The sequence below is a fragment of the Ranitomeya imitator genome, chromosome 6 (genome assembly GCF_032444005.1).
Source record: "Ranitomeya imitator isolate aRanImi1 chromosome 6, aRanImi1.pri, whole genome shotgun sequence".
Lineage (NCBI taxonomy): Eukaryota > Metazoa > Chordata > Amphibia > Anura > Dendrobatidae > Ranitomeya > Ranitomeya imitator.
In genome coordinates this window covers 503850250-504094042 of record NC_091287.1, presented here as the reverse complement: position 1 = coordinate 504094042, position 243793 = coordinate 503850250, and the positions used below count along the sequence as shown (strand labels likewise).

At 44.1% G+C, this 243793-nt stretch overlaps 1 protein-coding gene across 2 annotated transcripts; it reads right to left on the bottom strand.

Moving 5' to 3' along the window:
- Positions 1-495: 495 nt before the first annotated feature.
- On the bottom strand, positions 496-106596 carry FZD6 (frizzled class receptor 6). Of its 2 annotated transcripts, none has more exons than XM_069731733.1 (7): positions 106439-106596; positions 83396-83770; positions 17831-18027; positions 15873-16875; positions 14787-14935; positions 2979-3410; positions 496-2100 (listed from the first exon to the last, which is right to left on the bottom strand). In XM_069731733.1, the coding sequence occupies exons 2-7, from the start codon at positions 83612-83614 to the stop codon at positions 1962-1964; spliced, it is 2139 nt and encodes a 712-aa protein (XP_069587834.1). In that variant the 5' UTR covers positions 83615-83770; positions 106439-106596; the 3' UTR covers positions 496-1961. The 2 variants fall into 2 exon arrangements, with proteins under 2 accessions (XP_069587834.1, XP_069587835.1); XM_069731734.1 differs by lacking the exon at positions 106439-106596 and adding an exon at positions 104906-104927.
- Between the last annotated feature and the right edge of the window lie 137197 nt (positions 106597-243793).

Genomic DNA, 243793 nt, shown 5'->3' with positions numbered 1-243793 from the left:
GATCCTCACAAGATCTCCTTCTCTACTCCCCTCTTATCTCCTCTTCCCACAATCGTATACAAGATTTCTCTCGCGTATCACCCCTACTCTGGAACCCTCTACCACAACATATCAGACTCTCGCCTACCATCGAAACCTTCAAAAAGAACCTGAAGACCCACCTCTTCAGACAAGCCTACAACCTGCAGCTACCACCGATCGACCAAACCGCTGCATGACCATCTCTACCCTCACCTACTGTATTCTCACCCATCCCTTGTAGATTGTGAGCCCTCGCGGGCAGGGTCCTCATTCCTCCTGTACCAGTTGTGACTTGTATTGTTTAAGATTATTGTACTTGTTTTCATTATGTATACCCCTCCTCACATGTAAAGCGCCATGGAATAAATGGCGCTATAACAATAAATAATAATAATAATAATAATAATGTTAGTGGTAAATTTAGGTCGATAATTTTTGCGTTTATTTGTGAAAAAAATGGAAATTTGGTGAAAATTTTTAAAATTTCGCAATTTTCAAATTTTGAATTTTTATTCTGTTAAACGAGAGAGTTACCGTATGTGACACAAAATAGTTAATAAATAACATTTCCCACATGTCTACTTTACAACAGCACAATTTTGGAAACAAAAATTTTTTTGCTAGGAAGTTATAAGGGTTAAAATTTGACCAGCGATTTCACATTTTTACAACTAAATTTGCAAAACCATTTTTTTAGGCACCACCTCACATTTGAAGTCAGTTTGAGGGGGGTGACCACAGACCATTTCTCTCCTTTTTGGCTGTTTTAATTACTTTTACATTTTGTCATTGCTCTCACCCATAGAAGTACTGTACAGTAGCATGAGGCGGTGTCTACAACCCACAGGCCAGTACACCAGGAGACATGGAAAGGTCGGTAGGAGGGCAACAACCCAGCAGCAGGACCGTTACCTCCTCCTTTGTGCAGGGAGGAACAGGAGGAGTAGTGCTGGTATTTGTAGTTTCCAAACAACCAGAAAGCCTTAACTTACAAACGACTGGTCTATAAGTACAGTATGATGATTTCTGAACAATAAAGAGATTTAGGCATAAAAAACCAGAAAGTATACAGTCTAGGACAGACAATCTTTTTGGAACAGATATTGTTTCATTTTGCATTTGTCGTTCTTTATATCTTTGTTTTTCCCCAATCTATAACTAGGTCATAATTAAAATAAATTTAAAAAAAACATTAAAAAAAAAAGTTTATGAAAAATTCAGAATTTATTTTTCTTTTAAATAATTTCCAGTGTAAAAACTACTAAATTGACCAGAGAGATGTAACATAACATAACATAACCAGTAGATAATCAGTAGACAGTGGCAGTAAGCCTATTCATTATCAGTGCCATCACTAACAGAAGCAAGCCTGCGACCTACCTACAGGATATGAATTTTCTGCCTTAGGCCACATTCACACGTTCATTATTTTACATCAGTATTTGCAAGCCAAAAACCAGGAGTGGGTGAAAATGCAGTGGTGACGAGTTTCTATTATACTTTTCCTCTAGACTTTTCCACTCCTGGTTTTGGCTTATAAATACAGCGGCAGAATACTGACCAAAAAGTGACCACGTGAATGTGGTCTTAGAGGTGAAAATCCATTTACCGTACGGTTTCCAGAATATCTGTCAGATGTATTAGGGAAGTCCATATATACAAATATATTCAGAAATCTACATTACAAATGTAACAGAATACAGAACAAAGGGAATGATGGGAGCGGAAATTCTTTAAGATGGATCAGTCTTTAGCTGGTCACTAGTGCCAAAGCGGTGTTCTCAAAGCCAGTAGTAATGAGTTGTGGCATACTGTACATTAAATGCTTTACATTGTGCAAGTGCAAAACTTTCTACAGTCCCGTGAAACATCAGTGTCAGGTGTCAACTCAACGCTTCCTGATACGAAAAACCTGACAATAGTCCTTTCCGTCCGATTCCTCATACAGTTGGTGTGATGTTTCCAAGTTCTCCTTCTTTGTGGGCGAGTAACGGTGCAGGCACATTGGCAGGACTTGGAGCAGAAGGTGGAGATTCAGAGTATGAGGCCGGACCACTCAAGTGGTTTTCAATAAGAAAACTGGAGAAAGACAGAAAAGACAAAATTAAAAATACATTTTAACTATTCCCCCCAAAAAATCAGATTGGTTTTTTTTTTCCTTTACAAGATATTATAGCAGTGGAGGAACAAGTAAACATTGGGCTCCAAACCAATATTTGAAAGTGGCTTACTATGCCACGACTTACTAAGGGTGGCTCCTTTAAAGAGAGTGTTAGACCTGTTGATTGCTCTAGAACCAAAATAAAAGGCAGTAGGGCAGCAGATTTCTTAGCCTTATTTTCAACAGGTGGAGAGAGGAAAAAGAAGCTGCCAAACACCTTGAGAAGCAGCTTTTCTACTCCGAAGACAAAATGGTTCAGCTGTTCAAACTCCATCTGTCGGAGAGAGTCGGGAGGCCCCATAAACATCAGATGGTCGCTGGTTCTGCCGAAGTCAGAAGGTTGAGTTGACTTTTGTTTAATATGCAATGGGGACCTTTACTCTTTTCGGTTTAGATCTTTTGGTTGGGTAGAAAAAAGGTGTGTATAAATAAATTCTAAGAATGAAACGTCGTGGCTGGATTTTGCAAAGAATCCAAGTACTCATGGCTGCATCTCATGAGAATGGCTGAGGATAACTACTTAATTGCGGGCAACGACAGCGCACTTCCCACCGATGCTCCATAGACATTAAGGAGAATCACAAAATGTAACGGATATTTGTAAGTTTATATAATAAAAATATTTCAGTTCTGGCCCCAAATGTCGATTCTACACAGCTATGTATTTGCCTATACTTCTAATAGGTTTCAAACTCAAGTAAAGTTGATTTATTATAGAAGTATATATTATAGACCAATATGAAAACAAACCAATAGTGCCACGAAAATAAAAGTTTAGGAACATAATATTTCTCACCTGCCCTCAATCTTTTTTGGCATATTGCCAGTTATGCCATTTCCTTTGCCCAAGCTAGGGTAATTATTCTGCTCAGTTTGTTGTGTGGTAACCTCAGAGTTCTCTAGCAGTGTCTGTGTAATAACTTCTTCTGGAGGGTCTGGTCTTGCTTTCGAGACGCTACTTCTTGACTCTTGGTCTTCCTTTGGCGATTGGGCCCTCGTAATTTGAAGGTCCACTTCTGTCTCTTTATCCAAGAAATCGTGGCTGGTAATGGTCATAGCGGACACTCCATGGTTTGCTTTTGCAGTGGTACTTGTTCCCATGGACTTTGAGAGAACCTTCAGTTTGTGGGAACTGGATCTATGATGCTTCTTGTGCTTTGGTTTAGAGTTATGCTTGATGAAGTATTCACAGGATTCCTGTAAGACCCTTCTGCTCTCAGCCACGGGGCTAAAATATAGAAAGACCTACATTAAGGACTCACAGAATAAACAAAAAGACATTGTATGGAAAGGTAATGGGTCATCAGAAAATAACCTATTGTTAACCCCTTTACCATCCAAGGTGGTTTGCACGTTAATGACCAGGCAAATTTTTACAATTCTGACCACGGTCACTTTATGAGGTAATAACTCTGAAATGCTTCAACAGATCCCACTGATTATGAGAATAGTTTTTCGTGATATATTGTACTTCACGACTTGCATTCGTGAAAGAAAAAAAAATGAAATTTGGCAAAAATTTGGAGAATTTTTCAATTTTCAAACTTTGAATTATTATGCCCTTAAATCAGAGAGATTTGTCACACAAAATAGTTAATACTGTAAATAATATTTCACACAGGTCTGAAAACAGAACCAGTAAAAAAGTAGACATGATATTTTTTGATCACTTTCTATTCCAATTTTTGAAATGCAGAATGAACAAAAACCAGCAATTCTGGATTTTTTTCTTCTCATACAGTGATCCTTCACTGTATGTTTTGCTGGTTCCTCCTCCTCTCACCTTCCCCTTACTGTTGGGGTTCCTCAAGGATCAGTCCTAGGCCCCCTACTCTTCTCGTTGTATACTGCCCCTATTGGACAAACAATCAGTAGATTTGGTTTCCAGTACCATCTCTATGCTGACGACACCCAATTATACACTTCTGCTCCCGATATCACACCGACCTTTTTAGAAAACACCAGTGATTGTCTTACCGCTGTCTCTAACATCATGTCCTCCCTCTATCTGAAACTAAACCTGTCAAAAACTGAACTCCTCGTGTTCTCTCCCTCTACTAACCTACCTTTGCCTGACATTGCCATCTCCGTGTGCGGTTCCACCATTACTCCAAAGCAACATGCCCGCTGCCTTGGGGTCATCCTTGATTCTGACCTTTCATTCACCCCCTACATCCGATCACTGGCTCGCTCTTCTTACCTGCATCTCAAAAACATTTCTAGAATTCGCCCTTTTCTTAATTTCGACTCTGCAAAAACTCTGACTGTTTCACTTATTCATTCTCGTCTGGACTATTGTAACTCTCTACTAATTGGCCTCCCTCTAACCAAACTCTCCCGGCTCCAATCTGTCCTGAATGCTGCAGCCAGGATCATATTCCTCACCAACCGTTACACCGATGCCTCTACTCTGTGCCAGTCATTACACTGGCTACCCATCCACTCCAGAATCCAGTACAAAACTACTACCCTCATCCACAAAGCACTCCATGGCTCAGCACCACCCTACATCTCCTCCCTGGTATCAGTCTACCACCCTACCCGTGCCCTCCGCTCCGCTAATGACCTCAGGTTAGCATCCTCAATAATCAGAACCTCCCACTCCCGTCTCCAAGACTTTACACGTGCTGCGCCGATTCTTTGGAATGCACTACCTAGGTTAATACGATTAATCCCCAATCCCCACAGTTTTAAGCGTGCCCTAAAAACTCATTTGTTCAGACTGGCCTACCGCCTCAATGCATTAACCTAACGATCCCTGTGTGGCCTATTTATAATAAAAAAAAAAAAAAAAAAGGTTCCTCGCATCATGTTCTCATACACTTTATGCAGTATTAGCCCTCTGTGTCTGTACTGCTACATACTTAGGCAGGTAACTGGTTCATGCAGCTTTACATGAACACCTGAGCCTTACACTATAGCTGGTCCGAATAACTAAAGCAATTGTTACCATCCACCTCTCGTGTCTCCCCTTTTCCCCATAGTTTGTAAGCTTGCGAGCAGGGCCCTCACTCCTCCTGGTATCTGTTTTGAACTGTATTTCTGTTATGCTGTAATGTCTATTGTCTGTACAAGTCCCCTCTATAATTTGTAAAGCGCTGCGGAATATGTTGGCGCTATATAAATAAAATTATTATTATTATTATTCTCTTTATGTCGTTCAACGTGTGGTAAAATTGATAAGAGTTTAATTCTTCGGGTCAGATTACAGTGATACCCCATTTATATAATTTGTTTGTTTTAGCACTTTTACACAAAACTTTTATAGAAAAAATGATTTTTGCATCGCTTTATTCTGAGAGCTATAACTGTATTTTTCTGCTGATGGAGATGTATGACTTTCTTTTTTTGTGGGACAAGATGACATTTTCAGCGGTACCATGTTTATTTATATTTGTCTTTTTGATCACGTTTTATTCCACTCTGTTCGGTGGTATGATAAAAACAAGGCAAAAAACAACGCTTTATGTATTTTTTATGGTGTTCACTAAAGGGGTTAACTAGTGGGACAGTTTTACAGGTTGGGTTGTTCCCAATACCAAATATGTGTACGTACATACATTATATATTTATTTCTTCATGAAAATATTTATTAACGGGTACAATATATTTAGTTTTTTTTTTTTTTTACTTTGTCCCACTATGGATGGGACTATCATTTTTTTGCAGGCTAATTGCTTGTATAGCAAACTGTCAGAACTGCGCTGACAAAGGCGCTTCATCTTGCTCTGAGCATGAACAGGCAACTTTGCTAGCTCTGGTGACCCAGATGTCGTCATGACGACATCGGGTCACCATGGCAATAATCGGGACCCCACTATGACCGAGTCTCCGAATTAAGGGCAGAAGGGCTTTCTTCCCTCTGCCTGCTCCCGAAATGATGTGATCGCAGAACTTGGCGGTTAAAGTGCTGGGAGCGATGCAGGACTGCTCCTGGCCCTAAGTGTCTGGTGTCAGAATCAGCTCACACCTGGCGGCAATCGCGCACGTGCATAGCCTCTGTGCACGCAAAATCACCAGGACGTATCCATGGATACGTCTCTGGTGGTAAAGGGATTAAAGGAGCTATCAAGGATTTTGCGTCACAACTCTTGTCAGAATGAGAGGCCAGTGGCTCCTCTCCTGTCCCTAACATTAAGGGTATGTGCACACGTCAGGATTTCTTGCAGAAATTTCCTGAAGAAAACCGGAAATTTTCTGCAAGAAATCCGTTTTTTTTTTTGCATTTTTTTTTTTTTTAGCATTTTGCAAGCGAAATTAGCTTGCAGAATGCTAAAGTTTTCCAAGCGATCTGTAGCGTCGCTTGGAAAACTGACTGACAGGTTAATCACACTTGTGTTTGACAAGTGTGACCAACTATTTACTATAGATGCAGCCTATGCAGCATCAATAGTAAAAGATAGAATGTTTAAAAAAAAAAAAAAAAAAAAAAAAATGGTTATACTTTCCTGCAGACAGCCGATCTCCTCAGCGGCGTCCGTTCCTATAGATGGTGTGTGTGTGCAGGACCTTCGATGACGTCGCGGTCACATGAGCGGTCACGCGACCAATCACAAGACAACGACGTCATCGCAGGTCCTTCACCCAGACCATCTATAGGAATGGAAGCGGCAGCGTGCACCGCTGAGAGGCGGGAGGACTCCGGGGCCATCAGAGGGTGAGTATATGACTATTTTTTATTTGAATTCTTTTTTTTTTTTTTTACCAATTATATGGTGCCCAGTCCGTGGAGAAGAGTCTCCTCTCCTCCACCCTGGGTACCAACCGCACATAATCTGCTTACTTCCCGCATGGTGTGCACAGCCCCATGCGAAAGTAGGCAGATCAATGCATTCCTAGGTGTGCGGAATCCCCGCAATTCCGCAAATTTAATGAACATGTTGCTTTTTTTTTCCGCAATGCGATTTTTTCGCGAAAAAAAAAGCAACATTTGCACTAGAAATGCGGAATACACTTTAAATAGGAGGCATATGTAAGCGTTTTTTTCGCGTTTTTATCACGTTTTTATAGTGAAAAAAACACGAAAAATACTGAACATGTGCACATGGCCTAAGAGCGCCCTAGCTATCCCTGCTCCTCAGATTACTTCTGATGGTGAAGAGGACGGAGCCATGTACCTTGCAGAACTCCTTTACTCATTGAGCTGTGGTTCAGGTAGGCACAGGAAAACGATTTCATTAAAATGTCCAGGCTAGTTTATTAAGACTTCATAAACCGCTCAGGAAACCCAACAACAACAAAAAAAAGAAACACCCAGCCTTTTCCAGCACAAAGTGAAAACACAAAGTAAATAGTCCTTACAGTATGGCTCAGGTTAATGTCCAGTTCTTATGCAAACTAGGGGGCAGGTCAGTGAGGGATCAGTGACCTGTCAGCAGTCTGCATTATGAATAGCTAATCCGAGCCCTACATATAGATGGTTCCCTACAAGACCTTTGCACAGACTAAAGGTACCGTCACATTTAGCGACGCTGCACCGATCTAGACAACGATGCCGATTGCTGCAGCGTCGCTGTGAGGTCGCTGGAGAGCTGTCACACAGACAGCTCTCCAGCGACCAACGATGCCGAGGTACCCGGGCAACCAGGGTAAACATCGGGTTACTAAGCGCAGGGCCACGCATAGTAACCCGATGTTTACCCTGGCTACCAGTGTAAATGTAAAAAAAAACAAAAAAAAAACACTACATACTTACATTCCGGTGTCTGTCGCATCCCCCGGCGTTCTTCTTCCCTGCACTGTGTAAGCGCCGGCCGTAAAGCATAGCAGTGACGTCACCGCTGTGCTCTGCTTTACGGCCGGCCGGCGCTGACACAGTGCAGGGAAGCAGAACGCCGGAGGACGCGACAGACACCGGAATGTAAGTATGTAGTGTTTGTTTTTTTTCACATTTACACTGGTAACCAGGGTAAATATCGGGTTACTATGCGCGGCCCTGCGCTTAGTAACCCGATGTTTACCCTGGTTACCAGTGAAGACATCGCTGAATCGGCGTCACACACGCCGATTCAGCGATGTCTGCGGGAGATCCAGCGACGAAATAAAGTTCTGGCCTTTCTGCTCCGACCAACGATGTCACAGCAGGATCCAGATCGCTGCTGCGTGTCAAACACAATGATATCGCTATCCAGGACGCTGCAACGTCACGGATCGCTAGTGATATCGTTGTTAAGTTGTTCAGTGTGAAGGTACCTTAAGTCTGGAGATGTGTGGATCTCCTGTGTGTTAGACACTGAATGAGGCACTTGGTTTCCATTTTATCTGTCAAACCACACCATTGGGGTGGGGATATGTGAGCAGCTACTCCCACCAATCTGTTTGCTCGTAAAACAGTGTATCGAGGGAGGACATACAGGGATAAAAGAAAATACCAAACATACAAATATGCACTCACAAGGTGAGTGTATATATAGGAGAGAGGAGTGGCCAATACTGAACAGCTGAGATCATCTAAGCAGGAAAGCTTCAGAGACTCTAAGCTGAACAGATTAACCCCTGCACTGCTAACAGAACCCTGCACCGTTTAATATGAAGGAGAAGTGCTTCTAATCAGTGCAGGAGTACTTGAAATTAGCTGCAGTGCTCTTCTGGCCAATCCCTCTCGCGGTAAACCTGTGACACTTTGGTTATTTTTTTCCCTATGAGGCTAAGATCTTCCTGTCAGGCAGTTGCTAAGTACCTGCCTGTTCTGCCCTGTGATGATCTGTTCCGGGTCAGTCAGTGACTTTCCTGCTTCCCTTGATCGCACAATAAGGCAGCTCTTTTTCTTCCAGTCTGTCTTGTCGACAGAGCACCATGCTGATTGAAAGCTAGCTTCCCGCAATTAGTCAGCAGGGAGCAAGCTGTCAATTAGTATTAATATTATTAATTATTATAGCGCCATTTATTCCATGGCGCTTTACATGTTAGTATGACATAGTCCATCCAGCGCTGGTGTCACTGTCCCCATCTTCGGACAAATCAAACATGAAGAAGTAGTCAGGGCTGAGGCGGATCACCGACTTCCTCTTCATGGTCTATTCGACAGGAGGCGGTGACAGCGACGCCAGCACTAACTGGGAGTCAGGGTTAAGGGTCACCACACCGCACGAGAGCCCTGGGGAGAGAGTGTGCTGACACCACACGAACGGAATCGGGAGGGGAGTATAAGCTTTTTTATGTTATCGAGGCCAATAGTGGGGTATGAGGTGGAGTTGTCCTAGCAGTGGACCACTTCTTCAAGTGTGAATAAGGAGCAGTATGATTCTAAACAATATAAAAAGCAGTAAATTATAAGGTTACAACATGCATTAGAAGTAGCAGCTAGTCAACAGACTTAATTCTGCTCAATATTAAAGAGGGGCTGACCCCTTCTAGTTAAATTTTGTCTCAGGGCAGCTTGCTATAAAGAAAAAAAACAAAACAAACACGCTGTACTTACCTGCCCCAGTTCACCACCGAGTCTCTGCTGCTGATCCTAGTGTCAGCTGACATCACATCGACAGTGCGGCGGCCAATCAGTGAGCTCAGCTCCCAATTCCGAGCCACTGAGATCACTGCAGCACTGCAGAAGTGACGCCAGTTAAGCATACATCTCCTGGAGCAGTAGCATAGACTCGCTGGTGGACCCTGGGAAGGCGAGTACTGCGTGGTTTTTTTTTTTTTTTATAAACTACACCCAGTTACCAAATGTAAACTGAATGAGGAAAAATCCCTTTAAGTGATGAAAATTGATCTAAAATAATAATGAGCAGAATTAAGTTATGCCTTTTTATTTGGCCCTCCATAACCGTCACGGTTTCATGTAGTCCCTTGGGAAAAATAATTGCCCATTCCTGGTCTAGAGGTACGTTCAGTGACAGAACATAGACCATTTGTAGCCTGTGTGCACAATAGATGCATTCACCAATCCGGCCCAAATTACAGACCATACTAGGGCATGTAAATTGAAGGCAGCTCCTGCACCCATCCACTATGCAGACGAGTGCATGGAGCTGTAATGAACGTCATTAGCATCCGCAAACAGCAGACGTGATTGGTCCGCAAGAGTTCAGCACTTGCCTTAACTATGACGCCTACCTTAGGTTGACAGTCATATTACAAATAAAAAAATGGATTGGTCACGTGAACAAATTGCGCACATGACTGGCTGTGTGTGCAGCTCATGTGATAGTCCGCATGGAGGATGGGTACAGGACCTGCTTGCATTAACATGCACTAGTATGGCCTGAAAATCAAACTAGTCCGTGGTGATCAGAGTGAAAAATTGTATCAGTGTGCCATCTGTTGAGCATGAACAAAGCACAATGACTGAGAATCCAGCCATCTAAACCAGCCTAAGAGATTAAAGCTGGCCATACACAAGACTTAAGGTACCTTCACACTGAGCAACTTTAGAACGATATCGCTAGCGATCCGTGACGTTGCAGCGTCCTGGATAGCGATATCGTTGTTTGACACGCAGCAGCGATCAGGATCCTGCTGTGACATCGCTGGTCGGAGCTAGAAGGCCAGAACTTTATTTTGTCGCTGGATCACCCGCTGACATCGCTGAATCGGCGTGTGTGACGCCGATCCAGCGATATCTTCACTTGTAACCAGGGTAAACATCGGGTTACTAAGCGCAGGGCCGCGCTTAGTAACCCGATGTTTACCCTGGTTACCATTGTAAATGTAAAAAAAAAAAAAAAAACACTACATACTTACATTCCGGTGTCTGTCGCGTCCCCCGGCGTCAGCTTCCCTGCACTGTGTCAGCGCCGGCCGGCCGTAAAGCAGAGCACAGCGGTGACATCACCGCTCTGCTTTACGGCCGACGCTTACACAGTGCAGGGAAGCCGACGCCGGGGGACGCGACAGACACCGGAATGTAAGTATGTAGTGTTTTTTTTTTTTACATTTACAATGGTAACCAGGGTAAACATCGGGTTACTAAGCGCGGCCCTGCGCTTAGTAACCCGATGTTTAGCCTGGTTACCCGGGGACTTCGGCATCGTTGGTCGCTGGAGAGCTGTCTGTGTGACAGCTCTCCAGCGACCACACAACGACTAAACAGCGACGCTGCAGCGATCGGCATCGTTGTCTATATCGCTGCAGCGTCGCTTAATCTGACGGTACCTTTATATCGGCCAAACCCACCAATATTGACAAGTTTGTCAGACGGTCTAATGAGTATGGTGGTGCAGGCCACATGATGATCAGAAGTGATCTCACGGTTCCCCTTGAGATAAGCCACCGACCAACGTGTCAGTCAGCAGCTTTCTCAGAGAACACAGGAGCGCTCGGCCGAACGAGTGCTCCTAAGTTTGGGAGAGCCGGCTATCGGCTGAATAATTGTTGGCAGTCATCTAATATGTATAGTAGTGATGAGCGAGTATACTCGTTGCTCGGGTTTTCCAGAGCACGCTCAGGTGGTCTGAGTATTTGTGACTGCTCGGAGATTTAGTTTTCCTTGCCGCAGCTGCATGATTTACGGCTACTGCTACTATTATTATTTATTTATATTAATTCTATGGTGCTGTACATGAGAAAAGAGGTTACGTACAGGGTTATAGATATCGTTTACAGTAAGCAAATTTACAATGACAGACCGGTACAGAGGGGAGAGGACCCTGTCCTTGCAAACTTACATTCTACGGGTACTAGACAGCTTGATTACATGTGGGGATTCCCTAGCAACCAGGCAACCCCCACATGTACTCAGGCTGGCTAGCAGCTGTAAATCATGCAGCTGCCTCAACAAAAGCTAAATCTCCGAGCAGTCACAAATACTCGGAGACTACCCGAGCGTGCTCTGGAAAACACCGAGCAACCAGTATACTCTCTCATCACTAGTGTATGGCCATCTTTAGTGCTAGGACTTCAATCCAGGTGGAATTAATGCCTTTGTTAAAGATGTTCATGCACAATACACACAACTTGGCCGAACCTGCCATTACAAAGGGACCAGACAATTATTTTAAAATTTAAGATACCCTGAGTGTCTCCTGATTGGGGGAACAAAAGATTTAGCATTTTGGATTTCAAGCCACTGCAAAGAGTCACTGTAAATGTCTGGCAGTGGCTTAGGGAGTTGGGTTCCAAAAAGTCTCTGCGCAATATATATATTTATTGTATGATAAATCTCTGGATCTACACTCGATTAGACCGCCAACACTGGATAAGTCCCATACTGACAGTGTAAAGTGAAAATCTCTCCCCCAAAACCCTCACAGGTACAATTACAGTCCTTGGGTAACGTATTTCAAGTGATCTTCAAATCACTCTTCAGTTTTGTTATTAACAGGACTTTAAAGAGGTCAGGACTTTCTAAAATGTAGAGTCGGAATAAAAAACCGAGCACATGTCATGTAAGAATCCTACCACAACCTCCAGGTAAACGGATTAGGTTTCAGCCGAACATGGAGAAATGTCAGAAAAAAACAAAATATGTGCTGATTAGACAGACTGGGTGCACAGTACTACATGAGATTGGTAATTCCTGCTCTAGGCAGACATGTCCCCTGCTGACATTAAATGGAATATAAAGCAGAGAACACATACCACAGAGGAAAGGAAATGCTGGCTGTCCTTTATACCAGACCTCATCCAAGACGGATGCTTTTTAAAAAAGAAGGAATTAACCACAGAGGTGCAAGTCAGCAGACCCAAGCCGGAGGTCCAGAGAAGAAGCGGCCAAGAAGGTGATGAGGGAACAAACAAGCCTTGTACCCAGTCTAGACCACACCATCTGGCATTAGATTCCTTTCTGACGCACCCTCAAAAATTAAAAAAGTCACTCTCACTCAGACACAGCATAGACATAACTAAACTTTGAAGATACCTTTGACAACGCATTTGAAGAACTTTAGATTTGATGGCCAAAGCTTCTCAGATATGCAAAATCAGTAGACTGTTGCCGGTATATAGCAGTCTACCTCATCAACTGATGTCACTTTGGCTTCTTAGCCTCGGAGACGCCATCAAAAGTCACATTTGTGCACAAGCAAAGGGCCCATGAAGTATCGGCACTAGGACACAACTGGGTACAGCAAATCATTTGGCTGATCTCTACTATCTACCCAATCTTGGTCTTCAGCTTCTCTACGAAGTTTGTGTAGGAGAATTACCAAAAGTTATAGGAACTTATAATAGTAACTGATATGACTTAATACAATAAGGAAATTATTTGAGACATTTATATTAGAATATGAAAATAGGATACAATATCCCATAGGATCAGCGGGAAACATCAGAACCACATTCTAAGCGGGTAAAAGTACATCTATTACATGTAGGTGGTGTTCCTCTAGTGTCACATGAACACAAATTGATGCCAATCGAATATCATTTTCAAAGTAAAACACAAGTTTTGCTTTGACTAATTAGGACATATGAACACTACAGAGGAAGGAAAGAACCATCCCGTTATATTCAGCCAGAGCTGAGAACTGCCCCTGTTTTGGAGGACTTTGTGCAACTGTATAAGAACACATTATCCACAATAGGTGATAGTCACAGCTTACCTCCTCCCTCTCAATGCAGTGGCCTTCACAGAACATGCCCAAAAAAAACTCCTAACTCTCAGTCAGTCAGCTTAAAAGGGGTTGTCTGGGACCTTTACATTGATCACATATCTGGTGGGGTTACAACACCAGACACTCAAGCCAATCAGCTGTTCCTGGTGCCAGCAGAGGGCATAAGTGCTCAGTTGCAAAACTGTACAGAACAGATCAGTCAACAATGTAGTTGCCGTGGCCGGGTACTGTCCATCCACTCCCTATTGATTCGAATAGGGGGCAGATGGACAATACCTGGCCGCAGTCCCTGTACACAAGACTGTTGTGCAGTGCCACAATTGGACACATCCGGCATCAGGGACAGCTGATCGTCAAGAACGCCATGTGTCGCACCCCCATCGATTACCTACGATACCATTCTAAGACTTGGCCATCAATGCCAAGGTCCTGAACACTTTAGGACTATTGGTAGTCATGAATGGTCCAAGTTGTGGCTGTAGAGCACATCTATAAATTCAGCTGACAGGCGCTCAGGCAAGATGGCTGTACCAATAATCACTAGAATCAAGCACAAAAAAACAGAATTAAAAATAAGGATACAAATTCTACCAATAGAAAATAAAAACAGATCAGAGAAAAAAAAAAAAAAAGGAAGACGAACACGCAGCACTATTTGGTTTTAAGTATAAAAATAATATGGGTGATACATTCCCTTTAAGGCAATAACACTGCCGGCCCTTGTGTTAAGATCACTGATCGTATCTTGCCATTCCGCTGAAGCTGTTCATTCACCAAAATATTCTTGGCAGGCATCTGAATAATGTTTCTATTATCTGCATGTAAATATGTCTTCTGCTTGAAGTGGTTGACATTAAACCAGCCCATAGCCACGCAAAGCACTGAAAGACCACAACTGCAAAACCTAAGTCAACCCGCTTGGCTTTTATTTAGGAAAAATGATCCTGTCCGATCCCTATTGCTATGCAAGGACGCCTCGTGGTTATATTCGAGTTTTTGCCACAATTTTCACAAAACTGCAGCCATTTGTCCCAATTTGTGAAAAAACAAAAAATGTGTTCAACAAATACAGATACAAAAAGAAAAATGTAAAACATAAATAATCTTACTCTTGTTTTTGGTTTCGGTGAAAGAAGTTGGCCCATTCAGAGCATGTTTTTTTGCTTCCAACCCAGAAAATTGCCGAGATCCCCACGATTAAAGTCATCACATATTTGGTTAGAAATAAGCCAAGGTCTGGTCTGGACATATTCTTTGGCTATAGTAAGAAGTAGACATTGAATTACATAGAGAACACAGGTTTGGAAATACAGATCTACAAAATATCTTATAGACGCCTCTCCATTACTAATGTCATCGGACAATAGAAAGGTGACATTAACCCCACAAATATTTCCTCACTTGACACCGCTACAGGGAAAGTGGGAAAAGCTGGGCAAAGCGCCAGAATAGATGTGCCTTTTCTAGGTGGCTTTGGGCCAGCCTGAGAATACCAGTCCTCCGCTGTCTGCTTTAGCAAGGCTGATTGTCAAAAATGGTTGGTACCCCCGAGCTGATTTTTTAAAATTATTTGTTTAAATAATTAAAAAAAAAAAAAAAAAACAGCGTGGGGACCCTTCTATTCTTGATAACCAACCTTGCTAATGCTGACAGCTAAGGTTTGCAGCACCCAGCTGTCAGTTTTGCCTGGCTGGTTATCAAAACAGGGGAACCCACGTTTTTTAAAAATTTTTTATATAGCGCGCAGGCGCCGGCTGATGAATACTCCCATTAGCCGCCGCCTGCTCTCTCTGTTATTAGCGGCAGCAGACGTCAGCTGATGCAAGCAGTCAGCTGATGGAAGCAGTAGTCCTATCACCTGACGTCAGTGACCAGAGTAAACTTTTTAACTCTGATCACAGCTGAGCGCTCACTCTGTCGTCATTTGACAGTGTGGGAACTACGGCTGTCTGACCGGTGGTAATGATTTTACCGCCAATCAGAAGCAGTGTTTGCCGCGCTGTCATGCACATGACAGTGTGGCAAACACTGGATGTTCAAGCCCCCATACAAATGAATGGGGTCCAGGTTCGGGTACCCAAATGTTTTCTTTAACTGTTCGGCCGAACCTGAACATTCAGGGGTTCGTCCATCTCTAATCTTGAACAAATCCATGATCAAAGAAAAAGAAGATTGATAAAACAACAAAACACTACCTGATACGGGCATGGAATATGGTACTCCAGGCAATGGTCTGCAACCCAAGTCATTTCCCAGGAAGATCTAGACAAGAGTTCATGGACATTACAGCACAGTAATATTCCTAAAGGAACAAGGTAAGTGCCACTGAAAACGCCAATACGGATCATAAATTTTTTCAATTTCTCTTGGTTCCTCTCATCATGTTGTATCACTTGTCGTACATTGTTTAACGATATAATCCCAGCAAGGAGCAGAGAAAGTCCAATGAAGACGCTAAAACAAAGAGGTAGTAGCACAAAGTATGTGGACACGTTTTGGTCATATAGTCCAACGAAACAGACCCCACTAATATTGTCTCCTTCCACCTTGTTCATGGCCAGAAGTATGATTGTGAGGATCCCAGGAATACCCCAAGCCACTGTGTGAAACCACATGGACTTCTGCTCTATGGCCTCACAGCTCCATTTCTGTCCGGCGGCCAAATACCACGTTATGGTGAGCATGACCCACCATATAGTCCCAGCCATAGTACAGAAATACAGAAGCATAAAGATGACTGTACAGGCTTTGTTCTGGGAACCAAGTACCACAGTGTCTTCATCTGCAAAGTCTTCATGTGCCTCATTGCAGGAGATAGAGTTCCCCATAGCGAACCCAATGAAGTATATCAGCGATACAATGCTGTAACAGACGGAGTAAAATATAATTGGCCTCTCTGGGTATCTGAACCTTTTCACATCGATCAGAAAAGTGAGGAATGTGAAGAGTGTGGCACAAAGACATATGATTGAAATAATGCCAATGAAGTTTTTGGCAAAGTCTAAGTCTTCTTTTGTAAAGTACATGTTGGGGCATGGCGGTGCACAGTGATTAACCCCCAAAAATTTGTAGCCTGTCACTTGGAAAGTTTTCAATTGTCGTGGGCACCAAAACCCATAGTCTTTTTGGATTTTTCCGGCTGGTGTATTTGTGCTTTGTTCCTTCTCTTGTGTCTTTGGTGCAGTACAGTCTTCCAGCCTGGAGAAAAGAAAAATAAAGGATGAACCTTTTTACATATTTACTCCTCTATAGAGTTGTTCTGCAGTGACCCGGACATAAAACATTACCCCCAATCCATAGAGCATAGAATTAATAACTGATAGCTGAGGGTACAGATATCCTGAGAACGGGGTTCGGCAGAGCTCCGTCTGAATGGAGCTGTGATCAACCATGCGCACCTCCACTATATTCATTGTCTGAGTGACCGCCGTAGAAAGCGGAATACATCACTCCGCTAATAGACAACATATATACCAGATGCACGTGCTTGATCAGTGCTCCAGACAGAGCTGGGAATCCCAGGGGTCAGGCCCTCCGAGAACAGTAGCTAATAGATTTGGGATAATTTGTAATCTTTGAAAAATTCCTTTAATATTAAAAGGATATCTGACGACACCTGAGTTTAAGTATTGATAAGATCATTTTAATAATCTTGGGAAGGCAGTAATCCCATAGAGAAACTAGTATATAAACCAATATTTGATTTTCCTAATATTATAATGCATTCCTAGTTGACCTTAACAATAAGCCTTACCGCTGCACCTCCTTAAAAGTGAAAATATTGCCCTTTATAATGAACGATGCCCATGCACCATGACCCAAAAGTGGCCAATACAGACACCATTTGGGTGACTAAATCGATAGTTGTTCAACTTCACCCAACTAATAAGTGTTTTGGATAGAATACTCTACTTTTGTCAGTTTTAGAATAATGTCCAAGCCAACTTGGTGCATTGTGGTGTCTCCTATGTAAGGCTATCTTTACATGCCCATTCTGGATTGTTGTGATTTTGCAGCTCAGCTCCATTCATATAAATGGTGGAGAGTTGTCATGGACATGTGTGGCGTGCTTTTGGGAAGAATGAAGACAAGTTTTTCTAGTTTCAGGTAAACGTCTTTCAAGCATACGTTGGCCTTGCAAACCACCACTCACCTGTCGCAGTCTAGCTCGGGAGGCCAGGCGATGTCAAAGGTGTCAATCAGGTTCTTGCAGTCGGAGTAAACAGTCTCACACGTGGCTCTGCAAGGCAGCACGATGTGCTTGGGTTCTGTACATTCAGGAACGAAAGCCATGCAAAGAAACCTGTCCACTTCTGGAGAACACTGAAGATTCATGAGCGGGAAAAAGGGCTGTTGAGACAGAAGTGCATGGGCATTATTAGAGATGAAGGTCTCAGTTGTTTCACCTAATAAAACATTTCTACAGAGATGTACCAGAATTACATAGCATGGAACAAGGTGACCTTCAAAGTATTTACGGCTACAAACCACACATGACAATGTTTACTAATGCCATAAAGGTTTAGTGCGCTAGTTGTTGGGATGCCATGTCCAATGACTATGTACCAGAGGTGTAGATTGGGTTCAGCACAGGGAGTGAAAGACCTCATGGTGGGCCTCCAAACTCAATTTTTTTTTTTATAGATTCGTTTATTAACAACAAAATAGTAATGTTACAAACATTTTGCATCCAGGATTGTCATACATAAACTGTAACATATGCAAATTGCATATTATTAAGTTCGGAATAAAGTACAGTTATCATCCATAACCAACATTGTACTGTGATTATTAAAACTGTTGGATCATTGGTAACACATGAAATTTTTACAAATATACTATATCTACGCTAACTAACTACTAACTTGTAACTTGCCGCCGCACTCTGTTAGTCTTCCCTCAATACCCCTATTATACAACAATTCTATAGAGTAAGATGGGAAGAATTCCACCTACCCCAAATTTTTTCGAATTTGCCTGGACATCCCCTGTTCTGATACAGCGTGCGCCCATATGGGATGATTGAGTTGACCAGTTCGATCCAAGCTCCCCTAGTCGGGTTTGTACCACCCATCCACCTCAAAGCCAATACCTTTCTTGCCATAAAGAGCGCCTCACGTAAAAAAATATCAATGTAGTGATCCCAAGTCTCCTCCTCCCATACTCCAAATATACATACTGTAGCATGGCTAAAGGGTTTGTAGTCGATGGGAGGTATGTGCCACATAAGTGCCTGGTTGCTGTAATGTAGCCCGGAGTATTCCTTTCTTGCACATAATCTTGTATATGTGTTTCAGGACCTGTGGTAATGTCAGACCACATGGCTAATCATGTGATGGGTTACTGGGTGGGGTTAGCTCTTTATAAGACTGGCTAATCCTTTACACAGCAGATATGTGTGGAGGTGAAACCCTCCTGAGTGTGTTACGGCTTCAGGACTGAGCCGGATGAACTGGACACTTGCTTTTCTTTGCCTGAACCAAAGGCCCATTTTGCTTTCTGTTATTTGCCACATGGTTTATGAAGCAATAAACCCAGTGAACTTTAAAGGAACACGTCTCCTGAGTGTCAGCCGTCGCAGCTGAGTGAGTGAAATCCTTACAATTGGTGGTAGACGTGCGAGCAGCGTTCCCAGCGGAGACGTGAGTTTATTTTTGAATGTCCTGGGTCAAGGCTGTTGCAAGCCAGCAAGCATTGCCGGAGAAAATGGAGGACCTGCTGAAACACTTGGTCCAGATGCAGTCACAGCAGGAGAAAAGGCAGCAAGAGACCAACAGGCTGTTGATGCAGCAGATACAACAGAGCCAGCAGGAGCAACGGCAGCAGATGCAACAAAGCCAGCAGGAGCAACGGCAGCAGTTACAACAGAGCCAGCAGCAGATGCAGCAGAGCCAGCAGGAGCATCAGCAGCAGATGCAGCTTCTGGCAACCGCCAACCAGGACAAGGTGAGCACCCCAACCCCAGGTTTGGCTGATGACACCCACGTCCGGAAGACGGTAAGACGCGCATTGCAGAAAATGACTCCCGGGGATGATGTTGAGGCCTTCCTGACGGTGTTTGAGAGGGTCGCTGAGAGGGAAAAACTTCCGCCAGAGCAGTGGGAAGAGGTACTTGCGCCATACCTGACGGGAGAACCCCAGAAGGCGTATTATGATTTGACCTTGCAGGATGCCAAAGAGTATCACAAATTGAAAGCCGAGATTCTCGCACGTTTGGGGGTGACACTGACTGTCAGGGCACAGCGAGTTCACTCCTGGGGCTATCACCGGGACAAACCACCTCGTTCCCAAATGTTTGATCTGTTGCACCTGGTCCAGAAATGGCTGCAGCCAGAATCCTCTGCGCCTGCACAGATGGTAGAACGGGTGATGATGGATCGGTTTGTCCATTCCCTCCCGAGGCCTATACAGTCTTGGGTTGCCCAGGGTGATCCCCAGAATGCCGACGAGCTGATCGGACTGGTTGAGAGATACCAAGGGTTGGAAGGCTCCTTCGGGAGGCAGCCCATGCCGTACTGGGGGTCCCAGAAGGCAGCTGAGTCCCAAAAAGGGGTGGTGCGTCCAAGGTCACAAAGGGCGGGGGAGGTGGTGCCCAAGGTCCCCACGGGTGATATTATTTGTTGGAGGTGCCACAAGCCAGGACATATAGCTGCCCGTTGATCCCAAACCACTGAGCAGATGGACTGCAGCATGGGACGCCGTTGTTCATACTATGCGTATCCAGCCTGTAGTGTGAACTCTCCATCCAACGAGGGACCTCAAGCGTGTCCCGTAAAGGTGAACGGTCGAGCAGTAACGGCACTGTTAGACTCGGGGAGCCTAGTGACCCTGGTGAGGGCCACTTTTCCTCTCCACCTGCTCCCAGGAAAGAAGGTCGGAGTGCGGTGCATACATGGTGATGCAAAGGACTACCCTATGGCCAGGGTGGACATTGAAACGGCATGTGGCACTGAGTCCCACATAGTCGGCGTGGTTCAGGACTTGTTGCACCCTATAATTATTGGCCGGGATTTCTGTTTGTTTTGGGATTTGTGGGGAAATGGTTCTGAGCTCCCTGGCAGGGAACCAGTGAACCCTGGAAGGGTATCGCCACACCCAGAGGCAGACAGTTTTCCTTTTTGTGTTCTGGTTGGGGATGAGGAGGAAGTATCCCCTACATCTGACATTCTGGAGTTAGAAGTTACCGGTGAAAATTTTGGGACTGCCCAACATAGGGACCCCACTCTGAGGGAAGCCTTTAATAATGTCACAGTTATTGACGGGGTGGTACAGGAGCCGGGGGCAGACACAAGATTTCCCCATTTTCTGTTGAGGGGGGAGTTGTTGTACCGTGTCACGAAAATACGGGAGGAGTTGGTAGAGCAGTTGATAGTGCCGGGTCCGTATAGACGGAAAGTGTTGGACATGGCCCATTCACACATCTTGGGTGGACACCTGGGGGTGGAAAAAACGCAGGAACGGGTTGTGCAGAGGTTCTATTGGCCTGGGTGTCACCGGGAAATAGTGAACTATTGCAGGTCCTGCCCTACATGTCAGCTAACTGCTCCTACTCCTCATTTCCGGAACCCCCTTGTGCCACTGCCCATTATTGAGGTACCGTTCGAGAGAATTGCCATGGACTTGGTCGGTCCCTTAGTTAAATCAGCTCGGGGCCATCAGTATATATTAGTAATCCTGGACTATGCCACACGCTATCCTGAGGCAATTCCCTTGAGAAATTCTTCCTCAAAAAGCATAGCCCGCGAGTTGGTCCATGTCCTTTCCCGGACAGGTCTGCCAAAGGAGATCCTGACTGACCAGGGTACACCTTTCATGAGCAAGGTGATGAGGGAGTTATGCAAAGCCCTGAAGATCTCCCAGTTGAGGACCTCGGTGTACCATCCCCAGTCAGATGGCCTTGTTGAGAGGTTTAACAAGACACTAAAGAGCATGCTGAGAAAAGCTATAGAGAAAGACGGTAGAGACTGGGATTGTCTCTTACCCTATCTGATGTTTTCCATTCGTGAAGTTCCACAGGCCTCCACAGGGTTCTCACCGTTTGAGCTTCTATATGGCCGACATCCACGAGGACTCCTGGATATAGCCAAGGAAACCTGGGAGGCCGAAGTCACACCCCACAGAAGCGTCATTGAGCATGTGACCCTGATGCAGCAGAGGATTGCAAAGGTGATGCCTATCGTGAAAGAACACCTTCTCCAAGCACAAGAAGCTCAAGCCAGGGTCTACAACCGGTCTGCAAGAGTGAGGCAGTTCAATCCGGGAGACCGAGTTCTTGTGTTCGTTCCAACGGTGGAAAGCAAGTTCTTGGCCAAATGGCAAGGGCCATATGAGGTTGTCGAGAAACTTGGTGAGGTAAATTATAAAATTCACCAACCAGGAAGACGGAAACCATTCCAAGTTTACCATGTCAACCTCATCAAGCCATGGCAAGATAGAGAGCCGACAGCAACTCCATCATTGTTAAGCAACCCAGAAGGTGAGGTTGGAGCGGTTACTATAGCAGAGACGCTATCAAAGACCCAGAAACAGCAGTGCCGGGAGTTACTCCAGAAAAACAGGGACCTGTTTTCAGAATTGCCAGGATACACGAAGGTCAGAGCACGAGGTCCTAACAGAGCCACATGTGCGGGTGAATGTGAAACCTTATCGTATTCCTGAGGCTCGTCGAGAAGTTATCTCCAAGGAAGTGGAGCGTATGTTGAGGCTTGGGGTCATTGAGGAATCCAAGAGCGGTTGGTCGAGCCCAATTGTCCTGGTCCCAAAACCTGATGGAGAGTGGAGGTTTTGCAACGACTATCGGAAGTTGAATGAAGTCTCCAAGTTCGACGCTTATCCCATGCCCCGTATTGATGAGCTCATCGAAAGGCTTGGGCACGCCAGATATATATCCACCTTGGATTTGACAAAGGGGTATTGGCAGATCCCCATGGCACAGGAAGCCAAGGAGAAGACGGCCTTTTCGACACCTGATGGATGCTTCCAATATGCCCGGATGCCGTTTGGCCTACAGGGAGCTCCGGCGACCTTCCAGAGGGCTATGGATAGAGTCCTTGCACCCCATAAGGCCTACGCTGCTGCGTACCTAGATGATATCGTCATCTTTAGCCCGGACTGGGAGAGTCATCTGGAGAAAGTCCAAGCGGTGTTGGATGCTATAAGAGAGGCCGGATTTACTATAAACCCGAAGAAGTGCGCCTTGGGTAAAGAAGAAGCTAAGTACCTTGGATACATAGTGGGTCATGGAGAAATAAAACCCCAAATCAATAAAGTGGAGGCAATCCAAACATGGCCAAAACCAGTTTCCAAGAAACAAGTTAAAGCCTTCCTGGGAATCGTGGGATATTACAGGAGGTTCATCCCAAACTTCGCCACGATGGCTGCGCCTCTGACTGACCTGCTAAAAGGGACAAAATCAGTAATGGTTAAGTGGTCCGAAGAAACAGAGTCAGCCTTCCAAGAAATGAAAAACGCTTTGTGTAAGCAACCCGTTCTGATGGCCCCAAACTTCAAGAAAGAGTTTATTCTTCAGACAGATGCCTCAGATGTTGGGGTGGGAGCAGTCCTTTCTCAAGAACTACATGGGGAGGAGCATCCTGTTCTCTATCTGAGTAGGAAGCTGTCCTCATCTGAAAAGAACTACTCAGTCGTTGAGAAGGAGTGCTTGGCCATAAAATGGGCAGTGGACACATTGCGGTACTATCTGCTGGGACGTAAATTTAGACTGGTATCTGACCATGCCCCGCTTAGGTGGATGAGAGAAACGAAAGGAAGAAATGCTAGAGTCACCCGTTGGTTCTTAGCCCTGCAGGACTTCAGTTTCCATGTGGAACATAGGGCCGGAAAGCTGCACGGTAATGCGGATGCCCTATCGAGAATCCCTTGTTTAGTGGGGGAAAGTGCCAAGCCCCACGGCTTTAGGCAGAGGGGGGAGGTATGTAGCATGGCTAAAGGGTTTGTAGTCGATGGGAGGTATGTGCCACATAAGTGCCTGGTTGCTGTAATGTAGCCCGGAGTATTCCTTTCTTGCACATAATCTTGTATATGTGTTTCAGGACCTGTGGTAATGTCAGACCACATGGCTAATCATGTGATGGGTTACTGGGTGGGGTTAGCTCTTTATAAGACTGGCTAATCCTTTACACAGCAGATATGTGTGGAGGTGAAACCCTCCTGAGTGTGTTACGGCTTCAGGACTGAGCCGGATGAACTGGACACTTGCTTTTCTTTGCCTGAACCAAAGGCCCATTTTGCTTTCTGTTATTTGCCACATGGTTTATGAAGCAATAAACCCAGTGAACTTTAAAGGAACACGTCTCCTGAGTGTCAGCCGTCGCAGCTGAGTGAGTGAAATCCTTACAATACTAACGGGTCGAGGGGAACCGGGATGGACAACAGTGATGTGAGTAGTGAAGTCACCTCCCTCCAGTATTGAGAAACAACAGGACAGCACCATATCATATGAATGAAGTCTGCATCTAAGGAGTGGCAACGCGTACATTCTGATGTTTGAAATCGACCCATTCTAAAAAGCCGTATCGGAGTTAAATATGATTGATGTATTATGTATAGTTGAGTCATTCTGTTGTTAACTGATGGAGATACTTTGGTTGGGGATTCAAGAATATCCTCCCATTCCTCCCCCTGCATATTAGAAAGAAGTCCCTCCCACTTCCCCTTAATAGAATTAACAGTAGATGCGTCTCCCGAAGATAACATGTAAGTATATAGGGAGGAGATAAGACCCTGGGGTCCCTGTGACTTGAGAATTCCTATCAAGGGCAAAGAGGATATAGTGCGACCTGCACCTGTCTGTCTCATATGTGATTGTACGGCTGATCTCAACTGTAAATATCGAAAGAACTGGGATCTTGGTATATCATGCTTGATCTGCAACTGTTCAAAAGACATAAAGGACCCCTCATCATACAAATCACCTATTGAGGAGACCCCATGCCCGAGCCAAAAGTCAGTAGATGGGTGATTCAGCAAAGTTGGGAAATAGCTATTTCTCCATAGAGGCATCTCCGCCACGACATCCATGATTCTTACAATTTTTTTAATTTGCCTCCAAACCGATCTCGCTAGGCGAAGTAGAGGAAGCATTCGAGGGATATTAACTTTTTCCAGTTCTAAAAAAGCCAGTGGGCAGTTTGTTTGAGCTACATGGAGAAGATGACTTTCTGAATTCGGAAGGTAATTATCGGGCATCCACCTATTCAGAGCCTTAAATTGACCAGCTAGGTAATATAAATAAAAATCTGGCAACGCCGCCCCACCCCCCGACTTTGGTCTTTGTAGCGTAGATAATTTAAGTTTGGGCCTAGATTTCCCCCATATGAAAGATGTAATTTGAGAGTTCAAATTTGTAAAAAAGGATTTAGGAATTAACACAGCACTGTGTTGAAAACAGTAATTGAACTTAGGGAGTACTATCATCTTAACTAGATTAATACGGCCGGCTACAGACAACGGTAGTTTGCTCCAGGTTGTGAATTTAAGTTTAATTAGTTCTAACAGCGGGAGTATATTAAGTTGTAAATCAAATCTGCTGTTCTGAGAGATGTATATGCCCAAGTATTTGAAGCTGGGTACAATAGGGAGAGGGGAGAGAGCCCCAAGACCAAGTGACGGGACATGAGAAAGGGGCATCAATGCTGATTTATCCTAGTTTATATACAAGCCTGAGTGTCTACTAAATATATCTATAGTGTATCACCCGTGGTAGCGTTACCTCCACCTCATCCATAAATATCACCATATCGTCAGCGTACAGACCAACCTTGTCTACCCGATCAGCTATATTTATACCTTTGATCTCGATAGAGGATCTTATGCGTATCGCCAAGGCCTCAATCGCAAGGGCGAAAAGGGCCGGGGAGAGAGGGCACCCCTGTCGGGTCCCTCTAGATAGTGCGAAAGACTTAGAGATGGAGCTATTAACAACTATACGAGCCCTAGGTTTCATATACAATAGGCCCACCCACTTTAAAAAATTATCTCCGAAGCCATATTTTTTCAAGCATGCCAGAAGGAAGGGCCACTCAAGAGAGTCAAAGGCCTTGGCTGCATCCAGTGACGCCAAAGCCCAGGTGTTATCTGGTACCAATGAGCTGTACTGTACCACTGACTGGACCCGTCTGATATTAATAGAGGTATTTTTACCTGGCATGAAACCCGTTTGGTCTGGATGTATAAGGTCGAGTATGACCGAATTTAATCTTGTGGCTAGAATTTTGGTAAAAACTTTGTAATCCACATTTACCAGTGAAATGGGTCTATATGATCCACATTCCAGCGGGTCCTTCCCCTCTTTTTTAAGTAAGATGATGTTTGCCTCGTAGAATGTGTCAGGCATAGAACCCCTCTCACATACTCCCTGGAACACCCTCAATAAAAGCGGTGCCAGTATATCTCTATACTTCCTATATAGCTCAATAGGAAACCCATCCGGGCCCGGGGCCTTCCCAGAGGCCATATCCGTCAAGGCCTTTTCAACTTCCTCCAAAGTGAACTCTGCATCCATAAAGGCCTGCTGAGCCGGGGTCAATAAAGGGAATGTTATATCTGCCAGATAGTCTAAATTATTAGAAATGTCGAAGTCACATTTAGAGGTATATAATGATTTATAATAAACATGAAAGCAGCAAATAATCTCCTCATTCGAGGACACTAATGACCCATCTGATGTTCGGATCTGCAATACAGTGTTTGAGACATTATGTTGGCGCACCAAAAAAGCTAAAAATTTGCTGGCCTGGTTTCCCATTTCAAAATAGGATTGGCGAGTAAAAAATAGTTTACGTTTAGATTTAGTATCTTTATATTGAACATATAGCCTCTGGGAAGTTAGCCACTCAAGTCTATTACCACTGGTTGGGTCAGATATATATGCGGACTCTGAATTCTTTAATCTTTGTTCCACCTCATCATCCTCCCGTGAGGTCACCCTCTTAATATAAGATATTGTGGATGATAGACACCCCCTCAGATATGCCTTAAGAGTATCCCAAAAAATATTAGTATCTTGGGGCTCCGGGTGGGATAAAATGAAACTCTGTAGTTGGTCTACAGTTCTATCATTGGAATCTATCAGCTTAAGCCAAAATGGATTCAATTTCCAGATTATGCCGCCATTTGATTGCCCAAATTTAAGTTTAAGAACAACCGGGCTGTGGTCAGATATTCCCCTATTGCCATGCTCAACACTATCTATCCATGTTGCCAACCCCGTTGATCCGAATATATAATCTAAACGGGAGAGGGATCGTCTGGTAGATGAATGACAGGTATAGCCTCTCACCCCTGGATGACGCACTCTCCATAGATCCACCCAACCACTGCCCTCCATAAACGAAGCTAATTGGGATAAAGTTTGAGAGGGGGGCTCCCTAACCACGTCGTCACCTAATCTAAGCCTATCTAAACAAGTATCCATGACTAGATTAAAGTCCCCCATACAGATGATGTTTGCGTCTGGGAAGCTCAAAGCGAAGCTCATTGCCATTCGGAGTACTGATAGATTAGCTGGAGGAGGATTATAAATACATAAAATAACATATTCACGAGAATTGATTAACGCATTCACAAATACAAATCGACCCTCAGGGTCCCTCCTCGCCTCCCTCATCTCCCATCTAACGTCTTTGTGAACTAACAGTGAGACCCCTCTTGAGTAACTGGTATGAAATGCGTGTATGGACCATTGCACCCACGGCTTTTGTACACATCGGGCTGTGTCTCTAGTTAAGTGTGTCTCGACCAATGCTACAATATGTGGGTGGCAACGCATGATCTGCGAGAATACCTTAATCTTTTTCCGGGGAGATTTGATACCTCGCACATTCCAGGTCATAAATGTTATTTCCGACCCCATACTAGCACAACACTATATTATAAGCAATAACCGTCCAGGCAAACTTAGGGGTAGTACATAATTGAGAGATCCATTGGCGGCGGGTCCGTCTACAAAACAGATAAAACAAACATAGAAAAGAGAACAAACCAAAAAACCAAACAGTGTAGGAGCATATTCCCATGCTCCTATTATCAAATGAAATCGGGGATACCCTTGCTAAAAATTAAGCGTTCGGTATTGTTAGTGGGTTAGGCACCCACACGGAGAGCTGTATTATAAAATCATCCACTCAAATGTTTTAGGGTGTCTTCATACTGGGCCCTTCATGGACCCGCAACCACTCAGCCGCGTCCTCCGGATTAGTGAAGAATATCGAGGAGCCCTCGTGAACAATTCGCAAGCGGACAGGGTAGAGCATGGAATATATGACATTCCGATCTCGGAGTCGCTTCTTAATTTCCAGGAACCGTGCTCGTTGTTTCTGAAGTTCCATGGAGAAATCAGGGAAAATTGAGATTGTGGCATTGTGGAACTTGATAGGGCTTTTTTGCCGTGCCAGGCGTAGAATGGCGTCTCTATCTCTACAATTGAGGATGCGTGCCAGGAACGGCCTCGGAGGGGCCCCAGGGGGGAGGGGTCTCGTGGGCCCTCTCCACAGAGAAAGTTGATGAAAATTCGCCTTCCAGAGCGGTCTTAAGCCAGTTCTCCAGAAATTCTTCAGGCCGCTGACCTTCCGAGTGCTCCGGTAGCCCAATAATACGAATGTTGTTCCGACGCATTCTGTTCTCCAGGTCATCCGCTTTTTCATTCCAGGCATTGATGGAACCCGCCACTTTTGTCAGTTTAGCCTCCATGGGTGTAATAGTATCTTCTATCTGTGACACTCTCGTCTCTACCTCCACAATGCGTCCTCCCATGGTCTGCATGTCTAGTCTCAGGCGGCCCACCTCAGTGTGTACATCCTCTATCTTTTCAGTAAGAGAGGATCTGGTTAAGGAAATGGCCTGCATTAGTTGTTCAGAAGCTTGTTTAAGGGTTAGTTCCTCCTGTATCCCTTCCTCATTACAAGGTACAAGGAGGCTGACCCTTACGCTGGACCTGCGCGGGGGTATTTCTGAGTGTCCGTCCACTATCCATAGGGTCCTCTCTAGCGAATTTTTTCAATTTATCAGACGCCCCCAGTCCTTTGGGGTGGTGCATTTGAATAAAGATGAAGGCGGCAGAGTAATTGAAGTTATAATCCGAAGCAGTGCCCAGTTACAGTCACAGTATATTAGCAGAGCCGGCAGAGGCTGTTAATATGGCGTTATGGGGGAATCACAGGAATATATAAAGTATTTATGACTGCAGGTGCAGCAGTACTCAGAGTTCAACGGATTCTCTGTACCAGAGGAGGGGGGGAGGACCGCAGCAGCGGCAGAAGCAGCAGGGGGGAGGGGTGCCAGACCCTCTAGACCAAGTGCACTTAACAGGAAAGGTGTCTTTAAAATAAGGGAACGTGGGGCCCAATTTCCCAGGGCACTCACCGCTCGCTCCCTGATGTAGCACAGGATACGTATCCACCTCCCATACAGCGCTGCAAATGTGGTGCTCAGCGTCGCGTCTCCTCTCACCAGTGCGCGCGCTTTGTACTGACCGCTGCCCCGCCGGTATCGTCGTCCACAGTCCCCGAGCTCCTGCGCACCTGGATTCAGACGCCGGCCCCGCAGTCTCTCAGAGCTGTCCGGAGCTCAGGAGGGAGTCCGGGGTTAATGAGGGCCGGTGCCGCGCTGTGCTTCCTCAAAGCGCGCTCTCAAGATGGCCGCCGTCAGCACACAGGTCTCTTGCTCCAGCGGGCTTACTGATTTTCCGCTCCTCTCCGGACCCCGCAGCGCTCCCCGCAGTGGCTCGGCACCCTCCAGTACCCAGTGAGGGGCACAAAATGTGGGCAGTCCACACTATGAGGGATTTGAGTGGCAGGATGTTGGCAGGATAGTGGGAGCTCATCCAGGGCACGTCTTCTCACTCCAACTACATAGCCACGCCCCTTCCTCCAAACTCAATTTTTCTTCCATAAAACCACAGTTAGGGGTTCCTCCGTGTGAGATATGCAGCGGCAGCCTCAGGTCTCAACCCCTGGCAAAATTAGTTAATGGCATGCAGCATGTGGGATATAGATGTAGTTTACAGTCTCAAACCACCGGCAAAGGCCATCCCATTGTGCTGCATCATAGAGAAACAGTGCTAATTCACGTCTCCCTTTCCCTCTTCGAGAACTATTGATGAAAGTAATGGCATCACCTAGAGAAGAGCGAATCTCGTGAAATATGTTCTGATCAGATTTGCTATCATTGATTAAGCCCAAATAAAATTGGGTCTCAATTGAATTTGCCTAAAAAAAAAAAAAAAAAAAAAAAAAAAAAAAAAAGGTGTTTATTATGCTGCTGCAGCTTCCAGCACGGTCCTCTGCTCTTCTCTTTATTACGAATCTTCCCACGCAGAATAGGCACCACGTTGGGAACGAGGCACATCAACTATGTGCGTCCTACCCCAAAAGACCATGCAGTCATGGCCGAAATTGTTGGCACCCTTGAAATTGTTTCGAAAGAAGAGTGATCCAAAATTTCAGTTGAGAGATGCAAGAAACCTGCTAATGGCTATAGGAAGCGATTGTAAAGCGCTGAGGAATATGTTGGCGCTATATAAGGATTATTGTATTATCTTTATTATTGATTGCCGTTATTTATTCCAAAGGGTGTACAACCAAATATTAAGTTGAGGATGCAAACAATTTTGTCCTGGCCATTTTTGGGGTTTTGTGTGAAATTATGACCAATTCACCTTTTTTTGCCCTGGTTTTTTTTAGTTTATTCCAATACACACAAAGGAAGTAATCACGTGTATAACAAATAACATGTATAAGTGCAATCATTTTCTGGGAAAAATAGTTCATTTGCTGGAGCAATTTCTAGGGTGCCAACACTTTCAGCCTTGACTGTATGAGACATAGTCAGTGCTAGAACATTTAGACCGAAATCTGTTTTGAAGACAAAAGACAAGGCTGATCTGAAGTGAGAGGAAGACTTGATGGGGAGCCGCGGAGGCAGGACAGGTCGGGAATGGACTTTGGACAGGTAAATATAATCCCTTCCTGGTCCAGAAAAAAAAAAAAAAAAAAAAAAAAAAAGGTGACTGACTTTTTTAATGAAATCACGCAAATCAAATCTGACAAAAAAACAAACAAAACAGATTCTAGCTAATCTGAATTTTGGGATAAATTCGTAACAAATTAAAAAGCTTGTCATGAGTCCATTTGGTCATCACTTATAGCGCCAAGATGTCCATCTTGGCCAGTCAGCAACAGCTCATTACAAGTCCAGTATGAAAACATTGTATAGAGAGCAGATTACCAGCGCCATCATAATAGGATGACTCCAAGAGCAACTAAACATCTAGCCAGAAAAGTTGTACATCTTATGAAGGAAATTAGCCTCAACAGTAGGGTTGCAGCTTCAAGAGCGCAACGCTCAAAGCCCCCGGTGCCCTGGTTCGTCTCTGACGATGCCGCTGTTCCGCACTAAGCTTGCTTCCATGCAGTTAGCAGAGGGGGCTTTGACTCTGTAGCATGGGATGCTGAAGCTCCCGGAAAGCACAGAGAATGCTTGGACCTTCAGCTCCTCCCTTCCCTTGGTAACTGCCCACGCAGGGACTTCAGGGTGACCAGAAACTTAGACAATGGTGACGAGCGAATGTGCTAGGATAAGGTGCTTTCCAAGCATATTCGGGTGCTAAACAAGTGTCTTCGGCGTGCTCGAAAAATATGTCAGAGTCTCCACGGCTGCATGTCTCATGGCTGTTAGGTTGTTGAACAGCCGCAAGACATGCAGCCGCGGGGACCCTGACCATATTTTTCGAGCACGCCGAAGACACTTGTTTAGCACCTGAATACACTCAGGTAACACCTTATCAGAGCACGTTCGCTCGTCACCATCAGACAACTAACTACACTATAATATTAAAAATCCCACGGTCCTTGAGAATGGAGAGGCTTTTCAATAAGGGGTAAATTGCAAAGTTGCTTGGTTTTACCAGGACTTTGTAATTTTACCCATTAATGAACTTCAGACATCTTCTTTTAAGATTTATTCTAATATGGTCATTATGCGAGTATTTTCCTTGGAACATTGCCCTCCATATAACCGGCCAAAGTAAATATCTGCTGCACACCTGGCGCCAAACACGTTCTCAAGGCATAGCACCATTTTATTTAGTCTGTGCCCTTTAATGGGATAAGCTGAAACATGACAGTAAAAATATTATATTAGTTTCCAGTAATGTTAAATAGTAACTACAAGGTCACATGCATGTAAGAAATAAATGGACCTTATTTATTAAAACCTGTGTTGCCCACAGCAACCAATCAGAGCACAGCTTTCATTTCATAAACTGCTCTCAGAAAATGAAAGCTGCGCTGTGATTAGTTACTATGGATAACAGACAGCTTAGATATAGATGCTTAACTGCATCTATAAAGATTAATGGGACCAATATTTAGGGAAAGAAATCCTTTTACAGCAAAGAAGTGTAGGCTGTTTAGTGTGTCAGAAGCAATTTCTAACCTTATACTTTAATAGGAGGAGGGAAACATGGCAAAAACTGGCCATGGATATTCCAGAACGGCAACACAACAGCAGTTACGATAAAATAGCTAGTCTACAAAATTAAAGGGGTTGTCCAAATTCCCCTCTACCCTGCCCCCGCCTTAAAGAAAAAAAAAAACATAATGTACCGAATGTAACGAAAGAGGAATATGAGGCATTGCAGGAGCTTGTCCATGATGACGACATCATAATTAAACCCGCGGATAAGGGGGTGCTGTCGTCATCATGGACAGGTCCAAGTATATTACAGAAATCAATAGACAACTTAACAACTCCTAAATTTAACATAATGGAGGAGTTGAAAAGTTGCCTGAAAGATGCTTGGGAAAATAAAATAATTGATCAGGAATTGATGGACTATCTATATCTGGAATTCCCCAGGACTCCAGTGTTATACATAACCCCAAAGATTCATAAATCCTTGGTCGACCCACCTGGGCAACCAATAGTGTCAGGGGTGGATTCAGTTTTTAGTCGGATAGGCACATTTCTGGATAGGATTCTCAACCCCATTGCCAAAAAAGCAAGCTCATACATCAAAGATACTACTGACTTTTTAAATAAATTGGAGTCGGTTGAGTTGAGGGGGGAGGTGATTATGGCATCATTTGATGTCACCTCACTCTACACCTCAATCGAGCATATCTCTGGGATAAAAGCGGTTGAGAAAAAGTTGGATAGTATTGAAATATCAAACGCAGGCAAAGTATTCATAAGAAAACTATTGGAAATAATTTTGAATCGGAGCTATTTCCTGTTTGGAGATACATACTATACACAAAAACGCGGTACAGCGATGGGGGCCAATATGGCCCCCGCGTACGCAAACCTGGTCATGAGTGTCTTGGAGGAGGACCTTGTCTATGTGTCCCACCACTTCCGGCATGTGCTGGTGTGGTGGAGATACATAGACGATGTCTTCCTCCTATGGAGTGGCACAGAAAAAGAACTTGAGGACTTCCATCAATATTTGAACATAATCAATGAGACCATTAAATTCACATTAATCTCCTCTAAGAAAGATTTACAGTTCTTGGATGTCTTGGTTAGACAGACTAATGGAGAACTGGTAACCACTTTGTTTGTAAAAGAAACAGATAGAAATAATCTATTGACATATGACAGCCAGCACCCTCGTAGTATGGTCAGATCAATCCCGTTAAGCCAACTACTAAGGGTACGTAGGATTGTCAAAAAAGATGAGGATGTAGATGGAGTTATGGATACCCTGGTAAAGAAATTTATGAAGAGGGGTTACCCACGAGAAATAATGAACAGAGCAAAAGATATGGTCCGGAAAAAGGATAGAAAAGTATTATTATTGGGGAGTGAACAAAAAACAAAAAAAAACTCTAAGTAGAATACCATGTGTAATGACGTACACGGAAGAAAGTGGTAGAATAGCAGAAATAATTAGAAAACATTGGGGAATGCTGGGAAATTGTCTACCTAGTATAAAAGAATTTAGGGAGCCCCCATTGTTTTCATATCGCAGAGGTAAAAGTATTAAAGACCATGTGGTTAAGTCTGACATTGGTCCTTTAAAAAATAGTTGTCAGACAACAATCACTGGGACAAGTAAGAAAGGTTGCTTCCCATGTTTGTCATGTGTGAATTGTGCCCACATGTTGAAAGGTTCTGTATTCAAACACCCAGATTCAAATAAAATATATACAATCAAGCAATTTTTAACATGTAACTCCGATCATGTAGTTTATTTGCTAGAATGTCCATGTAAATTGTGGTACGTAGGGGAGACGACGTGCGAGCTAAAAGTGCGTATCAATAATCACCGACATTCAATTAGAAAAAAACGACTTGACCTGCCGGTCTCTAAACACTTCACGGAATTAGGACATAAAGAAAAGGACTTAAAATTCCGAATAATAGACAAAATCCCCATTCAGAGAAGAGGAGGGGACAGAGTCTCCCTTCTAAAAAAAAAAGAACTAAAATGGATCTATGAATTAAATACGTTAAAACCAAAAGGACTCAATGTGGAATTTAAAATCCAACCAAATATGTATTAGCCCCGTTTTTAGTATGCCTAGGGGGTTAGATGTATATGGACTTCTAGTTGTATATTTGGATAGGGTTATGATAACTTTATTCCAATTTTAATTTTAAATGTGATTTTATTTTCTTCTAGATATATCCTCACATCTATCAAGAGTTACAACATAATCTGTCGATATATGGAGCATAACCACATGGAGGCTGAGATTGAATCTTTCTGCACAAAATTATTACTATTATATTTTCTATTTTTTTATATAATTTTGTCATTGCTGTCGGCCAGTACAAAGCCTTAATAAAAGAAATGCAATATAAAAAAGAGTTGAGTCTGATGACCTACAAAATATACATGGACATTTGGCAATTTAATAGCACCTAGATGTATCGTTTGGCGATGATTTCTGGCTGTAACAGGCCGGGAATCTAGCTGAAGGGACATTGGTGGGCGGGGGTAGCCTGAAGAAGGTTATGTCCGCGTTACCAGAGTGCAAACCCATTAAGCCACATAATGCCTATGAGCCCAGAACATAGTGAAGCATAGTAGGAGGCAAATGTAAATATATGTACCGCTGGATAAAAGCAGGCTTATTACAAATTATAAATAATTTATATAAGTAAACCACAACCAAGATGGCGCTGCGGCACGGATGGGAGCCGAGTGCGCATGCGCAAGTGGAAGGTCACTATAGGGGACTTTGTATTGGCTAACAGGCTATGACTGAGTGCTGTGACGCTAGGACATGCGCAGTAAGGAGAAAGGAACGCCGATAATGGCGTCTTGTGTCCTCCATGTGGTGTGCACTGTGGGCGGCAGGGGAAGGTAACCTTATAGATATGAAATATTAATAACATATGATGAGTACATGAAATAATGAATAGAAAGAGGTATGGAATAAGAGAGACAAAAATCTGTGTGAGGATATATAATAGTATTGTACACTAGCACTATGCACTTTAATGATGGCACAAAGAATATATTTATATACACATTTGAATATTTATGTATGAAGTAATAAGTTTTTCTGAATAATTATGTAAATGGTTGTAGATTATGTCTATAAAAACACTGCTATTGGTACCACTCACTGCTTGAAAAAGGCTCAGTGTGAGCCGAAACGTCGCACAGAGATGTGGGCTGAATAAACCTCACTGTATTCACCCTGACAAGGATTTGGAGTGCTGCCTTCTTTTGCTTCTTTTTGTATATTTTTGGGTAGAGGATTGGACTACTCTACTCAGGAGGCCTGGCACCCGCTGGTGAGCAATTGTGCTGTTCCAATTCTAATATATATATATATATATATATACATATATATATATATATATATATATATATATATATATATATATATATATATATATATACATATACACACACACACAGTATATATAATATTTCTATTGGAACAACACAAAAAAAGGGCAAAATTGGACATCTTTTCAAACAAAACCCCCAAATCGGCAGGATAAAAATTGTTCTACCTTCTCAAAATTGCGGGTAAACAACTTTGTTTCAAAAATGTGATGCGTGTTCAAAGTTGCCTGTGGCAAGTAACAGGCGTGGCCAATATGAAAATCACACCTGAAACCAAATAAAAAGGGGAGAAGTTGACTCAATCTTTGCATTGTGTGTCTGTGTGTGCCACACTAAGCATGGAGAACAGAATGAGAAAAAAAAAAAAGAGAGAACTGTCTGAGGACTTGAGAACCAAAGTGGTTTAAAAAAAAAAAAAAAAAAAAAAAAACAACAATCTTAAGTTTACAAGTCCATCTCCAGAGATCTTTATGTTCCCTTGTCCACGGAGCACAACATAATAAGTTTATGACACTGTAGCTAATCTCCCTGAAATTGAATGAAATGATATGGCAGGGGACCCCACTGTTCATACCGAGATATATGTGTATATATATATATATATATATATATATATATATATATATATATATATACATATATATACAGTGGGGCAAAAAAGTATTTAGTCAGTCAGCAATAGTGCAAGATCCACCACTTAAAAAGATGAGAGGCGTCTGTAATTTACATCATAGGTAGACCTCAACTATGGGAGACAAACTGAGAAAAAAAAATCCAGAAAATCACATTGTCTGTTTTTTTAACATTTTATTTGCATATTATGGTGGAAAATAAGTATTTGGTCAGAAACAAAATTTCATCTCAATACTTTGTAATATATCCTTTGTTGGCAATGACAGAGGTCAAACGTTTTCTGTAAGTCTTCACAAGGTTGCCACACACTGTTGTTGGTATGTTGGCCCATTCCTCCATGCAGATCTCCTCTAGAGCAGTGATGTTTTTGGCTTTTCGCTTGGCAACACGGACTTTCAACTCCCTCCAAAGGCTTTCTATAGGGTTGAGTTCTGGAGACTGGCTAGGCCACTCCAGGACCTTGAAATGCTTCTTACGAAGCCACTCCTTCGTTGCCTGGCGGTGTGCTTTGGATCATTGTCATGTTGAAAGACCCAGCCACGTTTCATCTTCAATGCCCTTGCTGATGGAAGGAGGTTTGCACTCAAAATCTCACGATACATGGCCCCATTCATTCTTTAATGTACCCGGATCAGTCGTCCTGGCCCCTTTGCAGAGAAACAGCCCCAAAGCATGATGTTTCCACCACCATGCTTTACAATAGGTATGGTGTTTGATGGATGCAACTCAGTATTCTTTTTCCTCCAAACACGACAAGTTGTGTTTCTACCAAACAGTTCCAGTTTGGTTTCATCAGACCATAGGACATTCTCCCCAAACTCCTCTGGACCATCCAAATGCTCTCTAGCAAACCTCAGACGGGCCCGGACATGTACTGGCTTAAGCAGTGGGACACGTCTGGCACTGCAGGATCTGAGTCCATGGTGGCGTAGTGTGTTACTTATGGTAGGCCTTGTTACATTGGTCCCAGCTCTCTGCAGTTCATTCACTAGGTCCCCCCGCGTGGTTCTGGGATTTTTGCTCACCGTTCTTGTGATCATTCTGACCCCACGGGGTGGGATTTTGCGTGGAGCCCCAGATCGAGGGAGATTATCAGTGGTCTTGTATGTCTTCCATTTTCTAATTATTGCTCCCACTGTTGATTTTTTCACTCCAAGCTGGTTGGCTATTGCAGATTCAGTCTTCCCAGCCTGGTGCAGGGCTACAATTTTGTTTCTGGTGTCCTTTGACAGCTCTTTGGTCTTCACCATAGTGGAGTTTGGAGTCAGACTGTTTGAGGGTGTGCACAGGTGTCTTTTTATACTGATAACAAGTTTAAACAGGTGCCATTACTACAGGTAATGAGTGGAGGAAAGAGGAGACTCTTAAAGAAGAAGTTACAGGTCTGTGAGAGCCTGAAATCTTGACTGTTTGTTTCTGACCAAATACTTATTTTCCACCATAATATGCAAATAAAATGTTAAAAAAAACAGACAATGTGATTTTCTGGATTTTTTTTCTCAGTTTGTCTCCCATAGTTGAGGTCTACCTATGATGTAAATTACAGACGCCTCTCATCTTTTTAAGTGGTGGAACTTGCACTATTGCTGACTGACTAAATACTTTTTTGCCCCACTGTATATATATAAAAAACTATACTGAAATTTGCCAAAATGTATGCAAGCTAAAATCCTTCTGGGAAATCGGCTTGTCCACAGATGAGAACAAGATAGAGCTTTTTGGTAATGAGTCTGGATCTAAATCCTATTGAACTCTTGTTGAGAAAGAGTGGTCCAAAATTCCAGTTGAGACATGTACGGCTATGTGCACACATTGCGGATTATGATGCGGATCCACAGCATTTTTGGACATGAGGAATTACATCAAATCCGCAGTGTAGTGCACAAGCAATGTTAGTCAATGTGAAATTGAGAATTGTTGTGCACATACTGCGGAAAAAAACCAAGGGGATTTGCAGCATGTCAATTCTTTTTGCGGATCTGCAGCGTTTCTGCACCCATTGACTACCATTGTGTCAGGCCAATCCTGTCAGTTTCTGTGCTTGCGAGAGAAACGCTGCAGATAGGGAGGGAGAAGAGTGCGTGGGCGGAGAAGCTGTGCGGGCTGGGTGGGTGTGTGTGTGTGCGTTTATCCCGCTATGCCTGCTACAGTGACAGCTAGCAGCATGATGAGACCGTAGTATTCCCATCATCTGGCTATTGTGTTCAAGTGTAAAAAAAAACAAAAAAAAACATACACACGTATAGACAAACAGTACATGCACCCCAATCACCTAATCGCCGAAGCCCTCGATCACCTGGAAAAAAATAAAATAAAAAACCAACAGTATACTCCCTGATCTGATTTAATCCATGTAATAACGAGTGTTCCACGACGATCTCCGGTGGAGAACTGTCACATTGGCAGATGCGACCACTCTCCAGGGTCTCCGGTGATACAGTGACAGGTGGTAATCCTCCTCACTGTGTCACTCTGCCGTCAGAGGTTGCTGTCACTTGCGGCACCGCTGCATGGGAAAATTCTCATGCACCATTGCCGAAAAGTGAGAGACGGAACTCAGGTAATCTCTTCAGTGATGCACTGCAGGAGCCATTGTCTCCTGTCAGTGCATCGCGGGAGGCCTGTAGAGCAGTCACATCTCCCGATGTGACAGTGCTATAGGGGAGATCGTCGTCGGACACTCGTTATTAAATGGAATTTGTGTTGGTTTATTATTTTTTATTTTTTCAGGAGATCGAGGGTGTCACATGGCAGAATAAAGATGGCAAAACTGTGTAGTGTTTTATTTCATTAAAATACTTTATTCTGGCTGTGTCTTTATTTAACCCTTTCACAACTATAGGATTAGTAATTGATAGGTATCTTATTGACACCTCTCCATTACTAAGCTGGCTTGATGGCACCTTACAATTCAAAAGGTGGCATCAACCCCAAACTACTACCTCATATGCCACCACTACTGGGCAGTGGGAAGAGAGAGGCTAAGTGTCGGAATTGGCGCATCTTACAGATGCATCATTTCTGGGGTGGCCGTGTGCTGGTTTGCAACGGGGGGCAATATCCATGGTCCCTTCCTAGGCTATGAATATCAACCTGCAGCTGTCTGTATAGCCATTTCTGGATATTAATTATGGGGGGGACCCCACGTCTTTTTCTTTTTTTTTTTTTTTTTTTTTTGGGGGGGGGGGGGGGGGGGTCCCCCTATTTTAATAGCCAGTAAAGGCTAAATATACAGCTTCGGACTAATATTCATAGCTTGGGAAGATCCATGGGTATTAACCCCTTCCCAGGCTACAAACATCAGCCCCCAGTCGGGAGCCCACACCATTTTGTTTTTTCAATTTTTTTTTAAAATTAAACAGATATTGCGTTTAAGGCCGGGGACACACTTGCGAGAAACTCGCATTACTACTTGGAACTGCCGCATGCACTCGGGATCGGAGTGTGCAGCTGCATATGTTTCTATGTAGCTTAACGCTCCTGTCCGAGTGCCGGCGGCATTGCCGGGTAATGAGGTGCGAGACTTGTGCGAGTTTCTCGCAAGTGTGACCCCGGCCTAACAGATTTTGTCTGTGTCTTTATTTAACTCTATGAACCATTTTATTATGTTTATTACAAGACATCGGGCTTGGTATTATCATATCTAGAGATAGATGGATAATTTAATTATCTATATATTTATTATCTAGCTTTCTGTGTGTAAACATTATTGTTCAATAGAGTATGTAAATGAAGAAGTTGGACAAGAAATGGCATCACAATTCTTTTTTTGTTAAACAATAGATCTTTATTTAGCTTACAAAAACTCATTAAAATCCGCATTAAAAAAAAAACAAAAAAAAAAACGCATGACTGCATCAAATCCGCACGGATTTTTACCTGCGTTTTCTGCCAAGAGATGCAGAATCTGCACAGAAAATTCCACGGGCAAATATGCAACGTGTGCATATACAGTAGCCTAAGAAGCTTGTTGATGGTTATAGGAAGGAATTGATTGCAGTTATTAATTCCAAAGGATGTGCAACCAAATACTAAGTAGAGGGTGCCAAGATTTTTTTTCTGGACCATTTCTGGGGTTTGTGTGAAATGATGTCCAATTTGCTTATTTTTCAGCTGTTTTTGTGTTGTTCCAATACAGACAAAGGATATATACATTTGTATGCCGCCCGTCACGACACATGCGCAGCTCCCCGATCGACACTGCGCAAGTGTGCAATTTTTTTAAAAGTGGGTTTGAGTGACGTTGACAACCCACGGAGGCGTTTTTAGCTGTGTCTTTAATTAGTGTGCGTCTGTGTATTACAGAATGCAAAAAGAACGGTACTCAGTGGGCATCATTTGTCTGTAATAACGGACCTAACTGTATACATTTTTTTATTATTCCATTTATTTTTTGTCAAATAGAGGTAAATATGGATTTAACCCGACAAAAACACACTTCTCATCCAGTACATTAATGTTTCTGAAAATGCTCGGGTAACAGACATGGTGGCTGAATTTTTTTTTAATGAAAAAAACAACAACTCTATTTTAGCTGAAAATTGATCCCAGTGCGCAGAACACACAAGTCATTCATTAGTTGTGGAACTGCACGATCCCGGAGACTCCACACCGATTCATTAGCGTATAACATGTATATAAAGAGAACGAAGCCAAAAAATAAACTACCTTTACCTTCAATTACATACGGTATGTTGTCTGGTTTTCTGAAAATAAGGGAAATGGAACTGGAGCTCCAAGGGCTCCGGTCTTAAAAAGGGTTTCCTAGGTTATAGAAACGAAGCTTAATCTTTGCAGAATGGAAAATTGTACAATGTTCTAATATTCTTTGAATTTCTGTTCTTTACCACTTTGACAATGTTTCCTGTCAGTGAATGGCTAGTTTGCTGTTTTAACACAAAAGCTGAAAAACCTGTAAAAGGACCTAAAAATGGCCATAAAAATGAGCGAAAAGTCATCAGATGTATTACAAGTGTCGGGCAGCAGCTTATTACGCTCTCCTCGAGTTATCTCTCCAAGTCTGGTTCAATTGTCCCAGATCCCTGAAGTGATAGGTGCCAGGTGTGTAGAGGTTTTTACACCATGTGTGCAAAGAAGAAAGTTCTTAATGTTGACTTGACAGTAAGCAGAGATCTGCAAAAATGGTCAGGTATTTCAGCATCACTGTAAGGACTTGTTCATACCCTGCGTTTTTGCCGTGCAGAAAAACAAACAAACAGTGTTTTACACTACAATTCGGCTCTGATCACCGACTCACATAATCAACTCTACCTGTGCGAGGGGGAAGGGGGAAAAAAATAAATAAATAAATAAAATAATCGGATCCAATTTTTAAGGATAGACTTTTATTACAATCCTACAAAGTTGTAGGTGATCATGTACATGCGCTAAAGTAGTTGTATGAAAAAGTATCATGTACAGGTGCAGCGCCCCAGAGATCTGGTCGTTGCAGTATGACACTCTGCCGCTAAGGGGAGTGATGGTACGTCTGATGGCACTGAAGGAATTCTACTGACCAGGTATCACCAGCACACATTACACTTCACACTCCGGCCACTAGGGGGAGAAAAAGGCTTTATTTATTGGGCCACTCCTCATACTGGTAAAACTAGGGGTTGGATAGGAAGTTAGTCAGAAGCTGACTGGGTTGGATTCAGGCAACATCCCGTGGCAGGGGGTGTTGCAGGGAGAAGACACAGGGGGGTCCCTGTCGGGCGTGGAAACCTGGCAGGTACCTAGCGAACAGAGCAGAACGTTACGGAACCGCGCCTGCACACCCCGCAGCGGTATCCTAAGGAAGAGACACGAAGGGAAGGACATTGTGCTTGATCTCGTTTCTCACTGTTCCACAAAGGAGAGCCAGTAGGAGTCGTGCCGTGAGACCGAGGCAACATCCTACTGAGGCGCGTAGCCGGTGGCCAAAACACCGCGGAAGTAACTGACTCTAGGCCTTACTTCGAACTCTGCAGGACAGTTAATTATAGGTTGGCTGTCTACCTTAAATTTCCTACGAAGACATAGGGGGCAACGCGTGGAGAGGGGCATCTCTAGGGTCCCGGTAGAGCTCCGAGCCTTCCCGTCATACGGGTGCATCCTAGCCATAACATACCTGGGGGACGTTGAACTAGAAACATCTGGAACACGAGAGAGAGAGAATTAGAAAGAACGAACAAACGAGAACAGAAGTTGTGAGGAGTATTCCGAATGCTCAGCAGGGTAGAACTACAACACACAGGCGCTGGTGGTGGGCAACGATTTCCATCTGCGAGGGAAACTCTGGAAGTGCCCATCAGACCGGCCTGTCTCTTATAGCCCTGTTAAGCGTGCTCTGGATTGAGGATCCTGAAGTCTTCAGTAAAGAGGTAAAGAGACTGCAACCTTGTGTCCTCGTTATTGCCTGCACCTCACATCATTACCATCCACCTTACTGGGAAGCCCTGGTGACACACTTCACCTGTGGGAAGGTATACCATACAGCTGCCATTCCATCACCCCAGCGGACCCCACAGCAGCGTCGGTCACCCTGAAGGAGTACCACAGGTGGCGTCACGAAACCTAGCAGGGTCACGAACTGAGTCTAGCCACCGTGACAGCCTCAGAACCGAAGCAGAGAGGCCCGGTACCGAGAACTCGTGGCCCTGTGTCTGGGGGCGATTCACAGGTAGCACACCTAAAAAACAGGCACACGGATTAAAATCTATCGTATATACTCGAGTATAAGCCGAGATTTTCAGCCCATTTTTGGGGGGCTGAAAGTCCCCCTCTCGGCTTATACTCGAGTCATATCCGGGGATCGGCAGGGGAGGAGGAGCAGGGTCTATCTAATTATACTTACCTACTCCTAGTGCGGTCCCTTCGCGTCCCTGCTTCTTCCAGCGCTGCATATTCTTCCTGTACTGAGCGGTCACATGGTACCGCTCATTACAGTAATGAATATGCGGCTCCACCTCCCATAGGGATGGAGCCGCATATTCATTACTGTAACGAACGGTAACGGTGACCGCTCAGTACAGATAGAATATGCAGCACCGCGGGGAGCAGGGACTGCACCGCGCCAGGAGCAGGTAAGTATACGGGGAGGGGGAGCGCAGCGCTACGCGATATTTACCTCCTTGTTCTGGTGCAGCTCCGTCATCAGCGTCCTCTGGCAGTGACGCTCAGGTCAGAGGGCGTGGTGACATGGTCAGTGCGCGCCCTCTGCTGAACGTCAGTGCTGAGGAAGGAGCTGCACCCGAACGAGGAGCAGGTGAAAGTGCCGGGGTCCTGAGCGACAGAGAGGTGAGTATGTGATTTTTTTTATCGCAGCCACAGCATATGGGGCAAGTGACTGTATGGATCATCTTATGGGGCCATAACGATTGTGCAGCACTATAAGGGGCAAGTGACTGTATGGAGCTTCTTATGGGGCCATAACGATTGTGCAGCATTATATTGGGCAAATGTGTCTATGGAGCATCTTATGGAGCCCTTATTACCCTTTATGCAGGATTATATGGGGCCTATTTTAATATGGAGCATTTAATGGGGGTCCTGATTCAATATGGATATTCAAAAACACTTAACCTACTGATGTCTCAATTAATTTTACTTTTATTGGTATCCATTTTTATTTTTGACATTTACCGGTAGCTGCTGCATTTTCCACCCTAGGCTTATACTCGAGTCATTAAGTTTTCCCAGTTTTTTGTGGCAAAATTAGGGGGGTTGGCTTATACTCGGGTTGGCTTATACTCGAGCATATACGGTACATGAAATTAAGAAAAAATTTGGATGAAACTCGGACGATTTGTCAAATGCTCGTCTGCAGGAACCCAAAATCTGTGGTCAAAGCTGAAAACAGTTGATTCGGGGGTTGCTGGGTCACTGTCCTCCACCAATCTGATATTCATGACCAATCCTAGAGATTTTTCTACAATATATCTTAAATCTCGAAACAAAACACACTTTCAGGAGTAGACAACCCCCTTTTTTTCCCTTCACATAACAGATCCTCATCTCGATGACAATTCCTGACACTTTCTGTACTTCCTATTTGGTCTGGACAGGCATGTCAGCTGCAGACAATCACTGACAGCAGTGGTGACAAATATCCCTCTGCTGATCAGATGCTACTGTTGGGGCAACAGAGGTTAAAGAGGACCACAGTGATCTTCTCTTGTGACACTTCAAAGATCTAATTGCATTCCATTAAAATTTCAGAAGTCATTGTAGTTCTAAAGATCTAGCTACTCGGGACACAAAAAGCAGAAGAGATAAGGGGAGTAGTTTTCGGAGTCCGTTCGCACAACTATCTTTTTTTTTTGTCCGTTCCCACAACTATCTTTTTTTGTGTGCATTGCTCACTGCTCCGTTTTACTACAGAGAACGAACCAGCAGCTTCATGTAAATGAAACATGCTCCTGTGAGGACTGCTGGGACAGTCACGGGGTTAACTTGTAAAATGCCTGAAGGTGGGAGCCTGGCATTTTGTGCTCATTCAGATGTTTGTCATACAGGGAGTGTAAGTGATTCGGATTAGCAGTATGGAGGGCAAACAGGAATCCCTATAACAAGCTGGCACATGTCAACATTTCCATTGTGATTATAATAATAGCTGATAAATAATGTAGTCTATTATTATAAAAAAAAGTTTAAAGTGAATATTAGCTGAATCTTAAAGGGACAATTCCTACAGGTCAGAAGAGGACAGAGAAGAAGGACACTTCCTACAGGTCAGAGTAGGACAAAGGAGACAAGGGAGACAAGGGACACTTCCTACAGGTCAGAGGAAGACAGAAGAGCAGGCGTGTACTATGGAGGACAGAGAATGAACTTGAATCCAATATTGCAGCCAGCAGGTAAGGAAAGGGTGAATCAAACACCCGAAAACCCCACCCCTATGGCTGAAGATTGTTCCCTCCAAATTCAGGTGACAGAGTCCCTTTAAGAGGAGACTTTGTGCAGCAGGCCTTCATGGTAAAATAGCTGCTAGGAAACCACTGCTAAGCACAGGCAACAAGCAGAAGAGACTTGTTTGGGCTAAAGAACACAAGGAATGGACATTAGACCAGTGGAAATCTGTGCTTTGGTCTGATGAGTCCAAATTTGAGATCTTTGGTTCCAACCACCGTGTCTTTGTGCGATGCAGAAAAGGTGAACGGATGGACTCTACATGTCTGGTTCCCACCATGAAGCATGGAGGAGGAGGTGTGATGGTGTGGGGGTGCTTTGCTGGTGACACTGTTGGGGATTTATTCAAAACTGAAGGCATACTGAACCAGCATGGCTACCACAGCATCTTGCAGCGGCTTGCTATTCCATCCGGATTGCGTTTAGTTGGACCATCATTTATTTTTCAACAGGACAATGACCCCAAACACACCTCCAGGCTGTGTAAGGGCTATTTGACCAAGAGCGAGAGTGATGGGGTGCTACGCCAGATGACCTGCCTCCACAGTCACCAGACCTGAACCCAATCGATGGTTTGGGGTGAGATGGACCACAGAGTGAAGGCAAAAGGGCCAACAAGTGCTAAGCATCTCTGGGAACTCCTTCAAGATTGTTGGAAGACCATTCCTGGTGACTACCTCTTGAAGCTCATCAAGAGAATGCCAAGAGTGTGCAAAGCAGTCATCAAAGCAAAAGGTGGCTACTTTGAAGAACCTAGAATATAAGACATATTTTCAGTTGTTTCACACTTTTTTGTTAAGTATATAATTCCACATGTGTTAATTCATAGTTTTGATGCCTTCAGTGTGAATGTACAATTTTCAGTCATGAAAATACAGAAAAATCTTTAAATGAGAAGGTGTGTCCAAACTTTTGGTCTGTAATATATATATATATATATATATATATATATATATATATATATATATAGTAAGGATTTCACTCACTCAGCTGCGACGGCTGACACTCAGGAGACGTGTTCCTTTAAAGTTCACTGGGTTTATTGCTTCATAAACCATGTGGCAAATAACAGAAAGCAAAATGGGCCTTTGGTTCAGGCAAAGAAAAGCAAGTGTCCAGTTCATCCGGCTCAGTCCTGAAGCCGTAACACACTCAGGAGGGTTTCACCTCCACACATATCTCCTGTGTAAAGGATTAGCCAGTCTTATAAAGAGCTAACCCCACCCAGTAACCCATCACATGATTAGCCATGTGGTCTGACATTACCACAGGTCCTGAAACACATATACAAGATTATGTGCAAGAAAGGAATACTCCGGGCTACATTACAGCAATCAGGCACTTATGTGGCACATACCTCCCATCGACCACAAACCCTTTAGCCATGCTACATACCTCCCCCCTCTGCCTAAAGCCGTGGGGCTTGGCACTTTCCCCCACTAAACAAGGGATTCTCGATAGGGCATCCGCATTACCGTGCAGCTTTCCGGCCCTATGTTCCACATGGAAACTGAAGTCCTGCAGGGCTAAGAACCAACGGGTGACTCTAGCATTTCTTCCTTTCGTTTCTCTCATCCACCTAAGCGGGGCATGGTCAGATACCAGTCTAAATTTACGTCCCAGCAGATAGTACCACAATGTGTCCACTGCCCATTTTATGGCCAAGCACTCCTTCTCAACGACTGAGTAGTTCTTTTCAGATGAGGACAGCTTCCTACTCAGATAGAGAACAGGATGCTCCTCCCCATGTAGTTGGGAAAGGACTGCTCCCACCCCAACATCTGAGGCATCTGTCTGAAGAATAAACTCTTTCTTGAAGTTTGGGGCCATCAGAACGGGTTGCTTACACAAAGCGTTTTTCATTTCTTGGAAGGCTGACTCTGTTTCTTCGGACCACTTAACCATTACTGATTTTGTCCCTTTTAGCAGGTCAGTCAGAGGCGCAGCCATCGTGGCGAAGTTTGGGATGAACCTCCTGTAATATCCCACGATTCCCAGGAAGGCTTTAACTTGTTTCTTGGAAACTGGTTTTGGCCATGTTTGGATTGCCTCCACTTTATTGATTTGGGGTTTTATTTCTCCATGACCCACTATGTATCCAAGGTACTTAGCTTCTTCTTTACCCAAGGCGCACTTCGTCTGGTTTATAGTAAATCCGGCCTCTCTTATAGCATCCAACACCGCTTGGACTTTCTCCAGATGACTCTCCCAGTCCGGGCTAAAGATGACGATATCATCTAGGTACGCAGCAGCGTAGGCCTTATGGGGTGCAAAGACTCTATCCATAGCCCTCTGGAAGGTCGCCGGAGCTCCCTGTAGGCCAAACGGCATCCGGGCATATTGGAAGCATCCATCAGGTGTCGAAAAGGCCGTCTTCTCCTTGGCTTCCTGTGCCATGGGGATCTGCCAATACCCCTTTGTCAAATCCAAGGTGGATATATATCTGGCGTGCCCAAGCCTTTCGATGAGCTCATCAATACGGGGCATGGGATAAGCGTTGAACTTGGAGACTTCATTCAACTTCCGATAGTCGTTGCAAAACCTCCACTCTCCATCAGGTTTTGGGACCAGGACAATTGGGCTCGACCAACCGCTCTTGGATTCCTCAATGACCCCAAGCCTCAACATACGCTCCACTTCCTTGGAGATAACTTCTCGACGAGCCTCAGGAATACGATAAGGTTTCACATTCACCCGCACATGTGGCTCTGTTAGGACCTCGTGCTCTATGACCTTCGTGTATCCTGGCAATTCTGAAAACAGGTCCCTGTTTTTCTGGAGTAACTCCCGGCACTGCTGTTTCTGGGTCTTTGATAGCGTCTCTGCTATAGTAACCGCTCCAACCTCACCTTCTGGGTTGCTTAACAATGATGGAGTTGCTGTCGGCTCTCTATCTTGCCATGGGTTGATGAGGTTGACATGGTAAACTTGGAATGGTTTCCGTCTTCCTGGTTGGTGAATTTTATAATTTACCTCACCAAGTTTCTCGACAACCTGATATGGCCCTTGCCATTTGGCCAAGAACTTGCTTTCCACCGTTGGAACGAACACAAGAACTCGGTCTCCCGGATTGAACTGCCTCACTCTTGCAGACCGGTTGTAGACCCTGGCTTGAGCTTCTTGTGCTTGGAGAAGGTGTTCTTTCACGATAGGCATCACCTTTGCAATGCTCTGCTGCATCAGGGCCACATGCTCAATGACGCTTCTGTGGGGTGTGACTTCGGCCTCCCAGGTTTCCTTGGCTATATCCAGGAGTCCTCGTGGATGTCGGCCATATAGAAGCTCAAACGGTGAGAACCCTGTGGAGGCCTGTGGAACTTCACGAATGGAAAACATCAGATAGGGTAAGAGACAATCCCAGTCTCTACCGTCTTTCTCTATAGCTTTTCTCAGCATGCTCTTTAGGGTCTTGTTAAACCTCTCAACAAGGCCATCTGACTGGGGATGGTACACCGAGGTCCTCAACTGGGAGATCTTCAGGGCTTTGCATAACTCCCTCATCACCTTGCTCATGAAAGGTGTACCCTGGTCAGTCAGGATCTCCTTTGGCAGACCTGTCCGGGAAAAGACATGGACCAACTCGCGGGCTATGCTTTTTGAGGAAGAATTTCTCAAGGGAATGGCCTCAGGATAGCGTGTGGCATAGTCCAGGATGACTAATATATACTGATGGCCCCGAGCTGATTTAACTAAGGGACCGACCAAGTCCATGGCAATTCTCTCGAACGGTACCTCAATAATGGGCAGTGGCACAAGGGGGTTCCGGAAATGAGGAGTAGGAGCAGTTAGCTGACATGTAGGGCAGGACCTGCAATAGTTCACTATTTCCCGGTGACACCCAGGCCAATAGAACCTCTGCACAACCCGTTCCTGCGTTTTTTCCACCCCCAGGTGTCCACCCAAGATGTGTGAATGGGCCATGTCCAACACTTTCCGTCTATACGGACCCGGCACTATCAACTGCTCTACCAACTCCTCCCGTATTTTCGTGACACGGTACAACAACTCCCCCCTCAACAGAAAATGGGGAAATCTTGTGTCTGCCCCCGGCTCCTATACCACCCCGTCAATAACTGTGACATTATTAAAGGCTTCCCTCAGAGTGGGGTCCCTATGTTGGGCAGTCCCAAAATTTTCACCGGTAACTTCTAACTCCAGAATGTCAGATGTAGGGGATACTTCCTCCTCATCCCCAACCAGAACACAAAAAGGAAAACTGTCTGCCTCTGGGTGTGGCGATACCCTTCCAGGGTTCACTGGTTCCCTGCCAGGGAGCTCAGAACCATTTCCCCACAAATCCCAAAACAAACAGAAATCCCGGCCAATAATTATAGGGTGCAACAAGTCCTGAACCACGCCGACTATGTGGGACTCAGTGCCACATGCCGTTTCAATGTCCACCCTGGCCATAGGGTAGTCCTTTGCATCACCATGTATGCACCGCACTCCGACCTTCTTTCCTGGGAGCAGGTGGAGAGGAAAAGTGGCCCTCACCAGGGTCACTAGGCTCCCCGAGTCTAACAGTGCCGTTACTGCTCGACCGTTCACCTTTACGGGACACGCTTGAGGTCCCTCGTTGGATGGAGAGTTCACACTACAGGCTGGATACGCATAGTATGAACAACGGCGTCCCATGCTGCAGTCCATCTGCTCAGTGGTTTGGGAACAACGGGCAGCTATATGTCCTGGCTTGTGGCACCTCCAACAAATAATATCACCGGTGGGGACCTTGGGCACCACCTCCCCCGCCCTTTGTGACCTTGGACGCACCACCCCTTTTTGGGACTCAGCTGCCTTCTGGGACCCACAGTACGGCATGGGCTGCCTCCCGAAGGAGCCTTCCAACCCTTGGTATCTCTCAACCAGTCCGATCAGCTCGTCGGCATTCTGGGGATCACCCTGGGCAACCCAAGACTGTATAGGCCTCGGGAGGGAATGGACAAACCGATCCATCATCACCCGTTCTACCATCTGTGCAGGCGCAGAGGATTCTGGCTGCAGCCATTTCTGGACCAGGTGCAACAGATCAAACATTTGGGAACGAGGTGGTTTGTCCCGGTGATAGCCCCAGGAGTGAACTCGCTGTGCCCTGACAGTCAGTGTCACCCCCAAACGTGCGAGAATCTCGGCTTTCAATTTGTGATACTCTTTGGCATCCTGCAAGGTCAAATCATAGTACGCCTTCTGGGGTTCTCCCGTCAGGTATGGCGCAAGTACCTCTGCCCACTGCTCTGGCGGAAGTTTTTCCCTCTCAGCGACCCTCTCAAACACCGTCAGGAAGGCCTCAACATCATCCCCGGGAGTCATTTTCTGCAATGCGCGTCTTACCGTCTTCCGGACGTGGGTGTCACCAGCCAAACCTGGGGTTGGGGCGCTCGCCTTGCCCTGCATGGCGGTTGCCAGAAGCTGCATCTGCTGCTGATGCTCCTGCTGGCTCTGCTGCATCTGCTGCCGTTGCTCCTGCTGACTCTGCCGTTGCTCCTGCTGGCTCTGTTGTATCTGCTGCATCAACAGCCTGTTGGTCTCTTGCTGCCTTTGCTCCTGCTGGACCAAGTGTTTCAGCAGGTCCTCCATTTTCTCTGGCAATGCTTGCTGGCTTGCAACAGCCTTGACCCAGGACATTCAAAAATAAACTCACGTCTCCGCTGGGAACGCTGCTCGCACGTCTCCACCAATTGTAAGGATTTCACTCACTCAGCTGCGACGGCTGACACTCAGGAGACGTGTTCCTTTAAAGTTCACTGGGTTTATTGCTTCATAAACCATGTGGCAAATAACAGAAAGCAAAATGGGCCTTTGGTTCAGGCAAAGAAAAGCAAGTGTCCAGTTCATCCGGCTCAGTCCTGAAGCCGTAACACACTCAGGAGGGTTTCACCTCCACACATATCTCCTGTGTAAAGGATTAGCCAGTCTTATAAAGAGCTAACCCCACCCAGTAACCCATCACATGATTAGCCATGTGGTCTGACATTACCACAGGTCCTGAAACACATATACAAGATTATGTGCAAGAAAGGAATACTCCGGGCTACATTACAGCAATCAGGCACTTATGTGGCACATACCTCCCATCGACCACAAACCCTTTAGCCATGCTACAATATATATATATATATATATATATATATATATATATATATATATATATATATATATATATATATATATATATACAGTGGGGCAAAAAAGTATTTAGTCAGTCAGCAATAGTGCAAGTTCCACCACTTAAAAAGATGAGAGGCGTCTGTAATTTACATCATAGGTAGACCTCAACTATGGGAGACAAACTGAGAAAAAAAAAATCCAGAAAATCACATTGTCTGTTTTTTTAACATTTTATTTGCATATTATGGTGGAAAATAAGTATTTGGTCAGAAACAAAATTTCATCTCAATACTTTGTAATATATCCTTTGTTGGCAATGACAGAGGTCAAACGTTTTCTGTAAGTCTTCACAAGGTTGCCACACACTGTTGTTGGTATGTTGGCCCATTCCTCCATGCAGATCTCCTCTAGAGCAGTGATGTTTGTGGCTTTTCGCTTGGCAACATGGACTTTCAACTCCCTCCAAAGGTTTTCTATAGGGTTGAGATCTGGAGACTGGCTAGGCCACTCCAGGACCTTGAAATGCTTCTTACGAAGCCACTCCTTCGTTGCCCTGGCGGTGTGCTTTGGATCATTGTCATGTTGAAAGACCCAGCCACGTTTCCTCTTCAATGCCCTTGCTGATGGAAGGAGGTTTGCACTCAAAATCTCACGATACATGGCCCCATTCATTCTATCATGTACCCGGATCAGTCGTCCTGGCCCCTTTGCAGAGAAACAGCCCCAAAGCATGATGTTTCCACCACCATGCTTTACAGTAGGTATGGTGTTTGATGGATGCAACTCAGTATTCTTTTTCCTCCAAACACGACAAGTTGTGTTTCTACCAAACAGTTCCAGTTTGGTTTCATCAGACCATAGGACATTCTCCCAAAACTCCTCTGGATCATCCAAATATTCTCTAGCAAACTTCAGACGGGCCCGGACATGTACTGGCTTAAGCAGTGGGACACGTCTGGCACTGCAGGATCTGAGTCCATGGTGGCGTAGTGTGTTACTTATGGTAGGCCTTGTTACATTGGTCCCAGCTCTCTGCAGTTCATTCACTAGGTCCCCCCGCGTGGTTCTGGGATTTTTGCTCACCGTTCTTGTGATCATTCTGACCCCACGGGGTGGGATTTTGCGTGGAGCCCCAGATCGAGGGAGATTATCAGTGGTCTTGTATGCCTTCCATTTTCTAATTATCGCTCCCACTGTTGATTTCTTCACTCCAAGCTGGTTGGCTATTGCAGATTCAGTCTTCCCAGCCTGGTGCAGGGCTACAATTTTGTTTCTGGTGTCCTTTGACAGCTCTTTGGTCTTCACCATAGTGGAGTTTGGAGTCAGACTGTTTGAGGGTGTGCACAGGTGTCTTTTTATACTGATAACAAGTTTAAACAGGTGCCATTACTACAGGTAATGAGTGGAGGAAAGAGGAGACTCTTAAAGAAGAAGTTACAGGTCTGTGAGAGCCAGAAATCTTGATTGTTTGTTTCTGACCAAATACTTATTTTCCACCATAATATGCAAAAAAAATGTTAAAAAAACAGACAATGTGATTATCTGCATTTTTTTTCTCAGTTTGTCTCCCATAGTTGAGGTCTACCTATGATGTAAATTACAGACGCCTCTCATCTTTTTAAGTGGTGGAACTTGCACTATTGCTGACTGACTAAATACTTTTTTGCCTCACTGTATATATATATATATATATATATATATATATATATATATATATATATATATATATATACACACACACTGGCTATTGTACCCGTTCTATGCCCGGGTGGCGAGCATTTATATTGGTATATGGTCTCCATCCTAGTATGTGCTGCTCCATCCTGCGTCCCCATCCTGTCATGTGCTGCTCCATCCTGCGTCCCCATCCTGTCATGCGCTGCTCCATCCTGCGTCCCCATCCTGTCATGTGCTGCAGCCATCCTGCGTCCCCATCCTGTCATGTGCTGCAGCCATCCTGCGTCCCCATCCGGTCATGTGCTGCTCCATCCTGCGTCCCCATCCTGCGTCCCCATCCTGTCATGTGCTGCTCCATCCTGCGTCCCCATCCTGTCATGCGCTGCTCCATCCTGCGTCCCCATCCTGTCATGCGCTGCTCCATCCTGCGTCCCCATCCTGTCATGTGCTGCACCCATCCTGCGTCCCCATCCGGTCACCGGCGCGCTGTGGGGGTCAGGTGCCGGTATCGCCGCCAGCTCAGGCCCCCCAGCACTTACTATACTCACCTGTCTGTCCCGTTCCACCGCTGTGCGCCGCCATCTTCCCAGTCCTCTGGCTGTGACTGGTCAGTCAGAGGGTGGCGCCGGCGCGCAATAAGCGCGCCATCGCGCCCTCTGAACTGAAGGTCACAGGCCGAGGACCGGGAAGATGGCGGCGCACAGCGGTGGAACGGAGGACAGGTGAATATAGCCGATAATCACCCTCCTGGCGGTCCCTGCTTCTCTGTTGGAGATCGCTGTGTGCGTTCAGTGTTAACACATACCGCGATCTCCCGGGAGCGTCACTCTGAGGCCCAGACTGCGCCGGCGCTTGCGCAGTCTATAAAGGCTTCGGACAGAGTGACGCTCCCAGTGTTATATTATATATATATATATATATATATATATATATATATATACAGTGGGGCAAAAAAGTATTTAGTCAGTCAGCAATAGTGCAAGTTCCACCACTTAAAAAGATGAGAGGCGTCTGTAATTTACATCATAGGTAGACCTCAACTGTGGGAGACAAACTGAGAAAAAAAAATCCAGAAAATCACATTGTCTGTTTTTTTTAACATTTTATTTGCATATTATGGTGGAAAATAAGTATTTGGTCAGAAATAAAATTTCCTCTCAATACTTTGTAATATATCCTTTGTTGGCAATGACAGAGGTCAAACGTTTTCTGTAAGTCTTAACAAGGTTGCCACACACTGTTGTTGGTATGTTGGCCCATTCCTCCATGCAGATCTCCTCTAGAGCAGTGATGTTTTTGGCTTTTCGCTTGGCAACACGGACTTTCAACTCCCTCCAAAGGTTTTCTATAGGGTTGAGATCTGGAGACTGGCTAGGCCACTCCAGGACCTTGAAATGCTTCTTAAGAAGCCACTCCTTCGTTGCCCTGGCGGTGTGCTTTGGATCATTGTCATGTTGAAAGACCCAGCCATGTTTCATCTTTAATGCCCTTGCTGATGGAAGGAGGTTTGCACTCAAAATCTCACGATACATGGCCCCATTCATTCTTTCATGTACCCGGATCAGTCGTCCTGGCCCCTTTGCAGAGAAACAGCCCCAAAGCATGATGTTTCCACCACCATGCTTTACAGTAGGTATGGTGTTTGATGGATGCAACTCAGTATTCTTTTTCCTCCAAACACGGCAAGTTGTGTTTCTACCAAACAGTTCCAGTTTGGTTTCATCAGACCATAGGACATTCTCCCAAAACTCCTCTGGATCATCCAAATGCTCTCTAGCAAACTTCAGACGGGCCCGGACATGTACTGGCTTAAGCAGTGGGACACGTCTGGCACTGCAGGATCTGAGTCCATGGTGGCATAGTGTGTTACTTATGGTAGGCCTTGTTACATTGGTCCCAGCTCTCTGCAGTTCATTCACTAGGTCCCCCCGCTTGGTTCTGGGATTTTTGCTCACCATTCTTGTGATCATTCTGACCCCACGGGGTGGGATTTTGCGTGGAGCCCCAGATCGAGGTAGATTATCAGTTGGTCTTGTATGTCTTCCATTTTCTAATTATTGCTCCCACTGTTGATTTCTTCACTCCAAGCTGGTTGGCTATTGCAGATTCAGTCTTCCCAGCCTGGTGCAGGGCTACAATTTTGTTTCTGGTGTCCTTTGACAGCTCTTTGGTCTTCACCATAGTGGAGTTTGGAGTCAGACTGTTTGAGGGTGTGCACAGGTGTCTTTTTATACTGATAACAAGTTTAAATAGGTGCCGTTACTACAGGTAATGAGTGGAGGAAAGAGGAGACTCTTAAAGAAGAAGTTACAGGTCTGTGAGAGCCAGACATCTTGATTGTTTGTTTCTGACCAAATACTTATTTTCCACCATAATATGCAAATAAAATGTTAAAAAAACAGACAATGTGATTTTCTGGATTTTTTTTCTCAGTTTGTCTCCCATAGTTGAGGTCTACCTATGATGTAAATTACAGACGCCTCTCATCTTTTTAAGTGGTGGAACTTGCACTATTGCTGACTGACTAAATACTTTTTTGCCCCACTGTATATATATATATATATATATATTTATTTTTTTATTTTTTTTCTGCGAAAAACCAAACAGCACTCGCAAGCATTCCCATTAGGTCTGATTTTTATTAAATTTTATTTTATTTTTTTAACGGACTTACAGATTTTTGACACTTGGATGAATATCGGACATGTTTTTATAATTTTGCAAGGACTGCAAAAAAGAAAAAAAAAAGTCCTGAGAACAGTTCCCTAGACTATACACTAAGCGTTCTGTGAGGAACTGCGATAGTACGCAAAAAACAGGTGTCCAAAATAGTGGAGAATTAATCAGTGGTATCAAAAGCTGTAATTACAAGGTTACAAGTTACATACCCATTTAGCCAGTATTATCTATCGTCCATCCACCCCCCCCCCCCATCCAACTCCAAATCAGCGAGACCCAATGTGTCTAAGGAAAAGCAAAAATAAATCTCAAAAGTGTCACATCCATCCAAGCAAGAAGTTTGTAGATTAGCAAGTTATAACAGCGCCCACGAAAGTGATATCAAATCATTCCTGAGTCATAAAACCTGCCCGTACATCTTAGCCCAGATCGGATGATATGGCCGGGAGCAAGGACTCATCACCCAGGAGTAACATTTTCTTGGGAACGTAACTTAATATAAAGAGATAGATTTCATGAAGGCTGATGAGCGCAGTGTAATTCATACCCCAACTCTACCTGCAGCAAGAGCGTTCATGATAAAACATAAACCACTGTGCTACTCATTACTGGCAGAACCTGTCAGACATGTACATGCGGCTGCCTACATGTCCCTATAAAACACGAGGACTTTGCACTGAGTTTTGCAAAAACAAGGGGAGACTTGTCATCTGCTAGCAAACGCAAAATAAAACCTGGGTCAATACAAAACTACATAGCTATAGATTAGCATTAGTGATGAGCGATCGTGCTGGGATTAGATGCTATATGAGCATACTCTGGTACTAACCGATCTGTAACCGTACTGTGTTCCGCGTGCTCGAAAAATATGTTTTTCGACAGCCGCAACACATGCAGCCGCAAGGACTGGAACATATTTTTTGAGCACACTGAAGACACTCGTTTAGCACCCGAGCATGCTCGTATAGCATCTAATCCCAGCACGTTCGCTCATCACTAATTAGCATCTAGTCACCTCTCTGTCCCGTGTTGCTTGCACAACAACCATATATTCAACAGCGCCGTACCGATACCTTATCCTCAATGGGCCCACAATCTAATCCCAAAAACTATTATCCCAGCTAAAATGGTGCGGCAGTGCGCATGCTCAACCGCTGCCCAATTTGTTCCTCTTTTCTGCCTTTTTCTGGAAGTCCCATAGGGAATAAATGGATGGAGTGGAGTGTGGAGTGGTCCTTCCAGCTACGCCATTTTAGAACAAGGATACAAGTTCCACGTCAGAAAAAACACCAAAAACAGGCAAAGATGCTTACCTGTCTAAACAGGCCTCAATACAAATGCACAAGCAGGGTGCAGCGGACCCAAACAAAATAGCAAATGCACAGGTGCAATACCTAATGAAACAGCCAGCCTTCAATAAGGGTTTGGCCATGTGGTACACCAATGCACTAAGGCTACGTTCACATTAGCGTTCCGCTAATGTGCGTCGCTGTTGCGTCGGCGACGCAGCGGCGACGCGCCCCTATGTTTAACATAGGGGACGCGTGCGTTTTTTGGGTGGCGTTTTTCGACACGTGCGTAGTTTCCGACGCTAGCGTCGGACGCAAGAAAATGCAACAAGTTGCATTTTTCGTGCGTCCGATTTTCGTCAAAAAACGACGCACGCGTCGCAAAACGCAGCGTTTTTGCGCGCGTTTTGCGCACTTTTTTTGTGCGTCGTGCGTTGCGTCGCCGACGCACCGGCGCGCAACGCTAATGTGAACGTAGCCTTAGATAAAATACTCTGTATGTGGCGTGTTCACACAGGATGCTTTTTAGCACTGGGCAGCCCGCCATAGGGCGTTATTAATAGGCTGTAGCCAGATGCTTCGTATTCCTTGTGTGAACACGCCACATACAGAGTATTTTATCTTAGTGCATTGGTGTACCACAAGGCCAAACCCTTATTGAAGGCTGGCTGTTTCATTAGGTATTGCACCTGTGCATTTGCTATTTTGTTTGGGTCCGCTGCACCCTGCTTGTGCATTTGTATTGAGGCCTGTTTAGACAGGTAAGCATCTTTGCCTGTTTTTGGTGTTTTTTCTTGAATGTGTCCTTTTTTGGTGTTTTCCACGTCAGGGATAATGATTCCATGATCTACCAATAGGTATGGGTCTCAGAGTTGGAGTATCCATCAATCAGCAAGTTACCATATCCCTTATCTCGTGGATAGGACAACCCTGTGGTTTATGGCTTTCTTCTAATGTCAAAGACAGTTTTAGGTTGAAGAAGTTTGCCCTACTATAAGCTAATCACATGATGTCCTGATCTCGAGATGCCCACCAATCATTTAAATTTTAAGGGGGAAACCAGCAAGAAAAAAAAAAAAAAAAAAAAAAGGTCCCATTTACCTACAGCAGCCCCGCAGGGGAGATGAAGTATTACACATTTCCTGCTGAAATCGATGGGCTTTCTATGCAACTCATTAACAGACAGTACTTGAGAGGAAAAAAAAGGCTCTTTCTAGATTTTCCAACTGATTTATTAGGGTCCTGAAGAAGGATTTTCCTCCTGAAAATTGGTAACCAGACAACCCATATAAAGTTACTGATGATCAGCAAGCCTTCTGCCATCTCTTGTTCATCGGCATAAGACCACAGCACTCTGCACCCATGTAAAAAGATTCCCTAAAAACAATGTGTATGGGTGAAGAAGTAGTAAAAAAAAAAAAAAAAAAAAAAAAAGGTTCATATGAATCTGAGATCAAACTTCTTTGTGCCTCTGTATACATTTTGATACATGTGGAGTAGATAAAGTATGACCCTATATACTTGTATTGGGGCTACATTACTGCTTCATGCAAATAGGAGCTTGTATAAAACCATAACATGGCCCTGTGCTAACCAGGGGACTAGCCACAGGGAGCACAAAGCTAATTGACTCAGGTTTTATTTTGCTTTGGGGCCTTCTGACTCTCCTCTCTACATGTGAAAAATACATTAACGCTCATGTGTATGGTCGGAGTCAGGAGAGATCGATGTTGGATAATGGATTGTTCATCATCATCATCATCATCTAGCTTTAGCAGACGAACCCGGGCCAAGGGGCATGATGTGGCCCAAAAGCTACTCTGCTATGAGTGAAGGCAGTATCAATGGGACATGGTGGATGGAGGATTGATTGTGCATTTAGGCCCAGGAGCTTTAAAGTTACAGGTCTGGGTCCAATGGATATCTACCAGTCCAAAATCATATGATTCTAGGTAAGTATGGGGGCGTATAGGTAGCTTGTATGCACAGCAATCTCCACAGTAAGTGCAATTTGTTACTGCGCCTCGGCAGTGTTCAGGTCACACATCTCATTCAGCCTTGGGGCAATACATGCTGTGCCAGTCAGCCGCACCCTTACATAGCTGCACTGCACCTAGTATATACAAGTGCTTCTCACTAAATTAGAATATCATCAAAAAGTTAATTTATTTCAGTTCTTTAATACAAGAAGTGAGACTCATGTATTATATAGAGTCATTACAAACAGTGATCTATTTCAAGTGTTTATTTCTGTTAATGATTATGGCTTATAGCCAATGAAAACCCAAAAGTCATTACCTCAGTAAATTATAATAATTAACAAAACACCTGCAAAGTATTACGTTCAAGGTGAAAAGAGAGTGGACCCTCTGGACCGTGGAAGAGACCTACCCCTGGGCGAGCAGACCTAATGGTAACCAACCCCTATACAGGGACTGTCAGGAGCAGGCCCAGAGGTCGCTAATCCACGGTAGCAGATACCAAGAGGGACGGCTCCGGAGGACAAAGAAAAAGACACAAACTGGAGTACCGGAACGGAGGCGGAGGGACAAATGGCAACGGAGAATGGAAGAGGACGACTAGCTAGAGCTGAAGAAAGACTGGAACAGGAGCGGAACAGAGGAAGAGAAAGCACCAAAAGAAACGGGAAAGAGGCGAGCAAAAGGGCGAGAGCAAAGGAGTAACACTCGGAGCTGACTGAAGCACAGTAGCACAAAGCAGAAGGGCCAGAGACAGAAGCAAATAGCAAATGATACTCAGGCACCTCCTAACAGAGGAGGTGGCCTAAAATACCCCGAACCTACCCAGGATTGGCCGAGACAGAAGGTATCCGGAAACAGAGGATCAGCGTCAGCTGTGAATCCCTGCACACCTGCACAGAAGCTAGACAAGGTGCCGGGAACGAGCGCGCTGCCCACCAGCAGTAGGACAGCGGGAGCGCGCACTGAAGGCGGGAGTTCGCGACGCCGAGGAGGAAGCGCGCCGGAACCCGGAAGCCGCAGCACCGGCGGAAGGAGCGGCGCGCCGAGAGCCAGGGACGGAGCCGCAAAGGTGAGTAGCGGCCGTAACACAAAGGCTTTCTGAGCGTTTAAAAAGGTCCCTTTGTTTCAGTAGGCTCCACAATCATGGGGAAGACTGCTGACTTGACAGATGTCCAGAAGTCAGTCATTTCAAAAACCTGACCTGCACATCCAAACATCGACTCAGTGTGAACAGGTGCTGAACCTAGAGTCGCCAACTCGTATATAGTTAAGTAAATAAGGCAGCACACTGTAGCGCTGAAACATGCAAATATGAAACACGAAAATTGAACTGCATTACTGCACTAGAAATATGAAAAATGAGAGTGTTTAGCACATAAAAATGGCCAATTTTATGTGTACCTGGTAGGGCTACCAGGTACACATAAAATTGGCCATTTTTATGCGCTAATTGCTCTTATTTTTCATATTTCTAGTGCAGTAATGCAGTTCAATTTTCGTGTTTCATATTTGCATGTTTCAGCGCTACAGTGTGCTGCCTTATTTACTTAACCAGAAGTCAGTCATTGACAGTCCACAAGGAGGGGAAGCCACAAAAGGTCATTGTTATAGAAGCTGGCTGTTCACAAAGTGCTGTATCCAAGCATATTAATGGAAAGTAGAGTGGAAGCAAAAAGTGTGGTAGAAAAAGGTGCACAACAACCGGGATAACCGCAGCCTTGCAAGGATTGTTAAGAAAACGCCATTCAAAAATTTGGGGGAGATTCACAAGGAGTGGACTGCTGCTGGAGTAATTGCTTCAAGAGCCACCACACAGTACATGGGCTACAAGTGTCGCATTCCTTGGGTCACGCCACTCATGACCAATACACAATGCCAGAAGCTTCTTACCTGGGCCAAGGAGAAAAATAACTGGACTGTTGCCAGTGGTCCAAGTGTTGTTTTCAGATGAAAGTAAATTCTGAATATCACTTGGAAATCAAGGTCCCAGAGTCTGGAGGAAGAGTGGAGAGGCCACAATCCAAGCTGCTTGAGGTTTAGTGTGAAGTTTCCACAATCAGTGATGGTTTGGGGAGCCATGTCATCTGCTGGTGTAGGTCCACTGTTTTTTTATTAAGACCAAAATCAGCGCAGCCGTCTACCAGGAAATTTTAGAGCACTTCATGCTTCCCTCTGCCAACAAACTTTTTGGAGATGGAAATTTCATTCTCCAGCAGGACTTGGCACCTGTCCACACTGTCAAAAGTAACGATACCTGGTTTACAAACAACAGTATTACTGTGCTTGATTGGCAGCAAACTCACCTGACTTTAACCCCAGAGAATCTATGGGGCATTGTCAATGAAGAAGATGAGAGACACCAGACCCAACAATGCAGACGAGCTGAAGGCTGCTATCAAAGCAACCTGGGCTTCCATAACACCTCAGCAGTTCCACAGGCTGATCGCCTCCATGCCACACCACACTGATGCAGTAATTGATACCAAAGGAGCCCAGACCAAGTATTGAGTGCATTTACTGAACATACATTTCAGTAGGCCAACATTCTGGGTTTTAAAATCATTTTTCAAACTGGTGTTATAAAGTATTCAAATTTACTGAGATAATGACTTTTTTGTTTTCATTGGCTGTAAGCCATAATCATCAACATTAACAGAAATAAACACATGGAATAAATCACTCTTTGTAACGACTCTATATAATATAGGAGTTTCAATTTTTGTATTGAAGAACAAGCGTTTTTTAAGCGTTTCCGCAGCGGAAAAACGAGGCAAAAACGCTTAAAAAACGCAATGTGGGCACATAGCCTGAGTGTTCGCTACAGCAAAAATATGCAGCGTCAAAAAACAAGCTCATGATGGGAACGTAGCCAAAGGCTGGTTTCACACTTACGTTTGGCTGGTCAGGGTATGGCTGTGTATATCCTCCCTTAAGCTCCGCCTACGTCCGCATGCGTCCTGCGTACCTATCTTTAACATTGAGTATGCAGGGACATGCGCTGTATGCGGATGTGTCCGCATGTGGCGTATTGACGTGCCTGCCGACCGCACGGGAACGGAAAAATTTGACACGGATGCCATTTGCGTGTCATCCCAAGGCCATGTTCAGTATTTTACACTTATTTGTAAGTCAAAACCAGGAGAGTCCAGAATCAGAGGAAAAGTATTAGGGTAGGTTCACACAGGGCATTTTTGCAGCTTTTTTTAATGCTAGTTTTCAGCTGCTTTTTACAGTACCAGCTAAGCCTATGAGATTTCAGAAATCTCATGCACACACACTGGTTTTTTGTGTCATCAGTATTATGTGCTTTGCTGCTTTTTTTGGGACAGAGCATGTCACTTTCAGCATTTTTGCAGAGTTTTTCACCCATTGGCTTGAATGGGTGTTGAAAAAAAATGGTATCATTATTTGCAGCGTTTTTTCTGCAGAAAAGTCATGGGGCACTATGCACAAAGAGACACACAAGTTAGCCCAAAAAAGGCACCAAAACGCAGCTTCTTTCCTGCAGAAAAAAAAGAAAAAGAAAAAGCAACAAAAACGCCAAGTGTGAACTTACCCTAATAGAAACACATCACTCACTACTTCTGTAGTTTTCACCCACTCCGGATTTTGACTTACAAACAAATACGGATGTAAAATACTGACCTAATACTGAACGTGACTGTTATGATCTGGTGGTTTAGGAACAACATGAGACAAGCTCTGAAGGAGGTGGTATCTGTACTGACCGCAGACCCTGAACCTAGCAGCACAACTAGAAATAGCCGTGGGGGGTACCTGACGCTCCCTAGACCCCTCGGCACAACCTAAGATCTAACTTCCCCTAAAGATGGAAACAGGAAACCTATCTTGCCTCAGAGAAAATCCCCAAAGGAAAGATAGCCCCCCACAAATATTGACGGTGAGAGGAGAGGGAAATAACATACGCAGAAATGAAATCAGATTTTAGCATAGGAGGCCAGTCTAGCTTGATAGATAGGACAGGAAAGGATACTGTGCGGTCAGTATAAAAACTACAAAACAATCCACACAGAGTTTACAAAATCTCCACACCTGACTAAAGGTGTGGAGGGTAAATCTGCTTCCCAGAGCTTCCAGCTAACAGAAAAAATCCATAATGACAAGTTGGACAAATATAGAATGCACAGAACAATAAGTCCACAACATGTGGACTGAAATGAGCAAAGCCAGAACTTATCTTTGCAGAACTGGTCAGGAAACCAGGAGAATCCAAGCAGAGATGTGAATCCAGCCAGAGAACATTGACAAGTGGCATAGGCTGAAGACTAGAGCCAGGTTAAATAGCAGAGCCAGGAGAGACGATTAGTGAAAGCAGCTGCTAAAGCTAAACCCAAGGAGCAGCAGTTCCACTCAAAACCACCAGAGGGAGCCCAAGGGCAGAATTCACAAAAGTGCCATTTACAACCACCGGAGGGAGACCAAGAACGGAATTCACAACACATGACCCAATTCGGTCCTTTTTTTTTTTTTTATTAACTCCTTAGTGACAGTCAATTTTGTACTTAATGAACGAGCCAATTTTTACAATTCTGACCACTGTCTCTTTATGAGGTTGTAGCTCTGGAACACTTTAACGGATCCCGCTGATTCTCAGATATTTTTTTCAACACATATTGTACTTCATGAGAGTGGTAAAATTTCTTCGATATGACTTACGTTTATTTATGGAAAAAAACTGAAATATGGCGAAAATTTTGAAACTTTGAATTTTTAGGTCCTTAAATCAGAGAGAGATGTCACAAATTCTTAATTAATAACATTTCCCACATATCTACTTTATAATCAGCACAATTTTGGAAACATTTTTTTTTTGGTTAGGAAGTTACAAGGATTAAAAGCTGACCAGCGATTTCTCATTTTTACACCATTTTTTTTTGAGACCATATCATGTTTGAAGTCACTTTGAGGAGTGTACATGAAAGAAAACACCCAAAAGTGACAACACTATAAACTGCACCCCTCAATGTGCTCAAAATCACATTCAAGAGATTAACCCCTTACGTTCTTCACAGAAACTGAAGCAAAAAAAAAAAAAAAAATATATATATATATATATATAACATTTTACTTTTTTTCACAAACATTTTATTTCAGTTTTTTTTTATTTTAACAAATGTAAAAAGAGAAAATAAACCACAAAATTTGTTGTGCAATTTCTTCTGAATACACAGATACCCCATATGTGGGGGTAAACCACTGTTTGGGCGCACGGCAGAGAAGGAGCATCGTTTGACTCTTTCAATGCAGAAGTGGCTGGAATTGAGATCGGACGCCATGTCGCGTTTGGAGAGCTCCTGGTGTGCCTAAAGAGTGTAAACCCCCCACAAGTGATCCCATTTTGGAAACTAGACCCCCCAGGGAACTTATCTAGATGTGTGGTGAGAACTTTGAACCCCCAAGTGTTTCACAGACGTTTATAACGCAGAGTCATGAAAATAAAAAATCTTTTTTCCCCACAAAAATGATTTTTTAGCCCCCAATTTTTTATTGTCACAAGGGTCACAGGAGAAACTGGACAGCAAAAGTTGTTGTCCAATTTGTCCTGAGTACACCAAAACCCCATATATGGGAGTAACCACTGTTTGGGCGCACAGCAGAGCTCGGAAGGGAAGGAGCACAGTTTGACTTTTTCAATGGCACTGGACGTCATGCGCGCTGATGTGCCTAAACAGTGGAAACCCCCCAATTCTAACTCGAACCCTAACTCCAATACTCCCCTAACCCTAATCTCAACCCTAACCACAACCCCAATACACCCCTAACCATAACCACAACCCTAACCGCAAACCTTTTGCTGACACACCCCTAACTTTAGCCCAACTCTAACCCTAATGGAAATAAATACAGTATATATTTTTTATTTCATTATTGTTCCCTAAGGGGGTGATAAAGGGGGGATTTATTTACTATTTTCTTTATTTTGATCACTGTGATAGACCCTATCACAGTGATCAAAATGAACCAATAGGAAAAATCTCCTATTGTTGCCAGCAGATCTCGGCGGGCGCACTGCGCATGCGCCCGCCATTTTCTCACCGGAAGAAGACGCTGGCAGCCGTGGGAGGAAACAGGAGGACCCAGGGACACCGAGCGGTACCAAGGGGGAGGAGGGGGAAATTGGGGACCCCATTTCTCTCTCCTCTGATGTGTGATCACATCAGAGGAGAGAGAAAATAAGTGGCAAATTGGACTTTTTTTGCGGCTGCCATTATACGGTTAATAACGGCGATCGCAACCCCAGGGTCGGTATAAACCGACCCGAATCATGTTCTCTGGGGTCTCGGCTACTCCCGGCAGCCGAAACCACACAGAAATTCCGACTCTGGGAGGCGCTGTACACTTTTTCCACAGCGCCATTAATCAACGATGCTGTGGTTTAAGTACCCTTAACTACCGCCGTTAAAAGGCGTATCGGTGGTTGTTAAGGGGTTAATAAATAGGTGAAGCTTTGAATTTATAAATTTTTATTAACTTTTTTTTTTTTTGTACAAAACCCCCCCACGCAACAATGTGTAAAGAATTGACTCACAGCCCCATCGTGACATCCTAGTGCGGTATGACGTTCATGGACTGACAGAATGTAGAAAATTGATATATTTTTTTTTTACACTTTGGTGTGAACCTAAGCTTAGACTAGGGTCACCGCATTTTGCACAACCAAGAAAATTGGTCTGATTATGCTAATCACATACTGATCAGAGTGGGGGAAATTAGTGTTCGCGGATGTGGAGAATACGGTTGTGTGACCTTAGTCTAAGTAGGTTCACACCAGTATAAAAAATAAAAACAATAAATCGTTCAGTGTCACCTAGAAAAAAGTTGGACAATTTTGTTTTGTTTTTTTACTCGTCATGTGTATTCAATCCATTTTTACTACAGCAGCTATTAACCATTTACATGACCATATACCGTTTCCCATGTTACACAATTGCAGTGTATGCATACAAAATGGATTCTATACTGTGGCTCCGTACGGAATCCATTTTTGTTTTGTTTTTTACTTGAATGGGAGAGTCTAATCCGATTTATGGAAGAAACTAGTGCATGCTGCAATTTTTTTTTCCCGCACACAGATTCGGTCAGAGAAAAAAAATACGGTAATTATAATTATTCCTCTGCACTGCCCCGTAGAATAGTATTGGTCCAAGGGCTGTCTTTTTTTTTCATGGACAGCACTTTGATCAAATATACGTTTGTGTGAACGAGCCCTAAACCCGTAAAAAAATAGCAGTGGATTTATAGCAAAAATTAGGCCAAAGTCACTCGCTGCATGAATGAAGCATACTACTACAATAATTTTGCAGGCAGCTCTACCTTTATAATCAAGCTAAAACCCCTAAAGGGGGAAAAAATGGCGGTTTAAGATCTGCAGATCGATCCTCGTATCTGAACAAACATTAGCACATTCCTTCACAGTTGGTTGGCAACGAACTGTATGGCGTGAAATCATTCCCGGCAGCAGCTCTCCTGAAGGCTGATGGATGGCACAAGCTGAATGTTAACTAAGCAGTGTAGAATTTACAAGACATATTTAGAGATCGGCACAGGACTGTGGGGTGGAAATAGTCCTGTATGCTGCTCCTGAAATACAAGTGTGGATAAGGTTACAAAAATGGCGATTTATAGGGAATTTAATGGTGAACGCTAATTATTTTCAGCACTTCAGACTGATTTTGATGATTTGTCACATTGTCAATTTTATAAATTCTTACAATTCCACCATGCTGTCGATCCATTAGTGGCAAATAGAGGCCAGAACAGGTTGATGGCAACTTCCCATCCATTGGTACAAAGGGCGCGATCTGTTGAAAATACTTACGGACATATATACCGTATATACTCGAGTATAAGCCAAGATTTTTCAGCCCAAATTTTTGGGCTGAAAGTGCCCCTCTCGGCTTATACGCGAGTCATGGTCGGCGGCAGGGTCGGCGGGTGAGGGGGAGAGAGGACTGTAGCATACTCACCTGCTTCCGGCGCTCCCCCTGCCTGTCCCATGGTCTTCGGGTGCCGCAGCTCTTCCTCTGTTGAGCGGTCACATGGTACCGCTCATTAAAGTTATGAATATGGACTCCACTCCCATAGGGGTGGAGCCGCATATTCATTCCTCTAATGAGTGGTAACGGTGACCGCTGACAGAGGAAGAGGCTGGGGCACCCAAAAACCATCTGTCCGGGATAAGGAGCCAGGGACGCCGGAGCAGGTGAGTATCTCATATTTACCTGTCCACGTTCCACCCGCCGGGCGCCACTCCGTCTTCCCGTCCTCTTGCAGTGACTGCAGGTCAGAGGGCGCGATGACGTACTAGTGTGTGCGTCGTCCTCTGCCTGAACAGTCAGTGCGGAGAGATGCCGAGACGGGACGCTGAGGAGCTGCGGGCAGCAAGAGAGGTGAGTATGTAATTTTTTTTTATTGCAGCAGCAGCATTATTTGGGGCATAGCTTTATTTGGGGCATCTATGGGGCAATAATCAATGGTGCAGAGCATTCTATATGGCACAGCTTTCTATGGAGCATCTATGGGGCAATAATCAATGGTGCAGAGCATTATATATGGCACAGCTTTATATGGAGCATCTATGGGGCCATAATGAACGGTATGGAGCATCTATTTTTATTTTTGAAATTCACCGTAGCTGCTGCATTTTCTACCCTAGGCTTATACTCGAGTCAATAAGTTTTCCCAGTTTTTTGTGGCAAAATTAGGGGGGGTCGGCTTATACTCGGGTCGGCTTATACTCGAGTATATACGGTACTTATATATTAGAAAAGGTCCAAACCTCAGGAGTTACTCGCCCCCCGGGTCCAGCACCGGCTCCCCGCCACTGCTCCAGTCCTGGTGCTTTGACTACAGCGATGGCATCATGTCACTGAGCATCACGCACAGGCACCCTCAGTGCACGAGCACGGAGCTCAGTGATTGGCTAGAGTGGCCATGCGTGTGGTTTCCATGATGTCACCTCTCTAGTCAAAACACCGGGACCAAAGCAGCAGAGGGTAACCGGAGCAGGACCCAGGGAGAGAGAGTACCCGCTGAGGTCTTTTTTATTTTATGTAATTTACATTTTGGGGTCCTCTTTCCGGAAAGTGGACAACCCCTTTAACTCATTTCGAAGCCAGCAATTGACAGCACAGAGTCTATATAGAAGACAAACAGTGCAAAATGTTTTAATTAAACACAATTGCAAATTTATAGCCTCAATCACATGCACATAAAGACCGTACCCTTAGTTACCCATAGCAACCAATCACATTGCTGCTTTCATTTTACCAGAGAAGTTTACCAAACTAAAGCAGAGCTCTGATTGGTTGCTATGAGCAACAAATAGTTTGTTTCACTTTTGCTAAATGAAGCTCAATATTGCCAATAGTGGGCTTTACATTAAAAGGTAACAATCACAATTGACAAAATGGCCACTTTTTTAGGGGGTATAAGCCATCACTTTGATTGGTGGAGGTCTGAAGAGGATGACCCCCATTATTCTAAGGCTATACAAGAACTAATAACTGAAAATGGAAGAACCGCTTCACATGGCCTATTTTTATGTACATAGTAAGCAGCTGCTCTCACGCCAGGGCTGACAAGCAATGGAAATGCTGCAGGCGACAAACAACAAGAACAATGAGTAAAATGTATTAGCAATTACAGCATAAAAAGGTGTCACAACCTGTGATGGAAAATAAGTGGGGGTGGAAACGGAGGGAGGGGGGATGGGTCGCAGTAATTTTGTAGAATACAAAACATGCAGTAATTACTAATAAATGACCTTAGTGATATGTCGTCTCTGCAACGGACTCCAGCAAAAAAAAAAAATTAAATAAATATGTTTTATTCAGGTCAAGTAAACCGCCAAGTGATACAGTATCTCTGCGAGTTCCTGCGCTTGATGAAACCAGTGAGCACTGCCGTGGAAATGCCATTGTTTTCTATGGCTCCTCGCCAGACTAAAGAACGCTGTTCCGTCTTGCAAGCCGCAGAACAAAGCTTCAGTCTACAAGGCCAAACATTCCAAACAAGACAAGCCTTATCGAAAGACCGAGACGAGAAAAAGCCTTCACTGAGAGACGGGAATAAAAGGACTTCCAACAACTCGGTGACAAGCAGGTCAAAATATTGACTCCGAGAAATGGGAAAGACAAAATCTCCTCCGATTTATCACTCAGTGGAGAAGACTACTTAGATGATAAAAAGGCCTTTCATACAAGTAGAGAGCGAGCTGTAATAAAAGTGGCTTCTGAAAGCAAAATAAACTTTAATGGGTTGCCGGAATTTGAAAAATAAGGAAATTCTAATAGTGGCCAGTTTCCCAAACTCCATACTGGTGAGGGGCTACAAAGAGCGCCTCAGCCTCGAGGACACAGCCCAAAATTGATTGGGAACTATGTAATTCTCTGGTTTTCCTGTGATGGCGCTACAGGAGAATTAAACCTTCTCTTCTGAGTTCTACAGACTTTCCAAGTGATTCCCTTGATCAGCCAAGAGATCATCTAACAAAAGGGAGTTTGTTTAAAAGGTGGACAACCCTTTGAAGTGGACCAGTTACCTGACATAGGGTATACGTGAGTTCCGTGACCTGGAAAAAATTACCCCAACCCCCTTAAACAGATCTCTTAACAATCTAAAGAATAAACTTCTAACGTACTCAAAACAGCAGACGGAGACATATGTTGGATTTAATTGGCCACAGCAGCCATTTTATTAAATAAAAGATAACAGAACTTTTATGACAACCCAGAATAGGAGGGGCGGTTCTCGAAGCCCCAAAGTTATAAAAAACTCAGTATCCCAAAAACTCCACAATGTTCAGCCCAGGATGAGTCTTACCCCCAGCCGTAAAGCACCAGCTCAGGGATAGATAACAACCAATCCTGGTCCACCGAACCCACCCCCATGCCAGGGGTCCATAAATCCACCTCACGCGGAATAACCGTACCGCGCCTTGTTAAATTCTCTCATGGGGTGTCCAGGACCTCTCAAGATCCCCACCCCATTGAACCACGATTTACCATTTCCACCGACTTCGAGGACCTCCACCCCCGCCACGAACACGAATGGCCTGACACCTTAGCCATTCATGTCCCTCCACACCTTCAAGCTTAATTCAATGCCACTACGGATAGCCAAACACCACATATCATTACCCACCGCGTTCAGGTGCACGCCATCAGCTCTCCAGTAAGCTCCTTGACCCGATTCCAAGTCCACATGTCTCACGGCCAACGCGCCATTCCTCACCATAAACCGAGATATGGCCCTGTTTATTTTAATCCGGGCCCTGTTCACCCCCTCGTGTGATCTAGCACCTCTCCATCTTTTACGGGGAATGATGTCGGACCACACCAACAACACTTTTGGAAACATGACCCAGAACCTCAGGATATCGAATTTGATATCCTTAATCAGCTCCCTACAAGACCGTTTAGCCAAATCATTCCCCCCTAAATGTATCACCACGATCTCCGGCACTCTATCCAGTCTAACAAAACGATGAAATTCAGGTAACCATTCCTTCCACACCATCCCCCTTTTACCGATCCATCGTAAAGTCACTGTCTCTCGAGAAAGACCCAACTGACAACCGTCCGGACGAACCGCAGCACGCAACGCAGCCCATACAACATACGAATGCCCCATGATCCAGACGAGCATCGGATCAGGCCCTGCAACACAGAAAGAAAGGCAACAAACAATTAACTTAACACAGCTTCTAACTCACAATAGGTTTGGGCGAACATATGACTGGAATCTTGAAGATTCCCACCTCCCAATTCTCCGAACCACATCCTCACCAAGGCCCCACCTAGCGGCCTCAGTCGCTGCCCCGATCCTGAAGGAGTGACCACTATATTGTGTTGCAGGTAAGCCCGCTGCCGCCAAACATTTCCTAAAAACAGAAATGAACTGAAAACGGGACAAGAAAGACCCATTTTCGTGCACCAAGAATGGCTCGTCTAACACCCCGCCTTTTGCCATGTACTTCTTCACGGATGCCACCGGGCACACCGGGGATCCTTCAACATTGAACAACACCACTTTGCACCCTTTCCCATACACGTCCGTTTTGGAAGCCTTAATAAACACTACCACCTTATTCCCTTCGACATCCACGTTTTCTCTTAACAAAATACCTTTTTTACTAACGGACGGGCTAACCAACTCACCTAACCGAAATGCCCCAAAGAAGGCCAAAGAAAAGGCTGCACAGAACAGAACCACTTCCCATTCGGAAAAACACACCTCTTGCAACTTCCGCTCAATGGCTGAGAGCACCTCATAAGATACGGGTCGGCGACCGTCCGAAGCCTTCCAGCCTTTCTTCCAACCCCGAACAACTTGCCGAACCAAGAAGGATTTCGTTATATCCTTACCCCCCCTCCATTTAAGGTTGAAGGCTAGCCCCGCCAGAAACTTATTCAAACGTGTCACAGACCAACCTGCCTCCCAATGATGACCTAAGAACAACAACAAACCATACTCCTCCTCCATATCCTGGTCCATACTTGACATCCAGGATTCCCACAAGCTCCAAGCCTGATTATAATGAGACCAAGATGAATCCGCGAGCGATTTGGTAAATAACTCTGTTACGGCCCTCGCGGCAGGTTCCACAACTCCACTGGACAATCCCGGCCCGCGCTCTCCGCCTGTGGTGCCAAATCCCGGAAAAGCTGCCACTGAAATTGAGAAAGAGCAACAACTATTGGATCAGGCGCTGACAAACTAACTTCAGATACAATCCATAAGTTAAACTTAAGACCCAGGAAAACCAAGTGCTGCAAGACCTTCACTACTGCAGGCGTAGCCGCTGACAACGAGTTTACCGCCGTCACCGTTCCAACATGCTCACAATGAAAAGAAATCTTCAAATTCCTCAATTTGTCACCCCACAGGGCCAACGCAACTACCCTGGGGAACAAATGCAACAGTAGCCGGTTGTTTGTTAACCCCTCCTCCTTCCATTCTTCTGGCCAACCCGCTGCTGACCAGCTACCATGAAAGAAAAGACCAAAGCCACTCATTTCAACGACATGCACCAAAATGCCCAAGGAGGTAGCATCTGCCACCGGCTGAATCCACAGAGATCTGCCATTGTACTCGTCCAGAAAATCCGCCCACATCTTCAAATCGTCCCGAAACTCTTTCTTTATCCTGATGAAATGCAAAGGGGACTTTACCCCTACTGTTGCCAAGGATAGGCGGCGGCAGAACGCTCGACCCATCGGCATGATCCTACATGCAAAGTTCAGTTTCCCTAACAAAGATTGCAAACTGCGCAAATTTATCTTCTTCAAACCAATCGTATTAACCACATCTTGGCGCAACGCGGTAACCTTGTCTGCAGGTAGCCTACATTCCATTGCTACCGTGTCGATTTCAATGCCTAGGAAGCTCAACACTGTCACCGGACCAACTGTTTTATCCTCCGCCAAAGGCACCCCGAAGTTTTTTGTCACACTCTCCATTGTATGCAACAAAATCAAACAATCTGCTGATTCCGCTGGCCCTATAAACAGAAAGTCATCCAGATAGTGCGAACATGAGCGTATCCCAGACACATCTTTCACCACCCATTCCAGGAACGTGCTGAAGGCCTCAAAGTAAGCACATGAAATCGAGCAACCCATGGGAAGACAACGATCAACAAAGAAGCCGCCATCCCAAAAACAACCCAATAAATGCAAACTGTCAGGATGAACTGGCAACAAACGAAAGGCCGCTTCTATGTCGGTCTTAGCCAGCTTAGCCCCCTTTCCACATGCTCTAACCCACTCCATCGCTGAATCGAATGATAAGTACGACACCGAACTCAACTCGGGATCAATACCATCATTAACCGAAGATCCCTTCGGAAACGACAGGTGATGGATTAACCTAAATTTATTAGGTTCTTTCTTAGGGACCACGCCAAGAGGTGACACCCTCAGATTTGCAATCGGAGGGGCGACAAACGGGCCTGCCATTCTTCCCAGAGCAACTTCCTTATTCAACTTCTCCGACACGACCTCCGGGAATTGTAACGCCGATTTCAAATTTTTTCTTTTTAAACTAACATCCTGCTCAACATAAGGGATTTTGAAACCCTCCTTAAAACCGTCGCGCAATAAAACTGCAGCTGACCTATCAGGGTATCTACTTAGAAAGGCCTCCATCACGACCCACTGCACCGGAGTCACCCCTTTTGTCAGCTGAATCTCCAACTTTTTGCCTGTTACCCCTGAAACATTTTGAAGCGCTATGCACCCCCCCGCAGGTTGAACACTCGTGCCTATATTTACACTTGCTCCCGAATCTGCATACGCCATCATTGAAGGCGAAACACAGTCCCTTCTGCAAAGCCGCCGAGTGTCCTGACTGCCCTGAACTCCCGGCGCCCCCGTGAAAAGGCTGGCTAGTCTGACCTAAACGGGACGGGACCATAACTCTCATCCACAACGCTATGTCCTTGTGATCCCACCTGATACTTGGCCTAAAAGCCTTACGCTGACGAAACTGTTCGTCATAGTGTAACCAACCCTGTCCCCCATAGGTCCTGTAAGCCTCCCCTATGGCATCTAAGTAACAAAATAATGCCGAGCAATTTTCCGGGGCCTTCTCCCCGATTACGCTAGCCATAATAGCGAAAGCTTGCAGCCAATTTGAAAATGATCTGGGAATCAGCCTATATCTCCGTTTCTCCTCATCTTCTTTTTTAGAGTCCTCCCTTCTAGGTCTATCCAAATTAAATCTCTCTAGGGGTAAAAGAGAAAATATTTCTATGTACTCCCCTTTCCAGATTTTTTCCCTAACCTCTTGTTTTAAATGTGCCCCTAACGGGCCCTCGAAGCAGACATAGACCTCCCCCCTAGCCGCATCGTCTAGTTGCGGTACATCCTCCTTTTCCTTATCCTGCAAAGCTCCCTCACCTGGTGCATCAATTCCTGACCCAGGCCCTGGTGCTGTTCCGTCCTTCTCCCTTGATGAGCTCCCCGTGTCTGCCGCAGGACCCGCACTGCTGGATGTACCCGTAACTTCAGACAACTGTCTAGACCCCTCAAACGACCCCGTATTTCCCAACCAAGCAGCTGACGGCAAAGACCCCCTGCTAAGACCGGACCCCCACAAGCCCGCTAGCTCCCCTAAACCTCTAAGGATTAAACCCATACCCCCGCTAGCAACTCCCGAAGTAATGTCACTATTCCTAGCTTCAGGGGAAACTATGCCTGGCAAATTAAAGATAGGGAAAATGTTCTCACCTAGCTGCATGGGTGCTGTGAGCCCAGCAGCCGAAGATCCAGCTCCCAGCCGAAGGTGTCCTGCATCCCGACCGGCTTGATCCGCGATGTTGCCCGCCGAACTCCTGGCGGCCGTATCCGTGTCCTGGCGACTCGGTGATGCCGTCGACTGCCCTGGTGCTGCGGAAAGGGAAAAGGCCGAGCCAGCATCCTGCCGCCCGATGGAAGATGTGCGGCTCCTTGCCACGGATACGTCCCCGGCACTGCGTACCGAAGCGACGGAATGTCGCCTGCCGGAATCCGGAAAATTTCCGCCACCACCAGCAGAGGACGCAGATCCGGGAAAGTTCCGGCCATCACCAGCAGAGGGCGCAGATCCAGGAAAATCCCGGCCATCACCAGCAGAGGGCGCAGCTGCAGGAAAATCCCGGCCAACACCAGCAGAGGGCGCAGAACTTGCAATATCCAGGCCACCACCAGCAGAGGGCGCTGCTGCGTTGAAGACTCCAGAGCTGTGCACTGCAGAAGGCCGCACGCTGATGCCAGGGCCAGCCGACTGCCGCCCGCATAATCCTCGGCGCTGAGGGGCCACCGCACCTGACCCCCGTCTCCTCGGCTGTCGCTGCCTCCCACGCTGACCGGCGCCAGCGGGCATGCTGGCGGCCGCCGTACCGGCTCCTGCTCCTGCCGCCCCACGTCGCCCGGACACTGAAGGAGGGGAGGAAGGATCCACCCCCCGTTGTAGGCCCCGCCGCACTGGAGGATTCCTCCCGGCGCCGCGCTGTGAGGTGGAGGGAACAGCGCTGCTTACCGGAGGGTCCGCAGAGGGGCTCCTATTTCGGCGCCGGGCCCTGGGGATGATGTCCGGGCTTAGGCGCGCCGGAGGCCTAGTCCTCCGCGGCCGGCGCCCGTCCTGCGGTGCCTGCGATGGTGCTCCCGATGTCCCCTGGAGAAGGCTGTTAACGGATGCATTCAGCCAATCTGTCCCCTGGGAGCTGGCTGCCGTCCGGAGACGCTGGAGGATCGCTTCAATATCCATGCTGGTAAGTGTGACAGATTCCTCACTTGTCACGCAGGCACCTAAAATGGATGCCTGCGTGAGGAGCGTGCCCCTTTTTATGTGCCCCCTCCCCACAGTCCTAGTTCCACCCCTTATTTTCAAAAAATGCCCCTAAAGCCACCCCTCAAGTTCCCAGTTAACCCCTTACCACCGTATCCCTTCTAACTGCTCCAGCTCCCCAGGTCCCACGTAACCCCGTCATGGCGGCCTCCCTTTACGTGCCGTGGGCCCCCAGTACGGCCTTTCTAGATCAAAAGTGGCTAGTTTTTGTTTCTATATTGTTTGCTCTCTTCCCTAAAGGTACCTTCACACTAAGCGACGCTGCGATACCGACAACGATGTCGATCGCTGCAGTGTCGCTGCTTGGTCGCTGGAGAGCTGTCACGCAGACAGCTCTCCAGCGACCAACGATCCCGAGGTCCCCGGTAACAAGGGTAAACATCGGGTTACTAAGCGCAGAACCGCGCTTAGTAACCCGATGTTTACCATGGTTACCAGCGTAAGCGTTAAAAAAAAACCAAACACTACATACTTACCTTCAGCTGTTTGTCCTCCGGCGCTCTGCTTTCCTCTGCACTGTCAGCGCCGGTCAGCCGGAAAGCAGAGCGGTGACGTCACCGCTGTGCTTTCCGGCTGGCCGGCGCTGACACAGGATGCAGGAGGAGTGCAGAGAAGCAGAGCGCCGGGGACAGACAGCTGAAGGCAAGTATGTAGTGTTTGTTTTTTTAACGTTTACGCTGGTAACCAGGGTAAACATCGGGTTACTAAGCACGGCCCTGCGCTTAGTAACCCGATGTTTACCCTGGTTACCAGTGAAGACATCGCTGCATCGGTGTCACACACGCCGATCCAGCGATGTCAGCGGGAGATCCAGCGACTAAATAAAGTTCTGGACTTTCCTCAGCGACCAACGATCTCCCAGCAGGGGCCTGATCGTTGGTCGCTGTCACACATAACGATTTCCTTAACGATATCATTGCTACATCACAAAAAGCACCGATATCGTTAACGATATCGTTATGTGTGAAGGTACCTTAAGTTTTCAGTTTTGGATTTTATTAAATCCATCATACAGTTCCAGATATATATGGGCCTTTTTTTAACTTAGTGGTACGTTTTATGGCCTTTACCAGGGGGACAGTACTTACAGAATAATAATGCAGAGCAGACTAAACGCATTCCCCCATAGAATCCTGTGAGCATTTGGGCAAGAACTACGTATATGGGCCCTTTGCAGTCCAATAAAGTGTCTGTAGAAGAAGCTGCTTTGAAGGGGGTAGTGGACCCATGACCTCTTGGGCCCGTATGTCGCAGTACAGGTTAAACTAATGATATGTCTGCTCCTAGTAAAGCCTAGTAAAGTAAACCACAACAATTTCCACTAAATGGGTCATCTCTTTGGAGTCACATGGCAGATTAAAAACAAAAGAAAAATACTAAAGGGGAGAGTCAGGAATAATAAATAATTATATATATATATATATATATATATATACATACATACATACAAAAAACTAGAGACACTTTTTCAAGTTAGACAACGGAGAGAAACAATTCATTTTAATTTTACACAAATATTAACATAAAAAAACCCCCACAAACTTTGTTAATGCCACTGGTTACCGAACTCAAGGGATTTTCCCAAATCTAGTTTTACTTTATTTAATCTAAAATACATATTTGATGGCAGAGCTCCGACTGTCATGGGTCTATTCCAAACCACAGAATGCAGCCAAGAACGAAAATAGTCAACTCCCTATCATTTTCTCATATATTTGCAACAACAAAAAGCGAAACCTTCCTGTCTGATACAAAGGAACAAGAATCTTTACATTGGATTTTAGCAGACAAAACAACCATAATAAATCAAGATAACCCTTCCCCCAAAACAGCTGTCCAAGGACTTTCTCCTGATAGATGTTTTTTGTCTGGCAGTACATTTCTTTAGGCCGGTTTCACACGTCAGTGGGCCCGGTACGTGAGGTGACAGTTTCCTCATGTATCGGAGACACTGACTCACGTAGACAAATTGAAATCAATGTGTTTCTGCACATGTCAGCGTGTTTTCATGGACCGTGTGTCCGTGTGCAAAACACGGAGACATGTCAGTGTTCGTGGGAGCGCACGGATTACACGGACCCATTAAAGTCAATGGGTCCGTGTAAAACACTTACTGCACACGGACGTTATCCGTGTGCATTCCGTGTGCTGTGCAGGAGACAGCGCTACAGTAAGCGCTGTCCCCCCCCACATGGTGCTGAAGCCGCGATTCATATCTTTCCAGCAGCGTTCCATAGGAGTGGAGCCGCATATTTATTACTGTAATGGGCGGCCCCACGTGACCTGCGGCGAGGACAGGACACTGCGAGGGAGCCGGGTGATTACTTTATTAACAGCGGGCGGGCGCACAGGGGGTTGGGACAGGGATCTTTATTTTAAACACGAGAAAAACAACAACAAAAAAAAGGATTATTCATATCTTCTCTCCAGCGAACGTTGCTGGAAAGAAGATATGAATCGCGGCTTCAGCACCAGATGCAAGGGACAGAGCTTATCTCTAGCGCTGTCTCCTGCACGCTCCGTGTGGTACCCAGTCGGCACACATGTGCCGCACGTGTGCCACAAACGCACGGGCACAAGGACACAGATAATTCCGGTACCGGAATTATCTGGACGTGCGAGACTGCCCTTAGAGATAGACCCCCATATACTTTTGAGATCTGTGGGCTGAACGATGGTTCGCCGGCAGCTGTCACCTGACTCTCGCATTCATATGAGGGCTCGCTCTGTCGTGAGCTTGTGTTCTTCATGACAGAGCTACTGGAAGACATCTGGCGGTGATCGGCAATCCAAAAGTCAAACATGTTGGATCCTTATCTCCCCGACATCATCCGTTGGGGAAGAGTTGTATGCCCCAATGCACATTAGATTATCGGCCCAACATGTTAATATTAGTGGGTTCGGGTAACGTTGGTCAAACGTGTACCGGGGTTCTGGGGGGTGACCTTTACAAAGTACCTCAAATTATGTAGGCCAGATCTGTACCAGCTTTTTCTTATCAGATCTCAAATCTGGAGATTATAGTAGGCTTCTGAGAGTGAGGACCCCCTCTATAATATCAATATGCACTGGATAGGACCTATGGAGCCATAGGTCATCTTACATAATGAATTACAATCCTTAGGTGAGAATAAAGATTAGATCTTTGTTGGGAGATGGGTTTGATGTCTATATTAGATAAAATTAATCATATCCTACGTGACAAAATTTTCCCCCAAAAAAACATTTCATAGGTATATTAGTACTTTCCCAGTCTACTGTATTCTATGGACCAAGGAAATTTGTTTATCAAGACACCCTGATATTTCATTACAAAATTTTAGATGCGGGGTGGTGAGGGAGGGCTACTTTTTTTGTAACAGTACTGCAAGCTTATCTTCTTTGGGGAACTGCTATGCACATGTACAGTGAGGAAAAAAGTATTTAGTCTGCCACCAATTGTGCAAGTTCTCCCACTTAAATAGAGGAGAGGCCTGTAAGACATCATAGGTAGACCACAACTATGAGAGTCAAAATGAGAAAACAAATAAAATAAGTATTTGGTCACCTAAAAACATGCAAGATTTCTGTCTCTCACAGACCTGTAACTTCTTTTACCCCTTCATGACCTTGCCCTTTTCCGTTTTCGCTCCCCTCCTTCCCAGAGCCATAACTTTTTTATTTTTCCGTCAATATGGCCATGTGAGGGATTGTTTTTTTGCGGGACAAGTTGCACTTTTCAACAACATCATTAGTTTTAGCATGTCGTGTACTAGAAAATGGGAAAAAAAATTACAAGTGCGGTGAAATTGCAAAAAAAGTGCAATTCCACACTTGTTTTTTGTTTTGCTTTTTTGCTAGGTTCAATAAATGCCAAAACTGACCTGCCATTTTGATTTCCAGGTCATTACAAGTTCATAGACACCAAACATGTCTAGGTTACATTTTATCTAAATGGTAAAAAAAAAAATTCCAAACTTTGCTAGAAAAAAAAAAGCAAAAAAAAAAAAGCGCAATTTTCCAATACCTGTAGCGTCTCCATTTTTCGTGATCTGGGGAAAGGTGAGGGCTTATTTTTTTTGTGCAGAGCTGGCGTTTTTAATGATATCATTTTGGTGCAGATATGTTCTGTGGATCGCCCGTTATTACATTTTAATGCAATGTCGCGGCGACCAAAAAACATAATTCTGACGTTTGTAATTTTTTTCTCGCTATGCCGTTTAGCGATCAGGTTAATGCTTTTTTTTTATTGATAGATCAGGCGATTCTGAACGCGGCGATACCAAATATGTGTAGGTTTGATTTTTTTATTGTTTTATTTTGAATGGGGTGATTTAAACTTATTTTTTTTTATTTTTTAAAACATTTTTTTTAACTTTTGCAATGCTTTAATAGCCTCCATGGGAGGCTAGAAGCTGGCACAACTGGATCGGCTCAGCTACATAGCAGCGATCATCAGTTCGCTGCTATGTAGCTGAATTGTAGTCTTGCTATGAGCGCCGACCACAGGGTGGCACTCACAGCAGGCCGGCATCAGTAACCTTAGAGGTCTCAAGGACCTCTATGGTTACCATCCTGACGCATCGCCGACCCCGCTCATGTGACGGGGTCGACGATGCGATCATTTCCGGCCGCGTGGCCGGAAGCACCAGTTAAATGCCGCTGTCAGCGTTTGACAGCGGCATTTAACTGGTTAATAGCGGCAGGTGAATCGTGATTTCACCCGCCGCTATTGCGGGCACAAGTCAGCTGTTCAAAACAGCTGACATGTCCCAGCTTTGAGGTGGGCTCAGCGCAGGAGCTCACATCAAAGGGGGAGACACGACATGCGCAGTAATAGTACGGCGGAGGTCGGGAAGGGGTTAAGAGGCTCCTCTGTCCTCCACTCATTACCTGTAGTAATGGCACCTGTTTGAACTTGTTATCAGTATAAAAGACACCTGTCCACAACCTAAAAACAGTCACACTCCAAACTACACTATGATAAAGACCAAAGAGCTGTCAAAAGACACCAGAAACAAAAATTGTTCCCTGCACCAGGCTGGGAAGACAAACGGCAATGGGCAAGCAGCTTGTTGTGATGAAATCAACTGTGGGAGCAATAATAAGAAAATGGAAGACATAAAAGACCATTAGTGATGTGAGAGTATGCTCGTTACTCGGGTTACTCCAAGCAGGCTCTGGTGGTCTCCGAGTATTTCAGCGTGTTCGGAGATTTAGTTTATGTCAACGCAGCTGAATGATTTGCGGCTACTAGACAGCTTGAATACATGTGGGGGTTGCTTAACAAACAGGCAATCCCCACATGTATTCAAGCTGTCTAGCAGCCGCAAATCATGCAGCTGCTTTAACAAACTAAATCTCCGAGCACGCTGAAATACTCTGAGACCACCCGAGCATGCTTGGAGAAACCCGAGTACCAAGCATACTCGCACCATCAAAGACCACTGATAATCTCCCTCGATCTGGGGCTCCATGCAAGATCTCACCCGTGGGGGCAAAATGATCACAAGAACGGTGAGCAAAAATTCTAGAACCACACGGGGGGACCTAGCGAATCACCTGCATAGAGCTGGGACTACCGTAACAAAGGCTACCATCAGTAACACTACACCGCCAGGGACTCAGATCCTGCAGTGCCAGACGTGTCCCCCTGCTTAAGCCAGTACATGTCCCGGCCCAACTGAAGTTTGCTAGAGAGCATTTGGATTATACAGAAGAGTATTGGGAGAATGTCATATGGTCTGATGAAACCAAAGTAGAACTGTTTGGTAGAAATAAAACTTGTTGTGTTTGGAGGAGACAGAATGCAGAGTTGCATCCAAAGAACACCATACCTACTGTGAAGCATGGGGGGGTGGCAAAATCATGCTTTGGGGCTGTTTCTCTCCAAAGGGATCAGGACGACTGATCAGTGTACATGAAAGAATGAATGGGGCCATGTATCGTGAGATTTTGAATGCAAACCTCCTTCCATCAGCAAGGGCATTGAAGAGGAAACGTGGATGGGTCTTTCAGAATGATAATGATCCCAAGCACACCGCCAGGGCAATGAAGGAGTGGCTTCGTAAGAAGCATAGGAAGGTCCTGGAGTGGCCTAGCCAGTCTCCAGATCTCAACCCCATAGAAAACCTTTGGAGGGACTTGAAAGTCCGTGTTGCCCAGTGACAGGCCCAAAACATCACTTGTCTAGAGGAGATCTGCATGGAGGAATGGGCCAACATACCATCAACAGTGTGTGCCAACCTTGTGAAGACTTAAGGCACCGTCACACATAACGATATCGTTAACGATATCGTTGCTTTTTGTGACGTAGCAACGATATCGTTAAGGAAATCGTTATGTGTGACAGCGACCAACGATCAGGCCCCTGCTGGGAGATCGTTGGTCGCTGAGGAAAGTCCAGCACTTTATTTCATCGCTGGATCTCCCGCTGACATCGCTGGATCGGCGTGTGTGACACCGATCCAGCGATGTCTTCACTGGTAACCAGGGTAAACATTGGGTTACTAAGCGCAGGGCCGCGCTTAGTAACCTGATGTTTACCCTGGTTACCAGCGTAAACGTTAAAAAAAAAAAAAAAACACTACATACTTACCTTCCGTGTCTGTCCCCGGCGCTGTGCTTCTCTGCACTCCTCCTGCATCCTGTGTCAGCGCCGGCCAGCCGGAAAGCACAGCGGTGACGTCACCGCTCTGCTTTCCGGCTGACCGGCGCTGACAGTGCAGAGGAAAGCACAGCGCCGGAGGACAGACAGCTGAAGCTAAGTATGTAGTGTTTGTTTTTTTAACGTTTACGCTGGTAACCATGGTAAACATCGGGTTACTAAGCGCGGCCCTGCGCTTAGTAAACCGATGTTTACCCTGGTTACCGGGGAACTCGGGATCGTTGGTTGCTGGAGAGCTGTCTGTGTGACAGATCTCCAGCGACCAAACAGCGACGCTGCAGCGATCGACATCGTTGTCGGTATCGCTGCAGCGTCGCTTAGTGTGACGGTATCCTTACAGAAAACATTAGACCTCTGTCATTGCCAACAAAGGATATAACAAAATATTGAGATGAACTTTTGTTATGACCAAAGACTTATTTTCCACCATAATTTGCAAAATAAATCTTGCCAAATCAGACAATCATTCATTCTTGGTACCCTAGATGGCATAAGAGGAAATTCCTGTCAAAAACATTATCTTGAAGGTGACATTTAACAAAATCTTTAAAAAGTCATTGTTTTTTTTTTTTGTTTTGTTTTTTACAAATCCCAATAGATTGGAAGGGGCTCAACAGATTGAAGAACCCCCAGAGTTCTGTGCATGAGGAGTCATTTGGGGCAGAGTGCAGACATGCGCACCTCTATTCTATGCAACTCAATGGGAGATCTGAAAATAGTTAGGTACGGTGACTCAAAAATGTTTCTTTAAAGGGTTATTCCCATCTTCATAAATGGATATGGTCAGATTGTGCTTTTTAAAACAAGCAATTTTGCAATTTACAGCTTAATAAAATTTGAAAACATTTTTCTTTTCTTTTCTCCACTGCTGCTTTCTAACTTGTAAGCATGGAGCGGAGGTTGGCCGGGATTAGAAGACAAGAGTGCACTTCAGCAATCCTGTCCAGCTTCAAAACAGTGCCTACAAGCTCAATTTTCTGCTGTCCAACAGCGGTGGCCGGTCTCCAAGACATCGAGATGTAAACAAAAGAAAACTTAATCTACCTTATATACTCGTGTATAAGCAGAGTTTTTCAACACATTTTTTGTGCTGAAAACGCCCCCTTGGCTTATACATGAAACAATTGTCCCAGAAAGCCGGCGGGGGAGCGGCGGGTCACAGAGGCAGGAGCCAGCGGCTGTGGCTAAAGCCTGTGCCGCTGCTAAAGAGAAATGAATAGTCATTTCTCTTAGAGCGCACACAGTGACATACGCAGCCGCCGGCTTCCAGAAGACATCCTACTCACCCTCCAGCGTGCCCTCGCAGCATCTCGTTGGTCCCGGCTTACAGCAGCTTTTCCTGTGCTGAGCGATCACGTGGCACTGCTCATTAAGGTAATGAATATGCACACGTCTCCACTCCCATAGGCGTGGAGGGAATATTCATTGCCTTAATGAGCGGTGCCACATGATCACTCAGCACAGGAAGAGCTGCTGGCGCTAGAACGAGGTGCTGCGAGGGCGAGTAGGATGGTTTTTTTTGGGAATCGGAAGCATGAACACCAGGATAGCTACCTGCCACGCATACCATGACCGCTATGGGGGGGGCACGCATACCAGGACATTATGGAATACCTATTTTGGAACCAATGACACTTACCTCCATTTTCGTAGCTGCGATTGCTTGGTCGTAGTGCTCCAAAAGGTTTGGAAAGAAGGTCATATTATAGGACATGCCCATACATCTAGGCACTGTAATGGGCTCACAAGTGAACAAACTGTGACCTTCCACAGCAGGCAGCAGTAATGTGGACAGGATGGTAACCCCAAAACACCACATCTTGGAAGACCGCTGAGAGTTAAAGGTATTGCAGTACATTAATTCCAGGCAGAATGGAGTCTCATCAAGTGTATGAATAACCCGATATTAGGAGATCATGGACGGTGATGTTTCCGGTCCTTGCTGTGAACATTCTCGGGAAGTAACACAATGCCAGGCTGTGGAATAACACAGCATTTACTTCTCCTGATCATCCTGCACAGAACAAAAAACAAAAGGATGACAATTAGCATAAAAAAAATAATAACATCCTGTACTAAATGTCACAGTACTCGTACATACAATATGGCAGATCGATGCACCAACATCCTTCATGAATATGTGGGGACCGGTGATGTCATTCCAATATGTTGTATCAATTAGTTACCAAATCCATATAGTTGTAAACTTACTGGGAACTCTAATCCCAAAAGCCATGAATGCACGTGTCACGGACCACTAAAACAGTCAAAGCGACTTTCATAGGTTTATGGCAGCAGAGTGTAATGCCTTATAAAAGCAGGTCACAGCAAAAAAAAAAATATGAAAAAGTAAACATAAAAGATTATGTTTGCACTTAGCCAATGCAACCGTTTTCTGGCTCTCGTTGATGGACCCTTTAAAAACTATGACTTTTGTGTCAGGCTGCAAGAATCAAACACCTTAGGGGAAACGAAGAAATCCAAGTTGAAATTACAGTTAAGTCCATATATGTTTGGACAGAGACAACATTTTTCTAATTTTGGTTACAGACATTACCACAATGAATTTTAAACAAAACAATTCAGATGCAGTTGAAGTTCAGACTTTCAGCTTTCATTTGAGGGTATCCACATTAAAATTGGATGAAGGGTTTAGGAGTTTCAGCTCCTTAACATGTGCCACCCTGTTTTTAAAGGGACCAAAAGTAATTGGACAGATTCAATAGTTTTAAATAAAATGTTCATTTCTAGTACTTGGTTGAAAACCCTTTGTTGGCAATGACTGCCTGAAGTCTTGAACTCATGGACATCACCAGACGCTGTGTTTCCTCCTTTTTGATGCTCTGTCAGGCCTTCGCTGCGGTGGTTTTCAGTTGCGGTTTACTTGTGGGCCTTTCTGTCTGAAGTTTAGTCTTTAACAAGTGAAATGCTGCTCAATTGGGTTGAGATCAGGTGACTGACTTGGCCATTCAAGAATATTCCACTTCTTTCCACAAAATCCATATCAAAGGCTAGATTCACATGGTTTTATGAAGACGATTTCGAAGTGGATCAGCTCCAAAATCCTCCTTTAAAAAAGTCTTCAAATACGCTTCTTAATTAATTTCAACATAAGTCAACTGCTGTCCATATGAGCTTACTTAGAGGATTTTTGAAAAGCTAACCAAGTGGATTTAAAATAAAAAAAATAATTCGGATTTGGAATCTGCTCCAAATTTAAACAATGTCACATGAAAAAAAGCACACAAATATATGTCCATCAACTGAAAAATTATAAACTTTTGGGTCTCAGAAAATGGGGAACCAAAGCATAACGTATTTATTTATTTTTTTTACAAATCATAGTATTTTTTAAATCCTCCTAGGGTATGTGCACATGTTATGTATTTGTTGCAGCCATTTCTGCATCAAAAATGTGTCTGTTGGAAGGAAAAACGCTGCATTAAAAATGTGTGTGTGGGTGGGGGGAGGGGGGAGGGGGGTTGCTTGTGTTCCTTGATGCATTTTTCCCATTCAGATGAAAACAAACTGCAAAAATTGCTGAGAAAACTGCCATTCTGAAGATATGAAACTGCTTCAAATCTGCAAGGAAAAATAGGCAATGTGTGATTGAGACTTCAGGAATCTCATTCACTTTGCTGGTACTAGGAAATCCTTCAGGTTTAATGACATAACTGTCATAAAAAAACATAAAATGTGTGCAGACCCGTCTATAGTATAAGAATAATAATAATAATAATAATATAATAATAATTTTTATTTATATAGCGCCAACATATTCCGCAGCGCTTTACAAATTATAGAGGGGACTTGTACAGACAATAGACATTACAGCATAACAGAAATACAGTTCAAAACAGATACCAGGAGGAGTGAGGGCCCTGCTCGCAAGCTTACAAACTATGGGGAAAAGGGGAGACACGAGAGGTGGATGGTAACAATTGCTTTAGTTATTCGGACCAGCTATAGTGTAAGGCTCAGGTGTTCATGTAAAGCTGCATGAACCAGTTACCTGCCTAAGTATGTAGCAGTACAGACACAGAGGGCTAATACTGCATAAAGTGTATGAGAACATGATGCGAGGAACCTTTTTTTTTTTTTTTTATTATAAATAGGCCACACAGGGATCGTTAGGTTAATGCATTGAGGCGGTAGGCCAGTCTGAACAAATGAGTTTTTAGGGCACGCTTAAAACTGTGGGGATTGGGGATTAATCGTATTAACCTAGGTAGTGCATTCCAAAGAATCGGCGCAGCACGTGTAAAGTCTTGGAGACGGGAGTGGGAGGTTCTGATTATTGAGGATGCTAACCTGAGGTCATTAGCGGAGCGGAGGGCACGGGTAGGGTGGTAGACTGATACCAGGGAGGAGATGTAGGGTGGTGCTGAGCCATGGAGTGCTTTGTGGATGAGGGTAGTAGTTTTGTACTGGATTCTGGAGTGGATGGGTAGCCAGTGTAATGACTGGCACAGGGTAGAGGCATCGGTGTAACGGTTGGTGAGGAATATGATCCTGGCTGCAGCATTCAGGACAGATTGGAGCGGGGAGAGTTTTGCAAGAGGGAGACCGATTAGTAGAGAGTTACAATAGTCCAGACGAGAATGAATAAGTGAAACAGTAAGAGTTTTTGCAGAGTCGAAAGTAAGAAAAGGGCGAATTCTAGAAATGTTTTTGAGATGCAGGTAAGAAGAGCGAGCCAGTGATCGGATGTAGGGGGTGAATGAAAGGTCAGAATCAAGGATGACCCCAAGGCAGCGGGCATGTTGCTTTGGAGTAATGGTGGAACCGCACACGGAGATGGCAATGTCAGGCAAAGGTAGGTTAGTAGAGGGAGAGAACACGAGGAGTTCAGTTTTTGACAGGTTTAGTTTCAGATAGAGGGAGGACATGATGTTAGAGACAGCGGTAAGACAATCACTGGTGTTTTCTAAAAAGGTCGGTGTGATATCGGGAGCAGAAGTGTATAATTGGGTGTCGTCAGCATAGAGATGGTACTGGAAACCAAATCTACTGATTGTTTGTCCAATAGGGGCAGTATACAACGAGAAGAGTAGGGGGCCTAGGACTGATCCTTGAGGAACCCCAACAGTAAGGGGAAGGTGAGAGGAGGAGGAACCAGCAAAACATACAGTGAAGGATCGGTCAGAGAGATAGGAGGAGAACCAGGAGAGAACGGTGTCCTTGAGGCCGATGGAGCGGAGCATAGTGAGGAGGAGCTGATGATCCACAGTGTCGAATGCTGCAGAGAGATCCAAGAGAATTAGCATGGAGTAGTGACCATTAGATTTAGCTGTTAGTAGGTCATTAGAGACTTTAATGAGGGCAGTTTCAGTAGAGTGTAAAGAGCGGAAGCCAGATTGAAGAGGGTCGAGAAGAGAGTTATCTGAGAGATAGCGGGTAAGACGGGAGTGGACCAGGCGTTCGAGGAGTTTAGAGATGAAGGGAAGATTAGAGACAGGTCTATAATTAGCGGCACAGTTTTGGTCGAGGGATGGTTTTTTAAGTAATGGATGTATGATGGCATGCTTAAATGAGGAGGGAAAAATACCGGAAGTGAGGGAAAGGTTGAATATTTTTGTTAGGTCAGAGGTGACAGCCGGGGAAAGGGACTGGAGGAGATGTGACGGAATGGGGTCACTGGTGCAAGTGGTCGGGCGAGAAGATGCAAGGAGCCTGCTTACTTCTTCTTCTGTAACTGCTTCAAAGTCAGAGAGTGAACTAGATGCAGTGGGGGAGGGAGGACAGTGCATGGTATGACGAGATTGGGAGATGATTTCCTGTCGAATGTGGTCAATTTTTTCTTTGAAGTAATTGGCCAGATCGTCAGCACGGAGATCCGTGGTTGGGGCCTGCTCTCTTGGGTTGAGTAGGGACTGGAACGTGTCAAAGAGACGTTTAGGGTTATTGGACAGGGAGGTGATGAGGGTGTTGAAGTAGGTTTGTTTGGAGAGGTGAAGGGCAGAATTGTATGTCTTTAGCATGAACTTATAATGGATGAAATCTTCTGGTAGATTAGATTTTCTCCACAGACGTTCTGCGCACCTGGAGCACCGCTGCAGGAAACGTGTTTGCAGCGTGTGCCACGGTTGTTGCCGTCTGTGCCGAGTTGTTTTCTGTATAGGAGGAGCAGCTTCATCCAGAGCACTTTGCAGGGTTTCATTGTAATGCTTCAATGCAGAATCAGGACATGAGATGGAGGAAATAGGGGCCAATGAGGACTGCAAGTTCTTCATAAGTTTCTGGGTGTTAATGGCCTGTATGTTTCTATAGGTGTGGAAAGTGGGGGTGACCTGAGCGGGATGGCAGTTCTTGATAGAGAATGAAAGAAGGTTGTGGTCAGAGAGCGGGAGAGGGGAGTTTGTGAAATCATCCACTGAGCAAAGTCGGGAGAAGACCAAGTCAAGGGAGTTTCCATCTTCATGTGTTGGAGAGTTAGTATGCTGCGAGAGGCCAAAAGAGGAGGATAGAGATAAAAGGTGAGAAGCAGATGGGGAGAGGGGAGAGGCAATGGGGATGTTGAAATCACCCATGATAAGGGTGGGGGTGTCACAGGAGAGAAAGTGTGGAAGCCAGGTGGCAAAGTGATCCAGGAACTGATGAGAGGGGCCGGGAGGACGATACACCACCGCCACTCGCATGGAGAAGGGGACGTAGAGTCTGACCACATGGACCTCAAAGGAAGGGAAGACAAGTGAGGGTACTTGGGGGATAACTTGGAAAGTACATTTGGGTGAAAGGAGCAGACCAACGCCTCCACCTGCTCTGTTGTCTGATCTTGGGGTATGAGAAAAGTGTAGTCCACCATATGAAAGAGCAGCAGCAGCGGTGGTGTCTGACTGCTGGATCCAGGTTTCAGTAAGAGCCAGGAGATTAAGAGAATTAGAAAGGAAGAAGTCATGAATGAAGGAGAGTTTATTACACACAGAGCGAGAATTCCAAAGGGCACAATTGAAAGAGACAGCAGGCATGCAGGGAATATTAATAAGGTTAGAGGGGTTTCTGGGTGTAAGGAGGATAACACACAAACAAAACCTACGCCTGCTTTGTACCGCCGTAATTGTTCAGACCTGGAGGTTATTTTTTACTGCACAACAAATGATGCAAAAAACTTAAAGGGAACCTGTCACCTGAATTTGGCGGGACAGGTTTTGGGTCATATGGGTGGAGTTCTCGGGTGTTTGATTCACCCTTTCCTTACCCGCTGGCTGCATGCTGGCTGCAATATTGGATTGAAGTTCATTCTCTGTCCTCCGTGGTACATGCCTGCGCAGGGTAATCTTGCCTTGTGCAGGCATGTACTACGGAGGACAGAGAATGAACTTCAATCCAATATTGCAGCCAGCATGCAGCCAGCGGGTAAGGAAAGGGTGAATCAAACACCCGAAAACTCCACCCATATGACCCAAAACCTGTCCCGCCAAATTCAGGTGACAGGTTCCCTTTAAACATTGGCGGAATTTTAATCTTTTTCTCCACCTCACCGCACATGGATTCCCCCCCCCCATTGTCATTCAAGGCTACATCTTGTCTAAAAAAGGCCATATCAGGCACCAGGGCCCCGGTATTACTGCCACGTCTGCAATCTCTACATTTTGTGTTACCTCCTTTTTGTTCTCCAGCCAGCACCATTTTCATATGTATAGAACCTACAATGCTAATTATATACACGGCCAAGAATCAGTCTCCATCACAAGCCCCAAGATCAACTGATAAGGATCTGCTAGTCCTTCTGAAAATCCCTAGATCAGATATTGCCACCTTCTCCTCAGCTTACCAGGTATCTGGCCATGAAGACGCTACAGATTAATATTGTTTAGGAAGGGACTTTAAGCAGATATCGACCTGAGTCTCAACTGAGAACATGAGGCTCCAGGTGGATCCTGCCATTTTCAGTGATGGCTCAAGCGGCTGATCTGCTACAATCTGTTTCCTCCAGTCACACAATAATATACTTGTGCTATATTATATAAATGTTACTGATGGGCAAACGTGCTGGGATAAGGTGTTATCCATACATGCTCGTGTGCTAACAGAGTGACTTCGGTGTGCTCGAAAAATATGCTTGAGCCTCCGCGGCTGTTCGACAGCCACAAGTCACACAGGGATTGCCTAACAGCCGAGACACATGCAGCCATGGGGACTCAAACATTTTTCGAGCACACCGAAGACACCAGGTTGTGCGCATGGATGAATCCATAGAGCCAGAAATCTAACGCATCTAAGGGTATGTGTACACGTTGCAGATTTGGCTGCTGCGGATTCGCAGCAGTTTTCCATCCTGTTTACAGTACCATGTAAACCTATGGAAAACAAAATCCGCAGTGCCCATGGTGCGGAAAACACCGTGCGGAAACGCTGCGTTGTATTTTCTGCAGCATGTCAATTCTTTGTGCGGATTCCTCAGCGGTTCACATCTGCTCCTCAATAGGAATCCGCAGGTGTAAAACCGCAGGTGGAATCCGCACAAAAGACGCAGTGCGTTTTACCTGCGGATTTTTCAAAATCTGTGAGGAAAAATCTGCACACTAATCTGCAACGTGTGCAAATAGCCTAAGGCTACTTTCACACATCAGGTTTTCACTGTCGGGCTGAATCCGGCTAGTTTTAGGGGAAAAAAAAAAAAAACCGGATCTGTTGCAAATTGCGAAAAACCTGATGCGACGGAGTCTCCATACTTCAACCCAGAAAGCTTTGAGACCCTAAAGACTGAAGCTGCCCGTTTCCAGACTCTTGGCAACGTTCTCATCTACGGAGACCTCAATGCAAGAACGGGAAGGGAAAGAGTACCTGACCACTGATAGAAACATCTATATATTTGGAGCAGATACCGACTGTGACAATCCAGTGCACAGACAGGAACAGCTACGATTGCACATTTAATAAAAGCGGCAGAACACTGTTGAACCTATGCCTTGGACTTTGTATCCTCAATAGCCACACCAAGGGAGACTCACTGGGAAGACATACCTTAAACTCCCATGTGGGCAGCAGTGAGAGACTATGCCATCACAGATATGGACCCTACAAATATTGGCACCCTTATAGTCACCCCACAAACACATCTGTCAGACCACAACCTACTGCTCCTATATACATCAAATCCACAAAGAAATCACCCTCACAAACCCCGCTAAAGACCGGCCTCTTTAGCTTGCCACCATCCTTCAAATGGTCCAAGATGTCGGCTCCAAAATACAAAGATGCCATCAACAGACCAGAGATCAAGGAGAAGCTCCAACGCTTCCATAATAACGTGTATGAACTTAACCAAGAAGGAGTACATCTAACGGTAAGAGACCTTAACGACATTCTACTGTATATGCCATGGCAGAAATGTCTAACATGAAAAGAAGCATCAACAAGAGGCTAGGTAACCAAAATCCCAACAACTGGTTTGACAAAGAATGAAAGACCATAAGGAAGGCCCTAAGAACGGCCTCAAATAAACACAGAGACCCCAACACCCCCCGCTCTGAGAGAAGCCTACTACACCGTACAACGAAATTACAAAGCCATCCTCAAAGAAAAAGCAAAACCACATCTCTACCAAACTCCTCCAACTCCAAGATGCCCTTGAAGACAACAATTTTTGGGTACTGTGGAATCACCTTGGATCTAACCAGAAAAGCAACAGCCTCCACATCCAGAGTGGCAACATCTGGCTCCAGTACTTCAAGGACCTTTACAATGACATCCCAAGTGAAAACATGAACCTGGCACAAAAAGCCTGTGAAAAAACTGAAAGATATGGAGGAAAAGTTCAAAGATTTGCAAAATCCTCTGGATACACCAATCACACTGTCAGAAATAACAGAAAGGATCACACAGATAAAAGGTAAAAAAAAAGGTAGCGGTCCAGATGGGATCCTCCCAGAAATGCTGAAATACAGCCCTCCAGACATCCAGGCTGTGATAACAAAACTATTTAATATTGTACTGCAGGCCGGCTGCTTCCCCAAATTGGAACCAAGGCCTCATAACCCCTATACACAAAAACGAAGACAAGTACAACCCAGTAAACTACCGGGGGATATGTGTCAGAAGCAACCTGGGTAAACTCTTCAACTGCATCCTGAACAAGAGGATCCTCACCTTCCTCACCGAGCACAACGTCCTCAGCAAGAGCCTAGCAGGGTTCATGCCGAACCACCGCACCACTGACCCCATCTACACTCTGCACAGCCTCATCAAGAGCCACGTCCACAATACAAAGAACGGGAAGATATACACTTGTTTTGTGGACTTCAAGAAGGCCTTTGACTCAGTGTGGAACCCAGGATATTCCTAAAACTGCTGGGGAGCGGAATAGGAGGCAAAACATATGACGTCATCCGAAGCTCCTACACTGAGAACAGTTGCAGTGTGATGGTCAACGGAAGGAGGACGGCCTATTTCCAACAGAGCCGAGGAGTGAGACAGGGCTGCAGCCTCAGTCCAATGCTCTTTAACATCTACATTAATGAGCTGGCAGTGGCCCTAGAGTCCTCCTCAGCACCAGGACTCACCCTCCATGACACCCAGGTGAAATTTCTGCTGTATGCGGATGACCTCGTGCTGTTATCACCAACAGAGAAAGGCCTCTGAGATCATCTGAAAATCCTAGAGACCTTCAGCAGCACATGGGCACTGCCAATCAACCAGAAGAAAACTAATATCATGGTGTTTCGGAAAGGAAAGCAGAAACCTACTGGCCATCCTGCCTTTATGATAGACAACTGTCCACTTACAGAAACCAACAGGTACACCTACCTGGGCCTAGAACTCAGCCAGTCAAGCAAGCAATAGAGTTGCTAAAAGACAAGGCATCCAAAGCCTTCTATGCCATCAGAAGACGTCTGTACCATCTCAAGGTACCAGTAACCGTCTGGCTAAAATCTTTGACTCCATCATTGCCCCAATCCTTCTGTACGGCAGTGAGGTCTGGGGCCCAGTCTCACACCCAAACTGGTCAAAGTGGGAAGCTGGGCTGACAAATATTCCACCTAGAGTTCTGCAAGCATCTTCTCCAAGTCCATCGGAGCACATCAAACAGCGCCTGCCAAGCAGATTCCCACTGTTATTCAAGGCTCATCTACAAAGTAGCAGTCCCAGCTCCTACCATCACAAAGCCTTCCTTATACCAGAAAGCCTCCCAACAAAAAGTACCCAAAGCCAGTCTGACCAAGCCATCAACCTACATGGCCTGACAAAAGGTGAAATCCAGAACATGGTACACAAAGAAGAAACTGACGATATACCAGAACCTACAGAGGGAGTACAAACTGGCCCTATATCTAGAGAAACTAGAAAACCCCAAAGAGCGACATATCCTGAGCTGATAGAGACTGAGCGCCCAAAGCCTACTCATCAAATCCGGGCAGCACCAACAGAACTACAAGCCCCGAGAGAGCAGACTCTGACAGCAGTGCCCCCAGGAGGCCCACTTCCTGCTGAGGTGCCCAAATACTCCGCAGTGAGGGACACTCACTTCAAGAGACTGTTTGATCTCCTCCCAGACTTCACCTCCATGGAGGAAGAGAAACTGCCGATAATACTGGGGGAAGAGGAAAGTGCAGCGGCCAAAGCAGCGGAATATGTCAGTGCCTGCCACAGACTAAGAGGAGCTTGATCAATCATGGACTCTTATACCCCACCCTGGAAACGTCCCTATCCCCTGACTAAAGAGCCTGATATATCCTGGACCTCTATATGTCTCCCTATCCCACCCCTATTTTTACCATATGATTTGGCAATGGTAACTAACATGTGCTCAGTCCTGGAGAGAGAGAGCGAGAGAAATGTTGCTACGGGGCATGCTCAATTGAAAAATACGGAATCCGTTGCTGGATTCATCAGTTCACAGATCCGGTGCCATAGGCTTTCATTATAGCAAACTTCGGACGCCGGAGTCATCGCTGTCCGTTTTTTCGACGGATAAAAAAAAAAAAAAAAGTTACTTTGCCCATTTTCTCCAGAAAACAATTTTTCAATGGATCCGGTGAAAAACAGATGAAACATGAGGCCATCCGTCACAATCCGGCGCTAATACACGTCTATAAGAAAAAAAAAAAAAAAACACAGATCTGGAGGCAACTTTTGCCAGATCCGTTTTTTTTTTTTTAATTCGCCGGATTAAGCCTGACGGCAAAAACCTGATGTGTGAAAGTAGCCTAAATAAAAACCTTTTCCTATGTCAGGAGTCAGCACAGCCTTGATATTATTACTATTATTATTATTTATTTATATAGCACCATTAATTCCATGGTGCTGGAAGGGGTTACGTACAGGGTTATAGATATCGTTTACAGTAAACAAATTTACAATGACAGACTGGTACAGAGGGGAGAGGACCCCGTGTGAGGCTGTCGTCACACTCAGTATTTGGTCAGTATTTTACATCAGTATTTGTAGCCAAAACCAGGAGTGGGTGATAAATACAGAAGTGGTGCATATGTTTCTATTATACTTTTCCTCTATTTGTTCCACTCCTGGTTTTGGCTACAAATACTGATGTAAAATACTGACCAAATACTAATAGTGTGATGGCAGCCTGATACTCCAGCTGTTCTGAAACTACAAGTCCCAGCATATCCTGACAGTCTGTCAAAGCATACTGGGATTTGTAGGTTTAGGACAGCAGGAGTGCCGCAGGATGCCGACTCTGCTCCGGGCTATGGTCACACAACTGAAAAGTGGATTTTCCCCTGAAATCAGCATTGCAATGGCTTGGGTATACTGGGCCGGTGACGGCACATGCTACAAGGGCATAATGTCATGTGACTGGGTAACATGAAGTCTTGCCGCAATGTCAATTATCCTAAAACAGAGTCAAAACGATAATTTTAAAAAAATTGCTTTTTCAAACAAAAATGTATTTCATTGTAGTTGCACGCCAAGCTCACACATTGATGAATCAATCATTGCTGGACCACCAAAGAAAATAAAAATATGACACCCCAATACTCAAGGCTAAGGTCTGCGCTTGTCTTCCGCGTGTTCCCGCGTACATTACTTTCACCAGTTTTGTTTTTGGGGCTTGGCCGGATTAGCTGTGACATTTGCGCAAGTTACTTCCCCCAAGGCAAAGAACGATTAGCTGATTGTCAGCATTGTCAATTTTGACAACTTGATACCCAGCGTCTAAAAAAGGGGTTTAATCTCATACTTTTATTAGGACTCAGAAGATAGAGGCGTCTCAGCATCGGGGAGGATCCTACAACCTGTGACACCACATGATATCGGGGCAAATCTAAACCCAAATATCTCATTCATCTACCTGCACTACATCTTGTCCCGTCTATCAGGAGTCCATCTCAGATCTACAGAGGATCATACTTGGTCCTAGTTCTCACCTGAATGGAACAGACCTGCAATACCAGTCTCAGACTTTAAGCATGAGTGGCAGTTTCTTAAAGAAAACATTCATATTCTTCTCAACCTTTATTTAAAAGGGGATGTCCATTGCTTGGTCCAAGGTGGTAAAAAAAAAAAAAATGAAATATCGAAATCTGTCAGACCAGCTTGGAGGAGCGCCTTTATACTCAGCGCTACTTCGGCAGCCGGGATCAACATCTCATAAATGTCACCCAATAGGTGTCTGCTGATTGGCTTCAGAACGGACATGAACCCCCTTCTATATGTTGATCTCAGCAGACCGGCTGGGATTAGAGAGGTGAAGCGCCGGTCCAAAAGGTATCAATTTTTTTTTCAACCACCTGCACCGATTAATAGGGGGCTGTCTAGAAGTGGACAACCCCTTTAATAAATTTGAACTTGCCTAAAATAAAGAAATTTGGACAAGTGCTGATGGAAGGGACCACGTTTTGAGATCTGTAACGTACCGTAAATTATAACAGCACTACGGTATATAAGGGCCATTTATTTTTAATTACCGTACTCTTCATAGAAGAACAACTGACCCCCCCACAATCAAAACTGACCCCCCCCCCACAATCACAACCGGCCCCTTTAGGCTACTTTCACACTAGCGTCGTACGACGCACGTCGCAATGCGTCGTTTTGGAGACAACTTTGACAGGATGCGTTTTTTTCCCCATAGACTAACATTAGCGACGCATTGCCACACGTCGCAACCGTCGTGCGACGGTTGCGGCGGACCGTTGGAACAAAAAAATGTTACATGTAACGTTTTTTTGTGCGTCGTGTCCGCCATTTCCGACCGCGCATGCGCAGCCGGAACTCCGCCCCCTCCTCCCCGCAACTCACAATGGGCCAGCGGATGCGTTGTACAACTGCATCCGCTGCCCCCGTTGTGCTGCGTTGTCCCAGGATGTGTCGGCCCGACGCACTGCGACGGGCCGACGCTAGTGTGAAAGTAGCCTTACCCACAGGCTTTTCATTGAACCAAGCTTAGGTCGCCACGAAACCCTGTGGAGATCCAAGTTTGGTTCAGTAGGGTTTGAGTGTTGCACTTCTGCTACAGATGCTGAAAGTCGTCCATATTATAGTGGCAGAATACAACAAGTAAGCAACGGAACAAAATAGGCCTCATTTCTCAAAACAGTCTTGGTTGCCAATAGCAACCAATCACAGCACAGCTTTCATTTATCCAGAGTACTTTTACAAATGAAAGCAGAGCTCTGATTGGTTGCTATGGCTGACAAAAGATAGTTTTGATAAATGAGGCACGGTGTTGCTTCTCGGTGATCTCTTGTTCCTTACAACATAAAAAAAAAAAAGGCTTAAAATTATAGATCATGGAAGTCTCGCTCCTGTCATTACAATGTGACACGTAGGAATCACCAGTGAAAATAAACACATCCACACCTGTGAAAACACTTCATAGACGCTGGCCGACCTCAGCGCAAATGTTTACATTATAGTTCTGTAAATGCGATTAAGAAAACGTGAAAATCCAATATCAACATCTTCTCCATTCTGTCAGTGCACTGATATCGGACTGCACTCAGATGTCACCTGAGTGCAGTGCGATGGTTTCCATGGACTTGCAAGGTAAAGTACGATCCGAATATCAGATCAAACTCGGGCATACAGCAATTTTTTTTCCTCGGGCAGACTGAGTAAAATATTGAATGCCTGCATGGCCTCATTGGTCCGATGTATGGTTGGATCGCACTCTGACCGAAAATACACTCGTCTGCACCTGTCCTAAAATGGACAGTCTCATCTGGATAGTATCTGAATTGACAGTATCCATTTTTCATTTGTGTGCCTGTTTTTACTATCAGCGTGACATCCATTTTTCACATTTTTCTTTAATGCAAGAACTTTAGTGTCCGTTTTTTAATCACTCAAGTTAGGAGATGCAACATTATTTTTCCCCTTGTTTAGAATAAAAGAAGAAGATGGCACACTCATGATGAGAACAGGCTCAAAACAAAGGGCAACAAAATTAATAAAGGGGATGCGAGATCTACAATACCCAGATAGATTAGCGAAATTAGGATTATTTAGTCTAGAAAAAAGACGACTGAGGGGCGATCTAATAACCATGTATAAGTATATAAGGGGACAATACAAATATCTCGCTGAGGATCTGTTTATACCAAGGAAGGTGACGGGCACAAGGGGGCATTCTTTGCGTCTGGAGGAGAGAAGGTTTTTCCACCAACATAGAAGAGGATTCTTTACTGTTAGGGCAGTGAGAATCTGGAATTGCTTGCCTGAGGAGGTGGTGATGGCGAACTCAGTCGAGGGGTTCAAGAGAGGCCTGGATGTCTTCCTGGAGCAGAACAATATTGTATCATACAATTATTAGGTTCTGTAGAAGGACGTAGATCTGGGGATTTATTATGATGGAATATAGGCTGAACTGGATGGACAAATGTCTTTTTTCGGCCTTACTAACTAGGTTACTAAAACAAAAAATGGATTGCAAAAAAAAATAAAAAATGTGAACGAGAACAATGAGAAAAAGAAAAAAAGGTTCCATTTATTCTTGTATACATATATATATATATATATATATATATATATATATATATATATATATATATACTGTATATTGTAGCGTGGCTAAAGGTCATGTGATTAATGGACACTATGTATCGCAGAGGTGGGTGGCCCTGTGATGGAAGCCTGGGTATGTTTTGCTCAAGCAGATCTACTGCTGAGGGATTTGTTTACATTGGGAAGGCTTCCAGGTGATTGGAGAGATGGGTGGGTTCAGTCACCTACAAACCCACCCTAAGAGGCGTGTTTGAATACCTAAGATAGTTTTGTGTTGAATGACCTGTGGTGATGTCACACTCACCTGACTGGCCATGTGACAGGCATCTGGGTGTGGTTACACTTATGTAAAGAGGTGTGTGTAGCCCATGTGGTGAGTGTGTTTGGGAGTCTGCAAGAGTGGACAGACTTCCATGTGTCCTGGCTGGACACTGCAGAGTGGCCTGTGTGTTGGACGGTTCCAAGTGGGGACAGACGTCTGAGAGAGAGCGGAGCTCTACTATGGACATTGAGGATTCATCTGTCTGACGTAAGACTGTTTACCTGTTGTTCATGCTGCTATGTGGTTTATGGAGCAATAAACCCACTTGAACACTGAAGAGAGTGTGCCTCCTGTTATCTCCTAAGCATCTGAGCGAGTACAATCCCATATATATATATATATATATATATATACATACACACACACACACACACACACACACACACACACACACACACACACACACACACACACACACACACACTATATATGTGTCTGTATTAGGTATTATTGAGTTCCTGGTTTTGCAAGTAAAAATTTTGCAAATTTAAAAAAAACAAAAAAAACAAAACACGCTTTTTGGAAGAACCACAGTTGCACAAATAGTTATGAGCGATTAACGCATAACTTTATAAAAATGGACATGGAATGGATACATATGAGCTAGAAGTGACAAATTTACATGAGATAGAGAGAGCAATGGATACAAGAAAGGTTTCACACATAATGAATCTTTTTCTAAGGCCAGGTTCACATTGCGGGTTATCCTTATGTCAGTTGCTCCTTAGGGGCTTACGTCCAATGCCCTGGAAGAATGGGATATAGGGGTATGAGCTTACCACGTCTTGGTGCCAGTCATAAATAAGCACATATGGCCGAAAATTATACCCTCAGTGACTGTCTGCACCATTGCAGTCAATGACCCAAGTCCCATTTTCCAGAGCTTCTGACGTGACGGTAAAACACAATATGAACAAAGCCCGACAGATAGGAATTTAGGTGATGATCATCTAGTGAAGAATCATTACCAGAGGTTTAGGCGGTTCCTGGTTCCCCTCCTTCCCAATCTCTCATCATCCAGAAATTCTGCACTGGGCTGTCATTTGGTAAAAGAAGAAGTCTACAATTAAACAATTGACTATACAAAGTGTCACGTAACTCCCGGCTTTGTGGAGACCGAATCACCAACATGTCATTAAAAAGTGATAATAGGTGAACTCTGGAGAAGCGGGATAATTACACCGGGCCCATGGAGCATCTCAGGGTAGGAAAAGCTCCAGACAAGGCTGCCAGGCTTTCGTGCAGACGGTCAGGACGGAGACATTGAGATGCGATCATTTAACAATAATTACCCAAATACTTTCATTTGTATAAACAATGTGGAAAAATACCAAACAATTAAAAAACATGAAATATCAAGAGGGAATCTACAAGATAAACCCCCATGCTATGCCGGATATATAGATTATAGAAGAAGGATTTTCTAGTATAATTTATATGTTCATATGTTGCATTTGAGGCTCCTTTTATGCAAAAAAAAACAACTGTTTTTTAATTTTACAGTACCAGAAAAAGCTACAAGATTTCAAAAATCTGTTGTACTTGCTTTTTTTTTTTTTTTTCCACCCGTGAATTTGAGAACTAGAGTGTTTTTGAAATGTGCAGCATGTCAATTGTTCCATTGTTTTTGGCACCCATAGAAGGCAAAAAGTGCAAAAATGCTGCAAACCTCCCCCCCCCCAACTTTATTAAACAATTACTGTAAATGAAAACACACATGTCATTCGCACCCCTAAACACTGCAATAACTAGCATATTTAGGGCAGCACGGTGGCTCAGTGGCTAGCACCGCAGCTTTGCAACCCTTGGTTCAAATCCCACCAAGGACAACATCTGCAAGGAGTCTGTATGTTCTCCCCGTGTTTGCGTGGGTTTCTTCCAGATTCTCCAGTTTCCTCCCACACTCCGAAGACATACAGATAGGGAATTTAGATTGTGAGCCCCAATGGGGACAGTGATGATAATGTGTGTAAAGTGCTGCGGAATATGTTAGCGATATGTAAGTAAAGCATAGTAAGTAAATAAATAAAACTCTGAATGCCAAAAGCAGCTGATGCATGTGAGCATAGCCTTAATCTACGGGTGAAGGATGTCATCATGTCGCTCAGACGGCCATACATACTGGATATAGGTGGTAGATCCAATTTTCATGTGATCTACTGACAATTTTATACATAGTAGGTTGGGACCAGATCGATTTTAACTGATCTCCACGTTTTCACTCCGCCAATGAAGTTGTCTGGCAGCAGCTTATCTCCAGCCCTACAATGAACTAAATCTGATCTTATCACATAATATCAGGTCAATCTCGGAGACTCCAAGTAACTAGTCTGTATACCCTCAACATCAGCAATCAGGAAAAACAAGAATCAGGCATCTTGGATTTTAACACCCAACCTCATATTCTAAAACCAGAGTCAGGGGAGCTCATGAGAAAACATACATACATACATACATACATACATATAATATATAAAGCTGAATGTGTGTGATTTTGCACAGTCACACGTCTGGACCCCGAGAGCGTCATAGGCTATGTTGTGAGGTGAAATTTTAACCCCGCGCTTTCCAATTCACCAAACAATTTTGCCCCTATCTACATAATGGGGAAAAGTGAAAGGAAAAGTGTTTGAGGCAAATTGACAGCTGCCAGATGTGAACAAGGGGGACTTAAAGAGTGAGAGCGATGGCGCAAGAGAGTATATACCGTACAGTTGCTAAGGTGGGGCCCCGGCATGGGATACTCACCACACACGGGGATATGAACACACACACAAAATGCGCCACACACTACCACGTGCTTGAACACATATACCACCCTCAGCACACATTTCACCACAAATACACCAACCTCGCCACATAAAAGTCGAAACACAAAAGTCGCCGCTCAAAACTCGCCACACGCAAAACTCGCCACATGCAAAAACTAGGCTCACGTAAAACTCGCCACAAGTGCAAAACTCACCTCATGGAAAACTCGCCACACGCAAAACTTGCACACGTGGAAAAATTGCCACATGCACAAAAGTTGCAATACATGCAAAAGTTGCCTCACACAAAACTTGCACATACTCAAAAGGCACCAAACAAAACTCGCTATGCGCAAAACTCGCCATGCGCAAAACTTGCTGCACACAACTTGCTACACTAACCTGTCACATGCAACTCGACACACACAACTTGACAAACGAAACTCGCCCTAAAACAAACACAAGTCTGGTATTATCCTTCAAAAATAAAAATCTGCTTAATAAGCAGACAAACTACAAGAGCAACAAATGTACCATAGAGGAAATACGCCAGCTGTCAGTCACATGACCTGTCTATTATGTGTATGTGTGAGCTAATATATACTGCCAGGGGGGAGGGCTTCCTGTTGGCTGGGGATTTATCAGGCTGCCAATTTAGCTTACAAATACTGAGGTAAAAATACTGAGCAAATAATGTGTGAACGAGGTCTAATACAGGAGGAGATGACATACAGATATATACTATATACAGTGGAGATGACACAGATATATACTATATACAGGGGAGATGACACACGTATATACTATATACAGGGGAGATGACACACAGGTATATACTATATAGAGGAGGAGATGACATACAGGTATATACTATATACAGGAGGAGATGACATACAGGTATATGCTATATATAGAAGATAACATACAGGTATATACTATATGCAGGAGGAGATGACACACAGATATATACTATATACAGGGGAGATGACACAGATATATACTATATATATATATATAGAAGGAGATGACAGAGGTATATACTATATATAGGAGATGACATACAGGTATATACTATATACAGGGGAGATGACACACAGCAGGTATACACTATATACAGGGGAGATGACACACAGCAGGTATATACTATATACAGGGGAGATGACACACAGCAGGTATATACTATACACAGGAGATGACATACAGGTGTATACTATATAAGGGAGATGACAAACATGTATATACGGAGGTGAAAATGAGAGGTGTGAGGTGAAAATGAAAAGGTGTGAGGGCAAAATGAGAGGAGTGAGGGAAAATAGTGGAGTGATCGGAAAATGACAGATGTGAGGTCGAAATGACAAGTGTTAGGGGGGAATGAGAGGAGTGAGGGGGAAAATGAAAGATGTGATTGGGAAAATGAGAGGCATGATGGGAAAATAAGAGAAGTGAGGTCCTATAACTAACCACAGATATTTACTATGCCCAGGCAACGCCGGGCTCTTCAGCTAGTATATTTTATATATATATATAACAATTTTCATCTCTACAGTCATCTGCATTCATCTTCTATTTTTTTGTCCATATTGAATCCTTGTTTTTATAAAGTAGTATTTTAAAAATACAAAATACAGTTTCCTATGTTAATAATTGCAATGGATCTGTAAAAAAAATAAAAACTGAGTGCTATACAGATCTATATGGGATCCAATTTTTTTTTTTTTTTTTTTTTTTTACTGAAACTTGAACGGGTGAGTCTCATCCGATACACGGAAGAGGATTGTGCAGGTTGCGATTTGTTTTTTTAAAATTAAATTGTAATTTGGACTGAACACAGCCAAACTGAATTACATTAGACAGTGCTGCGGTACGACTAGTGCGCTGTTGTGAATTCTGTGGCAGAGCTCCCTCCTGTGGTCACAAGTGGTACTTCGGCTGATTCTCTCTGTGAGCTTCTGTTGGTGGAGGGAAGTGGTACTGCGGCTTCTGAGTTTCCTCCCTCAGGTGATCTGGTGAGGTCGTTAGGTGCTTCTCTACTTAACTCCACCTAATGCTTTGATCCTGGCTTCCTGTCAATGTTCCAGTGTTGGACTTGTTTTTCCCTGGATCATTCCTGTGGCCTGCTGCTCTGCATAGCTAAGTGCTTCTTTGCTATTTGTTTGCTATTTTTTTCTGTCCAGCTTGTCTAATTTGTTGCTGGAAGCTCTGGGACGCAAAGGGTGTACCTCCGTGCCGTTGGTTCGGTACGGAGGGTCTTTTTGCCCCCTTTGCGTGGTTTTCTTTAGGGTTTTGTGTAGACCGCAAAGTTGCCTTTTCTATCCTCGCTCTGTTAAGAAAGTCGGGCCTCACTTTGCTGAATCTATTTCATCTCTACGTTTGTCTTTTCATCTTAACTCACAGTCATTATATGTGGGGGGCTGCCTTTTCCTTTGGGGTATTTCTCTGAGGCAAGGTAGGCTTATTTTCTATCTTCAGGCTAGTTAGTTTCTCAGGCTTTGCCGAGTTGCATAGGCAGAGTTAGGCGCAATCCACGGCTGCCTCTAGTGTTGTTTGGAGAGGATTGGGGATTGCGGTCTGCAGAGTTCCCACGTCTCAGAGCTCGTTCTATGATTTGGGGTTATTGTCAGATCACTGTATGTGCTCTGACCGCTATGTCCATTGTGGTACTGAATTGCCTTTCATAACAGTGCGCGTCTGTATAATCTGCTCGTCTGAAAAGCCCTAAGGGGGAGGCTTTATGCTGAGTTTTTGAAGTGGAAACTTCAAGCTTCAGAGGAGGATTTTAGAAAGTTTCCACTCTCAAAAACTCAGAAAAAAGACTTTGCTCGTCTCTATTTGGGTGTGTTCGCACAGCACTAGAAATATCAGTCACTAATCCCCCTCCGGCCATGTTCACACAGTTTTAAGGCAATCAAAAAACAATGAGTTTTCCTTTTCCTGAAACAGTTTTGAAAGCGTTTTTTTGCAGTCTTGTGATTGGACAGTGCTCATTTTGGAGCGGATTCCATCAAGATCTGAGCAAAAAGTGACATGAACTCTCTCTCCCCTAATCAGGTGTTTTTCAAAAACCTCTAAAGGTCTTAAAATGGGATCTGTCAGTAGGATCTACCCTCCTAAGCGTCTATATGGACATGTAGGTCATAGGAAGCTGAATACAGGGATACCTCAATATCTGCGATCCGATGTCTTATTCAAGAGAAATCCATGTTTTCCTTAATATGTAAATGAGCTGTTCAGGACTATGGGCCGGACATAGATCTCTCCGAGTATCTTATGTTAAATGAAAGGGGAAGTTATCAGTGTGAGACATGTAGATCAGGAGATTGGCCTGTCAGTCATTACATGTCTCACACTGGTAACGCCCCCTTTCATTTAAAATAAGCTCTGGAGGCAGATTCTCAGGGAGATCTATGTCCCGCCCATAGATCTGAACAGCTCATTCACATAGTAAGAGAGTGGATTTATCTGGAATAAAACATTGGCTCACAGAAACCAAGGTAACATTTTATTCATCTTTCTATGACCTGCATGCCTAAATAGACGGCTTAGAAGGGTGCATTCTTCTGACAGATGCCCTTTAAATGGAATCCATCAGCAGGTTTTTCCTATGTAATTTGAAGACAGCATGCTGTAGAAGTTAAAACATAAATTTCAGAGATGCGTCTCTTATCAAGCTCCATTCTTTTGTTTGCGTGCAATGATTATTTTAGTAGGGGAAGCTTATCATTGCTGGACAGCAGCATATGCCGCCTAGTCCGACAACGCCCCCGGCTGTGAAGAGCACATGTCTATGGATTTTCTACAAAGAGAGCATGGTGTGGGCGGGGTTAGCTTCCTCAGCTCTGCTGTATTGCTAACTCTAAAAGCTCTGATTCTGTGAGAACGGCTGCACCCAGTAATCTAAGGGTATGTGTTCACATTCAGGATTTGGTCAGGATTTTATGCAGGTAAAATCCTGACCAAATCTGCACCTGAGGTCACTGGCAGGTCACCTGTGTTGTCCTTGCGTTTTTTTCTGCAATGTAAGGACATGCTGCATTCTTAAAAGACGCACCGCATGTGCGTTTCCGCGGGTCTGCCGCATGCGTCTTTTACTGCATTAAATCCCCTCCACTATGCTGTAACATCTGGACGCTGCGGCTCAACACAGCGTTTCCTGAACGTGGAAACATACCTTACGTGATACATGGTGGATTCAGCTCCTCTTTGTCTACATCATGCTGCTCCCAGAGGAGGTAGCAAAAACCTGCTGACAGATTCCCTTTCAGAGAAAATAAAAAAAAACAAATTCTATAAACAGTAGTTGATATTCCTTGATAGTAAATAGGAAGAGTTTTCCCAAGTCATTCTGAGTGGGATTTTGGAGAGAATCCACTTAACAAAACTCCATGTGAATACAAGCTGTTAGCAGTCAGCCAAATGCCATCTATGTGTATGGCCAGATTAGCACAGATCCGGTACCGCATTAGTCGCACATTCATAAAGTCATGAAACAGCAGCAGATATTGCAACAGACCTCAATGGGAAGCAATATCCATGTGGGAGTCGAGTTTCAAAATAAAAAATGAAATAAATAAATAGTTGCATCATGCGACTGAAGAATTCTCCAACAGACTCCCATACAGCCCAGCCTGCCATATAGCATAGCCTCCCATACAGTCCAGCCTGCCATATAGCATAGCCTCCCATACAGTCCAGCCTGCCATATAGCATAGCCTCCCATACAGTCCAGCCTGCCATATAGCATAGCAGGGCCGGACTGGCCATTGGGCAATTCTGGCAAATGCCAGAAGGGCCGGTCTGGTTGTGGGCTGCTTTGTCTGCTACATTGTTAACAGAATCGATGTTCTCAGGACACCCATACTGTTAACAGTTGTGATGAAGCACAAAGTCACTGACTCAGTCACCTACCCCAGGAGGTCAAGGGTATCATTTGAAATATTAGTCATGTAGTAAATCTTTCTTTCCTCCATCCAGGGTAATATTAGTAATATATCCCATCTGGTTCTTGGGGACGAGGACAACATGGGCCTGAGTGATTTCAAATGCCAGGGCTGAATTTCAGCCCCAGTCCGTACCTGTAGCATAGCATCCCATACCGGCACAGCCTCCCCATACCGGCACAGCCTCCCCATACCGGCACAGCCTCCCTATATCGGCACAGCCTCCCCATACACCAGCCTCCCCATATCTGCACAGCCTCCCCATATCGGCACAGCCTCCCCATACCGGCACAGCCTCCCCATACTGGCACAGCCTCCCCATACACCACAGCCTCCCCATACTGGCACAGCCTCCCCATACTGGCACAGCCTCCCCATATCTGCACAGCCTCCCCATACACCACAGCCTCCCCATATCTGCACAGCCTCCCCATATCTGCACAGCCTCCCCATATCTGCACAGCCTCCCCATATCTGCACAGCCTCCCCATATCAGCACAGCTTCCATTGCCCCCATGACACCAGTGCACCTGTCTCTAGGACAGAATAGAACCCCTTTCTCCTTCTCCTCCTTTATCGCTCACTTCTTCCATTCTTCCTGCTGATCTTTTCACTGCTGTCTCTGTGTTGTCCCCCTGGCTGCTCTTTTGCCCTCCCGGCTGCCATTGTCCCCAGCCTCCTCCTTTCCCTGCCTGTCATCCCTCCTCCCCACCCTCAGAGCAGCACGGACAGACCCCAGAATGAGGACCAGTGCTGGATCTTACCTGCAGGGAGGACAGACTTTCCAGGATCACCGAGCTGATATAATCCACCTAGTGTCACCCTCGGGCGATCACCCGGATTCCACACACCCAGCACCCGCCCGCACCGTGAGCGATGACCCTCCGTGCCTGCTGCTCTCCCACGGTGAGAAGTTCCTGAAGTTCACTTTGAAGCCCGCGGTCTGATTGGCTGCAGCAGCCCCCCTTCTCCTGAGCACGCCCTCTCATTGGATGCGCCAGCCCCCATCTTACAGGCACGCCCTCTGATTGGTTGCTCCTGCCCCCTTTCTCTTCTTAACTTTCACTAGTGATTAGCTCCAGACTATACAATTGGCATTTATGGGACAGGGACAATCAGATCTATGGATTTATTGATCGTCTCCTGTCTGCTGTTCTCAGTGAAAGCTGCTCTTAGAAGACCAGACGTGACCTAGTTTATGCCTCGGTGACACCAGACAGTGTAAACTCCACAGGCAGTAAAGTATAAGGTCAGAGAGAAATAAAGAATATTAGCTGATCAGCCATAGAGTTATCCTCACTGCAGCAACAGAGGTTTTCCTAATTTTAATTGCTGGAATCTGTGTGATCTGTGTGAATGTGGTGCCAATATTCAAAAAGGGCTCTAAAAGTGAACCTGGAAATTATAGGCCAGTAAGTCTAACCTCTATTGTTGGTAAAATATTTGAAGGGTTTCTGAGGGATGTTATTCTGGATTATCTCAATGAGAATAACTGTTTAACTCCATATCAGCATGGGTTTATGAGAAATCGCTCCTGTCAAACCAATCTAATCAGTTTTTATGAAGAGGTAAACTATAGACTGGACCACGGTGAGTCATTGGACGTGGTATATCTCGATTTTTCCAAAGCGTTTGATACCGTGCCGCACAAGAGGTTGGTACACAAAATGAGAATGCTTGGTCTGGGGGAAAATGTGTGTAAATGGGTTAGTAACTGGCTAAGTGATAGAAAGCAGAGGGTGGTTATAAATGGTATAGTCTCTAACTGGGTCGCCGTGACCAGTGGGGTACCGCAGGGGTCAGTATTGGGACCTGTTCTCTTCAACATATTCATTAATGATCTGGTAGAAGGTTTACACAGTAAAATATCGATATTTGCAGATGATACAAAACTATGTAAAGCAGTTAATACAAGAGAAGATAGTATTCTGCTACAGATGGATCTGGATAAGTTGGAAACTTGGGCTGAAAGGTGGCAGATGAGGTTTAACAATGATAAATGTAAGGTTATACACATGGGAAGAAGGAATCAATGTCACCATTACACACTGAACGGGAAACCACTGGGTAAATCTGACAGGGAGAAGGACTTGGGGATCCTAGTTAATGATAAACTTACCTGGAGCAGCCAGTGCCAGGCAGCAGCTGCCAAGGCAAACAGGATCATGGGGTGCATTAAAAGAGGTCTGGATACACATGATGAGAGCATTATACTGCCTCTGTACAAATCCCTAGTTAGACCGCACATGGAGTACTGTGTCCAGTTTTGGGCACCGGTGCTCAGGAAGGATATAATGGAACTAGAGAGAGTACAAAGGAGGGCAACAAAATTAATAAAGGGGATGGGAGAACTACAATACCCAGATAGATTAGCGAAATTAGGATTATTTAGTCTAGAAAAAAGACGACTGAGGGGCGATCTAATAACCATGTATAAGTATATAAGGGGACAATACAAATATCTCGCTGAGGATCTGTTTATACCAAGGAAGGTGACGGGCACAAGGGGGCATTCTTTGCGTCTGGAGGAGAGAAGGTTTTTCCACCAACATAGAGGAGGATTCTTTACTGTTAGGGCAGTGAGAATCTGGAATTGCTTGCCTGAGGAGGTGGTGATGGCGAACTCAGTCGAGGGGTTCAAGAGAGGCCTGGATGTCTTCCTGGAGCAGAACAATATTGTATCATACAATTAGGTTCTGTAGAAGGACGTAGATCTGGGGATTTATTATGATGGAATATAGGCTGAACTGGATGGACAAATGTCTTTTTTCGGCCTTACTAACTATGTTACTATGTTACTATGATCATTGGTGTGCGTTGGTGCAGCTCTACTGGCTGCCTAAAGCCTAGGGGAGACCAAAAGCTCCTTTTTGGACCATAGGAGACCAAGTTCATTGAAGACCCATGCTAGTTGGGGGCCCTGTAGAAGATTTGTGATTGGGGCCTACAAGCTTCAAGTTACAGCACTGCTGTAGGGTCCCTCCATGGGTCATCCATAAATTCTGTGGATGAACTAGGTGACCACAATGCCACCATTTAGGTCTCAATCAGATGTTAGTGATTTTTAGCTAAAAAACGGTCCTAACGTCATCAGTATTTTTCATCCAATTTTTATCGGTGTTTGGTATTTCATCAGTGATTTTCTCATATAAAAAAAATGAATTACAAAGCTTCTCCAATACATTACAATGTTAATCACGAACAGCACACTGATGCCATCTGTTGGCTGATTTTCATGGATCCATAGACTTTTGATCCACGACTCAGAATGGACATTTCTATGATTAGTTTTTGAAAGTAGTTGAAAAATGGACGTCTGAATGAGGCCTTATAGTGCCATTTTAGCTAGTCTGGTGCCCACCCCACCCCAGTGCCTCATTATGTAACGCTATAGTCTGCAGTCATCAATAATTGTAAATGGGTTTATCCCAGGTGGACTACAGTGAAGTTGCTAATGTCACTGTCATTTAAATAGGGTTTCTCCAAATCTTTTTCTTTTCCTTTCCAAAGCCAAAGTTAAATAATACAATTCTACAACCACCAATAATGGTAGATCTACCTATCCGGACCTGACCTCACCTCCTTTCTGACCAAAATGCCACACTGTCTGTCTGCTATCTCGGCCTTCTTTTCTGCTCGCTTTCTAAAACTGGACATGGACAAAACAGAATTCATCATCTTTCCCCTTCTCACTCTACCCCTCCACCAAACCTATCTATCAATGTCAATGGCTGCTCACTTTCCCCAGTCCTGCACACTCGGTGCTTCGGGGTGATCCTCTCCTTCAAGCCACATATCCAAGCCCTTGCCTCCTCCTGCCGTCTCAAACTCAAAAATATTTCCTGGATCCGCGCATTCCTTGACAACGAAACCACAAAAACACTAGTGCGCGCCCTTATCATCTCCCGCCTCGACTACTGCAACCTCCTACTCTCTGGCCTCCCCTCTAGCACTCTGGCACCACTCCAATCCATCCTACATTCTGCTAACCGACTAATCGACCTGTCTCCCCGCTATTCCTCAGCCTCTCCCCTATGCAAAGCCCTTCACAGGCTTCCTATTGTCCAGAGGCTCCAGTTCAAAACCCTTACTATGACACCGCCATCTACAACCTGTCTCCTCCATACATCTGTGACCTCGTCTCCCGGTACTTACCTACACGCACCCTCCGATCCTCACAAGATCTCCTCCTCTACTCCCCTCTCATCTCCTTTTCCCACAACCGCATACAAGACTTCTCCCGTGCTTCCCCAATACTCTGGAACTCTCTACCCCAACACCTCAGACTCTCGCCTACCACGGAAACCTTCAAAAAGAACCTGAAGACTCACCTCCTCCGACAAGCCTACAACCTGCAGTGATCCTTAGTCTGCTGAACCACCACACAACCAGCTCTACCCTCTCCTAGTGTATCCTCACCCATCCGCTGTAGACTGTGAGCCCTCGCGGGCAGGGTCGTCTCTCCTTCTTTATTTGTGTGTGCCTTGTTTTTGCTCATGTTTATTGTACTTTATCTATATTATTGTACTTTATCTATATTATTTTTCTATATTTGCCTCTTTTCACATGTAAAGCGCCATGAAAAAATGGCGCTATAAAAATGTCTAATAATAATAATGCTATAATGGTAGCTTAGTGAATATGGTGAGAAAGATGTGTGACAACACAGCATTTAATCTTAAAATGAACCTGTCTCCAGTTTTGGCCGGTATAAGTTACGGCCATCACCATTCAGGGCTGATATACAGCATTCTATAAGGCTGTATATCTTCCCCCAACCCAACCTGTAAGAGAAGAAAAACACCTTTTATTATACTCACCTGCGGGGTGGTCCGGTGGGTGTCACTCTTCTTCTTACTATCCCCATCCTCCTGGTTGCTTTGTCATCCACACAGTCTCCTCGGCACAGCGTTCCTGCGTGGGCGTACTTCTCTGCCCTGTCGAGGGCAGAGCAAGGTACTGCAGAGCACATGCGCTGGGGCTCTTTGACCTTTCCCGCCACCTGCGCATTGCAGTACTTTGCTCTGCCCTCAACAGGACATAAATACGCCTGCACAGGAGCGCGGTGCTGAGGAGACACGTCATCCACACGAAGTAAGCAGGAGGGCGGCATCGCAAGGAGAAGGGAAGAGCCAGACCAAGACCTGCGACGCCCATTGGACCGTCCCACCCCGCAGGTGAGTATAGTAAAAGTTTTCTCCTTTTGCAGGTTGGGTTGGGGGCAGATGTACAGCATTATAGAATGCTGTATATCAGCCCTGAAAGGTGATGGCCGTATCTCTTATCGGCCAAACCTAGTGACAGAAGTTCACTTTAATATCCAGAAAACTATTTTCAGTAAGCCAGGAGGCATTGTCTGTTATCTATAGGTTGACTTTTGAATTTGTGTTTTTTTGGTTGGACAAGAAAACACAGACTATTGTTCGTAAGAGGCTGTAATATTGACTTTTTGACGTTTGTTGTAACATTGTGTGTAATATTATGTTGTTATCCTGGATGAAAGAGACGCAGGGTAATTGAAGAATAGATGTTTGATGATATGTTGATTGACCATTGTGTGGGACCCTGTGGCTTGTTGACTTGCAAAACAGAAGAGTAAAAACTATGCAAATTTTATAAATACTCAAACAATGCGAGTTAAGCTCATTACATCTTCCTCTTGATCTCTGGATGATGGCTTGAAGGACAACAGTTGTGAACTATATAAAAGGGATAAGCCTATGTAAAAAGAGATCCAAAGAACCAGAGACTCTTTTCAAAACCCCAGTCAGGAACACTTTACAAGACAAGCAGCCAGGATATCATGGCTCCATCACAAGGGACATAGATTTGACATTCTACAAGATGCCAGCTTAGAAGACCACAGCACCGGGTGATAGAATACAGATCTGCTCCATTGACCATAACTGAACCAATAGATATGTTTGGGGAAGCCAGGATTTGGGTCCACCGGTCTCCTGAGCCCTATGGATATGGAGCACCCCCAGACACAGGGCCACGAGTTCTCGGTACCGGGCCTCTCTGGTTCGGTTCTGAGGCTGTCACGGTGGCTAGACCCGGTCCGCGACCCTGCTAAGGGGCGTCCAATAAAGGTGGTACAATCTGTCAAGGGTTCGGGACGCCACCTGTGGTGTTCGGTCAGGGTGACCGACGCTGCTGTGGGGTCCGCTGGGGTGATGGAATGGCAGCTGGATGGTATACCTTCCCACAGGTGAAGTATGTCCCCAGGGCTTCCCAGTAAGGTGGATGGCAATGGTGTGAGGTGCAGTCAATAACGAGGACACAAGGTTGCAGTCTCTTTACCTCTTTACTGAAGACTTCAGGATCCTCAATCCAGAGCACGCTTAACAGGGCTATCTGAGACCGGCCGGTCCGATGGGCACATCCAGAGTTCCCTTTGCAGGTGGAAATCAGTGCCTACCACTAGCGCCTGTGTGTTGTAGTGCTACCCTGCTGAGCATTCGAAATAGTCCTCACAACTGCTGTTCTCGTTCGTTCGTTCTTTCTAACTCTCTCTCGCTTGTTCCAGATGTTACTAGTTTCTCGTCCCCCAGTATGTTATGGCTAGGACGCATCCGTATGACGGGAAGGCTCGGAGCTCTTCCGGGACCCTAGAGACGCCCCTCTCCACGCGTTGTCCCCTATGTCTTCGTAGGAAATTTAAGGTAGACAGCCAACCTATAATTAACTGTCCTGCGGAGTTCGAAGTAAGGCCTAGAGTCAGTTACTCCCGCGGTGTTCCGTCCACCGGCTACGCGCCTCAGTAGGATGATGCCTCGGTCTCACGGCACGACTCCTACTGGTTCTCCTTTGTGCTTGATCTCGTTTCTCACTGTTCCACAATATCCTTCCCTTCGTGTCTCTCTCTTGGATACCGCCGCGGGGTGTGCAGGCGCGGTTCCGTTACGTTCTGCTCTGTTCGCTAGGCACCTGCCAGGTTCCCACGCCTGACAGGGACCCCCCTGTGTCTTCTCCCTGCAACACCCCCTGCCACAGGATGTTGCCTGAATCCAACCCAGTCAGCTTCTGACTAACTTCCTATCCAACCCCTAGTTTTACCAGTGTGAGGAGTGGCCCAATAAATAAAGCCTTTTTCTCCCCCTAGTGGCCGGAGTGTGAAGTGTAATGTGTGCTGGTGATACCTGGTCAGTAGAATTCCTTCAGTGCCATCAGACGTACCATCACTCCCCTTAGCGGCAGAGTGTCATACTGCAACGACCAGATCTCTGGGGCGCTGCAGATACGTTTGGGAAAGCCAGGATTGGGACCCACTGATCACTTGGCTCCATGGAGATGTTCGGAGAAGCCAGGTTATGACCCTCCGGTTACCTGGCCTCGTACCTCAATGGATTCTCAGGTTGCTAAGCTTGTCGTTACCTCCTCTCTGTGGGTGCAACAGGTGTAGGAACTCGGCCCTGGAAGTCGCAGCTGCTTTAATCCCGGCGAGTCAGCGGAAGGGTGAGACTCTGTAATTTTGCACCATCTTGGGTATTTTGCTGGATTGTTCTATGTGTTATTGTCTGTTCGTGGTTCAATAAAGTATTTCCACACTCTTTTACCCTTACCCTGTGTTGTCGGAGTAGTATTATGGCCACCGTAAAAGGAGAGTGAGCGTTCGGTGGGATGAGCCCTTGCCTATATGGTCTTGAGCCAGCAGACTGGAGCACCCGCTGACCCCCGTGACTCCACAAGATGTAATATCACTCTGCACGTGCTAAGAAATATGCAAAGATTTAATGTGTATTTCTTTCACTTTGACTTCATACACTAATAACTTTGCTTTTCACCTGTCAGTGCATAACTTAAAGGGGTATTGCCATCTCCAAGATCCTATACCTAAGTTACTACAATGCTCTGCATATGGGGTAAGCAACATAGTGAATCGGAAGAACTACACTACATTTCTAATTGGTGATATTTGCTAATATTATTATTATTATTACATATACTACATATCGGGGTAGGATCTTGGAGATGGAAGTACCACTTTAATAATAGCATTACTGGGTTGACTAATGCCATAGTATACTTATTCTATCTATATAGAAAGGGCAGCTAGAGACTGGTGCTGGCTTACCTCCAGGTGCACCTGTTTTATGCTGGACTTCCAGGAAGTCACCCAGCCTTGAATCAGTATTGTTCCACAGGAAAAGGATATTTGTTTCATAATTTCCAGAACAGGTTCCCACACATTCTACAATTTGTCAGTAAATGTATGAACACTCCATGATGGCATACATTAGCCTGACTCCTGGCTCCTTTGTGAACATAACATAGATAGCAAAGTAAAGGTACTTAACCCCTTAGTGACAGAGCCAATTTGGTACTTAATGACCAAGCCAATTTGTACAATTCTGACCACTGTCACTTTATGAAGTTATAGCTCTGGAACGCTTTAACGGATCCCGCTGATTCTCAGACTGTTTTTTTTCGTGACATATTGTACTTCATGGTAGTGATAACATTTCTTCAATATAACTTGCGTTTATTTATGAAAAAAAAACGAAATATGGCAAAAATTGTGAAAATTTTGCAATTTTCAAACTTTGAATTTCTATGCCCTTAAACCAGAGAGTCGTGTCAGACAAAATAGTTAATAAATAACATTTCCCACATGTCAACTTTACATCAGCACAATTTTGGAAACAACATTTTTTTTTTGTCAGGAAGTTATAAGGGTTAAAATTTGACAAGCAATTTCTCATTTTTCCAACAAAATTTACAAAACCATTTTTTTAGGGACCACCTCACATTTGAAGCGAGTTCAGGGGGTCAATATAACAGAAAATACCCAAAAGTGACACCATTCTAAAAACTGCACCCCTCAAGGTGCTCAAAACTATATTCAAGAAGTTTATGAACCCTTCAGGTGCTTCACAAGAACTAAAGCAAAGTGGAAGGAACAAATGAACATTTTACTTTTTTCACAAAAAATTTACTTTGGAACCATTTTTTTATTTTCACAAGGGTATCAGGAGAAAATGGACCACAAAATTTGTTGTGCAATTTCTTCTGAGTAAGCCGATACCCCATATGTGAGGAAAAGCCACTGTTTGGTTGCAAGGCTCAGAAGAGAGGGAGCACCGTGACTTTTTGAACGCAAAATTGGCTGGAATCAATGGTGGCGCCATGTCGTATTTGGAGACCCCCTGATGTACTTAAACAGTGGAAATGCCCCAATTCTAACTCCAACCCTAACCCCAACACACCCCTAACCCTAATACCAACCCTATGCATAACCCTAACAACAAACCTAACCCTAATACACCCCTAACCCTAATCCCAACCCTAATCTTAATCCCAACCATAACCACAACTCTAACCATAACCCTAGCCCTAACCTTAACCCTAGCCCTAACCCTAACTTTAGCCCAACTTACTTTAGCCCAACCCTAACTCTACCTTTAGCCCTACTCACTTTAGCCCAACCCTAACCCTAACTTTACCCCCAACTCACTTTAGCCCAACTCTAACCCAATGAAAAAATTGAAATAAATATATATTTTTTTTCATTATTTTTACCTAACTAAGGGGGTGTTAAAAGGGGGTTTAATTTACTATTTTATTATTTTGATCATTGTGATAGGGTCTATCACAGTGATCAAAATGAACCAATAGGAAAAATTTTCTATTGTTGCAGGGTGCCAGCTGGCAGGTCTCGGCAGGCGCACTGCGCATGTGCCAACCATTTTCTTCTGGAAGAAGACGTTGGCGGCTGGGGGACATAATAGGGATTGCAGGGACAACGGAGGTACCAGGGGGGGATCGAGGCACCCTGTTTCTCTCTCCTTTGAAGTGCGATCACATCAGAGGAGAGAGAAATTAAATGGATAATCAGACTTTCTTTTTACCAAAGCTCTTCAGCTCCAAGGACGTCCACCCATTTCTTCTGATACATGTTGGCACCAATGACACGGCAAGGAAGGACCTACCGACAATCTGCAAGGACTTTGAAGAGTTGGGGAAGAAAGTAAAGGAACTGGATGCACAGGTAGTTTTTTCTTCTATCCTTCCAGTAGACGGGCATGGCACCAGGAGATGGAACAGGATCCTTGATGCAAACAACTGGCTAAGACGATGGTGCAGACAACAAGGATTTGGATTCCTGGACCACGGTGTGAATTACTGGTATGATGGACTCCTCGCCAGAGACGGACTACACCTCAACAAACCTGGGAAACACACATTCGCCAGAAGACTCGCTACACTCATCAGGAGGGCGTTAAACTAGAAGAAGAGGGGACAGGAAGAAAAACATTAGACTCGAACAAAGACGACCCAGGAAAACATACTCAGAAGGGAGGTAAGAACATTTCTAAAACAATCCACAGTGAAGAGATTGGAACAAAACAAAATCCTCTAAACTGCATGCTCGCAAACGCCAGAAGCCTGACAAACAAGATGGAAGAACTAGAAGCAGAAATATCTACAGGTAACTTTGACATAGTGGGAATAACCGAGACATGGTTAGATGAAAGCTATGACTGGGCAGTTAACTTACAGGGTTACAGTCTGTTTAGAAAGGATCGTAAAAATCGGAGAGGAGGAGGGGTTTGTCTCTATGTAAAGTCTTGTCTAAAGTCCACTTTAAGGGAGGATATTAGCGAAGGGAATGAGGATGTCGAGTCCATATGGGTTGAAATTCATGGAGGGAAAAATGGTAACAAAATTCTCATTGGGGTCTGTTACAAACCCCCAAATATAACAGAAAGCATGGAAAGTCTACTTCTAAAGCAGATAGATGAAGCTGCAACCCATAATGAGGTCCTGGTTATGGGGGACTTTAACTACCCGGATATTAACTGGGAAACAGAAACCTGTGAAACCCATAAAGGCAACAGGTTTCTGCTAATAACCAAGAAACATTATCTTTCACAATTGGTGCAGAATCCAACCAGAGGAGCAGCACTTTTAGACCTAATACTATCTAATAGACCTGACAGAATAACAAATCTGCAGGTGGTTGGGCATTTAGGAAATAGCGACCACAATATTGTGCAGTTTCACCTGTCTTTCACTAGGGGGACTTGTCAGGGAGTCACAAAAACATTGAACTTTAGGAAGGCAAAGTTTGAACAGCTTAGAGATGCCCTTAATCTGGTAGACTGGGACAATATCCTCAGAAATGAGAATACAGATAATAAATGGGAAATGTTTAAGAACATCCTAAATAGGCAGTGTAAGCGGTTTATACCTTGTGGGAATAAAAGGACTAGAAATAGGAAAAACCCAATGTGGCTAAACAAAGAAGTAAGACAGGCAATTAACAGTAAAAAGAAAGCATTTGCACTACTAAAGCAGGATGGCACCATTGAAGCTCTAAAAAACTATAGGGAGAAAAATACTTTATCTAAAAAACTAATTAAAGCTGCCAAAAAGGAAACAGAGAAGCACATTGCTAAGGAGAGTAAAACTAATCCCAAACTGTTCTTCAACTATATCAATAGTAAAAGAATAAAAACTGAAAATGTAGGCCCCTTAAAAAATAGTGAGGAAAGAATGGTTGTAGATGACGAGGAAAAAGCTAACATATTAAACACCTTCTTCTCCACGGTATTCACGGTGGAAAATGAAATGCTAGGTGAAATCCCAAGAAACAATGAAAACCCTATATTAAGGGTCACCAATCTAACCCAAGAAGAGGTGCGAAACCGGCTAAATAAGATTAAAATAGATAAATCTCCGGGTCCGGATGGCATACACCCACGAGTACTAAGAGAACTAAGTAATGTAATAGATAAACCATTATTTCTTATTTTTAGTGACTCTATAGCGACAGGGTTTGTTCCGCAGGACTGGCGCATAGCAAATGTGGTGCCAATATTCAAAAAGGGCTCTAAAAGTGAACCTGGAAATTATAGGCCAGTAAGTCTAACCTCTATTGTTGGTAAAATATTTGAAGGGTTTCTGAGGGATGTTATTCTGGATTATCTCAATGAGAATAACTGTTTAACTCCATATCAGCATGGGTTTATGAGAAATCGCTCCTGTCAAACCAATCTAATCAGTTTTTATGAAGAGGTAAGCTATAGACTGGACCACGGTGAGTCATTGGACGTGGTATATCTCGATTTTTCCAAAGCGTTTGATACCGTGCCGCACAAGAGGTTGGTACACAAAATGAGAATGCTTGGTCTGGGGGAAAATGTGTGTAAATGGGTTAGTAACTGGCTTAGTGATAGAAAGCAGAGGGTGGTTATAAATGGTATAGTCTCTAACTGGGTCGCTGTGACCAGTGGGGTACCGCAGGGGTCAGTATTGGGACCTGTTCTCTTCAACATATTCATTAATGATCTGGTAGAAGGTTTACACAGTAAAATATCGATATTTGCAGATGATACAAAACTATGTAAAGCAGTTAATACAAGAGAAGATAGTATTCTGCTACAGATGGATCTGGATAAGTTGGAAACTTGGGCTGAAAGGTGGCAGATGAGGTTTAACAATGATAAATGTAAGGTTATACACATGGGAAGAGGGAATCAATATCACCATTACACACTGAATGGGAAACCACTGGGTAAATCTGACAGGGAGAAGGACTTGGGGATCCTAGTTAATGATAAACTTACCTGGAGCAGCCAGTGCCAGGCAGCAGCTGCCAAGGCAAACAGGATCATGGGGTGCATTAAAAGAGGTCTGGATACACATGATGAGAGCATTATACTGCCTCTGTACAAATCCCTAGTTAGACCGCACATGGAGTACTGTGTCCAGTTTTGGGCACCGGTGCTCAGGAAGGATATAATGGAACTAGAGAGAGTACAAAGGAGGGCAACAAAATTAATAAAGGGGATGGGAGAACTACAATACCCAGATAGATTAGCGAAATTAGGATTATTTAGTCTAGAAAAAAGACGACTGAGGGGCGATCTAATAACCATGTATAAGTATATAAGGGGACAATACAAATATCTCGCTGAGGATCTGTTTATACCAAGGAAGGTGACGGGCACAAGGGGGCATTCTTTGCGTCTGGAGGAGAGAAGGTTTTTCCACCAACATAGAAGAGGATTCTTTACTGTTAGGGCAGTGAGAATCTGGAATTGCTTGCCTGAGGAGGTGGTGATGGCGAACTCAGTCGAGGGGTTCAAGAGAGGCCTGGATGTCTTCCTGGAGCAGAACAATATTGTATCATACAATTATTAGGTTCTGTAGAAGGACGTAGATCTGGGGATTTATTATGATGGAATATAGGCTGAACTGGATGGACAAATGTCTTTTTTCGGCCTTACTAACTATGTTACTATGTTACTATGTTACATCTAGCATTTTCTATGACTTCCATGACTTTTAAGGACAGCACCAAGTCTTCAGGGCATGGAATGAACAAGTTGGCAACTATATTTAGTATAGAGCACTATATCTGTGAATTCAGACACCAGCAACACTCATGCAGCCCCACATGACATTGCCACCACCATGTTTCACTGTAGGCATCATGCACTTAGAAAAATGAATTTAGAAAAGCGTTACTTTTCAAAGGGGGTGTACTCTGTTATACTTAGCACTATACATGGATAAGAATACAGACTTTAAAATGGTTATGTTCAGTATTTGGTCAGTATTTTCCATCAGTATTTGTGAGCCAAAACCAGGAGTGGGTGATAAATGTAGAAGTGTTGACATGTTTTTATTACACTTTTCCTCTGATTGTTCCACTCCTGGTTTTGGCTTACAAATACTGGTGTAAAATACAGACCAAATACTGAACGTTTTAATGTGGCTTTATGCAGAGACAACTCAAGAATTTTCCACGTGGAAAAAAATCACCATGTGCATTAGGCATTATTTAGGTGTCCGCATTGTTATCTGTGTCATATCTGTGTTTTTCCATGGATTGAATATGTACCTATTATAATCTATGGTTCTATTCACCTCTTTTTTTTTTTTTCTGGCAGCACGAATGAAGAGGGTTACAAGTCTATGGGTCTGTGATAAACACATTCGTGTGCGGTCAGTATTTCACATTGCTAAGCATAAGAGAAGCTTTGTCCTTTATTTCTTTCTTTATCCATCCATGAAAATCACTGATGACACACCGATGCTAAAAACGGACACACGGACCATACACTGATGACACCAGTACCATTTTTCCACATATGTGTTTAAACATGTGAATGAGGCCTTGTAGGCGTATTTTCCCAATTAATAAGAATCCTATTCAAAAAAGAGTATGTGAACTGGATCTAGATGTGGATTGTCAAAATCCATGTAAAAAAATTCTGTGTGAAAGGTCCCTCTGCCCCATAGGCTAAATTCACACAAGAATAAAAACAATTTGATCAGTGCCGTCATTGTGAGGTCAGATTTTCCATGAACTTAAAATACAGTAGTGGGAATGCACCCATATAAAGAGATCAGAGTTTGCACTGGGTTTAAGGAGCCTTGACTTTTAAATCTGGACTGTAGGAGGTGTAATAATGGCCATTATGACTGTCGTGCCAACTACCACTGTGGTTTGTCCTGATGGAGAAGTTTGGAACTCCGAAACGTGTTGACTGGTCAACCGCATTCCTGTATACGGTCCTCTTTATCCATCATTAGTCCCTATTCATTCCAGTTCTATGTTATCCCACCTACCACTTAGACTGTGGTTTGTCCTGATGGAGAAGTTTGGAACTCCGAAACGTGTCGACTGGTAAACCGCATTCCTGTATATGGTCCTCTTTATCCATCATTAGTCCTGGCAGTGCAGAATTACCCTATTCATTCCAGTTCTATGTTATCCCACCTACCACTTAGACTGTGGTCTGTCCTGATGAAGAGGTTTGGAACTCTGAAACGCGTTGACTAATGAACCGCATTCCTGAATATGGTCCACTTTGTCTATCATTAATACGGGCAGCGCAGAATTAACCTATTCATTCCAGTTCTCTGTTATCCCACTTACCAATTAGACTGTGGTTTGTGCTGAAGAAATTTGGAACTCCGAAACACGTTGGATAATAAACCGCATTCCTGTATGCGGTCCTCTTTATCCATCATTAATACCGGCAGTGCAGAATTACCCTATTCATTCCAGTTCTGATGTTATCCCACTTACCACTTATACTGTGGTTTGTCCTGAAGACGTTTGGAACTCTGAAACGCGTTGGTAAATAAATCGCAATCCAGTATACGTTCCTCTTTTTCCAGCATTAATACCGACAACAGAGAATGAACTCATTTATCCGAGTGCTGATGTTATCCTACTTAACCAGAAATAGACAGAAAACAGCTGAATAGAAAACTTGCCAGAATCAGATTAATTATCACCTAATTTTTATTTTCTTCCCTATCTTTTATTTTATTCATTTTCCTAGACACCGGCAGTCACAACTTTCAGCCAACAATTTTTCTGAGTTTACAATGGCTTGTAAAGAAAATTCTAAAAAAATAAATAAAATCAGAAGCCATTCATTTTTTTTGCATTGTAAAAGTAATTTCCTGAGTTTCTGAATCCTACACTGGCTTCATTTCAGTATAATGTAAAGATTTTAGCTGTAGAAAGCTTGAAATAACCCAGTATAATGACGGCTCTATTGTACAGACAGGAGAAAAGATCCTAAAACTGTTCTTTTGTTCATTTCCAATGGATTGCCTGCAATAAAACACTGACTGCCGGGAAGGGGCGATACCACACTATATTCTGCATCATCAAGGCTCTTTATGAGAAGAGAATACTTTTCAAGGGTATAAAATGCAAAATCGTGGCTCATAATTAGTGTTTTATTAATATTCTCTTTTTACTATTTTAAATAGTGTGTTTATTTTTAATGCCACATTTTTTATGCACTGTAGCACAGCTTCTCCTTTCTTGTTGAGAACTAAAAGGCGACGAGTATTTGATCAGCTTTTGATGATGCAAATTTTCTACACCTATTAGATAAGTCAGGCTACTTGCGTTTTTTTCATTGTGTTTTTAAGTGTATTTTTTAATATGCATTTTTCTCACGTTTTTGATGCTGCTATTTTTGTCTTTTTTTGGTATGTCCTGTTTTAAGTAAAACTGCTTTGTTTTTTATATTTCCTGATATTTTGCTGCGACATAACTTTATTATTTTAGTGTTTAGCGGTTTACATGTGTTTTTAGTGCGTTTTCGCACCATATGTGTCTTTTACCTGTGGATTTTCCGCATACAATGTAATTCTATGGGGAAAATCCACACACACCCTCGTAGAAATTAACACGTTGCAGATTTCAAATACGCAATGCAAAGAACTGCTTACATTTTTGTACCAGGAGTGGCATAATGTCACCCAAAAGCAGTGTGAAAGACTGGTGGAAAGCATGCCAAGAAGCATGAAAACTGTGATTAAAAATCATGGTTATTCGACAAAATATTAATTTCTGAACTCTTCCTGAGTTAAAACATTAGTATTGTTGTTTATAAATGATACTGAATTTTTTTTTTAATTATTTGAGTTCTGCAAGGAATGCATTTTTTTGTTATTTTGACCATTTCTCATTTTCATAAAATAAATACAAAATTTATTGCTTGGAACTTTGGAGACATGTTGTCAGTAGTTTATAGAATAAAAGAACAATTTACATTTTACTCAAAAATCCTTCTATATTATTTCAAAACACTCTCTTTCGATGATTCCTTTGTATCTCCGTTCATGCTCACCCACACACACAAATGATACACCATTTGAAAGGTAACCTTGCCCCCCTCAGCAAGAAAATAGCCGAACAAACCACAATGCTGAAATCTCATCTCCCGAGATCTCGGTGCCGAGATCTCCATCTGCGCATCGGCCATTTAACCGGAGTCCACCGCACAGGAAATCATGGGACTGCTGGGGTGGGCCCCGGCAGCATCGGAGACCGTCACAGTAGCATCGGGCAGTACCGGTCGCGCACTGGCAGCACCGGATACACCAGCAGAGCACTGGGCAGCAGCGTCGGACACCCGCAGTAGCACCGCCAGACACCCCTGCCTGCAGGATTGGCGGGCACCGGAGACACCCGCAAATCACTGGGTAGCAGCTCCGGACACCCACAGCACCGACGGACACCCCTTCATCCCAGCCTGCGGCCTGCAGCAATGATAGCGGTAAAGTACATTTGCATTATAAGACGCACCCCCATTTTCCCCTCAAATTTTTGCGAAAATAGTGCCTTGTATAATCCGAAAAATACAGTATATATATATATATATATATATATATATATATATATATATATATATATATATATATATTTAGTTTTATTTATTTATTTTTTTAAGGACCTTTAGCTCGATCTCGAGTCATGACGACTTGATGATGAACGCTCTGTTGGAAGATCAATCTTGTGCAAGTCTAGATAGGTCCACCAGGGTCTTCTCTGCCATTATCTTGATAGTATCAAGCTATCAGGTTGCTGGTCTTCTTTGCCTTGCTCCTTCTTTTCTTCCAACCATGATGTCCTTCTCCAGTGATTGCTCTCTTTGTATGATGCGTTCAAGGTAGACAAGTCGTAGCTTGGTGATCCTTGCTTCGAGTGACATGTCTGGCTTGATTTGTTCCAAAAGTGATTTGTTTGTTCTTCTTGCCATCCATGGTATTGATAAAATCCTTCTCCAGCACCGTATTTTGAAGGCATCAATTCTACTTATGTCTTGTTTCTTTATTGTACAGGATTAGCATCCATTTGTTATCACAGAAAAGACCAAACTATGTACGAGCTGTTTCTTTGTCTCCAGTAAGATGTTCCTCAATTTGAAGAGCTTGTCCAGTGACTTCATTGTTGATTATAATTGAATATAGATATTCTCATATTGACTCTTGGTGTCATCGCTGCATCTTGAGTGATCATTGATCCGAGTAGGTTGCAGCCCTTTAAAACTTCCAGTTCATCACCGTCAATCTCAAATGTGTCCCAGTCATACCTGGCAAATCTTTGTCTTCTTTGTGTTGAGTAGCAGTACCTTGTTCAAGCTTTCCAACTTGACACTCCATAGTAAGTCCTTCATTCCGTCTACGCTTGCTGCTGTCAATGTTGTGTCGTCTATATACTATACTGTATATGTTATATATATACATATGGCTGCCACTAGGAATTTCAGGGCTTCGTACTGGCAACATTTTTGAGACACCACCCAGGCCCCACCCCAGCTTCACCTCCACCACCCCTCAAGCCTTTCACAGTCCTACAGCCTACTCTTGGAAAAACTGTACTTCAGCACCACGTCCTTACCAATTACATATTAAAAATTCCCATTGAACACCATATCACATACATAGCAATCAACTTTGGTGTTGGCAAAAACATTTCTTAAGCCTTCCACCATGACAAGGTAGACTTTTTTGGCAGGGCCCTATTCTACTCTAGCCTATTAAATATTTGTTAAACTATCCTGTTCTCTTTTTAGGTATATTTTTCTTTATTTTTCTTTAAGTGAATGGGTCACAATCATTTTTTTTAAATGACCAATAATACCGCATACAAGGGACAAATACCACCACAGCATACAACCACATAGTGACTGAATAATACCACATATAAGAGAGAAAAACTGCCACTCTATGAGCAGAACACATATTACCATCACATTGTGATCGAATAATAATACCACAATGCTGTCACACCATGACCAGACCACATATTGCCACCACATAGTGACCGAATAATAACACATACGAGAAACAAATACTGTCACTAGGGTTGAGTGAAACGGGTCGAACATTTTCAAAAGTCGCCGACTTTTGGCTAAGTCGGGGTTTCATGAAACCCGATCCGACCCCTGTGCGGGGTCGGCCATGCGGTACGCGACTTTCGCGCCAAAGTCGCGTTTCAATGACGCGAAAAGCGCCATTTCTCAGCCAATGAAGGTAAACGCAGAGTGTGGGCAGCGTGATGACATAGGTCCTGGTCCCCACCATCTTAGAGAAGGGCATTGCAGTGATTGGCTTGCTGTCTGCGACGTCACAGGGGCTATAAAGAGGCGTTCCCGCTGACCGCCATCTTACTGCTGCTGATCTGAGCTTAGGGAGAGGTTGCTGCCACTTTGTCAGAAGCAGGGATAGCGTTAGGCAGGGTCCATTAACCACAAAACCGCTTGTGCTGCAGCGATTTGCACTGTCCAACACCACCCTCGGTGTGCAGGGACAGTGGAAGTTTTTTTTTTTTTTTTTTCCCCTCAGCGCTGTAGCTCATTGGGCTGCCCTAGAAGGCTCCCTGATAGCTGCATTGCTGTGTGTACGCCGCTGTGCAAACCAACTGCTTTTTTCAAAGCACAAATCCTCTTGTTCCTTCCTTTCTGCACAGCTATCTTTTTTGTTTGTCCACACTTTTTATTTCATTTGTGCATCAGTCCACTCCTTATTGCTGCCTGCCATACCTGGCTGAGATTACTGCAGGCAGGGAGATAGTAGCTGCCTGCCATACCTGGCTGAGATTACTGCAGGCAGGGAGATAGTAATTGTAGGACATTCCCTGTGTTTTTTTTTTTTTTTTTTTGGGTGGGAGATTAAGATTGGCAATTTGGCATTTCTGCTAGAGTGCCATCCCTGTGTGTGCCATCTCTCTCACATAGTGGGCCATAGAAAGCCTTTTCATTTTTCTGTATTTTTTTTTGTGGGGTGTATAAATTCTCCCTGATAAAAATACAGTGGGAGATTAATATTGGCCTTTGGGCTTGTGTGCCAGTCCTGAGTGTGCCATCTCTCTCACAAATAGTGGGCCATAGAAAGCCTATTTTATTTTTTTTGGGGTTTTATAAATTCTCCCTGAAAAAAAGGGAGATTAATATTGGCCTCTGGGCTTGTGTGCCAGTCCTGAGCGTGCCATCTGTGCCAGCCCTGAGCGTGCCATCTCTCTCACAAATAGTGGGCCATAGAAAGCCTATTTAATTTTTTTTTTGGTTTTATAAATTCTCCCTGAAAAAAAGGGAGATTAATATTGGCCTCTGGGCTTGTGTGCCAGTTGTGAGCGTGCCATCTGTGCCAGTCCTGAGCGTGCCATCTCTCTCACAAATAGTGGGCCATAGAAAGCCTATTTAATTTTTTTTTTTTGTTTTATAAATTTTCCCTGAAAAAAGGGAGATTAATATTGGCCTCTGGGCTTGTGTGCCAGTTGTGAGCGTGCCATCTGTGCCAGTCCTGAGCGTGCCATCTCTCTCACAAATAGTGGGCCATAGAAAGCCTATTTAATTTTTTTTTTGGTTTTATAAATTTTCCCTGAAAAAAGGGAGATTAATATTGGCCTCTGGGCTTGTGTGCCAGTTGTGAGCGTGCCATCTGTGCCAGTCCTGAGCGTGCCATCTCTCTCACAAATAGTGGGCCATAGAAAGCCTATTTAAATATTTTTTTGGTTTTATAAATTCTCCCAGAAAAAAAGGGAGATTAATATTGGCCTCTGGGCTTCTGTGCCAGTCCTGAGCGTGCCGTCTGTGCCAGTCCTGAGCGTCCCATCTCTCTCACAAATAGTGGGCCATAGAAAGCCTATTTTTTTTTTTTTGGGGGGTTTTAGAAATTCTCCCTGGAAAAAAAAAGGGAGATTAATATTGCCCTTTGGGCTTGTGTGCCAGTACTAAGCGTTCCATCTCTCTCTCTCTCTCTTAGTCAGTGGGCCATAGAACGCCTATTTTTGGTTTTATTTGTTTTCTAAATTCTCCCTGAAAAAATCATTTTATTTTATTTGGTTTCTAAATTCTTCCTGACAAAATCATATTTTTTTTATTATTTTTTTTTCTAAAGTCTCCCTGAAAAAAAAAAAAAAAACAGTGGGAGATTAATATTGGCCTTTCTGCTTGTGTGCCAGTCTTGACTCCTGGGTGCGTCATCTCTCAGTCAGTGGGCCATAGAACGCCTATTTTTGGTTTTATTTGTTTTATAAATTCTCCCTGAAAAAATCATTTTATTTTATTTGGTTTCTAAATTCTTCCTGATAAAATCATATTTTTTTTATTATTTTTTTTTCTAAAGTCTCCCTGAAAAAAAAAAAAAAAAACAGTGGGAGATTAATATTGGCCTTTCTGCTTGTGTGCCAGTCTTGACTCCTGGGTGTGCCATCTCTCTCTCTCTCTCTCTCTCTCCAATTGTGGTCCATAGAAAGCCTATATTTTTTTTCCTTGATTTGGGTTCCAAAATCTACCAGAGAAAATAACTCCATCAATCATTGGTAGAAAAATATTGGCCTCTGGGCTTGTGTGCCACTCCTGATTCCTGTGTGCGTCATCTCTCACTCAGTGGCCCATAGAAAGCATATAGTTTGTTACATTTGTTTTCTAAATTCTCCCTGCAAAAATCAATGTTTTTTTTTTGGGGGGGTTTCTAAAGTGTTCCTGAAAAAAATAAAAATAAAAAAAAAATAATAGTGTGACATTAATATTAACATTTGTGCTTCAGTGACAGTCCTGCGTGTGGGGCATCTCTCTAATTTGCAGCCACCAAAAAAAGAGTGTGTAACATTGGGCCTGATTTTCGCTGTGGTCTCACCAACCTGTAAAGGGGTAGCTAAATCATACTGAAGTTATAGCTCACCGTGTAAGTTGTGTGACTGCAACAAATAACGTTAGTTTGGTTACGTTTTTAAAACAATGAGGAAGTCTAGTGGAAGAGGTCGTGGCCGGGGGCGTTCATTGTCAGCTGGTAATGAGGGTAGTGGTAGTGGTGGAGCATCAGGTGGTCGTGGGGAAAAAAATAATGCACCAAGTCTGGAGCTGTGGAGCCAGGTTCGTCGTCCGGCTACACAAGGCCTCGAACGCTCCCTTTTCTGGGATTAGGAAAACCGCTTTTAAAGCCGGAGCAGCAAGAGCAAGTTTTGGCTTATCTTGCTGACTCAGCCTCTAGCTCTTTTGCCTCCTCTCGTGAAACTGGTAAAAGTAAAAGCAGCGCGTCGTTAGTGGATGTTCACGGTCAGGGACAAGTCACTTCCTTGTCCTCTTCAGCAAAAACAACAACAGAGAAGAATGCAGCAGGCGACACAACGGGTTACTCCATGGAGCTCTTTACACATACCGTCCCTGGCTTAGAAAGTGAAGCAGTTAACAGTCCATGCCCATTACAAGTTGAATCTGACATGGAGTGCACTGACGCACAGCCACAGCCAGACTACTATGCTGGTCCTTTGACTCAGACCACAACATTGCCCTCGCAGGGTGCTGATCAAGAATCAGACCCTGATGAGACTATGTTGCCCCATCACGAACGCTATACCACCGAACGACACGGTGACACAGACGAAGTTGCGCAGGAGGTACAAGAAGAGTTATTAGATGACCCAGTTCTTGACCCCGATTGGCAGCCATTGGGGGAACAGGGTGCAGGCGGCAGCAGTTCTGAAGCGGAGGAGGAGGGGCCGCAGCAGGCATCAACATCGCCACAGGTTCCATCTGCCGGGCCCGTATCTTGCCCAAAACGCGTGGCAAAGCCAAAACCTGGTGGAGGACAGCGTGGCCATCCGGTTAAAGCTCAGTCTGCAATGCCTGAAAAGGTATCCGATGCTAGAAAGAGTGCAGTCTGGCATTTTTTTAAACAACATCCAATTGATCAGCGCAAAGTCATCTGTCAAAAATGTTCTACTTCCTTAAGCAGAGGTCAGAATCTGAAAAGTCTCAATACTAGTTGCATGCATAGACATTTAACCACCATGCATTTGAAAGCTTGGACTAACTACCAAACGTCCCTTAAGGTTGTTGCACCCTCGGCCAATGAAGCTAGTCATCAACGCAACATCCCTTCCGGCAGTGTAGGACCACCATTTAGCGCACCACCTGCTGTATCTGTGCAGGTATCTTTGCCAGGCCAAAGCAGTCAGGGTCAGGGAATCACCAGTTTCGTAGTAGGAAACACTGCATCTAGGGCACCGGCGGCAACAATACCATCTCCCACCGTCTCTCAGTCTGCCATGTCCACCGGCACCCCCGCTAGTTCCACGATCTCCATCTCTCCAGTCCAGCTCACCCTACATGAGACTATGGTTAGAAAAAGGAAGTACTTAGCCTCGCATCCGCGTACACAGGGTTTGAACGCCCACATAGCTAGACTAATCTCGTTAGAGATGATGCCCTACCGGTTAGTTGAAAGCGAAGCTTTCAAAGACCTGATGGACTACGCTGTACCACGCTACGAGCTACCCAGTCGACACTTTTTTTCCAGAAAAGCCATCCCAGCCCTCCACCAGCATGTTAAAGAGCGCATCGTCCATGCACTCAGGCAATCTGTGAGCACAAAGGTGCACCTGACAACAGATGCATGGACCAGTAGGCATGGCCAGGGACGTTACGTGTCCATCACGGCACACTGGGTAAATGTGGTGGATTCAGGGTCCACAGGGGACAGCAAGTTTGGGACAGTTCTGCCTAGCCCACGGTCTAGTAAACAGTTGTCTGTAGCCGTTCGCACCCCCTCCTCCTCCTCCTCCTCCTCGTCCTCCTGCAGAAGCAAGAGCTCGTCCACAGACCGCAGTCGCACAAACACTCCATCCGCACCTGCCACTGTTGCACACCAGGTCTCCCATTATGGGGCAGCTACTGGCATACGTCAGCAGGCTGTATTGGCTATGAAGTGTTTGGGCGACAATAGACACACCGCGGAAGTTCTGTCCGAGTTCTTGCAGCAAGAAACGCAGTCGTGGCTGGGCACTGTAGATCTTGAGGCAGGCAAGGTAGTGAGTGATAACGGAAGGAATTTCATGGCTGCCATCTCCCTTTCCCAACTGAAACACATTCCTTGCCTGGCTCACACCTTAAACCTGGTGGTGCAGTGCTTCCTGAAAAGTTATCCGGGGTTATCCGACCTGCTCCTCAAAGTGCGTGGACTTTGCGCACATATCCGCCGTTCGCCTGTACACTCCAGCCGTATGCAGACCTATCAGCGTTCTTTGAACCTTCCCCAGCATCGCCTAATCATAGACGTTGCAACAAGGTGGAACTCAACACTGCACATGCTTCAGAGACTGTGCGAACAGAGGCGGGCTGTTATGTTTTTGTGGGAGGATACACATACACGGGCAGGCAGTAGGATGGCAGACATGGAGTTGTCAGGTGTGCAGTGGTCGAAGATTCAAGACATGTGTCAAGTCCTTCAGTGTTTTGAGGAATGCACACGGCTGGTTAGTGCAGACAACGCCATAATAAGCATGAGCATCCCCCTAATGCGTCTGCTGATGCAAAGTTTGACGCACATAAAGGATCAGGCGTCTGCACCAGAGGAAGAGGAAAGCCTTGATGACAGTCAGCGATTGTCTGGTCAGGGCAGTGTACATGACGAGGTACCGGGCGAAGAGGAGGTGGAGGATGAGGAGGATGATGGGGATGAGTATATTTTTAATGAGGAAGCTTTCCCGGGGGCACGGGAAATTGGTGGCGTGGCAAGGCCGGGTTCTGGTTTTTTGAGGGACACAAGTGACGTAGATTTGCCTGCAACTGCCCCTCAACCAAGCACAACCGCAGATTTGACAACGGGAACTTTGGCCCACATGGCGGATTATGCCTTGCGTATCCTCAAAAGGGACACACGCATTACAAAAATGATGAACGATGACGATTACTGGTTGGCCTGCCTCCTTGATCCTCGCTATAAAGGCAAATTGCAAAATATTATGCCACATGAGAACTTGGAACTAATATTAGCAACAAAACAATCAACTCTTGTTGACCGTTTGCTTCTGGCATTCCCTGCACACAGCGCCCGTGATCGTTCTCACACGAGCTCCAGGGGCCAGCAGACCAGAGGTGTTAGAGGGGCAGAAATCAGAAGTGGCGTTGGACAGAGGGGTTTTCTGACCAGGTTGTGGAGTGATTTTTCTATGACCGCAGACAGGACAGGTACTGCAGCATCAATTCAAAGTGACAGGAGACAACATTTGTCCAGTATGGTTACAAACTATTTTTCATCCCTTATCGACGTTCTCCCTCAACCGTCATTCCCATTTGATTACTGGGCATCCAAATTAGACACCTGGCCAGAATTGGCAGAATATGCATTGCAGGAGCTTGCTTGCCCGGCAGCTAGTGTCCTATCAGAAAGAGTATTCAGTGCTGCAGGTTCAATACTAACAGAAAAAAGGACTCGTCTGGCTACCCAAAATGTAGATGATCTAACCTTCATTAAAATGAACCACAACTGGATTTCAAAATCTTTTGCCCCACCCTGCCCGGCTGACACCTAGCTTTCCTATGAAAAGGTCTTGCCTGTGGACTATTCTGAATGACTTTTCCAATCTCGTAATTTTCTTCACCTGATTGTCCAGCATACGACATGTTTCCACCTCACGAAATGGCCAAACTCCCCACACGGGGCCGTGCTATCGCCACTTTGCGCTTGGACCCTTGAGAGTGCTGTTTGTCTGAAGAGGTGGGTGTGGCCGCTTTTGGTCGACGGCACTGCCACTGGGTCCCTCATAGTACAATAAAGTGTCTCTGGCGGTGGTGGTGCGCACCCAACGTCAGACACACCGTTGTAATATGAAGGGCCCTGTGCCTGTACCGCCGGCCACAAGCCAGTTCCCCCCCCAGCTCAAACAGTGCTCTACCACTAGCAAAATTATCTCTCACAGCTTCACCAATGTGTAGTCTAGGCGCTGACATCCTTCAATGCCTGGCACTGACAATACCATTGTTTTGACATTTTTGTTATGTTAGGCCTTCGAAGCCTGTCTGCGGTCCCTTCTTTCTACAACTACTACACTGACCAGGCCACTGCTGGCCGTGTTACCCTGGAACCAATTTAAAAGTGCCTATAGTCAGCCCAATTTTGTTATGTTAGGCCTTCGAAGACTGTCTGCCGTCACTCCTTCCACTAGACTTCCACTGACCATACACTGCTGCCCATGTACCCCTGGAACCAATTTAAAGTGCCTACAGCCAGCCCAATTTTGTTATGTTAGGCCTTGGAAGCCTGTCTGCGGTCACTCCTTCCACTAGACTTCCACTGACCAGACCACTGCTGCCCATGTACCCCTGGAACCAATTTAAAAGTGCCTACAGCCAGCCCAAGTTTGTTATGTTAGGCCTTCGAAGCCTGTCTGCGGTCACTCCTTCCACTAGACTTCCACTGACCAGACCACTGCTGCCCGTGTACCCCTGGAACCAATTTAAAAGTGCCTACAGCCAGCCCAAGTTTGTTATGTTAGGCCTTGGAAGCCTGTCTGCGGTCACTCCTTCCACTAGACTTCCACTGACCATACACTGCTGCCCATGTACCCCTGGAACCAATTTAAAGTGCCTACAGCCAGCCCAATTTTGTTATGTTAGGCCTTGGAAGCCTGTCTGCGGTCACTCCTTCCACTAGACTTCCACTGACCAGACCACTGCTGCCCATGTACCCCTGGAACCAATTTAAAAGTGCCTACAGCCAGCCCAAGTTTGTTATGTTAGGCCTTCGAAGCCTGTCTGCGGTCACTCCTTCCACTAGACTTCCACTGACCAGACCACTGCTGCCCGTGTACCCCTGGAACCAATTTAAAAGTGCCTACAGCCAGCCCAAGTTTGTTATGTTAGGCCTTGGAAGCCTGTCTGCGGTCACTCCTTCCACTAGACTTCCACTGACCAGACCACTGCTGCCCGTGTACCCCTGGAACCAATTTAAAAGTGCCTACAGCCAGCCCAAGTTTGTTATGTTAGGCCTTGGAAGCCTGTCTGCGGTCACTCCTTCCACTAGACTTCCACTGACCATACACTGCTGCCCATGTACCCCTGGAACCAATTTAAAAGTGCCTACAGCCAGCCCAAGTTTGTTATGTTAGGCCTTCGAAGCCTGTCTGCGGTCACTCCTTCCACTAGACTTCCACTGACCAGACCACTGCTGCCCGTGTACCCCTGGAACCAATTTAAAATTGCCTACAGCCATGTTTTATTATTTTAGGCCTTCGATGCCTGTCTGCGGTCACTCCTTCCACTAGGCCTCCACTGACCACACCACTGCTGCCCGTGTACCCCTGGAACCAATTTAAAATTGCCTACAGCCAGCCCAATTTTTTTATTTTAGGCCTTCGATGCCTGTCTGCGGTCCATTCTTTCAACTACTACTACACTGACCAGGGCACTGCTGCCCAAGTACCCCTGGAACCAATTTAAAATTGACTACAGCCATGTGTTAATATTTTAGGCCTTCGATGCCTGTCTGTGGTCACTCCTTCCACTAGGCCTCCACTGACCACACCACTGCTGCCCGTGTACCCCTGGAACCAATTTAAAATTGCCTACAGCCATGTGTGATTATTTTAGGCCTTCGATGCCTGTCTGCGGTCACTCCTTCCACTAGGCCTCCACTGACCACACCACTGCTGCCCGTGTAACCCTGGAACCAATTTAAAATTGCCTACAGCCATGTGTTATTATTTTAGGCCTTCGATGCCTGTCTGCGGTCACTCCTTCCACTAGGCCTCCACTGACCACACCACTGCTGCCCGTGTACCCCTGGAACCAATTTAAAATTGCCTACAGCCAGCCCAATTTTTTTATTTTAGGCCTTCGATGCCTGTCTGCGGTCCATTCTTTCAACTACTACTACACTGACCAGGGCACTGCTGCCCAAGTACCCCTGGAACCAATTTAAAATTGACTACAGCCATGTGTTAATATTTTAGGCCTTCGATGCCTGTCTGTGGTCACTCCTTCCACTAGGCCTCCACTGACCACACCACTGCTGCCCGTGTACCCCTGGAACCAATTTAAAATTGCCTACAGCCATGTGTGATTATTTTAGGCCTTCGATGCCTGTCTGCGGTCACTCCTTCCACTAGACTTCCACTGACCATACACTGCTGCCCATGTACCCCTGGAACCAATTTAAAAGTGCCTACAGCCATGTGTTATTATTTTAGGCCTTCGATGCCTGTCTGCGGTCACTCCTTCCACTAGGCCTCCACTGACCACACCACTGCTGCCCGTGTACCCCTGGAACCAATTTAAAATTGCCTACAGCCAGCCCAATTTTTGTATTTTAGGCCTTCGATGCCTGTCTGCGGTCCATTCTTTCAACTACTACTACACTGACCAGGGCACTGCTGCCCAAGTACCCCTGGAACCAATTTAAAATTGACTACAGCCATGTGTTAATATTTTAGGCCTTCGATGCCTGTCTGTGGTCACTCCTTCCACTAGGCCTCCACTGACCACACCACTGCTGCCCGTGTACCCCTGGAACCAATTTAAAATTGCCTACAGCCATGTGTGATTATTTTAGGCCTTCGATGCCTGTCTGCGGTCACTCCTTCCACTAGACTTCCACTGACCATACACTGCTGCCCATGTACCCCTGGAACCAATTTAAAAGTGCCTACAGCCAGCCCAAGTTTGTTATGTTAGGCCTTCGAAGCCTGTCTGCGGTCACTCCTTCCACTAGGCCTCCACTGACCACACCACTGCTGCCCGTGTACCCCTGGAACCAATTTAAAATTGCCTACAGCCATGTGTGATTATTTTAGGCCTTCGATGCCTGTCTGCGGTCACTCCTTCCACTAGACTTCCACTGACCATACACTGCTGCCCATGTACCCCTGGAACCAATTTAAAAGTGCCTACAGCCATGTGTTATTATTTTAGGCCTTCGATGCCTGTCTGCGGTCACTCCTTCCACTAGGCCTCCACTGACCACACCACTGCTGCCCGTGTACCCCTGGAACCAATTTAAAATTGCCTACAGCCATGTGTTATTATTTTAGGCCTTCGATGCCTGTCTGCGGTCACTCCTTCCACTAGACTTCCACTGACCATACACTGCTGCCCATGTACCCCTGGAACCAATTTAAAAGTGCCTACAGCCATGTGTTATTATTTTAGGCCTTCGATGCCTGTCTGCGGTCACTCCTTCCACTAGGCCTCCACTGACCACACCACTGCTGCCCGTGTAACCCTGGAACCAATTTAAAATTGCCTACAGCCATGTGTTATTATTTTAGGCCTTCGATGCCTGTCTGCGGTCACTCCTTCCACTAGGCCTCCACTGACCACACCACTGCTGCCCGTGTACCCCTGGAACCAATTTAAAATTGCCTACAGCCAGCCCAATTTTTTTATTTTAGGCCTTCGATGCCTGTCTGCGGTCCATTCTTTCAACTACTACTACACTGACCAGGGCACTGCTGCCCAAGTACCCCTGGAACCAATTTAAAATTGACTACAGCCATGTGTTAATATTTTAGGCCTTCGATGCCTGTCTGTGGTCACTCCTTCCACTAGGCCTCCACTGACCACACCACTGCTGCCCGTGTACCCCTGGAACCAATTTAAAATTGCCTACAGCCATGTGTTATTATTTTAGGCCTTCGATGCCTGTCTGTGGTCCCTCCTTCCACTAGGCCTCCACTGACCTGTCTACTGCGGCCCGTGTACCCCTTGAACCAACCTAATAAAATATTTAAAAAATTAATTTGATTATAAAAATAAGATCGTGTTGAGATCTCAAATGCAGACATTTTAACAATCAAAACAAACACACAACAAATATCTGGAACTGTACTACAAAGGTCCAACAGCTACAATTTCTTTCTCCTGCAAGAAGTTAACTGAAAGTTTTTTGGAGTTGTTAACACAGATATGGCATCCACCGAGTGTTGTCCTGTCGCGTCTCCTTTAAATTATTTCCAATAAGATGTTAAACTATTAATTTAATAAAATCAATAATTAAAAAAATAATTGAGTAAGTCAAAAGCACATTGCAAATAAACATTAATTACAAATCAAGAAGCATGGCGCGTCCGAGGGTGAGTAGATACCGAATAAGAATATAATCACCCTCGGACGCGCAATGCTTATTTACAACAGCCTTCCTTCCTAAGAATCAGCCCTTCCGTGGTGTAGAGAGAGGTTGTGTTACACTCCAAGGTGTTCCCCAGGTTGCCTTTCCTGAGCTTCGATCTTCCGGCTCTCGTTTAGTAGCTGTTGGAAACTACGCTGCATTAGGCCTACTAATTGTGTATGGGGTGTAGAGACAGGTTGTGTTACACTCCAAGGTTTTCACCAGGTTGCCTTTCCTGAGCTTCGATCTTCATGCTCTCGTTTAGTAGGTGTCGGAAAGTAGGCTGCATTAGGCCTACAAATTGGGTATGGGGTGGAGAGAGATGGTGTGTTACACTCCAAGGTGTTCCCCAGGTTTCCTTGCCATTGCTTCGGTCTTCCGACTCTCGTTTAGTAGTTGTAGAAAAGTACACAGCATTAGGCCTACAAAATGGGTATGGGGTGGAGAGAGATGGTGTGTTACACTCCAAGGTGTTCCCCAGGTTGCCTTTCCTGAGCTTCGATCTTCATGCTCTCGTTTAGTAGGTGTCGGAAAGTAGGCTGCATTAGGCCTAAAAAATGGGGAATGGGGTGGAGAGAGATGGTGTGTTACACTCCAAGGTGTTCCCCAGGTTTCCTTGCCATTGCTTCGGTCTTCCGACTCTCGTTTAGTAGTTGTAGAAAAGTACACTGCATTAGGCCTAAAAAATGGGTATGGGGTGGAGAGAGATGGTGTGTTACACTCCAAGGTGTTCCCCAGGTTGCCTTTCCTGAGCTTCGATCTTCATGCTCTCGTTTAGTAGGTGTCGGAAAGTAGGCTGCATTAGGCCTACAAATTGGGTATGGGGTGGAGAGAGATGGTGTGTTACACTCCAAGGTGTTCCCCAGGTTTCCTTGCCATTGCTTCGGTCTTCCGACTCTCGTTTAGTAGTTGTAGAAAAGTACACAGCATTAGGCCTACAAAATGGGTATGGGGTGGAGAGAGATGGTGTGTTACACTCCAAGGTGTTCCCCAGGTTGCCTTTCCTGAGCTTCGATCTTCATGCTCTCGTTTAGTAGGTGTCGGAAAGTAGGCTGCATTAGGCCTAAAAAATGGGGAATGGGGTGGAGAGAGATGGTGTGTTACACTCCAAGGTGTTCCCCAGGTTTCCTTGCCATTGCTTCGGTCTTCCGACTCTCGTTTAGTAGTTGTAGAAAAGTACACTGCATTAGGCCTAAAAAATGGGTATGGGGTGGAGAGAGATGGTGTGTTACACTCCAAGGTGTTCCCCAGGTTGCCTTTCCTGAGCTTCGATCTTCATGCTCTCGTTTAGTAGGTGTCGGAAAGTAGGCTGCATTAGGCCTACAAATTGGGTATGGGGTGGAGAGAGATGGTGTGTTACACTCCAAGGTGTTCCCCAGGTTTCCTTGCCATTGCTTCGGTCTTCCGACTCTCGTTTAGTAGTTGTAGAAAAGTACACAGCATTAGGCCTACAAAATGGGTATGGGGTGGAGAGAGATGGTGTGTTACACTCCAAGGTGTTCCCCAGGTTGCCTTTCCTGAGCTTCTATCTTCAGGCTATCATTAAATTGTGGTTAAATGGAACAACTGCATTTGGCGTACTAGTTGGTTTGGGGCCTACTATCGGTGTCTGCCACTCCTTGCTGTTCTCCTGGTTTCCTGTCCTGAAATTCCATTTTCAGCCTCTCGTTAAGTAGTTGTTAATGTTAGACTGCATTTGGCCTACTAGTTGGGTTGGGGCCTACTATCGGTGTCTGCCACTCCTTGCTGTTCTCCTCCACTGAACAAAGCTGTGCCGCCTGTTTACTACGGTTGCCAATTTTGAACTGCATTTCGACTACTTACTGATTTGGCCCTACTCTCTGTGTCAGCCTCTCATTCCAGTTGTCCTCCACTGCAATGCCCCCTGGTTATTCCTGTGTTACCAATTTTGAACTGCATTTAGCCCACTTTCTTCTTTGGGCCTATATCTGTGTTTCCACTTCATCGTGCCCATTGCCCAGCCAGTGATAGATGAGTCTGCTGGTACATTGACCCATAACGCAACATTCCCCGTGCACGCTACACAACAACATTGTGACCCTGCTGAAAGTCAGGTTGCTCTTCCCGCATACCATACCACCTTACACGGGGACAAAGAGGAAGGTGCAGATGAAAGTGCAGGTTCCTTCATCAGGTGGGGGGAGGAATACTAGTTGGCGACGTCACTGGCACAGGGCCTCTCATAGTACGCAAAAGTGTTGCTGCCGGTGGGAGGCGCCCCCGCCGTGCAAACACACCGCTGTACTTTGAGGGGCCCTGTGCCAGTGCCAATGCCAACGAGTGGGCCCCCCCCTGCTTGCTCAGGATCACAGCACTTGCAAAGTTGAAATACTTACCTCTCCCTGCTCCACTGCCGTGACGTGGTCCAGATTTACTGGGCCCACTAATTACTTGAACCAGCCCTACCCCCCACAACTTTAGCCAAATGACCCCCAATTTCAAATGCCTTCCAATTATTTTAAGGTAAATTACGCTTGACAAGCTTCATTAAGAAGAATGGATGGTTTTGACATTAAAATGGGCACTCTAGGTGTTTTCCTGGCCCCCACTCACTGCCGACTATGCTGCCCCATTGACTTGCATTGGGTTTCGTGTTTCGGTCGATCCCGACTTTACGTCATAATCGGCCGATTTCACTCGACCCGACTTTGGACATAGTCGGGTTTCGCAAAACCCGGCTCGACTCTAAAAAGGTCAAGGTCGCTCAACTCTAACTGTCACACCATGATCAGATCACATATTATCACCACATAGTGACCGAATACTACAATACTGATCATTAACAAAAAAACACAATACTAATATTACGATAATTGCCATTATACACAGGAGCTCTGTACATAGTATACAGTGTATAGTGTCAGTGTACAGGTAATACAGTGATCACCAGTGACATTATACACAGAAGCTCTGTATAGTGGGGAAAAAAGTACTTAGTCAGCCACCAATTGTGCAAGTTCTCCCACTTAAAAAGATGAGAGAGGCCTGTAATTGACATCATAGGTAGACCACAACTATGAGAGTCAAAATGAGAAAACAAATCCAGAAAATCACCTTGTCTGATTTGGCAAGATTTATTTTTCAAAATATGGTGGAAAATAAGTATTTGGTCATTAACAAAAGTTCATCTCAATATTTTGCTATATATTCTTTGTTGGCAATGACAGTGGTCAAACGTTTTCTGTAATTTTTCACAAGGTTGCCACACACTGTTGTTGGTATGTTGGCCCATTCCTCCATGCAGATCTCCTCTAGAGCAGTGATGTTTTGGGCCTGTCACTGGGCAACACATAGTTGTGGTCTACCTATGATGTCAATTACAGGCTTCTCTCATCTTTTTAAGTGGGAGAACTTGCACAATTGGTGGCAGACTAAATACTTTTTTTTCCCAACTCTAGTGTCAGTTTACAGGTAATACAGTGATCACCAGTGACAATTAGGCAAAAAAATATGCCATACTTAGAACATTCTGTGCACTTTAAAAAAATAAAAAAAAAATAGCCATTGCAAAAAAATCTTTATGAAATCCCTTTTATATTGAAGAATAGTGATGAGTAGGGTTGAGCGACTTTTCTTTTTATAGGATCAGGTCGGGTTTCACGAAACCCGACTTTTTCAAGTCCTGGTCGAGTGAAATCGGCCGATCCTATAGAAAAGTCGGGTCGGGGTCGGCCGAAACACGAAACCCAATGCAGTGCATTGGGTTTCTAATGGTTCCCAGGGTCTGAAGGAGAGGAAACTCTCCTTCAGGCCCTGGGATCCATATTTAGGTGTAAAATAAAGAATCAAAATAAAAAATATTGATATACTTACCCTCGGACGCGCCCTGGTTCTCACCGGCAGCCTTCCTTCCTAAGAACGAGCGCCTGAAGGACCTTCGATGACGTCGCGGCTTGTGATTGGTCGCGTGAGCGGTCACATGGGCGTCACGCGACCAATCACAAGCCGCGACGTCATCTAAGGTCCTTCAGGCGCTGATTCTTAGGAAGGAAGGCTGCGGGTTAGAACCAGGGCGCGTCCGAGGGTGAGTATATACCTATCAGGAATATACTCACCCTCGGACGCGCCCTCGGACGCTTCCTTCCTAAGAATTAGCGCCTGAAGGACCTTAGATGACGTTGCGGCTTGTGATTAGTCGCGTGACGCCCATGTGACCGCTCACGTGACCAATCACAAGCCGCGACGTCATTGAAGGCCCTTCAGGCGCTCATTCTTAGGAAGGAAGGCTGCCGGTGAGAACCAGGGCGCGTCCGAGGGTGAGTATATCAATATTTTTTTATTTTTATTCTTTATTTTACACTTAAATATGAATTCCGATACCGATTCCCGATATCTTAAACATATCGGAACTCGGTATCGGAATTCCGATTCCAGATCAGAAGATCGCCGACTTCATGGCCGACCCCACACAGGGGTCGGGTCGGGTTTCATGAAACCCGACTTTGCCAAAAGTCGTCGACTTCTTAATCTGGCCAACCCATTTCGCTCAACCCTAGTGATGAGCGAATATACTCATTACTTGAGTTTTCCCGAGCACGCTCGGGTGTCCTCCGAGTATTTGTAAGTGCTCGGAGATTTATTTTTAATCGCTGCAGCTGAATGATTTACACCTACTAGCCAGCATAAGTACATGTGGGGGTTGTCTGGTTGCTAGGGAATCCACACATGTAATCAAGCTGGCTAACAGATGTAAATCATTCAGCTGCTGCAAGGAAAACTAAGTCTCCGAGCACTAAAAAATACTCGGAGGACCCCCGAGCGTGCTCGGGAACTCTTGAGTAACGAGTATATTCGCTCATCACTTTTGAAGAACTAAGCAGAATTCTTCCTTTCTTATGCTGAAAGCCATTCAAGACACGTGCTTGTCCTGCGGCTAGAGGATCCAGGAGCAGTCACTCTGTGATCACTAAATGGCCTTGACCTCTTCAATTTAACAGCTATAAACAAGATAAATGACCTGGTGCATCACAACATTCTTTCTTCTCTACAAGTAAGATGAAGTATTATGTAGCACACTTTTCTTTGCCCAATTGTGACCCCGTCTGCTCAGTGCTCAGACAACCCTGATAGGAGCTGTACTGTTGTCCACCTGCATTGTATCTGCTAGTTAGCAAAAACTGCGGAAGTGACACGCAATTAAATATGCCATGCAAATACTTCATTTTCACAAACTATAGGGGTCACTACTGACAGACCCCCATCTCACCTTTCAATACTAATAACTTTTTTTTACTTTACTGACAAGTTCCTGGTACAGTTGTGGTTGTTTATCGGCTAACGTGATGTACCTTATAATGTATTGAGAAACTTAATAACTTTTTTTGGTTGGGGGTGTAGAGAAAGAGCGGATCAAACAAAATTTGAATTCACCTGTTCATGCGTTTTTTACTTAGAAAATTTGATTCACACATACAGTAAGTTATAGCCGCAAATGTATTGTCCCTTATATGGTGTGAGGTCTCTGCATACCGCAGAGCATAATAAACATAATATGTAAAAAAAACAATAAAAAATCTTTACACTAACCTTACTTCTCACGTCTCCGGTACTTCCACTCCTAACTGTCCTCGGTTTGATGCTCATCGCATCTTCTGATCCCCCACCATTCATGTGCCTCTTACTTTCAGCCGGCACTTCTGGCTTTCATGGAGTCCCGGGAGATCCCTCACGGACCTCATGAAAGCATGACATCTTAGCTTAGCATGAGAGGCCCAGGGATTCCAACTTTTGTAACGGGGAATCAAAAGATGTGGCAAGGATCAGATGGGTGGCAATTAGTACAGGACGGGCAGAAGAAGTGAGTATAAGGATTTTTTAAAACTTTTTCATGACCCATTTTGGATCAGAAAAATGGCGACCAGCAGTTCTCATTTTACTGAGTCTATGCGAAAGCGAATTGCAAAAAAAATCCACATTTTGGCAAACGTAGATTTTTGTACAATTCAAATATTATTCATTTCCACTCGAACTTATTCACTCATCTCTAGGGGAGGATGAGGAATGGACATAAAGAGTTGTGCAAATTTTTTGGAAATTGTTTTTTTCTGTTTCATTTTTATAGCATTCATTGTGCGGTGTAATAGATGCTGACTTTAGTTTTCTAATCACCAATCTTCTATGTTTATTCTTATGATTTACTACTTTTGCAAAAAAATGTTCTTAACTGCTACTATAAGGCCCCTGGAGGCAGGGAATTTGTTTTCAGCATCATCTTAATGAGTAGTGAGAGCTTAGTGTAAAAATGAATGAGGCAAAAAAAATAAATGATAAATGTACCTTTCACAAATATAAAATAGGTGCGTGAGAACGACAGTGGGCTGTTGCCAAGAAGCTCCTGAAAGTAGCCTAAGGGCTCATACTCACAAGCGAGAAGCTCGGACGAGTCTCGGACGTCAATACTCGGCACACTCGGGTCGGAGCGTTAAGCTGCATAGAAATACATGCTACTGAGCGCTCTGATCCAAGGGTCGGCGGCAATGCTGGGTATTGATGTGCGAGACTCATCCGAGTTTCTCACATGTGAGTATGAGCCCGAATGTTTTTGCTTGTGCCAGTTGCTCCATCATTTCTATTATATTTTAATCTGTCATGCTCGTTAAGCTAAGCCTAACAATTTTGCCCAACCTCTGCATCTTGTCTCTGGCCTAAAATCTAAAAAAGTTCAGCTTTAAAAAAAAAAAATAAATAAAAAAATTGAAGTCCAGACAGATGAAAGTAGAAGTGGTATTTTACAACGTGTTACCACACACCTTTTCATCAGCCTTTTAATTACATTGGTCGCAGGTCTTCTCGCCTGCACGTGCAGCGTGTAGCTGAAGGCTGTACATGAGGTGCCGAGATGAGAAGGCGATCACCTTTGAGCCCCTATGTGTTTAAAGCCACCTGTGTATCCCCGTAAGGAATTGTATTTTAGATTTATTTTGCTTCATAATACACATGGTTGCTTCTTATTGTATTTTATCTGTCATTGCGTTTCATGGCCGTTGATGTGCTGGACTCCAAAGCTTCCTCTAGTAGTCTGACGGCACAGCTCTCTTTTACGGACGCCGCAGGTTATTTTGTCTTCTCCCTGCTTCGCAGAAATCATTACTTTTTTATTTTCCTGATGACATAGCCATATGAGGGCTTGTTTCTTCATGCTAAGTTGTAGTTTTTTTTTAACATGATGTCTGTTATTTTTATTTTGGGAGTGGGTGAAAAAAAAAAAGCAACAATCTTGACATTGTTTTCGATTTCTGTTTTATAGAGGTTGTCATGTGAACTTTATTCTGGACAAGCTGAATAATAAATGAAATTTGATATATTTTATATATATATATTATATAGTTTTTGTTTAGTAAAAACAATATTTTTTGTGATACTGCATTTAATGGTCCATAACATTTGTGTTTTTCACTCAACTGAGCTGTTTGATAGCATTTGTTTCTACTTATTTATAGGCAACATTTTGAGTCACTTTTTATGTAGATTTTTGGGGAAGCGAGCAACAAAAACAGCAATTTGGGCACAGGCTTTCTTTTTTGTTCACAGTGTTTACTGTGCAGGATAAATATTGTGATCGTTTTACAATTTGTGTCCTTATAGGTGTGTAGATGATAAATATATATATATTTTTTAAATTTCAAAATTACCCTTTTTTAAACATTTTTCTAGAGGCCTTTTAGAGATCATTTCATCTTCAACTTGCTTAACTATTCACAATAACAGTAATTTTGACCGGGGTGCCCAAACGTTTACATGCCACTATAATAGCAACGTAGGTTAGATGTAAGTAATAGACGGTCTTAATTTAATTCTGACTTCCACAAGACTATTAATCAGCGTTTTTCATTTACTGTACTGTTTTAAAAGAGAGTGGGTCTGACTAGGACATCTCTTCTTCTTTCTTTCTTTCCTTCTTTCCTTCTTTCTTTCTTCCTTCCTTCCTTTCTTCCTTTCTTTCTTTCTTTCTTTCTTTCTTTCTTTCTTTCTTTCTTTCTTTCTTTCTTTTTTATTTATTACATAAATGCTATGGTACTCATTATCATAACATAATGTAAGAAGCACATATTGTTGTATAATGTTGGTCAGTGCTATGACAGTGTGTATTGTAAACTTTGCGTTCTCTAAATTTATTGCCCTACCCCTTTATATTTCCTAATCCAATTTATTTACCCCTTCCTTCCCTTTCCCTTTTATCTTATGCTCCCTTTTTCCCCTTTCTTTATATAAAAATTCAATAAACACACTTGAAATAGATGTAAATAATATAGGATGTGTATATGTTCTTTATAGACGAAGGTTTGACTTAGAGTGATTTTGGCTTGCGGGTCTAAAGAACCCAGGTCCAATGCTGAGAATGTATTGTATTTATTTGTCTTTTCATATGTTCAGCATTTCTATTGCTACATCATGGATGCCTTTTGACAAATGCCAAACTGTACTTATTGTACTTGTCTTGCCTGTCCACAAAAAAAACTGGTTTTGTTGCAGTGGAGGTCATACATCCTTCGAACAGGTCAGTGTGATGAAGACTTTGGAAATATCAATGACTACTTGTATCTACCGTACATCACATGTCTTCAAATCACAGCCCTCAATTGTTCTTTATATAGTTCTTTATATACTCATAAAATATAATATATGGGTTCATTTATTTATTTTTTTATTTTAAGGAATAAGTATTTTGAACTATGAAGCAGCAGTTCCGGAGATATGTATACCTTTGCAATCAAAATTATTCAACCTCCATTACAAATTTAGGTTTATTATCAAAATTTACAAACGTTCTGCTGTTTGCAGTAAAACAGTCAAACAAGAATAGTTAGAAGAACTCAGCACATCTAATAGAACGGTTACGAGAAGTTTATACAAATTCAAAGTAAAATATCAACTATTGCAATCTCAGAATTCAACCCCTTCATGACAAGCATCTTTACTAGAGATGAGCGAATTTGGTAAGCTCTATAGCTTGCCGAATAAGTCATGAGCAGATCAAATTCGCTTATCCCTAGTCTTTACTACTTAGAAGAGCGAATTTGGCTGTTATGACCTGCTGCAAAGGTAATGCATAGCCATGCACTAGCTTCTGACTTCGTTCCTGAAGAATCTTAGCTCAACCCTCATAGGCAATGGTCTCCAGTCAGGGCCGGACTGGGACTAAAATTCAGCCCTGGCATTTGAAGTCACACAGGCCCACTTGTCACATGATGACTGTATAATATCTTTGTACACTTGTAGGCAGGGCCGGTTTTAGGCAAAGTGGGGCCCTAGGCAAAGTTTAAAATGGGGCCCCAAATGCTAACATATTGCACGTCACACAAAAGCATTTCGGTTGTATTTACAAGCGCTGAGTTCAGGCCGCTAAATGAGTTTGATCGACAATACTGAAGTTGTTCAACACTTGTTTCCCTGCCTCTTTCCACCAGCTGAGGAATAATGATGGGACAGAACCATCACTAACAGATCACTAACAGATCACCATACAGTATCATGTTATCAGCAGCACATCTGAAGTTTATGCTGGCGATGTGCTGCTGAGAACAAGGATTTTTGTTCTGGCAAAAACAATCTGAATATGCAGCATTTTACTTGTTTAGTAAAATACACCCCATAGTCCTCCATATATTATAATCTGCACCACAGTCCTACATATAGTATAATACACTCCCTATAGTCCTCCATATATTAAAATACACTGCTCAGTCCTCCACATAGTATATTACACTCCTCATAGTCCTTCATACAGCATAATACACTCTTCATAGTGCTCCATATAGTATAATGCTCCGCCATAGTCATCCATGTAGTACAATTCACTTCCCATACTATAATGCACCCCATAGTTCTTCATATAGTATAATGTATTCCCCATAGTCCTCAATACAGTACAATGCAGCCCACATACAGTATAATGCAGCCACCACCCTACAGAGTATAATGCAACCACCCCAGAGTATAATGCAGCCACCCCAGAGTATAATGTAACCCCCCAAAGAATATAATGCAGCCCCCCATATAGTATGATGCAATCACCCCTCATAGAATATAAATATAATACAGCCCCCCATAGAATATAATGTAGCCCCGAATAGAATAGAATACAGCCCACCTCCCCATTGAATATAATGCAGCCCCATCAAAGAGTATGATCATCCTCATAAAAGGATTCATCCCTCATAAAATCTAATACAGCCCCCCATAGAATATAATGCAGCCCACCTCCCCATAATATATAATGTAGCCCCCATAGAATATAATGCAGCCCCCCATAGTATATAAGACAGCCTCCCCCATAGATTATAATATACCCCCCATAGTATATAACACAGCCTCCCCCATAGAATAGAATATACCCCCGCAATAGTATATAACACAGCCACATAGTATATAACACGGCATCCCCCATAGAATATAATATACCTGCCATAGTATATATCAAAGCCCGCATATAATATAGCACAACTTGCATAGTATATAGCACTGCCTGCATGATATAGCACCGCCCCTGTAGTAGTACACAGCACAGCCCGTGTAGTAGTATATACAGCACAGCCCGCGTAGTAGTATATACAGCACAGCCCGCGTCGTAGTATATACAGCACAGCCCGCGTAGTAGTATTTTTTTTCCACCGGAAAAAAATCTCCTTTTTGGATATTAGTTTGCTGGTCCAGGAGGACGGATCCAACAACACCGATGTATTTAGGAAAGAGACGTCTGTCAATTCCCTCCTCCATGCATCATCCTCCCATACTAGCTCAACTATCAGAGCTATTCCTACTGGACAATTTCTCCGTATGAGGAGGATTTGCAATACGGATGAGGCATTTGAGAGACAATCCTTGGACCTTGGGGAGAGATTCCTGGCACGTGGATATAGTAAGAGGAGTATTAAATCTGGACTCACCCGTGCCAGGAAATCGAAAAGATGTGACTTATTAAATCCAAGAAAAACGGACAAACGAGAATTCGGGGATACGGTATATTTCTACCTTTAACCATCAATGGGGGAAGATGTATGAAATTTTAAAGAGGCACTGGCCTATTTTGATGACGGAACCAAGTTTAGCAAGATGTCTTTCGGATTCACCCCTCATGACGGCGAGGAGGGGCAAGAATCTGAAGGACATCTTGGTCTGTAGCCATTATGTGGCTAAAACACCTGAGTGGTTCGGAGCAGGAAAACGTAAGTGGGGATTTTATCCATGTGGTGATTGCATGGCATGTCGGAACCACACTAGGGCAGTTTCCTTCTCCTCCTCAGATGGCCGGAGAAATTTTAAAATCACAGACTATATATCATGTAGTACTACCTTCGTGATATATTTGGCCAGATGTACCTGTAATTTAAATTATATCGGATTAACTTCACGTGAGATCCGGGTACGTACCCGTGAGCATGTCAGAGACATCCAGGCAGCCGCGGGGATTGAGGATTGCACCACTCTAAAAACGATTCCACGCCACTTTAAATCATATCATGGATGTAACCCAAAAGACCTTCAAGTAATCGGGATTGACCGAGTGAGAGGTGGTATTAGAGGTGGTGATTTGAAGAGGACGCTGGCCCAATTAGAGTGCCGGTGGATTACAACATTGGGCACTATGGTCCCAATGGGCCTTAATGAACAACTGAGTTTTTCGGCATTTCTCTGAAGGAGTACTGAATAAACATTGTAATAGCTGTTCCTGTGTTTGTGGTCCTTTGGTTAGGTCTGTTTTTTGGGTCTTGGTTTTTAATTATGTGTGTCTTTTGTCACTTTATGTAGTTATTTGTGCATCATTCCTTACCATCTTGTGGTCGACTTCCCGTATGCAGAAGTTCCTTGGAGCTGCTTTTCCCGTCTTGGAGGGAGGTTTGGAGGAATGGTCCATGGCAAATTCTGAGTCTCTTTCACATTGGATCTGCGGGACATTTATGAATGGGATTTGGATGAAGTAAATGAATCGAGGAACTCTAAATAAGGATAACCAATGACTATGTACACTAAGATTATTATATATGTCACTATTGTACTGATGTCTTTGACTTATATGTTTAGGGGATTTATATAGATATTATTAATTATCAGACTATTTTATAAATATATTCGTGATATTGGTCACTTTTTGCACTTTTCACTTTAATTGATTGGAAGACATGAGATGTTGCCTTTCTCTGTTTTATATATTATATTCTCATATTTTCACGATATTGTATTATATAGGGTTCCTCTTTTTTTCTTTTATTTTTATTTTTCCTTTTCCCCTACCTCTTTTCTCTAATTGGGGGGAAAAACAAATTTTTTTGATTAGTTGGTCCTTTTCGCTCTCCTTTTCCTCTTCTCCCTTTATGTTCATCCCACTGTATTTACCTCTCAGCATGTGCGCATGTCCGCTGTGGATGTATCCTGGTGCATCCCTGTGGGCCTCCATAATGTCAGGTGGGCGATATGACGTCATGGGGATTTCCCCTCGCCCGCTCTGTCATGTGTGCGGTCTGCGGCGATGCATCTTGGAGGGTACGTTGCATGGCGCATGTGCTGTGGTATCTGTTAGGCAGCGGCATACCAACATTGTGCCGTTGCCTGGATACACAATCGGCTATTGGTACCTCAATGCGCATTCGCGGATATCGCTTTACGGCCGCAAGATCGCGCAATACATCTTAGTGCGCAAGTGCTGGGCAAGGATGATTAGGAGTGGGAACAGCTGCTTGAGGGTCATATAAGCATATGGGAATGACACACACATACAGCCCCCGGAAGAAGGCAACGCGAAACGCGCGTTGGGGCTGCTGTGGAGCGCACACTGACGGATTTTATTATGGGTAAGCTGAGCGTCCTTTAAAGGGGTCCGTTGATTTTTCTCTTGCACCATGCTTAATTTAGTATCAGAGACTAGGGAACTGTTCACTGATGTCTGTGCATAGAGGTTGTTATGTATTCACCAAATATCCAGCCGTATTATGGGGCTTTACTTGTTTTAATGGATATTGGTCAATCTGGACTATATGCCTGTTAGGTCTGCTCACTGACTCAGTCTGGTATTCCAGTTGTGTCGCTCTTTTTCCACATGAGTTGCTGTCTGAGCTTTTTCATGTCTGTTTTGTATTGATTTGTTACTAATAATAATAATCTTTATTTTTATATAGCGCTAACATATTCCGCAGCGCTTTACAGTTTTGCACACATCATCACTGTCCCCAATGGGGCTCACAATCTAGAATCCCTATCAGTATGTCTTTGGAATGTGGGAGGAAACCGGAGTGCTCGGAGGAAACCCACGCAAACACAGAGAACATACAAACTCTTTGCAGATGTTGTCCTGGGTGGGATTAGATAGCGCTGCAAGGCTGCTGTGCTATCCACTGCGCCACCGTGCTGCCCCTACTGTGTATATTGTGTATTTATTAATAAAATATTTAAACAAGGTTTAATTGAGTGGGACATATACTCCTTTTTTGGTCTCGTGTAGGATTTATAGCACTGCCTGCATAATATAGCACAGCCCGTGTAGTAGTATACAGCACAGCCCGTGTAGTAGTATACAGCACAGCCCGCGTAGTAGTATATACAGCACAGCCCGCGTAGTAGTATATACAGCACAGCCCGCGTAGTAGTATACACAGCACAGCCCACACAGTGGTATATACACAGCACAGCCCACACAGTGGTATATACACAGCACAGCCCACACAGTGGTATATACACAGCACAGCCCACACAGTCGTATATACACAGCACAGCAGTGGTATATACACAGCACAGCCCACACAGTGGTATATACACAGCACAGCCAACACAGTGGTATATTCAGCACAACCCACATCTCATGGCTCCACAGTCCAGTTAAAAAAAAAAAAAAACACTCTCCTCACCTTTCCTCTTGCCCGCGCTGCTCCTGTCTCCTGTCTCGGCGGCTGCAGTCTGCCCGGGACACAGCAGGTGCGCGATGATATGACGTCATCGCGCACCCAAAGTGTCAGAGGCAGAGCGGGGAATGATGGGAGAGGGAGCGTCAGCGGACGCTCTCTCCTCCATCATTGCATTGAACTATACCGACGTCATAGACGCCGGTATAGTTGAATGTGGCGGCGGCACTGGCAGGGGGAGGGGGGGAAAAAGTGCAGCGGCCCACTACTGGCACCGGTCCTTCTGGTATTTGCCAGAAGTGCCCTATGGCCAGTCCGGCCCTGTCTCCAGTTCACTAATATTCTTGGGATGACCAGAAAGTGGCCCGAAAAGATAAGAAAATGGATCATTGCCTTGCGCAAAAAAAAGTGAATGTTCCTAGAGATACAGATGGAAGTAGAGTTCAAAAGATCAAAGTTACAGGAACACAGGCTTAATGACATGGATGTGGTAGAAAGAAGAATCTATTACCAGTTGCAATCTTGAGTGACTGCAAAAGATCTGCGGCAGGATCTAGTAGCAGCAGACACTGAGGTTTCAGTTCGCAAGCAATGTGCATAGTAAATGCTGATGGTCTCCATGCCCGAACTCTAAGACATACCCCCCTATTGACACAAAAGCACAATAAAAGTCACCTCCAACATGCTCAAAGCCATATAAATAAGCCACAAAAGTTTGGGGATTCCGTTTTGTGAAGCGATTAAATAAAACTGGAACGTTTCAGACCTTTGAATCACTTGTATGTCTAGAGAAGAAACAAGCATAAGATGTAAAAAATAAGCTGCCTACAGAGAAACATGTTGATGACACGGTGGTGTTGTAAGGGGTTACAAAGACTGTCTTGTTCTCTCACACACGTTCTAATGGTTAATGTTTTACACTTGTATTGCAGAAATGATTTAATGTCCTTGGCACTATCCTTTTGGTGTCTTGCTTGTGTGTGTGTGTTGTGTCTTCCATGCTGCTAAGTGTATATATTTCTATTGTGTTATATGATGTGTTATAGGGAAAGTGCAGTACTCTAATTAGCACACTTGGCATAGTATGTAAGAGGGTGAACTGTAGTCCCACTGAGAGGGCACTAGGACCCTGTGGTTTTTGCCTGTTGCAGCAGAAGACAGACAGTGCAAAACTCCCAGAGACAATGTGTGCTGGGGGGTGGGGTCCAGTGTCTCGTGTGTGAAGTGAAACTAGGAAGTGAGAGCTGAGAGAGAAAAAGGCGGGAAGCAAAGGAGAAGCTGCTGTGAGATCTTAAAAAAAAAGAGACTGTGTGTGGATTTACTGCAAGTGTTTTTGGAGGAAAAGAAGCTTTTGAGAGACTTTTTGTTGCTAACGTTCCCCTGGAGAAGAGCTAACCTTTTGTTTAACTCTATGAGAGACTTGTGTTGCTAACGTTTCCCCTGGAGAAGAGCTAACCTTATCTAAGAAAAGACTGAGACTTTACTAAGAACCCAGTACGAATTTGGAAGTCTGTGGATTCCCTGTGCATTGAGTGGAGAAACAAGTCTGGACAGACGGCTGATACAGAGACGGACGGATTGTCGTGGAACCATTCCTAGGAGCTACAGAAGCAGAGACAACATCGTGAGACCACTAACTAAGTCCCCGGCGTTTGGGCTCGGCATCGGCCGACAAGACAAGAGGAGCTTGCTGTAACTTATTGGCGCTGAAGATATGGACTGGCTACAGCCTGTGCGGATTCCTGCCTGAGAGGAAATCTATCTCAGGATACGGTACCATAGTTATAGATACCCGGGTATCTCTGCTCAGAGTGTTAAGTTGTTACTTTAGAGGTGTATCTTATATTAGAGTTGTGTAAGTTATACTCAATGTGCCATTCCAGGGGCTCCCTTAATAACACTACATTCAATTTACACTTGTTCCTGTTTTTAGTTGCCTGTTAGGTAAATTTCTTACTAGTCTGTTGTAGTATACAGTTCTCAGGAGACCTTGGAGTGGCACAGTGATTTCAGCTGCTGCTGAGCTAGTGTATCTTTGGGGTGCACCTGCCTTAATATTCTCCATATTACCTTGATTATTTTGCCTTTGAGTAAATACCGTTGGAGATTTCCGCCTTGGTCTTGGTTTGTGACTCACTGGATCATATTCGGACCTCTGGTCATTACAAGTATACAGTTCAGCCACTAGAAGGGGCCATGTTAGAATACTATAGAGAAAGGTACATAGAGTTATAGTAAATAGTTAACTAATAGGAGGAGTCAGCTGTGATAAGATAGGAGGATTTACAGCTTTTCGGTTGGTGAAGCCAAGGAGCTGGTACAGCTCAGAGGAGCCAGGGAACCCCAGGCATCCCAAAGGGCTTAAGAGCCCGGGACAGTGCAGCAGCTACGCAATGTTAAAGAAAAGGGCCCAGCCATCCAATGCCAGTGGGCCAGCAAGTTGCAGCTAAAGAATTGCAGCAGGATAAAGATATAGGTCGCTCCAAAATGCGGCAGCTTTCTACGTGGGCAGACACCCTTCTGTCTGGTGCGAAAGAGCTGAGGGAGTCCTAAGAGCAGTCATGCTGAACAGGGAGGACGCTGCAGTACCGAACTGGTTGGTACGTCCAGTGGACATCCTGGGAGGAATAAGTGAAGACACAGGGAAAGTACAGGACGTGAACAATGTCATACTCTGTGTTGATGCTGAAACTGATGTGGATGTGCTGCGATTGGAACCAAGTAAAGTTCTTTGTTTAAAGGTTGAAAAGGACTCTGTCTCTTTGTGCTCAACAACTCCAGCAACCGAGCTTCAGCAGCCCCAATGGGACCCTGACGGTGCAGAGGGTGCAGCAGAAGGTATGCGAGGAAAGGGACATTGTTTATATGTGGCAAGAGGCCAGGGTGCGCCTAACCAGACATTCTCAGCCATGACTACGGGCCTGGCTCTCCCTTTCACAATGTCTACAGTTAAACATGACAGTGGGTTAGCGATGTTCTGGGGCTGCTTTGCTTCCTTTAACATTGTAAGACTGGAACTTCTGGAGGGCAAAATGAATTCAATCAAGTATCATTAAATCCTAGGAGAAAATATCATACCTTCTGTGAGGAAGCTGAAGCTTGGGCATCATTGGACCTTTCAGTAGGACCATTATCCCAAGTACACCTCAATAATCATTCACCACGGTTTGGTCTTGAAGTCTTGTAAGATTCTGGAGTGGCCGTCACAGGTGCCTGTCTTGAACCATATAGAAAAATCTTATCTGGAATTCTTAGAAGGCCATTGCAACATACAAACCCAAGAAAATTACTGAACTGGAGGCCATTGCCCATGAGGAATGGGCTAAGATTCCACAGATATGCTGCCAGAAGCTGGTGTTTGGCTATGCATAATGATTGCAACTAGTCAAAAGGGCCAAAGGAGGTCTACTAAGTGCTAAATATGCTAAACATGCAGTCACAGGAGCCACGGGGTACGGACCACTGGTATATGTTAGGGTACCGTCACACTATACGATTTACCTACGATCACGACCAGCGATATGACCTGGCCGTGATCGTAGGTAAATCGTAGTGTGGTCGCTGGGGAGCTGTCACACAGACAGCTCTCCAGCGACCAACGATGCCGAGGTCCCTGGGTAACCAGGGTAAACATCGGGTAACTAAGCGCAGGACCGCGCTTAGTAACCCGATGTTTACCCTGGTTACAAGCGTAAAACTAAAAAAAAACAAACAGCACATACTTACATTCTGGTGTCCGTCAGGTCCCTTGCCGTCTGCTTCCCGCACTCACTGACTGCCGGCCGTAAAGTGAAAGTGAAAGCACAGCCGCTGTGCTCTGCTTTCACTTTACGGCCGTCAGTCACAGTGCGGGAAGCAGACGGCAAGGGACCTGACGGACACCAGAATGTAAGTATGTGCCGTTTGTTTTTTTTTTAGTTTTACGCTTGTAACCAGGGTAAACATCGGGTTACTAAGCGCGGCCCTGCGCTTAGTAACCCGATGTTTACCCTGGTTACAAGCGAACGCATCGCTGGATCGCATCGCTAGATCGCTAAATCGGTGTCACACACACCGATCTAGCGATGACAGCGGGAGATCCAGCGATGAAAGAAAGTTCTAAACGATCTGCTACGACGTACGATTCTCAGCAGGATCCCTGATCGCTGCTGCGTGTCAGACACAGCGATATCGTAACTATATCGCTGGAACGTCACGAATCGTACCGTCGTAGCGATCGAAATGGTATAGTGTGACGGTACCCTTATTCTACTCATTTCCCCATTTATCTATGCCTTTTTCATATATACATGTTTGCTGTATTCATTTATAGTTATTCTACAGGCTATTTATATGGGGTTTGAAAATGTATGATCATGTTATTTAGTCTTTGTGCGCAATATAATTATCTGTGTGCAGTGGTTTCGGCATATTTGGTCACTTTGTTTCCCCTTTTAATGTCCTTTATATTTTAATATTATGATCAAATAAAAATTCTATATTTTATATACATTTTTTATTTTTGGTTTATTCACTATTCTTGAGTACATATGATCAGGGCTGCCACTAGGAATTTCGGGGCCCCATACTGGCAATATTTTCAGGGCCCGCTTGAGGCTCTGCCCAGGCTCCACCTCATCCCCGCCTCCACCTCTCGAACCTTCCACAGTCCCACTGCCCACTCATAGAAAAACTCCACAACTGCACCACGTCCTCACAATCACACATTAAGGCTATATTCACACTTAGCGGTTTTTACCGCGGAACCGCCGCGATTTTGATGCTGCGGGTCCGCAGCAGTTTCCATAGCGTTTACAGTAACATGTAAACCCTATGGAAACCGCAAACCGCTGTGCACATGCTGAGGGAAAAACCGCGCGGGAACGCAGCGGTTTACAACCCGCAGCATGTCACTTCTTTGTGCAGAATCGCTGCGATTCTGCACCCATAGGAATGCATTGAACCGCTTACTTCCCGCATGGGGCTGTGCCCACGTTGCGGGAAGTAAGCGGATAATGTGCGGGTGGTACCCGGGGTGGAGGAGAGGAGACTCTCCTCCAGGCCCTGGGAACCATATTTAGGGTTAAAAAATAAAAAATCTGGTTATACTCACCCTCTGATGTCCGGAGCTCCTGGGCGCTGCACGCGGCCGTCCGGTCAGAGTTGCTGTGCGACCAGGACCTGCGGTGACGTCGCGGTCACATGACCGTGACGTCACGAAGGGTCCTTCTCCCACAGCATCTTAGGAACCGGACCGCCGGGTGCAGCGCCCAGGAGATCCGGACATCAGAGGGTGAGTATAACCAATTTTTATTATTTTTAACATTACTATTGATGCTGCATATTGCTGCATATGCAGCATCAATAGTATAGGCGGAAACCCGCAGCGGAAAACGCGGAACAAACCGCGATAAATCTGCAGGGAGAACCGTAGTTGTTTTGCCCTGCAGATTTATGAAATCCGCTGCGGGAGAACCCGCAGGGACCCGACGCAAGGTGTGAACATAGCCTTACAGTTCCCATCACCAGATCACATACATAGCCAGCAGCTTTAGTTTTGGCCAAAAGATTTTTCAAACCACCACCACAACAAGGTAGACTCTTTTGGCCGTGCCCTGCTCTACTCTAACCTATTAAACATTTGTTAAAATATGCAACACAATTTAGGTATATTTTTATTTATTTTTCAATTTTTAAAATGACCAATAATATCACATACAAGAGACAAATACCTTTGCACCATGACCAGATCTCATTTTACAACCACAGTGACCGGCTAATATCACATCCAATTTACAAATACCGCCGCACCATGTACAGACCACATATTACCACCACATGTAACCAAGAATACCACATACAAGGAACAAATACCACCACACCATGTCCAGAACACATATTACCACCAAATAGTGACCAAATAATAGCACATACAAGGAACAAATAGCGCCACACCATGACCGGACAACATATTACCACCACATAGTGACCAAATAACAGCACACCCAAGGAACAAATACTGCCACACCATGGCCAGACAGCATATTACCACCACATAGTGGCTGAATATTACAATACTGATCATTAATAAAAAAAAAACACAATACTAATATCACCATAAGTGCCATTATACACAGGAGATCTGTACTTAGTATGCAGTGTCCTGGTACAGGAAATACAGTGAATACCAGTGACATTATACACAGGAGCTCTGTATATTATTATTATTATTATACATTTTTATAGCGCCATTTATTCCATGGCGCTTTACATGTAAAAAGGGGGCAAATATAGACAAATACAATAAACATGAGCAAAAAACAAGGCACGAACAGGTACAGAAGCAGGGAGGAGGGGACCTCTGTATATAGTGTCAGTGTACAGGTAATACAGTGATCACCAGTGACATTATACTATATACAGAGGTCCTGTGTACACAGTGTATAGTGTCAGTGTACAGGTAACACACTGACTCATCAGTGGCGTCTCTAGGTGAAGTCCTTATTATTATTTATTATTATAGCGCCATTTATTCCATGGCGCTTTACATGTGAGAAGGGGTATACTGTTGTGAGTTCTGTTTTTGGGCTCCCTCTGGTGGTTGCTGATGGTACTGGGTGACTTGTCTTTCCTGGGTCTCTGGGTTCCACCTGTTCCATCAGGATATGGGAGTTTCCTATTTAACCTGGCTTTGCTGGCATTTCCTCGCCGGTTATCAATGTATCCAGTGTGTCTTGTTACCTCTGCTCCCTGCTCCTAGAACCTTCTGGTCAAGCTAAGTTTGGATTTTCCTGTTTTGGTGTTTTGCTTTATTTGGTTTTTAGTCCAGCCTGCAGAGATTTGATTCTTTGCTGCTGGTTGCTCTAGTGGGCTGAAATTGCTCCTCATGTACCATGAGTTGGCACATGAGTTCAAGTAATTTCAGGATGGTTTTTTGAAGGGTTTTTCGCTGACCGCGCAGTTCACTTTTGTATCCTCTGCTATCTAGCTTTAGCGGGCCTCATTTTGCTGAAACTGTTTTCATACTGTGTATGTGCTTTCCTCTCATTTCACCGTCATTATATGTGGGGGGCTGCTATTTCTGTGGGGTATTTCTCTGGAGGCAAGAGAGGTCTGTGTTTCTTCTAATAGGGGAAGTTAGATCTTCGGCTGGAGCGAGACGTCTAGGATCATCGTAGGCACGTTCCCCGGCTACTTTTATTTGTGTGTTAGGTTCAGGGTCGCGGTCAGCTCAGGTTCCATCGCCCTAGAGCTTGTTTGTATCTGTGCTTGTCCTTTTGTGATCCCCTGCCATTGGGATCATGACAGTATAACCGGCCCACAAAGTGTTAATTGTATTGGCTGAAGTAGGAGGATAAGTAGTCTGAGGAAGTTTTTTTTTTATTTTTATTTTTTTCTTTCTCTTTCCCTCAGAGTTTGCTGCCTAGCCTTATTGCAGCCTGGCTACTTCCTCCTCCTCTTAATCTTTGAATGGCTCTGATCCCAGCTGTTTATCATGGACGTCCAGAGTTTGGCTTCCAGCCTGAATAATCTTGCCGCTAAGGTTCAAAATATACAGGATTTTGTTGTACATGCTCCTATGTCTGAACCTAGAATTCCTGTCCCAGAGTTTTTTTCTGGAGATAGATCTCGTTTTCTGAATTTTAGGAACAATTGCAAGTTGTTTCTTTCTTTGAAATCTCGCTCCTCTGGAGACCCTGCTCAGCAAGTCAAGATTATTATATCTTTCCTGCGGGGTGACCCTCAGGATTGGGCATTTGCATTGGCACCAGGGGACCCTGCGTTGCTTAATGCGGATGCGTTTTTTCTGGCATTGGGTTTGCTCTATGAGGAACCTAACCAAGAGATTCAGGCTGAAAAAGCTTTGTTGGCCCTCTCTCAGGGGCAAGATGAAGCAGAAATTTATTGTCAAAAATTTCGGAAGTGGTCGGTGTTTACTCAGTGGAATGAGTGCGCCCTGGCTGCAAAGTTCAGAGATGGCCTTTCTGAGGCCATTAAAGATGTTATGGTGGGGTTCCCTGCGCCTACTGGTCTGAATGAGTCTATGACTATGGCTATTCAGATTGATCGGCGTTTACGGGAGCGCAAACCTGTGCATCATTTGGCGGTGTCGTCTGAACAGTCACCTGAGATAATGCAATGTGATAGAATTCAGTCCAGAAGTGAACGGCAAAATTATAGGCGGAAAAATGGGTTGTGCTTTTATTGTGGTGATTCAGCTCATGTTATATCAGCATGCTCTAAACGCACAAAAAAGGTTGATAAGTCTGTTGCCATTAGTACTTTACAGTCTAAGTTCATTCTGTCTGTGACTCTGATTTGTTCATTATCATCCATTTCCGTCGATGCCTATGTGGATTCAGGCGCTGCCCTGAGTCTTATGGATTGGTCATTTGCCAATCGCTGTGGGTTTAGTTTGGAGCCTCTGGAAGTCCCTATTCCTTTGAAGGGAATTGATTCTACACCTTTGGCTATGAATAAACCTCAGTACTGGACACAAGTGACCATGCGTATGACTCCTGTTCATCAGGAGGTGATTCGCTTCCTGGTACTGTATAATTTGCATGATGTCCTAGTGCTTGGTCTGCCATGGTTACAAACTCATAATCCAGTCCTTGACTGGAAATCAATGTCTGTGTTAAGCTGGGGTTGTCAGGGGGTTCATGATGATGCACCTCCGATTTCTATCGCTTCATCTACTCCTTCTGAGATTCCTGTGTTTTTGTCTGACTATCGGGATGTTTTTGAGGAGCCTAAGCTCAGTTCGCTTCCTCCTCACAGGGATTGCGATTGTGCTATAAATTTAATTCCAGGCAGTAAATTTCCTAAAGGTCGTTTGTTCAATCTGTCAGTGCCAGAGCATACTGCTATGCGGGATTATGTTAAGGAGTCCTTGGAAAAGGGACATATCCGTCCATCTTTGTCCCCTTTGGGAGCAGGTTTTTTTTTCGTGGCCAAAAAAGATGGTTCCTTGAGGCCTTGTATAGATTATCGTCTTTTGAATAAGATTACCGTAAAATATCAGTATCCTTTGCCATTGTTGACTGATTTGTTTGCTCGCATTAAGGGGGCTAAATGGTTCACTAAGATTGATCTTCGGGGTGCGTATAATCTTATACGAATAAAGCAAGGTGATGAGTGGAAAACCGCATTTAATACGCCTGAGGGCCATTTTGAGTATTTGGTAATTCCTTTTGGACTTTCTAATGCTCCTTCAGTCTTCCAGTCCTTTATGCACGATATTTTCCGTGAATATCTGGATAAATTTATGATTGTGTATTTGGATGATATTTTGGTTTTTTCTGATGACTGGGAGTCTCATGTTCAGCAGGTCAGGAAGGTGTTTCAGGTCCTGCGGGCCAATTCCTTGTTTGTAAAAGGCTCAAAGTGTCTCTTTGGAGTCCAGAAGATTTCTTTCTTGGGGTATATTTTTTCCCCTTCTACTATTGAGATGGATCCCGTCAAGGTTCAGGCTATTTGTGACTGGACGCAGCCTACATCTCTTAAGAGTCTACAGAAGTTCTTGGGCTTTGCTAATTTCTATCGTCGTTTTATAACTAATTTTTCTAGTGTTGTTAAGCCTTTGACGGATTTGACTAAGAAGGGTGCTGAGGTTGCTAATTGGTCTCCTGCGGCTGTGGAGGCCTTTCAGGAACTTAAGCGCCGGTTTTCTTCTGCTCCTGTGTTGCATCAGCCAGATGTTTCGCTCCCTTTTCAGGTTGAGGTTGATGCTTCCGAGATTGGAGCGGGGGCGGTTTTGTCACAGAGAAGCTCCGATGGCTCAGTGATGAAGCCATGCGCGTTTTTTTCTAGAAAGTTTTCGCCGGCTTAGCGGAATTATGATGTTGGTAATCGGGAACTTTTGGCCATGAAGTGGGCATTTGAGGAGTGGCGTCATTGGCTAGAGGGTGCTAGACATCGTGTGGTGGTCTTGACTGATCACAAAAATTTGATTTACCTTGAGTCTGCCAGGCGTCTGAATCCTAGACAGGCTCGTTGGTCACTGTTTTTCTCTCGTTTCAATTTTGTGGTTTCATACCTGCCAGGTTCAAAGAATGTGAAGGCGGATGCTCTTTCTAGGAGTTTTGTGCCTGACTCCCTTGGAAATTCTGAGCCCTCTGGTATCCTTAGGGATGGGGTGATTTTGTCTGCTGTCTCCCCAGACTTGCGACGTGCTTTGCAGGAGTTTCAGGCGGGTAAACCTGATCGTTGTCCGCCTGAGAGACTGTTTGTTCCGGATAATTGGACCAGTAGAGTCATCTCCGAGGTCCATTCTTCTGCGTTGGCAGGTCATCCTGGAATATTTGGTACTAGAGACTTGGTGGCCAGGTCTTTTTGGTGGCCTTCCTTGTCGAGGGATGTGCGTTCTTTTGTGCAGTCTTGTGAGGTTTGTGCTCGGGCTAAGCCTTGCTGTTCTCGGGCCAGTGGATTGTTGTCACCTTTGCCTATCCCGAAGAGGCCTTGGACGCACATTTCCATGGACTTTATTTCGGATCTCCCTGTCTCTCAAAAAATGTCCGTCATCTGGGTTGTGTGTGATCGCTTTTCTAAAATGGTTCATCTGGTACCCTTGCCTAAGTTGCCTTCCTCCTCTGAGTTGGTCCCTCTGTTTTTTCAGAATGTGGTTCGTTTGCATGGGATTCCTGAGAACATCGTTTCTGACAGGGGATCCCAGTTTGTGTCTAGATTTTGGCGGACGTTCTGTGCTAAGATGGGCATTGATTTGTCCTTTTCGTCTGCATTCCATCCTCAGACGAATGGCCAGACTGAACGAACTAATCAGACCTTGGAAACTTATTTAAGGTGTTTTGTTTCTGCTGATCAGGATGACTGGGTTACCTTTTTGCCGCTGGCCGAGTTTGCCCTTAATAATCGGGCTAGTTCTGCTACCTTGGTTTCTCCTTTCTTTTGTAATTCGGGGTTTCATCCTCGTTTTTCCTCTGGTCAGGTGGAACCTTCTGATTGTCCTGGAGTGGACATGGTGGTGGATAGGTTGCATCGGATTTGGAGTCATGTGGTGGACAATTTGAAGTTGTCCCAGGAGAAGGCTCAGCAGTTTGCTAATCGCCGTCGCCACGTGGGTCCTCGACTTCTTGTTGGGGACTTGGTGTGGTTGTCTTCTCGTTTTGTTCCTATGAAGGTCTCTTCTCCTAAGTTCAAGCCTCGGTTCATCGGTCCCTATAGGATCTTGGAAATTCTTAACCCTGTGTCGTTTCGTTTGGATCTCCCGGCATCGTTTGCTATTCATAATGTGTTCCATCGGTCGTTGTTGCGGAAGTATGAGGTACCTGTTGTTCCTTCGCTTGAGCCTCCTGCTCCAGTGCTGGTGGAGGGAGAATTGGAGTATGTTGTGGAGAAGATCTTGGATTCTCGTGTTTCCAGACAGAAACTCCAGTATTTGGTCAAGTGGAAGGGTTATGGTCAGGAGGATAATTCTTGGGTGGTTGCCTCGGATGTTCATGCCGATGATTTGGTTCGCGCTTTTCATAGGGCTCATCCTGGTCGCCCTGGTGGTTCTCGTGAGGGTTCGGTGACCCCTCCTCAAGGGGGGGGTACTGTTGTGAGTTCTGTTTTTGGGCTCCCTCTGGTGGTTGCTGATGGTACTGGGTGACTTGTCTTTCCTGGGTCTCTGGGTTCCACCTGTTCCATCAGGATATGGGAGTTTCCTATTTAACCTGGCTTTGCTGGCATTTCCTCGCCGGTTATCAATGTATCCAGTGTGTCTTGTTACCTCTGCTCCCTGCTCCTAGAACCTTCTGGTCAAGCTAAGTTTGGATTTTCCTGTTTTGGTGTTTTGCTTTATTTGGTTTTTAGTCCAGCCTGCAGAGATTTGATTCTTTGCTGCTGGTTGCTCTAGTGGGCTGAAATTGCTCCTCATGTACCATGAGTTGGCACATGAGTTCAAGTAATTTCAGGATGGTTTTTTGAAGGGTTTTTCGCTGACCGCGCAGTTCACTTTTGTATCCTCTGCTATCTAGCTTTAGCGGGCCTCATTTTGCTGAAACTGTTTTCATACTGTGTATGTGCTTTCCTCTCATTTCACCGTCATTATATGTGGGGGGCTGCTATTTCTGTGGGGTATTTCTCTGGAGGCAAGAGAGGTCTGTGTTTCTTCTAATAGGGGAAGTTAGATCTTCGGCTGGAGCGAGATGTCTAGGATCATCGTAGGCACGTTCCCCGGCTACTTTTATTTGTGTGTTAGGTTCAGGGTCGCGGTCAGCTCAGGTTCCATCGCCCTAGAGCTTGTTTGTATCTGTGCTTGTCCTTTAGTGATCCCCTGCCATTGGGATCATGACAGTATACATAATAAAAACAGGTACTGTAATCTTGAACAATACAAGTCACAACTGGTACAGGAGGAGAGAGGACCCTGCCCGCGAGGGCTCACAATCTACAAGGGATGGGTGAGGATACAATAGGTAAGGGTAGAGCTGGTCGTGCAGCGGTCATTTTCACTTTTCATATTCATCCAACACAGACTGCCATCACTTCTTCCAGCCAGGGCTCATCTCTGCAGGAAATAACAGAGTTATCTAGAGCACCGCTAGCAGAACACATTACTTAATTTTTTTCAAACTTCTACACTACACCAGATGAAGAAAAAAAGGCGCCATAGTGCTGCTCTGCACAATAACAGGACCGCCCCCCATTTAAAACAGTATCCTCAAAAAATAAATACATCACAGCAGTAATAATATCCCTTAAGTAGCCCCTATGATAATAATATCCCCCATCCTGACCCCCATGTGTCTCATTTCAGGCTCCAGCCATATGTTCTCTCATCCTGCCCTCATGAGTATCCATTCTGCCCCCATGTGATTTCCCATCCTGCCCATCTGTCCTATGATCCTGCCCCATTTGTCCCATGATCCTGCCCCATCTGCCCCATGATCCTGCCCCATGATCCTGCACATGTGTCTCCATCCTGCCCAATGATCCTGCACCATGTATCTCCATCCTGCCCCACATTCCTGCCCCATCTGTCTCCATCCTGCTCCCGTGTCTCCATCCTGCCCAATATTCCTGCCCCATCTGTCTCCATCGTGCCCCATATTCCTGCCCCGTGTCTCCATCCTGCTCCCGTGTCTCCATCCTGCCCCTTGTGTCTCCATTCTGCCCCCTGTGTTTCCATCGTGCCCCATGTCTCTATCCTGCCCACTGTCTCCATTCTTCCCCATGTATCTCCATCCTGCCCCATGTCTTCATCCTGCCTCGTCTCTCCATTCTGCCCCCTGTGTTTCCATTGTGCCCCGTGTCTCCATCCTGCCCTGTGTCTCCATTCTTCCCCATGTGTCTCCATCCTGCCCCATGTCTTCATCCTGCCCCGTCTCTCCATTCTGCCCCCTGTGTTTCCATTGTGCCCCGTGTCTCCATCCTGCCCTGTGTCTCCATTCTTCCCCCTGTGTCTCCATTCTTCCCCATGTCTTCATCCTGTCTTATGTCTCCATTCTGCCCCCTGTGTTTCCATCGTGCCCCGTGTCTCCATCCTGCCCCCTGTGTCTCCCTTCTTCCCCATGTGTCTCCATCCTGCCCCATGTCTTCATCCTGCCCCGTCTCTCCATTCTGCCCCCTGTGTTTCCATTGTGCCCCGTGTCTCCATCCTGCCCTGTGTCTCCATTCTTCCCCCTGTGTCTCCATTCTTCCCCATGTCTTCATCCTGTCCTATGTCTCCATTCTGCCCCGTGTTTCCATCGTGCCCCATGTCTCCATCCTGCCCCCTGTGTCTCCCTTCTTCCCCTTGTGTCTCCAATCTGCCCCGTGTCTCCATTCTGCCCCGTGTCTCCATTCTACCTGGACTTGCCGCTTTCAATAAAAATAATAAAGAACCCTTTTTCCTTACCTGGTCGCGGTCCAGTGCCGATGTTCCGCCCCAGGCATTTCAAACCCGCAGTCGCCGGCGAATGACAATGACATCATACGCCTGTTATGTGTGCGCTTATATCAGCTGCTAGCCTCCGATTGGCTGGCGGCTTTTAACTATTGCCGTGCGGGCCCGCACGGCTATAGAGTTTAGCCAAACCTGTGTCTCATTGGGCCCCATACGCCAGTCAGGGCAGTAATGCCCTAATAGAGGCCCTGCGTATGATTATTGTTCTTCAGTGAATATACATATTCATGTTATAATGATATTGTAAGCTAGTCTCACTTAGGTGTTGTATAATTTTTATTGCAAATTGACATAAAAGCAATGCAAATATATGGCTGTTAATGTAGCACAATGGATTCAATTACCTATTGCTTAAATCAAGTCTTTGTATTAAATGTAATTTTTTTTCAATTTTGGAACCCTTTTTTTTTTCATATTGTAGTCTTTACAAGAAATAAAAAATGGAAATCTTTAAATTTTCACACTGGCCACTTTGGGCTATCCTAGACTTTAACTTTCTGTTGTTTCAGGAAATGCACATGTATATTAGCCGCAGTAAATTGGCTCAGACCCTAACCTTTGTACTGAAACATCTAATGAGCGTGTGCAAAAATCATTTTATGAAAAACAAATGTCCAAAAGTAAAAACAAAACATGGAACACACAATGTTGATTTACAGAATTTTCTGAAGACATATTCCCTTTAAATTAATGCGCTCATCAATCTTCAAGATTTCTTCCTCTCCGAGGAAGTGAAGCTGTTGTTGGTAATTTACAGCCTTCAAAAAAAATGTCTCTTCTCTATATGTCAACATTTGAGCGCATGCCCGAGGCCGGCCGTTATTGAAAAAAAACACGAATATGAAGGTTTTCTAATCAATAAAAGACCTAAAAAATTCAACCCTTTATTAAGAAGCTCATAAGATGTGAATGAATGAATAGTAGACAGAGGTGTTTATGATCTGATCGGTCTGCTTCCTTGTCTCTTGGTCTAGCTACATAAAGGCTGTATATCATAAGTGTAGTGAATAAAGTTATTTTCAGGCCCTTGACTAAGAAAAGATCAGATAGGCAAATTCCTGGAATAATTGGCATCCAAAATAATTTGAGCAGTCATAAAAAAAATGTTTCAACCATGTTTTATTATTGTGCATAACTGCATACCATAATATGTTACCTGGTAACAACAACTGAAAAGCTGCATTTATCAGCCATCAATAAATCTTAACTACTTGTCTAACTCACAAATTCTGGGTTATGTAGTTAATACATGCATGGTATGGTAAGAATAATATACATTTCAGCAACAGAATGACCTCTAATTTGGCTATACTATGTGGGGGAAGGGGCAAAACCTGGAGCCGGGGGCCAAATGCAGTTTGAGATGCTTTTCTATGTGGCCCTCAACTACATGGACAGAAAAATGGCGAGACATGCAGCCGCAGGTACTCGAACATCCTTCACGTATCACTACTGATAGCTTTTTTACTATATCTCCTCTGCACTGAGGAGTAGTGACTCCAGCTGAGGAACATGAGTTGATAAGTATTAACCCCTTAGTAAGCGAACCGATTTTGACCTTAATGACCAAGCCAAATTTTACAATTCTGACCACTGTCACGTTATATGGTAATAACTCTGGAACACTTCAATGGATTCCACTGATTCTGAAACTGTTGCTTCTTGACGTATTGTACTGGAAATTTGGCAACATTTTTGAAAATTTAGCAATTTTTAAACTTCATATTGAATATGTCGTCATTAGTGTTGAGTGCAAGTGTTCGCTACTCCAGTTTGCGTTAGGTGCTTGGGTATGCACCGAATATTGCGGGTGCTCTAGTGACATGCTCGAGTCCCTGCCCCACCTGTTTCTCGACTGTTAAAAAAACCATGCAGGGATCTGCGACACTCCATGCATACCCAAAATCCCTATGCAAAATCGAGTAGCGAGCACTTGCACACAACACTAGCCATCATATCCTCATCATTTTTTATTTTTTTTTTACTTTTGAACCCCCTTGAATTTTAACTCCAACCTAACATAACTCTAACCCTACCACAACCCCAACCCTAACCCTAACCCAAGGCCTAACTGCAAAGAATGGAAAAAATTAAAAAAATGTATTTTAGAATTTTTATCTAACTAAGGGAATTACAAAGGGGGATTTGATTTAGTACTTTTGTTATTTTGATCACTGTGATAGGGTCTATCACAGTGATCAAAAGGAACCAACAGAAAAAATTCCCTATTGTTGCCTGGTACCAGCCAGCAGATCTTGGCAGGCACACTGCGCATGCACCCAACATTTTTTTCCAGGAAGATGACGTGGAGAACCCGGGATGGCGGAGATACCGGGGGGCTCATGGGACCCCATTTCTCTCTACTCTGATATGCTAGATCACATCAGAGGATAGAGAAATTAATTGTAAATCAGACGTTCTTCTTTGTGATCGCCGTTATTTGGTGAATAACAACGATCACGTGACAGGGGGCCATAAAAAGCAGCCCTGATCATGTTCTCCGTAGTCTCAGCTACCTTTGGAGACCCAGGAAATTTTCCAGCGCTAGGGAGGCGCTACACCCTTAATTCTCAGCGCCATTAAAAAGCGGCACTGAGAAATAAGTACCCTTAACTGCCACTGTTAAAGGCGTATTGACTGTCATTAATGTGTTAATGGTGCCCTGTGTAGACATTACTGGATACTTCATACATTTGGTGCTCTAGAAAGGAGTATGCGAATTAGGCCACGTTTACATCTTCAGTATTTGGTCAGTATTTCACATCATAGTGAAACAATCAGAGGAAAAGTATAATAGAAACACGTCACCACTTCTGCATTTTACACCCACTCCTGGTTCTGGCTTACAAATGCTGATGGAAAATGCTGACCAAATACTGAACGTGTGAACGTGCCCTTAGGATGGTGGCCTCCCATGCCGTGGCTCGCTCCACTGTAGTTTATGAGAATTCTGAAACATTGGGCACTTTGCAAAAAAACCCTGATCTATTGTAGAGAGTCACTTCCATGCATCACCTCTTCCTCTTTAGGGCCTATTCACAGTTTTTTTTAACAAAGATTTAGAAGAGGATTTTATTGCAATTCCACATTAAAAAAATGCTTCAAATACTCTTTGATAAACTTTCTCCTATTAAATTTATTGGGAAATGTTCAAAATAACCCAATCCTGTGTACACTAAATGAGCTATCCAATTAAATTCAGCTGGAAACTGACTCAAAGAGTATTGACACTATTATTATGTGGCTTTAGGAGCAGAATCCATTTCTAAATCCTCATTAACCCCTCTGTGACCTTAGACGTACTATCCCGTCGAGGTGCCCTGGGCTTATCTGACCCTGGACGGGATAGTACGTCATAGCCGATTGGCCGCGCTCACGGGGGGAGCGCGGCCGATCGCGGCCGGGTGTCAGCTGCTTATCGCAGCTGACATCCGGCACTATGTGCCAGGAGCGGTCACGGACCGCCCCCGGCACATTAACCCCTGGCACACCGCGATCAAAGATGATCGCGATGTGCCGGCGGTGCAGGGAAGCACCGCGCAGGGAGGGGGCTCCCTGCGGGCTTCCCTGAGACCCCCGGAGCAACGCGATGTGATCGCGTTGCTGCGAGGGTCTCACCTCCCTCCCTGCTCCCTCCAGCCCCGGATCCAAGATGGCCGCGGATCCGGGTCCTGCAGGGAGGGAGGTGGCTTCACAGAGCCTGCTCAGAGCAGGCACTGTGAAGCCTGCAGCGCTGCATGTCAGATCAGTGATCTGACAGAGTGCTGTGCAAACTGTCAGATCACTGATCTGTGATGTCCCCCCCTGGGACAAAGTAAAAAAGTAAAAAAAAAATTTTCCAAATGTGTAAAAAAAATTAAAAAAAATATTCCAAAATAATGAAAAAAAAAAAAAAAATATTAATTCCCATAAATACATTTCTTCATCTAAATAAAAAAAAAAAACCAATAAAAGTACACATATTTAGTATCGCCGCGTCCGTAACGACCCGACCTATAAAACTGTCCCACTAGTTAACCCCTTCAGTAAACACCGTAAGAAAAAAAAAAAAAAAAACGAGGCAAAAAACAACGCTTTATTATCATACCGCCGAACAAAAAGTGGAATAACACGCGATCAAAAGGACAGATATAAATAACCATGGTACCGCTGAAAGCGTCATATTGTCCCGCAAAAAAAGAGCCGCCATACAGCATCATCAGCAAAAAAATAAAAAAGTTATAGTCCTGAGAATAAAGCGATGCAAAAATAATTATTTTTTCTGTAAAATAGTTTTTATCGTATAAAAGCGCCAAACCATAAAAAAATGATATAAATGAGGTATCGCTGTAATCGTACTGACCCGAAGAATAAAACTGATTTATCAATTTTACCAAACGCGGAACGGTATAAACGCCTCCCCCAATAGAAATTCATGAATAGCTGGCTTTTGGTCATTCTTCCTCACAAAAATCGGAATAAAAAGCGATCAAAAAATGTCACGTGCCCAAAAATGTTTTCAATAAAAACGTCAACTCGTCCCGCAAAAAACAAGACCTCACATGACTCTGTGGACCAAAATATGGAAAAATTATAGCTCTCAAAATGTGGTATTGCAAAAAATATTTTTTGCAATAAAAAGGGTCTTTCAGTGTGTGACGGCTGCCAATCATAAAAATCCGCTAAAAAACTCGCTATAAAAGTAAATCAAACCCCCCTTCATCACCCCCTTAGTTAGGGAAAAATAAAAAAAAATGTATTTATTTCCATTTTCCCATTAGGGCTAGGGTTAGGGCTAGGGCTAGGGCTAGGGTTAGGGCTAAGGTTAGGGTTAGGGCTATGGTTAGGGTTAGGGCTAGGGTTAGGGCTAGGGTTAGGGCTAGGGTTAGGGTTGGGGCTACAGTTAGGGTTGGGGCTAAAGTTAGGGTTAGGGTTTAGATTACATTTACAGTTGGGAATAGGGTTGGGATTAGGGTTAGGGGTGTGTCAGGGTTAGAGGTGTGGTTAGGGTTACCGTTGGAATTAGGGTTAGGGGTGTGTTTAGATTAGGGTTTCAGTTATAATTGGGGGGTTTCCACTGTTTCGGCACATCAGGGGCTCTCCAAACACGACATGGCGTCCGATCTCAATTCCAGCCAATTCTGCGTTGAAAAAGTAAAACAGTGCTCCTTCCCTTCCGAGCTTTCCTGTGTGCCCAAACAGGGGTTTACCCCAACATATGGGGTATCAGCGTACTCAGGACAAATTGGACAACAACTTTTGTGGACCAATTTCTCCTGTTACCCTTGGGAAAATACAAAACTGGGGGCTAAAAAATAATTTTTGTGGGAAAACAAAAAGATTTTTTATTTGCATGGCTCTGCGTTATAAACTGTAGTGAAATACTTGGGGGTTCAAAGCTCTCACAGCACATCAAGATGAGTTCCTTAGGGGGTCTACTTTCGAAAATGGTGTCACTTGTGGGGGGTTTCTACTGTTTAGGTACATTAGGGGCTCTGCAAACGCAATGTGACGCCTGCAGACCATTCCATCTAAGTCTGCATTCCAAATGGCGCTCCTTCCCTTCCGAGCCCTCCCATGCGCCCAAACGGTGGTTCCCCCACACATATGGGGTATCAGCGTACTCAGGACAAATTGGACAACAACTTTTGGGGTCCAATTTCTCCTGTTACCCTAGGGAAAATACAAAACTGGGGGCTAAAAAATAATTTTTGTGGGAAAAAAATTTTGTTTTATTTTTATGGCTCTGCATTATAAACTTCTGTGAAGCCCTTGGTGGGTCAAAGTGCTCACCACACATCCAGATAAGTTCCTTAGGGGGTCTACTTTCCAAAATGGTGTCACTTGTGGGGGGTTTCAATGTTTAGGCACATCAGTGGCTCTCCAAATACAACATGGCGTCCCATCTCAATTCCTGTCAATTTTGCATTGAAAAGTCAAATAGCGCTCCTTCCCTTCCGAGCTCTCCCATGCGCCCAAACAGTGGTTTACTGCCACATATGGGGTATCAGCGTACTCGGGACAAATTGGACAACAACTTTTGAGGTCCAATTTCTTCTCTTACCCTTGGAAAAATAAAAAATTGGGGGCAAAAATATAATTTTTGTGAAAAAATATGATTTTTTATTTTTACGGTTCTGCATTATAAACTTCTGTGAAGCACTTGGTGGGTCAAAGTGCTCACCACACCTCTAGATAAGTTCCTTAGGGGGTCTACTTTCCAAAATGGTGTCACTTGTGGGGGGTTTCAATGTTTAGGCACATCAGTGGCTCTCCAAACGCAACATGGCGTCCCATCTCAATTCCTGTCAATTTTGCATTGAAAAGTCAAATAGCGCTCCTTCCCTTCCGAGCTCTCCCATGCGCCCAAACAGTGGTTTACTGCCACATATGGGGTATCAGCGTACACAGGACAAATTGGACAACAACTTTTTGGGTCCAATTTCTCCTGTTACCCTTGGTAAAATAAAACAAATTGGAGCTGAAGTAAATTTTTTGTGTAAAAAAGTTAAATGTTCATTTTTATTTAAACATTCCAAAAATTCCTATTAAACACCTGAAGGGTTAATAAACTTCTTGAATGTGGTTTTGAGCACCTTGAGGGGTGCAGTTTTTAGAATGGTGTTACACTTGGGCATTTTCTATCATATAGACCCCTCAAAATGACTTCAAATGAGACGTGGTCCCTAAAAAAAAATGGTGTTGTAAAAATGAGAAATTGCTGGTCAACTTTTAACCCTTATAACTCCCTAACAAAAAAAAAATTGGTTCCAAAATTATGCTGATGTAAAGGAGACATGTGGGAAATGTTACTTATTAAGTATTTTGTGTGACATATCTCTGTGATTTAATTGCATAAAAATTCAAAGTTTGAAAATTGCAAAATTTTCAAAATTTTCGCCAAATTTACGTTTTTTTTCACAAATAAACACAGGTACTATCAAAGAAATTTTACCACTATCATGAAGTACAATATGTCACGAGAAAACAATGTCAGAATCACCAGGATCCGTTGAAGCGTTTCGGAGTTATAACCTCATAAAGGGACAGTGGTCAGAATTGTAAAAATTGGCCTGGTCATTGACGTGCAAACCACCCTTGGGGGTAAAGGGGTTAAAAACTTTGTGTATACATATAATGGGTCCTTGGATTTTGTATATGGACTCGCAGGATTTTCAATTCCACTTTTCTAATCCATAAGGAAGACAGATTGAACAATGTGGGTTAGTCGGACATCATTATTGGGGTGCATATTGCCCACTTTTATATCAGACTTCATGGTTCCTCCCTCCCTTTTTTCTTTCTCTCTCCTCCTTGCCCCCCTTATTCCTCTTCTTCGTCCATTCTTTCCTTTCGTGTTTATACCATTACTAGCTGAAGAGCCCGGTGTTGCCTGGGCATAGTAAATATCTGTGGTTAGTTATAGCACCTCACGTCTCTTATTTTCCCATCATGCCTCTCATTTTCTCCCTTACACCTCTCATTTTCCCCCTCACTCCTCTTATTTTCCCCCTCACTCCTCTCATTCCCCCCTAACACTTGTCATTTAGACCTCACATCTGTCATTTTCCAATCACTCCACTATTTTCCCTCACTCCTCTCATTTTGCACTCACACCTTTTCATTTTCACCTCACACCCCTCATTTTCACCTCAGTATATACATGTTTGTCATCTCCCTTATATATAGTATACACCTGTATGTCTTCTCTTGTATATAGTATATACCTGTATGTCATCTCCCCTGTAAATAGTATATACCTGCTGTATGTCATCTCCTCCTGTATATTGTATATACCCATGTGTCATCTCCTCCTGTATATATTATATACCTGTATGTCATCTCTTCTGTATATACTGTATACCTGTAAGTCATCAACTGTATATAGTATATACCTGTATGTCATCTCCCCTGTATATAGTATATACCTGCGGTATGTCATCTCCTCCTCTAAATACCTATGTGTCATCCCCTCTTTTATATAGTATATACCTGTATGTCATCTCCTCCTGTATATAGTATATACGTGTGTCATCTCCTCCTGTATATAGTATGTACCTGTAAGTCATCTCCTCCTGTATATAGTATATACGTGTGTCATCTCCTCCTGTATATAGTATGTACCTTTAAGTCATCTCCTCCTGTATATAGTATATACCTGTGTATCATCTGCTCCTGTATATAGTATATACCTGTCTATCATCTCCTCCAGTATATAGTATATACCTGTGTGTCATTTCCACTGTATATAGTATATACCTGTGTGTCATTGCCCCTGTATATAGTATGTACCTGTATGTCATCTCCCCTGTATATAGTATATACCTGTGTGTCATGTCCTCCTGTATATAGTATATACATGTATGTCATCTCCTCCTCTATATAGTATATACCTGTGTGTCATCTGCTCCTGTATATAGTATATACCTGTGTGTCATCTCCTCCTGCATATAGTATATACCTGTGTGTCATCTCCTCCTGTGTATAGTATATACCTGTGTGTCATCTCTCCTGTATATAGTGTATACCTGTGTGTCATCTCCTCCTGTGTATAGTATATACCTGTGTGTCATCTCTCCTGTATATAGTATATACCTGTGTAACATCTCCTCCAGTATATAGTATATACCTGTTTATCATCTCCTCCTGTATATAGTATATACCTGTGTCATTTCCACTGTATATAGTATATACGTGTGTCATCGCCCCTGTATATAGTATGTACCTGTATGTCATCTCCCCTGTATATAGTATATACCAGGTTGTCATCTCCTCCTGTATATAGTATATACCTGTATGTCATCTCCTCCTGTATATAGTATATACCTGTGTGTCATTTCCACTGTATATAGTATATACCTGTGTCATCGCCCCTGTATATAGTATGTACCTGTATGTCATCTCCCCTGTATATAGTATATACCAGGTTGTCATCTCCTCCTGTATATAGTATATACCTGTATGTCATCTCCTCCTGTATATAGTATATATCTGTGTGTCATCTCCTCCTGTATTAGACCGCGTTCACACGTTATTTGGTCAGTATATATTAGCTCACACATACACATAATAGACAGGTCATGTGACTGACAGCTGCCGTATTTCCTATATTGTACATTTGTTGCTCTTGTAGTTTGTCTGCTTATTAATCAGATTTTTATTTTTGAAGGATAATACCAGACTTGTGTGTGTTTTAGGGCAAGTTTCATGTGTCAAGTTGTGTGTGTTGAGTTGCATGTGGCGACATGCATGTAGCGACTTTTGTGAGATGAGTTTTGTGTGGCGACATGCGTGTAGCAACTTTTTGTGTGTCGAGTTGCATGTGACAGGTTAGTGTAGCAAGTTGTGTGCAGCAAGTTTTGTGCATGGCGAGTTTTGCGCGTGGCGAGTTTTATGTGTGGTGCATTTTGAGTATGTGCAAGTTTTGTGTGAGGCAACTTTTGCATGTGTTCCAACTTTTGTGCATGTGGCAATTTTTCCGCGTGTGCAAGTTTTGCACGTTTGGCGAGTTTTGCCTGAGCCTAGTTTTGCATGTGGCGAGTTTTGAGCGGCGACTTTTGTGTTTCGACTTTTATGTGGCGAGGTTGGTGTATGTGTTCAAGCACGTGGTAGTTTGTGGCGCCTTTTGTGTGTGTGTTCATATCCCCATGTGTGGTGAGTATCCCATGTCGGGGCCCCACCTTAGCATCTGTACGGTATATACTCTTTGGCGCCATCGCTCTGACTCTTTAAGTCCCCCTTGTTCACATCTGGCAGCTGTCAATTTGCCTCCAACACTTTTCCTTTTCACTTTTTCCTCATTATGTAGATAGGGGCAAAATTGTTTGGTGAATTGGAACGCGCGGGGTTAAAATTTCGCCTCACAACATAGCCTATGACGCTCTCGGGGTCCAGACGTGTGAATGTGCAAAATTTTGTGGCTGTAGCTGCGACGGTGCAGATGCCAATCCTGGACATACACACATACAGTACATACATACACACACACACACACACATACACACACATTCAGCTTTATATATTAGACTAGCTGAAGAGCCCGGCGTTGCCTGGGCATAGTAAATATCTGTGGTTAGTTATAGCACCTCACTTCTCTTATTTTCCCATCACGCCTCTCATTTTCCCAATCACATCTCTCATTTTCTCCCTCACACCTCTCATTTTCTCCCTCACTCCTCTCATTCCCCCCTAACACTTGTCATTTTGACCTCACATCTGTCATTTTCCGATCACTACACTATTTTCCCTCACTCCTCTCATTTTGCACTCACACCTTTTCATTTTCACCTCACACCTCTCATTTTCACCTCAGTATATACAGTACATGTTTGTCATCTCCCTTATATAGTATACACCTGTATGTCATCTCCTGTATATAGTATATACCTGTATGTAATCTTCCCTGTATATAGTATATACCTGCTGTGTCATCTCCCCTGTATATAGTATATACCTGTATGTCATCTCCTCCTATATATAGTATATACCTGTATGTCATCTCCTCCTATATATAGTATATACCTGTATGTCATCTCCTATATATAGTATATACCTGTATGTCATCTCCTTCTATATATAGTATATACCTGTATGTCATCTCCTCCTGTATATACCTGTGTGTCATCTCCCCTGTATATAGTATATATCTGTGTGTCATCTCCTCCTCTATATAGTATATACCTGTATGTCATCTTCTATATATAGCATATACCTGTATGTCATCTCCTCCTGTATATAGTATATACCTGTAGGTAATCTGCTCCTGTATATAGTATATACCTGTGTGTCATCTCCTCCTGTATATAGTATATACCTGTATGTCATCTCCTCCTTTATATAGTATGTACCTGTATGTCATCTCCTCCTCTATATAGTATATACCTGTGTGTCATCTCTCCTGTATATAGTATATATCTGTGTGTCATCTCCCCTGTATATAGTATATACCTGTGTGATCTCCTGTATTAGACCTCGTTAACACGTTATTTGCTCAGTATTTTTACCTCAGTATTTGTAAGATAAATTGGCAGCCTGATAAATCCCCAGCCAACAGGAAGCCCTCCAACTGGCAGTATATATTAGCTCACACATACACATAATAGACAGGTCATGTGACTGACAGCTGCTGTATTTCCTATATGGTACATTTGTTGCTCTTGTAGTTTGTCTGCTTATTAATCAGATTTTTATTTTTGAAGGATAATACCAGACTTGTGTGTCTTTTAGGGCGAGTTTCGTCTGTCAAGTTGTGTGTGTTGAGTTTTGTGTGGCAACATGCGTGTAGCAACTTTTTGTGTGTCGAATTGCATATGACAGGTTAGTGTAGCAAGTTGTGTGCAGCAAGTTTTGCGCTTGGCGAGTTTTGCGCGTGGTGAGTTTTATGTGTGGTGCCTTTTGAGTATGTGCAAGTTTTGTGTGAGGCAACTTTTGCATGTGTTGCAAATTTTGTGCATGTGGCAATTTTTCCGCGTGTGCAAGTTTTGCGTGTGGCGAGTTTTCCATGAGGTGAGTTTTGCACTTGTGGCGAGTTTTGCGTGAGCCTAGTTTTTGCATGTGGCGAGTTTTGCGCGTGGTGAGTTTTGAGCGGCGACTTTTGTGTTTCGACTTTTATGTGGCGAGGTTGGTGTATGTGTGGTGAAATGTGTGCTGAGGGTGGTATATGTGTTCAAGCACGTGGTAGTGTGTGGCGCATTTTGTGTGTGTGTTCATATCCCCATGTGTGGTGAGTATCTCATGTCGGGGCCCCACCTTAGCAACTGATCGGTATATACTCTTTGGCGCCATCGCTCTCATTCTTTAAGTCCCCCTTGTTCACATCTGGCAGCTGTCAATTTGCCTCCAACACTTTTCCTTTCACTTTTCCCCATTATGTAGATAGGGGCAAAATTGTTTGGTGAATTGGAAAGCGCGGGGTTAAAATTTCACCTCACAACGTAGCCTATGACGCTCTCGGGGTCCAGACGTGTGACTGTGCAAAATTTTGTTGCTGTAGCTGCGACGCTTCCAACACTTTTCCTTTCACTTTTTTCCCCATTATGTAGATAGGGGCAAAATTGTTTGGTGAATTGGAACGCGCAGGGTTAAAATTTCACCTCACAACGTAGCCTATGACGCTCTCAGGGTCCAGACGTGTGACTGTGCAAAATTTTGTTGCTGTAGGGACGCTTCCAACACTTTTCCTTTCACTTTTTTCCCCATTATGTAGATAGGGGCAAAATTGTTTGGTGAATTGCAACACGCGGGGTTAAAATTTTGCCTCACAATATAGCCTATGACGCTCTCGGGGTCCAGACGTGTGAGTGTGCAAAATTTTGTGGCTGTAGCTGCGACGGTGCAGATGCCAATCCCGGACATACACACACACACACACACACACACACACACACACACACACACACACACACACACACACACACACACACACACACACACACACACACACACACACACACACACACACACATACACACATTCAGCTTTATATAGTAGATTACTTGGAGTTACCTAGCTTCTCTTGTTTGAGTCGCTCTCTTTCAGCGGATACTTCATATGTATCGCTAAAGGTCATACAGTCTCCCTGGAGAGGGATTCCTACATTCGCCATGGATTTATTCTTCTTTTCAGATTTTGTTCAACTTGATTAAAAATGACTTTTGACCTGAAAGTTCTATTATTTCGGGACTTGTTGGCTACAGGTCTTGATATACAGTTGTAAATGAGATTTCTTTTTGTACTCAGTAATCGTTATTTTGCTGAATCCTTTTTTACTTGATTGTTTTGAATTTCTTTTCAATAAAAGCCAAATTATACATAAACATATAATGGGGTTATGGTCCCACATTGAATGTATGGTGAGTTTTTGATGTTGCAGATTTTCTGAAGCATTTCTGCCCTTATTAGATAACTTAGGATATTTGTATTTTTTTTTTATTACATTTTTGTAATGTCTTAGAGACATTCCAGTTATTTTATGTCCCAAGAGGTACTCCTTGCTCCAAGATATATCATTTTAAAGTATTTATTTATATGTAGTTTTCAATAAACTTTTGAAGTTTTATTATGATACAGATCTCTTCTTTTGTTTGTACTGTTAAGGAGGTGTAAAGAGTACAGACTGTGTGGGTATGTATCCTTTAGGCCATGTGCACATGATGTGGAATTGGTGCGTATCCGTAGCAGATTTTTCCGCGCAGAAACGCTGCAGTTCCGCAATGCAATACTTACAGTATAATGTTAATCAATTGGGGACCAAAAAACTGTGCCAGAAAAATCCGCACTGAATCCGCAGCAGATTGAAAAGAAGTGCATGTCTCTTCTTTTATACGGAACTGCAGCGGATTTGGACCCTTCCATGTTAGAAATCCGCAGGGGTAAAATCTGCACAAATTCCGCATCAATTCCGCAGCTTTTCTGCACCTGCGGAAATCTGCCAGGAGATGCGGATTTGGTGCAGAAAATTCTGCACCCCATTCCGCAACGTGTGCACGTAGCCTAATTGTCCATCTGGCCATGCAGAATTTAACCCATCCCTGTTATCTTTGCTTTCTGGGTCTACAGCAGCTGTGGTCAAGCGCTATTTATGGTTGTGTTACATAACCTTAAAAAGGTTAGCAGGTTTTTTTCCTAGTCCTATTCCAATTTAATCGGATAAGACCCTACTTGCGCTATTGTTCTTCAGCCTTCCTATTCAGAAATGTATTTTTGAAAAACTGTTTGGAGGACCAAATTGCACACACATAGAGAAAGGAAAGTAAAAGGCAGGAGTATGCGCTCACCTGGTGGTGTTGTGGGAAGGCTCAATACTTGTAGACACATATAACTGCTGATATAATATCACATTCAACTGGCTGCGCTATGGTAAATGGGAAGCCTTTTTTTCCCAAAATGTTTTTTTATTGTCCCAACGCATTTTGGCACCGGACCGATGCCTTTCTCAAGGTAAAAAAAAACAAGAATGCACAGTACAGTAACAACAGGGTTTAAAAAAACTGAAGACTGATCAAGAAGCCACATAAAGGGGAGAGGAGTGAACACAGGAAATGCTTAGGAAGAGGTGATGTGATAGTCAATAAAGTATGGGGAAAAAAACAAATGCATACGAGGGGTTACTCCCAAAAATTGAGAATTATTTTCTGTAGGCAAGTGGGTTAGCATTGCTGCCCTCTGCGCTAGGCAGCCTAGAAATGATGTCTCAAGCGCCCGACACTTGCAGCCCAGCTATGGAGTCACAATAAGTCAAGTAAACATTGCAGAGGACAGAGTGATTGTTTTCTTAAACCCCTTCCAACACTCTTGGCTATTTTGTGATGACAAACTTTAAGGAGCAATGCGCCAACTTCAAATTCGGTTTTCTATTAAATGACCAGAGGGAGAACCGTCTGAGTGTGTCAGGAATTGAAAGAACACACCAACAATTTCATTCATAGGGTCAGCGTAGGTTACCAATAACCTGCCTAAGGCAAAAAATTCCTAACTGAAGATCCCTAAAGTAAAAAAATAACTTTTATTCATTTTATTTATAATACATAAGGTACTGTATATGCTTTTATTAAAACCACATATAGTGTGATATTATTAAACTATTTTATACTTTATTACAGGAAATTTCACTGCTTTATAAAGGTAATCTTTTATAAGATATTTTGAATGATAATAGTGTTCCCAAATATAGCCCTATAACCAGCTTTGGGATTCAGTAATGAGGCTGTGGAATTATATACTTAACAAAAAAGTGTGAACCAACTGAAATTATGTCTTATATTCTAGGTTCTTCAAAGTAGCCACCTTTTGCTTTGATGACTGCTCTGCACACTCTTGGCATTCTCTTGATGAGCTTCAAGAGGTAGTCACCGGTAATGGTTTTCACTTCAAAGGTGTGCCCTGTCAGGTTTAATAAGTGGGATTTCTTGCCTTATAAATGGTGTTGGGACCATCAGTTGTGTTGAGCAGAAGTCTGGTGGATACACAGCTGATAGTCCTACTGAATAGACTGTTAGAATTTGTTTTATGGCAAGAAAAAAGCAGCTAAGAAAAACGAATGGCAATCATTACTTTAAGAAAAGAAGGTCAGTCAGTTGGAAAAATTGGGAAAACTTTGAAAGTGTCCCCAAGTGCAGTGGCAAAAACCATCAAGCGCTACAAAAAAACTGGCTCACATGAGGACCGCCCCAAGAAAGGAAGACCAAGAGTCACCCCTGCTTCTGAGGATAAATTTATCCGAGTCACCAGCCTCAGAAATCGCAGGTTAACAGCAGCTCAAATTAGAGCTGCAGACACATCTCTACAACAACTGTTAAGAGGAGACTTTGTACAGCAGGCCTTCATGGTAAAATAGCTGCTAGTAAACCACTGCTAAGGACAGGCAACAAGCAGAAGAGACTCGTTTGGGCTAAAGAACACAAGGAATGGACATTAGACCAGTGGAAATCTGTGCTTTGGTCTGATGAGTCCAAATTTGAGATCTTTGTTTCCAACCACCGTGTCTTTGTGGGACACAGAAAAGGTGAACAGATGGACTCTACATGCCTGGATCCCACCGTGAAGGATGGAGGAGGAGGTGTGATGGTGTGGGGGTGCTTTGCTGGTGACACTGTTGGGGATTTATTCAAAATTGAAGGCATACTGAACCAGCATGGCTACCACAGCATATTGCAGCGGCATGCTATTCCATCCGGTTTGCGTTTAGTTGGACCATCATTTATTTTTCAACAGAACAATGACCCCAAACACACCTCCAGGCTGTGTAAGGGCTATTTGACCAAGAAGGAGAGTGATGGGGTGCTACGCCAGATGACCTGGCCTCCACAGTCACCAGACCTGAACCAAATCGAGACGGTTTGGTGTGAGCTGGACCGCAGAGTGAAGGCAAAAAGGCCAACAAGTGCTAAGCATCTCTAGGAACTTCTTCAAGATTCCCAGTGACTACCTCTTGAAGCTCATCAAGAGAATGCCAAGAGTGTGCAAAGCAGTCATCAAAGCAAAATGTGGCTACTTTGAAGAACCTAGAATATAAGACATAATTTCAGTTGTTTCACACTTTTTTGTTAAAATACGCAGCCACACCTTGCCAATGGATGACATACGGATCACTGTTCAGGGAATATTTCTGTGTATTTGGTTGGTAAAAAATGGACCGTATTTTTATACGTTGTGTGTGACTCCAGCCTTATGCTACGTATGCCTGCGGAAATACGATTTTTCAAACACAGAAACACCAGTTCTTAGCCTGACATAATAGACTGTATTAGATTTTTTTTTGCTTTTTGGTGAATTGAAAAAAAAAAAAGGAAAACTGCAGCTAGGAATATAGTAAATAAGCAGCAGCAGGCAGTTATGGAGCTTTGGGAAGGATGCAGTGGGAGCTATGTACGCACATACAGTGCCTGCAGGCCTTGCACTGATGTGGATATTCTGTGCCCTGCCTACCTAGCGCTGAAATCTCGGGACCCCAGAATTATCCCTAAAAAGGACTGTTGGTTTCTCAGGAGTTGTGGACTGAACAGTTGCAGACCCACACTATTAAAACCACGATTCTGACCCTATCTCAGCAGCAGCTCTCCCTACACTCGCTAAATCCGGAGCAGAATGCAGCGAGCAGGGCGGTGCCAGGTCTCTTATAGACCTGATGACACTGTGCGGCCAGCCAATCACTGTAATACCACAACAAAGATGGCTGCGGCATTACAGTGCATGGCTGACAATCCCTGCACTGGCGCTCTAAAGAGCTCTAGAATTGCAGAGCGGAGACCCGAGCTCCCGCCCAACAATCCTGGAAATCCTCGGTGCTCGCTGAGTACACCGAGCATAGTGATACTTGAGCGAGTACCGAGTAGTGGCGAGCACGTTCTCTCATCACTAACTATAATGCACATACACACACACACACACACACACACAATACTTACCCCTCCTCCTTGTTCCCTTGCTGCTCTGGGTTTTGCAGAGCATCTCATCAGCTCCACTGCTGGCGCATGCTGAATCAGAGTCAGAGTCCCCTACTCCCCTGCAGTCAGTGCCCGGCGCCCGCTCCATAATCCCCTCCAGTCACCGCTCACACAGGGTTAATGGCAGCGGTAACGGGCCGCGGTGTAACGCACTCCGTTACCACTGCTATTAACCCTGTGTGTCCCCAACTATTTACCATTGATGCTGCTTATGAAGCATCAATAGTAAAAATATGTCATGTTAAAAATAATAATAATAAAAAAAACCTGCTATACTCACCATCCGCCGCCTTTCCCGCTCCTCGCAACGCTCCGGTGACCGCTCCATGCAAGCGGCAGGTTCCGGTGGCAAGGATTGTATGTGACAAGGACCTGCCATGACGTCACGGTCATGTGACCGCAACATCATCACAGGTCCTGCTCATACCAACCCTGGGACCGGAAGCTGCCGCTTGCAATGGAGCGGTCACCGGAGCGTCGCGAGGAGCGGGAAAGGCGGCGGATCGTGAGTATAGCAGGACTTCAACGGGCCTTCGGAAGGTGAGTATATGTTTATTTTATATTTTAAGTCTCTATATTACGTGGCTCTGTGCTGTATACTCCGTCACTGTGCAATATACTACGTGGCTGGGCAATATACTATGTGGCTGGGCAATATACTACATGGCTGGGCAATATACTACGTCGCTGGGCAATATACTACGTCACTGGGCAATATACTACGTGGCTGGGCAATATACTACGTGGCTGGGCAATATACTATGTGGCTGGGCAATATACTATGTGGCTGGGCAATATACTACGTGGCTGTGCAATATACTATGTGGCTGGGCAATATACTACGTAGCTGGGCAATATACTACGTGACTGGGCAATATACTATGTGACTGGGCAATATACTACGTGACTGGGCAATATACTACGTAGACATGCATATTCTAGAATACCTGATGCGTTAGAATCGGGCCACCATCTAGTATAATAAATCAGTATTTTTTTTTTTACTCATGCATTTTTTTCTCTGGTTAATCTCCTATGGGAGTTTTAGGTTAAAAGATACCAACTGCATGTCAAACAGAGGATTTCTACCTCGTGTTATACGATCCTTTTTCTCTAGCTTGTCATTATTTGATTCTTCCTTCTACTTTGGTAAGATTTTTTTTGGGTGTGTGGCAATCTTCACCTTCTCTTCAAAAGACCTGTTGGTGGGATGGTTGGCTATTACACTTTTTTTAAAATCAAAAACAGTATTTACTAAATACCCTATGATATTTATATGCACTCTTGCTTTTTACTTACTTACAACTGAGTATATGTTCATTTTGTTTCTATCTTAGGTTTTGTTTGTTTACTCCCTTCACAACCTTCGACGTAGCCATACATAGTACTTACTGACGTTGGACATATGGATACGTCAAGGCGATTTTGCGCCCACAGGAGCTGTGCGTGTGCGATCACCACCAGGTCTTCAGCTGACATATGCCCTGTACATACATACGCCCTATAATGTACTCAGCACCGCAATAGCAGATTTGCAATTTTCACTCAGCAACCTCCACTGCTGCTTGTTTCTAGAAAACACCCAAAGAGTAAAATCACTACACCTGTAGTATAATTTCCAAAATGGGGTCACTTGATGGAGGGATTCTGCTCTTTTAGCACTTTGGGGCTCGGTATATGGCATACGCAAACTATTTTAGGAAAATCTGCTCTCCAGGAGGCAAATAGTGCTCCATCCCTCCCGAGTCTCGCCATGTGGCTAAGCAGTACTGTACAGCCACACATGAGGTATTTCCACATTCAGTAGAAATTGCGTGACAAATCTTGGAGACATTTTTACCCATTTCCTCTTGTTAAAATGCAAAATCTGGGGTTAAAACAAAATGTTTGGTGGTAAAAATGTGATTATTTTTTCTTCACTGACCAATGGTATAAAATTCTCTGACATACATGTGGTGTCAATATGATCACTGCACCCCTAGATGAATTCATTGAGATGTGTACTTTGTGAAATGGGGTTCTGCTGTTCTGGCACCTCAGGGGCTCTCCCAGTGGGTCATGGCACCCGCAAACCATAATGAAAAATCTGCAATATAATATGGCGCTCCTTCCCTTCTCAGTCTTGTACTGTGTCTCATAAGAAGTTCCCGATTACATGAAGGGCGTTGGTGTGCTCAGGAGAAATTCACAGCAAACTGAGAGGTTCATTTTTTCATATTGGCCTTTATAAAAAATTTAAATTTGGGGCTAAAATAATATTTTAGTGGTTAAAAATATAATTATTCTTTCTTCACTGCCCAATTATATCAATTTATGTGAGGCACATGTGATATCAACATGCTCACTGCACCCCTAGATAAACTCATTGAGAGGTATAGATTGTAAAATGATGGCACTTATGGGGGGGTGGGATTCCACTGTTCTGGCTCCTCAGTATCTCTGCCAATGTGACAAGGCACCCTCAAGCCATTTAATCAAAAACTGAAATTCAGTATGGCGCATCTTCCCCTCTTGAATGTGGTTTTGAGCACCATGAGGGGTGCAGTTGGACTTCTGTCATCATCAGATCCTGGCTCCTATATTAAAGGGGCTCCTGTCATCAGACCATGGCTCATATATTGCTAATGGGGCTCTAGTCATCATCGGATCCTAACTCCTATATTGCTAAAGGGGGTCATGTCATCAGATCCTGGCTCCTATATTGATAAAGGGGCTCCAGTCATCATCAGATCCTAACTCCTATATTGCTAAAGGGGGTCATGTCATCATCAGATCCTAACTCCTATATTGCTAAAGGGGCTCCTGTCATCAGATCCTGGCTATTATATTGTTAAAGGGGCTCCTGTCATCAGATCCTGGCTCCTATATTGCTAAAGGGGGTCATGTCATCATCAGATCCTAATTCCTATATTGCTAAAGGGGCTCCTGTCATCAGATCCTGGCTCCTATATTGCTAAAGGGGCTCCTGTCATCAGATCCTGGCTCCTATATTGCTAAAGGGGGTCATGTCATCATCAGATCCTAACTCCTATATTGCTAAAGGAGCTCCTGTCATCAGATCCTGGCTCCTATATTGCTAAAGGGGCTCCTGTCATCAGATCCTGGCTTCTATATTGTTAAAGGGGCTCCAGTCATCATCAGATCCTAACTCCTATATTGCTAAAGGGGCTCCTGTCATCAGATCCTGGCTTCTATATTGTTAAAGGGGCTCCTGTCATCATCAGATCCTGGCTCCTATATTGCTAAAGGGGCTCCTGTCATCATCAGATCCTCCACCTTTCATTAATTCTTGTGAATCACCTGAAAGGTTAATACATTTTTTCAATGTGCTTTTGAGCACATTGAGGGGTGCAGTTTTCAAATATGATGTGCCTAGTAAAAAAATGGTTTTGTAAATTTTGTTGGAAAAATGAGAAATTGCTGGTCAACTTTTAACCTTTCTAACTTCCTAACAAAAAAAATAATGTTTCAAAAATTGTACTGATGTAAAGTAGAAATGTGGGAAATGTTATTTATTAACTATTTTGTGTGACATAACTCTCTGGTTTAAGGGTATAAAAATTAAAATATGAAAATTGCTAAATTTTCAAAATTTTTGCCAAATTTCTATTTTTTTACAGATAAACGCAAGTCATATTGAATAAATGTTACCGCTACTATGAAGTACAATATGTCACACAAAAAAAATCTCAGAATCAGTGGGGTCTATTGAAGTGTTTCAGAGTTATTACCTCATAAAGTGACAGTTGTCAGAAAATTTGGCCTGGTCAGGAAGGTGAAAACAGGCTCAATGGCCAGTGTGAACATGCTTCTACACATGCCTGTATACCAACTTACTGTATATGCCAGTTAATTTCTTTTTACATTTTGCTTTAGGTTCTTGCGCTTAGTGCAAGCAATGGTGTGGCCTCCGTTTTTTGGAGCTGGGCATTACATTTATATAACTTCCCACTGCTGGGTGTCCACAGTTGGGCCCTGTTTCTGCTCAGTCCTTATTCACATTGAGGTCATTTTTGACACATTGTAAGATTTTGATGCTAGATTTTGGGACCACTCCAGTTGGCATTGGTGGGATGCCTTTTAAGTTTTTTTACAAAAATATAAAAAGCAGTGTTTACTAAGTACCCTATGCTATTTATAGGCACTGTTACTCTTTTACTTACGCACAACAGGGTATCTGTTAATTTTGTTTCTATCTTAGGTTTTGCCAGGTTAATTGCGTTATAAAGGTGCCCACCTGCACTACTAATAGTGTAGCACCAGGGAGAAAATCAACTTTATTTCTCCCAGGAGCCTCCGGCTTTCAGTCATACATTCATGCCATCGTTGAAAATCTTTGACTCCATCATTGCCCCAATCCTTCTGTACGGCAATAAGGTCTGGGGCCCAGTCTCATAGCCAAACTGGTCAAAGTGGGACTCTGTGCCGATGAAAATATTACATCTAGAGTTCTGCAAGCATCTTCTCCAAGTTCATCGGAGCACATCAAACAGCGCCTGCCGAGCAGAGCTGGGAAGATTCCCACTACACATCGCAATAAAGAAGAAGGCACTATTATTCAAGGCTCATCTACAAAGTAGCAGTACCAGCTCCTACCATCACAAAGCCTTCCTACACCAGGAAGCCCCAGGAAGCCTCCCAACAAAAAGTACCCAAAGCCAGTCTGACCAAGCCATCAACCAACATGGCCTGACAAAAGGTGAAATCCAGAAGATGGTACACAAAGTCAAAGAGGAATATCTCAATATCTGGAGGAACGACAAACAAATCCAAGAAACTGACGATATACCAGAACCTACAGAGGGAGTACAAACTGGCCCCATATCTAGAGAAACTAGAAAACACCAAAGAGCAACAGATCCTGAGCCGATACCGACTGAGACCCACAGCCTACTCATCGAATCCGGGCAGCACCGACAGAACTACAAGCCTCGAGAGAGCAGACTCTGCCAGCAGTGCCCCCAGGAGGCCGTGGAGGATTAGGCCCACTTCCTGATGAGGTGCCCCAAATACTCCACAGTGAGGGACACTCACTTCAAGAGACTGTCTGATCTCCTCCCAGACTTCACCTCCATGGAGGAGGAAGAGGAAAGTGCAACGGCCATAGCAGCGGAATATGTCAGTGCCTGCCACAGACTAAGGCTGCCCTCACACTAGCAGTATTTGGTCAGTATTTTACACCAGTATTTGTAAGCCAAAACCAGGAGTGGAACAAATAGCGGAAAAGTATAATAGAAACATATGCACCACTTCTGTATTTATCACCCACTCCTGGTTTTGGCTTACAAATACTGATGTAAAATACTGACCAAATACTGCTAGTGTGACGGCAGCCTAAGAGAAGCTTGATATGTCATGGACTCCTGTACCCCACCCTGGACATGTCCCTATTCCCCGACTAAAGAGCCTGATATATCCTGGACCTCTATATGTCTCCCTACCCCACCCCTTTATTTTTACCATATGCTTTGGCAATGCTAACATGCGCTTAGTCCTGCCAATAAAGCTCATTTGAATTGGAGAGAGAGAAAATCTCCTGACTTGAAAATTCGTTCTGGGCATGCTCAGAATGGAAAAACGGGATACGTCGCTGGATTCCTGTGCTTGACGGTTAGCGACGTATCCTGCGTCCATAGGTTTTGTAGCCTACAACGGACAGCGCAGGACCCGTCGCTGAGCGATTTTCCGACGTGAAGAAAAAACATTCCTCTGAACATTTCTTTGCACGACAGACCGCTATTTTCTGACGGATCCAGTGCACGAAGGAGGAAACGGATGGCCATCTGTCACAATCCGTTGCTAATACAAGTCTATGGGAAAAAACAGGATCCTGCAGAAAAATTTACAGGATCCTGTTTTTTCAAAACTCGACAGATTTCGACGTCAGGAAAAAGACGGAAGTGTGAAAGGGACCTAAGAGGGGAATATAGCCTGGGAGACAGAGACTTAGAAAGTGCCTTTATACTATCACTGTATTTTTTTTACAGGGTATCTCCTCCAATTACTGCTACACCACTGATTTTGGAACAGTTTTTCTTTTTCTTATGTGCCACTCCACTCCAAAGTTATGCCCCCAGGTAATGATGGTGTAAATTTTCCCTTCCACATCCTGGATGTATACCACAGAATTTCTCTGTTGGTGTATCATGTTTTGATTGGCCAGTGCCAGAGAAGATTTCTGTAGTATACACCCAGTTGGATGAAAGAAAAGTTTTCACTCTTATTACTGAAGGGTGGGGAAAGGGCATAACTTTAGGACAGAGAGGCACACAAGAAAAAGGAATACTATTCCAGAATCAGCCGAGCAGTGGCAATTGGAGGAGGTATAATAAGAAGCCATCATATCTCTGGAGAACTCTTGCAGTATATTTCATTAATGAGAGACTGCCATCTGCTGGCCAGCTGATATCAAGCGGAATCAGATTGTGCTGGAAGATTTGCAGGGGGAGCGGCCTTGTGTGCTGGACTTGATAAGGTGACCTACAGGAAGGACTTCCGTGACATAAAAGCCCTGCTAGCCAAACCACGAGGAGTTTTGGCGACAGGGAAGAGAACGGAGCAGACATTCTCAAGATACACTGCAAAGGCCAGCGTGACAGGCCTCAGTGGGAAGTCTGCACCACCCAGGGGTCGGTCACCGCCTGATAAGTTCCACATTCCCTGCAGGAGAACTCCAAGTTCTGCCTACGCGGGTCATAGCCAGGATCTGCGCTGGTCAAGACACCAAGGCCTGACATCACCTGTCAAGAGCCGAGGCTTAGTCCTCTATGCCTCAAGCATAAGAGACTTGTGCCGACAGTCAAGCTGAGAAGACTGCGACAGGCGAGGCTTGCTGCCAATTGCGGAGAAAAAGAGCAAGTGTGCAGGGCCGTCACTTCCAGCTATCACCTACGGTATAGGAGTCGGCTCTGATTAGGCTTACAGGTTGGGAGGTAGCCGGTTGGTGCGTCGGAGGCTCAAAGGGCTTTGATAGACTATGTCAGAAAGTGTCTTGCGTCCTAGTGGGAAAACCCGGTGACCTCCACTAGAGCCAAAGCCTCAGAGAGAACTTGCGTGATGACTCCCATGACTGGGCACACCACCATCGTCAAAAAACATTAACGTTAAATAGTTAAAGACTTTCTTGGTTATTCTAAAACTAAGGCTGCTTTCACACATCAGGTTTTTTCTTTCAGGCACAATCCGGCAGTTTCAGGCACAATCCGGATCCGTTTTTTTCTTACGCCGGATCCGTTTTTTCCCCATACAGTTGTATTAGCGCTGGATTGTGCCTGAAGGACATGCGTTTCATCCGTTTTGTGCCGGATCCGTCCCTTCAGGCTTTTTTGCCAGACACAAAAAACGTCTCCTGCAACGTTTTTTGTGTCCGGCAAAAAAGCCTGAAGGGACGGATCCGGCAATAAACACATGGAACGGATGTGTGAATGAACGTATCCGGCGACTGAATCCGTTTTTTATACATTGAGCATGCCCAGAAGCTTTGTTTTTGTTTCTGGCATGGGATCTCTCTCTCTCACCCATGCGCAGTACAGAGAGCCGGATCCAGCTAAAAAACGGATCCAGTGCATCAGTTTTTCACAATTTACACCGGATCCATTTTTTTGCAAATTTGCCGGATTTAGCCTGAAACCAAAAACCGGATGTGTGAAAGCAGCCTTATTGTTGTTCTTTCTATTGTTGATTTGCATAGTTACTAAAACTAATTGTTTTATGTTGTTGCTGAATTATATCAATCCCTGACAGTTTCCGGCTTCGTGATCTCTGTTCGTTGCATCAAGACACTTGCATTACAGAGGTAGTCAATTTAAATGAAAAAAAGAAACACTGAAAATACCTGTTTAAGCTTTGCATATGAATTAAAACTTAGTCAAGGAGCAACAGATTACATAAATATGGATGACTTTATATTTCAGGGAGTAGCAAGGCCATGGCAATTTAGGTGGATGTATCGTGCTGACAGATTCCCTTTGAATAAAATTTTGGGTGATCACCCCACAGAGGTTTCATGGTAATTACACACAAGAAGCCTCTCTGGAATTTCACTCACCACCTAATAATTGTCTTCCGTCTGCTACAAAATGTTGCCAACCTACACAATGAAATGCAAATAATCTGCACTATATATAATTACACATATGAAATTTCTCCTGAATTTAGCTCACCACCACCTAATAATTGTCTCCAGCTCCTACATGATGTGTTCATGCTGCATCAGCTTTTTGGAATGTTCAGTTCCGCACCATTAAACGATCCCAAATACAAAACGTTCCCTACAAAAACCCCTTCATACACTGCTGAACCTTCATTCTTTCTCAATCTCCTTTATTTTATCAAAGGCAAAGTATATGAGAACTTCACTCTCACAATATTCTATTGATTATGAAGTTTTTTCTCTTTATGTCTAGGCTGTGTTCACACAGCATTGCAGATGTAAGTGACCATGTTAGGCTGGTTTCACATTGGCGTTTTTTCGGGTGCGTTTTTGCGGTAAAAAACGCAAAAAAACGCATGGTGAAAAAACGCATGTAAACGCGTGTAAACGCTGCGTTTTTTTGATGCATGCGTTTTTGCATGTGGTGAAAAAAACGCGGCGTTTTACCGCGTTTACATGCGTTTTTTCATGCGTTTGCGTTTTTTAAACGCATGCAGAAAAATGTGTGACAACTGCCAATCATCAAAATAAAGTAAAAAACCCACTATAAACAGAAATAGTTAGGGTTAGGGTTAGGGGTAGGGTTAGGGGTAGGGATCATAACCCTAACCCTAAAGGGATCCTACCCCTAACCCTACCCCTAACCCTAAGGGATCCTAACCCTAACCCTAACCCTACCCCTAACCCTAACCTACCCCTAACCCTACCCCTAACCCTACCCCTAACCCTAACCCTAACCCTACCCCTAACCCTAACCCTACCCCTAACCCTAACCCTAAGGGATCCTAACCCTAACCCTACCCCTAACCCTACCCCTACCCCTAACCCTAAGGGATCCTAACCCTAACCCTAACCCTACCCCTAACCTACCCCTACCCCTAACCCTAACCCTAACCCTACCCCTAACCCTAAGGGATCCTAACCCTAACCCTACCCCTAACCCTAACCTACCCCTAACCCTACCCCTAACCCTACCCCTAACCCTAACCCTAAGGGATCCTAACCCTAACCTTACCCCTAACCCTAACCCTACCCCTAACCCTAACCATAAAGGGATTAGGGTTAGGATCCCTTAGGGTTAGGGGTAGGGTTAGGGTTAGGGGTAGGGTTAGGGGTAGGGTTAGGGTTAGGATCCCTTAGGGTTAGGGGTAGGGTTAGGTTCCCTTTATCACCTTTATGCTGGGGGGTGGCATATCAGTGTGTTTTCTGGTTTTTTAATAAAAAAACGCATGCGTTTTTTACCGCAAAAAACGCATGCACCAAAAAACGCATGCGTCCCCATTGACTCCAATGTATTTTTTGACCCAAAAAAAACGCATGAAAACGCATGCGTTTTTTTTTGGTCCAAAAAACGCTTCTAAAAATACTACAAGTAGCATTTCAGAAAATGAACGCATGCAGTAAAAAAACGCATGCGTCAAAAAACGCGACCAAACGCGTACACAAAAAAACGCATGCGTTTTCAATGTTAAAGATAGGAAAAAAAAACGCATGCGTTTTTTTGAAAAAAAACGCTGCAGACAAAAACGCAAGTGTGAAACCACCCTCATGGATATCTTAAAGGAACACTAAATCTAAAAATGAAGGATAACAAGTGGAGTATACAACAGCAAGGTATTTCTACTAAGGAAACTGTACAAAATAAGGCTCAGCCAAGAAAAATACATACATGCAGTGTCATGCACATGTATGACGTGATGGTTTAAAGTGGAATTGTCAGGTCGGATAAAGCTATTAACCTGCCGATATGGGGTAAATCTGCAGGTTGATAGCATTAAAAAGGTGCCTGGCCCCCTTACTGAAAGCGCTACGTTCAGGAAAAAATGAACTTCATTCCTCCATGAGCTGCTGGCTTTCAGTCGTCTGTCATACAGGCATTGTTGTAGTTACCGCTCACAGTTGTGGCTGTAAGCATAGCTCGGGACTTTATCTCACAGCCGACTTTGCACTAATGCACTGCGAGCTGACTGTCAGTCAAAGTGCCAGTGTGTGCTTTTACAGGTGAAGCTCTCAGTACTGTGAGTGGTGACTGTGGCCGCACTGACACGCTTGCATGGCTGAAAGCTGGCGGCTTCAGGGAGGATTACATTTTATTTTTCTCTTGGGAAAATTATTTATCATGCACACCTGATGCAACTTATTTGTGACTCTCCCTTGCTCATGGGCGGACGCTTCTCTCGTATTGTTGATTAATTACTTATTTATAATAGACTTGTTGCCTAGTACCCTTAAAGGGACCTGTTATTTTTATATGCTTTTTGAATTTCACAATTTTTAATGGCTTTACAATAAAATGTCCCTTTTATTGATGGATGGACATGCCAGATATCCTTCTTTTCTTCCGGAATACTAACTGCTCGACCAGCAGGATCGGTACCCACAATTCAGACCCCAACTGCGGTATCCTAATCTTACAGCTTGGTGAGAGCCTCACATCCCCTTTTTCCAAATATGGAAGGTACTGGACATGGAATCCTCACGTGCCTTAGAAAAAAATGGACAGAACTTAGCCCAAACAAGATGTGTTGTATGATCCCAGGCTAGAAAGAGGCTCGATTCGTAAAGCATGTGTTATGTCTGTCTGATGAGCTCAGTTCAAAAAGGCTAAGGTACTGTGCAAACGTTTAAGGCTACTTTCACACTAGCGTTTTTTTAAATCCGTCACAATGCGTCGTTTTGCAGAAAAAACGCATCCTGCAAAAGTGCTTGCAGTATGCGTTTTTCCCCATAGACTTCTATTGACGACGCATTTGCGACGGATTGCCACACTTCGCATCCGTCTTGCGGCGGATGCGTCGTGCTTTGGCGGACCGTCGGGAGAAAAAAACGCTACATGTAATGTTTTTTTCTCCTGACGGACCGCTTTTTCCGACCGCGCATGCGCGGCCGGAACTCCGCCCCCACCTCCCCGCACCTTACAATGGGGCAGCGGATGCGCCGGAAAAATGCATCCGCTGCACCCATTGTGCAATGCAGCAAACGCTAGCGTCGGAATCTCTAGCGCATGGGGAGAAAATGCTGCAAAGTAAGAATGCTTTCAAGTGTTAATACATGATTCTATCAATACACAAAAGAGAAATGTAAATCAAATCAATATTTGGTGTGACCTCGCTTTGCCTTAAAAATAGCATCAATTCCTTTAGGTATACTTGTACAATGTCAGGGATTTTGTAGGTATATAGTCGGGCGCATGAGTAACCGATTATACAAAACAGGTGATAATAATCATCATTTAGATATGTTTGTAGGTTGAAGTTCAGTCATCTCAAAAATACTCCAACAGCTGCTGTTACTTGTCTAGAACATAGAAACATAAACATGGCCATGGCAGGGAGCTGATTAATCCTGCTCAACAGCACACATACCCATTCTGTCTGACTGAGCAGCACCATAGATCCCAACAGCACATATCCCTAGCTGGACAGTGCCTGCTCCACCGAGTTATATTGGCTATGACCTCGCTTCGATCACCAGTGGCACTCAAAGGGTCAATATGGTGGAGCCTGGAGACAGAGGCTGATGTCACTGCAACCGGTTCAGATACAAATGAAATAATATGACAGCTAAATGACTCATTGTTCAAGTCCAAGGTGATAAGAGAACTGTCTTGGATGGACAGTGGGTGGTATCTCATTCTAGTTCATTCTCCAACAATGTCTGAGTGCTAACCAGTGGCACACCTAGAGTCCATTGGGCCCAGGTGGAAAATGTGGACCTGGGCTCCCACCTGCATGTTCGTCAGATGTGTGGGCCCTTGTAGCATTCCAGACTCTGTGAAGACAGATATCTATAATATCTCCCTTGCCTGGTATAATGTCCCCCATCATGGTCCACTTTCAGTAATATACAGTACAGACCAAAAGTTTGGACACACCTTCTCATGTAAAGATTTTTCTGTATTTTTATGACTATGAAAATTATACATTCACACTGAAGGCATCAAAACTATGAATTAACACAAATAATGTCTCAAATGTTCTCTTCTCTGTGGGCGTGTGGTAGTTCTTATTGGTGTAAATCTCCTCCAGACTGAAGTCCTCCTTCTGCAACCGGACTCGCTTTGGGAGACCAAAAAAAAGTGTGAAACCTTTAAAAATACAAAAAGCTTCATTTCATTAAGTTCAAAATAATGAAACAACTGAAATTATGTCTTATATTCTAGGTTCTTCAAAGTAGCCACCTTTTGCTTTGATGACTGCTTTGCACACTCTTGGCATTCTCTTGATGAGCTTCAAGAGGTAGTCACCGGGAATGGTTTTCACTTCACAGGTGTGCCCTGTCAGGTTTAATAAGAGGGATTTCTTGCCTTATAAATGGGGTTGGGACCATCAGTTGTGTTGTGCAGAAGTTTGGTGGATATACAGCTGATAGTCCTACTGAATAGACTGTTAGAATTTGTATTATGGCAAGAAAAAAGCAGCTAAGTAAAGAAAAACGAGTGGCCATCATTACTTTAAGAAATGAAGGTCAGTCAGTCCGAAAAATTGGGAAAACTTTGAAAGTGTCCCCAAGTGCAGTGGCAAAAAACATCAAGCGCTACAAAGAAACTGGCTCACATGAGGACCGTCCCAGGAAAGGAAGACCAAGAGTCACCTCTGCTTCTGAGGATAAGTTTATCCGATTCACCAGCCTCAGATATCACAGGTTAACAGCAGCTCAGATTAGAGACCAGGTCAATGCCACACAGAGTTCTAGCAGCAGACCCATCTCTACAACAACTGTTAAGATGAGACTGTGTGCAGCAGGCCTTCATGGTAAAATAGCTGCTAGGAAACCACTGCTAAGGACAGGCAACAAGACTTGTTTGGGCTAAAGAACACAAGGAATGGACATTAGACCAGTGGAAATCTGTGCTTTGGTCTGATGAGTCCAAATTTGAGATCTTTGGTTCCAACCACCGTGCTAAAATGTTGGCGTTTTCACGCCATTTTTGTCCAGACCTAGGGCAGGACTGGGGCATGGCAATCACAGCTTGTCAGTTTCACGATGAGCGACGGTGTTATCTATGCCACAAATCTTAGGGGTTATTCAGACCTGCATGCCATTCTGTCCGAGCATGGACCGCTAATGCTCAGACCTTTAGGCTAATCAGATAATGCTCATTCTGTCCTAACCTTGAAAAGAAAAGTAAAATAGAAAGTCAGAAAGGTGAATGTCTAATTGCTAAATCATTGTTAGTAGCTGTCACCAAAAATCAAAGTCAGTTCATAAGCGGCTGATCAAAGACTGAAAGGCCTGGTGGATGTTTCAGTACTGGTACCTGGTCCTTGCTGCAGGGAACATTCCTGCTAAATGGAGAAAATGAAAGACTATGACCATACCTAGGAAAGGGTGGTCTACAGCCCAAAGACAGGTTATCAAATCTGGAGTTATTCCATTTCGGCTTTGGGGCGATCTTACTACATTCTACAAATATATAAAGGGACAGTACAGAGATCTTGCTAACAATCTTTTTACACATACATCTTCAATGATGACAAAGGGACATCCTGTATGTCTAGAGGAAATAGGGTTTATTCATCATCATCATAGACGCATATTCTTTACAGTTCGAACAGTGAAACTATGGAACTCTCTGCCACATCATGATGAAATGGTTAATTCACTGCAAAACTTCAAGGAAGGCCTGGATGCTTTTCTTGAAAAATATAATATTACAGGTTATGGGTACTATATTCTGTGAGGGGTGTTGATCCAGGAAACTAGTCTGATTGCCCTATGTTGAGTCTGGACGGAGTTTTTCCCAACATGTTACGGCTATATGTTAAACCTTATGTACCTTTTTCAGCTTTTAAGGGAACCTGTCACCTTGGAAAGTGTTATTTTACCTGCATATATAAGGTTAATCTACCAGTAAATAGCGTTATAATGCTGATCAGCCTTTGTGAAAGTGTGGCTACTGGGAGAAAATCTCTTTATTTCCCTCCGAATGCTGCCAGCTTTTAGTCTTGGGGGCATGCATGGAGTGATTAGAGTCACTGCTCACACCACCGCTCAGTGGCAGGAAATACACTGTGTGCAGAATTATTAGGAAAGTTGTATTTTAGAGGATTATTTTTATTGTTGATCAACAACTATTTTCTCAATCAACCCAAAAGACTCATAATTATCAAAACTTAATATTTTTGGAAGTTGGAGTGTTTTTTTTTTTTTAGGTTTGGCTATCTTAGGAGGATATCTGTTTGTGCAGGTAACTATTACTGTGCAGAATTATTAGGCCACTTAATAAAAACCAAATGTATTCCCATCTCACTTGTTTATTTTCACCAGGTAAACCAATATAACTGCACAAATTTAGAAATAAACATTTCTGACATGCAAAAACAAACCCCCCAAAAATGAGTGACCATTATAGCCACCTTTCTTTATGATGACACTCAACAGACTTCCATCCATAGATTCTGTCAGTTGCTTGATCTGTTTACGATCAACATTGTGTGCAGCAGCCACCACAGCCTCCAGACACTGTTCCGAGAGGTGGACTGTTTTCCCTCCCTGTAGATCTCACATTTTATGAGGGACCACAGGTTCTCTATGGGGTTCAGATCAGGTGAACAAGGGGGCCATGTCATTAATTTTTCTTCTTTGAGACCTTTACTGGCCGGCCACGCTGTGGAGTAGTTGGAGGCATGTGATGGAGCATTGTCCTGCATGAAAATCATGTTTTTCTTGAACGATGCCGACTTCTTCCTGTACCACTGCTTGAAGAAGTTGTCTTCCAGAAACTGGCAGTAGGTCTGGGAGTTGAGCTTCACTCCATCCTCAAACCCGAAAAGGTCCCACAAGTTCATCTTTGATAATACCAGCAAATACCTGTACCCCACCTCCATCTTGCTGGCGTCTGAGTCAGAGTGGAACTCTCTGCCCTTTACTGATCCAGCCTCTGGCCATCCATCTGGTCCATCAAGAGTCACTCTCATTTCATCAGTCCATAAAACCTTTGAAAAGTCAGTCTTAAGATATTTATTGGCCCAGTTTTGACGTTTTATCTTATGTTTCTTGTTCAAAGGTGGTCGTTTTTCAGCCTTCCTTACCTTGGCCATGTCCCTGATTATCGCACACCTTGTACTTTTTGTTACTCCAGTAACATTAAAGCTCTGAAATATGACAAAACTGGTAGCAAATGGCATCTTGGCAGCTTCACGCTTGATTTTCCTCAATTCATGGGCAGTTATTTTGCGCCTTTTTTGCCCAACACGCTTCTTGCGACCCTGTTGGCTATTTGCCATGAAACGCTTGATTGATTGGTGATCACGCTTCAAAAGTTCGGCAATTTCAAGACTGCTGCATCCCTCTGCAAGACATCTCACAATTTTGGACTTTTCAGAGCCCGTCAAATCTCCCTTCTGACCCATTTTGCCAAAGGAAAGGAAGTTGCCTAATAATTAAGCACACCTGATATAGGGTGTTGATGTTGTTAGACAACACCCCTCCTCATTACAGAGATGCACATCACTGGATTTACTTAATTGGTAGTTAGCTCTCAAGCCTGAACAGCTTAAAGTAGGACAAGATGTATAAAAGTATCATGTGATCAAAATACAACTTGCCTAATAATTCTGCACACAGTGTACACTTTGACTAACAGCTTGCTCTGCAAAGATGTTCTGCAGAGAGAGAGCTGTCAATCAAAATGCCGGGGAATGATTACAGCCGCTGCTCTTAGTAAAATCGGTGGTGCTGCAAGCGGTGACCCAATGACTGAAAGCTGACAGCTAACAGTTAATCTTCTCCCAGTAGCCACAGTTTTAGTAAGGTGTCTGGGCAGCATTATAACACTTTAACAAAATAGTCGCGCAAGCATGCACTGATACTTCAGTACCGCAGTGTAACCGCTTAAAAACTGTTATAAAGTCTTGACAGTGGCATTTAATTGACATCACTGTAATTCACCGGCTACCATGGCCTAGCCGCAATCACGGGGAGCCGGTGGTTTACTATGGCAGTTGTGAGCCAGCTGACTGCCATCTCGGCCCTTCTGTGAAGTACAGCTACAGACAGAGCTCCATTGGGGAATCTTGATTTCCTTGTAGTATAAGCGATCAAATAATCATAAGTTCAAATCTCTTAAGGAGAGTAAAAAAAATGAAGGAAAAATAAAAAGACGTTTTAAAACATAAAAAATATAAAAATTTGAATCTCCTCATTTTTTTTTTATAAATCTGTTTATTGAGATTTTCAACATATTACAAAAACAGGCAGACAGTAGTAATAATTTCAGCAGAAATTCCCTTCCCTTGAACCCACCCTTAGCCCTCTCCTCATTTTTATATATTTAAAATATAGAAATAAAAAAAAAATATATGGGGTTGTTGGGCCTAGAGAAGTTCAATATATCAAAACATAAAATTATTTGAAATGTTAAGTGCCATAAGGGAAAATATAATAGAAAAAAAAACTGAATTGGTGCTTTTTGGTTTTCGCACTTCTCCAAAAGACTACAATAAAAAGTGATCAAAGGGTCACATGTACCCCACAAATATGTCAATAAAACCATCAGCTCTGTGGCGTCTGCGCCATAGGTATAAAAGTAAAAAAGTCACAGTTCTCAGAAAATGGCGGCATAAAACAAATTTTTTTTCTTTAGATTCAGAATTTTTTTAAGGCTAAAATGACAATAAAACTGGACAAGTTTTGTTATCAGCGTAATCAACCTGATGTGGATAATAATTTTCCCAGGGCATTTTTACCGTGCAATGATCGCTGTAAAACAAAACCAAAAACAATGGTAGAATTGCTGTTTTTTTTTTTTTTCAATTTAGGCTCATTTGGAATTATTTTCCCATATTTCAGTACATTATATGGGAAAATGAATTTTGTGACTCAAAATTACAGCTGAAGCTGCAATATACATGCCCTCATACAGTCTCGGCAATGGTAGAAAGACAAAAGGCTCTTGGAAAAAGGGAAGGGAAAAAGCATAAAAAAAACAAAGCAGAACTTGTTTTTTTTTATAGGTTTAACAATTAATGTAGTAGTGATTGCCTATGTAGGTGCTGATGGTATTACTCTGGGTGTTTCTCCCTTTACAGATAGGAGTCTGTCTGTGTCCATGGTGATTACTGTCAGGATTCATGGACATGTCACTTCCTGTCTCACTGCCTCCTCCTCTTTTCTCTCACCAGAAGAAATGGCAGAAACAAGTCTGCAGCCTGAGAGAATATAATACAAGAGCAGTCACCTCACAGATCAGGGAAAATTCACTGTGTACACCATGTACTGGTGTAGAGTCTTCTACCTCAGAGGTTTTACCTCAGATTTTTTACTTCAGCCACCATTGTACCTGCCTCACTCAATGCTCCTGTATCACACTACAGACATGGCTGACACCTCATACAGTCATTTTATTATACTCCACATATGATGTCTGCAGCTTCCTCATGAGTCCTGGAGTGATGGCGACTGTGAGGAGTGTGTGACAGGAGGAGCAGGATGAGAACAGCCATTGTGTATAGTTACCACATGTTACTCCATATGGTGCAGCCATGAGGACAGTGTAGTACAGACACTGGTGAGAGCGGAGCAGCCTGGGGGCACTTTTTTCTGTACAAATTAACTAAAAATTACTGAAGGACACAAAGTTTTACAGACATAAACCACTACACTTAAAAAAAAAAACCAAACCCTCCATATCTCCAAATAAAGAACATGCTAATGAATCCCGAACAACAACTGAATTAACAGAGTGTTATAATACTTAAATCTTTCCAGAGATGGATGATGGATATGAGAATGAGATAGATAGATAGATAAATGATAGATAATACATAGATAATAAAAAGACAGATAGACAAAAGATAAAAAAGAAAAATAGAAGCAGGACCAGCAAGGGATCCAGGTCACGTGCCTCCCAGGCAAATACCAAACCTTCAAAATACCATAATAGAAAAATCCAGGCAGCACGCCAGTTTGTAGAAAGTGAAAAAGTGCTATTTAATAGCACATGATGGTGACATTACGGTTCTGACTGAGAACCTTTTGCTTCAGAACCGAAATGTCACCATTATTAAAAAGCACTTTTTTCACTGACATTTCTTCACAATATAAGGGCTCGTTCACATCACCATAATTTATATTCAAAGAAATCCAATTTTTGCAGATACATTGCAATTCTGTAGCATAGGAAACATTAAAAGGTCCTGTAGATGATTAATAGCTACTGCTGTAAAAAAAAAAAGTTTTGCATACGGATGACAAGTGAGAAAAAAATTTGCACTTTGATAATTAGTATACACTTAGAGATAGATTGTTATGCATGAATCACCTTTAAAAAATATCAGCCTGCTGAGCATTTTTATCAATTATGTTGCCAGCAATTAATTGAGCCCTCAGTCAGTACTAATGCTAATGTCGAGTCCCATAAATGCCCCCATATCAAACCAATGTTATGAAATGTAAAAAAAAAAACAACCTGCAATAAACTATTAAAATGATGTTAATGATCTGATGTTTTATAACCACGGATGCTCAATCAATCTGTCACTGTCACGGTAGTCTTTAGATCTGCAGTCTCTAGCTTTATATTCACATACATGTTGCTTATCAAAACAAAAGCAAATAATAATAATATTCTAGCCATCTTTGCCTTGATAAATAAAATAGTAAAATGGATGTGGATTGCTTTTAACCACAGATAAGTGGTTCTTTTGATATTCAAATTCGCAGAATTTTCCCCAATAAATTTGGATTTTCAGCAACTAAATTCATGCGTATTTCAATATTGGAAAACTTGTAATTGCTTGGAAAATACACTTGGAGGAGAGAAGAGAAAGAGAGGATCCCGATGATTAACCCTTTCTTGACCTTTAATGTAAGGTTACATCTCAGTCCGGAAGAGGTTCACAACCTATGACGTAAACTTACGTCATGGCGATCATGCAGACACAGAAGTTGTGCTTCTGCGATCGCCACCTGTAGCTTAGTGTAAGTGATTGCCGAGCTCCAGCTGTCACGGCCAGGAGTGGTGCCCACACGGCCCTGGCCATTTAACCCCCTAAATACTGCAATTGATATCAATCGCAACATTTAGGAAGCTACGGGAGAAGGTGGTCTCCCTTACCCTTCCGATCGGCACGCCCCCAATGTCATCACAAGGGCACGATGGTCTTTTGCCATATTTGACATGCCTTTTAGACCATGCTGAAAACTTCTGTCAGTGTAGCACTGACAAGAATAATGCATTGCAGAGCGTTATAACAGTGATCAGAAGTCCCATAAAGGGACTAAGTCCAAAAAGTTTTTAAAAATTCTAAAAATTATTGTTGTAAAAAAAAATCACAAAATAAAAGTAAAAAAATGGAAAAAAAATTACACCAAAATATATATTATGTATGAACAAAAATAAACAAAAATAGCACACATTTGATATTGCAACGCCCATAACGACCCAACCTATAAAACTGGCACGCTAGTTAAAGGGAACCTGTCACCCCCCAGGCATTAGAAACTAAAAGAGCCACCTTGTACAGCAGTAATGCTGCATTCTGACAAGGTGGCTCTTTTAGTTATTGGTGCAGTAAATGCAGAAGTAATGCGTTTTGTAATTTCTCCAAAATACCTGTCTTCAGTCCTGGAGGCAGGTGTTTCCCCCCCTGCTGCACACGCCACACGGAATGCAGCATTACTGCTGCACAAGGTGGCTCTTTTATAGAAAATAATTTTTATAGTGTAAAAGCAGCAAAACATAAAAAACTTATATAAATGTGGTATCGCTATAATCGTACTGACCCCAGAAATAGAGCTCCCTAATCACTTTTACCACACGGAGAACAACATAAAAAAACAAACAAAAATCAATTCCTGAATTGCTGGTTTTTGTTCTTTCTGCCTCCCAAAAATCTGAATAAAAAGCGATCAAAATGTCCTGTGCCCAAAAATGGTACCAATAAATATGTCAACTCGTCCCGCAAAAAACAAACCATCAGAAATATATAAAAATTATGGAAATTTTTTTTTTTTGTAACAGCAGTCGCAGATAAAAACTGGTATCATTGTAATCGTACTGACCCGAAGAATAAAGTCGTCTAATCACTTATACGCACATGTACGGCATAAAAAATAAATAAAACCAATTCTTGACTTGCTATTTATTAGTTTATTCTGCCTCCCAAAGATCACATTAAAGCACATTCATTCTGAGCAGCGCTTAGCGCTTACACTGGGATTTCCGTGTAAATCTCTGAAATACTTGATTCAGAAGGAACCCCAGGAGAGAAGATTCCCTATAATGAGACAGATGGATGCACTGTGGACGCTGTCAGTCCTATGCTCCAGCAGTGATCCAAAATGATGCCCTTAAAAATAATTACCCCTTACTGTTCTGCTTGCAGAAAATATCCCCCACACTGTCCTTCTTATGGTACATGACCTGCACAAAGTCCCCCCCTTATTTCCCTCATAATACCCTGTTGTCTATGAACTATAATTGCCATGCGGTCCTTCCTAATGAACCATGACCTCCACATTATCCTCCCTCATGCTACCGCCACCTCCATACTGCGCCCCATGCTACTCCCTCTCTATATTGTCACTTCATGCTACCACCTCTTCAAACTAGCACCCATGCTCACACCTCTCCATATTATCCCCCATGCTCCCACCTCTTCCCCACACAGCCTTTCTCCATAATGTCCACCCACACTGCCCCTCTCCATTATGTCCCCCACAATGTCTCTTTCCATGTGGCCCTCCTACACTGTACTTCTCTATATTGCTCACCACGCTGCCACTGTTCATAATGTCCCTCGACACTGCCTTTCTCTAGAAAGTCTCCCCATGCTTCTCCTTCTCTATACTGCTCCCCTGACACAATTTCCCCTACAGTGCCCCATAATGTGCCCTCACAGAAAAACTCTTCCCCCTCCCATCTACAATAATAGTCCATAGATTCAATCAAACAGCTCCTCCTGTGAGGGAGGTTGCGTATTTTGAGGTGAGCTTCTTAGTTTAGATTATATGAATGGTGCATACAAGGATAATAACGGGGTTGCCTGTTCTACTTTTGTATGGAGCAGAAGTGCAGAATCTCGACTGCCACTCCATACACTCTATGGCCCCGATTCATCAAAGCAATTTTGCTATAATTCTAGCTTAATTTGTTTTTTAAAGTTGCTAAATTTTGGTGCAATTTAGAGTTGTGCAAAAATTTTGCAACTTTTGCTATTTTCCCCAGCTACACCAAAATGAGCAGAGCTGGGTGGAGCTTGGGCATGCCACGGGCATGATGCCACAACTCACTTAATACATGACGAGCTGTGGTATTTCTTACCCCAGAAATACTCCAGTCAGGAACTGGTGTAAGATTTCTGGCATGATGCACACCACTTGTAAGACGCCCCTAATTCATGAAGAAGCGTGCATCTCTGCATTACTCAGGAGCATCTGACTCCACCACCTCCGCCTCATCAAGAGTGGAGAGAAAATCGTCAGTCTTGATGATCGGGATCTTTGTGTCTGTCACAGACAGCTAAGTACAATGCTTCTGACATTCAGTGGGAGCCTCAGCAGTTGGACTTCCACCGATTTACAAGTTATCCTCTAAATTGGGGATAGATAACAACTGCTTCCTATTGGAATACACTTTAGGTGAACAACTGTAGTGCCATCCCTCAATACCTATAGTAAAATTTATATTGGAACCACACTCAATTATTAGTAGATATGCCCAATCAGTGCTGGACATATCATTGGTGCAACAACACAGGAGCCCAGGAGGTAATGGAGCCAATTTTCACCTCCAAAACAGGTGAAATTGTGCATTATGATGAACTATTAGACTACAAAAGGCCCATATATTGTTCTTACACAGGGGCCCTCTTTTGTCAGTGTCGGCCAGGGTGCCCATCGTACCTTTTCTGGAGTCTATCAGTCATTAATTGAAAACACAGTTACAGTGGGGCAAAAAAGTATTTAGTCAGTCAGCAATAGTGCAAGTTCCACCACTTAAAAAGATGAGAGGCGTCTGTAATTTACATCATAGGTAGACCTCAACTATGGGAGACAAACTGAGAAAAAAAAATCCAGAAAATCACATTGTCTGTTTTCTTAACATTTTATTTGCATATTATGGTGGAAAATAAGTATTTGGTCTGAAACAAAATTTCATCTCAATACTTTGTAATATATCCTTTGTTGGCAATGACAGAGGTCAAACGTTTTCTGTAAGTCTTCACAAGGTTGCCACACACTGTTGTTGGTATGTTGGCCCATTACTCCATGCAGATCTCCTCTAGAGCAGTGATGTTTTTGGCTTTTCGCTTGGCAACACGGACTTTCAACTCCCTCCAAAGGTTTTCTATAGGGTTGAGATCTGGAGACTGGCTAGGCCACTCCAGGACCTTGAAATGCTTCTTACGAAGCCACTCCTTCGTTGCCCTGGCGGTGTGCTTTGGATCATTGTCATGTTGAAAGACCCAGCCACGTTTCATCTTCAATGCCCTTGCTGATGGAAGGAGGTTTGCACTCAAAATCTCACGATACATGGCCCCATTCATTCTTTCATGTACCCGGATCAGTCGTCCTGGCCCCTTTGCAGAGAAACAGCCCCAAAGCATGATGTTTCCACCACCATGCTTTACAGTAGGTATGGTGTTTGATGGATGCAACTCAGTATTCTTTTTCCTCCAAACACGACAAGTTGTGTTTCTACCAAACAGTTCCAGTTTGGTTTCATCAGACCATAGGACATTCTCCCAAAACTCCTCTGGATCATCCAAATGCTCTCTAGCAAACTTCAGACGGGCCCGGACATGTGCTGGCTTAAGCAGTGGGACATGTCTGGCACTGCAGGATCTGAGTCCATGGTGGCGTAGTCTGTTACTTATGGTAGGCCTTGTTACATTGGTCCCAGCTCTCTGCAGTTCATTCACTAGGTCCCCCCGCGTGGTTCTGGGATTTTTGCTCACCGTTCTTGTGATCATTCTGACCCCACGGGGTGGGATTTTGCGTGGAGCTCCAGATCGAGGGAGATTATCAGTGGTCTTGTATGTCTTCCATTTTCTAATTATTGCTCCCACTGTTGATTTTTTCACTCCAAGCTGGTTGGCTATTGCAGATTCAGTCTTCCCAGCCTGGTGCAGGGCTACAATTTTGTTTCTGGTGTCCTTTGACAGCTCTTTGGTCTTCACCATAGTGGAGTTTGGAGTCAGACTGTTTGAGGGTGTGCACAGGTGTCTTTTTATACTGATAACAAGTTTAAACAGGTGCCATTACTACAGGTAATGAGTGGAGGAAAGAGGAGACTCTTAAAGAAGAAGTTACAGGTCTGTGAGAGCCTGAAATCTTGATTGTTTGTTTCTGACCAAATACTTATTTTCCACCATAAAATGCAAAAAAAAAAGAAAAAAAAACAGACAATGTGATTTTCTGGATTTTTTTTTCTCAGTTTGTCTCCCATAGTTGAGGTCTACCTATGATGTAAATAACAGACGCCTCTCATCTTTTTAAGTGGTGGAACTTGCACTATTGCTGACTGACTAAATACTTTTTTGCCCCACTGTATATATCTATAACAATGACAGCTTCTAGCCTCATTATGACCCATGAAGAGCTCATATTTATCTCCCTATTAAAGGGAACCTGTCACCCCGAAATTCGCGGGTGAGGTAAGCCCACCGGCATCAGGGGCTTATCTGCAGCATTCTGTAATGCTGTAGATAAGCCCCCGATGTTACCTGAAAAAGGAGAAAAAGACGTTATATTATACTCACCCAGGGGCGGTCAAATGGGCGTCTCTGGTCCGCTTCGGCGCCTCCCATCTTCATTACAAGACGTCCTCTTCTGATCTTCAGCCACGGCTCCGGCGCAGGCGTACTTTGCTCTGCCCTGTTGAGGGCAGACAAAGTACTGCAGTGCGCAGGCGCCGGCCCTCTGACCTTTCCGGCGCCTGCGCACTGCAGTACTATCCTCTGCCCTCAAGAGGGCAGAGCAAAGTACGCCTGCGCCGGAGCCGTGGCTGAAGATCAGAAGAGGACGTCTTATAATGAAGATGGGAGGCGCCGCAGCGGACCGGAGACGCCCGTTTGACCTGACCAGCAGCGGGACCGCCCCTGGGTGAGTATAATATAACGTCTTTTTCTCATTTTTCAGGTAACATCGGGGGCTTATCTACAGCATTACAGAATGCTGCAGATAAGCCCCTGATGCCGGTGGGCTTACCTCACCCGCGATTTTCGGGGTGACAGGTTCCCTTTAAGATAAATTGGAGTCAGTGCCTGTTCTGTGCTGTTCTGCTCATCCATTCCCATGCAGTCATTTATCACAAGACATTTTGCCTTAAAGACACAAGCTTCCACCCTTGGGCCATGATAACAACTAGTGGAAACGTCCTAGTAAACGCTCACTGGGTGATGTAAAATAATTTTTTTTAAATTCTAGATTTCTACAATCCAGTTAACATTTGTTATTCATCTTCCCAGGCACCTATGAAATAGCTTCCATCATAGTTATTACAGTGTAGAATAATATTTGCCCACTTAGGGATCATAGTAACATAGTAACATAGTAACATAGTTAGTAAGGCCGAAAAAAGACATTTGTCCATCCAGTTCAGCCTATATTCCATCATAATAAATACCCAGATCTACGTCCTTCTACAGAACCTAATAATTGTATGATACAATATTGTTCTGCTCCAGGAAGACATCCAGGCCTCTCTTGAACCCCTCGACTGAGTTCGCCATCACCACCTCCTCAGGCAAGCAATTCCAGATTCTCACTGCCCTAACAGTAAAGAATCCTCTTCTATGTTGGTGGAAAAACCTTCTCTCCTCCAGACGCAAAGAATGCCCCCTTGTGCCCGTCACCTTCCTTGGTATAAACAGATCCTCAGCGAGATATTTGTATTGTCCCCTTATATACTTATACATGGTTATTAGATCGCCCCTCAGTCGTCTTTTTTCTAGACTAAATAATCCTAATTTCGCTAATCTATCTGGGTATTGTAGTTCTCCCATCCCCTTTATTAATTTTGTTGCCCTCCTTTGTACTCTCTCTAGTTCCATTATATCCTTCCTGAGCACCGGTGCCCAAAACTGGACACAGTACTCCATGTGCGGTCTAACTAGGGATTTGTACAGAGGCAGTATAATGCTCTCATCATGTGTATCCAGACCTCTTTTAATGCACCCCATGATCCTGTTTGCCTTGGCAGCTGCTGCCTGGCACTGGCTGCTCCAGGTAAGTTTATCATTAACTAGGATCCCCAAGTCCTTCTCCCTGTCAGATTTACCCAGTGGTTTCCCGTTCAGTGTGTAATGGTAATATTGATTCCCTCTTCCCATGTGTATAACCTTACATTTATCATTGTTAAACCTCATCTGCCACCTTTCAGCCCAAGTTTCCAAATTATCCAGATCCATCTGTAGCAGAATACTATCTTCTCTTGTATTAACTGCTTTACATAGTTTTGTATCATCTGCAAATATTGATATTTTACTGTGTAAACCTTCTACCAGATCATTAATGAATATGTTGAAGAGAACAGGTCCCAATACTGACCCCTGCGGTACCCCACTGGTCACAGCGACCCAGTTAGAGACTATACCATTTATAACCACCCTCTGCTTTCTATCACTAAGCCAGTTACTAACCCATTTACACACATTTTCCCCCAGACCAAGCATTCTCATTTTGTGTACCAACCTCTTGTGCGGCACGGTATCAAACGCTTTGGAAAAATCGAGATATACCACGTCCAATGACTCACCGTGGTCCAGTCTATAGCTTACCTCTTCATAAAAACTGATTAGATTGGTTTGACAGGAGCGATTTCTCATAAACCCATGCTGATATGGAGTTAAACAGTTATTCTCATTGAGATAATCCAGAATAACATCCCTCAGAAACCCTTCAAATATTTTACCAACAATAGAGGTTAGACTTACTGGCCTATAATTTCCAGGTTCACTTTTAGAGCCCTTTTTGAATATTGGCACCACATTTGCTATGCGCCAGTCCTGCGGAACAGACCCTGTCGCTATAGAGTCACTAAAAATAAGAAATAATGGTTTATCTATTACATTACTTAGTTCTCTTAGTACTCGTGGGTGTATGCCATCCGGACCCGGAGATTTATCTATTTTAATCTTATTTAGCCGGTTTCGCACCTCTTCTTGGGTTAGATTGGTGACCCTTAATATAGGGTTTTCATTGTTTCTTTGGATTTCACCTAGCATTTCATTTTCCACCGTGAATACCGTGGAGAAGAAGGTGTTTAATATGTTAGCTTTTTCCTCGTCATCTACAACCATTCTTTCCTCACTATTTTTTAAGGGGCCTACATTTTCAGTTTTTATTCTTTTACTATTGATATAGTTGAAGAACAGTTTGGGATTAGTTTTACTCTCCTTAGCAATGTGCTTCTCTGTTTCCTTTTTGGCAGCTTTAATTAGTTTTTTAGATAAAGTATTTTTCTCCCTATAGTTTTTTAGAGCTTCAATGGTGCCATCCTGCTTTAGTAGTGCAAATGCTTTCTTTTTACTGTTAATTGCCTGTCTTACTTCTTTGTTTAGCCACATTGGGGTTTTCCTATTTCTAGTCCTTTTATTCCCACAAGGTATAAACCGCTTACACTGCCTATTTAGGATGTTCTTAAACATTTCCCATTTATGAACTGATTATGAAAGGTCTATCATCTGTTAGAGCGAGAGTGCTGAGTGGCAGCTGCTCTGATCTCTGTTCTCGTTCAAAGAGGGAGTTTTAAGCATTGGACCCTGTGAATCCCAGCCCCGCAGTGTGTTATGCATTATGCGAGACTGCATCTTAGGTCAGACGGGCAGCGCTCACTGCGCCTGCCCCAGGCAGAACAAAACAGCGCAGGCGCTGGATTTGATTTGAAAACAGCGCGGAGGGGGCGGCGCCCGGTGCCGAAGAAGCCTTGAGTGATGGCAGTGTGGCGTCTGTAGCAGGGGGGTTAAGACCTGCCTCCAGGACTAAAGACAGGTATTTTTGCAAAATTATAAAACGCTTTATTTCTGCTTTGACTGCACCAATAACTAAAAGAGCCACCTTGTCAGAATGCAGCATTACTGCTGCACAAGGTGGTTCTTTTAGTTTCTAACGGCTGGAGGGGGTGACAGAGTCCCTTTAAAGATTTAAAATATTTGGGGGCCCGCATTGGAGCTTTCGTATCGGGGCTCATGAGTTTCAAGTTACACCACTCGGTGGTACTATCTCTGTCAAATTATACAGCGGTAGACAGTGAGGCGGTGCTATCTATGCTAAATCATTACAGATAGACAATGAGGCAGTACTATGTGTGCTAAATCATATGGAGATAAACAGAGAGGTGATACTATCTATGCTAAATCACACAGAGATGGACAGGGAGGTGGTACTATCTGTGCCAAATAATACATAGCTAGACAGGGAGGTGGTACTAGCTGTGAAAAAGCATACAGATATAGACAGGGAGGCAGTACTATCTGTGCCAAATCATACAGAGATAGACAGGGAGGTGGTACTATCTGTACTAAATCATCAAAAGATAGACAGGGAGGCGGTACTATCTGTACTAAATCATCAAAAGATAGACAGGGAGGTGGTACTATCTGTGCCAAATCATACAGAGATAGACAGGGAGGCAGTGCTATCTGTGCCAAATCATACAGAGATAGACAGGGAGGCGGTACTATCTGTGCCAAATCATACAGAGATAGACAGGGAGGCGGTACTATCTGTGCCAAATCATACAAAGATAAACAGAGAGGCGGTACTATCTGGGCCAAATCATAGAGATAGACAGGGAGGCAGTACTATCTGTGCCAAATCATGCAGATATAGACAGGGAGGCCGTACTACCTCAGCCTACAACACTAACAGGGGAAGTCAATACTGTCCATGCCTACTAGATTTACAGGAAAAGACCAGGTGGTAATAACATTTGGGATCAAATCACTTAACGGAGACACAAAGAGGCAATGTGGTATCTGTTCCAGAAATCTAAGCTCACTCAAAATGGATTAGATAATTTCTTTTTCCTTTTTAAGACAAACCCATCCACAATGGTGAGCAGATAAAGCAGATCTGGAGCAGATAATGGTTGGTATTAATAGAAACATTTCCCTTTTTCAACTTTTGTGATGATATCAACTTTTGCTCTCGTTCGTCGGTGATATGATCTTTTATCCCTGAATAAAAATCATCGACAGCACATTGCCTCGTGTGCAACATGTTGCTGTACAGGGATCATACTGAAGATCACATCCATTATAGTTCTGCTCCCATCAGTATTCATTGGCCTGAATAAGCAGTAGGTAAACGAGCACCAACGGACTTGTATACAGGCGATCAGTGCTCGATAAGGTGCATTGACGGGGTGAAATCGGCACCTGTGAATGCACCCTTAGCTACTAGAAAGAAAGAGTACCACCGACACAGTCTTATCTGACATTTTTGCTGTTAAAGGTGGTTGGGACGCTCTGCACATATTACATAGGTATCCGGTCTTGTCGAAAGCCGTTTGTTCAGCTGACATTTACCTAATGGGTCTTATTTTATGGGCACTATTGGGTATTAGTTTGATGCCCTTTGGTGATTGGAGAGGGACAGGCTTAGTCTCTTTCTGCTGAAAAACAGCTCACAATACTAGATAGGAGACCTGGGACGCATACCCGTGAGCAAGGTTCAATTATAATCAACATAAGGGCTCATGCAGACCACAGTATTTTTGGTCCAAGTGCGATCTGACAAAACAGTGAACAATATAAATTAACCCCGACAAAGCCACTCTAGGTGGCGACACGCGTTGGGCATCCGCTCTACCTTTGCTCCACTCCACATGGGCCTTTATTACTAACGATGCCACTCTGACGTATTGGGTATGGGTGGCTCGCCCGGTTTGTGCCTTTAACCCTTATGTGCCTATCCTGTGGCACAATATATAGTTCATTTTTTGCATACTTTCTATACTTTATATATTGAATAGTGACTGTTATTTGAACCTGTATCTTTTATACATTTGTGCACCCTATATTGGCAGGAAGCACATAACCGTGTGAGTGCATTCATATTTATTTGCATATGTTGTGCTATTTGAAGTTTATCACACTGTTGTATGCTTGTGTTTCATCAGTACAGCCTCTATTGTATTGAGCACATTTTGGCAGTGATCTTCTGTAAAGAAACCCCTAGTTTACGACATCTGCACATATACTGTAGATAGGTCATGTGCATAGGGAATTTTGATATGCTGTTGAAATAGGCAGTAGATTGCTGTGTATAGCACATACATTTTTGGGAGTTCTGCTAAGGTTGTTAGCCCTATTATAGGCTCTTGGTTAATAGGTCTCAGGTCACGTGTGACCATTTTTAAGTGTTTTTAAGTGTATGTTTTCTTGTGTGTTTAATTCAATAAAGCTATATCAATTTTACGCTATATCTCTGCCTTTGGTGATCTCCTCCTTATAGCCTATTCCTTTCTCTTTCTCTTGTGTTTTGGTCTGACAAAACAGTGAATAGCACTTGGAGCAATGTTATTCTATGGGGCTGTGCACATGTCCATTTTTTTTCTTCCTCAAACCAGTCTCGCTGAGGACAAAAATAGCAGCGTGCACGATTTGCATCCGTAAATCGGATCGCAGTTGGCCATGTAAGTCAATGGGTTCGTCAAAAAAATTGGATCACACTTGAATGAAGAGTGCAGTCCAATTTTCACGGACTGACCGAATGGAGATGAAGGAGAATTTTTTTCCATCTTCTCCATATCTAAGAAAGTCGGATCACTCTGGTCAGAGCGAAATTAGCATGATCTAACCGATTTTATTGGATGAGAGAAAATACGGTTGTGTTACTCTTGTGACAGTGGAGTCTTAATATAGTTCTCCGTTATTAATCTATTGATGAACTATGAGATTGGTGAGGGTCCGACACCCAGAACCCCCATGATCAGCTGATTGCAAGTCCCACAACCGTCGGAAGTAAATTATATATATATATATATATATATATATATATATATATATATATATATATATATATATATATATATATATATATATATATATATATATATAGGATCATATTCCTCACCAACCGTTACACCGATGCCTCTACCTTGTGCCAGTCATTACACTGGTTACCCATCCACTCCAGAATCCAGTACAAAATTACTAGCCTCACCCACAAAGCCCTCCATGGCTCAGCACCACCCTACATCTCCTCTCTGGTCAGTCTACCACCCTACCCGTGCCCTCCGCTCCGCTAATGACCTCAGGTTAGCATCCTCAATAATCAGAACCTCCCACTCCCATCTTAATGGCTTTACACGTGCTGCGCCGATTCTTTGGAATGCACTACCTAGGTTAATACGATTAATCCCCAATCCCCACAGTTTTAAGCGTACCCTAAAACTCATTTGTTCAGATTGGCCTACCGCCTCAACGCATTAACCTAACTATTCCTGTGTGGCCCATTAAAAAAAAAACAAAACAGAAGGACGTAGATCTGGGGATTTATTATGATGGAATATAGGCTGAACTGGATGGACAAATGTCTTTTTTCGGCCTTAGTAACTATGTTACTATGTAAAACAAAAAAAAACTTAAACCATAATCCGGTTCCTCGCATCATGTTCTCATACACTTTATGCAGTATTAGCCCTCTGTGTCTGTACTGCTACATACTTAGGCAGTTAACTGGTTCATGCAGCTTTACATGAACACCCGAGCCTTACACTATGGCCGGTCCGAATAACTATAGCAATTGTTACCATCCACCTCTCGTGTCTCCCCTTTTCCTCATAGTTTGTAGCTTGCGAGCAGGGCCCTCATTCCTCCTGGTATCTGTTTTGAACTGTATTTCTGTTATGCTGTAATGTCTATTGTCTGTACAAGTCCCCTCTATAATTTGGAAAGCGCTGCGGAATATGTTGGTGCTATATAAATAAAATTATTATTATTTATTATTATTATTATATACCGAGCTGGGACACCACGCCTCCGTCCAAGGTGCAGGGGCTGTTCTCAGATATTGCAGCTTAGCTCACCTTCAGTTCAGTGAGAGTTGAGTTGCAGCACCCAAGAATCTCTTTAATTTTAGGGGTGTGAGAAAAATATTGCATTAATGATTTAAGGATTTCAGACATTTTTACATGATCCTTCTGCTCCTAAAGCTGCCAAATATAAGCAATTTACAGAGCGGAATACAGCAGTCCCGTACATTTAGTGGCCCCTGCCAAGTAATTTACTGTATCCCCCAAATAAAAATTTTTGGGGAGAAAATAGATGCATTAATTTTTTAAGAAAATTGTCAGTTTTAGTCAAGTTTTATCTACGCTTTAGTTTTGTTAGCTTCAGTTATTACTTTATGATCGAGCCTCCTCGGTGGATGCGCTATTGTATGTCTACCTGTATTTCTTGGATGATTATATTGGCTGAGTATTTGCATTCCCCATTAGTCACCGGCTGAATATATGTTTATGTATCTATGTATATGTGTATGTCAGTATCCACGTAACTAGCTATAAATCTTACATTACTGGGACATTATCCCTCCAGTACACATTAGGCCGTCTTGCCAGAACAGGTCAAACCTTGAAAACAGGTTTATCATAATATCTGGTAACAAATGTTCCTTTTCTCTCCTCGTTTAAGTTCTATTAAACTGACTTGGTTATTGATGGTTATGACATCTTCTTTAACTTGAATGCTGTCATAACCTTTGTGAGCGAGGTTACACAGTTATCAGCCTGCCTGTCCTGTCATTTTCCTGTCATTTATCATGTATAGTAATTATTCTTCCCCTCATTAGCTGTTTTACTATGGACTTATTGACCCCTCGGAGGCCAAGCGTATGCAGCGATTCCTCACCTCCTGCTCATCTACTGCTCTTTCACTGTAGGTTTGTGCTATGTCAGCAAAGTAATGATGATTCATGTAATATTTAGAAAAGTTCTTGTTTCCCTTTTTTTTTTTTTTAAACAAATTAAGAGTAAAATAATTTTTAATGTTATAGGGGTATGCTGGTTTTATGTAAACACAGCCTAAATTTCATATACAGCTCTGGCAACAATTAAGAGACCACCACATCAAATCCCTGTCATGGGCAGCCCAATCTCCAGACCTGAACCCCCCCGAAAACCTCTGGAATGTAATCAAGAGGATGATGGATAGTCACAAGCCATCAAACAAAGAAGAACTGCTTACATTTTTGTACCAGGAGTGGCATAAGGTCACCCAGAAGCAGTGAGAAAGACTGGTGGAAAGCATGCCAAGATGCATGAAAGCTGTGATTAAAAATCAAGGTTATTCCACAAAATATTGATTTCTGAACTCTTCCCAAGTTAAAACATTAGTATTGTTGTTTCTAAATGATTATGAACTTGTTTTCTTTGCATTATATGAGGTCTTAAAGCAGGTTTAAAAAAAAAAAAATTGACCATTTTTCTTTGTCAGAAAAAAATACAAAATGTATTGCTTGGAACTTTGGAGACATGTTCTCACAAGTTTGTAGAAGAAAAGAACAATTTACAGTTTACTCAAATATACATATAAAGAGAAAAATCAGACAAACTGAACATTTTGCAGTGGTCTCTTCATTTTTGCCAGAGCTGTATACGCAGTATTTGTTTTTCTTTGTTCATTTACTTTCTTAATGTAAAGTTAAACAACTTTATCAATAGTCTTCATTAAAAATTGTCTACCAAATTGCTGCTGCTGAGTATCTGTAAGTTGTGTACCTAGCTGAGTACTTTTGCAGTAATTCACCAGGGCTCTTGCTTCTGACAGCTCTGCTTTCCTCTTCCTTCTGTCAGAGATGGCAGGAGGATGGAGCTCCACAGTGTGGAGAGGGGGAAAGCATTTACTGCTTTAGTGAGAGAATACTGAGAGCAAATGGTCTTTAAGTAGAAGAATATTTCTTACCCACTATGTAGGGAGGAGTGGAAGGAGACACAGGATGTTTGAAATGCAAGACCATAAATTAAACCATCATCCAGTCACAAACAGCAAATTTTAAATGGGCCAGCCTGGGACATCCTGGAAATATGAGTCTATGGTCAAGACTATAAAAATCTGGGTGACACAAAAGAAGTTCACATGTGAGGGCTGCATATGCTGGTGTGATCCATAATTCATTTCTCCTTCCCTCAAGGACACAGATAACTGTAGACATAAACGTTATTTACGTTATTTGTCCCTTTTTATTTTACAACTGTTTTGTATATTTGTGTGACGTTTTATTTTTATCTTCATATATTTTATTGTAAGGTCTGTATATATTTAAATTAAAGCTTACAATCTTTAATATGTTTGATCCTTGTATTCTCTAAAGGATCCATATCTTTCAGAGAGTGTGTGACCTTTTGATTGTCTAACAGTAGCATATTTCGGTAACTCATCCCCCCCATGTGTGTTTGAGGGGTGGCAGTGTGCGTTAAGTTACTGGGGTGTGTGGACACTGTCACGGTGTGATTTATGCTCACTTTATAGCCAAAAACAGAGGTTGAGAGCTGGATTGGGCGAGAGGAGATAATCCCTTGCAGGCCCAACCCATGTCATGTGCTGAGAAGTGTGTATGTGACGGGGCAATGAAGATGGTGGAAGGAGTATCACCAGCATTAGTAGGTAGTGCAATCGATATCCAGCTAAATATACTTGTATGGCTGTGACTTGTGGTGCTGTCCAGTCAAGTAGAGTGTTTATGTACTTTTCAGGTGCTCAGCAGGTGTAATCAGCTTCCTGATGTATCCTATTGGACGTTATTACACCGTATTTCAACTTCTAGGAGTCTGCTGTAAATTCCCAGTTATTATTTAGTTTACCTTGTACATCTGTGGTACAGTTTATCTGCTGATCTCCTGCTCCTGACCTAGCAAAATCCAGAGTTTCTTTGCTTCATAATCCCTTTTGACTTTGACCCTGACTTGTGTGGCTTTTGACTGACCTTTTGGTATTTTCTCTCTCTATTCCTGTGACTGCAGTTTTGTCCCCTGATTCTATAACTGGTTCTGTTCCTTCAATTACTGACCCAGTTTCAATACTCTAGTTAAAATATATATTCTTTCCTCAGGCCAGCAGCTACTCTCTGGATGCAACCCAGGAGGCCCCGTTGTAAGTCAAATTTCTGTTAAAGGGTTAAAAAGTGAAGGCTGGGATCCCCCTCAGACCCTGTAGCCAGAGTGGTTAGTGACAAGTTTGTTGCATTTTTAAGCTGATGTCCTCAGACAGATTCTACAATTAACAACTAAAAACGTTCAGCACCCAGGGTATACACAAATTTCACATTCAGCCTATATTACAGGGAGGGGCACTCCCATAAGAGAAAATTCTAAAACTTGTGTCTGAAAATAAAACTTAGTGCAATTAACAAAAAGTAACCAAAAACATATGTAAAAATGATCTTTTTCTATGTCAAAAGTGTCCACTGCCTCACACCACCGATTGATTTACAGGGTATTTCTCACCAGCCACTGTAGGATGGGACGACACTTTCGCCCCCCTATGGTCTTATGATCACCAGGTAGCTTCAGTTGCGGCTGGATTTTAGCAAACTCAGATCAGTTCTGCAGTGCATGTTTGGAGACTCCTATAAGTCAGCCCCGGTTTCAGGGGAAACCAGCATAAAAAAAAAATAATGTAAAGGTAAAATAAACCCCCCAAATCTTTCATGATTTTATGGGAGGAAGAGAGAGCACAAAGTGTTAGAAAAAAATATGACAAAAAACCCAAAATGAATAAATAAATATAATAGTCAATAGCTAAAATAACAGCTTAGAAAAAACAAAATCGAGGGGCTTGAGAGACGTAGCTTGAGAAGCAATGATGTATAGTAAATACTGTCTCAGAATTGCATTATTTTAGAAAAATCAAGATCAAATTGCTTTCTTATTGTGGATAATATGTTTATTTTTTTAATCCTTTTTTGCATAAAATTTTTGATAAGCCAATTACAGCATTTTTTCGTGTCTTGTTTTTATAGCTTTAGGAATTTAGCTTTTTTTTTTAATGAGAACAAGGACCTCTAGTGGCCGTAGTGACTAAAGCTTGTGTTTTGCTGTATTCAGACAAGCTATGCTAAATCTATGATAAAAAAAGTTTACATTTTTAAGTATTTATTTTTTTATTTATTTGACAATATTCATCACATCATATTTAGAATATTTTCTTTTATTTATTTACCCTTAATGCAGAGTAAAAATTATACTGACCGGAAAACACTACGAAGAGAATTGCCTGAGGTGTGCACACAATGACATTAATTATTATTATTATTTATTATAATAGCGCCATTTATTCCATGGCGCTTTACATGTGAGGAGGGGTATACATAATAAAAACAGGTACAATAATCTTGAACAATACAAGTCTTAACTGGTACAGGAGGAGAGAGGACCCTGCACGCGAGGGCTCACAATCTACAAGGGATGGGTGAGGATACAGTAGGTAAGGATAGAGCTGGTTGTGCAGTGGTTTGGTTGATCGGTGATTACTGCAGGTTGTAGGCTTGCCGGAAGAGGTACGTCTTCAGGTTCTTTTTGAAGGTTTCGATGGTAGGTGAGAGTCTGATATGTTGTGGTAGAGAGTTCCAGAGTAGGGGTGATGCACGAGAGAAATCTTGTATGCGATTGTGGGAAGAGGAGATAAGAGGGGAGTAGAGAAGGAGATCTTGTGAGAATCGGAGGTTGCGTGCAGGAAAGTACCGGGAGACGAGGTCACAGATGTATGGAGGAGACAGGTTGTGGATGGCTTTGTATGTCATGGGTAGGCTTTTGTACTGGAGTCTCTGGGTAATGGGGAGCCAGTGAAGGGATTGACAGAGGGGAGAGGCCTGGGAATAGTGGGTGGACAGGTGGATTAGTCAGGCAGCTGAGCTTAGAATAGATTGGAGGGGTGTCAGAGTGATCGAGGGGAGGCCACAGAGCAGGAGGTTACAGTAGTCGAGGTGGGAGATGATGAGGGCATGGACTAGGGTTTTTGCAGATTCTTGGTTTAGGAATGTACGGATCCGTGAAATATTTTTGAGTTGAAGGCGGCAGGAAGTGGAAACGGCTTGTATATGCGGTTTGAAGGAGAGATCAGTGTCAAGGATTACCCCGAGACAGCGAGCTTGTGGGACTGGGAGAGTCGGCAGCCATTTACTGTAATGGATAGGTTCATTGGGGGGGTCACGTGAGATGGGGGAAAGACAATGAATTCTGTTTTGTCCATGTTAAGTTTAAGAATTCTAGCGGAGAAGAAGGATGAAATTATGTGTAAAGCGCTGCGGAATATGTTAGCGCTATATAAAAATAAAGATTATTATTATTATTATTATTATTATTATTATTATTATTAAATAGCGGATAGACATTGAGGGATTCTGGTTAGTAGGGTGGTGATATCTGGTCCAGAGATGTAGATCTGTGTGTCATCAGCATAGAGATGATACTGAAAACCGTGAGATGCTATGAGCTGTCCCAGGCCAAAAGTGTAAATGGAGAAGAGCAGGGGCCCTAGAACTGAACCTTGCGGGACTCCGACAGATAGGGGGCGAGGTGAGGAGGTGGTGTGTGAATGAGAGACGCTGAATGTTCGGTCAGTTAGGTATGACGAGATCCAGGATAGGGCCAAGTCTGTGATGCCAAGGGATGAGAGGGTCTGTAGTAATAGGGATGGTCCACTGTGTCAAAGGCAGAGGACAGGTCCAGGAGGAGGAGGACATAGTAGTGTTGCTTGCTTTTGGCGGTTAATAGGTCACTGGTGACCTTAGTTAGGGCAGTTTCAGTGGAGTGGTGTGACCAGAAGCCTGATTGTAAGCGGACGAAAAGGGAGCAGGAAGATAGATGGGAGGACAGTTCAAGATGGACGTGTTGTTCCAGTAGTTTTGAGGCATAGGGGAGAAGTGATATAGGGCGATAGCTAGATACAGAGGATGGGTAAAGAGAGGGTTTTTTGAAGATAGGTGTGATTGAGGCATGTTTAAAGCTTGAGGGGAAAACACCAGTTGTTAGTGATAGGTTGAAGAAATGGGTTAGAGTTGGGATGAAGACTGTGGCGAGGTTTGGGATGAAGTGGGAAGGGATTGGGTCAAGTGCACAGGTGGTGAGATGCGATCTTGAAAGTAGAGTGGAGAGTCGATCTTCTGTAATAGTGGATAATAGGGTTGAGCGAAACGGGTCGTTCATTTTCAAAAGTCGCCGACTTTTGGCAAAGTCGGGTTTCATGAAACCCGATCCGACCCCTGTGCGGGGTCGGCCATGCGGTACGCGACTTTCGCGCCAAAGTCGCGTTTCAATGACGCGAAAAGCGCCATTTCTCAGCCAATGAAGGTAAACGCAGAGTGTGGGCAGCGTGATGACATAGGTCCTGGTCCCCACCATCTTAGAGAAGGGCATTGCAGTGATTGGCTTGCTGTCTGCGGCGTCACAGGGGCTATAAAGGGGAGTTCCCGCCGACCGCCATGTTACTGCTGCTGATCTGAGCTTAGGGAGAGGTTGCTGCCGCTTCGTCAGAAGCAGGGATAGCGTTAAGCAGGGTCCATTAACCACCAAACCGCTTGTGCTGTAGCGATTTCCACTGCCCAACACCACCTTCGGTGTGCAGGGACAGTGGAAGCTACATTTTTTTTTTTTCCCCCTCAGAGCTGTAGCTCATTGGGCTGCCCTAGAAGGCTCCCTGATAGCTGCATTGCTGTGTGTACGGCGCTGTGCAAACCAACTGCTTTTTTCAAAGCACAAATCCTCTTGTTCCTTCCTTTCTGCACAGCTATCTTTTTGGTTTGTACACACTTTTTATTTAATTTGTGCATCAGTCCACTCCTTATTGCTGCCTGCCATACCTGGCTGAGATTACTGCAGGGAGATAGTAATTGAAGGACACTCCCTGTTTTTTTTTTTTTTTTTGTGGGAGATTAAGATTGACATTTCTGCTAGAGTGCCATCCCTGTCTGTGTAATCTCTCACTCAGTGGGCCATAGAAAGCCTATTTATTTTTTTGCTTGATTTGGGTTATAAAATCTACCTGAAAAAATCACTACATCAATCAGTGGGAGAAAAATATTGGCCTCAGGGCTTGTGTGCATCATCACTCACTCAGTGGGCCATAGAAAGCCTATTTATTTTTTTGCTTGATTTTGGTTCTAAAATCTACCTGAAAAAATCACTACATCAATCAGTGGGAGAAAAATATTGGCCTCAGGGCTTGTGTGCCACTCCTGACTCCTGTGTGCATCATCACTCACTCAGTGGGCCATAGAAAGCCTATTTATTTTTTTGCTTTATTTGGGTTCTAAATTCTACCTGAAAAAATCAATAAATCAATCAGTGGGAGATTAATATTGGCCTTTGGGCTTGTGTGCCAGTCCTAAGCATGCCATCTCTCTCTCTCAGATAGTGGGCCATAGAAAGCCTATTTATTTTTTTTTTTTTGTTTTATAAATTCTCCCTTACAAAAAAAAGGGAGATTAATATTGGCCTCTGGGCTTGTGTGCCACTCCTGACTCCTGTGTGCGTCATCTCTCACTCAGTGGGCCATAGAAAGCCTTTTTTTGTTTTATTTGTTTTCTAAATTCTCCCTGAAAAAATCATTTTATTTTCTTTGGTTTCTAAATTCTTCCTGAAAAAATCATTTTATTCTATTTTTTTTTTTTCCTAAAGTCTCCCTGAAAAAAAACAAAAAAAAAAACAAATCAGTGGGAGATTAATATTGCCCTTTCTGCTTGTGTGCCAGTCTTGACTCCTGGGTGTGCCATCTCTCTCTCTCTCTCTCTCTCTCTCTCTCTCTCTCTCTCTCCAATTGTGGGCCATAGAAAGCCTATTATTTTTTTTAGCTTGATTTGGGTTCCAAAATCTACCTGAAAAAATCACTACATCAATCAGTGGGAGATAAATATTGGCCTCTGGGCTTGTGTGCCACTCCTGACTCCTGTGTGCGTCATCTCTCACTCAGTGGGCCATAGAAAGCCTTTTTTTGTTTTATTTGTTTTCTAAATTCTCCCTGAAAAAATCATTTTATTTTCTTTGGTTTCTAAATTCTTCCTGAAAAAATCATTTTATTCTATTTTTTTTTTTTCCTAAAGTCTCCCTGAAAAAAAAAAAAAAAATCAAATCAGTGGGAGATTAATATTTACATTTGTGCATCAGTGACAGTCCTGCGTGTGTGGCATCTCTCTCATTTGTTGCCACCAACAACAGAGTGTGTAACATTGTGCCTGATTTTCGTTGTGGTCTCACTCACCTGTAAAGGGGTAGCTAAATCATACTGAAGTTATAGCTCACTGTGTAATTTGTGTGACAGCAACAAATACCGTTAGTTTGTGTACGTTTTTAAAACAATGAGAAAGTATGGTGGAAGAGGTCGTGGCCGGGGGCGTTCATTGTCAGCTGGTAATGAGGGTAGTGGTAGTGGTGGAGCATCAGCTGGTCGTGGGAAAAAAAATATTGCACCTAAGTCTGGAGCTGTGGAGCCAGGTTCGTCGTCTGGCTACACAAGGCCTCGAACGCTCCCTTTTCTGGGAGTAGGAAAACCGCTTTTAAAGCCGGAGCAGCAAGAGCAAGTTTTGGCTTATCTTGCTGACTCAGCCTCTAGCTCTTTTGCCTCCTCTCGTGAAACTGGTAAATGTCAAAGCAGCGCGTCGTTAGTGGATGTTCACGGTCAGGGACAAGTCGCTTCCTTGTCCTCTTCAGCAAAAACAACAACAGAGAAGAATGCAGCAGGCGACACAACGGGTTACTCCATGGAGCTCTTTACACATACCGTCCCTGGCTTAGAAAGTGAAGCAGTTAACAGTCCATGCCCATTACAAGTTGAATCTGACATGGAGTGCACTGATGCACAGCCACAGCCAGACTACTATGCTGGTCCTTTGACTCAGACCACAACATTGCCCTCGCAGGGTGCTGATCAAGAATCAGACCCTGATGAGACTATGTTGCCCCATCACGAACGCTATACCACCGACCGACACGGTGACACAGACGAAGTTGCACACGAGCTACAAGAAGAGGTAATAGATGACCCAGTTCTTGACCCCGATTGGCAGCCATTGGGGGAACAGGGTGCAGGCGGCAGCAGTTCTGAAGCGGAGGAGGAGGGGCCGCAGCAGGCATCAACATCGCAACAGGTTCCATCTGCCGGGCCCGTATCTTGCCCAAAACGCGTGGCAAAGCTAAAACCTGTTGGAGGACAGCGTGGCCATCCGGTTAAAGCTCATTCTGCAATGCCTGAAAAGGTATCCGATGCTAGAAAGAGTGCAGTCTGGCATTTTTTTAAACAACATCCAATTGATCAGCGCAAAGTCATCTGTCAAAAATGTTCAACTACCTTAAGCAGAGGACAGAATCTGAAAAGTCTCAATACAAGTTGCATGCATAGACATTTAACCACCATGCATTTGCAAGCCTGGACTAACTACCAAACGTCCCTTAAGGTTGTAGCACCCTCGGCCAATGAAGCTAGTCAGCAACGCAACATCCCTTCCGGCAGTGTAGGGCCACCATTTTCCGCACCACCTGCAGTATCTGTGCAGGTTTCTTTGCCAGGCCAAAGCCGTCAGGGTCAGGGAATCACCAGTTTCGTAGTAGGAAACACTGCATCTAGGGCACCGGTGGCAACAATACCATCTCCCACCGTCTCTCAGTCTGCCATGTCCACCGGCACCCCCGCTAGTTCCACGATCTCCAGCTCTCCAGTCCAGCTCACCCTACATGAGACTATGGTTAGAAAAAGGAAGTACTTAGCCTCGCATCCGCGTACACAGGGTTTGAACGCACACATAGCTAGACTAATCTCGTTAGAGATGATGCCCTACCGGTTAGTTGAAAGCGAAGCTTTCAAAGCCCTGATGGACTACGCTGTACCACGCTACGAGCTACCCAGTCGACACTTTTTTTCCAGAAAAGCCATCCCAGCCCTCCACCAGCATGTTAAAGAGCGCATCGTCCATGCACTCAGGCAATCTGTGAGCACAAAGGTGCACCTGACAACAGATGCATGGACCAGTAGGCATGGCCAGGGACGTTACGTGTCCATCACGGCACACTGGGTAAATGTGGTGGATGCAGGGTCCACAGGGGACAGCAAGTTTGGGACAGTTCTGCCTAGCCCACGGTCTAGGAAACAATTGGCTGTAGCCGTTCGCACCCCCTCCTCCTCCTCTTCGTCCTCCTGCAGAAGCGAGAGCTCGTCCACAGACCGCAGTCGCACAACCACTCCATCCGCAGCTGCCACTGTTGCACACCAGGTCTCCCATTATGGGGCAGCTACTGGCAAACGTCAGCAGGCTGTATTGGCTATGAAGTGTTTGGGCGACAACAGACACACCGCGGAAGTTCTGTCCGAGTTCTTGCAGAAAGAAACGCAGTCGTGGCTGGGCACTGTAGATCTTGAGGCAGGCAAGGTAGTGAGTGATAACGGAAGGAATTTCATGGCTGCCATCTCCCTTTCCCAACTGAAACACATTCCTTGCCTGGCTCACACCTTAAACCTGGTGGTGCAGTGCTTCCTGAAAAGTTATCCGGGGTTATCCGACCTGCTCCTCAAAGTGCGTGGACTTTGCTCACATATCCGCCGTTCGCCCGTACACTCCAGCCGTATGCAGACCTATCAGCGTTCTTTGAACCTTCCCCAGCATCGCCTAATCATAGACGTTGCAACAAGGTGGAACTCAACACTGCACATGCTTCAGAGACTGTGTGAACAGAGGCGGGCTGTTATGTTTTTGTGGGAGGATACACATACACGGGCAGGCAGTAGGATGGCAGACATGGAGTTGTCAGGTGTGCAGTGGTCGAAGATTCAAGACATGTGTCAAGTCCTTCAGTTTTTTGAGGAATGCACACGGCTGGTTAGTGCAGACAACGCCATAATAAGCATGAGCATCCCCCTAATGCGTCTGCTGATGCAAAGTTTGACGCACATAAAGGATCAGGCGTCTGCAGCTGAGGAAGAGGAAAGCCTTGATGACAGTCAGCCATTGTCTGGCCAGGGCAGTGTACAGGACGAGGTAGCGGGCGAAGAGGAGGAGGAGGACGAGGAGGATGATGGGGATGATTATATTTTTAATGAGGAAGCTTTTCCGGGGCCACTGGAAATTGGTGGCGCGGCAAGGCCGGGTTCTGGTTTTTTGAGGGACACAAGTGACATGGATTTGCCTGAAACTGCCCCTCAACCAAGCACAACCGCAGATTTGAGAACTGGAACTTTGGCCCACATGGCGGATTATGCCTTACGTATCCTCAAAAGGGACACACGCATAACTAAAATGATGAATGATGACGATTACTTGTTGGCCTGCCTCCTTGATCCTCGCTATAAAGGCAAATTGCAAAATATAATGCCACATGAGAACTTGGAACTAATATTAGCAACCAAACAATCAACTCTTGTTGACCGTTTGCTTCTGGCATTCCCTGCACACAGCGCCCGTGATCGTTCTCACACGAGCTGCAGGGGCCAGCAGACCAGAGGAGTTAGAGGGGCAGAAATCAGAAGTGGCGTTGGCCAGAGGGGTTTTCTGACCAGGTTGTGGAGTGATTTTGCTATGACCGCAGACAGGACAGGTACTGCAGCATCAATTCAAAGTGACAGGAGACAACATTTGTCCAGTATGGTTACAAACTATTTTTCATCCCTTATCGATGTTCTCCCTCAACCGTCATTCCCATTTGATTACTGGGCATCAAAATTAGACACCTGGCCAGAATTGGCAGAATATGCATTGCAGGAGCTTGCTTGCCCGGCAGCTAGTGTCCTATCAGAAAGAGTATTCAGTGCTGCAGGTTCAATACTAACAGAAAAAAGGACTCGTCTGGCTACCCAAAATGTAGATGATCTAACCTTCATTAAAATGAACTACAACTGGATTTCGAAATCTTTTGCCCCACCTTGCCCGGCTGACACCTAGCTTTCCTATGAAAAGGTCTTGCCTGTGGACTATTCTGAATGCCTTTTCCAATCTCGTAATTTTCTGCACCTGATTGTCCAGCATACGACATGTTTACACCTCACTAAATGGCCACACTCCCCACACGGGGCCGTGGTATCGACACTTGGCGACAGCACCCGTGAGAGTGCAGTTTGTCTGAAGAGGTGGGTGAGCCCGCTTTTGGTCGACGGCACTGCCACTGGGTCCCTCCTAGTACAATAAAGTGTCTCTGGCGGTGGTGGTGCGCACCCAACGTCAGACACACCGTTGTAATATGAGGGGCCCTGGGCCTGTACCGCCGGCCACAAGACAGTTTCCCCCCACCCCAGCTCAAACAGTGCTCTACCACTTGCAAAATTATCTCACAGCTCCACCAATGTTTAGTCTATGCGCTGACATCCTTCAATGCCTGCCACTGACAATACCATTGTATTGACATTTTTGTTATGTTAGGCCTTCGATGCCTGTCTGTGGTCACTCCTTCCACTAGGCCTCCACTGACCACACCACTGCTGCCCGTGTACCCCTGGAACCAATTTAAAATTGCCTACAGCCATGTGTTATTATTTTAGGCCTTCGATGCCTGTCTGCGGTTACTCCTTCCACTAGGCCTCCACTGACCACACCACTGCTGCCCGTGTACCCCTGTAACCAATTTAAAATTGCCTACAGCCATGTGTTATTATTTTAGGCCTTCGATGCCTGTCTGCGGTCACTCCTTCCACTAGGCCTCCACTGACCACACCACTGCTGCCCGTGTACCCCTGGAACCAATTTAAAATTGCCTACAGCCATGTGTTATTATTTTAGGCCTTCGATGCCTGTCTGCGGTTACTCCTTCCACTAGGCCTCCACTGACCACACCACTGCTGCCCGTGTACCCCTGTAACCAATTTAAAATTGCCTACAGCCATGTGTTATTATTTTAGGCCTTCGATGCCTGTCTGCGGTCACTCCTTCCACTAGGCCTCCACTGACCACACCACTGCTGCCCGTGTACCCCTGGAACCAATTTAAAATTGCCTACAGCCATGTGTTATTATTTTAGGCCTTCGATGCCTGTCTGCGGTTACTCCTTCCACTAGGCCTCCACTGACCACACCACTGCTGCCCGTGTACCCCTGTAACCAATTTAAAATTGCCTACAGCCATGTGTTATTATTTTAGGCCTTCGATGCCTGTCTGCGGTGACTCCTTCCACTAGGCCTCCACTGACCACACCACTGCTGCCCGTGTACCCCTGGAACCAATTTAAAATTGCCTACAGCCATGTGTTATTTTTTTAGGCCTTCGATGCCTGTCTGCGGTGACTCCTTCCACTAGGCCTCCACTGACCACACCACTGCTGCCCGTGTACCCCTGGAACCAATTTAAAATTGCCTACAGCCATGTGTTATTATTTTAGGCCTTCGATGCCTGTCTGTGGTCACTCCTTCCACTAGGCCTCCACTGACCACACCACTGCTGCCCGTGTACCCCTGGAACCAACATCAGAAAATATAAAAATAAGTATTTTGCTTATAAAAAAGAAAATACTGGAGAGATATCAAATGCAGACATTTTAACATTAAAAACAAACACATACAACAAAAATCTGGTACAGTACTAAAAATGGCCACCAGCTACAATAACTTTCTCCTGCAAGTAGTTAACTGAAAGGTTTTTTCAATTTTAAACACAGATATGGCATCCACCGAGTGTTGTCCTGTCGCGTCTTCTTTATATTATTGCCAAGAAGATGCAAAACAATGAAAATAATAAAATCATTATTTACCAAAAAAATAGAGTAAGTCAAAACCACATTGCAAATAAACATTCATTACAAATAAAGAAGCAGGGCGCGTCCGAGGGTGAGTATATACCTAATAAGAATATAATCACCCTCGGACGCGCCCTGCTTCTTTCCGACAGCCTTCCTTTCTAAGAATCAGCCCTTCCGTGGTGTAGAGAGAGGGTTTGTTACACTCCAAGGTGTTCCCCAGGTTTCCTCTCCATTGCTTCGATCTTCCGGCTCTCGTTTAGTAGTTGTTGGAAACTACGCTGCATTAGGCCTACAAATTGGGTATGGGGTGTAGAGAGATGGTGTGTTCCACTGTAGAGAGATGGTGTGTTCCACTCCAAGGTGTTCCCCAGGTTTCCTCGCCAATGCTTCGATCATCATGCTCTCGTTTAGTAGTTGTTGGAAACTACGCTGCATTAGGCCTACAAATTGGGTATGGGGTGTAGAGAGATGGTGTGTTCCACTCCAAGGTGTTCTCCAGGTTGCCTTTCCTGAACTTCTATCTTCAGGCTCTCATTAAATTGTGGTTAAACGGAACAACTGCATTTGGCGTACTAGTTGGTTTGGGGCCTACTATCGGTGTCTGCCGCTCCTTGCTGTTCTCCTGGTTTCCTGTCCTGAAATTCCGTTTTCAGGCGCTCGTTAAGTAGTTGTTAATGTTAGACTGCATTTGGCCTACTAGTTGGGTTGTGGCCTACTATCGGTGTCTGCCACTCCTTGCTGTTCTCCTCCACTGAACAAAGCTGTGCCGCCTGTTTACTACTGTTGCCAATTTTGAACTGCATTTCGACTACTTACTGATTTGGGCCTACTCTCTGTGTCAGCCTCTCATTCCAGTTGTCCTCCACTGCAATGCCCCCTGATTAGTCCTGTGTTACCAATTTTGAACTGCATTTAGCCCACTTTATTCTTTGGGCCTATATCTGTGTTTCCTCCTCACCCTGCCCATTGCCCAGCCAGTGATAGATGAGTCTGCTGGTACGCTACACTGCAAGATTGTGACCCTGCTGAAAGTCAGGTCCCCCTTCCCGCATACCATACCACCTTACACGGGGACAAACAGGAAGGTGCAGATGAAAGTGCAGGTTCCTTCATCAGGTGGGGGGAGGAATACTAGTTGGCGACGTCACTGGCACAGGGCCTCTCATGGTACGCAAAAGTGTTGCTGCCGGTGGGAGGCGCCCCCGCCGTGCAAACACACCGCTGTACTTTGAGGGGCCCTGTGCCAGTGCCAATGCCAACGAGTGGGCCCCCCCTGCTTGCTCAGGTTCACAGCACTTGCAAAGTTGAAATACTTACCTCTCCCTGCTCCACTGCCGTGACGTGGTCCAGATTTCCTGGGCCCACTAATTACTTGAACCAGCCCTACCCACCACAACTTTAGCCAAATGACCCCCAATTTCAAATGCCTTCCAATTATTATAAGGTAAATTACGCTTGACAAGCTTCATTAAGAAGAATGGATGGTTTTGACATTAAAATGGGCACTCTAGGTGTTTTCCTGGCCCCCACTCACTGCCGACTATGCTGCCCCATTGACTTGCATTGGGTTTCGTGTTTCGGTCGATCTCGACTTTACGTCATAATCGGGCGATTTCACTCGACCCGACTTTTGAGATAGTCGGGTTTCGCGAAACCCGGCTCGACTCTAAAAAGGTCAAGGTCGCTCAACTCTAGTGGATAAGTTGGTTTTGGAGGTGGAGGGCTTGGTAGTTGGGAGGAAGTGCTCTGGGGGTTGTCGACTAAAACTGTGTCTGATGTTCTCAATCTTCTGCTTGAAAAATGAGGCAAAGTCTTCAGCTGAGATGAGTGGGGAGGGAGGAGGTGCTGGGGGACAGAGGAGAGAGTTGAAGGTGTTGAATAACTGTTTAGGGTTGTGAGACAGGGAGGATATGAGAGATGAGAAGTAGGTTTGTTTAGCTGTGGCGAGTGTGGTCTTGAAAGTAGTGAAGGACTGTTTGAATGCGATAAAGTGCTTGTTGGAGTGGGATCTTTTCCATCTCCGCTCTGCAGCCATGGAAGCTCGCCTCAGTTCTTTGGTCAGGCTGGTGTGCCAGGGCTGTCTGTTGATTCTGCGAACTTTGGTATGTGTGAGAGGGGCAAGAGATTCCAAAGCTGCAGCTATTGTGGTGTTATATAGAGCGGCAGTGTCATCCGCATTGTGTAGGGAACTTATGTCTGTGAGAGGGAGGAGGGATTCAGAGAGTAAATGTAGATCAAGGTGTTAAAGATTTCTGCGAGGGTGTGCAAGTTTGTGGGGTGGGGATTGTAGACAAGGAGTGGAGAGTGAAGAGAATGTGAGTAGATTGTGGTCAGAAAGAGGAAGAGGTGAGTTAGAGAGGTTAGATAGGGAGCAGAGGCGGGTGAAGATGAGGTCCAATATGTGACCATCTTTGTGAGTGGCTGCAGAAGACCATTGAGTGAGGCCGAAGGAGGAAGTGAGAGATAGAAGTTTAGTGGCAGCTGAGAGGGAAGTGTCAATGGGGATGTTGAAGTCACCCATGATGATAGTGGGGGATGTCCGCAGAAAAGAAATGAAGTAGCCAGATGGTGAAGTGGTCAAAGAAGGCGGTGGCTGGCCCTGGAGGGTGGTAAATGACAGCCAGTTGGAGGTTGGTGGGGGCATAGATGCGCACAGAGTGCACCTCAAAGGAAGGGAGGGTAACAGAGGGTGGCAGTGGGATTGAGGTGAAGGAGCAGTTATCTGACAGGAGAAAACCAACTCCTCCACCATGCTTGCTGCTGGGGCGGGGTGTGTGAGAAAGGTGGAAGCCACCATAGGAAAGTGCAGCAGGAGAGGCTGTGTCAGAAGGGGTCAGCCAGGTTTCGGTGATGGCGAGGAAGGAAAGTTTGGTAGTAACAAAAAGATCATGGATGTAGGAAAGCTTGTTGCAGAGAGAGCGAGCATTCTACAGAGCTCCTGTTAGTGGGATTGGGGAAGTGGGGGCTGGGCGAATGGGTATAAGGTTAGAGAGGTTATGGAAATTTGTGATAGAGCGTGTATGGGAGGTAGAACTGACTGTGGGGATGTGGTAAGGAGGACCAGGATTTGGAGAAATATCACCAGCAGTGAAAAGGAGCAGAGAAAGTGTTAGCAGGTGGGAGCAGGAGAGGGCATGAAGTGGCTGTCTGTGCTTGGAGACATATGATTGTATGTTAAGGAACAGTTCTGAGGAGGAGGTGAGATGGATGGGGACGATTGAAGAGGAGATGAACAGTTCTTTACTAGGAGTAGGGATTAGGGGAGTTTGCAGAAAGTGAAGAATTATAGGGGTGTGTTGTGAATTCTGTTGTCAAGCTCCCTCCTGTGGTCATGAATGGTACTTCGGCTGGTTCTGTCCATGGGTTTCCTCTGGTGGTGGTGAGTGGGGCTGCGGCTTCTGAGGTTCCTTCCACAGGTGACGAGGTTAATTCGTTAGCTGGCTGCTCTATTTAACTCCTCCTAGATCATTGCTCCATGCCACCTGTCAATGTTCCAGTATTGGTCTAGTTCACTCCTGGATCGTTCTTGTGACCTGTCTTCCCAGCAGAAGCTAAGTTCCTGCTTGTTTTTCTCTGGTTTGCTATTTTTCTGTCCAGCTTGCTATTTTGATTGTTGTCTTGCTTGCTGGAAGCTCTGGGACGCAGAGGGAGCGCCTCCGCACCGTGAGTCGGTGCGGAGGGTCTTTTTGCGCCCTCTGCGTGGTCTTTTTGTAGTTTTTTGTGCTGACCGCAAAGCTACCTTTCCTATCCTCTGTCTGTTCAGTAAGTCGGGCCTCACTTTGCTAAATCTATTTCATCTCTGTGTTTGTAATTTTCATCTTTACTCACAGTCATTATATGTGGGGGGCTGCCTTTTCCTTTGGGGAATTTCTCTGAGGCAAGGTAGGCTTTATTTTTCTATCTTTAGGGCTAGCTAGTTCCTTAGGCTGTGACGAGGCGCCTAGGGAGCATCAGGAGCGCTCCACGGCTATTTCTAGTGTGTGTGATAGGTTTAGGGATTGCGGTCAGCAGAGTTCCCACATCTCAGAGCTCGTCCTATATTATCAGTAACTATCAGGTCATTCCGTGTGCTCTTAACCACCAGGTCCATTATTGTCCTGACCACCAGGTCATAACAGGAGTGATAGTGAAAACAAACAGAAACATTGTTTTCAGTGACTGTGTCCAGTTACCTTCAGTTCCCTTCTGGTTGAATTCTGGTTTTAATTCTAAATTAATCTTCACACTTCTAGGACACACTTATAGGAATCATACTGCAGACTAAAGTCAATGCAGACTTGTTCTATGCAATATATGTACAACTAAGTTCGTTCAGGTATGAAGCAGAGAGGAGTAGTCTCTGCTCATTTTGGTCAGAGAATTAAGAGTGGACCAGATGCATACAATCAAGCCAGAGTAAGCAAGGTCAGAAATAACACAGTGTAGAGCTGGGGTTAGCTGAAAGACATACCATGTGAATGCTAGGAGCAGAGGAAAGTCTGTGTGTAAAGTTGGGTGATGTACTATGTGCACTTCATAGACAGACAAGGCTGGAGAGTTGGGTGCATGAACATACCATGTGAATTCTAGGAGCAGAGTAAAGTCTGTGTGGAAAGTTGGGTGATGTACTATGTGCACTTCATAGACAGACAAGGCTGGAGAGTTGGGTGCATGAACATACCATGTGAATTCTAGGAGCAGAGTAAAGTCTGTGTGGAAAGTTGGGTGATGTACTATGTGCACTTCATAGACAGACAAGGCAGGAGAACAAGCTGGAGAGCTGGGTGCATGAACATACCTGTAGGCAGAATAGACATGTTGGTTAGTGTGCGATGGTGGCAGATAGCAGGGCACAGTCTGTATACATCGTTCTGTTTTTAAATCTAAATTAATCTTCACAATTCTAGGACACACTTATAGGAATCACACTGCAGACTAAAGTCATTGCAGACTTGTACTATGCAATATATGTACAACTAAGTGCATTCAGGTGTGAAGCAGTATCCACTATATCATACAACAATTTGCTGTTCCCTAAGCAAGCACACTTAGAAGGCATGACAGAATAGTAGAAATACCACACAAATCAGTTCTCACGCTTCGCACTGACGAAGGCCAACAGCCCGAAACACCGTGTCTGCGAATTGAGATATTGATTTGGCTTTTTTCCTAAAGGTACCGTCACACTTAGCGACGCTGCAGCGATACCGACAACGATCCGGATCGCTGCAGCGTCGCTGTTTGGTCGCTGGAGAGCTGTCACACAGACAGCTCTCCAGCGACCAACGATCCCGAGGTCCCCGGTAACCAGGGTAAACATCGGGTAACTAAGCGCAGGGCCGCGCTTAGTAACCCGATGTTTACCCTGGTTACCAGCGTAAAAAAACAAACAGTACATACTTACATTCAGCTGTCTGTCCCTTGCCGTCTGGTTCCTGCAGTGACTGCTGGCCGTAAAGTGAAAGTGAAAGCACAGCACAGCGGTGAGTCACACAGCGGTGACTCACCGCTGTGGCTGTGCTCTGCTTTCACTTTACGGCCAGCAGTCACTGCAGGAACCAGACGGCAAGGGACAGACAGCTGAATGTAAGTATGTACTGTTTGTTTTTTTACGCTGGTAACCAGGGTAAACATCGGGTTACTAAGCGCGGCCCTGCGCTTAGTTACCCGATGTTTACCCTGGTTACCAGTGAAGACATCGCTGAATCGGTGTCACACACGCCGATTCAGCGATGTCTGCGGGGAGTCCAGCGACGAAATAAAGTTCTGGACTTTCTTCCCCGACCAGCGATCTCCCAGCAGGGGCCTGATCGCTGCTGCCTGTCACACTGGACGATATCGCTAGCGAGGACGCTGCAACGTCACGGATCGCTAGCGATATCGTCTAGTGTGACAGTACCTTAAGTCATATTGCTCGACTCGTTAAAGAGTTGATTATGACTTGTAGGATCGCTACTTCCAACAGGTGGCGCTATAGAGTTTAAGTCCTCTTTTTCTCAGAAGAGGCAATTTGCACAGGGAGACAGACATTTAAAAATGACTAAATAAATAATAACAATATTATATATATATATATATATATATATATATATATATATATATATATATATATATATATATATATATATATATATATATATATATATATAAAAAGGACAAGTAACAGCACAGAGAGAAAAAGGGGAAAAAGGGGATGCAAAGCCTCACAGGCAAATACCAGTTCTTGCATATATCTAAAAAATATATAGAATTGAGGCAGCACACCAACTGTAGTTATAAAATGCTCTTTTAATAGCCCATGCGATGACGCTTCTCAAGCTTGGTGGCTCAGTGGTTAGCACTGTTGCTTTGCAGCGCTGGGGTCCTGGGTTCAAATCCCACCAAGGACAACATCTGCAAGGAGTTTGTATGTTCTCCTCATGTTTGCATGGGTTTCCTCCCACATTCCAAAGACATATTGATAGGGAATTTAGATTGTGAGCCCCATCGGTGACAGCGATTATAATGTGTGTAAAGCAGAATATGTTGGCACTATATAAATATAGAAATTATTATTATTATTTATATATGTAATATATCGTTATTTTCATAATTAGTAGCAGTAGTATATATTTCTGCCGCTAATTCTAAATGATTAGCTGATATGCATTGTAAATACAATAATCCAATTAATTTCTAATTATATACCATAATATATATATATATATATATATATATATATATATATATATATATATATATATATATATATATATACTAGATTGTGGCCCGATTCTAACGCATCGGGTATTCTAGAATATGCATGTCCCTGTAATATATGGACAATGATGATTCCATAATTCGCGGCAGACTGTGCCCGTTGCTGATTGGTCGAGGCAACCTTTATGACATCATCGTCGCCATGGCAACCATTATGACATCATCGTCGCTGTGCCCGTTGCTGATTGGTCGAGGCCTGGCGGCCTCGACCAATCAGAGACGCGGGATTTCTACGTCGATGCTGTGCCGGTCTCTGATTGGTCGAGGCCTTGCGGCCTCGACCAATCAGAGAGCAGGGATTTCCAGGACAGACAGACAGACAGACAGACAGACGGAAAAACCCTTAGACAATTAGATATATATATATATATATATATATATATATATATATATATATATATATATTATTTTTATTTATTTATTTTTTTTAAATAGCTTGCCCCAGCAATTCTTCCTCGGCAGAAGGTTGACCCCATTGCAGTTTGGTCAGTTAATGACATTAAACAACCTGGTTCGCTGGGAGCCTTTCCTGGTGTGCACTTTTAGGCTATGTGCACACATTCAGGATTTCTTGCAGAAATTTCCTGAGAAAAACCTGAAATTTTCTGCAAGAAATCTGCATGCGTTTTTTGCGCGTTTTTACCGCGTTTTTTGGTGCATTTTTTTTTTGCGGATTTTTCTGGACATTTCCCAATGCATTATATAGTGGGAAATCCGCAAAAAATCTGCAAAATTCATGAACATGCTGCGTTTTTTACCGCAATTGTTTTTTTTCGCGGAAAAGAACGCATCATGTGCACAAAAATTGCGGAATTCATTCTAAATGATGGGATGCTTAATGTATGCTTTTTTTGCGGTTTTTATAGCGAAAAAAGGCAAAAAAAAACACTAAAAATCATCAACATGTGCACACAGCCTTAATGTTTGAGGAGCAGTGTGTTTTGACCCTTGAATTGACTGTAAATTCTAGGCATACACTCTGCAAAATTATTTAAAGGGAACTTGACAGCTGATATTTGCTGCCCGATCCATGTATCATGCACTGGTTGCACAATTCCAGACAGGAATGTTTGACTCTGGAAAATTGCAGCATTTCAGACAAAAACATTCTTTAAAAACTACCTGGCACTGAGCTGCACGGGAGACTAGTCAGACAGGCGACTCACCAGTGGCTTCTCCCCACCCACTCCCTTTGAGTGATTGGTCTCTTCTTGAGTACGTTTATAGGGAAAGACCTGTCATTCCAGGGGAGCGGGCAAGAAGGATCCACTTTTCCACTAGTCTCTCTTGCACCTTTGTAACCATTGGCTTTTAAAATATGTTCATCCTGTAAACTATTAGCTGTTCGTGTAAGTGAGCTTTTAGTGTGTTCTGGATATACAGCTGACAAAAGAAGCCTACAGATAGAACTGGAGAAGGAGACAGTAGAAGAGCAGCATAAATAATGTAATCTACTGTTCTACATGTTTTCATAAGTTGTCAGGTTCCGTTATGAAATGAGCCATTGCTTCATGATTTTGACCTCTTGAATTAAAATCTGACAATGAAAATTTTTAGTTTGTTCTTTCTTCTACGTCTGAGTTTTCCTTTTACTGCTACATGTAATTAATGCATAAATGTTTCAGTACTTTAAAACATTATTTTTGCAAATTTAAAGATGCAGAATATTTTTATATGGCAATTTTCTGATATTTATTTAGAGGAAACTTAGCAACAATACCTTGTGGGAATAAAAGGACTAGAAATAGGAAAAACCCAATGTGGCTAAACAAAGAAGTAAGACAGGCAATTAACAGTAAAAAGAAAGCATTTGCACTACTAAAGCAGGATGGCACCATTGAAGCCCTAAAAAACTATAGGGAGAAAAATACTTTATCTAAAAAACTAATTAAAGCTGCCAAAAAGGAAACAGAGAAGCACATTGCTAAGGAGAGTAAAACTAATCCCAAACTGTTCTTCAACTATATCAATAGTAAAAGAATAAAAACTGAAAATGTAGGCCCCTTAAAAAATAGTGAGGAAAGAATGGTTGTAGATGACGAGGAAAAAGCTAACATATTAAACACCTTCTTCTCCACGGTATTCACGGTGGAAAATGAAATGCTAGGTGAAATCCCAAGAAACAATGAAAACCCTATATTAAGGGTCACCAATCTAACCCAAGAAGAGGTGCGAAACCGGCTAAATAAGATTAAAATAGATAAATCTCCGGGTCCGGATGGCATACACCCACGAGTACTAAGGGAACTAAGTAATGTAATAGATAAACCATTATTTCTTATTTTTAGGGACTCTATAGCGACAGGATCTGTTCCGCAGGACTGGCGCATAGCAAATGTGGTGCCAATATTCAAAAAGGGCTCTAAAAGTGAACCTGGAAATTATAGGCCAGTAAGTCTAACCTCTATTGTTGGTAAAATATTTGAAGGGTTTCTGAGGGATGTTATTCTGGATTATCTCAATGAGAATAACTGTTTAACTCCATATCAGCATGGGTTTATGAGAAATCGCTCCTGTCAAACCAATCTAATCAGTTTTTATGAAGAGGTAAGCTATAGGCTGGACCACGGTGAGTCATTGGACGTGGTATATCTCGATTTCTCCAAAGCGTTTGATACCGTGCCGCACAAGAGGTTGGTACACAAAATGAGAATGCTTGGTCTGGGGGAAAATGTGTGTAAATGGGTTGGTAACTGGCTTAGTGATAGAAAGCAGAGGGTGGTTATAAATGGTATAGTCTCTAACTGGGTCGCTGTGACCAGTGGGGTACCGCAGGGGTCAGTATTGGGACCTGTTCTCTTCAACATATTCATTAATGATCTGGTAGAAGGTTTACACAGTAAAATATCGATATTTGCAGATGATACAAAACTATGTAAAGCAGTTAATACAAGAGAAGATAGTATTCTGCTACAGATGGATCTGGATAAGTTGGAAACTTGGGCTGAAAGGTGGCAGATGAGGTTTAACAATGATAAATGTAAGGTTATACACATGGGAAGAAGGAATCAATATCACCATTACACACTGAATGGGAAACCACTGGGTAAATCTGACAGGGAGAAGGACTTGGGGATCCTAGTTAATGATAAACTTACCTGGGGCAGCCAGTGCCAGGCAGCAGCTGCCAAGGCAAACAGGATCATGGGGTGCATTAAAAGAGGTCTGGATACACATGATGAGAGCATTATACTGCCTCTGTACAAATCCCTAGTTAGACCGCACATGGAGTACTGTGTCCAGTTTTGGGCACCGGTGCTCAGGAAGGATATAATGGAACTAGAGAGAGTACAAAGGAGGGCAACAAAATTAATAAAGGGGATGGGAGAACTACAATACCCAGATAGACTAGCGAAATTAGGATTATTTAGTCTAGAAAAAAGACGACTGAGGGGCGATCTAATAACCATGTATAAGTATATAAGGGGACAATACAAATATCTCGCTGAGGATCTGTTTATACCAAGGAAGGTGACGGGCACAAGGGGGCATTCTTTGCGTCTGGAGGAGAGAAGGTTTTTCCACCAACATAGAAGAGGATTCTTTACTGTTAGGGCAGTGAGAATCTGGAATTGCTTGCCTGAGGAGGTGGTGATGGCGAACTCAGTCGAGGGGTTCAAGAGAGGCCTGGATGTCTTCCTGGAGCAGAACAATATTGTATCATACAATTATTAGGTTCTGTAGAAGGACGTAGATCTGGGGATTTATTATGATGGAATATAGGCTGAACTGGATGGACAAATGTCTTTTTTCGGCCTTACTAACTATGTTACTATGTTACTATGTTATTTGAAATAACTAGAACATGTTTAAACACCATTGTGAATTATAAACCTTTACAGAAATTGCACTACAAAATTTGGTCCTCATTCAGCGACAACTATTTTTTGCTTGTCTCTTGTACTCCTGCCTGGGATCATCTTTTATAATTGTCCAGCAGTAATCTGCAAGCTTTAATGGATTCCATTTTCCTTTATCTTTTCTTCAAAGCCACAATATCTTGGTGAAATCTCTTGCCATGCTCGTTGCTCACTACTCCGCAGTTTGGTGGAAAAAAAAGTCTAGATGCAAATGTAAGAAAATAATCTTTAAAGACATGTTATAGCCAAGATCCTTATCTTTAGAGGAGATTTTCCACAAACTCTTCATAGTTATCTACTCTTGAGTTTCCCCAAAATTTAGTTAGCGCTAATGTGAATGCTACTCATGCAGCCATTCCTTGCTCTGCAACAAATAGAGAAACTCCTCATCTTGAAAAAGCTTACGAATCTGAGAGCCAATAAAGACTCCTTCCTTTATCTTTCACTCAACCTTGGAATTTTATCAATGAGATACTTGAATGCTTTTGCATTTTATCCATTGCCTTTACAAAGTTTTTTATAAGGCCCAACTTGATATGCAATGGCGGAAACAAAATCTTATGGGGGTTATATTTTCCATAAGCCTGTATGAAAGGTGTCAAAAGTAATTCAAACCTCCTCTGGATCTTGAAAATTAGAACCAATCATCAAATTTAAGCATCATATTTCAGCACCACAAAATTAGTTAAGTTAGTTTTTGTCTCTGAACCAATTTTGGCTGTAGAACAGTGAATTGGCTTTACCTTGTGGCATATTGATAATGGCTCCTTTTTCACATTATCCCTGGCTTGGAGTATTATCTGACTAGATATACTGCTGCTCGTTGCCTAGGAACATTAACCGGTTGAACTCTCCTGTGGTGAGCTAGCATGATAGTAATGGCCTTCGAGCTTAAGTTAATGGAAATAAAATGCACATTGCTCAGAAAACCCAGTGGTTTTGTAAATTCTGCAGTGTAAAATATTCATAATTTACGCATCTTCTTTTATATGTGGAGCATGTTACTGTGTAGATTGAGTTTTATTCTCTAAATGTCCTATTTCTAAGAGAAAGCTATGGGGCCATCTCAATCATCTAATGCCTTATCCAGACCACCGTCTTTTGAACGTCTTTTCACCACTTCAAGTTTCTAAAACCGCCAAGCAGTTAAAAAAAGTGAAATGTCTATTGTCGTTTTCCCATTTGAAGATGGTCTGTACATTAAAATACAAGTCAACCGCACATTCAGCGTCTCCCATTCCCACACTACCTCCTCATCCCAACCTCTCTGTTGGAGTCCCCAAGGCTCTGTTCTAGGACCCCTACTCTTCTCAATCTACACACTTGGCCTGGGACAAGTCATAAAGTCCCATGGATTCCAGTACCATCGTTATGCTGATGACACTCAGATCTACCTCTCTGGCCCAGATGTCACATCTCTGCTGTTCAGAATCCCAGTGTGCCTATCAGCCATATCCTCCTTCTTCTCCTCTCGCTTCCTCAAACTCAATGTGGACAAATCTGAACTCATCATCTTTCCTCCATCTCATAGATCTTCCATACCTGACCTATCTATCGCAATTAACGACATCACGCTTTCCCCCGTACCGGACGTCCACTGCGGCTGCCTCAGAGTAACCCTTGATTCTGTCCTGTCCTTCAAACCGCACATCCAAGCTCTTTCAACCTCCTGTCGCCTCCAGCTCAAAAATATCTCCAGAATCCATCCTTTCCTCAACCGTCAATCTACTAAAATGCTTGTGCATGCCCTCATCATCTCCCGCCTTGACTACTGCAACATCCTTTTCTGTGGCCTCCCTGCTAACACCCTTGCACCTCTCCAGTCCATCCTTAACTCTCCTGTCCGACTAATTCATCTCTCTCCTCCACTTTCCCCCTCTGCAAATCTCTTCACTGGCTCCCATTCCCTCAGCGTATTAAGTTCAAATTACTAATACTGACCTACAAAGCCATCCATAACCTGTCTCCTCCATATATCTCTGAACTAAACTCCCTATATCTTCCCTCACATAATCTCCGGTCCTCCCAAGACCTCTTTCTCTCCTCCACACTTATTCGCTCCTCACCCAACCGCCTCCAAGACTTCTCCAGAATATCCCCCATCCTCTGGAATTCTTTGCCCCAACAAATCCGACTATCAACCACATTCGGATCCTTCAGACGGAACCTGAAACCCCCCCTCTTCAGGAAAGCCTACAGCCTGCACTGACCCCGCTGCCTCGTCACCACTAGAGTTGAGCGACCTTGACCTTTTTAGAGTCGAGCCGGGTTTCGCGAAACCCGACTATCTCAAAAGTCTGGTCGAGTGAAATCGGCCGATTATGACGTAAAGTCGGGATCGACCGAAACACGAAACCCAATGCAAGTCAATGGGGCAGCATAGTCGGCAGTGAGTGGGGGCCAGGAAAACACCTAGAGTGCCCATTTTAATGTCAAAACCATCCATTCTTCTTAATGAAGCTTGTCAAGCGTAATTTACCTTATAATAATTGGAAGGCATTTGAAATTGGGGGTCATTTGGCTAAAGTTGTGGTGGGTAGGGCTGGTTCAAGTAATTAGTGGGCCCAGGAAATCTGGACCACGTCACGGCAGTGGAGCAGGGAGAGGTAAGTATTTCAACTTTGCAAGTGCTGTGAACCTGAGCAAGCAGGGGGGGCCCACTTGTTGGCATTGGCACTGGCACAGGGCCCCTCAAAGTACAGCGGTGTGTTTGCACGGCGGGGGCGCCTCCCACCGGCAGCAACACTTTTGCGTACTATGAGAGGCCCTGTGCCAGTGACGTCGCCAACTAGTATTCCTCCCCCCCACCTGATGAAGGAACCTGCACTTTCATCTGCACCTTCCTCTTTGTCCCCGTGTAAGGTGGTATGGTATGCGGGAAGAGCAACCTGACTTTCAGCAGGGTCACAATGTTGTTGTGTAGCGTGCACGGGGAATGTTGCGTTATGGGTCAATGTACCAGCAGACTCATCTATCACTGGCTGGGCAATGGGCAGGATGAGGAGGAAACACAAATATAGGCCCAAAGAATAAAGTTGGCTAAATGCAGTTCAAAATTGGTAACACAGGAATAACCAGGGGGCATTGCAGTGGAGGACAACTGGAATGAGAGGCTGACACAGAGAGTAGGCCCAAATCAGTAAGTAGTCGAAATGCAGTTCAAAATTGGCAACCGTAGTAAACAGGCGGCACAGCTTTGTTCAGTGGAGGAGAACAGCAAGGAGTGGCAGACACCGATAGTAGGCCCCAACCCTGGCAACCGTAGTAAACAGGCGGCACAGCTTTGTTCAGTGGAGGAGAACAGCAAGGAGTGGCAGACACCGATAGTAGGCCCCAACCCAACTAGTAGGCAAAATGCAGTCTAACATTAACAACTACTTAACGAGCGCCTGAAAACGGAATTTCAGGACAGGAAACCAGGAGAACAGCAAGGAGTGGCAGACACCGATAGTAGGCCCCAAACCAACTAGTACGCCAAATGCAGTTGTTCCGTTTAACCACAATTTAATGAGAGCCTGAAGATAGAAGTTCAGGAAAGGCAACCTGGAGAACACCTTGGAGTGGAACACACCATCTCTCTACACCCCATACCCAATTTGTAGGCCTAATGCAGTGTAGTTTCCAAGAACTACTAAACGAGAGCCGGAAGATCGAAGCTCAGGAAAGGCAACCTGGAGAACACCTTGGAGTGGAACACACCATCTCTCTACACCCCATACCCAATTTGTAGGCCTAATGCAGTGTAGTTTCCAACAACTACTAAACGAGAGCATGAAGATCGAAGCATTGGCGAGGAAACCTGGGGAACACCTTGGAGTGGAACACACCATCTCTCTACACCCCATACCCAATTTGTAGGCCTAATGCAGTGTAGTTTCCAAGAACTACTAAACGAGAGCCGGAAGATCGAAGCTCAGGAAAGGCAACCTGGAAAACAGCTTGGAGTGGAACACACCATCTCTCTACACCCCATACCCAATTTGTAGGCCTAATGCAGCGTAGTTTCCAACAACTACTAAACGAGAGCATGATGATCGAAGCATTGGCGAGGAAACCTGGGGAACACCTTGGAGTGGAACACACCATCTCTCTACAGTGGAACACACCATCTCTCTACACCCCATACCCAATTTGTAGGCCTAATGCAGCGTAGTTTCCAACAACTACTAAACGAGAGCCGGAAGATCGAAGCTCAGGAAAGGCAACCTGGGGAACACCTTGGAGTGGAACACACCATCTCTCTACACCCCATACCCAATTTGTAGGCCCAATGCAGCGTAGTTTCCAACAACTACTAAACGAGAGCCGGAAGATCGAAGCTCAGGAAAGGCAACCTGGGGAACACCTTGGAGTGTAACAAACCCTCTCTCTACACCACGGAAGGGCTGATTCTTAGGAAGGAAGGCTGTCGGAAAGAAGCAGGGCGCGTCCGAGGGTGATTATATTCTTATTAGGTATATACTCACCCTCGGACGCGCCCTGCTTCTTTATTTGTAATGAATGTTTATTTGCAATGTGGTTTTGACTTACTCTATTTTTTTGGTAAATAATGATTTTATTATTTTCATTGTTTTGCATCTTCTTGGCAATAATATAAAGAAGACGCGACAGGACAACACTCGGTGGATGCCATATCTGTGTTTAAAATTGAAAAAACCTTTCAGTTAACTACTTGCAGGAGAAAGTTATTGTAGCTGGTGGCCATTTTTAGTACTGTACCAGATTTTTGTTGTATGTGTTTGTTTTTAATGTTAAAATGTCTGCATTTGATATCTCTCCAGTATTTTCTTTTTTATAAGCAAAATACTTATTTTTATATTTTCTGATGTTGGTTCCAGGGGTACACGGGCAGCAGTGGTGTGGTCAGTGGAGGCCTAGTGGAAGGAGTGACCACAGACAGGCATCGAAGGCCTAAAATAATAACACATGGCTGTAGGCAATTTTAAATTGGTTCCAGGGGTACACGGGCAGCAGTGCCCTGGTCAGTGTAGTAGTAGTTGAAAGAATGGACCGCAGACAGGCATCGAAGGCCTAAAATAAAAAAATTGGGCTGGCTGTAGGCAATTTTAAATTGGTTCCAGGGGTACACGGGCAGCAGTGGTGTGGTCAGTGGAGGCCTAGTGGAAGGAGTGACCGCAGACAGGCATCGAAGGCCTAAAATAATAACACATGGCTGTAGGCAATTCTAAATTGGTTCCAGGGGTACACGGGCAGCAGTGGTGTGGTCAGTGGAGGCCTAGTGGAAGGAGTGACCGCAGACAGGCATCGAAGGCCTAAAATAATAACACATGGCTGTAGGCAATTTTAAATTGGTTCCAGGGGTACACGGGCAGCAGTGGTGTGGTCAGTGGAGGCCTAGTGGAAGGAGTGACCGCAGACAGGCATCGAAGGCCTAAAATAATAACACATGGCTGTAGGCAATTCTAAATTGGTTACAGGGGTACACGGGCAGCAGTGGTGTGGTCAGTGGAGGCCTAGTGGAAGGAGTGACCGCAGACAGGCATCGAAGGCCTAAAATAATAACACATGGCTGTAGGCAATTTTAAATTGGTTCCAGGGGTACACGGGCAGCAGTGGTGTGGTCAGTGGAGGCCTAGTGGAAGGAGTGACCGCAGACAGGCATCGAAGGCCTAAAATAAAAAAATTGGGCTGGCTGTAGGCAATTTTAAATTGGTTCCAGGGGTACACGGGCAGCAGTGGTGTGGTCAGTGGAGGCCTAGTGGAAGGAGTGACCGCAGACAGGCATCGAAGGCCTAAAATAATAACACATGGCTGTAGGCAATTTTAAATTGGTTCCAGGGGTACACGGGCAGCAGTGGTGTGGTCAGTGGAGGCCTGGTGGAAGGAGTGACCACAGACAGGCATCGAAGGCCTAAAATAATAACACATGGCTGTAGGCAATTTTAAATTGGTTCCAGGGGTACACGGGCAGCAGTGCCCTGGTCAGTGTAGTAGTAGTTGAAAGAATGGACCGCAGACAGGCATCGAAGGCCTAAAATAAAAAAATTGGGCTGGCTGTAGGCAATTTTAAATTGGTTCCAGGGGTACACGGGCAGCAGTGGTGTGGTCAGTGGAGGCCTAGTGGAAGGAGTGACCGCAGACAGGCATCGAAGGCCTAAAATAATAACACATGGCTGTAGGCAATTTTAAATTGGTTCCAGGGGTACACGGGCAGCAGTGGTGTGGTCAGTGGAGGCCTAGTGGAAGGAGTGACCACAGACAGGCATCGAAGGCCTAAAATAATAACACATGGCTGTAGGCAATTTTAAATTGGTTCCAGGGGTACACGGGCAGCAGTGCCCTGGTCAGTGTAGTAGTAGTTGAAAGAATGGACCGCAGACAGGCATCGAAGGCCTAAAATAAAAAAATTGGGCTGGCTGTAGGCAATTTTAAATTGGTTCCAGGGGTACACGGGCAGCAGTGGTGTGGTCAGTGGAGGCCTAGTGGAAGGAGTGACCGCAGACAGGCATCGAAGGCCTAAAATAATAACACATGGCTGTAGGCAATTTTAAATTGGTTCCAGGGGTACACGGGCAGCAGTGGTGTGGTCAGTGGAGGCCTAGTGGAAGGAGTGACCACAGACAGGCATCGAAGGCCTAACATAACAAAAATGTCAATACAATGGTATTGTCAGTGGCAGGCATTGAAGGATGTCAGCGCATAGACTAAACATTGGTGGAGCTGTGAGATAATTTTGCAAGTGGTAGAGCACTGTTTGAGCTGGGGTGGGGGGAAACTGTCTTGTGGCCGGCGGTACAGGCCCAGGGCCCCTCATATTACAACGGTGTGTCTGACGTTGGGTGCGCACCACCACCGCCAGAGACACTTTATTGTACTAGGAGGGACCCAGTGGCAGTGCCGTCGACCAAAAGCGGGCTCACCCACCTCTTCAGACAAACTGCACTCTCACGGGTGCTGTCGCCAAGTGTCGATACCACGGCCCCGTGTGGGGAGTGTGGCCATTTAGTGAGGTGTAAACATGTCGTATGCTGGACAATCAGGTGCAGAAAATTACGAGATTGGAAAAGGCATTCAGAATAGTCCACAGGCAAGACCTTTTCATAGGAAAGCTAGGTGTCAGCCGGGCAAGGTGGGGCAAAAGATTTCGAAATCCAGTTGTGGTTCATTTTAATGAAGGTTAGATCATCTACATTTTGGGTAGCCAGACGAGTCCTTTTTTCTGTTAGTATTGAACCTGCAGCACTGAATACTCTTTCTGATAGGACACTAGCTGCCGGGCAAGCAAGCTCCTGCAATGCATATTCTGCCAATTCTGGCCAGGTGTCTAATTTTGATGCCCAGTAATCAAATGGGAATGACGGTTGAGGGAGAACATCGATAAGGGATGAAAAATAGTTTGTAACCATACTGGACAAATGTTGTCTCCTGTCACTTTGAATTGATGCTGCAGTACCTGTCCTGTCTGCGGTCATAGCAAAATCACTCCACAACCTGGTCAGAAAACCCCTCTGGCCAACGCCACTTCTGATTTCTGCCCCTCTAACTCCTCTGGTCTGCTGGCCCCTGCAGCTCGTGTGAGAACGATCACGGGCGCTGTGTGCAGGGAATGCCAGAAGCAAACGGTCAACAAGAGTTGATTGTTTGGTTGCTAATATTAGTTCCAAGTTCTCATGTGGCATTATATTTTGCAATTTGCCTTTATAGCGAGGATCAAGGAGGCAGGCCAACCAGTAATCGTCATCATTCATCATTTTAGTTATGCGTGTGTCCCTTTTGAGGATACGTAAGGCATAATCCGCCATGTGGGCCAAAGTTCCAGTTCTCAAATCTGCGGTTGTGCTTGGTTGAGGGGCAGTTTCAGGCAAATCAACGTCACTTGTGTCCCTCAAAAAACCAGAACCCGGCCTTGCCGCGCCACCAATTTCCAGTGGCCCCGGAAAAGCTTCCTCATTAAAAATATAATCATCCCCATCATCCTCCTCGTCCTCCTCCTCCTCTTCGCCCGCTACCTCGTCCTGTACACTGCCCTGGCCAGACAATGGCTGACTGTCATCAAGGCTTTCCTCTTCCTCAGCTGCAGACGCCTGATCCTTTATGTGCGTCAAACTTTGCATCAGCAGACGCATTAGGGGGATGCTCATGCTTATTATGGCGTTGTCTGCACTAACCAGCCGTGTGCATTCCTCAAAAAACTGAAGGACTTGACACATGTCTTGAATCTTCGACCACTGCACACCTGACAACTCCATGTCTGCCATCCTACTGCCTGCCCGTGTATGTGTATCCTCCCACAAAAACATAACAGCCCGCCTCTGTTCACACAGTCTCTGAAGCATGTGCAGTGTTGAGTTCCACCTTGTTGCAACGTCTATGATTAGGCGATGCTGGGGAAGGTTCAAAGAACGCTGATAGGTCTGCATACGGCTGGAGTGTACGGGCGAACGGCGGATATGTGAGCAAAGTCCACGCACTTTGAGGAGCAGGTCGGATAACCCCGGATAACTTTTCAGGAA

Bases quoted from the DNA above. Each gene is read 5' to 3' on its own strand.
- FZD6 (XM_069731733.1), bottom strand. From the start codon at position 83,614: ATGTACTGCAATACCTTTAACTCTCAGCGGTCTTCCAAGATGTGGTGT. The intron at 18,028-83,395 runs GTAAGTGTCATT...CTGTCTCAACAG, and splicing joins TCGCAGCTACGAAAATGGAG to CCCTTTTTCCCGCTCATGAA. The intron at 3,411-14,786 runs GTAAGATTATTT...TCTATATTTTAG, and splicing joins CACCGAAACCAAAAACAAGA to CCCCGTGGCTGAGAGCAGAA.